Below are 255,438 nucleotides of genomic sequence, written 5' to 3'. Positions count from 1 at the left end.
CATATGACGTTGCGTGTCCACAATTTGGTCTGCCGTTTACCCACAGGGGGCGCGCCCGTACATGCCAAGAGAATCATGTATGCCAACATGCTGAAATAAGAAAGAGGGAGATTTTGAGAAAGCAATGGGGGGGGGGGGGCTGTGTTTTCGAGAGAGACGCTCGTATTTGAAGCCAAAAGTGTCTTTATGTTAGCTGACTCCCACCTTAAATTGCATCTACTCCAATATAAGTCAGTGTGCAAAATACCTTCCCTTGATTTTTTGTATCCGAGCCGACATATAAACAGGGAGAGAGGAGTCAATCTCGAGCCGAATGCTGAAACTAATTGACGTCGCAAAGATTATGAAAAATACGATAACGTTTTTTTTTAAAGTGCATTTCTTTAACATGCAGAAATGTTTCACCAGTACATCAGTTTATTTCACTGCATTGAGCGGTATTAATTTAAAATGATCGTTTTCAAATGTGAACTTAGAAACATTCCAACCCCTGCCCCAGATCTCCCAACCCAACAGTATACCAGTAGCAAACTGAGAGGATAGTTATTTATCATCTGTACGCTATATGCATGGCCAGTGGAATTATGCAAAATTGGAGGACCAGATTATTCTGCAGGGTTGACTAAATTATGCAGCAAGAAAAGGCAAATCAGGCAGCATGCTGCAGCACATTTTGTGATATAACTTAATTATTATGTAATGTATAAACATGTTAACATTGTCTGGGTAAAGGTAAAAGTTTAACCCCATACATACCAGTTTAGCTACCAAATACAGCAATTAGTAACTGAAACGTGATCATTCAACATTTTCAAAAGGCAGCAACAAATGTCGCTGTGTGTTTTTGTAACGTCTGATCAGTCTAAACTAAAAAAATTGTTGTTAAAATCTGCAAATTATGCAGCAGATGATGGATTGTGTTGCAAATATGCCAAATCCATAATTATGTGGAATGCACTACGGTCGCAGAAATGTACAGGGGTCCTGCCTATAAGTGGCCTAGCCTCTTATTCTACATTTAATACATATTTAGCAACATTTCAGTCTATTAATCAAACAAGATTTTTGTACAGCACGCATGCATAACGTGAGTATTTGAAGGTGCTATCATGTATGATAGTAAAGAAAAAGGAGGTTTCGCGAAACAAAACTATTTGCATAGGATCACATAATTTGGTAAAGAGGGAAGCCAGGATTGACCCTAGGTTTTCTGGTTTAACAATATGCAGTTCAGCCACTAGATGGGTATCTCCTCTCCTTTTCAACATAAAGGTTTATGTTTTGTTTGTAATCCTCAGTGTCAGAGGGTAGAGTGTGGGTGAGGGCAGACACCACCAGGGCCTGACTGGCCGTAGCAGGCACCGGACATTTCCCCGGTGGGCCGCCAGGGTGGGAGCCGGTTTTGGGCCCCTGGGCTGCCGTTTTTGTAACCAAGGGCCGGCAATATCAGCCCCTGGTATCAAAATCGGCCGAAACCAGCCCTAGCAAACATCTTGTTGGCACAACTGCCACACCTGTCCCCCCCAAGGGGCCGGCCAAGCAGTTTGCCTTGTCCGATTTCAGTTCCCAGCCCGGCCCTGGACTCCACATGAAAATGTTAGACTTGTTTTGAGCTTGAGAGACCTGTTTATGCAGCTGCGGAAGGTGGTTTTAACCCACCGAAACGCGTAGACCTGGCGTCCTAGTCACTAATATCATCTGGACTACCTCCATCGCAGAAATTAGTTGTTGAATGTAGTATGTTTTGTGGGATGTATGCATAAAGAGTGTTTGTTGGTATATGTGTGGTTATCAGGGTTCACTTAATTGATTCATTTATTCTTAATCATCTGTAAAATGTATTGTATAAATTTTAAATGTTTGTGAAAAGATTTTTTATACATTGAAAATACTTAATTCAAATTATATGAAGAAAAGAAAATGTCTACATATATAAAAAAATAATAAAGAAAACAATGAAAATTATATAAAATCACGGTATCTGTGTCATCTAATCAGGTTATTTAGAAATGTTTTTTGAACCATGTCAAATGTAAAATTATAAGGCCATAGGGGAATTTCTCGTGTTTTTGCAGCTGCAGGGCATACATTTGTTTAACCAAATATTTCTCTGAGTAACTGCTTTATTTTCAGACTGTCTGATTCGGAAACAAAAAAGAGGCAAATCTTGCTCACTGCTGGTGAGCTGTACTATCTGATAATAATCACTAATGGACATAGAAGGTGAAAATAATTAAATTTACACCATGCAGGGCCATAGAACAGATGGTTGGTTCTGAACCGGAAAAATCAATCCTAATACGGATCCCTTGTCAGTATTTCTAGGTTAAGGCGAGTAAAAGAAAAACTGGAACAATCTACAAAATGCAGTATTTGTCCCATTAGAAGCAAGAACATATTATAGCAAATACAAGCAAAAATTACTCACCAAGTGTTTTAGATGCGTTTGCACCCCTCAAAACAGATATACATTTCCTTATATCTGATGTCACTGCATATAAAACATATGTCACCCCCATTGGCAGGCTCTTCAGGTCTGACAGCAGGGTGCTTGGTTAGAAGTGTGAGCGTGACCCTGCATCAGCAGGACACACCTACAAACTCTGGAGTCGATTCTCCAGGCTTTGTAAGTACGGCCATCCATTTTTAGGTATGTAGTGGACATCAGTCATTACAAGATTTCTAACTATATACTGGCAGCACCGAACTTGATCATGTTTGGTATCAAACATGTTGGGATCATACCCCAACACCGATTGCAGTGCTGGAAGTATGATCCCATGTACTGGGGGGCTCTGTAGGGGACCCCCTGTACTCCTGGTAACAGCCTTTCAGGGACAGCCAGCAAGCTAATGCGCCTGCTGACCACAGACACAATTCTGCCCTCCTGCTGGTAAGCTGGAGTACGGGAAGGTAGAACAATAGGTTTCCTGTTACAGGGAGGTGTAACCACCTCCCATACAGTACTTAGTGTATTGGGTTTGGGTGCTTTCCAGCACCACCAGACTGCTGTGAAGGGCACATTTGGTGCCCTCCTTACATACAATGGTTTGAGCCAGTTCAGGAACACTTGGTTTGCGCTCTGGTGCGACACTGGACAAGGGACTGGGGAGTATCCTCCCCGCTGTCCAGCCTCTCCTCTTCAAGATCCCCCTGAGTCGTTCTAACCCTTTTCTTAGCGTACTTAAGGGCTGCCCTGTGGGTTGGTCCTCAGGTTCGTTGTATAACAAGATTCACCTATGAAACCAAGGCACTCTTCGACAGTCTGCACATTTGGACTTCCTTGGACTTTGGAACCGAGACTTCAACAAGGAAGACTCCTGCTGCTTCAGGTTTTGCTGTTCTTCAGGTTTTATTCATCATTTGTGTCTGTGCTTTATCCAGGTTCTCCAGAAGGCCTCTGCGCATCAAGGACATCTGAAGTAGTCTCCCTTGGAGTAAAGAAGTCATCTGCAGGCACCGCAACGAAGCTTACCGGTCTTCTGCTCCCTTCGTCCTATGGTTGCATAGGCCCAGCATTGTTTTTATTGCAACTCTGCATGAACATCATCTTATTTCATCATTGAAAAGTGTTACACATTTGCCCATGGGGCTGATTCACAAATAAATTGTGTATTACATTCTTCAAGCAGATATGATATTTTGAACAAAACAGAACCAAAAATAGGTACATCCCAGCAGCAGCTAGAGACGGAACCTATCTCATGCACAAATTATTAAAGATCATTGAGAGTAGGCAGTGTGCACCCAGTTCTCTATGACTATCTGTCAAATGCCAATGGGGACAATGCTTGCTGCTATCTAGCATGGTTCAAGGTTACGCAGGGGAGCCAAGTGTGTTGGCAGGTGCTGAGTGAGGTGAATCTGGAGTGTGGGTAGACTGCTGTGTTGCGCCCCCTCCCCTCGTGTTGTGGTCTCCTGGTGAACGCAGTTCTTCTAGCATGTGCCCCCAGTCTTCCATATCGCTCTCTGCATTCTAGTCCCTTCACAATGCACATAAATTACATTCCTCAGCCACTCCCCACTCTCGAATGTCTGCCTTCCACCTCTGGGGGGACGGTGTGTGTCCAATGTATAGCTATGCGTCGTTTGGAAAGGACTAGGCCCAGGGAAGCAAATTTATGTCTGATCCTCGTCCCCGTTCGCGGTGTTGGCAGGACTCTTAGCAGGCAATGCTTGCTTGATGCTTCTAATTGAATCATTGCAGCTGAACAGAGCACCTGAAGGGCGTGTTACCAGTATTGCTGCAGGCGCTTCTCAGCAATTTTGAGGGCAATATCCCTTGTCGGAGCCCCTGAGACCAAACCCCTGTACACCACGTTGAGTTGCTGTTGCCAAAGCTTGTTGGCTCTCCACTCCAGAGATCTTTAGGCTACAAGCAGCATCAGTCTCTAGCACCTCATCCCTTGAAGATCAGCATCCTCACTGCATCCTCTGCACCGCGGTCCTCCCTCTTTGGTGAGCTGCCCGAGGTCCTCTTGAGACTCCTGTGCCTTCAGCCTATGGGTCCTCTTGAGGGTATTCCTTTGCTTCAGTGAGCTCTCCTGCTTGTTCAGGGTCTGTTCTGACTCTCCTGCAATTGGTGAGTCCCTTGAACCTTGCTGGTCCCAACGTTTACATCTTTTCGCTTTCCACACCATTTGCTGCTACCAAGGCTTGTTGGTGCTTCGGCTGGACACTTTACACCGAACACCTAGACTCAGACATCCGACATGGAACAGCTCATGCATTGCTCCTGGTCTTCCTCAGCATCACCTGGTCCTCGCAGTTGCAGTGACAAGGTCACCGTCTTCACTTGTGAACCTCCCAACATCGGTGGGTATTGCGCTTCCGTGTCTCCTGGTTACCTTTAAGTGGTATAGACTCTGTCTCCTCTGCTTGCAGTTTCTTCTCTCCAAGACTCCTTCACAGTCTTCTCCTGATGCATTTTCTTCTAAATCTTCCATTGTCGTCTACGGCAGGTTCCGATGTCACTTCACCCCTATAAACTCGGGTTCCCTGGTGCAGGTAACCTGGTTCCTAGGGCATCCACGGATGGGGTGGCTCTCCAACCTTCCATCTTCTGGGTCCTCTGGGAAGGGTCCTTTTTAGGTTCAGCCTGGGCAGCGCATATGCTGCTCTGCGAGGCAGGCTGTATTGGTGTATATACTTGCAGTCCCACCCACTCTCGCCTATATTTTTCATTGGCTTGTGTCATTGCCCTTTGTAAATGCTGGCTTCTGATTCGTTATTAGGCTTGTTAGTCCCTCCTTAGTACTCCCTTGTCTTCATTTGTAACCTCCCATGGCACTGGCCCTTTTACTTCTGTTGCGACACGGTATGTCTTATTTAGTCTGTAGTGTAGCTCCTATTTTCCCAATAGGCTCTGCGCATTGGAATAGTACCTACAGCAGTAAAGGCCTAGGCCAGACGTTAACTAGGTCTACTACTGTCGATGCTAGACTTAATTTTTGGGTTTGCCAGCTAAGCTCAGAGTTCGCTAGAAACTTTCTCGAATGTTCAAGGAAGGATTAACTTCCCTGATTAGACAAGAAGGGATTTAGTTTCTGACAACCATAGAACATGACAACTTTGCTCTCCCCTAATCAAGAGTCAATCTCAAGAGTCGTGTGAGCACAAGGCAATTATTTTACTCAGTCAGTACGTGCATTCTTAGTCTCATCAGAATGTAGAGAAAAGGAAGAGACGGGCGTGTTCAATAAAAGATGTTATTTATTGATCAGTCCCTTTTCTCGTACAAGAGAAATGGATCGATATTATTGCAATACTTATAGTTAAGTAAAGTGCATACATTAGAAGCAATAGTATAAAATAATACTGTAAAAACATTGATATGGTTTCTGAGCCATATGATGTTTTAAAATGATTAAAATATATTTACATACACATATACATTTGACTAAACGTACTCAACTGGTGTTTCTAAATACGCCTACCCCGTGTACCTGACCTAAGTCTAATACGTGGGCGGGAATAGAAAGTTACAGTTTAAGTTAAGTTTGTTTTTGCCAAGTGAATAACTAAAGAATTCTCTAGGAGGGGTTATTCAGTTCTGTACCTGGAATTTAGGATGAGTGAGGAATGGTATCTCTTTCTCTGCTCTCGATATTCCAGGCTGCCTGCGAGGGCTGCCCAGAAGCGCCGGTGCTGGGTCTCTCGGCTTGAGATAGCAGCGCGTCTCTCAGCGCGTCAGGAAGGCGGGGCTGCTGCCTGCGGGGTCTGCTTCTGCTCTCGGCTTCGGCAAGTATGGCTGCTCCGTCTTGTCACCACGCGTGTGTTTGCATAGGGCAAGGTCGGCAATATTTATACCTTAAAGGTGCCGGGATTGACGTAAGGATGGACATAGGTACGTCAATAAAGATGTCATACGACTTGCTCGTTAGCACATTCTTTACTAAAGTTCTCTGTGAAATCAAAACAATGGCCGCACGGATTATCCAGGTTGTCATAGGTTTGATTTGTTATGAGAACGTCGTATGCCTTATCAGGGGCTGGAGGAATGTCGCTTGTCTAATTAGATCTCAAGCGTTATGACCTAATCAGATAACACGTTCCTGTGCCGTAGTGTGACTGCGTCAGATAACGGTATCTGCATCATGGGGGATTTCTTGCCTCATGGGCTGACTGTTAGTTGACTAGCTAGGTAGTTTAACCAGAATAGGGTCAGGAATAGGGGGATCGATTCAGAACCTATAGAAGTACACGACACCCACTCCACGCTAACTATGGTCATATCTACTAATCTATGCATAGTATAACATAGTACAACATACTATAGAGTATAGTGTATACCTTACCACCCCAAAATACATAAATGCATTTTGAAATTTTCAAATATACTGAAAAATTGCAGTCATATATATTGTATGCACTTAAGCTATGAATTAAATGCAAAAGTAAACATGCATTGTTATGCATTATTGCTTTTTGGTATATGAGAAATACACATGAAATGGCTCTTAATATGGCTATACAGAAAAAAAGTCGAAACCATTTCATCACATAAAATATATTGTGAACATACCAGCGGGCAGCTAAAGTCTATATAAAGTCTATAAAGTATCTAAAAAAATAGAAATCTTAGTTCTCTAGGAATAGTTTCTTACTTTAAGCAGAAGATCAGTGTCCCGGGAAAAAATATATAGAAAAATATTTTAGGGGCTTGCTGAAAAAAGTTGCTGTCCGTGAACTGGATTGTAATTGTTCATGTGACTTTATTTTTAAAGTTGAAGGCCGAATTCAGGGAACGCCGTGTGCGAGTTTACTCAAAAGTCTCTATTTCTGTTCCGTAGAGAACATCATATCATTCAGGCTTTCGAAAAAACTGTCAACAGCTTCATGGGAAAGTTCCTCTAAGTCGGAAATAGGGGTAACCATGCATTCGTGCGCATGATTGTCTCCATTGACATTCTGATTTGCATTGCTGACAGAAGGTCGTACCTGTTCGATGCTGCTTTCATCTTGAACTTCACTACTCTTCAATCGCAGTGGTGAAGATTCCAGGAATGCCGTCATCAGAATTGGCAGCCTTTGAGGGCAGCACAGTGCGTGAACCTTGGTAGGAACCAGCAGTGTATCTGCATCCACCGGCGCATCCGATTGTAGCGTCAGACAGGTGTCTAACACGCATTCTTCTCCGCATAGCAGACACCTTAGTACAGGTAAAACACACCTTTGCCACATTGGTCGAAATGATAGAAACCAAGTCATGTTTAGGTCTCTAAGCCGGGAGAGTCCCAGGATTTTTGATATCCGGTCCCGGTATCCAATGGCTAGGATCGTTTCTTCCATTGTCGTCAGAGTTTGATCTGTGACATGGGTTGCCATAACGAAAAATAAGGACTAGGAATAGGATTCCTGCAATTAGTCCCAGGATCAGGGGAAGTCCGCCAAAAATCGAATGGACGAAATCTGGAATAATACCCAGTATGGCTTTGAATGGTGTTAATGCCATCGAAAATACTGTCTTAAATACCTTTGAGACCCCAGTGGTATCAGAAATATTCAAGATTTCGCTTAGGATTTCCGCGAAATGTACGGGGGAATTAGTTGATAGTAATGTATGTATCTCTGCAGTCGTCCTTGCGACTTGTAGATCATACGTTTCTTTTGATGACGTGAGCCTTGTAGGCGTCTGAAGAAGCACTGTTTTCATTCTGCTTAAAGTGTCTATTCGAATAGAAGTAATTTTCAAACCAGGCCATGCCCTTGCCTCCCTGTCTGGAAAGGAGCTGGGGAACAAAGAACGTCCACAGCACTTGACCTTCGCTGTCGTAGTGACGAGATAAGGAGTCCCGGGCATAAGACTACAGCATCTGCGGTCTACAATAAGAATGTAACTCCCATTATAGAGTCTTTGAAAGAATGGTTCTATTTCAGTTGCAGGTGCGCCTTGCTGGTGACATGAAAGGTTGTATGAATTCCCTTCACAGGCTCCGTGCAAACTAATACCGTTACATAGAAGCGTGCCGCTTAGTGACATAGCACAATTGTTGCCACTAAGAAACACTTTCTGTCCTTTATTACTGATACATGCATGTGAATAGGGCAGGTTCCATGTTGTTTTAAGGTACCCCTTTCCCAATTTCTCGTACATGCCAGCCTGTATATATTTTTGGCAGTATTGAAACCTGAAGGTTGAGATTGGAATATTTATGATTCCGTGGATTATCCATTCACTGACAGGTCGTTCTGACATTGTCATTGGTAATCTTTCTAGTTTTTCAATGCTCAAGATTGTATAATCAGCACCCTTCTGCGCCATACCGATTTGTCTATCAGTAAGGTTAAAGATTTGGAATAGTGACGTTGTGTTGATTAAACGCCAAGGCACGTAGCCTGAACGCAGATTTTGTAACGTCCAGCCAAGCTGTACAATAGAACGCAATTGTGACTGACCATGTTGTAATAACAGTAAGTCTTGCGATAATATATCGATTGCTGAAGACACAATGCTGTCCAATGAAAAAATTCTGGAGGACAGAGTCATTAACCCATTGTCCACTACAGAAAGTGATTTTTCCAAATTAATACGGTCAATTTCCCGTATTCTTTCTGCTGTCTCAATTTGAGTAACCTTCCAGGCCTCATTGTATGCTGCGTATACAGAGGCTGCTATGAAACGCTTTTGACGCTGTTTGCGTGGTCCCAGTATGAAATCACGCAAGTCAGCACCATCAGTAAGTAAAGTTAGGTGTTGCTTAATTTCAGGCAGTGTGGAAGTTTGTAGCCATTGAAGGCATAATTTGCCCACACTGTAGGTTGTTATTATCCCTGGGTGATGTCTTTGGGGATATCTAGGGTCTGGCCTGGTCATTTTGAAACCCTGTGTTTTATTCAGGAATCTATCTTGACAGTTATTTGTATCTGTGGGCCAGATCAACCATTGTTTCCAATCAGGATGTGTTCTGTTTTGGTTAAGTATATGGTTTATGTCTATTTCTTCATCTGTATCAGAGTTATTGCTAAACATTGTTGGCTTTGGAATAGACAGGTTATTTAAATCTTTGATTTTGGCTAAGCCAAGACAGGTAGTTTGTTGAACAGTGTCATTTAAAAATATCATTTGTTCTGGGATCATGCAGGCTCTAAACAAAGCTTCTAAACCCTGTACTTGCCATTCTTTCGTCCCCCAAACACTTTTCAAATCAACATTTTTGTCCCAATAATCCAATCCAAAAGTATTCATTTTTTCAAAGAATGAGTCAGAATAAATCAATTTTGTGTTGGTTATCATGGTTTTGGTCCCTGTCTTGTTTGACAATTTAAAATAAAATGTTTCCGCATTACTTGTGTTAAAACCTGAAAAATATGAATATTTGCCGTACACGGTTCTTGAGCTCCCTTTTGGAGGTGTAGCACAATGTTCCCATTGATTAAAATTTAAAACATTTCTAGGTTGTGCAGACTTATGCAAGAAATGGTTACCATAATGGTTATAGCAGTACATGCTGTCATAATTTGTAGAACCCTGCAAATAATCATGTTTTGTAAATTTAGCAGACATTACTAAGTCAGACATCATATTGTTAATACTTTCAAAGTCCCAATCATCAGCAAATGAGTTTGGTTTTGCAAAGTCACTCAAGGAGATCTTGATTTGGTGTGGATATTTCAGGATCTCGACCGGACCATAAATTTCATAGTCAGTGTTGTCCCAGGCTACCCCACCAGGTATTGGAATTGCTGTGAAGTTGGCTGAAGAAAGTTCTGAAGAAAGTTCTCGTTTCTCGACGTGTGAAGATGTGTGTGGTTTGAGGACCAAGTTGATGTTCTGACTTGCTGTGTCCATTTTAGCATATTTTCCCTCAATGAAGCGTCCCAAGGTAAATACCATGATGAGCCAAAGTATGAGGATAAATGCACCAAAACACACCCAAAATTCAATCCATGGAGAAATCAGATATGTTTCTTTTAGTTGTTTCAAAAGTTCCTTTGCTTTGTCTTTAAAGGATTTTGGTGATGGCTGTGTCTTTTGTTCACTGAAGCCGTCAGAGGAATCATCGAAGTTGATGAAGTAACCAGATGCAGTTCTATCAATTGTTCCAATTGGTTCACGATTTTTGTTTTTTGCATTTTCACTTGGTACTTCAGTATAGATTGGTGTGTCTCTGCTAAATGTTTTTATTTGGGTTTTCAGAGGTCTGAGTTCTATTGCATTGTTGCATAGTCCTTGTTGTTCTTCTGTAGGCGTTTCGAAAGTGATGAGCCTCTTTGTTAGGACCTCTGTACTGGTAGCAAACCTTGGTGTTCTGCTACTTATTGGGAGTCCACTTGGCCTACTGTTTGTTACTGGCCACATGTTGTGGTTTTACCAGGTCGATGGATACAACTCGGTTCTCCTTTTTTCCAGCAAGTGGCGGTAGTACAACTGATCTTGTCCCGTTGACAGACAAGACAGGAACTGCTTTTCTGTAAGAAGGCCCAAATTCCTTCTTTACCGCGATCTTCTCCCTGACTAGATCCCCGACTTTTGGAATCCAGACAGGTCTTGCTGGGACAGGTGGTGAATCTTCAGTGGTCGTTGGCTGTTGTTTCAACTGTATGTTGCTCAGGTCTTTTCTTGTTTTGTTTAAGTCCTGCAAAATAGCCAAACGGTCTTTGACATCAAAGCTTTTTTCTGTTACCACTGAAGTCTGACTATCAAGGTCAGAGATCAACATCCTAGTTCCGAATAATAATTCGTACGGACTGAATCCCTTCAGAGAATTTCTTGGCAAGTTATTTAGACTACGTTGGACACTTATTAGATGTTTGACCCACCCAGCTCCCGAACCTAATATCCTTTCTATTATAGATTGCTTTCTGTCTTGGTTTTTTCTTTACACCATCCCATACCCTCAGGAAGGAAGTGAGAAGATTCCCGCTGGGCTGTGCTCATTTGGCCATTCTTTCCCCCCCCAGGCTGGATTGCCTGAGAAAAAGAAAAAAATGGTCGAACGTAGCATGCTCTTAGCGTATATGCCATTTAGACTCGCAAATCTTGTATAACAGTCCGGACGTCAGCCGAGTGCTGTGGATCTACATTATAAGTGGGAACTAGCCTGTATATGTTAATCGCAAGCCATTCTTTTTGCTGGTAATATTATCTGCCTTGATACGACGAGGTATTAAACTGCTTCTCTCCCCACTGCGATCTCTGTTGCAGTTTGGGCAGTTTTTTACAAACATGGTGTAGTGCAGGCTCATGCCTGGCCACCAGTACCGTGATTGTAATTCTTCCAGAGAATCTTTTAATTTATGGTGTCTGAGACCCTCGCCCATGTGTGCATCTGCGATTAACAAGTTTCTCCTGTCCATGTTTGGAATCACTCTATCCCCCACTCCAGGGATTCGAGCAAAAGGAATGGAGTTTGCATCTATGATGTATGTGTAATTGAGTGGATAGTTGATCGGTAACGCTGAGCAGTCGCCTTTTGATGACGTTTTCACCGCCAGCAATGTTTCGCCGTCAATGCATTTTAATGTACGCTTTTTCCGATCTACGGGAGCCGGTTTACTGGCTGCCGCTGCGGCTGTTTCAGCCAATGAATTCCCTACAACGTGAACGCCATCACGCTGGTGACTCAGTGAGTGTGTCACGTGAGTCTTTGGTAGTTCTTTTTTCAAAAGAGCTACCTGTTCCCAGAGCAGTCTCTGCTTTATTGGTGCATCCGTGTCATCTTTGTAACCGTTCTGAATCCAGGTCTGCAAATCCTTGTTATATGCTTTGACGCAGAAATATGAATCTGACACTATAAGTGTCGGGAATTCGCGATCCGCATTATCTAGCGCCATTTTCAAAGCTAATATTTCAGTTTGTAGTTCTGAATTAGTTTCTACTGAGTGTGATTTTGTTAATAGAGGTCTTAGTTTACCTCCGTGCCACACTTCTTTTGTAATCTCACATGTGGGATTGTATGCATGTTCTCCCCAAACGGAGGGTTGAGCATGTCCGTCTGTATAGATTACACAGGCGTAATGTCGTAGAGGCAGAATGTTGATTGGCAGAGGATACGTCTTTTCATATTTTAGATTTTTTAATTCTTCTAGTTCTTAAAAGACTGTCAACCAGGCAATACTTGATAATTCATATCCTCCGTACTGGATTTTCAGATGGGCAATTCTGGATTTTTTGAAGTTGAATTTGTAACCCTCTGCAGCGAAACCAAGTATTATGGTGTTCACTCTTTTCAAGTGAGTCTCCAAGTCATCATCTGTTAAGTAAATGTCATCGACATAAGATAATGCTTCATCATCATATTGTTGTAGTAATTCTGTTACTCTCGCTGAGAATACCCCCGGGCTATTCTTGTACCCCTGGGCTAACCGACAGAATTGTTTTTGAGTGCCATTTACTGAGAATGCAGTTAAATATCTGCTCTCTGGTGCTATGTTTTGACAAAAGAATCCGTTGGAGATGTCCAAGGTTGTTTTGTATTTTTTGCGCACTATGTTATTCATTAGTGCAGCACTGTGTGAGTTTTGCACTGCAAAAGTTTTGCAACATGTGTTAAGGTGTCGGTAATCCAAAACTAGACGGTACGAATTGTCTGGTTTGGAGACCGGAAACAAAGGATTGTTCATTTGTGAGGTGCAAGTTTCAATCACCCCCTGGTATTCTAGTTGATCTAGTATTTCATTTACTTGTTTTTTAGCTTCTTGCTTAATTGGGTACTGCCTTTGTGCAGTAGGTTGTGATTTTAACTGGATTTTGTGAGGAGGAGAATCCTCATCCCATCCTACATGATTTTTATATAAAGCAGGTGCTAAGGCCACTGCCCACTTTCTAGCAAGTGTGTATTTTTTATGAATCGGTATTTGATTCGAGAAGGCAGGCATAATTACTTCTTCGCCATGAGGGCACTCCCTGACAAACTCTGGTGGCCAGTCTTTTTCAGCTAGAAGGATGTCATAGCCTTTGGAGAGGTTATCCCAAAATAGTCCCCTTATTTTCCTAGTCTTATCTCCCTCTATACGTAATGTTATCTCGTATATCTTGTGGGGCTTGCTAACTCTGGTGTCTGCAGTTTCCACTTGAAGATATTCATTCGTGTCCACTGTCTCCAGATGATTCATAAGGACTTTGCGAGCTATGCTCACCTCTGCTGCGCTGTCTAGCATTGTCTGAGCCCACTCTCCGTTTTTCAGTTGTGTCCTCAGTATTCTCGGCATTGTTAACTACCTTGATACTGGCTACCTTCTTTTTGGGAAATTGTAATTTCTTTTTCAGTTGAGCAGGTTCCTTGTCTTTGGACTTGGCGTGCTCTTCTGATCGTCCTCTTCTTTCCGATTTCTGCGAGGAATTCTGAAAAGATTGAGAGGGACGTGTATCAATGTCTTGATATCTATCAGGTTTTTTAATATTATCCCTATTTCTAAGGTTATATCTATTCCCAGAGGGTTCACTCTGGGGTGACCTTTGTCTCGGGTTTGGAGATTTCTCTCTTCGCCTAGGAGACCTTCCTCTGGACTGGAATTTCTTTTCTTTAGGATTGGATTGTTTGTTTCCATCCCAGTTCTTTTTTGGTGAATTATTATTATTAAAAAATATTTTTTCTGGACTTGTAGTCAGTTGCGGTTTTACTGGTATTCCACCTAGACTATCTCTGCCTAGTTCTTCATAGGATTTTTCTATGATTCTGGCAATTTCAGCTGGTTGGTCTGCTATATCTGTCTCTTTTAACCTCTGGCGGATCGCCACGTTTGCTGCTTCACCCTTTATATTGGCTAGTAATATAGCCGAGACCTGCTTGAAGTCTTTTAGTAATTTCATACCAAGAGTTAAAGCAGGTTCTGGACCGTATTCATCTTGAATTTGTTTTAGCACATCTGGTATTACCGAAATGGATGGAACACCGTGCGTTTTTGTGTAGATGGAAGCAAAGACTGTACCCCAAGTGTCACAGTCCTCAATGTGTGGTGCGATTCCCATTGGAGACATATAGTCAGAATCCTGTGTTTTTCCAATGGGGTGGTGTCAGGAAACACCGCCTCTATTTGGGTAATTTTCTGTGCCAACCAGAATGGTATTTGTTCCCGTTTAGCTGGGACTTTACCTAGGCAGGATTGGATGTTCTGTGGTGTAATTTTATTTGTGTTCCCCTGGTGAGGGGTCAGCTGTGGAAGTTTAATCGCTGGCTGAATTGTTGAAGTCCGCATTACATACTGAACTAATTGTCTGTGAATTTTTAGTAGTTGTTTTAGCTGTATTAGCAGCTCTGCTGCAGGCATTCTTTCGATGTCTGGATATGGTGTGTATCCGGCTAGGACCGGCCACGTTGCTCCTGGTCTTCCTAAAGGACCGAGCCTTGTAATGTGATTATTATGTTTTAGGGCGCCATCAAATAAGAGCAAATGCTCTTGGAATTTGAGTGGTACTTCCACCTCCTCGAAAGGAGTGTACTCATTAGGAGGTTCCTCTACTTTGTAATAGTGGAAGTACTTTGTTATAGTATTAGCTGCTGGAAAATGTATCCATGTATAGTATACCTCTGTCTGCCGATATTCGTGTGCCTCGATTACGAATATGACTGTGCCACCTCTAGGTGTCAGTCCATTTTCTATAAGTTTTAAGGTTATAGATCTCCTTTTGGCGACCGGAATGAGTATTATATCCGCGTCTGCTGCTTGCATGGTAGCATCAGCATCTGCTATTTCAGTAGCTAATCTAGTAACCTCTCGTTCTTCATCGCTGTTCATTTTGCTGACAGGATGGTATTATGTTTATTTGTAGATCAGGTTTCTTTATGGAAACAGAGATTAGATGCACAATATTTTGGAACTGTTTTATCCTTCAACGTTGACTAGACCAAGAACCATACATAGGAGTTCCCTCCTGCGAGGTTTTGGAGGATATTATAACCTTTCACCCACTCCAGACGTCTTTGGAGTATTTGGGAAAAGGGGTCTGAGTGAGAAAGCACGACTGAGTTACTCTAAATGTCTTACGTTAGTTTTATCGCCCTTTCCAAACGCGTTGGGCGCCATGTAGTGTAGCTCCTATTTTCCCAATAGGCTCTGCGCATTGGAATAGTACCTACAGCAGTAAAGGCCTAGGCCAGACGTTAACTAGGTCTACTACTGTCGATGCTAGACTTAATTTTTGGGTTTGCCAGCTAAGCTCAGAGTTCGCTAGAAACTTTCTCGAATGTTCAAGGAAGGATTAACTTCCCTGATTAGACAAGAAGGGATTTAGTTTCTGACAACCATAGAACATGACAACTTTGCTCTCCCCTAATCAAGAGTCAATCTCAAGAGTCGTGTGAGCACAAGGCAATTATTTTACTCAGTCAGTACGTGCATTCTTAGTCTCATCAGAATGTAGAGAAAAGGAAGAGACGGGCGTGTTCAATAAAAGATGTTATTTATTGATCAGTCCCTTTTCTCGTACAAGAGAAATGGATCGATATTATTGCAATACTTATAGTTAAGTAAAGTGCATACATTAGAAGCAATAGTATAAAATAATACTGTAAAAACATTGATATGGTTTCTGAGCCATATGATGTTTTAAAATGATTAAAATATATTTACATACACATATACATTTGACTAAACGTACTCAACTGGTGTTTCTAAATACGCCTACCCCGTGTACCTGACCTAAGTCTAATACGTGGGCGGGAATAGAAAGTTACAGTTTAAGTTAAGTTTGTTTTTGCCAAGTGAATAACTAAAGAATTCTCTAGGAGGGGTTATTCAGTTCTGTACCTGGAATTTAGGATGAGTGAGGAATGGTATCTCTTTCTCTGCTCTCGATATTCCAGGCTGCCTGCGAGGGCTGCCCAGAAGCGCCGGTGCTGGGTCTCTCGGCTTGAGATAGCAGCGCGTCTCTCAGCGCGTCAGGAAGGCGGGGCTGCTGCCTGCGGGGTCTGCTTCTGCTCTCGGCTTCGGCAAGTATGGCTGCTCCGTCTTGTCACCACGCGTGTGTTTGCATAGGGCAAGGTCGGCAATATTTATACCTTAAAGGTGCCGGGATTGACGTAAGGATGGACATAGGTACGTCAATAAAGATGTCATACGACTTGCTCGTTAGCACATTCTTTACTAAAGTTCTCTGTGAAATCAAAACAATGGCCGCACGGATTATCCAGGTTGTCATAGGTTTGATTTGTTATGAGAACGTCGTATGCCTTATCAGGGGCTGGAGGAATGTCGCTTGTCTAATTAGATCTCAAGCGTTATGACCTAATCAGATAACACGTTCCTGTGCCGTAGTGTGACTGCGTCAGATAACGGTATCTGCATCATGGGGGATTTCTTGCCTCATGGGCTGACTGTTAGTTGACTAGCTAGGTAGTTTAACCAGAATAGGGTCAGGAATAGGGGGATCGATTCAGAACCTATAGAAGTACACGACAAGTCTGTAAGGACTATTTTCTTTAATGAGTTTCTCCTACTGCAGGCACGACGTGCTTTCCTTACATTAGGCACGCCATGCATAAAATCACTTTCAAGCAGCCCCAGACAATGCTGGCTGCTTCTTTGAAGTAAAATAGGCCTTGCATTTACAAGAATTTGAGCTTTTGCCACTGTAAATGACAATAGCTCAAACTCTTGTAAATGCAAGGCCTATTGCATTGCAAATGCTTGTTCTTTAACCCCTCCGCTGCGCTGAACATTCCGCGCTGGTGCGGAACGTTCTATTGCGCGGGCGGGGCCGGAACGTTCAGCGGACGTGCGCAGCACTACCGAGGTAGTGCACGCGAGGTCCGCTGAACGTGGCCAGCACTGTAGGTGTTAAAACTGCATCCGCAACTTCTCCATTAACTTTTTTATTGGGCACACACGAGTGTTTCCACTCTATACACAGCCTCAGTGCGGTTCCTGGGTACTTACCTTGGGTGGTTCCTTGTGTTTCCAGCTCCTCTGAGTCTTTTAATCCAAGTCCTGTTCTCCTTTGCAGTTCCATTTCACTTTCTTAGTATATGCTCTGGTCTGCCCCTAGAGACCAGTGTATATTGGTACTTCTTACTTGATTATTTTGATGTATTCTTTTGTATATTGTTGATATCGTTGGGTAGGGGAGATACCAATGTGGTAATAATTGTGTTTTGTAATAAATTACCCTGTTTTTTTATAAAACACTGCATGGTTCTTTTTCATTTACTTTTGATTAAATGTGTTAAAAGAAGCTACTTAACACTCATTCAAGATAAGCCTAAAGGCATCTCTCTACAGCTACCACTTTGAGAGCTACCTATGGTTATCATAGACCACCACAAGGGTTGCCTGGATTAGTGCAAGGTTCATCACGCCTGAGAGTGTGAACAATATACTTAACCAGCCTCCTACACTTGTGAATGTGTGCATGTGTGAATGTTTGGGTGTGATTAAGGTAGGTGTATGTGTGCGTGTGTGCCTCCCCCCCAGTAACATTTCTGTGCACCGGTGCTAATGACTTTGCCAAAGCTTGTTTTAAAGAATTGTTTACAAAAAGAAAAAAAATTAAATGCTGGAGATGAAGCAAATACATAGTTCGTTAAGGCATCTCAGAATGTACATTAAAATCAATATTTTCAATTTTTATAAATGACATGGTATATTTTTCAAATACTTTTCGCTCAGGAAACAGATAAAAAAAAAGAATAAAGAAACTTAAAAGAAAACGCCTGTTAAGGCCTGATTTACTTTAGAAAGGACTCTAAACTGAAATATTCTCCATTCATTTGGTCCTCTGTAGTAGTGAGGAAGCATTTTCTATGGACCTCTTAGAAAGACACGTCTTATTTTCAGTCATGCTATTTGCAACTTTTGCCTTAAATGCCAGCTGAGTAAGGGCAGCATCTGGCCCCTCCCCAACTCCATAAAAACCTTTGGAATTCAGAAGATAAAACAATATCAACTATTAAAAGTTTGCTCTTTAGTCATACCCTGGAAAAAAGTATGCATTGCCAACATAAATTCACGTCATCACATCTTTAATTGATTTTAACAGCAGCCAAGAATAACAATGAATATGGAACATAGCACTAAAGCCTACTTTATTGACCAATCATTTAAGAATATACACTAATTAATCCTGAGTGCTGTAACTTGTGCAATAAACACTCGAGCTCAGGCATTAAGTTCTCTTTTTAGCTGCTTGCCGCAAAGATGAGTACTTAAAGTATTTAATTTTAGTTTATAAAGCACGGTTGTTACTGTTCAGAACATTTTACTGAATCACTAATATTTGACCTCCAACATTTTAGTAAGGTGTCTGCTTCTACCTTTTTTAAGTGCAGCTTTTCCCACTTTTCGTCCCTTACGCGCTCCTCAAGTGGCTTGCTGCCAGCTGCTCATAGCAGCCTCTGCATGACTTCTCCCAAGGAGAGCAGCATGCTCCAACATTTCGTTGTCCCTCCCCTTGCGGGCTGTTTCGCACAAATGCTGCGGATCAACCTTTTTGGTAATCCGTTTCACATAATCAGGCCATCTTCTCTGCGTCTCAGATATGTTCACCGATACATTGTTGCAGCCTTCACCCTTTCAAAGAAGTTTGATGGTCTCACATTTAGCAAGCACTTAGGCTCCATCTTGACCTTTGGAAAAGGTTTCCCTTCTAAATTCTGTGTGGATAAAGAGCAAACTTCGATACTTTCCCTTTGACGTCTTCCACGACTTCACCCCAGGAAGAAATTGCATTTCAAAGTAATTTCTAAGGTTTCATTGATAAATCCGTAGCCCACTCTGTCAAGAGCAATACCCACTTCTAAGTAGTCTTACTCAGACTGTAGAGCTTTAGGAATGTAATTCTTTTTGAACTGATCACCCCCATTTTTAGGTCTCCTGGCGTTTAACAGCGCGTCAGCGCTGTGTCCGCCAGGAGATCTTTTGTCAGTGACTATGCTCCCCAGGAGACAGGGCTGGCCGCGCGCATTGCCTCTTCAAGGAGGCTATTTGAGCGGGGCACGCGCTCGCGAACGCGCTCAGCTGCTGTCTCCCGGGAAGCTCTTTCACCAAACACGCATGCGCATACACAGACGCATACACAGACACACACACACACACACACACACAAGCGCCCATGCACGCACGCACCCACACATACAGAGAACCTACCCCCGCTGTCGCATACACACACGCGTGCACACACACACCCACAAGTGCACCGAGCGCCCCCCCGCCCCCACTTACCGCCACTCCGGACTTCAGCCGCCACCGCTCCTCTCCTGGGCAGGCACTCCGTGGGCGCGGCTTCCAGCAGGAAACGGAAGTCCCGCCCCACGGTAGTTTTCCTCACGCGCACACGACCAGCTGGGGAGTACAGGAGCAGGTTCGCTGAGATGAAGTGCTGGCTGGGCGGCCAATATCTGCTGGTGGTAGGTCATATGTTCAGGGCCGGCCCTAGGCATGTGCAAAGTGTGCACCTGCACAGGGCCGCCAAACCCCAGGGGCCGCCACGACGAGATCGGAACAACTGTCTACTGGATCGTGGTGGCAGTGGCGGCCCCTGCAGGATTTGGCGGCCTCCGCCCGGCACCGACCCCGGCAATGGCAGCGTTGTTGTTTATTTCTTGTTGTTTAATTCTAAAGGTTCAGTTTCACAATCACATGTCTTGCGCAGCCCACAGCCCAGCCAGCCTGCCAGCAGTTTGGGTCCCAGGGCCGTCAATCATTCTTAGCCCCTCTGCTCTGCCCACGACGTACTATGACGACGCGTGACGGCCCTGGGACAGCCCCCGCGCCGCGCAACTCACTGCACCCCACCTAATATCCGCTGACGTGTGGGACGTCACAGTGTGGTCACGCGCGCCAGTCCCGGGGTCAAGAAATACGCCACCGTCACCGCCCGAGTCCGAGAGAACTCCGTCTCCGACTGTCTGCGGCGCCGCGCCGGCCCGGCGGCACTATCTCTGTCTCTCCCCGGCCCGGGCCGCCGGACCAGCCTTCAGAACGCCGGTGAGACTCAGACTGAGACTCGAGAGTAGAGAGTCTCTGAGAATTAAATTATGGTAATTTTAATTGTGTGTTGTGCACTGCAGGCCTCGAGTGTGGGTTGTAACACATCATCAGTCTAATGTGCCATTTGACACCCACACCTGCACACACAGCCAGGAGTCAGCTTTACGTCAACCACCAGCGCAGCGGAGGCGGGTCCGTCCCTTATATATTTGGCGCCTTCTCGTCCTGCTGTGTCTGAGCTTCGCCTCCTAAATACATTTCCGTGGGTGCCTTATGCTCTCGTTAAATTTAGAGCGCAGTCTGTCCCTAGCTCCGAGTCCCTTTCAATGATAAACTATTGGTGTCACGCCCTTGGATGTAAAATAATCTGAGTGACCTTCGACGTGTGAAAGAAGCACGACACATTTTTCCAAAGTAGACCACGCTAAGTTTGCAGCAACGGCCCCCCGCAATGCTTTATGGGGGTTTTAGTAGGGCTTGTTTTAATTGGCATTAAATACGGATTTTCTGTCGGCAATTTCCGGTCTTTAGTAGTCATCCTATGTTGTTGACAAGTGTTTTGGATGCCGCAGGTAATGTTCCAAACATAACTACTTCCTTCAGGCTCTTTAGAACTGGATGTTGGAAACTGATCTGTTTTCCTGGAAGTTCAGGTGCTGGAATTTGTATCTGTCTATTTATTGTGCAGTCCTTATTTGCAGCTGTTCAAGTGTTAAAGCTAAAGAACTAGAGCATGGCAAGGGGACAGGGCACCTTTGCCTCAGCGCTTCCGCGTGCTGCAGTAGTGCTGCTGCCTGTCTGATCATGATCGCGCCGAGCCGACAGTGAGGCCTGTGCGTCCTGTGTTGCCACTCGTCTCTACCCATTAGATTATTTCCATCTGGCAAGTGGCAAACAGCAGCGCCTTGACCCTGGCCTGTGCGTCCTGTTTTGCCACTCGTCTCTACCCATAAGATTATTTCCATCTGGCAAGTGGCAAACAGCAGCGCCTTCCACTAGTAAAGACACACATGAATATATATGCAACAAGGCACAGGCAGCTCATTCCGACACAGCCCATGTATTAATTCATGATACAACGTGTAAGTGGCAATGATAGAGCGCGCGAGGCCACCCGACCAATAGTTTTCGCCGTTTCCGGCTTCAGGGCCCATATACTTTCAAATCAACCATATACATCGATCGGGTGACTTCACGAGCTCTACCAGGTTGATGTGTGTGTGTTCCCTGCTAATAATTTTCAGTGCACCCGACTTACCATCCACCGATGCGGGTACCTAATGACCACAATGAATCAGGGAGCTAGCTGTAAAAGAAAGGCAGCAAAATGAAAACCCAAACAATATCATTCAAATACTGTTTAAATGACCACGGACAACTGGAAGTTTTAAAATGTTTATCTAAATTCAATATTTCCTTGCATGAGGTACAGTAAAATAAGGCAATCAATAACCAAGATAACGTAAATTATATAGGCATAAAGAAATAATGACAGGGTAATCATTCAAATGTAATATGAAATGCAGATGGAAAATACTATAAAATCTCAGAAATGTTTAAGCATGGACAGTTTATGCATGAATAACTATGGGAGGGCCTATAAAGAGTAACACGCTTCACTTAAGGTGAATGGGCCTTTGAACAATCTAGGCAATGAAGTTCTAGACCATATCATAAAATTACAGACTGCAATGCAAAATATAATTTCTAACCAGTGAGAAGACATAGGAACAAAACCTTATGGAAAACATGTAATTGACTTTCAATAGTTGCGGAAAGGCATGGAAAATATAACATATGCAATGATGAACTTTATTAAAGCAAAAGTCAGAAATTCAGAAGGTGCAAGATTTAAAAGAGTTTTCAGAGCAATATTTACCTAGAAAGGTGTGGAAACCAAACCCTGGCCACGGGTCAGTTAAGGACAGGAAACCCTCAAGGAAGGATACCCCTCAAAGGACAGCAGGTGCAGAATGGACACCCAGGATAGGACAGGATACCCTCGGAATAGAAATCAGGACAGGACCTTCAGGACAGGACAGCAAACCCTCAGGACAGGACCCTCTTCAGGACAGGACCGGAACCCACAGTTCGGAAGCAACGCCTGCGCTCCACCCGCTCTGCAGCTATCGATCAAGACCCCGATTGGGTCAGCGAACTCCCAGCTAAGTGCTTGCCAGCACTTTAAGGCTCAGTAGAACCTCAGTCTATGGTCAAATTCGGACAGAGTGCTTCGCAGCGCTCTGTATCTTCAGTCACCTATTGAGTGCGTTGGGTCAGTGACAGGTCAGCTAAACCAGACAAGTCGGACGGTTCACTAGGTGAACCCAGGGTAGATATACAGTTTGGGGTCAGCGTACCACCCCCCAATGTTGCAAAGTGTCAGAATCCTTCAATTTGGATTGGTCCTAAGGTAGGATTTGGGTAGCACACCAATCACGACATAGAGTTTCAAGCCTACATTTGCATAATAGGGTACCGCCTAACTAGATTGGGGTTCTCATGAGAACTGGTGCAGAAATACAATGGCAACTTTAACATTGTTGCTCTGTGAGCACATGTGATTGGTTCAGCCGAGTTTTCGGGTCGTTCTCAGGAGCATCTTGCTCATCACTGCCAACTGGCTGAGTTCCATCATTCAAGGTCTGCTCTGGCTTGGCAGGTCGCGCAGGCGCAGAAGGACCTCCAAAATGGTTCTCGGCACAGACAAACCCCATTCCCCGCGGTACATAAAAAGTAAGCGAAAAACAAATTAATACATAATAATGTCATTATGAAAATACATCACAGGATTTGTACTTTTGACTCATCATCAAGAAATAAAACTATTGCATTAAAATGTTAGCTACATTGACACAGTCACAAGAGCAGTGGCACGAGCAGTACCACATGATAAGCACAGCTATGAATTACGCATGCGCATAACTTTCCCTCCACTTCTGCAGACGCGTCAGGACACGTGAGTGTGGCTGACGCATGCGCAGTAACTAAATACAAGCGGCGGCCATTTTAGGTGACTTGGGTAAATTATTTTAGTAAAACACATGTGCAAGCTTCACTATCTATGTTCAAACTTAACATAAACGTTAGTAAAACATACATTTGTTACCTTATTACACATAAACGAGGTTCTTGACTTCAGCAAGCCGCAAAATATGCGAAGCTTTGCTTCATCAGCAATGCATCACCGAGCTCACAGGAGTAGTACCAACCAAAATCATACACAATCACAGTCCCAACATAAAAAAAGCATTAGTAAGAACAAGCGCAAGATTTGTATTTTACGTAGGAAGCTTAGCGAGTTACTGCTTTCATCAAGACATTCTTTATTGAGATAGGTCTCAGGTTACCACCTATACCTGCTTAATAAATTATGAACCGTCTTTAAGGAATTGCATGGATGGTGGTAACTGCAAGGTATAAGTTTAGAAACAGTGCTTTTTGCTCAGTATTTCATAATTCAAATGTTGCCAAAAAGTGTTCCTTTAGTAATAAAGACGCATTAGTAGTAATTTTGCTTTTATACACTGTTATTAGTTTAATTACTTGTGTAGATAATTCATCTAGCATTCAGACAGTGGATGTGAAGCTCTTACATTCAGGGATTGGAAAATTCAAAACCTGCCTTCAGTAATCTTTTAAGGACTTGTGTAACCGGCTGCACACATGTCACTTTTTCCTCCTGTAATGCACCGTGTGCAACCTCATGTATTTTGTTTGCTCACAATTGTCACTTTTGCCAATTGTAACTTAACGTTTGCTTTTGTAATTTGTTCACTTGTAATTTTCTCCTCATGTTTCATTACTGTTCATAGCAGCGCGTGCCATCATTTTCGCTTTTTTTTTCCAAACAGGAAGTTTTTTTCTTCAAGGGCCAACAACAATTAAAAGAATGATTTGAGCAGAAAGCTAGGGCTTATGGCAAGTGTAACAATGTGTGTGAATTATATGAGTGCACAAACCATAGACAGTCTGGGTCACTTGTCAGCCAGTTTCATAGAGAAGGCGTGAGTGACTGAGAGCCAGCTGCCCGCCGCCCACCACTTCAAAGCGTGTCTCTGCAGGTGGGGGTGCTTGCTACAGCCCTGGCGTTACTGTTAACTTTATTGTGAAGCTATGAGTCGGAGTTTTTCATTCACACCTGTTGATCCAGTGAATAGGCAAAGTCACATTTGCTGAAGTAGATTGTAAAGTTCTTTCAGGAACATCCTCTTGCATTACGACATTGCAGGCAGCAGGCCATGCAGGAGATGGTAGGGAAGTCACGTGACACAAATCATCTTTATACAACAATTCAGAGTTTGATAACAAATTAATGTAACACATTGTAATATACAATGCCAATAGCTCAAACTTTAATACTGGGAGACCTATTGCATTGTAAATGCTTGTTTGGCTTATACTGGTGATTACTGGCTCTGAAAATACCCTGGGCTCTGCTAACCAGGGCCAGTGGTCTGTCCCTAAAAGGTATATGGTAATTTGTGTAATTATAATTGGCTAGGACAACCTACCTAGTTTATAGTAGGAACACTCCCGCTGAAGTCATTTACAGCAATATAGGTGGGTTCAGCTTCTGTGGACTGTCCGTTCTGCGAGGGCCAAATTGCATCTGTATATATGTCCTTTTTGTGTGCCCTGTTATACAAAGTTCGGTTCCACATTGATTGCACCAGCCTGCAGACAACTGGGCAAATTAAGTCACTGCAAAGCCTTAAGGATTCTAAGAGCTGACCCCTGTTCGTTATATGCTTTGCAGTTGCTAAATTCTTGGGACAAAAGTGGGCAAAAAGAAGTACTGCTATTGTTACCTCTTAACTGTGCCTTGCGGCCTAGGAAAATGCAAAACTTTTATTTTGCATGCTGCTAACTGTGACCCTCCTGTATTCATTAGATGCTTTGAGTGATGTACTTAAAATACCCTTTTAGTTATTTATTGTAATACTTGTATGGCTGTTGCCGGAAAAAAGCTTATATTTAACTTGTAATTATAATTAGCTAAGGCAACCTACCTATAAGTCCCTAGTTTATGGTAGGGCATGTATGTTTATAGACCTCAGTGAGCTTAATGCAGTTAAGTGTGCATTGCTGTGGTGTCTGGTGTCAAAAGCCAGGTCTGCCTTGTTGGCTGGTTTTGTAATAAAACTGTGTCCAAATTTGACTTTGAAATTAAAAGTATTCCAAAATCCAAAGCTAACTTTGTATTACAAATAGGTCACCTATAAAATGGCCCTAGGTGCCCCAAGGATAAGATACCTTTAATTTTAAAAAGCAAGGACATTATAAAATATGTTTTATATGCCCAGGTGGGGGAAAACACCCAAAGTCGTTTTTCCCCATGGTGGCTCTGCTAGCTCCATAGGTTAAAATGGGAAGGCTTTATTAAACTGTAATAAAGTCCAACTTTTGTTTGGAGTTCGCTTGCAAAATAATTCACAGAATCAAAACAATAGCTATAATATAACCAACAGCTTTCATGAGTTGGATGGATTTATTATAACTATTACAGGAAAGTAGTTTTCAAACTTACTGCCCTGATATTACCTAAAATTACCCTGTGCAGCCTCTTTTGATTGGTAGGCTTCTGGTAGCCTGAGCCAAGCTGCTCCCTGAATAGATGTTAAGAGCCCTGAGCTGAAACAATGCAGCCATTTGGTGGGAGGAGATTTTCATCCTGGAGAAGCCAGAGACAGGAAGCGGGCTGGGAAGATAAACTGAACTTCAAAGGTAGAACAGATGCCAAAGGACCCAGGACAGCCCCCAATTCCTTGATCCCCAGCCAGATGGGAGCCCCTAATTAGATTAGGAGAAGGGCTGGAAGGGTAGTGTAGGGAAAAGTTAGCCACACCTGTAGATTGGGTTAACCGGACAAACTCTCCAAGGAGAGAATCTCTATTTTGGTTTTTGGAGAATAGTGCATTCTGAGATAACAATATGGCACACTTCCGAGGATGTGGTTATAGCAGAGGGTAGCAACCTGAACTCGGCTGGTTGGTTTGTGACCCCTAAGCTCCAACCCGTCCACCTGCTGCACCCGGTGGCTCTTAACGCCACGCAGACCATCCAGCGATGCTTTCCGTCCTCCCAGCAAACATCTTCACTGCAAACAGGACTCTTGTCAATTCTTGAGAAGGTAAAACCTCAGCAGGACTTTCCTTGAACTGTATCCGGCCCCTGCTCCATTGGGGTCAGCTTGAACTTTCAGATTTGACCCGGTCCAGCGCGAGCAGATAATCCCGGTTGGCGCTTTATGCTTTTAGGCGCTATACTGCAATTTAATCTTTAAAAATTAATATCTCCGATCCCTAAATTGGACTTTTGTTGTTTTGGTGTCATTTTAAAGATTAAATATTCTCACTTTTTATAAATTGGTGTTGGATTTTATTGTGTTGTGTCTTTTCCTTTTTTAATGTTTTGGTGATATTAAATACTTTGCACACATGTCTCCCAAGTTCAGCCTGACTGCTCGGTTGGCAAGTTACCAAGGGTTGCGCAAGGATTCATTTATTCAGACTTGACTGGACCTTATTCAATCAATCAATCATAACACTTGTAAAGTGCACTACACACCCGTGAGTGTCTCAAGGCGGTGTGGGGGTGTCCTGCTAGTGATCAAAGAGCCAGGTCTTGAGGAGTCTCCTGAAAGCCGGTAGGTCCTGGGTCTGTCCTAGGTTGGTGGGGAGGGTGTTCCCGGTCTTGGTGGTGAGGTGGGAGAAGGATCTGCCACAGGTGGTCGTTCCTCAGATGCGGGGGACTGTGGCGAGGGCGAGGCTGGCGGAGCGGAGCTGGCGGGTGGGGGTGTAGAAGTTGAGTCGAGTGTTGAGGTATGCTGGGCCGGTCTTATGGAGAGCTTTGTGTGCATGGATGAAAAGCTTGAAGGTTATCCTCTTGTTGACGGGGAGCCAGTGCAGGTCTCTCAGGTGGGGTGTGAATGCACTTTCTACACTGGAATAACTTTCACTCCTCACGAAGAGTCGGGGATGCTTGTTCATCCTTGAAATCTATTTGAGATTTTGTTAATGTAACGAGCCCAGACAGATAACTCTAAGCAGTAGAGATCCCCCCATATTTTATCAGGGCCAGAAGCTGCAAACAGTTTACGGCTCTTTGTGTATCTTCTAAAGTGAAAAAGGGGGACAGTAAGTTTGACCAATGTGAGTACTCGTGATTTGACACTGTATCTATTGGAGCCTTTCTAGTGTTTGAGATCCCAACAGTTGGCTTATGTACACTGTATACATTAACAAAATGTTTTTCCCAAAGGTGTGGGGGAATATAAAATCCTAGGAGGTTTGAAACCACTACACTTCCATGAGCTATGATATACCCGAAAGCCTCAGTGTTCCTAGATCCTGGGGCTTCAACAAGGTTGGCCCAGCTGGCATCCATCCAGTCCTGTTTGGATTTAGAAACAATTTCCCTATATCTTGCTCTCGTTGCTCTAATCCTCTGTGTGCCACACTGCTTAACAGCCTTGATTAGTTCTGTCTTGGCCTTACTGCAGTTGGCATTATACCAAGGAGAGGTCTTCGACAACAAGAAGTTGAGAAGCTGAACTTCTGTTGTGCATATTGATATCAAAGCACTAAACAGCCTCTGATGCCCTCCAAAAAGGAGTCCTCGCTAGGTGTGTTATGGGCTAGGGGACCAATGATCAGAATTAAGGTGTTGTAAATGTGTACCATTGTAACCGGTTTAGCCCATTTAATAGATGTTCTATTGCTACTGAGAGACAATGTAGTCTCGGACCTAGTATATCTCATGGCTTTACTAAGGAAGAGGTTTGACTTTAAAACTAAGTTGAAGAGATAATGGTCACTACCAATTCTTGCAAGTACACTAAAATCATATATAGCATACGGTATTTCTAAGTCCAATGAGAAGTAATCTATCCTGCGTTTATTCACCCCCTCCCCAAAAAGGTAAATTCTCTGTGACCATCCGATTCAGATCCTCTATTGCAATTACGCATACCATATTTCAGGGTTAAAAAGCTAAGTGGTATAGCAGTAGTAGACCATTTTTTAGTGGCTCTGTTTCCAGTCTTTGAATACCTCCAGTCACATTTTCAAGATCAGTGATGGAATCAATAAAGGGTATAGGTTTGAACATTAGATGGAAGTCCCCAACAATAATTAACAGGGAATATGATTGTCTGTTTGACAAATGATAGTCAAGCTTAGCCAGAGTAATGGACTCCTTATTCAATCTAACAGAGTGATTATAAATATCGCATACACTTACGGCTTCACCATTGGATCCTTTTATAATCAAACCTATTGCATCATAACAGTCTATTGATATTTGATAACAACCAAGTTTAATGAAGTTGTATCCAAATTAAAATACCATCAGACAGACGGCCACCTCTCGATGGCGTAGCTTCAGCAATATAATTTGTGGAACCAGAGATGCGCGTAGGTTCTGTGGGCCAGGTTTCTTGAAGTAAAATCAAATCAAATTGATTAATATAAATGACCCGCTCAGGATCTGCCATCTTGGCACGCATACCTGCTACAGTTCATAACAGCAGTTGTAAATGGGGCAAACAGTCTACCCCAACTAAAATGGAGGTAGATTAGTTGAACAAATTAAGATAATTTCGCTTCAGAGTGAGCACAGGGATGGAAGAAGTCGCCAGACAGTCATGAGGTTTCCAAGTCGTTTATTCATCGAGGTAACTTATCCCAAACCTGAGTTAGCAGCAATAGTATTTTATGTTGAATTTTAGTTATTCTCATTGGACATCTGCAGCCCTTTACAGTGAAAATTGCTTTTGAGTGCTAGTCACTCTATGTACAACGTTAAATTCTTCTAGGTACCACATTTAAATACTAGGCACCCTACTGCAAGGCCTACAGAGAAGTGACTACTTAATATTTAAAAGTAGAGTTCTTTCCTGTTAAAAGGGCTGTTTTGACAGGTTCACCAACAGGTTGAAAAGCGTCAGCAGACGGTCTACATAGGTAAGCATGAAGCCATTATTTTCCTTACCACCTACTGGATGGCACAATATGTACTGCAGGTCACAGGTAACATTTAACTTCCCATGCCATGTGTGTATTTTCCTGTACCATATTCTGTGGTCTAAGTGGAAAAATAAATATTCAAATTGAGGATTAGCCAATGTTACCATGTTTTAAAAAAACTTTCTCTCTCTCCTTACAAACGACCTTTTAAACTGTATAGGGCTTTCATGTAGATTTCTTTGACACACCCAATCAACTATCTTTTCTGTGATCAATCTTCTTTTCAAGCAGCTCTCTTTAATCTCTTATGAGTTAAAACTCCTTCACAAATCTGCCATAGAACCCTGTGCATTTCAGCCTTTGGGATCCCTCAGCAGTCTATTATTGATTCATGGAAAAGCAAGAAGACCAGGCCAGTAATAAATATTATAGATTTCAATTCCTTCATCCTATATTGTCTTTTCAAGATGGAAACAATCACCCATCTCAGATATACTGTCTGTCCTCAGACAGGTTAGCCCGTCTAGATATCAAAGATGCTTATCTGTTGGTTCCTATGTTCTAGGATTATTGAAAGTTCATCCAATGTCAATGAAGGGTCAAACATTTCAGTTACCCTCCCGACCGTTTAGTTTCTCTTTGGCACATTGGTGCTTCACAAAGCGACTGACACCTATGAAAGCTTTTCTTAGTAAGAGAGAAATCCAAATTATGTTGTACTAGATCAAAGCAGAGAGGCACTACTCAATAACATCCCTTTTACCCCTTCTCGAATACAGAATTTGGTTTTCATAGTCAACTGGGAAAAATCAGCTCTGCTTTCCTCTTATGGACTACAAGTCCTCTGCTTTTTCATAGTCTGAGATCAAGGTATCTTCCAAGTTCCAGATCAAAAACTAATCTGTCATGTATTGTTATCTGATATCTCTTCATCTTCTGGTCAGAACAGTAGATTTTCTAGCTTTGTGCATTCAGGCAGTCTTCAAGTCCACTTCATTATAGGGCCTACCAATACCGCATGAATGAGCAGACAGGTTTCGGATAAATGTGTCAGAAACCTGGTTAGAAAAGATTTTTTAGCGATAGCCCAGTGCTATAGCTGCAGGTCTTTGATCTCAAAATTGTCTGCTCCACTATAGCACGGCAGTGGGTTTACACGCCTGGAAAAGGGCTTAGTCAAGGTGTGGAATGAGGCACTCAGACTTTTTCTGTGGCATGTAAGAGTGAACTTGCATAGCCTAATGAATAGAGATCTGCTTTTTTTAAATGTTGTCTTGGATTTTCAAAATAGAGACAGCCGATTAGGGATTTGGCTGCCACCTCAAAATTAGTTTGCACACGGGTATCTTGATCTACAGTTGGACCAAACGGTCACAGCTCAATCATGTATACATGAATGTAACTGATTGCATTATATCTATGTAGGGGTCTTTCCTCATATGCAATATCCATTGTCCTGAAGATGGTCTGACGGACTGACGCCACCCAAGGCCGAAACGTAGACTCCATCATCTAATTCCAAAATATTGATTGTATCCAAGTGATTATTATTCTCATTAGGAGATATGTCATTGATATTTCGATTGGAATAGATATTTTCTTCATGAATTGTAGAACAAATTTGATTTCACCTCTCATTTTTTCTTGTGTACTCCTTTTTAACTTGATCTACATACATATAAATATTTTTGTATTTTCAAAAGATATCCCTGTGTTTTGTGCTTTATATATCCATTCATTTAATTTGTCAAATGACAATTGGGTGTTTGTTCTGATTAGACTCACCCACAGAGTATATCCAATATAAATAACTACATAACTTTTTCTAAAACAAGGCATCTTTACCTGTCACTGCCTGTGTGTCAAGGCCTTTGTGGGGCCACTGGACTAGCTGGAGCATGGTGTGGCAACTTTCTAAAAGTTGCAGAACTGTAATTTGACATTACATTTGACATGGGTATCAGAACGGGCTCAGTGCCATGATAAATTTGGAAGCTTACAGTACCCAGTTAGGCAGTCTAATTTAGGAGTTAGCCAGACTGGGGTGTCAACCAGTAACCAGCTAGAACACATGAAAAAAAATATGTCTGACAATAATATAGAGATCCCTGCCATAGGCCTTCCTTAGAGGAGACTTATATACATTATTAAGGAAAGTGGTGAATTTGCCATTGGTTGTAATGGCACAGTTAAACTGGCATTATGACAACTGCCTTTCCAGTCTGCAGTGGCAGGCTGGGAGCCATTTTGTACTTTGTCACATACAGGGTGGGACAAACAGTACTGCATCCCTGGTAGACACTCTGCCTTACATGCCCTGGGTACCATATACTAAGGATTTATAAGTAAGTCAGTACTTGCCAACTGGGGACATCAAATTCGCCATACATTTTGTAAGTGGTTAGAATACCTGCACTGAGGTCTGGTTAGCAGGCCACAGTGCACTCTCAGACAATAGATTTTTCACCCATTCTACACAGTAACCAGCACCCACATTTTATTAGTAAACCTCTGCCACATTGCAAGATGGTTGGAAGTACACCCCTTTCACCTGGAAGCTACTTGGTGATGGGAATAGGAGGAAGGCATTGCTTTTGAGGAGCTCTTCCTTCAGAGACTTATGGTTGTTGCTTCTCCCACAAGAAGGTTATGAGTCTGAAAAGGCTCCTGTATGCAATGTTCTTGAAATGGTATTTTACAGTATGGCATATGTGCATGTTGTTTTCTCTTTCCAAACTGAACCCTAGGGAACTTTTTATTTTTATACATCTGTACCAATTTCAAAGTATCTGTTTCTGATGTCATCTTGTGGTTCTCCTCATCCACATGCTATCCGAAGAAGTAAGAACAATTAATAGGGAGCTATCGCATCTTCTGCTAGGCCTGCAGTTAGAAATAAATAAGCCTTCTCATATAGGTTAACCATGTCAACAGTCGACAGATCAGCATTGTCACCAGCTGCACCAATGATACTGTACCCTCCTTCATACTCCTTGAAGTCCTCCTCTTTCTCTATAGGAAGGTATACCATAAATGGAGGTAGAATGCTGTAAGGATCAATCTTAGTGATCCAAAAGAGCTGTGGAACTGGACACCCTAATGATAAGAGGCAAAAACTGGCAGACATTATTTCTCAATTAATCAAGTTGCCCTTTCTCCTTCTCTAAGGATTAATGGATGTTGAGTCAAAGGCACTTCATATTTTTTAATGCATCTTTATTGTTTTTCAGATCGTTCAACAGAAAGTTGCAGTCATACGTAACAGTAGCTTGTAGGGAACATCGACCGTCATTGTAGTTCTTGAACACATCTAAATGCTAAAAATCAAGGTCCGTACCAGCAGTGTGTGGGCAGATCGTTGTCTCCTCCTTTCTCATGCAATATCATTACTCCAGTGATTGAGGGTAAGCTAGAAAACATGTCAGTCTTACAAAATCATATCTGGGTGTAGCGTTAAGGCCACCGAACTTTCATCTCTTCCACGAAAACTAGTGGCTGAGGTGGATTTTCCTTAAAAGCTTCGGTCAGAATCTGGTAGTTTAAACTTTTTAGGTCGAGCTGGAGTACAATGCAAAGCATTGTCCAGCTCGACAACTATAGTTGCCCGTCTCATGGGAATCTGAGACAGGGTTCGGGCACGCGAGCCGATTGGTGTATGGGGACGCGCACGTCCAGGCCGGCGCCGTGCACATCCCCTGCCTCAGATTCCCAGCAAGTCAGCACACAGACACAGCACACACACGCACACACACGCACCCCCACTCCCACCCCAGTCACGGGCTCACGCGCGCACACACACAGCCCCCCCCGACCCCACTCACCGGGTCTCTTGGGCTCCTCTCGTCCCGCGGTGGTGGCGGCTGCACGGATTGGTAGGCGGCGAGGGCAGGCACCGGCAATGTGCCTCGAGCCCCCTCCGCTTCTCTTCCCAGACTACTGGTTTATTTTTATAGCCATCTCTTCGTCAAGCAAAAGACCGACCCGCCTTTGTCCCAGGAGCGTCCCTGCCACGGAAAGCTTAAAGAGCTTTCAAGCACATTTTTGCAACGTGGCCCCTCCTCCCCACCACTGAGGGTAAACAGGAAGTGTAGAAATGCTGGGGGACGTAGTCCCGCCCCAGCAGAAGGCAAGTTTATGCCCGGGGAGCTTTAAGCGCTTTTTTCTAATTGATTGCACTCGATTCATATGCCGCTGTGGACCACTGTTTGACTACGCATCTGTTATCAGGGTTATTGATATCCCAGAAAGTATTTATGACTTTATTCAACTTCTATTAAATATAATTTAAGGATGACTAGATTACATCCCAGTAATCACTTGTTAAAATACCTCAGCGCACGAAGAACATCTAACTTCTCATTTTGCATTTGGAAATATAAAGAATTTAATTTTAAACGATTCTCTTACCCAGTTCTCTTATAATAACGTAACTATATAACGCAGCAATTACGAATAACCTGGGCAACTGATTACCGGCAAAAATATAGCAATCACAACATGAATTTCCACTGAAATACGGCACAAGCCTATGTGTGATACTTCCGGTTAGAGCCGCTAACCAGCGGCTACCAAGTCGATCCTCTTGGTGGCCACCTTCCAGGCTGGCTGCCGGCGTGGGGGCGGAGCACCGAGCGGCAAGTAAGTCCTTTCTCTGTGTCGGCGGCGGGGCTGCCGGGTTCGGTGCTCAGACCCACTCGCTCTGAGCTTTCGGGATGGCAGCAGCCGGAGTGGCCTCTATATGGAGCGAAGTGAACCGAGCCGGGCAGAGCGGCGACTACACGCGGGCATTGAAATCCATAAACAAAAGTTAGAGCAACAGCTGTCCAGTCTCCTTCCACGCACCCTCCCTCCCTAAAGCGACGTGTCCCTGCAGCCCCATACTCTTAGGAGGATTAGCAGCCTTTGCACCCATCATATATGGAAATCCTTATACGGACCACCCTTAGACATTGGTCATTGTGTGCGTGAATTAAGAGTATATTTACTTATTTGAATGATTTCGAATGCCCAATTAGCTAAACAGTTCTTAATCCAGCATAGCGCTTCGGTTTTGGACGTATCTTTTTGAAAGTGTATCTATTCATTTATGCTCATTTTGCAATTGTTGTTTGATCGTTTAGAATTAGAATAACATCGAGTTACAGACTAATAGTCAATATCTATCATGCAGTCACCGAGAAACACGTTTTACTTGTATGTAAAGTTTCAGCAGGAGACAGTGGCACTGCGTTGTTGAGTAGGCTTAGTACCTGCAGAGTATTGATGGTAGAGGAAGTGAAAATAGTGTCTCAGCACAGGGTACGGTGTGAGGCTTGAGGTTAAATAGAGGGTTACGCAAGAAGTGAAGCCATTGTGCATGAAAGAAGGGAATATTTATAAATAACTGCCAAAAGTGGATGCATCACTTTGTTGGATTTGCCCGTGGGCAGTAGGTGAGGGTATTAAAGGGACAGGCGTGGAGGAGAGCACCCCATAAATAATTACTCGGCTCGAGATGCTAGCGGTGAAGCTCCCAGTGCTGAATGTATGCTGGTTTGACTGACTGGAGTTTCTAGCTTGAAGCTTCCTGTGCATTCTGAACTATCATTGGCAATGCCAACATGTCTGGCTTATGAATGAAAGTGTCTTGTTTGTCATTAACGGGTTTAGGCACTCAATAAATCATCATACCTTCACCCTGTCACTCATCCATCTATTCTTACATCCACTTACTCATTCTTGCATTTACTCTCCGACACAACAACTACACACATCCAGCAACATATGTTAAAAGAATACAAGCGGAAAAAAGAAAACCTGCTTGCAATAACGAAACGAAAGATAGCAGCGGGTGTCAGTCTTGCAGAGGCATTGTAAATAGTCTATCATTGTTTTAACGTTTTAGCATGGCCTCCACATTTAGAATGAATGTGTTTTTGTGAGTCACCAAGACTCTTGCCTATGTTAATCTTTGAAATTCCATGTCATAAAATACATGTCTACAGGTTTTAGCACAGTGTAATAACAATCTATCCTTAAGAGTGCATTTTCTTTAGTACATGCTTTTTAGGTCGAGTAATTTTAATTACTCGAAACCTATTACATCTGAACCAAAGTCTCTTGAACCAGCCGGATTTCCTACAATGCATGTTAACTTTTCAACCGTGACGCTTCTCCAGCGCGCGCTTGGCCCGTTCCCTCCCACTCGCTCGCATCCCGCCCCCCACCAGGCTTCGAGTCTGTGATGCATGCAACCTTGACGCTTCTCCAGCGCGCGCTTGGCCCGTTCCCTCCCACTCGCTCACATCCTGCCCCCCCACCAGGCTTCGACTCTCTGATGGACGCTATATAAATGACAGCGCTCACCCCCTTACTCAAAGTTTCACTTACACTCTTTTTTCTCACCATATCAAAAGCTGCTTCCCCGCCCCCCCACAGCAATGTCGAAATCTTTCTCCCTCTTTCTATGTCTGTTCTCTGACATATTTCATCTTCAACTGTTGATTTGTTTGCATATTTCGGGTCAAAAGAGCTTCGACTCTGTGATGGATGCTATATAAATGACAGTGCTCACCCCCTTACTCAAAGTTTCTTTATTTACATTCGCTCTGTCTCTTCTTAACTCTCATTGCGCACGCACTACCTACTTCTCGTTTGCAGTGGCTCTTTTTCCCTCTGCCATTTCTCACTTACACTCTGTCTTCTCACCACATCAAAGGCTACTGCTGCTCCCCCCCACCCCCCAGCAATGCCGAAAGCTGGTTTTGGTACTTCCCCATAGTCACTCCTCGTTTCCTGCTGTGTCTGTCCTGAATGCCAAGCCTGTATGGAGTTTTCCTGTAGTAGCGCTGCTCTACGTTACCCTATTTTAAGCCAGCAGTGTCCGTACTTCAATGTTAAACGTTTGGACTGGTGAAAGGCTCATGTTAAAATCGTTTACATTTATTTATGTGGGGACGGTGTGGGAATGTACACTGCCAATGGTAAAGTCTAGATTCACCATGTTTGCCTTGGAAAACACAACAAATAAGAGACCTGTGTGTAAATATTTGTGGCGACCTCCAGGGTAGGTTTAAACCGGAGACCGCAGCTCTGCCAGCCTCTGGTAATCTGACTCCAAACATATTTTAAACCACCTCAGAATGCAAATGTGTTTGGATACACTATATATATATTTGGTATTATAGCATTTTTAAACACTATCGGCCGCCGAGAGCCACTCGGGCTGTACTGGAGTCTCAGAAATGTCATCAACAGTTGCCCTCTTACTCCAGGTGTATGATTTGTGGATGTATTGTATACAGAAAACAATCTTTCTTTCAGAAGGATTTAAAAATATTCTAGCCGGGACACTAAATTTAACCTAGACTTCCAGATGATGCGTTTGTTTTACTATTATTTTGTGCAAGAGGTGAACGTTTTTTCAGCGTGCCAGCGCTACATCTTTGGCCTGACCTTTGTTTCCGCTACTATTCGCTGCTGACATGATTCCAAACCTAACCATACACTGCTGTTAGCTCCCTATGCCTCTCACTCCAGCATGTATATTGTTAATGTATCCTCCTCTGACCAGACACTCCAACTCCACCCTCCAACTCCACACTCCACCACGTCACTCGGGGACACCCCCACGTCACTCGAGGACACCACCAGGTCACTCGGGGACACCACCACGGCACTCAGGGACACCACCACGGCACTCGGGGACACCACCACATCACTCGGGAACACCACCACATCACTCGGGGACACGGCTCAGGGGCACCACCACATCACTCAGGGACACCACCACATCACTCTAGGGACACCACCACATCACTCTGGGAACACCACCACATCACTCTGAAAACACCACCACATCACTCTGGGAACACCACCACATCACTCTGGGAACACCACCACATCACTCGGGGACACCGCTCAGGGGCACCACCACATCACTCTGGGAACACCACCACATCACTCTGGGAACACCACCACATCACTCTGGGACACCACCACATCACTCGGGGACACCGCTCAGGGACACCACCACATCACTCGGGGACACCGCTGAGGGGCACCACCACATCACTCAGGGACACCACCACATCACTCTGGGACACCGCCACATCACTCGGGGACACCGCTCAGGGGCACCACCACATCACTCTGGGACACCACCACATCACTCGGGGACACCGCTCACGGACACCACCACATCACTCAGGGACACCACCACATCACTCTGGGAACACCACCACATCACTCGGGGACACCGCTCAGGGGCACCACCACATCACTCTGGGAACACCACCACATCACTCGGGAACACCAGCACATCACTCGGGGACACCACCACATCACTCGGGGACACCACCACATCACTCGGGGACACCACCACATCCGTCGGGGACACCACCACATCACTCAGGGGCACCGCTCAGGGGCACCACCACATCACTCAGGGACACCACCACATCACTCAGGGGCACCACCACATCACCCAGGGGCACCACCACATCACTCGGGGAATCCATCACATCACTCGGGGACAACACTACATCACTCGGGGACACCACCACATCACTCGGGGACACCACCACATCACTCGGGGACACCACCACATCACTCGGGACACCACCACATCACTCGGGGACACCACCACATCACTCGGGGATACCACCACATCACTCTGGGGATACCACCACCACATCACTCTGGGAACACCACCACATCACTCTAGGAACACCACCACATCACTCTGGGACACCGCCACATCACTCTGGGACACCACCACATCACTCTGGGACACCACCACATCACTCTGGGACACCAACACATCATTACTCAGCACCACAACAGCACTGTCCTTGTTTGCTACCAACAAGCATTGCCATAGCCAATAGGACTCACATTAGGAAAGTGTAAGCTATTGGCTTTGTGAATAACGATGCTATTAATTTATGTATTTTCAAAGCCAACACATATTAAAAAAATGTGTCATTTACAATACCAATAGCTCACACTATCCTAATGCGAGACCTATTGCATTGCAAATGCTTGTTTTCTTTACGGACAAGTTGGACTGAAATAGCCTAAGGAATGTGTCCTCTGCTGGTTCCAAAAGGCCCCATATAAGGCAATTTGTCTTGCCTGTTGCTCTGCTCATGTGAATAGTTCTGAAAATGCCTGACATCTGTACAGGCTGAATATAAAAATGTTTGCAGCTCTAATAGATACCACGTAAAAAGCCATCATCAATTGGAAAAGCTTTAGAAGGTCGAAGCCTACATTAATGGCATGCCATTCAGATGAGGAGCTTTAATCTTCAGTAGTGAATGTGCACCTAGGAAAGTGTTGAGCTGCAACATATTTGGGGCACAGGTGCCTTTTAAAGAGATACATCTCAGATGAGGCTTGTAAACACTCTTATTCCTAAGCCTCCCTTCCTTACCCCTTTGACAGGATGGTGAAACTCGGCTTTAGAGGAAGAGTTTTTTTTTTTCTTGTTTTTTTTCTTTTTTTTTAATTTCTAGAGCGCACAGCTGCCCCAGCGAAGGTGCGTCCCGGCGCTGTCAGACCTGAAACAGAAAGTTCAAGAGGGTACCATACAAATATCTAGATCATATCCCATAGAGAAGAGAACAGAACAGAAAAGTTTTAATAGCTTTCCGAAACACAAGCAGGTCCTCCATGGCCCGAATGCGTAATGGCAAGGAATTCCACAGCTTAGCAGCTAAAAAACGAAACGAGGACCCTCCAGCCCTCGATCGTATAACACGTGGCACAGACGCCAGGTGCTGACCACAGGAACGCAGCTGTCGATGTGGCGTATAAGGGCTCAGCAACCCGCAGAGGAGTGTTGAGCTATTAGACTTTAAGATTTTAAATGACAAGCAGAGAGCTTTAAACTGAATCCGCTTGTCGATCCGAAGGTAGCCCTTGAATAGTAGCCCCAACTGAGCAGTGGCGTGGAAGACCCACCAGCGCTCTAGCAGCAGAGTACTGAACTCGTTGTAGCCGCCGTGTCTCTGTTTTGTTGGCCCCTAAAAGCAGAGAACCGGCATAATCCAACCTGGACAGTATCGTGGACTGCACGATAAGCTGACGTACTGCCGGATCGAAAGATTTCAAAGGAGGTTTGAGGCCCCTTAGAAGTCCCACGCAGGTGGCCGCAACTCTCTTAGTATGGGTCTGAAAACTAAAAGTGGAATCCATCCAGACCCCAAGATTTTTTACCACTGATTTAGGCAGTGGCATAGGACCAAGGGGTGCTGGCCACCAGTGCTCATTCCAAAGAGCGTCCTTCTTTCCTACTAATAAAACCTCGGTCTTACTCGCATTGAGCTGTAGACAGTTATCTGTCATCCATTGTGCCACTGCTGTCAGCCCCTCTCTGAATCTGGTGGCCGCTACAGATGGTCCCTCAGCTAAGGTGATAACCAGCTGGGTATCGTCTGCGTAGGACACCATCGTTAGATCCCATCTTTTAGCAACAGCAGCCAGAGGCTGAACATACAGATTAAACAAAGAGGGGCTCAATGCAGAGCCCTGTGGGACCCCCTGTCCGATTGAATGGGATTGCGAGAGAAACAGGGGGGCCGACACCCGAAAGGATCTTTCGGTTAGGAAAGACCTAAACCATTCTAGTGCCATCCCAGTCACCCCTGCTGCCTCCAGACGGTAAAGAAGGATTGTATGTGACACCGTATCAAAGGCAGCGCTGAGGTCCAACAAGATCAACGCTGCACTTTGACCAGCATCCAAGACCGTCCGTAGATGTTCTGTGGTGGCTAGCAGTGCGGTTTCCGTGCTATGGCCTGGCCGAAAACCGTTCTGGGATGGGTCCAGAATATTACGGGAGCTCAGAAATTGAGATAAGATGTTGTTAACATGGGCTTCGGCGATCTTGGCAACCCAAGGGAGGAGGGAGATTGGTCTAAAGTTCTCAGGTTTTAAGGGGTCTAGTGTGGGCTTCTTGATAATAGGAGACACCCAGGCCTCCTTCCAAGCCGCTGGGACGGTAGCCCTCATAAAGGAAAGATTCAGAATTTGGCAAATCGGCTGCTGGAGCAGCGTCAGAGATTCCATGAATTGGAATGGCCTCATTGGGTCGGCCGGGGAGCCCGATTTTATTGTACCACCCAATCTAATCAAATCCTCCCCAGAGATAGTCGGGATAGCAGATATTATAGGATAAGACTCATCTCTCACCGCTATGGGGACGATATCCGGAACCACACTTGGAAAGGATTGGTAGATTTTTTGAACTTTTTCAACAAAGTAAGTAGCGAGCTCTTCACAGTGTTGTGAGGATACAACACTGGGCGGAGTAGCTTTGCTACTCCTGAGCTCTTTAAAGATTTTAAATATACATTTGGTCGGATTAGAGCTCAGTTTTATTTCCTTTGCGTAATAGGCCGCACGGGCCGCGCTAATCGCTTTGTGGTAAAGCTTGATTTTTGACATGTACCTTAATTTTCCTTCTTCTGTATAGTCCCTTCTCCATTCACGTTCAGCTTTCGTGCACGCTTTTCTTAGTACTCTCAGGGATTCATTGTACCAGGGACTAGAGTTGGAAATACGCTCCTTGGTCCATTTGGCGGGGATCAAAGAATCTAAGCCCCTTAGTAAACAATCGCGGAACATGGAATAGGCCAGCTCAGGTCAGTCATTTCAGCTAGGGGGCTAGACATAAGGAAGGCATGAAACTCATCAAGTCTAAGCTTATGCCACGGTCATCTCAAAACCTTATTCTCGCTATCTCGTTTATACAGATCATTGATAGATAACCTAATCTCGATCAAAAAGTGGTCGGTCCATCCCATAGGCTTAGGCAACTCTATGCTCAAGTCGGGGATGTTAGAGAAAACCGGATCTAGCTTATGTCCGGCGATGTGAGTTGCGCCAACCACCCATTGTTCCAGTTGCAGTGCACCTAGATCCTTTTTGGGGAGCTGAATCTCCTATCCTGAACTGCTAGTACAAGGACGAGATTTTGGAAAAAGAGGGGGAGAGGTCTACACCCTAAATTGGATTCACAAGAGGTTGGACTTAAAGTGATTGGGAGGAGTGCAGCTAGGGATTACTTGATTAGCAACATCATCTTCTGAAGCGAGAATTGCAATAACTTCTTATGCCTGGGTGAGTAGAGACTTATTACTGTTCCATGGCCCAGCAGAAAACATGTCTTCAATCCTGTGGAAGAAATTCTTAAATCCATAAAAGGTCATGATGTTGTGCCGTGACCTTGAATCAAAATATTTAGAAACCCTCAACGTCGAAGCATGGAAATTATGCAACTATGAATAATTTTGACATACATTGCAAAATACTTTACTTGAGGAGTACCCTTCCTGTACAAAACCTTTGCTAGACTCAGTGCTCAGCACCCTACTTGTGAGCCAGAGCTAAGGAGCTGGATGGTACCATATCTCTGTAAATATGGGGCTTTTCTGCTATCTCCCAGTCACACAAGGCAGCATAGAGCAGCAACGTTGCAAAGATTGCTATGTGCTGTTGACAGCACATCAGGTAAAAAGCATGACACTGTGAGGGCACCTGCTCATATTTTGAGTACTCCTCCCATACTGGAACACAGAAAAAACTTCCCTAGCTTGTTCACACTTCGAACTTCCAAAGAACTGCACACCCCCTTGTTCGCTGACCGAGAGTCTATTGAGGACGCCATAAGGCTTTTACAAACGTTTGTGTCTTGGAAACAACACACCGGACCTGTTTGTGGAGGTCTACAAAGTTGGCTGGAACCATAAAATTGTTTCAATTGGTCAATTAGCACTATTGTGGAAAGAGCTGCATTTACAGAAGACAGGAGGAAACATTAAACTCTAGTTTAGAGTTTACCCTGATTAAGACTAGAGACAACATTTTAAATGAATTTCTGTTCTCAAGACAGTTCAAAACTAAAAATAAATTGTAGGTGATTAGATCAGATCTATGAATAGGCTGTTCAATTTTGCAACTCATTTGTTTTAATGAAGCTGGTACTGGCTTTGCATGTTGTGTTGGATATTGTCACTTTGCGTCAAGTTGTTTATCAGCAGCTCGCAAACATATAGAATGTGACTACCCCGTCTTTTTTTAATGAAAAAAGTGTTTCAAAATAATGCTGCTGTATGTGGGCCTAATATTGGAAGGAAAGGAAGAAACCCTTTGGGTTGGTTTCAGGTTTTATGTTTTATGTCGGTTTTATGTTTTATCAGGATGATGTGTATTTTTTAGGTTGACTAGTGGATAGAAGCAAAAGAAAGGCCGGTGGGAGCATTCGAGACTATTTTGGGTGGAAAGGGAGGAACCGACCTGTGTGGATGTATTGTTTTTAGAGGACCCAGATTTATTCTTCCAAACTGTTTGTGCTAGACATTTGTAAATAAGTCTTATGAGGGCTATTTCAGCCTAAGCAGGACCAAAGAGAATTTGGAGCAGGATTTTTTTATGGCTGGGTATGGATATGAAGGTGGAATGGTTTGTTAGAGAGTGTCTAGAGTGTTTCAATAGTGACAAGGTGTTACGTACCAAGAAACCACCCATTCATTGCCATAGGCTGCTGGAAGGACCTTGAGAATAGGTTGTCATAGATATATTGGGGCAAGTTATGGATAAACTTAATGCATTATTCAGAATTACAATGGAACAAGTAGCCATCAAAAAAGAGTACTGGCCACTGGAGTTTATTTAATCAAAGAACAATGCAAGGGAACATTTACTCAAATATCACAAATATACAACGATGTAATTGCGACTTGCAAATGTGGGCATGGAACATCCATTGCTTAAACTCCCTCATGAACGATACCGACGTGTTGGAAGAAATCCAAAAAAAGGATATAATTTTCCTATAGGAAACTTGGCCGTTAACCACTATGGCTTGGCATGGCCACAATGAATTTTCATCTGCAGCCGCACTGGCGACCAAAGGGGGACATCCATCGGGAGGACTATCCATACTGATGCACAAAGCGCTAGAGCATGACCTTGCAAGTGGCATGGGGGCTTTTATTTTTGTGAAGGTAGCAGCGACAACTGTAGGGCATGGGAGGGAGGCTCTGACACTCTTTATTGGAAATATCTAAAACAACAGCTACTTATTGATATGTGAGTCCTGGCTGGTGACTTCCATATGTTCCTCCTCGAAGCAGCAGAACCCCCTTCCTGCCAAAAAGAAGAAGACAGCCTGTGGGACATTCTGGAGATCAACCTGGACTTAACAAAGAAGGACAAGGCTGGTGAGAAATGTGTTTCTTCTCTGATTGCCTTGGATCTCAGAACCATAAATGGAAGAAGGGCTCAGGATCAACCAGTCTCCTGCACATATAAGATGAGCTCCTGTACTTCAGTAATAGATTACATCTGGATATCCACCCAGCACTTTACGCTGGCAAGCAACTTCCAAGCCCATCACACACTGACGAGCGACCATGCAAAGTTAACTTGCACTCTCTACAGGACCATACCAAGACTTCCACAAACTCAAACAATTGGCATGGAGGAGGGCATTAGCGGGCTTTGAAGAATAAAATGGGCAACGACTTCTTCATTCGAAGCCTTGGATGAGCTGAGAGAACTTCCTCAATAAGAAGCTAGGGAATAATCTCTGTTGCCTGTAAATTGGGTGCAATCAGGGCTAGCTTTATCATTGGTAGCGCCCCTTGCGACAACGTTTGTTGAAGCCCTAAATGATCTTCTCTGCGGATTGCCTCACCACCACCCTTAAACAATGCCCCATAAAACTCAATAACAACTCTCTCTCTCATACATGCATTTCTTATGTTTTATAGCACCACTCATACAAGTGTAGTGGGGCAGACACAGACAGTGAATCATAAGTGTGTTAAGACATAAGACAGTAGGCTACAAGATGTAGGAGTCACATGTCATCCATACTGGCAGACAGTATAGTTTAAGTCTGGAGAAGCATATACTCAGAATGTAAAACCTAGCACCATGGTTGGGGTTATGTTTACGAATAAGAAAGATTTATACCAAATTAACCCTTTTAACAACATTAGGATAATGAAAGATGGGCTAAACATCATACCTCTCTAACCTATACCTTGCAGTATCATGCAGCTCTTTGATGACAATTAATAGCTCACTTTTCTATATTAGGATTTTAACCTATAAACAGAAAGTAACAAAAGGGTTTATCTGAAATAAGCAGTAACCCAATGAACTAGCGACATTATATGAACTTTGTAATCTGCATGATACAAGTTCTTTGAAGCAGGCACATTAACCCTACCTATGCTACTTAAGATGAGTGAAAATCGCCACTAGACAAAGCTTTGATCTCTGTCCAGCAAGTATATTAATCATCAGTTATTTTGGCATTTTTATTGCTGCCTGAAAATTGCTGGAGGAAAGGAACTTGGCAGCAGGTACTTTTAAAATCATACTATACTTGAAAACACAGCATGTCCCGAAGTCAGCGCCCGGTGCCGTGGCACCGTTTGAACTGCTCTAGAGCCGACCATGGGCAGAATTTCTTGCGAAGTTAACCAACAGATTCATTGACAAGGACCATAAGGGAGGAAGTTCACAGATGCACATGGAATCTCGCAACCCGGCACTAAGAACTCTCAAGCGAGAATTGAACAAACTACGGAGATCAGGGTGTAAAAATAGCCACACCCTCTTAAAAGCGGAGGAAATCCAGAAAGCAAGGAAGGGTTATAGGTCTAAAGCTTGGAAAATCTCCTGTTACAATGAAGAAACTGCATGGATTGAACTCCACCATGCCTTGTAAACAAAACACTCCGCAAAATTTTGGAATCCGGTCAAGAAAAGATCAAGCAAAAACAAACCGAAAGTCATGCCTACCTTCTCAGCTGCCAAGTGAATGGACAGCATCTCCAAGCTGTACAACACTGCTGAAGAAGGACGAGGTCTAAATCTCCTGCCAGATGAAAAAGTTGACTGCCTCAATGAGAACCAGCTGCAATGGGGAGAATCACTGACCTGTAATGACTAAATTATACGTGTACTGGCCTTTTTCAGAGCAGCAGAGGTTCGGGTCCAAATGGCTTCCCCACGAGAATATTTAAATCTTCTCCAGGGGATTGGGCAGCCTTGCTTAGCCCGCTCTTCAAGAACTGCATGAGAGAGAATGCAGTACCGGACAGCTGAAGAGGTGCCATACTAACTCCAGTCCTTAAAAATGGTGTATGTAATAATCCGGCCAACTTCCGGTTCATTGCCCTCCTTGATTTGGAGGGCAAATGTTTAGCAAAAATTGTAAACGATGAGCTAGTTGAATGGTCCAACACTAGGACCCTAATACTCATCACTCAATCAGGTTTCAGACGAGGGCACGGCACAGAAGAAAACCTGATAATGTTCTTCTCTCTAATAAAAAATCAGCTAACATAACAAGCATTGAAAATGCAATATGTCTCGCAATAGAAGAGTTTGACCTTTTTCGTTTTGCAAATGGATGAGTGGCGTTGCGTGGATGAGTGGCGTTGCGTGGATGAGTGGCGTTGCGTGGATGAGTGGCGTTGCGTGGATGAGTGGGGTTGCGTGGATGAGTGGGGTTGCGTGGATGAGTGGGGTTGCGTGGATGCGTTGCGTGTGTGAGTGGCGTTGCGTGTGTGAGTGGCGTTGCGTGTGTGAGTGGCGTTGCGTGTGTGAGTGGCGTTGCGTGTGTGAGTGGTGTTGCGTGTGTGAGTGGTGTTGCGTGGGGGGATGGATGGATGGAGTGGGGGATGGATGGATGGAGTGGGGGGATGGATGGATGGAGTGGGATGGATGGATGGAGTGGGGGGATGGATGGATGGAGTGGGGGATGGATGGATGGATGGATGGATGGATGGAGTGGGGGATGGATGGATGGAGTGGGGGATGGATGGATGGAGTGGGATGGATGGATGGATGGATGGAGTGGGATGGATGGATGGATGGAGTGGGATGGATGGATGGATGAAGTGGGATGGATGGATGGAGTGGGGAATGGATGGATGGATGGAGTGGGGGGATGTATGGATGGAGTGGGGGATGGATGGAGTGGGGGATTGATGGATGGAGTGGGATGGATGGATGGATGGATGGATGGATGGAGTGGGATGGAGTGGGATGGATGGATGGATGGAGTGGGATGGATGGATGGATGGATGGAGTGGGATGGATGGATGGATGGAGTGGGGGGATGGATGGAGTGGGGGGATGGATGGATGGAGTGGGGGGGATGATGGAGTGGGGGGAGGGATGGATGGAGTGGAAACCGGGCGGCAAGGGCTGTGATTTATAATGTGTTATGTTTAGGAGTAAACGGGCGTACGACATAGCAGGTATGTCCATCTTTAATGAATATGTAGGGCACAAATGACGTGATAAACAGAAGAGGCGCAGATTGGTGGTTGAAGAGCCCAGAGAGTAGTAAAAACAATAACAAAAGATGCAGCAAAGGCTTCAAAGTTAAGAAAAGATGCAGGCACTGCTTTGGTATTGTGAGGAGGAGGACATGTAACCGGAAATACAATGTTTATAATGTAAAAGTTTAAATCAACAGGAAACATGAGAAATTACCTGGCTGCAGTGGAAATTAAAGAGAAACATGCAGACAAAGGTTTTATGCCGGAGGACACAAATGAACCCGGACGGGAAAGCAAATATTTATGATGTAAAACTATATTAACAGCAAACCTGCGAAACCATGTGGGGAAGGAGGATATTTAATAAACAGAGAGGTAGGTGAAAACATAAAAGAAACAGGCAGGCAAATCTTTCTGATTCTATAGAGGTTAAAACGCACGGGGAAGCTTTAATTTGTAATTTAAAACGTTAATGTAGCAGGAGTTTAGAAGTGTAGATAGTTTAAAAGATTAAATAAACAGGAGTAAGCAGGCAATGAAACATAACAAGTGAGACGGAAAGCCAGAGGCCAGCATCAAACGGACAATACAGAGGGTCTGTTGCTTGTGTGCTCAGCCGTGACCTGCGCCAAGGAGCTGAGAGCGTTGGGAGAAGGGGGTGTAGTGCACGCGCTGGGAAGAGCAGCAGCAGGGAGGGGGTGGCAAATGGTTCTTTGCTTTAGGCGCTCTGTAGTGGGGAAGGGGGATGGGGCACGTATAGGAGGTGGCAGGAAAAACAGGGACAGGGTAGAAGAAACAGTAAGGGGATGGGATAAGTTAAACAAGTGAAAAATGAGTGAGCCCCTTCATGGTTGTGTGTGACAGACACCTCCTTTATGCTGCAGTAATATCGGGGAATTCAGAAGTAACAAGGAGTGGGGGAAAGGAGCGGTGGGAGCGAGAGGAGACGAGATGCCAGCAGAGCCGAGGATGGGAACCCAGAGGCGGCCCTAAGGCTGGCAGCAGAGAGGGGAAGTCGGAGAGGCTGTGTGCGGGGAGAGAGGAACAGATGGCTGTGAAGCAGGGGGTGTGAAGGATGGGGGTGGGTGGGGAGCGTAGGGACGGCTCAGATGCCTGAGGCAGAGCGCACGCTTTAATTTGTAATTTAAAACGTTAATGTAGCAGGAGTTTAGAAGTGTAGATAGTTTAAAAGATTAAATAAACAGGAGTAAGCAGGCAATGAAACATAACAAGTGAGACAGAAAGCCAGAGGCCAGCATCAAACGGACAATACAGAGGGTCTGTTGCTTGTGTGCTCAGCCGTGACCTGCGCCAAGGAGCTGAGAGCGTTGGGAGAAGGGGGTGTAGTGCACGCGCTGGGAAGAGCAGCAGCAGGGAGGGGGTGGCAAATGGTTCTTTGCTTTGGGCGCTCTGTAGTGGGGAAGGGGGATGTGGCACGTATAGGAGGTGGCAGGAAAAACAGGGACAGGGTAGAAGAAACAGTAAGGGGATGGGATAAGTTAAACAAGAGGCTGGGAAACAAAGAACGTGTAGCTGGAGGGGGCGGGATGGATTACAGAGAAGGAAGACGGGTGGGAGAAATGTTCGAAAAACAAGTAAACGAGTAAAACAAGAGCACTTACAGGGGGCGGAGCAGGGAGAGCGGCCTTTGAAGTGCACTTTACACGGCCGGCCGGCAGTGAAACTGAAAGCATGGCCGGCCGCCGTGAAAGCCTTTGATGACGCAGCAGGGGGAACAGACGGCGAGAGGGTGTGAAAGCAGCAGGGGCAGGCAGGCGGCTGGGGGCATGTGCACGCGCTTTTAAGCGCATGCGCATTAAGCTTCAATTTCACGGGCACTACAAGGAATCGCCACGATTCCTTGCAAGTTGGTTAAAGACTGTTTAAGCCCCAATAGTCTTGCAAGCTCGATGCGCATGCGCATCGACAGGCGAGACCTAAAAAGGGCCTGCTTTCTGTAGCATCCATCAATGTTATCACTACGTTCAATAAAGTGGACAGACAGAGACTTTGGCAGAAGCTGCCCAACTGGGGCATCGTGGAGAACCTATTATGAACTATCAGAAGCCTATTTACCAGGACTTGGGTAATGGTAAAAATCACAGCCAATAGAGTCACAACCCATATAATCTGGACCACCTCAAGTGTAAAACAAGGGTGCATCCTAGCCCCTCTGTTGTTCAACCTTTACCTGGTGCACATAAATAAAGGCCTGGCCTCTGTCTGCACTTTTCCACCCAAATTCGCCGGGTCTCACATTCACTGCCTTCAGTATGCTGACAATACTCTACTATTTGATCGCACAGCAGTAGAGCTGCAGCGATCCTTGGAGCCCCTCAGACTCTATTGTGCGGAAAAGAAACTCGAAGTCAATCATGCCAAAACTAAAATCATGGTATGCAGCACCAGATACAGTCTTCTCACCACATTTAAATTCTCTATGAACAATGTGGTTCTGGAACAAGTAGCAAGCCTTAAATACCTGGACATTTACTTCTTGAATCAGCATGGCTCACATGTTTCACAACTTTCCAGCCTAAAGGAATCTGCCTTGTCCATGACAATGTGGTTTAAAAACTGGCATTAAAGATGCCTGGTCAAGCCCTCTTCGGCATCTGCAAAGTAATTGATGCCAAATTTATGCCAATGCTCACGAATGGCTCGCTGGTTTTTAAAGACCATATTTCCTATTGGCTGTACAACTCTCAAACAAGATATTACAGACCTCTATTCAATCTCCATGACACTGCACCATCCTCACAAATACGGCTGGAATTTAGCCTTTGTAAACAATCCCATTTGCTGTAAGCCCAGTCTTTGCAATATTATACAAAGCTCATGGACCACCTGCAGTGTCGCTCGAAGAAATTGTAGGGCAAGGCATCCAAAAAAAATAAAAATTTCAGTGGGATAGCTACGTGAGGTACACAAATGAATCCCTTGGTGCACAGAACATCTTCAAACAAAATCTAACTTCGAAGCTCGCTGCAAAATTGTTGGCCAAAGCTGCTCAAATTCAATCTGGAATCAATGATAAACAAGAGCTTTCTCGAAAGGCCCGTGCCAATTTATTTGAGAACTTGTACCAAGATCAGGAAAAAAATTATTTCTATCCAACCCCATCAAGTTGGCCTTTAAAAAAAGAACTAATGTGGGGACGCTACCTTCAATCGTTGGTACCTGGGGTGCCTGGTGTGCTGGTGGTCCGGCGAGCTCGGTCCCTATAGGGGGCCTGCTTGGTTGCGGAAGCGGCCGGATTAGATCCAGTGTGGCTTGTGCCCGTGGTGGGCAGATTCCGCGAGGTCTGGCTGCTGGGCGCCCCGCCTTCCCTGGAGGATCCTGCACGTGGTGGATAGGTGTTCCCTGTCTGCTCCATAGGTATGGCATGCCTCTAGTTCTTCACATTATGATCCAAACCGCAACAATGTGGAAGGCAAGCCTGGTGCCACGGGACCAAAACAGAGTACCCTGCACCAGTTTGTGCAGACTGCGGGCATCCTCCTGGACCGGTCCCAGATAACGCGGCCCTGCTGGCGGCCATTACAGATGCATAGGATACGCAGGAGGCCAAGATTGGGGTGGTGGGCACCGAGGTCTCCTTCCTGAGACAGGATTTAAGTAAGGCGGTGGACCGCATTACAGAAGCTGAGATGCGGGTGCCCTCAGTGGAAGATATGGTGCAGACCCTCCAGCAACAGGTCAACAAACTGACTGCGGTCTCCTGGGAGCTCGCCGCTCATGCAGAAGAAGCAGAGGTCCGCGCAAGGTGGAACAACCTTTTCTTCGTGGGTTTGCCGGAGGGCTGCGAAGGAAGCTCTATGATCGAATTTCTTACAACGTGGCTTTTGAATTGTCTTTCGGTGGAAAAGATCTCGCCATGTTTTGTGGTGGAAAGGGCGCATCGGGTGCTCATGCGAAAGCCACCTCCCGGAGAAGGTCCACGACCAGTGATTGCCAAACTTCTAAATTATGCTGACCATGATGCAGTGCTGCAATATGCCCGACTAAATAAAGACAAACTCATCTTTGACTCCAGGCCCATTCTGATTTTTCAGTCCTTTGTTGCTGCAAGGCAGAGGTTGCGTGAACGTGACATCTCCCACATGCTCCTGTATCCAGCCAGGCTCCGAGTGGTGTACAACTCTAAGACGCTCTTCATCGATTCTCTCTTCGCATGGACTGATGAAAGGACCCACCTGATACCACATTCTCCGCCGCCGTTGGAATCAGACTCCTCTGTGGGCTAACAGCTGAGTCAATCACACACAGGGAAATCGAAGCAGAGGCATCGTTCTTGCTCTGAACGCCGATCCCCCAGTCTAGTTAAACCCCCTTGACTGTCTCTCGGATGGTGTTATTTTCTGTAATACATAATGGTTTAATGTGGGTTGGACTTACCCTTTTTGATGTGCACTGAACAGGTTGGGCATTTACACATGGCGGTAGGCTTGCACAGCCACTAACTCCCCAAAGTTTGGGTTAATGTTACACAGGGAGGGTGGGAATTCATTGGCAGGGGACCCTAGGATCCGGGGTTGGGGTCCTGGGGCGCTCCTCACCACAACAGATGCTCCGTGTTCTTGACAGTATCGGGAGGTTTTTTTGGCGGGAGGGGTCGTTTCAGTGGGGGAAAGTTATGTTGGATGTTGTTTAAATGTGCAGACATGTCATCCATTCACCATTAGCGTTGCTAGTCCCAGATTGGGTAGATGATATCTCAGGCAACAGTCTCCCATTTGGGCAAACTAACAGTGGAAGCTTGGAACGTATGGGGACTCAATAGAGTTAAGCGGGGGCCGTATAACGACAAGCCAAGCGATACGTGCCGACATCCTGTTACTGCAGAAAACACATCTCCGGGGCAATAAGGCCCCCTACCTGGCATGATTTGGATTTCGCCCGGTGTACCATGCAGGTTTCACCAGGAGTTCTTGTGGGACTGCTATAAACTCATACATGGACGTGTCCCCTTCCTCTACACAAAGCACTGGGTGGACCGGGGGGCAGGTATGTCTGCCTGTCAGGTAGACTCTATGGTGAGTCACTCACGCTAGGCAGTGTATATGCTCCCCCTTCTCTTGGGGCTACATTCATTGAAAGACTGACCGGACTGTGGGGTGAGCTGCCAGGGGGCCTGTCTCTCCTGGGCGGTGACAGGAACGACACCATGGCGCCACTAGATAGGAGTAGTAATATGGGGACTGCTGCACCCATGGGTCCCTCAAAATTGTCATTGCTCGAGGGGACATTAGGGTGAGCTGATATTTGGCGAGAATTCCACCCGGCCGAGTTAGGCTACACATATCTTTGAGCGGTGCATGGCTCAATGTCTTGCCTAGACTATATGTTTACATCATGGAGCTGTGTTCACCGGTTTGCCAGGCCACACCTCCTCCAAGAGGATTTTCGGATTATTCACTGGTTTCAGTGATACTCCAGTTGCAGGTTCATAGGCCCCCACTCTGATGGCAGTTGGCCCCTTGGTATTTACAATTCCCAGACTATCAGGAATGTATCCATAAGGTGATCCAAGAGTACTTTATCCTGAATGCAGACTCCGTTACCTCCAAGGGGACCCTATGGGAGGCCCTCAAACCTACTATCAGGGGGGTGTACATCAGTTATAGGACCCATGACAAACATAAGAGCTCCGCCCAGAGAAAAGACCAAGAACCCAATGCCTCGCTTTGGAGACTCAATACACTACTGTGCCCGCTCGGACTATACGTAGGAACCTGCTGCTAGCGCAACAGCAGCTCACTCACCATCTCCTAGACAAGGCACCGTATATATCCGTGGTAGGGACAAATCCAGTAAAATGTTACATAGACTTTGTTAGGAGAGACAGCCCCCGACCACTGTCCCAGTTATCAGGGGTAGGGAAGGAGTCCTGCGTACTTCTCCGGGTGAGGTGGTGAAAGAATTGGTACAGCATTTCTCGGGGCTATACACCCAGAGGGACTAGGTTTCCAGCTACGTGATCGCTTAGTTCCTGCGGGATATTGCCCCTCGGCAGCTTTCTGATCAGATGAGGGATCAGCTAGATGCCCCTATCACAGTCAAAGAATTGGAGATTGCTCTGCACGCGATGCGACCGGCCGAGCCTCGGGACCTAATGGGTTCCAGATGGAGTTCCTTCGTTCCCACACCGCCGTCTTAGGCCTACACCTCTTGGACACGATCCACGAGGCTCTTGAACAGCATATCTTACCTTGTGACTGGCGGCAAGCTGAAATTGTCCTCTTTTTAAAGCCCAGTCGTGCGCTGGAAGACCCGTCATCCTATAGACCCATTTCCCTCATTAATTTCGAATCTAAGGCATCGGGGAAGGTTCTAGCGGACCGCCTGCATGCCTGTATTCAGGACCTGGTACACCTAGACCAGTCGGGCTTCATGGCGTAAAGGTATCAAGGACCCCCTGAACAAATTGATACTGTAAGTCCTAGGTCAGGGATTAACAGAGCGAAAAGTAACAACCAAGGCACTTGAAAGACAAATTGATAATATTGATGAAGGATTACACAAAAGGAAGAAGGAATGTAGGTAGGTCTGAATACAAATTTTATTAATGATTAGATTAAAAAAGGGAATTCACATAAAGTAATACAAATTATATATAACACAAGGACTTTAAAAAGGAAGAAGAATTTTTTTTATATATAAAAAAACAATGAAATCAGAAAGAGAAACATTCAAAACAAATTTATAAAATCTCAAACAAATTAATTCTCAAACATAAAATGGGAAAACTTTATAAGACTGTGGCATTAGCTAATAATTTCTCTACGCGCGTTTCGGCGACCAGCGCCTTCTTCTGGAGTAGCCACTTGTATCCTGGTAAGTAAAAAAACAAAATAAGGGGGAAAAAATAACCAGATTAAAAAATATAATACTAACCTATAACATATTCATAAAAAGTTATCATCTTTAAACAATTTAATAAACCCATTATGTAAATCGACCTACATTTTACATCACTTTCATATTGTCAGACATATACATTTTATTTATGCCTCTTCGTTGAGGACCTTCATTTCTTTGTGCATTTTACACCCAACGTACCCGGAGTGGACGGGGGGGCCGAGGGGGGGGGGGGGGGGTTTTGATGCTTGATATTAAACTGGAAATGTCTTAAATGGTGTCGGTGTTACAGGAGGGTGGTTTTTTTTTGCAAGATGGGCACCTATTCTTAAGAATATACTTACATAAATAAAACACCCACGTCACAGGGTAAAGTGATCAAATGCAGACTCGTTTCTTTGTATGACAATGATCTAAATAAGAATATAAGGAATGAGATACCAAAATTCTATCATTTATAAATAAAATGTTTACAGACAAGATGCCAGAGAATGATTGTACTGTGCAATTAATATTCTTTACCTAATGATAATTCAGTAAGGTTCAGAAGCCGTAGATAATTGCTTCAAATTTATAGCCAGGGAATTTGCATTGCTATATTGAACAAGAGAAACATGTTTTAGGCGGTTGGATGGACATTAAATAGACTTCACTATTCACAAATTTATAGCCAGGGATTTTGCGTTGCTATATTGAACAAGAGAAACATATTTTAGGCGGTTGGATGGACATTAAATAGGCTTCACTACATGGAGTAGAGAGTCTAAGGCTATATTTCTTTAAAAAAATAGGCAGGTAATTAGGAAAGGGGCTAATACATATAGTAGTACCTTGATAAAACCACTATGTACCGCAGTATTTTATGTTCTTTGTTGACGGTTCATATAATTTTAAAAGATCAGTCAGATTCCTATGACAAAACATAACATGAGACTGATTAAACTCGGAGTTATTGGTAATCATAAGTCAAAAAAATATACAGAAATACTTTTAAATGAGTACCTGATCATGTATAAAAACTTGCAACACTCGCTCTTCAAAACATATTAGTGGAATCTATAAATAATGGGGCAGAAAATTACTCACATGATCTCAATAATTGCTAGCTAAGTACCTGATTTTACCGTGTTTATAAGGGGCATAGAACATACCTCATAGAATTAAAGGATAGTTCCCAGTTCATATTTAGCAGAGGAGCCTTCTTGATAAAGAGATCTCCTGTTTGGCGGTGCAGTGCTGTGATTAGAAAAAAATATATACCAAACGTTCAAGAGTTTAGCTTAACTCTATCCTTGGAAGCTTCTGATTAAAAAGCTGCAAAGACAGCAGGCGCTTACCGTGTAAATCTGTCCCAACCAACTGAAAGGTTTCAAGAGCGAGGCGCGGGTTCTCTGGCTTCTCCGATATGCAGCAGCAAGTAACTGATCTGCTCGCGGTAAATATACTGCGCGCGGCTCACTAATTACCGTGCAAGTGAATGCACCTGGGGATGAAAGGAGGTCCTAAACAGAGTAGACGGACTGGCAATCCCTACAAATTCGTGTGCCTCTCAGTGGAAGACGCAGATAATGGACAGCGTCAAGGGGCAGGCGCTCCCTATACTAAACCTAAAAAACGGACTGTCAGATAGACAGACAGATTCCTAAGCACTTATGGATCGTAAGCGGAAGTAAACAAAATAAAATAAAAAGACTTGCAATCCCTACACGTACCATTCACTTAACAGGGGGACAGGCAAGTGATAGACCGCATCAATAAAATAACGTTCCCTATATTGAAACTGAAAGGCGGACTGTTAAGTAAACAGTCAGAATCATGAGCCGGTTTTAAGCCGGTAACCCCAACTAGATTAATAAAAATAAAAGCAAGGTAATACATAACCTAAAAGAACTGCCATATAGAAATTTTATTAAAATCGAGAGATAAACTGTTTGTTATTAAATGGAGCAACTTGTGAGACAGATGACATTTCTCATCTATATATTTACATGGCCATCTGAAGTATTGGTAAACAGAGGATCTATATGTTCACATAACCAAACAATTTATGGGAAATATGTCACTCCAATTAATTATTATGTAGCGTATAATATTATTAATCATGTTAATTGATATTTTATTTATTTATCCCTATTACAGATTAATTTAACGCAAATTAATTTATTCCAAACTAGATGTTACTACTGTCAAGCTTCAAACATTTCTTCTTAACCTTCAAGTGAGAGGGAGGCAATTCATGCGGGTATTCTCACCTCAAGGTTATTTAGTTAGGGCCGAATTCGGAATGAACCCTACTATATTTGGGGCTTAATGCAAGTATGGGTACACTAGCAAATCGCATTTTCCCAAGGAAGGTCACTATTAAGACCTCGTCGAAAGGTGTCAAAAGTAAAAATCCAGTATACCTCCCTTTTCTTTCTTATTGCAGATCCACCCTTGGAATCCGGCTACTCCAGAAGAAGGCGCTGGTCGCCGAAACGCGCGTAGAGAAATTATTAGCTAATGCCACAGTCTTATAAAGTTTTCCCATTTTATGTTTGAGAATTAATTTGTTTGAGATTTTATAAATTTGTTTTGAATGTTTCTCTTTCTGATTTCATTGTTTTTTTATATATAAAAAAAATTCTTCTTCCTTTTTAAAGTCCTTGTGTTATATATAATTTGTATTACTTTATGTGAATTCCCTTTTTTAATCTAATCATTAATAAAATTTGTATTCAGACCTACCTACATTCCTTCTTCCTTTTGTGTAATCCTTCATCAATATTATCAATTTGTCTTTCAAGTGCCTTGGTTGTTACTTTTCGCTCCAGTCGGGCTTCATGCCACAGCTTCATGCCACAGCGGGCTACTCGGCATAATATCAGACGCGTTCACAATGCGATGGGCATGGCCCCGGCAGATATTGATGAGGCCTTTCACTCCCTCAGTTGGGAGTACGTATTCCAACTCCTAGGAGCACACAACTTCAGGCCCGCTTCTTAGCATATGTGCGCCTACTTTACACTGAACCCATGGCCTCTGTTCGTATTGCGGGCCACTGCTTTCCCTACTTCTCCATCGGTAGAGGGACACAACAGGGTTGCCCCCTGTACCCCCTTCTTTTCGCCCTCGCGGTTGAACCTTTGGCGGCATGGGTCCGTGGGGACCTGGTGCTTAGGAGATTTGATTGGCCGGGGTCGCAGTTGGATTGAATTGCGCTTTACGGGGGCGACATGTTGTTTTTTATGACCGACCCCTGGATCTCGGGACCCCGCATTCTACAAATCCGGCGGGTCTTCGGCCAGAATACTGGGCTACTTACAAACCCCACGAAATCGCTGTTGTTCCCAGTGTGTGGCCATCAGGACAGGACTACATGGGCTTCCCAACTTACGCATGCCACTGACGGCTTCCAATATCTGGGAGTGTTCATCCCCCCTGTCCGTGGCTTTCCTGGGCTCGTAAAATGAACTCGTTCCTTGTCAATCTCCATGAGGAGACTTCCATCTGGTCCTCCCTACCTCTATCGCTATATGGACGGTCTGCCATTACTATATCGCTTACAGAATTTCCTGTATCACATCCCTTGGGCATGGTTTGTTCAAGTCAACACTATTTAGACTTAGTTCTTGTGGCGGGAGGGGGGCAGGTGGTTCGGGTGGTACTGCAGACGTGTGCACAATTCAATTATTGTGGGGGCATTGCTGCCGCCGACGTTTACTCCTATTATGTGGCGGCCCACCTCTTAATTATAAATGACTGGTGGTACAATTCACCTACTGATCCAGCCTTCACATTAGAGCCTGCAGTCATAGAGAGGGCTCCCCTTCTGCACCTGCTCTATAGCGCGCAGAAGCTCGATTTCTTACCGCAAGCTACCCAAACAACAATAAGATTGTGGCGATACACCGTCCGATGCATGGGCTGCAACATGCGGTTGACACAGGTGACGCCCTTGTGGTATGGCAATTATCTTCGTCAGGCGGCAGCATTGAGGGGATTCCGCCACTGGGATCAGATTGGCATCTCTACATTAGGTGACATTATGCGTGGTTTGGTGCTTAAATCCTTTCAACAATTGCAAGGGGCATTCCAGCTCCACAAAACCCAGTTTTTTAGATAACTTCTTTTGCGACATGCTCTAAGCCCTGCGTTTCCGCATCTCGAGGACCTCCCCGAGTTCCATCCGCTTGAGGGCCGGATCCTTATGGGGGATCTTGGGGCGCACAAAATAAGACAAATATACCAGACGCTGATTACGCATTCCAGTACTACTTTACATAAAGCAAGGAAGGTGTGGCAGGAAGACATCCCCAATCTGACGGATAATGATTGGGCGGAGGCGATAGCTAGCCCTCGGGGTGCAGCAGTAGCCTCCAGATACCGTTAAATACAGTTCAAATACATACACCGAGTGTACCACACCCGCATGTGGCTTTGGAAGATGGGAGTAGTGCCCTCCCCTATGTGAAAGGGAGGAGGGGACATTTCTTCATTCAGTGTGGAGCTGCTCAGCATTGCAACCCTTATGGTGCAGGGTGTCGTCTTGCCTTGGTGAGTTGTTGGCCTGGGTCCTGCCCCTTGATTGCAGTTTATTCCTGCTCCATTGTACGAAGACATTTGTGGGAACTGGTATAAGCATCATCTACTGTTCCTATCCTTGATGATTGCTAAGAGGGGCATATCCCAGTTGTGGAAGGGAACCTCGCCACCGACGATAGGGAAGTGGTGAAAAGAGCTAGATAATTGTATGGGTGCCGAGATAGCGGTGTTCCAAGCGAGGAGTTGCCCCCTAAAGCATAGAAAGATTTGGTTCCGGTGGGCTACCTATTGTGGTATTGACCTTCCTCCTCTTCCCTCGCAATCGCCTTAAAAATGGTCTCCTGAGTACTTTGTGTGTCTATGTGTATTTTGAATCCTGCCTGCCTTTGTGGGGAGGGTGTGGGGAGGTCTGCGCGCAGTTCTTTGATTCTTTTCTCATGTTTTATATAAGAACAGTACCCTTTGATATCTATATTGTCGTTGTTTCTTGGATTCTTCGTTATCAGGTGCAACCTGCTGGCCCTGTACCGGGTAGGTACTGTAAAATTTCAATAAAATGTAAAAAAAAAAAAGAAAGAACTAGAGGCTGAAATGTGATTTCATTCACTTAAAATGCCACAAATGTGGGCGTTTAACTGGCTCAGGGGAACACAACTGCCGTGTGTGCAACTATAAGCCTGACCCATGCGGTATGCATTTGTCCTGCCTTAAAGAGCTTAAGGTGCTATTGGCTGATACCGTTGTTCCATAGCCTGGGCAGAACACAATGCAGCACAGCCATTTATTTATGTCTGACTGGTACGGATGTGCAGCTATCAGTCAGAGGTGTGAAATTCTTTATAGAGAATTACCCAATCTACTGAACAGGCTCCTGCAGGATGCTAAACGGGGCCCTTCATCACCTCCAAGTAGCCCCGTTCATATCAATCCGGTGAGGCTGCAACAGGTGTGGTCCACTATGGCAGGGTTATTGCAAGCCTGCTCTATTCAGGCCAATTTACGAGCATCTGTCTCACGCCGTTGCATTGCACTATACCTTACCCAAACTGCAGTCTGTCTTTTAGATTCTGGTTCTGCCGCGATAAAGTTTGCTGAAACCACTACGCCACTGCACGTCCTTACAGCATATATGAAACTTGCGGCCAAAGAAGAATCATTTGAGTCTCCGAAGCCTAATAAACTTGTCTTGCACATAATGATCACTACCTGCACTTTCCTTACTGGTTATTCCATCTGGAGGACAAAATTGGACTTGTCGAGGGTCGTGGCTAGCAGCCAGCGATGGCGGCCGCAGCTTAGGAGGCTCCCACAGTGAGGCGGCATCCCACTTAAATCCGTCATATTTCTCCGACGACAAAGCACTCTGACGGGGCGGACCGGGTCTGGTGACCGTGCGGCGCCAAACGACACAGCTTAGAGGCAGCAGCGGCCCGTTGAGCGGATTGAACGGCAAGCGAGAGGAGGGGCCTGCTGTCCTCCTCGCAGCCGCGGAATAGCTGGGGATCTGCACCCGACCGGAAGTTAAGCACCGGCGGGCATCATTGACCGGAAGTATCGGACCTCTGTCCATATCGCCGACACGGGATCGGGAAGCTCTCGCACTGTCTACACGGACCTGCGAACAGATGGGGTAACTGGCGCGGCCACGGAACTCGTGCAAAACCCAACTCGGAGGACGTCACGGTGAGAGGGGCGGTACAGCCATCTTGTGCTGGGAGTCGGCCCGTGAGCAGTCACTCCGGGAGGAAGTCGCGGGACCCCTGGGCAGGTACGCCGGAGGAGCCGGGACCGGGAGGAAATCTTCAGGGGTTGCAGGGGCTGTCAGAAACCGTTGCAAGCACTCAGGGAGGACAGCCAGTTGGCCTCGGTAATACCGGGCTTCAGTGCCACGAGTGACTGGGGGGCCCCACACCCGCCCCCCCACCCCCCTCATACGGCTGGAACAGGGTCAGCACGCGGTGACTTGCACATTTGGCGTATGGAACTGGAGGGACACGCTCCACCCGGACTATATACTATTAAATAGGGCGTCACCAGGAGCACAGAGTCCGAAAGTCTCAGGAGTTGTGCAACTGCCCGAGGGCATTGGAAGGAAAAACGGGGTACCTATCGCCTGAAGAGACGCCTCGAACACAGAAGGGGGGTGCAGGACTTGGTTGAACACGCACCGCCGATAGCGGAGATACCGGAGACCGGGTGCTCTCAAGGGAGGACCTGCATCACGCACTACAAGGGGGCGGCCGAAAACGCGACGCGGATCGCACCTGGAGTTCACGAGTGGGCTCCTCTCCCGGAACAGGTGACACACCCCTACTGGAGCACAGAACGATCACTGGAGGCACAGCATGTCGAATAGAGGCCCCAGGCACGGCTCCACACAGGCTAAACTCGACAAATTCGCTTATGAAAGACAGACACCCCCTCAAGAACAACGCAAGACTGCGGGGAAAATGGCGGACGCCGAAGGGTCAAAGAAAGCTACATTGGACGATGTTCTGGCGGCGTTAGCAAAGGTGCAGGAGACAGTGGGGGCGACGGCGACCGAAGTCACATTAATCCGTGCAGATCTTCAGAAGATGAACGAGAGAATGAAACAGGTCGAAGTCCTTGGTCGAGGATGTATCGGACCTGCAAGTTGAAATTGGAAAACTGCAAGCGGATAATAAACTACTCAAAGAAAAGCTGGACGACCAAGAAGGGCGCTCACGCAGAAACAACGTCCGCATCCTAGGCGTGCCGGAATCTGAGGCTACTGGAGCGATGGACCTGTATGTAGAAGATTTAATCAAAAATCAGCTCCAGCCAAAAGGCCTTTCAAATTTCTTTTCAGTGGAGAGGGCGCACAGGGTGCCAGGGGGTAAGCCAAAGACTGGAGGCCCACCGAGACCGATACTAGCTAGACTCTTCAACTTCAGGGACCGGGACGCCATCTTGCAGGCGGCTAGGGTGGCCCCAGCCATACAGATTCAAAACTCCAGAGTGTCCTTCTTCCCAGACTATACGGCGGAGGTCTCACGGAGGCGGAGAACTTTTCTTGAAGTAAAAAGAACATTAAGGGAAAAAGAACTGCCCTACTCAATGATCTTTCCAGCCCGGCTCAGAGTAGTAGCGGATAAAAAAGTCTGGTTCTTCGATTCCCCTGAGGCGGCAAGAGACTGGCTGGAGGGATGGCGCACCATGGGTCAGCCGCGGAGGAATCACGGGCCGAGTCACGGACGCAGGGACGACAGCCGAACAGGGTCGCAAACGTCAGGCGGAGGAGGAGCGGGAAGGTCTCCGACCCAAGACCGCACGGAGGCTGCTGAAGAGGAATGAACAGGAATAGCAGACACTGTACTGATAGCTGCCTCTTGCTAATGGATCAAAGTTTTCATAGTTGCAGATGGACGCTGGCCTGGTTAGCCCCAGATGTGAGCAGGGATGCCGCCTGCTCGGGGAGACGCTCTCCCCCCTACACGCAAGTACTCTGGTTTTGGGATGGGTAAAGCACTCTGCTCAGTTGGGGAGGCGGGCGGTTAGGAGTCCGTTAAGCAGGGTGGCAGGGAGGAGGGAGGAGGGGGGAAATTGTTTTGACGTTGTAAGGAATACACGTGTAAGGTCTTGGAACACTGCAGACAGGAGGTTTAATGATAGTTCGAACACAATGGCAGGATCTAGCTCTTCGACAATGTCTCTGTGTAAACTACTGGACGGATGTAGAGTTATTATTCACAATACGACCCATGTAACACACATTGGCAATCTCATACACGCAGATGGCAGACGACCCAACACTAAATGCAGAGAGTAATGACCTGACCACGCGGATAAGGTCCCTACGAATAATAACGTGGAATGTGAGGGGATTGGGGGATAGGGTGAAACGGGGACTAGTATTGACAATGCTGAAACGCAGAAACCTGCTATAGCACTACTACAAGAAACACATTTAACAGGGGGCGCAACCAAAGCACTGGACAGGAGAGGGTTCAAAATGGTAACTCATTCCGAATTCACCTCGGGGTCAAGGGGGACCGGCATCCTCATTCAGAAATCCTCGCAGTCAGTGCTTAAAATGGGAAAAAATAAGTGCAGGTACTCATTAACATGATCTAGTGGTGTAGTGAGTGGGCGGGGCTAGGGGCGGGACTTAAGGGTAAGACATGATGATACCGACTTCTATAACAGTTGCACCGCACAACAAAACACATGATAAATGTGTGTATCTAAACAAAGCAGGTTAACATTACACAAAATGAAAGAGAAATGCGATAATATGTTAACATTTCCTTTTTTTGCAATAGTTACACCTTCTTAATGCCATACTGTTAATTGCTGTTGGCACAATACTATATATTTTTGAGCACACGAGTAGGAATAAACTGAAAATACCTCCACTACGAACCAAAGCTCTTATGGCTCCAAGCAAATGAAGCAAATCATCATGACCCTCCCCAGAAGATATTTCTTGTCTCTTCCATCGATCTATCCATTCATCCTACCATCCTACCATTTACCTGCTGATGTCCACCATTTACGCTTTACATTCTGTCATCTATTCAGTTTTTCATCTATCATTCAGTTTTTCACCATTCTGTCTGTCCACTCTTCACATACAAACCTATCCATTCATCTTTAAACCTATCCATTCATCCTTTCACTCATCCATCTCTTTATCCACCTTTTCACTCATCATCAATCCTTTCGCTCATCTATCCATCAACCCTTTCACTCCTTAATACCATCCACCCTTTCATTCCATCCACCCTTTCACTCAATCCCTTCTTTCATTCCTCCATCATCCACCCTTTCATCCATCCTCCCTCCCTTTCATTCATCCATCCAATCTTTCACTTATCCACCTATATCCACCCTTTTATCCAATCATCCACCCTCTTTCACCCATCCATCCAATCATCCATCCATCCATTCATACATACATCCGCCCTTGCTTACTCATCTATCCACTCACCCACTCACTCACCCACCAACCCTCCCTACTACGTTATTTAGGAACCTTTGTCACCGAGCAGACATGTACACACAAAGTGCCACTCATTTTTCTTACAAAAAACAAACATACAAATGCAGGCAAATACACAAACATAAGCAGACACACAAAAGATACCGGTATGTTAAAAGCCATTCATACTCTTCCCCATGGCTTTTTTATTTGCCACTACCAGGGGACTGCCATGATTCTTATGTTTGTGCAAATGCAGAGGGTGTGAATGGGTTTGACAGCACAGGGCCTGAATGGACCCCATAGCTGCCAAGGTTTCAGATTGCTATGTGTGACATTTTCATATTTTCATTGTAATTGTGAGTGCCATTTCAACGACTATGAGTGACACTTTCTTTCTCGCTAGCAAAATTAAGCAAGGAAGACGAAGGAATCATATAAATATCAGAAAAAACATCCATTTGAGTATAGCTGCTAATGTTTCAGATTGCTTACGTGTGACATTTTCATGGATTCAGTGGATTTACGAGAGTCAGGCAACAACTAGATGTGCAACATTTAGAGTGGCACTTTCTTGCGAGCATAATCATGGTGTGAAGTCAATAGAAACAGACAAATATCAGAAATCACACTCATTTAACCAACAAGGAAGTCAAACTCTGCAGTAGGTGCTTTTGAAGCTATTCAAATTCTAAAAAAAAATCAGCAACCTCCACCCCAACCTCAGCTGCGGCCAAACCACATGTAACAAAGGGATCTCTGTGACAAAAGCAGCAACCCACTGAGCTATCCACATACAATCAAGTACAATACAATATGCTTTTTTTCAAGGAGGCATATTAACCCTCTACGCTACTTAATGGTCAGAGTGAAAAGTGCCAGTGGAGAAAACTCTGACCTCTCTCCAGCAGGAACAATAGTCACCTGCCTTATCAAGTCTAACTGTGCTGAGAAAATAAAGTGTGCTGCTTCGTAGTGTCACTGTCAAGCAGGGATGTTAAACACTTGGCACTACTAATAAATCAGCAAAGCTTCTAGTTTAGAGAAAAGGTAGCACTGGGCTGGCGTGGTGAGTGTGGGGCTCTGAGCTGGGCAGAGCAATAGCCCATCATGTCGAAGTCCGGAGGTGGTGAGCAGGTGATCGATTCTCGAACACCGGCTTCCTCCTTCACCTCCATGTAGCAGGGAAATTCCTGGGTGCTCTGGGGCCCGGCTGGCAGGCAGAAAATGAAACACCCTGCCACAGCATGGGCGGCGACCACTGTGTGACAGAGCAAGATGGGAGCCAGGCGCATCTAAAGGAGAGTGTTAGGAATGTGTGGAAACAATGGGCTGGCGGCGCTAGTTTTTAGCTTGTTTGGCATATAAGAAAGCCTTCAATGCACAGACCGGGTAACTGAGGCATGTGGTGTTAGGAAGGTAGATGCATCAGTGCAGAAAGCAGTTAGATTAGCGCTCCAGGGGCCACTTCGATCGCATCGTCTGGGCATTAACCCTCTGATCCAGCGACAGTACGGGAAGTGTGAGAATCCGGTCCTGATAATATGTCTATCTACGTATAAAGTGTTACCCTGCACGGAATTTTCCCTACCTGAAGTGCTGCGCCTTGAAAATCACACGCGCACACTGTAAAACTAATCTTGACCCTGCTCTGTCCAGCACGGCGTGACGACGAGCACCGGACATTATTCAGATGAGCCCTGCTAAATAGCTCAGCTGGGGCTCAGATCCGGAGACAAAAGCGGCGCCTTTGCTCCCAGAGACACGTCCCACTCCTGCTCGCCACTGCGCCGGCACTCACAGCCACTAAGCCTACCTTTTCGTGAGTACCGGTACTCTCCTCGGGCAGTAGAGAAGTGCCGGTACTCAGAGCGATAAATTTAAGAAGTGCCGGTACTCAGTACCGGTGAGTACCGGCCCATTTAAAGCACTGCTCGCAGTTCATTCCACTGCAAACCAAGACTGACGATCAGGGATGCTTCGCTGCCCTCCAGGGGCAATGGGAGGGCAGGCTCATTAACTTGGTCTCAGTATACATCCCCCCAGCGCTCCACTCGGTGCAGCTCCCGAAATTGGCTGACTTCCTACTGACTCTTCCCGAGGGGGATGTGGTAATTGGGGGAGATTTCAACGCCATCGTGGACACTCAGTTAGATAGGTCCCGACACTACCTCCCACTGGAGGACCCTCCCGCTTCAAGCGTTTCCTGACGGCCATGGGTCTAATTGACGTTTGGAGGCACACCCACCCTCAGACTAAACAATACACCTTTCACTCAGCGGTACACGGCAGCATGTCGAGAATTGACCACATTTTGACCCTGGGTGAGGGCATCCAACACGTGGACTCCATAGACATCCTTTCCCAGGGGTATTTCAGATCACTCCCCGATTACACTAACGATCTCCACCCAGGAGAAATCGCGGAACCGCATATACCCTATACATGCCACGTACCTTAAGATCCCCCAAGTACGCAAAGCACTCACACAGGCGACGGCACAGTACTTCACGGGGAATGTAGACTCAGTGCGCTACTCAGAGGTCGTATGGGAGGCATATAAGACAGTGCTAAGGGGCCATGCAATACACTCAATCACGGGTTACAGAAGGGGAAAAGCTCAGGAATTAACCGAATTGGAATTAAAATTGCAGGAAATAACAGGGCGCATGAATTGCACCCCACTCCAGCTACGACACACACTCTTGCCCTCCAACAGCAACTCTACACGGATCATTTACGGAGTCAAGTTCATGGCTACATAACAGATACGCAGAATAGAATTTACGAAGTGGGAGACAAGGCGGGTAAGATGCTGGCATGGCTCGACAAGCGGGGCGGCAGTTCCAGAGGAGTCCAACAGGTGAGAGACGGTCAGGGAGTGATGCACACAACCCCGGAACAAATAGTTGACACGCTCGCGTCCCACTTTGAAGGAGTATATACCCCAGAGCGAATAGTAACACCGGAAATGGCTAGGGCAGTATTAGAACAGATTGAAGTCCAGACACTCCCTTCGGGGGTCTCTACGGAATTAGAGGCGGACATAACTACAGATGAAATTCAAACAGCCATTAATGCACTGAATCCGGGCAAGGCGCTTGGACCGAACGGCATACCTATAGAATGGTATCAATCAACACCGGAGAGTCTGACTCAGCATCTGCTAGCAATGTATGAGGAATGTTAAGAGAAGGGGATACTTCCACCAGATCAGAGACTAGCCACTATAGTGGCTATCCCCAAACCGGGGAAGCCACCGGAGGACTGCTCCTTTTACCGTCCCATCTCGCTACTTAATGCTGAGGTCAAAATCCTCGCCAAGCTCTTGGTGACCAGGATCTTGCCCCATCTGCCCAACTTCATACATCCGGATCAGTCTGGTTTTATGCCGCACAGGAATACCGCACTAAATCTCCGCAGGTTACACGGGGTGCTGGCTAGGGCAGATGCAATATCAACTCCAGCAGTGATTTTGGCGCTGGACGCCAAGATGGCTTTTGACCTGGTAGATTGGAATTATTTGTTTGAAGTTCTGTCCCGTCTGGGCTTCGGTCCCAAGTTTATTGCATGGATTAAATTACTGTACGCTGACCCGGTTGCGCAGGTAGTGGCAAACGGTCATATCTCACGACCATTTCCTTTGGGGAGGGGCACTCGTCAGGGATGCCCCCTCTCGCCGTTGCTATTTGCGATTTCATTGGAGCCGCTGGCCACTTTGATCAGGAACACACCATTGCAGACGGGAATACGCTGGAAGGAGGGTTGGGAAGACAGGCTCTCCCTTTATGCGGATGATATGCTGCTGTACCTAACGGACCCAGAACATGGAGTGCCGGCACTCCTGCATCTCTGTGATAGCTACGGTACGGTGTCGGGATACACATTGAACTGGACCAAGTCAGAGATGTATGTCCTGAGGGGTCCGATGCCGGCGTGGAGTACAGATTGCCCTCTTAAGACGGCCGGTTCTTCCTTTAAATACCTGGGTATCCAAGTCACAAGAGACCCGACTGAGTTTATGGATAAAAATCTGGGACCCCCAATGGCACGACTCCAGCAGGATGTTGAGTTCTGGGCGGGGCTGCCACTACCACTACTAGGGAGAGCCGCACTGTATAAAATGATGTCTCTGCCTCGATTTCTGTATATACTAGAGAATACTCCGTATCCGGTGGCCCCGAGATTTTTTCAGAGAGTGGCGGCATTAGTATCCGCTCTTTTGTGGGGGAATCTCCCGGCGCGCATCGCACAAGCCAAATTACACAGGGGTTGGTATGATGGAGGAATAGCGTTGCCTAATCTGAAATTATATTACTGGGCGGCTCAACTCAAACCCATAAACCACTGGTTACACACTCCGCAGCACGAACCGGCATTCCAAGCAGACAGGGCGCAATTGGGAACAAATACTTTCCTGGCACCGCTCTATGACCAAAGTAAACTGCGTAAACTGGTTGGGCCCACCAGACTAACCGCGGCGCTGTGGCATACGGCGACTGCGGCACTAGGATGGAAGGGGAGAATAACCAAACTTACGCCACTGTGGGATTCTCGAGCCTTGGGCAACATGAGAAACAGTAGAGGCTTCGCACATTGGGACACAATAGGGATATCAACTGTTGGGGATCTTTGGGAAAGGGGGGAAGTATTGTCTTTTAGCCGACTAAGAGAGCTCTATGACCTAGGAGAGAGAGAACTGTATAGATACATTCAGATACAACATGCGTAGCTCTCAGCCATACCCCCCGACACGGAACTGCCGGAGTCCTCCCCGTTAGAAGACCGCCTTCTCACGGAGTTTATGATCAAACGTGCGACGTCACTCACATACCGTAAAATACTTCATAATCTATCTGACCCAATGACCCTAGTGAAAGAGAAGTGGGAGAGAGACACCTGTGAGATGGATGAACATGAGTGGAACGAGGCGCTGGCGTCACCTAAAGAAGTAGGCATCTCAGCACGACTAAGACTGGTTCAACTAAAGGTTTTACACAGGGTATACTACACCAGAACTATGCTACACCGCATTCATAGAGCACAACACCCCTTCTGCCTCCGTGGGTGCGGGGAGGAGGGCACGTTTTTCCACACTATATGGGACTGTCCCCGTATCCAGGAGTTTTGGAGACAGATAATGCGAACTATGTCACAGACACTGGAGGTTTCGCTGCTGCCTGAACCACGGAGGTGCCTCCTAAACGTATGGGAGGCAACTGACTTGTCCAGACATGATCAACTCTGGGTCACGGTGGGTTTGATAGTGGCGAAACGTGATGTAGCGCAGCGATGGGGGGCGGCGGAAGTGCCAACAAAGGCGCAATGGTGTCTTAACATGGACAGGGTTATGGTGACGGAAAGGGCAGTATACACTAACAGAGCTTGCCCGGGGAAGTGGAATAAAATTTGGACCAAGTGGACATGTACAGGGGGGAAATATGTGAGCCCTTACCGGAGGAGGACCAGGACATGTCGGATGATGAAGGGGAAATGGGATAATATACAGCACAAAGTCGGGAAGGGCGGGACGCCTTGGAACTTGGGATTATCTAAGGTTACTATAGGATAATATTGTAAGTGCGATATGAAAGGAATCCAGGGGAGCGACGTCAGGGGGCAGTAGACCACTCACACTGTAAGGCTTTAGCATAGGAAGGGAGGACCAGACGGAGGGGACACGGGAAAGAAACCTCACTACTGACTTCAGGTAACTGATAATCAGCAACGCAGGACCGCAATGTGATTCCTAATGTTTCTTTAATGTTGTTTGTTGTTATTGAAAAAACAGAAAACCAAGAACCAATATTTCTCAGCATGCACATGAGCACATAGTGCCTTTTTACTTACTGCAGTATCACAGATAGCGAATAATAAACACGTAGATTCCATACTGAAGGTACTGCATGATGTTTGTAAGATGGTATTGGCGGCCAGCCCGATGGGTTGTAGGCATACGCTGTGTAAAATTGAAGGTACAATAAAGGTTTTTGAAAAGAAAAAAAAAAATTGGACTCGTCAGAGCTGCCGAAGGTCAATATAATCGCTTTGCACAGTGCACTAAATAATCTTAAATGATTGTACTGTCCTGGTTTAGGTCATTGCATCCTCTCTTTACCAGAACCAAATGCAGCACTGACTGCACTCCAGCTCCCACCAGTCCTGGATTAGAAGCGCGCTTAACCCATCCCATTATACAACTTTGGACCATGCACTTTATCCGACCCTGGCTTTTATTCAGTTTACTGGTCTATTTGGTATACTAGACCCCGGTTGACCAAATAAGAACAAGCCTGCAATTGCGAAGCTAAACAAACCTGTTTTACTCCTTTTTGCTGCCTGCACTGCACTTCCTGGCCTTTTTTAAAAGATCCTTGTTTTTCTTTATTTTTTAAATATCTTTTATTGAGTTTTTTTTATACATATAGACATACATTTTTGTACTTGTCGTGCATTATAAAAGTGATGCGTTGACATTACATAAAAGATCCTTGTCGTTCATCTAGGATGCGGCTAGGTTTGTGATGCAAAACAAAATAAGCCATTTTATGTCTTCTCATAGTTTTTACTGTTTTAGTATTTGCATCTTTAAGATTGTGATGACTTTAAATAACTGGAAACAATAACAATGTGTCTATCTATCCATGCATTATTGTTTTAATTGACTTTTTTTTAAAGATGGTCCGAAGTGAAGTGGGTTAGCGACTTTAGTACGAGTGTCATAACGTTGCTAGGAGAGGAGTTTGGTAGGGATGGTTTACCAACCTCAATTTTTACTGATAACGCAGTTCAATTCTGTTCAAATGAGATGCAAATGTTCTGTAAACAGAAAGAAATTGAGCATTCCCGATGTGCTTTGTACCATCCAGAAACTAATGGTGTTGTGGAAAGTTCAATAAGACACTTATGGGAAGAATTCAACTGCCTTGAAAAAACTTGTGGCTGGGGAAGTATAGAATTACAAAAATTATTGTGGTTTATAAACTAACTCCTCACCAAGTTACTGGTGAACGCCCTTTTGACTTGTTCAAGTGCAGGAAACCTTAGTCAGAATTAATTCCTGGTTGGATGAAATGGCAGAAAGGATGGGTGAGCGTGAGTGTTGATTTTTCTTTCTGTGTTTTAATTTCTTTTTTTATGTTTAATTTTTTATTCTTCATATTAAGGTGTTGTCTGTATTTATTCTGTGCATTTTCTATAAGGTTTAATTTGTTGCTTTAGGGGAGGAAGATGTGTGGTATCCTACACACACAAATAGTGTGCTGGCCCTAGCCAGCAGTCCTATTCTTAAACACACAGGTATTAGTATTCTTTCTAGAATGAATTCTCTATTTATCGTAAGCACAAGTCTGTTTGAATTAGAAGGCTGCTGGACTAGCTGTGGCCGAGCTGTTTGTTCAGTAAATCATCTTCGTCATGCCACTTTGGTTTGTGGACTTATTTGGGATTTATTTGATTTCACACTTACCGCTATCTAATAGATGAAGGCCGATCGAGTGACAGAAAAAAGGAAGACACCCCACAAAAATAAGTAAAAATCACTTCACTAAAACAAAAAAGGCTAAAAAGTTAGCTGATGTTTGACGACATTAAGAGAAACAAGGAAAAATGTGTGTTTTTGTCAAAATTAACATTTAACATAAAAAAGGATAAATATTTAAGGGATCTTCCTCACTTCGTAACTGGCTACATGCTAGCCATGATAAAAATATGCATTCTCAAAGATTTGGAAAGAGGACAGGGACAGTTTTCATTGTGTTTGTATTAGCACACCATTTCCTGCTTTCTTTTTTTCCTTTTAAAGTGGTAAAGAGGAGTGGCATTTTCAGCCCAATGTACTGTTATGTTACATTTGTTGATTGGCTTAAGAAATAAAAACTGAGGGCCATATTTACGACCCAATTTGCTTTGCTCTTGCACCATGCAAAGTGGTGCAAGAGTGAGGCAAATTGTAAGGTAGATTTTTGAAGCCACGCAAAGCCACTCTGTGCGGCTGTTAGCGACTCAAACAATCTGGAGTAATGCAATGCAATGCAGCGCAAATCGCTGCGCTACTCTGCCCTGGGAAGGCGTTCCATGGGCGTTGCATGGGTGTCCCACACAACTTCCATTATTTTGTAAGCATTCCCAGATTTACAAGAACTTGTAAAACCTGAGAATGTGCCAAAATCTTACACTTTCCTTTGTGAGACGTAACAAGGAGAAATAGCTCTATGTATCCATGTTTCTTCCTCTTTCAATGTGTGCTGCGCCTCTCAGGATTCTTTTTGTGCAGGAATGCGCCTTTCCTGCACAAAAACAATTGTGCATGCAATGCAGGCACCCTTGCAGTATGGTGCAAGGGTGTCTGTGTTGGCACTAGGGAGCCAAAAGGGTGCCAGCACAGGGAAAAGGACAGGAATTGGCTGTATTGTTGGTCCTTTTCCTGTCACACAGTACAGCACAGCATGGTGATTTGCTACCTACACTGTGTGACTTGGCCATTACAATGGGCCTTAATTTGTTGCAAATTTAGGCAAGTTTTTGAAATATACATGCTACTTTTTCAAAACAAGCTGTTAACACAAAAGTGCTCCATGATCCCATACATGCACGAACATAATCTTTTTAGAATATTACAGATAATTCCATGGTGAGGAGTCTCTGCTGTGTCAGTACAAAGCGGCAAGAACAGCACTCTGATTGTTGTTGTGTCCCTTATGGATACAACCATCCCAAAGGCTCAGAAAGATGCGATGTGACCTGAGAACTGCTCTATAAGAAGGTGAGCTCTCCTACCAGGTGTGCATGTATATGAACTGTCTCCATACCCGAAGGACAGGGCCCATTAGGTTGAAGCCAGTAAAGGCCTTTTCTTGACAAAGAAGGAGTTACAAGGAGATTGCCGACCAGCTTCCTAGAACTGAGAGACCTCTGCATCGCAAGAGGATGGAAGACCTCCAAGAGACATTCCTGTTCTAAAAGTGTAGCGAGCCAGCATCACTCCAGCATGACCAGTGGCATTCCCAGAGTTTGTGGTCAACTGTATCCTACCATTTCTAGCCATGGATGGACACCTGTGCTGTGTCCCCTCAAACTAGATCTTAAGACATTGTTGCATCAGTAAAAGGGGGAAGGCCTTCTTTTGGAACCATTGGCATTATCACACTAACTACTGCTCTGTAACAATGTGGTTCAAAAATGGTGGCAGGTTACCTAACTACAAATCCTATTTCTCCGTTTCTGGCTATAAAACGGCACCACCAGTGGGTGTTCGTTCCCCAACCAAAACACTTTACCTGCCTTTTTTGAGGTAACAGCCTTTAAAGTTTAGAACCACTATGACATCTGCTTTAGTCCAGATCACTTACACATTTTGTATTAGGAACACTGACTCGGAGATCACTTTCAGTCGTTAATTGGTCTCTCCTGGACTTCAATAGAGTGAAGAATTCAATAACATGGACTTTTGGGAGTGTGGACGGGTTACCCCAGCCAATTAGATGTAAGCTCCTATTCAACTGTAGGAGTTGGATCGTGGGACAAGGGAGTTTTAAATTTTTTTGCCAAGATACTGGAAAATTTGGTTCAATCCATCTAAATCACCTGACCTGATCAAAGGGCACTCAGAAGTTATGGTAAAAAAAAGGTCCACATTGTAGCATCAGAGATATTTTATATTGGTCTGGCCTCCCTATTTTGCTGTAAACAAAGCCCATATTTGAAAAACAGACACTTGAAGGTGCCTACGACTTTTCGAAGTTCCCAGAGAACCTGCAGCGGTGAGCACTCAAGCTCATGAGAAAGGCTTCACAATGTTTACTGTTTTGAGGGAAACAACCTTTACAACGCAGTCATTACATCGCACTAACTTTACATAGCAGACAATACATCTCAACATCCTTTACATAGCATGTCATTACATCGCAGACATTACATTGCATGTCACTACAAAGCATGTCATTACAATGCATGTCACTACAACGCAGGCATTACATTGCAAGTCATTACAACGCATATTACCCTTACACTATCCGACACTTACCCTACCGTTGCACTCACTGGAGTTAGATTAGTAATTATTACCCCCACACTATCCAACACTTACCTTAAATGTAATGTAATGTATGCATTGTGATGGTATGCGTTGTAAAGGTATAATGCGATCTAATGGAATGCGTTGTAAAGGTAGTTTCTGAAAATGCGATGTAATGGCATGCTATGAAAAAGAATGCATTGTAAAGGATGTTGAGATGTAAAAACTGCGTTGTAAAGGCATGCATTGTAAATGTATGCGTTGTAACGTCATACATTCGTTTTGAAGGGTACTCTAAATCGTATATATGGTCATAGGTATCATTTTCTGAGAAAACACACCATGACAAAATATTTAGCTTTTTTTCTGACTATGGTAAAAAACAAATCCTCGGGTATTAATGCAATCAACAACCTGTAGGGGATAAGAATGCAAGGTTTGCCCTAGTACACGTACTAAAGAAAAAACTATGGAGGATGCAGTATAAACACAAACCTCAATATAACTTGGCCCCAGGATTGCGGAGTGGAATCCCATGAACAGGAAAGAGATTAAATTAAGTCTGAAGCCAATACAGCAACAACTGGAATCTGCTGTTTTCGACTAGTGTAAGGTAAAGGAACTCAGACCACATTCGATCTCGAAACATACAGCTGCATCGCAAATCTTTGAATCTTTGCACTGCTCTGATGTCTCTTGCAATCCGTTTACTTGGTTACCTCATTAACATCCTACTTATCTCTGGGACATAAATGGTTTGTAAATAGTGGCTCCCAAAAGCTGACAATTGGCATCAGAAACCTTGTGAAATATATGAATTGATCATTTATTTGTAAGATTTATATGGGACAACAATGCTACACAATGTCAGAACGCTCAACACATTCAGAGAAATATTAGAATAAATGTCTTCTTAAATTTCATACAAATCCAAAAATGAAAACAACATCCACAAATCTGTTCTTTTCACGTCCAGCCATATCATGCATCCTTCTTTAATTTCGGGATGGTGGCTTTTGAATGATTATGCTATAAAGCAGCAAAGATAAAATAAATACATTTAGGAAGAGAGCTAGGCAAAAGGAGAATTTTGTGCGTGTTTGGGGGGTTAAGGTCAATACCAGTGGTCCTAGTCCCGAAAAGTGCAGTTTTCCTCAAGAGTCCTACTCACATATATAGGATGCTACAAAGCGCAAGTCGGCTGGATTTTCCTAGAAATACCTCTTGTGTTATCTTTGACTCTAACGTCTATCATTCAATGAAGGCAACTGCGGGAATTCTAGTTCCTGTTCCCTCAAGGCTACTCACCAGCCTTCTGTGTGTAGTAGGACTGTCCTAAATAAAGTTTCCAAATAAACTGAAACACAAGCGGGTATGGCATTACGCAAGGGTGTTCTCATCTGGAAGTGGGTCTCCCTTTTTGCTTTCTAGATGAAAAGTTTCAACTACAACCCCTGCAGAGTCAGATTCTGGTTGTGGCTCAGCCAGAGACACCATAGGCAGCGACACCGAAGAAAGGGTAGGAGCTTGAATGTTTTTCTTCATGGGCTCCTCCGCCGTTGTTTCTGGTTTAGGGGATACTGGTGGTGCCGTAGCTGTAAGAGATGTGAAAACGAATGTCGCTGCTTTCAGAACAACTGGCCGGGAATGGACAACAGGTGACTTCAATTCTTTATCCAAGTTCTTGTTAAGATTATTTTTTGTATGCATTTCAGCATGAATTTGTCCCCACAGGGGATGTTTTCTCTTCCTCTGATCCCAGTTGATAGATCTCACCCTTTCTAAAAGATCATAGTCTTCTTCGTTTTCGCTGTCAGTTGGTTCATTTTCCGTTAGTAATGGTTTCCTGTGCAAGCTTCCTGTGTAGAATCTCCCTCTCAGTGAGTCATCATCTGTGTGCTGGACCTGGCAAAAGTCTTTTCTTTGGTGTTTTATGAGATTAGATAATCGACTGAAGCGTTTTTCACACACTTTGCAAGAGTAGGGTCTGGCTTGGGCTCTCTGGTGCCCGACAAAACCTCTCTGAAAATTATGTATACGTGAAAAGCGCTTCTGTGCTAGTGCTTTCAAACGCCTCTTGTAGTTTGTATCCCTAAGCTGGGCTGTGTTAGGATGCCTCTCGAGGTTAAAGTCTTCAAATCTCTTAGCATGAATTCTTCTCTGATGCGTTCGAAGATTTCCATTCTGACTGAAACACCTTCCACACTGAGGGCAAGAAAATGGCCTCTCTCCAGTGTGCATTCTCCTATGCCGCAACAGAAACGCCATTTGACTGAAAATCTTCCCACACTCAGTGCAGGTAAATGGCGTCTTTTCTCTGTGAATTCTCTGATGGTGTAAAAAACTCACCTTCGTACCAAACCTATTATGATCCATTGTGCTGGACATGGGCTTGTCCACCATGTGGATTCTCTCATGTAAAACAAGATGCCCCCGATGAGGAAAGCTCTTTCCACATTGTGCACAAGAAAATATTTTCTCTCCTGTGTGGATTTTCTGATGTAACATAAGCTGTGTCTTTAGCGGAAAGCTCATTTCACACTCTGTACAAGAAAATGATCTAGTAGCAGCATGGAATCTATGATGTACAACAAGATGTGATTTTCGAGAGAAGCTCATTTGACACTCTGTGCAAGAAAATGATCTTTCTCTAAAGTGGGTTCTCTGATGTAGCACAAGTAGTGATTTACGAGGAAAGTGTCTTTCACAATGAGTGCAGGAAAAAGATCTGGCTACATTGTGGATTCGTCGATGTACAACTAGAAGTGCCTTTAGTGGGAAGCTCATTTCACATGTTGTGCAAGAATATGATCTCTCTCTAGTGTGGGTTTTTAGATGTAACACAAGTTGTGCCTTGCGTTGGAAGCTCCTTTCACACTGAGTGCAGGTAAACGATATGTCAGCATTGTGGATTCTTTGATGTACCACAAGAAGTCTCTTTCGTGGAAAGGTCATTTCACACTCTGGACAGGAAAATGTTCTCTCAACGGCATGTACTTTCTGATGTATCATAAGGTGCGACTTTCGAGGAAAGACCATTTCACATTCTGTGCATGGAAATGAGCCTACTACCACATGGGTCCTTTGATGTAACACAAGATGTCCCTTATGTGGAAAGCTCTTTTCACACTGTGTGCAGGAAAACAGTTTCTTTTCTGTTAGTGTTGCAGTCGAAATACTATTGTCCTTTGAGGTATTGATTTTCTCACGGTTGGTGCGAGCATCAGCATCATTCTCCTCCATATTTTATGGCGTATTTCCCCTCCGAAATGAAAAGAAAAACAAATCAAAATATTAAATGGTAAGCCAAGGCATAAAACAACATTTCAGGAGAACATTATGAAGAAAACATACATTAAACTTTAATTACAGAATAATCACTGCTACCGGTTTAAGAACATTTCTATGGCTACCGTTAGCTACATGTAAAAGGTGCAAACCTGATTTTGCGACAGAGCTATTAAGCAAGGCATCAGCTGCACCGAACCAAGAAGGCAGGAGGACAAACATCCATCATCCATAAAGAGACCATACCATGTACCACCACCAACAATACCACCACCCACATAGAACATCTCAACTTCAAGCTCCACACGGACGACAAGACAACCATCAGAGGCACTCTTGCATACCAACTTCCAGGCCCGGGCTCCAGCTTCTGCAACACAATTGCAGACTTCATTGCTCCCCTAGCCTTAGAGTCCAAGGTCTACATCTTCCTTGGCGACCAAAATTTCCACATCGACAACCACAATGTCAAAAATACTGCACAACTCCTCAACATTATGAGCAGCCTCAGACTGACCCAGATCGTCCATGGCCCAACACACACTGCAGGACGCACGCTGTCTTTTCACCTCGAGCAACCACTTCAAATACAGCCATGTCACAACTCACATGGACTGATCACTCCATCGTCCACTTCAGCTTCTCCAGCCCCCACACCATCACCCCATAGATGGCCAATGCCCTCCCCCCACCAGAGGCGGAACAAAATCTCAAAGACTAGCTGGGCAAATGCCCTCAACACCTCCAACCCTGCTACCACCACCAACCTTGAACAGGGAGTGAATAACAATGCCTGAATCACCAACTGCGCAGACAGCATCGTCCTCATGAAGAGCAACATCCAGAGAAAATCCTCCAAAAAGGCCAGCTGGTACAGTGAACCGAGAGAGCCTACCATCGAAACCAGCGGCAACAACACCAAGGAACTTTTAAACATTATTAAAGAATTCTCCAACCTGGCTGCCAGCAAAAACAACGTCACACCCGCACAGGAGCTGTGCGACAACCTTGCCCACATCTTTCACGTCAAGTCCGCAGCCATACACAGAAACTTCTATCCCCAACCCACACCTACGGACTTCCTCGACTGATACGCTACCACCGTAACCAACACTAACCGCACACTGACCACCTGGAACATCCTCTCCACCCAGCTGCACCCATTCGCAACAAAGGTACTGGAAAAGATCATCAACAATCAACTCATGACACACCTGGAGCAGAACCAGCTACTCAACTTTGATCCTCCTCGACCTATTGGCAGCCTTTGGTACCGTATCCCACCACACACTGTTCTAAAGACTCTACCACATCAGCATCCAAGGGGACGCGCTTAGATGGATCACCTCCTTCCTTACCGGAAGAACCCAGAGGATCCACCTCCCAAGGAGTTCACCTGCAGTGTCCTCCAGGACTTATTCCTCAGCCACACGCTCTTCAACGCATATATGAACCCGCTGGCCAAAATTGTCAGATCCCACTGTCTCAACATAATTTCCTACACAGACAGCACCCAAGTCTTCCTCTCACTCGCCGATGACCCCCCAACCACGAGAACCAACTTCCACAGATGCATGACATCGCCGACTGGATTAAGAACAACTGCCTGCAGCTGAACACAGACAAGATGGATGTACTGACGTTTGGCAATAGCAGCAACACTCGGAATGACTCCTGGTGGCCATCAGACCTAGGACCTGCACGCACTCCCTCCAACCATGCCAGAAACCTCAGAATCATCAATGACAACAAGCTCACCATGAAATCACAGATCAACGCCGTCTCCTCCGCCTGCTTCCTCACTCTGGGCAGGCTACGTAAGATCTTCAAGTGGCTACCCCTACACATGAGACGTACTGTGACACAAGCCCTCACCACCAGCTGACTGGACTAAAGCAATGCCCTCTACGTAGGAATCGCTACACACCTTCTACAGAGACTTAAAACCATACAGAACGCCACTGACAGACTCCTCCTAGGCCTTCATGACGAACCCATATCACACTCCGCCTCAGGAAACTCCACTGGCTCCCCGTACAGAAAATATGCCAATTCATGCTGCTGACCCATGCACACAAATGCTCCCCACAACCAAGGGCCCGCCTAATTTAACCACCGTCTGAACTTCCACCAACCATTGAGAAGGCTCTGCTCCGCCTCCCTTTCACTTGCCCATACTCCCTGCATCTACAGAAGCAGAAGTGGAGGACGCTCCTTCTCCCACATTGCAGCAAAGACTTGGAACAGCCTCCCCACGCACCTCTGGACCATCACCTCACATCTGGAATTCCGAATGGCCCTCAAGATCTGGTTGTTTGAATAATAATCCAGGGCCTGCAAGCGCCTGGATACCCTATCGGTTGATTAGCACGCTTTCTAAATATTGATTGACTGACAAAGCCAAAGGCTACAGTATCCAGCTTTACCCAATAAAAGATTTTTGCAGTTATTCAAAGTACATTTTCCTCTAGTTGTAACAGGCTTCTAGCCTCCTGAATGCCACAATCAATTTTTTAACTTTATTAATCTTTGGTGAAAGCAGGGTCAATTTATGAAGAGAAAAAAGCTCCTGCCCTTTTTAGTATTTTTGAGGTACTTATCATGTCACATAATTAAACCCAGAGAACATGCATTCCATCGAAATCCATCTGTACAAAAATACAGAAATTGAGTTAATGTTTCAAAAAACACAGAGGGTCCATTGGTCCACCATAAGAGCTAAGGTTAGGGCATAGTTACCCACCTACCTGCCCCCCCACTCCCTTTCTCACTTCACTGAACTGTTTAAAGGACTCAGACCTGCTCAACTAACTTTCTGTTTATAGAACCAAACTCCCAAAGGGGGCATTTCTTTATTTGATAATAAACAAATGACCCTGACATGTAGGGAGTTTTCTCCCGGAGTGTGGGAGTTTGGCTTTGTGAAAAATAGGTGCAGCTTCACCAAAAGGACAGGTTTCGTTATAAACATTGGATAGGAGAGGAGTCTGATATTAATTCATAAAAGGTCATGCTGGTTGTTGTTCATTGGTCCTGTATTCTGTGGTATACAGAAGAGGAAATTACTAGATATGAGAGATAGCCAGGAGCTTATTTTATGTGAGGTCGGAACCTCTGGTTTTTGGGAGAATGGAAAGACGAGATAAAGTTTTAGTTCAAGCATGATGACAAGAGATGTAGGTTCAGTAACACAAAAAAGGTGTTGTATGAGTCGAGGGTGAAAGGTAAGTGTGAGAAAACTGAGTCACAAGCAAGAATAGAACTAATGCTTGGTGTAACTCTGTAGTGTGAAAAGGACATGCCCATTGGGAAAACAGCAACAGTGGATGTCGACCAGTCTCCGCAAATATGTGTAGAAACTCCATTTGTTGGTGCAAATTTAGTAAACACACACAGAAAAAGGAAAACTGCTCACATTTTATCAAGCCATTGAGGTCAGAGAAGTAACAAAAAGCTGGAGGGATAGTGTTTTATTATGGCCAGTGTCAGAATATCGGAGGCTAAAAAACTAGGACAGTGATAGAAGGGAATATCTTCTTGACATCTTACAACAGTGGCAGTCTATGAACATGATGCTGCTTCCTTATACACAGAACCTGTTTGCACTATCCAGTAAAACCTCAGTGACTTAGAAATTTGCTAAAAAATCTGCTTAACCTTCCATCCTTCTGAAATCTATAAAAGGAGTTTCCTTCAGTCGTAATAATAAAACTTTCCTTTCTAGTACTAAGATACTGCACACTGCAAAATCCATTGCAATATAAAATTAATAACCATATTCTTATACCAGAAGTGCAACACCAGTTCAACCATGAAGCCATTGTGGTTCTCATAACTGAGGTGATCCATTAACTATATTTTATAGTCGGATTGTAAATTGCCTTTGCTCTCCTTCAAAGTACACACTGGCAGGAAAGGCTGCTAGAGAAGATTACCCAACTACCACTGATGTCCCCAGGAGGCTGAAAACCGCTGAATGCCGTCACTGCTTGTGTGTGCCCCACTATTTAGGTCTCGCCTGGCGTTAGCAGTGAGCATGCGCTGCTCTTGCCATACGAGGGCCTTTTGAAATCAATACGGATTCCAGATGTGCATGCGGACAGACACAAGATGTGCACGCGGGGACTGGATGCTTTACCCGCGGCGTGAGACGGACGCACTATATCTCTTTGCTCCTCCCCTCCTTCTTTCTCAGGTCGCTGCCAGCCTGCCTGCTCTTATTTTTTTTGCTGTCTTGCAGCGTTTCTGCACAAGGCGCGCATGGTGCGCTTTCGCTTGTTTTATTTGTAATATGTTCAAACGTCTGTTATAATCCTTGCATTGCACTTCAAACAATACCTTTGTTTAGCGTGATGTCAGTATGCCATCAAGTTCTCAATTTAAACATTGTGCTTGGTTTGTTCCATTAATGGTTCCTTTCAGCTAAAGCTTTGCATGTTTCTGAGCAAGTTTATAATTCGAACACAACCAAAAATGAAAGTAAGGCTAGCAAATATGTGCTCGCTGCAAACTCATGTCTGCATCCTATATAGTTCAGCTGTATTGGACAGCTTTCTTCTTTCTAAAGTGTAGAAAATAAGCATTATTACTGAAAACACTTTAATGAGCAAAGGTTGGATGATGAGCGTTACCGATCCTAGGGTCCTCCCGTCTCAGCAGCTTGTTTTAAAATATATTCACTCCTGAATCTAGGTACAAAGTAACAGAACAAGAACTAAACAATTACCCTATCAATGTCAAAGCCATGTGTTCTATTATCAGAACTTCACTCTTCAAGAAAGCAGAGGAGCATGCCAAGATCATCTTCGACATCGAGCAGGACCTGGATGAGAAGGAGAGAGCGCTGATGGCGCTGAAGCAGCGCACCAGAGACAGACGGGTCCAATTCTTAAAAATGGCCAAGCATTCCCTGAAACTCACCTGAGAGGCCTCCAGAAGGAGGAAAGACGAGATACAGCACAGACCATTTAGCATTCCTGTAATGTTTTGTATCTGGCATGCAAGCAGCCGGGGAGGGCGCACCCAGGACCCCTTCATCAGGCGGTGCGCAGGGCACAGTCAGACAGCACAGAGGCTTCTGGGCAGTGCCCGGGCTCAGAGCCCAGAGCCCAGAGACTTAGCTGCCAGTGCATGGCCACTGAGGAATGCTGCTCGAGACTACCAGCGCCCGCCACCCAGAGATGTCCAGTCAGGACATGGACGCAGAAGCACGGAGCACAATGACGTTCAGTGCCAGGGTGCAGAGGCATGCAGCACAGAAACTGGCATAGCACCATACAGCACAGAGACTTCCATGCAGAGCCAGGGAGCAGATGCATGCAGCTCAGTGACTTATGCAGTGCCTGGCAGCAGTATGTGGGGCTTCCATGCAGTCCCTGGGCACAGTGGCATGAAACGCAGAGGCTTATGCATTTCCTGGCAACGTCATGTGGCACAGAGACTTCCCTGCAGTGCCTGGGCATTGTGGCATGCAGCAGTGAGACGCCTATACAGTGCACGGGCGCTGAAGCATGCAGAGCAATGAACTGAATTAGCAAAAACAAGCAACCTGTCCTCATAAGGAAGCTACAACATCTCACCCCAGCTGCAGCCGGAAGTATGGCTGATTGACTGATGATGCATTCTTGACTCACTGACTGGGAACGCTGCCACCGCTAGCTGACTGCTGGTAACGGCGGCTGCAGTCACTGTACTCTTAACCACTCTGACATGAAGGCATAATAAAGACTGCTTGCATAAAGGCTACGTAAGTAAAATACTTTTATAAACTCAGCAAATTTTTTGGGCCAAACACAACTATGAGATTTGTTGTATTTCTCTTGTGACAAAGTGTTGCCACAAAACAACAAGCATTGAAAATGCAATAGGCCTCGCCTTTTATTAAGTTAAAGCCATTTGCTTTGCTATACAATACCATTAGCAAAGCAAATGGCTTTAACTTAATCAAAGGCGAGACATGTTGCTTTTTCAATGCTGGTTTCCTTGGCAGGCATGTGAAGGAAAGGCCCCTCGGATAAACTAGGTCCAAGCATTTCTGCGTCTACCACGCCCTCTATTGAAAGGTTTGGAATACGCAATCATAATTAATAATATGACAGCATTCCCTCATCTGAATGGCGTGTCAACCTCATGCAAACATTTAAAGCTCATCATCAGGACTAAACTTTTGAGAGTACATTTTTGTCTGTTGAAAAATAATGAAAAGATATGATTGGCTGTAGGACTGTGGGACACAGCTAAAAATGTACGCAAAAGAAGTGATGTCAGACGATATACATGCCATCTCATTGCTTTACTTCTTTTCTGTGATCACCTGTAAGCGCATATTCATTGATGATAAGAGATATGTAAATGCGAATAAAAGTCTTTCAGTGGGGCAATAAGGGCTATTTCGTTCTGTTTTTCATGCTACATTAACTGAGATTTGGGAAATATGCTTGCCCATTAAATGCAGATATCAACTTAAATGAGCTTATATTGAAGCATTGTACTTGTATATGCTATAGTTACACAAAATATTTGGCATATTGGGTTGTCCTTGTGTTTCTTTAATCGCTGCATATGTGTCAGCCAGGCATGGAAATGCTTGTAGTTCAAGCAGTAATTAGAAATGCTGGTGTTTGTCTTATGTTATGTGTGTGCAAGACGCTTTCCATATTAGTAATAGTAAGTAATCCACATTTGTAAAGCGCACAATCACCCGTAAGGGTCTCTAGGCGCTGGGGGCCGTCGGGAAGATTAAGCAAACTATTGCCCAGAGTCACATGGTGCTGGGCTAACCTGCCGCCGGAGCCGGGGATCGAACCCTGATCCCCAGATTCCAGCGTCAGTCGCCCTGGCCGCGGCGCCACACCTCTCCTTGTGCGGACACATGTAAGTATGCGTTTAATGTACACAAACACTGTTCGTGCTTTGTGTGTAAGTTTGCGCTTATGCTGCTCCGGTTATGTTTTTATGAGGGAAGTTTGCTCCGCTACTATCCAGGATACACCTGTACTGTGCGTTTGTGCGTGTAAGTGAAGGTGGTATTTCTCCTGCACGTGTGTCTTACTTCTGCCTGTACAGAGCCGAGCTGAATGTCAGACAGTCTTTCTCTGGGCTGTCTATGGGCCTACAGTCTCTTGGACTGCTGTTGTCCATGCTGGACTTGTTCTATGTGTGAGACTGTACAGATGCTGCAGTACTGTACATTTTTACGTATGTAAGAATCACTGGTCACTGCTGCCCCCACTGTACCCGTTCGGCGTTGGTGAAGACGCTTGTACTGCTGTCGCTGCCCTGATCAAACCTGTGCTTTGCTCAGGTATCGTACAATAAAATTTACTTACTCACTCAAGAGCCCCACCTTCCTAAGCCCATTTCATATCAGAGAGGCTATGGCCTGGTTACATTTTCGTATCGGCATTAAGAGTTGCAAGTGCAAGAATGGCTCTTTATTTGTAAAATGAATAGCATGTTGTATCTGTTCTTCTGCACATCATTTGGAAGCACTTCATCAATTCTATTTGCTGTGAATATTAAAAATGTTTAGTTCAACCATTGCAGCAATCTGTGGCTGTGCCCAGTCATTCTACCCAAACACAGTTTACTATCCATCCTTAAAGATTTGGCAACATTTCTTCCAAGTGTGTTTTAACCTTTACTTGCCCTTCCCCAAATTCCTCATCTTAGTCTAATAGCCAGCTTGTGGGCGTGGCTGAACCACAAAAAAGGCCTATGTGTTTTCGGGGTGCTCCATCTGATAGGAAGTATAAGAAAGTGCATCTTTATTTAGGATCCCACCCCCAAAAAATATTTTGGGGACTGATGCTGCTGGTTATTTTTTGGACTTCGAAATGCACTGGGTCCTGCTGACCAAGCCACAGTGCATGTGCTCTAACCCCTCCAATGTGTATGTGCAACTGACTAATTCCTGGTTTGAATGTTTAACTTACCTATAACTCCTTTTTAATATTTATAAGTTACCCATTGTATGAAGCTGACTCTGTATATACTACACCAAAGTAAGGTATAGTGTGCACAGAGTCCAGAGGAACCTCGAAGGTAGGCAGAGTCTACAGTAGATAATACTTTACTCTCTATTTGTGGTAGTGTGGGCGAGCAGTAAGGCTTTATCAAAGGGTAGTGCTAAGCCTTTATTGTACACACTCAGGCAAGAAATGATGTTGGATACTCAAAGACTGAACTCAGACCAATATTTATAAAGATATTATTTAGTTATATTTTATCACTAGAACCAAATTATAGGTAGTATGGTACTCTCAAATGCAAGGTATCATGAATATGCATTCAATATTAACTTGGCTTTTGTTACAGATGTGTAAACTTTAACAATAAATAGTTGAACTTACATTACAGTTACTTTTCTTACTCAGTGAGGTATCTCTAGATACCACGCTGGTACATTTCCTAAAAGGAGTGCAGGAAATGAATGCGTTTTGTTACACAATTACAGTTTTGCAGGGTTACTCATAAGACACTCCTAATCCTGAGAGAACAAGATAATGGATTTACGGTCCGTATGTAGGACTCGGTCAGATAGACACTCAGTTCGCACTGCCAGCAGCTCAGGGGGTGGCTGGGTGCAGAGTTTAGGGACCATACGTTAGACAACGGTCTAAGCAAGGTCGTAGGTTTAAGGACTGCGGACGGAGCAGGACACCTAGTGTCAGGTTCTAGCGCAGCCGCGCCTACCTGGCCCTCTAAAAACGACATCTCCCATGAGGCATAGGGCCAGGAAGTAGACTCTTAAGGCGGGCTGACGGGAACAACGTCGTGCGTGATTTGTTGTGTTCCGGTTTTGTGTCGAGACTGAAGGAGGAGTTCTGCATTGGCGTGCTTGAGGACTCAGGCCCGTCTTTCTGGCCGATGGATTCCTGATCGCTATGAGGCGTTGGGAGTGTTCATTCGTGGCTAAACGTTTTCCCGTTATCACCCGGAGTCCGCGGGGAGGGCTGCTCTTAAAGTAAGTGAGCTGGTACGAGGCGGCGATGCTTCCCGTCTGTGCATCAGTACTGAGACGATTGATTTCAGTCACGGCTGTGACTGATGAAAGAAGAGAGCGGACTGCTGTGGTAAGCACCACGCTTTACCGCTACGTAGAAAGGGAGTGGTTTTTCCCTATGGTAATAACTTTGACCTTTTCTGGTGGATTACAAACGCCAAAGCGGCGAGCTGTGGTTACCACTACGCTTTGCCGTGTTTGGTAGACTTGTTCATATGTGACCGGCTGTGTATGTTAATTATCAGAGCAACGACCTTTTCCTTGTGGAGTACAATTGCCAAAGCGGAAAGCTGTGATTACCACTACGCTTTGCCGTATTTGGAAGACTTCTTTCTCTTGTGACTTGCTATGTTTAACTTATCAGAGCAGAATTAGTGGTGAAGTAACCACGTGATACTATGACTCTGCTTCTTGATAATATTAAGGAAGGATCTATTCTTTGAGATCTCTTTGAAAGGAAAAGAGTTTCCTATTATTTTCAGTTTGCCTCAGGGAATCAGGGGTAGGTTGGCATTCCTATACCGTATATATATATATATATATATATATATATATATATATATATATATAGTAGTGTTGAAACATCTATAAAACTCTTAACCTGTCATTCTTCATAGGTTGGGAAGTACTTGAGAGCCTGATGTATGCTTGTAAGAGCAGGGAAAGTAAGGTACTCCCTCAAGGTGATTAAACAGTAACTAGCGAGAGATATGAGAGTAGACTGTATCTGAGTGTTATTATTAATCGTGTCTCTTGTTTTACAGGTTTCCCTTCCCCGCAGTTCCCTTCCTCTCCTTCCCTCGAACGATCACTCGAACACTCTGTATATATAATTATCAGGGTGTTGATGCGGTCAGGAGGTGGACCATTCTTGCTACATTCGGATCCCGAGGAGTGCTACCTGACACCTAGTTGATGGAACAAAAAGCTCCTGGTGTCAAGGTTAGCATGGAAGGGCTCATTCGCCAACACAAGATCTACACCGCCAGTGGCACAGAGACAGCCAGGTGTTGGATGTGGTCATCGGGATTCCCAGTGTTTCTCAGTGGAGACCTTTGGTCTTAGTCTAATTGGCAGATTTGGTCTGGGATTCCGGGAAGGCGGTCAACAACCAGGTCGGCGAATGGGGACTCTGGGAACTGCAACCTTGAGACCGCATGGGCAGGCAGATGAAGTCGGTCGGGCAGTCATGGTGGTGCTCTTTGCATCGCTTCGGTAAGAGAGACGGACGGATGTTGCCTTCGGTCTCGGTTGGAGGGAACCTCCTAGATAATGCTTTCTGAGCACAGAATACGAGGCTCATAGACTACTGCTACTTGATGTAGGTAGCCTCAAACACCCCCGAGAAACAAGGCTCTCACCTGATTTCTGCATTTCGCAAATCCATAGATGTCAACCAAAGCCATTCTCAAGCTGAAGAGGACTCCGCTAATCTCTAAAGAGAAAAAGAACCTAAAAGGTTTCTAAGTGCGAACTTAAAAACTTGCCTTAGCCTACAAACAGGATGCAGGAGGTTGAAGGCCAAGAAGCCTCAAAGCTGCTCTTGCCAAGATCCACAATCAAGGCTGAAACATCAGGATCATAGGGCAAATGTACTGGACCCATTACAGAGCAGGGAAGGGAAGGCCCCAGCACTGCACTATATACAAGATAGCTCCAAGGAATTGAAGTCTCCCCGAAAGCGTCAGGGGCAATTTTGTCTTGTGCAACCCAAACAATGTTGTGAGGTTCTCTGTGTTATGGAGGTGGTCTACGAAGGACTGTGGTTTACCTTCCTTCAACAGTCAGTCACTGGGATAGGGAAACCAGGTATCTCTGACCTTCAAAGGTGGGCAATGACCACCACCATCCCTTTCGTGAACAATCAAGGTGTGATGGGAGGCTGAAGGGAAGCACAGCTAACTGAAGTTCTCCTGGCATACCTTAAACCACAGGTAATGTTTGTGGGGCAGCAGGACGGGCTTTGAGATAATACACATGATCTCTGGAGTAGGATGTTTTGCAAGAAAATCAGGCTTGCCAGAAGCTGACCTGTAATGCTTTTCCACCTGCCTATGTATTGGTGGCCTGGAACTGGGCTTTGATCAAGTCACCATAAAGGTAACAGTGAGGGACTCCTTAAAAGGGATCAAGGGTGCAAAAGTAGCTGACCCAGGCAGCAAACCTTTTGTCAGGGTTTTTATTTTGTTTTGGACTGTGAGTAGCTACAAATCCAAAACCTCAGCTGCCGTGCTGACCATCACTGCAAAGGAGACACATTCTTTCACTGGAAGACCAAGTGATATATTAAACCTGGCCTCAAAAGAGGAGTAAAGACCACTGGTCTCTTACAAATCGATACAAAAGGCATCATCTGTGTAGTAAGTGGGTGAGAAAGCCATCCGCATATCCACCATCATCATCATAATCCACATCATGGGTTGTCCCTTAATCTGAATTGGAGCTAAACAGATAATGGAGCCTCTGCTGGTATCTACACCCTGGTGGAGGCACTGGATCAGAGTCTGGGTGTATTAGGATGGTTGCGCTATTGTAATCTTGTAGAGCAACATCGTTTTGGATCAAGCGGAAGCCGGTTAAGTGTCTGACATCAATATCAGTACTGGGTCCTAATCCAGCACTGGTGGTGTCGGCACTAGTGTCAACGTGGTAGGGGCAGGTGCACGTCCTGGAGCCAGAGTGGAAGCCTGTACCGATATCACTACGGGGCCCAAAACGCGCACTGGAGACAGATCTGCAGGTGATAACCAGAGGGTTGCCAAAATGGCTATGTGTTGTGCTAGCATGAGCTTATGTATTTTTGATTTGAGCACTGCTGCTGGAGTTATACATTGCTGGAAATGTGCCCTTTATGCAGGGTCACTACGATTTATTTTGTCTTTTTGCTGAACCCTATTTTTGTTGGCTTCTCTTTTCAACATGGTAAAATTGGTATACTCATAATTGGCATATTAACTGACATACAAGTCCATAGTATATGGTACACACAGTGTACCCTGAGCCTATAAGTTAAATGCCACTAGTGGGCTGCAGCACCCATTGTGCCACCCACTGCAATGATAAAGCAAACATGACTGCAGGCCTGTCACAGTAACCTGGCTATCTAGGTTTTGACTGCAAATTTGTTTTGTCAAAATAACTTGTTTTGACAGGCCTTAGCCTTCCTTTTAAATATGTATAGGTCACCCCTAAGTACGCCTTATAGCCCCTACAAGCAGGGTGCTTGGTATTTCAAAGTAGGGTATGTAAATATTTAATGTTAAACATGTCCTTACAGTGAAAATACCCTCAAAGCTATTTTTACTGTTGCAGGTTTGTATGTTCCACAGGAAAACACTTGGATGCAATATTAGCCCTGTATCTTGAAATAGTACTAGCTACAAAAATGGTTTAAAAAAAATATTTTAACAGCTGTTAAAAATCTATTCCAATGGTGAAGTCTGAATTGTTCTAAATATTATGTAAACGTTACCTTTCCCCTGCTTGAAGCCCCTAGAAGCCAAGTTTGCATTTTGTTCTCTCACTTCTTCCAGCCAGTAATTCACATTCGAATAGGCGTGAATGATGTGTGTACTTGCTCGCAGGAGCAAAACAGGCGTAGCTGAATGGGCAAAGGATCCCTCTGACCTCATACAATGTACAAGGGGGCTGGAAAGTGTTGCTTGACAGGTCTGCTGGAGCTTTTCATATGATGCTTTGGGTGCAATTCAAAGAGGCCACCACAAGCAAATGTTAGCTGACACCTGGGACGGGCCCTTGTGTTGTCTTCCCAGCCAATCAGACCCCAATCATAGTTAGTCTCTTTTGACACTACAGTGTCACAGCCTGTTTGACAGGTCAGCTAGATTTACATATAACATCTGGGGCACACTTCAAAGGAGGAAAATGGAATGCCAAAACAATTGCATGTCGCAACTGTCTGGTTGCTGAAAGCTCAGGTCTGTTATATCAGACTTCTGTCTCTGATGTGGGTGCAGGAACTTTATCAAACAGGATTTTGATGTTATATGTGGGTGGACATTGGGATTACCATAGTTCACACCCCACACACACCCACAGCTCTCAGAGTCCAAGTTCAGTGTGGTCGAAGACTTTGGCCATCTTGGAAATGTCCAGAGTGGGAGGGGTTAGACCTAGGAACCTTTACCTCATTGGTTAGAACATCTCCAAGGGAAATTCCCACCCACTAGCTTGTGACAGAAATAAATATGGCACTCCTAGGCATCCACTTCAGAACACTCCTGGACCTTCCAAACATCAGAAGACTGAACCTTCGGTCTGCAACCTGGAGGCCTGTACTTGCGCCCAGGACAAAGAAGTGCACTCATAAGGCTGAAGCCTTAAAGCTAAAACTACAGGGGTACAACAAGGTACAAGAGGCCTTTTCCTGGAACTGCCAAGTTGACCAGTGGCATCTGGACGTGGAATGGACTCTCCTGTTGGCCTCTGCTTACCAACCTCTGAGTCTCTAGGTGCCTCCCCAGGGGTCCTCGGGGGGGGTTTAGACAAAATGCTTAGTGTATCCAACCCACACTCCAATCCAGTCAGCAATAAATTGTGCCTAGGTCCTGTTCTCCGGCAACCACGGATAATCATTGAGAATTTCTGCTTCTTGGTGCTACTTCTACTTAAGAGTATTAAAAAAAATCACATCTTCGGTGCCCTTTATTGGATTTATGTCTTTATTAGATTTTACTTTATTTTTCTAAATTGTTTTGGGAATTCTATTTCGCATTTTACCTTTATTACTGTTCTAGCACTGCATAAAATACTTTACACATTGCCTCCAAGTTAAGACTGTCTGCTCAGTGCAAAGCTTCCAGGGGGTCGAGCTCAGGTTCATTTAGTGACTTTAGTCGTTTACCCTGACAAAGACCACGATTGTTATCTCGTGGTAGATAATCCCCCCTCAACTAATAACCCATTTTCTTACATACATGTTGCACATTCTTTGCAACCTATTTAGGTCTCATGCCCATACTCGTGTCAGTGGCATGAGGTTCCATTTAGCAAGTGGCAAGTGTGTCCGGTGACACGCATTAAGCGTGGCAGAGTCAACCATATAAGTCTAGGACAGCAGTTCTTCGCCTTTTGGCTTCTGTTGACCTCTACTGAATCATTAAAGGAATCCTGAGACTCCCCACTGAATCCTTACTGGAATCCATGGACAACACCCAATTCATTACTGAAAGTAGGGGACTCTGGCTTTAGTAATTTGTCAGATTTTAACCTTCAAATGATACACAAAAATACTGAAACAAGTATAAACCAAACAAACTCACAAATTATGAACTATTTTATTATATTCACAAATATAGAAATAAAGACATTTTAAATGGAAGATTTGGTTTTCAACTCTAAAAGATAAAGTGATATGCTGCACTCTAGCATATCACGCTGCCTTTTTTGCTTCTAATGCAAGCTTCCTTTTTGTCTGCGCTTCAATTGAGACCATTTATCGTTCCTACTATATTCTGTTCACTGTACTTGAGCTGCTCCCTCAAACCCAGTTAAGGACACCAACTTTCAACCTCTAATTTCAAACTCCTGCGAATTTACAAAACATATTAACATTTTCAATGTTGCTTATTTATTTACATATACTTTTATAATCTGCTAATATTATTTAGTATTAAGAACCAGTAGACTAGGACATACCTATGTGAGCTCTTTCAATTCTTCAAGCGCAGGCTTGCTAGTTGCATATGTGTTTAGTCCACCTATGCCTGGGTGCTCCCTGTTGTTGCATCAGTCTCGGAGGGACACGTTATCATTTGTAGGAAGAAGGGACACAGTTGTAAAAGGACTTTAGATTTATGTGCTCTATTTCTTCCAATGCCTCACACACCCATCAAACAAGAGAGATAGTGCATTCTAGCTGTGGCGTTTTTAAGGTACTCTAGCCAAAAGAATGTTATGTGAAAGCCCAGCATTTGGGTCACACTTTTTTCCTTCCGACACTTTCTGCTGTGCTCTGATAAACCACCTGGGAGAAACCAATGACACTTATTACATCATGTTATTGCTACCGTGGCAGCACTGTCAATATTTACATTGGAGCAAGCACTGTTTTAACCTGTTGGCTGCTTCGAACGTTCAGCTCCAGTGCTGAACGTTCGAAAAACAGGTGGGGCAGCGTCGGCCAACGGACGTGCGCAGAACTATTGAAGTAGTGCTCGCGACGACCGTTGGCTGACGGCAGCAGCCAACGTGTTAAGGACAATTGGCCTTTTAAGGTTATGCAGTTCATTCTTAAGTTGGTAGAGGATTCAGCGATTTGTAGCCTCTTAACAGTATTCAATCAGTGTTCAATGTCTTGTAAAGATTGTTAACTACTGATTCGATGAACTATGGTCATCAGCCATACCCAACGTTGTGCACCTTTCGTGGCTCCAATGACCCGTCTAGGTTTTCAGGGACTTGCAAGGAAAGATTACCAAGTACTGGTCCAATGTGCTCCTGGACATATCCTCAACAATATTGGCAAGAGTGTGGTTATGAGGACCAAACTGGGTGTTGGTGTTAAGTTAAACATTGTTTAACATTGTTTTCATGATAATATGCGTTTATGCACAATTATAATGCAGAGGTATGTATCCAGGAGCTTGTATGAAATAGTCCTTTTGAGTTTCAGCATTCCATTGATATGTTGTTGGTGTGTAAGTTCTGTACTAAGGAATAGTGGTCAGGGCTGTGCTGGGAAAATAAAGTTGTGTATGGTGAAGTATGTACTGTTGAGCAGTGTGTGTAGAAGTGCAGGATAAGCACTAGATACAATGATTCAAGAGTTATGTATTACAATTTTCCATATATGATTGGAAGTGCATCAGGTGCTCCGATATCTTGCCATGACAGGTTCCTGCTGTAGTGCTGCTTTTTAAGTCCATTTAATGTTTAGTTTATTGATACTAGTGTTTGCGGCTGTTCTATCATTGAAGATATACCAGGTGTAGATTTGTAAGGAGTTACAGTTTTGTTCACTACTTTACCCTACTGTTTTTTGAGTTGCTGTTTATGTAGGTAAAGGGGAAGAAGGTATGAGATTTCACATTTTCTGTGCTATATCCGCTTTAAAGAGTTTACAGACGCCCAGTGGCAATGGCGGAGGAGCGTTGTCCCACTGGCTCAGAACAACCGCTGAAAAAGAAAACAATATTTTACTATTGCTTTATTTTTCAACTGCCGGCTCTGAGCCAGCGTGTGCCGGAAGGGGCAGGTCTGTGCCATGGGAGAGGGGGAGGAGTGGAAGAGGTGCACTTTTAAGTGCACATGTCAGTTTGGCTAGTCAAGGCTTCTCCAACCCAAGTGTACTGCACAGCCGGGTTGGAGAAACAGCATAGACTCCCTGTGCCTGAGCGAGCGTTAACCTAGCCCACACAGGTCAATCCCCGCGCTACTCTCATGCTTGAGAGCAGCACAGGAATTGGACAGGGAGTCTGTGAGGCCATGAACGGGAAGCAGAGGAGCGCAAGGCGGCTGGCAGCACCAGGTGTGTGTTGTTTTTATTATTAACCACCCCCGCTGCACGCTTCCCGCCGGTATTTATCTGTGTCGGCCACCACTGCCCAGTGGTGAAATGAATATAAGATGCCTGTATGCTGAATGGGTTACCAAGTGTTGAATAGGATATATGTCCATGAAGGTAAATGGCTTGCTAGGCACCCAGTTAAATGGAATGCAATGTGCCTAGAACATGAATAGGTGGATGAATGGGTTTAGTTGGAATGCTGTGATCTGCTTTTTTGCAATGCACTGGGTGATAAGTGACATTTCTACAAAAGGCATATGATTGACAGCCAAAAGGTCAATTCCAGAGGGGAATCCTGATGGGAATTCCATAGAGATCAACAACTTTCAATAAGGGAAGCCACGGCTACATGAGGCCAGAACCGTAAGCTGACCTTCAGAGGAATGTATGTAGATGATATAAGCAACAATAAACAAAACAATAATTACAATAAAAAAAAGACAGAGGTCCATACCAAATTAAATAAAACACGTACAATATAATCTGGAAAAAAAAGACTAAATTCGTGAGTAAGGATTCAAGACATGGATAAATACAGTACTGTATAACATGTTTACTAATGTATAAAGTGAACTCATGGCACAACATCAAGTCCAGATTGTTCACAATGGTCAAACAGCTGGTCAAAGTCTGCTTTTTTGAGTGCTTCAGGATGCCTCTCTGAGTTAATTTTGCTTGTGTTCAGATCTGCAAAATGGCACTATAAGCAGAAAAAACACTTTGAAAGATTTTGTTTGGAGCACTCTTTAGTGGACCAGACAACATGGAAAACTTGCCAAGATAATCCACTTCAAACGATGCAGCCTCCAGAGCTCTCCCAAAAGCACTGCGGTTACCTGGCAGATTATTAACTGCTTCTAGATCTTCTTAGGATGTTTGCTTCTCCGGTTTCTTTAGTAATCAAGTTTCCCCACCAGACAGCTTCTGTCCCCAGCAGAGAAAGGCTGGCTTAAACATTCCCTTCAGGCTTTACTGAAAGCGGATTTGCAGCAGTTCTTGGATCCAGACCTTGAGAACAGAGATTCCACTCAAAAAGTCAGAGGGAGGAACATATCTTCCAATGTTGCCCTCAGAAGTAGTAGGAAGACTTCCTCCAGTTCCACGCTAGGTCTAAAGAACTAGAGGGCTGATTAGAGCTTTTGAGTGTTTACTAGAATACCACTGGTAGATAGCCATCTTTAAAAAATGTTCAGTGCCTATCCTCCTACTTTCCTGTCTTTGTGGCGAGAGTCTTGTCATGAGTTGGAGGTCATACCATGTCCCAGAACCCACAGTAGGAAATGAATGGTGTTGTTTACAATCCTTTTCATATTTCTGAGCTTGGAAGAGACAGGCCGAGTGGTTAGGATAGAAGTGGTCTGAGCTCTTCACCAGCCATTGGCGTCCCCTAAATTATTCACGCTTCTTTTGCAGTCTTCCTACAAGTCAAATTCCATAACTAAAAAGTAAGAAAAAATTCGAATTTAGATTACATTTACCTGATGAATGTGTCTCAGAGCAAACTACCTTAATGGTTTCAGTTTGACCTTGTTAACTGCTACCAATTTCCAATTTTCAATACAGATGTATTTTGGATCTTTCTTACATGAGCAAGTTCCAACAGACAGGCACAGCTCTCAGAGCAGAATTTTTTGCGTTAGGATGTTGAAATGAACTTCTTTCTTCCACAGCCTCATAACTTGTCCAACCTCAAGAGGACGGTGGGCCTGCTCACTTGCTGCAGCTTTACATTGGACTAGTTATCTCTGGATACTCTTAAATGACAGCGTAGTGTCAAGACACAAGGCAAGTAATGGCTACAGAACGAAAATCCTAATATTTAGACAGAGAGCACAAGTCTGTGTGGTACGGTTAGAAATATCTGCCACGTTAGAAAGAAAGAAATCCATGTACGAGGTGGAATGAAAGAAGCGGACTACTTAAGTTGGACAGAATTCCTACAGAGGCTATTTAACATTTCAAGGAAACATCTCACTCACATATCACCAGTTTAGGAGATTTTCCTGGGTTGGACATTCTGGAGACAAGGATTTTAAGACAAATCCTTCCTATCTGGTAGCTTTGTCTGGCACCACATCAACCCTTAGTGGGATAAAGGATATAAAGCTTACTGGGTGCACAAGCCAGTTCTAGGCCAATTCCCAGCAGTAAAGGGCACCAAGGACACGAGTGAAAGTGGCACTGATGAGCACAGTTCAATGAACTGCACACATACCAAAACCTTTTCACTAAATAAGGGTTTGTGACAACCTTGTGACAGTCTTGTCAAGGAGAGGAGTCGGGCTGCTTTTTTCTGGAACAGAGGGTCAAAATATGGCCATGAACTTCAGGGACATGCACCCACCATTACTCATCAGGTGTACATAAGGTTCATCTCCCAGTATCACTAATTACATTTGCATGCTAAAATATTTCCTGCTTTTCCATGTACAGAAGACTGCCGTCGCCTGTCTAACCACACCTGAAGAAAGGGACGGGTTTAATACAACTGAAAAGCAATTATGTGACAATGATGCTAGAGGAACGACTATGAGCCATACCATACAAAAAACTAGAAGTAGGATGATCATTCTTCAATCCTTGATCTCAAGATGCACCTTACGAGCAGGGCCAGTGAAGGGAGTTACTATTTCAGAACCTTTTCATAGCAAGTTTTTGGGAGGCCACCTACAAGGGAGAAAAGACTGAATGAAGATATTTCACCAGGTTGTGTGTCATAAGAAGAGCATCCCAACAGAGCTCTGGCTTAATCTTACTGATTTACTTCAGCTACCACAGGGTTTAAAAAGTGGTCAGCTGGCAAGCACCCTATCAACATTCACATGATCGAGTGGTGTCACAGTCTAGCTATGATGAAATTTCGGATCCTATTTAACAATCTACTCCCATTGTATAACAGACCCATTTTCCAGGACAGAACCTTTTACAAGGGTGGTGGAATGATACTTATCCACTCAGAGGTCCTCACTTGCATTAATGTACTAGACCCTAGTTAATTGCAACTCTACCAGTTCTTTGTTCTTTGTACCGGAGATTCGAAGATAAAATCATCAAGGAAACAGTTCGATCCATGTTACAAAAGATCCAGGTAACAGATGATTATTACTGTGGGATGGACATACAGCAGAACAATTAAGCATCATAAGTTGGTGAAAATCTTGAGCACGTATGGTGCGTACCTTGCTCCTAGTGTTCACCAATGGCTTTGAAACTTTGTACATTGTCATCCAACTTATTTCCTGGTTGGACAGTCTCCGATCACGATCTCTGAAGGTAATGACAACTCCTCATCTTGCAAAAAGTACCATGACCTGTGGGTCGCCATCTGTGAATAACTAAACCACAAGCGTCTCACTCCAGAGTCCAATCAATTTCACGATTAAGGTCTTTCTTTAATAATCCTTATTTATGTATCACCAGACTTTCTTGCCGTGGCCACATTGTGACTTAAGTCAACTTACAAACATCAAACAAATAATATGCCATAGACTAGTCCAGTTTGAAAAAGTCGAGCTGCAAGTATGATCTGTGCTGGAGAAACATCACAATCTCATTCATTAAAGGCAACTGAGCAAGAGACATGAGCACAAAATGACAATTACGTGGAAGGTAATTACAGCAGAAAAACACTATGGAGAAACCATCATGGAACATTGACTACAATATTAAACAGCTCTGAGCAACAACTCCAAAGCAGCCTGGAGGTATATATCGATTACATTGCCGAACTATGCGCTTGCATACTTTAATCATATTTTTGAAGTTTGAATCAATTTCTAAGGAATCCTGAGCTTGTGTTTAAAGAAGTCATAATGGTCAGTGGGAATGGCTACTACGGATACCCACAAAAAATATATATCTTCCATCTTCTAATTAGCCCCCCTACTCAGTCTGACAACAAAAACAATCAAAGGACTCTAATACATGTCCATTGCCCTACAAGACACAAGACACAAATAACAAGGATCTCATAACCACTTAACGCAACCACACGAGCCGAAAAATTACAGAAAGCTTATCAGTAACTCAGTCTTAACCACAATAAGTTCCTTAAGTGTGAAGTATCTTAGGGGTTCACAGCACCTGTGCACTGATGCTGGTTGTTAACGACTTGATGTTCCCACCGAGTCTTCATTCTGCCGTGTTCGTAAGGGAGTGCTGGGAAAAGGAGTTAGGCTATGATATGTTATCATATCAGAAGACGCTTTGCTCAGTCATGGTGCACAGCATTTGTACCGAAGATGCTGCAATTATTTGCCTGCTTCTGCTCCTGTGTCAGTATGGGCAGAGAAAACAAAACAGGGCCAGATGAAAAGTTGGATAATTAAGCTTTTGTTAAGTTGCCTCACATTAAAGCTCATTATTCCGGTTTGAAAAGATCCAGGACATAGAAAGTAATTTCCCATGTCTCTGAGCCGCTCGTACAGAAGTGCCCTTTGCTGTGTCCAGATCTGGACTAGAGAACTGTCTTATTCATTGCGATTATGTCAGCTCATCAAATGATTGAGCAACAGGCCCTTTCAGTTCAAATGCCATTCGCTACCTTTTTTCCAAACTGGTGCTTAGGACTCGGCAGTCTTTTTACTGAACATCATTACTCCTTTCCGCGTCGAACATTCGATCACTGTACCAGCATTCTTTGCTCCCCTTCACATCCCAAAAGGGTAGAGGCCCCACCATTTGGACCACAAAAGAACATTAAGATTTAGTATTCTTTGTACCATGGACCACTGAGTGGACAATGAACTTTTGTACGGCGTTCTTGGGAGCAACGAAAAAGAAATCTATGTAGAAGAGGACCTTTTGAGATGGATAGGCACCTGCATTAAGAATAGCACAGTGCAGGCAAGAAGCAGAACCCTGCTTCTCTCCACTCCTGCTCCCACTTCCCACATCTCCACCCCACCCTACCCATAAGGTCTGAGAGCCCATTCGCCAAAGCTCAGGTTAACTAATGCGCTGGTGCACGGGGTACCTATCCTTGATATCTATCAGACTGTGGTGTAGGCGTCGGTGCATTCCTTCAACATACCATCGCAATGCACTACTGCTTTGACAGCCAAGACTGGTGAAAGGACATTTTGCCCACTCTTTTTGCAAAACCTTTAGGCCTGAGCTCACTCCACAGACTGTCCACCTTGGGGTAGTACTGCTTTGGTATCTATTCTAAAGTGACATATCTCCAGTTAGAAGTATCCATTTTAATGCCACACTTATAGGCCTACCTAAAGCCAGCCTAGCCAAATGAAAGCGACAAAGAAATGCAGTAGCAAGGCTTCTAACAGGAACGTGTCGTTTTGATCACATCTCCCTATCTCTCAGAGTTATCAACTGGCTCCCAGTTGAAGCTATAATGCAACTGGTAGGCAGGGATTCCCATCTTTACAACAATGAGTGGTGGCAATGAGTAGTGGCCGCCTGCTCTTGGAGTGTCCCCCATGCCCAAACCTGTGTGAAAAACCTAGGTATAATGATTGACAATGATCTCACCTTTGAGGCCAACGCCAAATCAGTGGCAGGGGAATGTTTTGGACTGTTGCGTGGCTAAAGCCAATACTAGGTCTCTGACACTCAAACCTGGCAGCTGATCATCCAATCATCAACCCTGGCCAGACTTGACTATTGTAATGTGCTACTTCTGGGTGCTAACAAATCCGTGCTCCAAAGGTTGCAGCTCATTCAGAATGCTGCTGCTCGCGCTATCTTTGCCCTTCCTAAACACCTATACTGCCTACATCGGCTACCTCTAGAACAGAGAGTGCACTTCAAACCCAGCCGGTCATCTGACATTGTTTTCCTCTTCTCCCCATTCGTGTCTCCTTCACTCCCCCTCCCTCTGTGATTCTTTGATTCAAACGGTTGTAACTATGTAACCTGTAACTTGCTGATCCTCATGTAAAGCGCTCTGATACCTCCGGGTCTAGCCAGCGCTATATAAAACTTTGCAAATAAATAAATAAAATGCTGTGCATCACCCATAAGATCCCTCTGGGCATCGCCCAAGAATTTTGAGTGATCTATGTTCCTACTACGCACCCACACGAGCACTACGCTCGGCAGATCTGCTCCTGGCTTTTCTCCTACTGTTAATCCTTTCTCTCGTCTCCTCACTCTGTGTTCAACTTTAGTGCTGGGACGTCCCGATGCTGGGGCAGCAATGCGCTTTACGAATACTTTAATTTAACTGTAGGTGGAATGCCTGATTCACCAAGCCTTACACAATTCTGGTCCCAAGTACATGGTCAATCGAATCAAGCTTTCAGGAGGCGGAAGGGATTCTAGAAGTGTGGAATCCTTCACACTTGAACTAACTAGAAAAAAATCAAAAAAAAATCAGAGGCACTTTCACCAGATCTGCTGCAAAAATATGGAACTCACTAGCACCATCAGCGAGGGCAATCGCCTCATGCAATCTCTTCAAGGAAGAAGTTAGAGCTTTAATAGACAGAAATGTGACATAATAGAATTTACTTTGAAACTGTTCATTCACAACTTTGTATATTGTACCCTACTGTTCTTGGTATCCCACGTTTCGATTCCTATGAACAGCGTTTCATGTGATATTGCATCCTACTATTTTTGTAACCTACTTTTTGGCTTCTATCTATAACATTTCTTTAGAGACTTATGCCTTACTGTGTTTCAACCCTCATTGTACAGCACTCTCATACCTCAATGGTCATGTTTGCGCTTTATAAAACACTATAGATAAAATAATAAATGAAGCCACTCCCCTCCTATTTCCCTATTTTGTGGAGTGGCTTTTTTTTTTTTTTTTACAGATAAGAAGGTCCCAAGTGAATGATCAGTACACTATGATCAACAACTGTTCACTTTCCACATCTGAGAATGGGAAAAATGAAGAGTCGACCTTTTGTCAGCAATCAGGGAACGCGATTATATGTAGCTGTTCTCTGACACTTCCTGGGGGGTACTGAGTCGATGCAGCCCAGCATGACTCCACCTAACACTGCTACAAAATCTTCTGGATCCAGTCTTGCACCTGGGGATATTCTACGTTGAGGAATCTCTGGCTAGAAGTATTCACCAGAATCAGATGTATGGAAGGGGATGAGAAGGTATATCTGGGTATGTTAAAAAATGTGGCCCAAGCTTTAATGCACTGATCAATGATTCCATTGGCACAGCAGTGCTGAAATAAACACTAAGACTTATGGCAGAATAAATATACAGTCATGATGTCAGGATGAAGTAGATTGGAAAAGGTCAAGAGACAGATGCAGCAGAGGAAGAAAAGTATAACATTTCAGTCTTCGATTAGCTTGGTATCAGCACCATTCAGTGATGGCTCACCATTAGGCAGTCAACTAAGCATAAATGATGGAGGTATGAGAATTGAGGAAAGGAGAAACTGAGTTACTGGCCAGCATTTGGTTTGAGAAATACTGTTTACCTCTTAGAAGTTTTAATATTTGGATGGAAGCAACTCTTTGACTCACTCAGAGTGATTTTATAATCCTGTATACTTTGACTAATTTTCAATTAAGTAGAAAAAACTATGAAACAACTCTTAACATTCATTATCTTCAAGCTCAACCTCTGATTCATGTATAGATTGATCATCTGTGTCTAACTCTAAAAATGCAGTCCAAAGTGTCAATATGATATGAAAAACAGTACCCCAAGGCTATGCAATATTATCATCCAGGGTATGCAAAAGCAAACGATTTGAAGGCTGCTATTGCTGCAACAGAAAGGGAGTGGTCTGCAAACACAGTCTTTGGGAATGTACTAATACCGAAAGGTCGATTAGACAAATATAGTGAGGAGGTTACAGGTACTCCAAGGCACACTACAAAGAGGTAAAAACGGGGTTGTATGAGACATGGTACACAGCTGGGAAATCGATCTCCTCACAAAGCCGTTGGAGAGAGGCATGTTTAATGGAAAATGCAAAAGGTGATACTGTTTATAGAGATGTGAAAATTGTTCAGCTGTTTAGAAAAAATAATAAATCCTGATTTGTAAAGGGCGAACATATCACCCCTTAAGGTTTCAAGACGCCGGGGGCCGTCGGGGAGATTAAGTGATGATGACACATATGGTTGGACACTGAGAGGATGAGAGAACTCACTCTGAAGACAATTCACGTACGTCAGACACAGTCCAGGAAGATGTCTTGCCATAATGGTCTAAAGTCAGAACTATTTTAACTTCTCTCAGGTAAACTGTGCCTTACATTTCTACAACTGTTTCACTCAATGAAATTAAAAGTCTGATAGTTGGCCAACACAATTCTTCCAGTAATTACCTGAATAGATAAACTAGTTTAATATCATTAAAAGGTGCCAGTCCTATCAGTCTTCAAAAGTAAAACCAAAGTTATTGCTAGGGTTCGAGCCAATAAACTTCTTCCCTCCATCACTTTGCTCATCCATCCTCAGCAAGCGACATTTAGGCAGATCTAAGCACCTGAATCTCCACCACTTCTACAACTGTTTGGACAGGGCGAACTCAGTGGAAGAACCCTTTGTGGTGTGGATCCTGAAAGTTGAGAAAGCATTTGATTCTGTCAAATGGCACTTTCTGTTAAATGCCCTCCAAAACATGGGCTTTCGGGAGGAATAGAAGTAATTAACAGCCTCTTTGCTGCATTTTACGTGAAAGGGCTCCTATGTGATAAATGTGATCTAGGCATGGAATAGGACACTGCTGCCCACTTTCAAAGATGCAGTTTGTTTTGGCACTCAAGCATCGGGCCTGTTGGACCAGACAAGACCCACTGTTAAATGATTGCCATGGGAAAATGATGATGAAGACCAAATATCACTAAACACAGACGGTATCCTTTTGTTTACTGCAGATCGTTGGTTCACAATTCTTAGGCTATTGTACAGTGGCTGATGTACATTACCTTGGCTATGGGTTCAGTATAAACTGGTCAAAGTCAAACCCTATTCCTAGTGTGGAAATGGCCAATAGGTCTCCTCGCAAGACAACAGGTTTAGATATCTGGGTGTGGACCTCATTGCGACTCGTGATCAGGTTGTAAACTGTAATAATTTCGCTTTAATTTTAAGTTAAGAAATTTAGAAGAAAAAAAAACATTTGAGTAATTATCCCCAAGACTTCTCGGAGGGCTGCTCTATTTAAAATGGTTTATCTTACTAAATACTTACATGTCCCTGCGTAGATCAGTCTGTGATGGAGGGGGTCTCCATCTTACCAATGGGACTACTTTTGGGTGGCTCAATTTAGGAGTATATTTAGGTCTCCACTAACCTTGAAGAATCCCAACTACGACTTGATAGGCTGTCCACGGAGACCCAAAACATATTTATTGTTCTTAATGGTGGGAGAGATATTGATACTTTGTTGCACACCGCCACAAGGATATGCAGCTATGTAACTTGCGAGCTGGAAGGATAAGCTGACCAAAGGTGCACCTTGCCTAGTGAAAAATCTAAGGTGGGGAAGTGCTTGCACGTGAGGCACTGACTGAAATCCTTTGCAAAAATGCAAAGAAGCAAATTCAGTGGAGGGGTGAGGATACCAACAGATTATACCTCTTTATATGCACACAACTTGGAGTGGGTTCCAATACAGGTCAAACAGACGGAGGCAAGGGTACTGATGGAGAAACTGATGGATGGAGAACTGTACAAAATATATATGAGACGCTCCTCTCTAACATGGCAGACGTCGTGGTAAGTCTGAGGTCAAATTGGCAATTGACCTGGGCTTAATTAATGATGAGGAAAGAAGGTGGCCCTTCCATATGCTAGGAAAGATCCAATTCAAACCTAAGGCATGCACAATTAAAGATCACATATACAGTAAATTTTCAAATGTCAAAACTATGCATGATGACTTTCGGAAATTAAGTTTGTGGTGCTATAGTGGTACAATACTTTCAGGAAAAAGTGGACAGCTATAGTCTTGGGTACTGAGATAACAATGACCTCAAATATGGGGCGGCTGGGATTTCAGGGTGAGCACAACCGACCCGAAAGCAAACTCATTATCCATGTTTTAGAATTAATGATAGCTGAAGCAAAATAAAGTTGGTGAACGGGAAATTGATTAAAAAAAAAAACAGTCGTGGACAAAGTGAGAGGGGACTTGGATTGGTTCATGTTTGCAATGAATCCTTACATCAGGGAAGTGGATGCCCTAAGAAATTAGAGATTTGGTTTCCCCTGGAATAGATGAACACATCAATGTGTTTTTTATATGATAGGGAAATCAGAGTCTAACACATCTGTGAGATGGGCATTTCTTGAAGGGGTATCTGGTTTTGATGTGCAGTACTTCCCAAAAGATTTTGACATGTTTTCACTCAGCTACATTACTCTTATGCTACTCCTCTGGCTGACGTCCATCTGTACAACTGCCGACATCGGTTCATGTTCTTGCTCACTCTTTGCTTTGTTTATAGTGAAAGAAAACATAAAAAATATTAGAAAAACTTTTTGAGCTACAATCACTTATTTTTTTCTAAGGTGCATTTTACAATCATAATAATTGCCACCTAGCAGTACTCAAGTTTTTGCAGTTAATGAAAATCAATACATTTTGTATTTTCATTACGGAGTAAGAAAAAAACATTACATAAAACATTCAGCGCTTGGACGCCTCAGGGCAGCAATTCGCGCTTTACAAAACACATTTCCATTCCATAAACTACAAAAATGATGTCAACGATTTTTGATAATAGAGATTCATAATGTATAGTCCATAACTTCAACAATTAAAAAAGCTAGCAAACAATAATAATCTTTTTACACTTCTTAAAATGAAGTAATACAAATAGAGCCTTCCTTAAAGAGTGTGCATAAAGATTTAAATATCTAAAGTGCATAATGGAATGTATTTAATGAGTAAACAGTAACTCCACGGGCTATTCTTCTAAACGTTTTAACAATAAAACAAATTACGTTTCTCTAGATTAAGAAAAAACAACTGTCAAGTATAATTCTAAGGGCCAGTGATTAATTCTTTTGTGAAGCAGGCTGAACACTCAGAGTTTTAATTTTGAAATACAGCCTTCTACAGGCAGGATAAGGGAGATAACAACCTTCAGTCTTATACAACAATGTTTAATCTCTCACTTCATTCACTTCGTAGCAGCCTGTCTGCAATGACTAAGTATTTAATAAATATAGTCACGGCCTAAGGATGCTTACCCCACAGGTAAAAGATGAAGGTGTGACGACAAGAGCGAATAGATGCTGGATAAATATTTTGCGAAGTAATTTATTATTAATATGTTATACGAATGTATATATATTTTTTTAATAACAATTTATTGAGCTTTGTGGTACATAACGGGCAATGCCCAGTGCGTATATTTCGGATACAGTATATATGAGATGGTACCAATTATATCCAAACAACAGTATCGCCTGTGAGTATACAGGCCAACAACTAAACTTGGCACAGGTTACAACATGTTCCTCTGTAAGAAATGTCCAAATTAACATATGTTGGGGACAGAAGTGACTCATCCTACAGTAGTATGGTCTACTTTGATTTTATTGCCTGGTTTAAGGAGGGTCCAAGGCGGGCAGGAGAGGCAGGTCTATACCCCGGTATATTGCCCAGCAAGACCATAATTTCATGTGTTTTTGTGGACAGCCACACGCCTGGTACACAGCGGGGAGATACCCTTCAACTTTTGGGCACTATCCCGTTTCGCAAGTGTGAGGCCCATAAAGAATAAGTGTTCTTTGTAAGATTTTTTCGGCTGTAGAGAAGATGCAGCAGGGGGTAGTTACCATTGCAAATCTCTCCACAGCAAACGCTGGGTCTGTGTCTGAGCTATTCCACCACTCATTTAGGTTCAGCAGGTGAGATGCACTATAGTAGGCATATATATCAGCAGCCACTATCCCGCCACAGTACGTTGACTGTGTGCAGGTTCTCAGCGCAACGTGGCCCACGCTTCCTCCCTATAAGAAGCAATTGAGGAGTGCATTAACCTGGGCAAACCATGTACGTGGGATGTTGTAAGGCAAATTTTGTAGTTGATATAAAATATGTGGTAGGGAGACCATTTTAAAACTTTCTGAGCGCCCAAACAGAGGCAGTGTCAGAGGGGACCATCCCCTCGCCTCTTCCCGGATACATGAGAGTACTGGATTAATATTATGCACCCAGTATATCGTGGGACATGGCGAAACGAAGACCCCATGGTATTTAAAGTCAGAGGTTGTGTGAGACAATTGCGAAGGCCAGGAGCTGTGCCCCTGGTCTTCACAAACTGGGAATACCACAGACTTCGCTGGATTGGTTTCAAGGCCGGAGGTCTCCCCGAACACACAAAGTATCTGGAGAATTCGAGGGCCCGCGAATCCGGGATCTGTTAAGAAGAATAACATAGCATCTGCGTATAGCGCAATCCTATTGGACCTGTCCATTGACCAGTCATACCCTTGTATTATATGGGCATGCCGCACCCATGCTGCTAAAAGGTCTTTCGCGAGCGCAAGCAGTAATGGAGACAAGGGGCAGCCCCGTCTCGTACCTCGACGTATTGGGAAGTGCGCCGACCGGAATCCAGTGACCCGCACCAAGACAGAGAGCTCCATGTATAACAATTGCATAGAAGACAAGAAACGTGGACCGAAGTTAAGAGATCAAAGGAGCCCAAATAGATAGGTCCAGCTTAGGGAGTCAAACGCCTTATCTATGTCGGCTAATGGGATGGCTGCGGGTTAGCCCAGTTCAAGACATTATGCCGGGTAGATCGGTGCAGCATGAAGCGAGCCTGGTCAGGATGAATACGTTTGTGAATACTCGTACGGAGGTGGTCAGCAAGGACCTTGCCCACTCATTTAGATTCAATATTCAAGAGGAAGATGGGGTGGTAGGAAGAGGGTTCTTCCGGGGGCATCCCGGTTTAAGGAACACCTCTATCTTAGCGTACCGCCTATCTGGAGGCAAGATGCGCTGCTCCAGAGCCTTTTGGAGTGCATCCAGGAGGTGTGGACAGAGCTGGGTCATGTGCCATCGTAGGAATTTGCTGGGAAAGCGGTTAGGACCAGGCGCATGGCCAGGCTGTATATTTGATAGGGCAACGCTCCCATAACAGTTCTTCCACTGTTATGGGAGTGTCTAGTTCAACGGTCTCCAACCAGTAGCTCGGGAGCTACTGGTAGCTCACCAGCACCCTCAAAGTATCTCTCAGAGGTGACGTCAAACCAAGTTGATCTCAGGGATTCTGTGTATATTAAAGGAAGCATCACTGCTTATTTCATTACCCGTACGAGTTACAGACAGCCAAACCAATGACAGGGCCTCTTGATAACACTCAAACACACACTGTGTTGGCCTATCAATAAATCAATCAGGTATATATAGCGCGCACTACTCACCTGTGAGGGTCTCAAGGCACTGGGGGAGGGGCATTTGGGCAGCTCTGGTTATTCAAAAAGCCAGGTCTTGAGGCTCTTCCTGAATGTTTGCAGCGTGGGGCTTCATCTGATGCTGATGGGGTGTTCGTTCCAAGTCTTGGTCCCGGTGTAGGAAAAGGATCTGCGCTCTGTTAATGCGGGGGATTTCGGCCAAGGCCTAGGCAGCAGAGCAGAGCAGAGGTTTCACTTGGGGGCATAGAAGGAGATTCTTTTGTTGAGGTATTGGGGTCCGGTGTTGTGGAGGCCTTTGTAGGTGTGTGTGAGCAGTTAGAGGGTCACTCTTTTTTCGAAGGTGAGCCAGTGGAGGTCTAGTAGGTGCTGGGTGACGTGGTCTTGTCGTGGGATGCTGAGGACGAGTCTGGCTGCGGTGGTCAGGAGTTTGTGGAGCAGAGATTTGTTGATTCCGGTGTAGAGGGCATTCCTGTAGTTCAGCCTGCTGGTGATGAGTGCATAAGTGACGGTCTTCCTGGATTCGAGGAGATCCATTTCAAGGTCTTGCGGAGTATGCGTAGGGTGTTGAAGCATGTGGAGGCTATGGTGTTGGCCTATGGGTCTGCCACATGAACCATCTTTATCCACTTTAAATCTGCCTAAGAAGGAGATTGGCCATGTTATATGCCCTGCTCTATCAGTCGCACTGTGTGTAACATCAAAGAATAGTGGCAGCAGTAACCAGTGCTGACTCACCAAAGTGTGTGACTGCAAGAACTGGAGTGAAAATGTGTTAGTTGGGAGCATGATCAACCAAAGAGCTGAGGGAAGAGAGTATGCATCCAGGGCAAAGAAAATTAGAGGCATCACATTAATTTTTCTGTGGGTGTGTGACATTGTGTCCTTCCCTAATAAACAGTGTTGATTCCTTAAAGCTACTCCTAGTGTCAAGGTCTGCCAAATATGGATGCTGGTCCCAATCATAAGAATATTATCTCTAACGCAATTGTGCCCATTCATGGTATAATTGTGCCATAGCCATATTATTTTCATCCTTGATTATTTTGGGCATACAAGTCTAGTAATTACATGCTTGCTGCCCTCACTGACATATTAAGAGCATGACTGGCCTGCTTTTAGCCATTTCTAACAGAGGGGCAACCACTTCTCTAATAATAATATCCATAACTGATATATGATGGGCATCCAGCTGTGTCACAGTGCTAGCCCTGGTTTAATAGTGGGCATTATTAGCATAACAGAGGCATTCTTAGTCTTATGGTGAGCAAGCATGGCCTATGATTCCAATACCTGGGTATTTGAACCAGAATTTGTCAGAGAGGCATTTGTACATGGCGGTACTCAATGAAAACGAAACGCTGATGTTTAGGGACTGTGTATTTTCTAACAATGAAAACAGATTTGATTTTTAAAGGAAAAAATTATGCTTTTTCAGAGAAGGTTTTTCTTCTGGAAAATTGAGTTTGATTGCTCAAAGTGGAAAGTGGTTTTGATAGAAAAATATGTATTTTGAAAAATGAAATGAATATGCTAATAAAGACAAAATATTGCAATTCTAAAACACATTTAAAGTTGTTCGCTGAATGATAATTCAGTGCATGAGGTCCTCATAGTGTAATGTTAATAAATATTATCAGCATTTTACAGTGATAAAATATGCTAGTAGCTCGGCAGGACTTTCCTTGAGCAGAATTAGCTCTCACTACAGAAAAGGTTGGAGACCCTGGTCTAGTTGGTCCTGTATGTGATCTGATATCTTTTGGGGAGGTACATCCTTTAGAAATTCTCCTATCAACGTGCTTGATATGTATTCTTTCTGAGCATATAGGGAGGTGTAGTAGGTTACAAACGCCTGAGTGACCGCGTCGGGTAGTAGTGCATAAAATCCCGTCTGCATTTCGCAGTACCGGCACTGAGGCAGGAGACATCGCAGCCTGACATAAGCAGTGAAGCATTTTACTAGATTTGTCTCCCCATTGATAAATTCTTTGTTGGGTTGCTAACCAAATCTCATGCGCCTCATTAGTGAGATGCTCATGTAGCAGTTCTTGTATTTTAAGGAGGCTGCGATGTGGTATTGGGCGTCAGGCCTATGTTACCTCAGCTTCGAGAGCTCTCTGGTGATTTTCTAGGTCTACTATTTGGGCTAGGCGTTTGCGTTTATCACCCACGGAAAAGCTGATGTCTACCCCATGGAGTATGGATTTAGGAGCCTCCTACAGTATTTTGTGGGAAGGGGCGGTGGCCTCACAATATGTAACATGAAGGAAGCTTTTAAAGAACTTTCACTATTTGCAGAAAGAAGGAGCATTTTTAAAGCAACATATGGGGGAAAGGATGTTTGCACAAAAGCACTTTGTAACAAATCCCCTTGATTACATTTAAATGAACTTCATCTCCCATAACATGCTGGGAAAACATGAAAGTGATGACATTTCAAAGGGGAATAAACAGTGGTGAGGGAGGGATGAGTGTGACCTGTGATCAAGTTCAGAGCACTGGATCGAAACGTGTTGGGCGTTGTACCCTAATGAAACAAACAGCAGAGAAAGGCTTACCGCGAGTGCGTTCTTATTGATTGCTGTCTCGGCGACAGAAATATATATATATCACCTAGTCCAAGGTGTTTGCATTTAGGGTATAATAATCCTGCAAAATTGTACCCATCAGAACAACTAATGTACAGGTCTACAAATAGAAAAGCACTCTGGAGTCTGCTCTGCCACTGACTTTTTGACTATTGCATAGAGACAATTTGTGTTCTTTGTGCGGAAGCCCAGCCTCTGACAAGGTGTGACGGATAAGCATGCAACATTGCCACATTAGCCCATGACATAGTTGTAAATGGTTTCCTGTCTGATGCATGTATCTGCTCATTTGTGACCTCCCTGGTATGCCTGCCAGTTGGTCTTTTCCAGAAGCCTACTCCATTTTTTTCATTTGCCCCTTCCCACCAGGGCATTTGCTTGCAAATATCTGAGCTTGTCAGGCCTATCTGCTTGATGGCTGGAATGGGTCCAGGTGGGAGTCTGCTTGTGGAACAGCCCAGTGTGGCTCATGACCAGTAAACCAAACCACATCTCCCAGGCACCATGTGTCCCCATTCATCACCCTTTAAGCTATATGTACTATGTCCCCTGCCGTGGGAGGCAATCTGGCAAGAAAACCACATCTCCCTGGCACCATGTGTCACCATTCATCACCTTTTAAGCTATGTGTACTATGTCGCCTGCCGTGGGAGGCAATCTGGCAAGGTTAGGAAGACACTGGTAGTCTTTTTAGCAGAAGGATTGGTGGTGCTGAAGACAGGTGGAGGTGAGTGCTTAATGAGGCCATCCGGGGTAGAAAAAAAAAACGGTTATCTTTACCCAGTTCTGAATCATAAGCAATCTACAGCAGATATTCTATAGCGTTGCTCCGTTTGATGTCAGCAGCGGTTTTGACAAGTGCTGTAACATTATTCACTGGATGGCTTGTATAAGACAGACTGGGGCACAAGCCTAAATACGAATCTAAATTATAAACCAATGATAAAGTTGTAACATAAATGGACACTCAACCATTTCAGGAGCCCCACCCCTTCCCTCAAAGAAATAGTACTTCAACAGAGCTCTAACAGTGTAGTTTAGCGCTTATAACAGATCTCAAACATCTCTGTGCTATTTTCCATCTTGATTTACTAAATGAGCACTATCCTACATTTATGGTAGTCGAGATGGAATGCTTGACAAGGAAAAGAGAATTTCTACCAAATTTGATGACCTAGGTATGCAAGTAAAATTCATGCAAGGTAAAAATAAGGAACAGAGTGAACCGGTGAACACGGCTGGGAGCACTTCCAAAACATAGCCCACTATCAAGTACGAGATGAAGCTCTTGAGGTGAGATCACAATATAATACATTTGCAATACCGGTTTTTCAGAATCTATTCTGATAAGAACATGAAAAACTTTGTGGAAAAGCTATTATTAAGTTCCTAATGCCCTAGACCCACCACAATTGTTTGTGGGGCAGATACATTAGTTAGTGGCTCTCGTACTTGCACATGGGGCCAAATTATGGTAAGGGTCCAGAGGGCGAAACGGGAATGTGCTCCTGCTTTGCATGCCCCCGGGGCGCTTTGGTATTGGAGAAAGGGACGCAGACGCTTGTGCAGCCCTCTCTGTAATACATGTAGCGCCAGCGCTATTACCAGAGGGTGTTGCCCATGCAACTGCGCCCTATTATAGACACGGGCGCAGAGACAAAGAAGCTGTCAGGAGGTACACTGATAGCAGCTCTGTGGAGGTTTGAAAGGGGGTCCTATGGACCCCCAGACATTCCCTTGCAGGCAGGCGAGGTCACTCAACGCACCTGCCTGCAAGGTGATCTCTAATACCCTTGAACGTGCAGGAAGGCTGCCGAGTGCAGTTAGGAGAAGGTGCTTCAAAGCCGCTCTGGATTACACTTGAATGTCCTGCCCCCAGGCCAGTGGGGCATTGCATCCAATGTAATACGGTGCACTCTCTTTGTTAGCACTGAGCGCATCTTTTGAAAGGTGCCCCCGACACCAATAAAGAAAATTTGCCGGATTTCATAATAAGGCCCTGGGTCCATGAGCACATCTAATCATTGTAAGTATTATGAACTACAAAAACTGCAACATTACACTCTGGACCACCAGGGAAAAGGGAAACCAGGTGGAGATATTCCCAGATTTCAAAACATTGGTCCAAAATGCAAGGACAGGTTTTCCTGATGCTAAAACAGCCAAGTATGATTGCAAAATCCATTGCTCTATGTAATACTACACCAAGCTCCAAGCAGAGCTTGGTGATGAAACTAGTTTTGTAACAACTCCAGGTGAAAAAGTGAACAAAGTGCAAAAAACACACACAATTGTAGAGACATTTTTTCTTTAAATACAATTTTGTGGGTTTATATTTCACTATTTCACTTATCACATGCATTGTGCCTTAACCCCAATATGCAGCACTTTGCTAGGAAATTATTCCATCATTTCTATATCAATTTCCATGTGCATTGTGGCATAGACTGAACTGTGAAAATAACAGTGGAATAATAGGTTCTATTAAACAACAACAACAAAACTTTCGTGATAGCTGTGGTTTTTTGATACATAAATACAAAAAAAAGATGACAATGTATGGGCGAGGTACTCCTGTATTTGCCAAGTACAAACTGTAAACATTCACAAAATGCAATAGGTTGACCCATTAGACAAAAATACCTGAAGGTTCCTCCCCTAAACAAGACAGTGGCTGAAGGGGATTCACCCAAAGCCCATTCTTTTTGTGTATACGCAGCAAAATGTATTTGGCTTATGCCATACCAAAAAAGTTATGGAACAAATTAACAGATAATCATACCATTAATTAGGAAAATAGTCAGCAGCCACAAAAAATGTAAAAGCATGCTATTCTTAATCTAAAAGAGTGATGCCATGGTCCTCAGTCGCATTTGACAAATGAATAAGAGTTTCAAATGCAAACTGGACCACTCACGTTCGCTATTTTTGCATGAACATTTAGCATTTCAGGATTTCTGATTCAGTGCTTCCATGACATCTGGTAGAACCATTTCTTACCAAGTTAAACTTATAGGGACAGAGTAATAAGAAGTGAACTACAGTTTCTTTGCACTGTCACAGATGCAAAAGCCAGAAATGTCATCATTCCACAGAGGGGATATATCTGCTGGAGAGAACATCCTAACCTGCAATGGGTGTATAAAGAATTGCGTGGTTTACTGTATCCAAACATGACTCTCTGCCAAAACCAGCGAAATAGGGTAGCGGAAGGGAGAGAGGAAAAAAGATTAAGAAGATGAAGATTAACAAGAAGGGATTGTTAGTTATAGAAGTCAAATTCCTAAAGAGAAGTAGATGTAAGAAACAAACTGGGAACTGGCGGGGAGAGAGCCTGGTAGGAAAAAGAGAGGGGCAAATAAGAGAAAGGTAGAAGTGAGAGGGCAACTGTCAGTGTTAGTAGGGCAGAAACGAGAAAGAAAAACAAGATAAAAGGTGAAAGGATGAGAACTAGAGGAGGTAGTGAATAAAATAAACATATGGGTGCTGGAGATATGGCAAATAGAATAGAGATGAGCAGTGGTGTAACAAAACTTAAGGGGTGCGGTCCCCCCACCCCATGCTCCCGACCCAGGCAAGAGCTCTCAGGCCAACCGTTCGTGCACAGTGCCAGAGGGGGTCCTCTGGAGCTCAGGTTCTATTGTTATGCCAGTGGAGATGAGAAACAGAGGAGGGAGAGGCCATTAAATTTAAGAGGTTAAGCTGAATGGTAAGATGTATTTACTGATATTTTAGAAAGCCCACCACCCTAATTAATGGATCTCTTGGTAGAAGGTTCTGAACAGAAAAGGCAGGTGGCATGATTGGTGAGGGTTAGGAAGAGAATAGCCATGTTTCCAGGTACTTCCAAATCAGAAATGATATGGTTTGCTATGAATATGTCAATGTGATGATATAAGCCTGTAAGAAAATAAGATGCATTAGTGAGACGAAACCCCATACAACAAAGGGGGGGCACTGATGGGGATACCAGTTAGAAACTGAGAAAGGGTAAAGTGAAAGTAGAAACAGGCAGGAATATGTGTGAAAGAAAATTAAGAAAGGAAACCAGGAAAAAAGGTCAGATAATTAATGGTAGATGTAGAGTGGGGAACTGGGAGAGATGGATGCAGGATAGATATAATGTAAGAATGAGATGGCGGTAAGGAGATTGAAGAAATATGGGTATAGGAAAATGTGAAATGGAGGTGAAAAGGAAAGTGTAGAGAATACAGCTGGTAGTAAGAATATGCTATTAATTGAGGTGAAAGTAAGAAATACTGTGAAATATGGAATAAGGAGAAGTACTGAGAAAGGTGTAGGGAGGAGAGTGAGACTGTCACACCTATCCCTACTCTTCAAAAACAAAACCATACATTTATGAAACAGACATTGGAACAGCCCTTCAAACTCTGGTACACTCACAGCGGTACTGTGGTAATGCCCTGCTTGCTAGCATTGTGAACTCTTGCCTAACCGCACTGAAGATATCACACTTGCAGGAGTAAGACTCAACAAGGTAATACAAAGTTAGACCGAATGACTTCCTGAGTTTGGAAAAACTTCACTGGCTCCCCCTCCCAGTCTGCATCACTTTAAAGGCTTGTTTCATTCCCTGCAAGGCAGCAACATCTCATTAGTCACCCAATCTGGAAGAAAAAATATATATCTACAGTAGCAACGCAACATAAGCAACCTTGATATCTCCTGACTGGAAACCAAGGAGTGCAATAAGGAGAAGACCAGAAAACGTACGCACCTAGAAGCTGGAATAACATCCATGCACATATCTGACTCATACCATCATCCCTTTCTCATCAGAAATGAGAGGAACCCCCATCTCTTCAATGAAAATTCAGTTCTCCATCAACAGAAAAACCTTAAGCCTGGACAATGAATAACAATTGAAGAGAAACACCACACTGTTGAGAATCTTTCTTCCAATCAATATGTACAGTACTCCGCTGACCTTTGTATAGTGTTGCACCATAGGAGTACCAACTAACGTATTTTTTAAAAGTATATTGTGCGCAATGTATTAATTCCTGTAGCATTTAGGCTCATCTTACTTACCCCACCAATTTCAGCTAGCTAACCAGAGCGGGTTAGTCAGAATCGGCATCAGAGAACAGAATCTCTCTTGACCAGACAGACTTTTGGCCCCTGTTACCTTCAAGGAGTACTTGCGCCCCATTGACAATTTTGTAAATTATGCCAGTGGATTTTCGACATTAGTTAGAACTTTCAAAAGCATTATATTTAAAGATCTCAAAGACTGCTGCATCCAGTATTTACGGCTCTAGTTCAGAGTCCATGGATCGAACATATTTCATTAGGCCTGAAGACAGGTTGTTGGTGGAGCATCCTATTACAGTTAGACTTTGTGTCCTATTCACAAAGCTAATTTCTATCAGGCATAAACCTTCATTTATGGACGAAATTACATGTTTCAGGAATCCACAAAGGCTTTTACTAGTGTGATTTTTCAACGAGAGTACAGAAAAATTCGCAGTAGGTAATTCCATTCAAGGGGTGGAAGTTGGTTTCCTAAGGAGTGGTATACATTGAAAGTTTGGTACACTTTCAAACTTACATTTATAGGCATTACCAAACTCCTATATGAGCCCTTTTCACCATGAAAATGGATGAGGTCGGCCAGAGGCAACTTTTGGAGTAACTTCCCTTCCGGGGTGAAAAGGGGATCGGATCACCTCCAGACTTGTTGGGGTGTAAGGGAAAATGTATTCCCTGTGGGGGAAAAAAAAAGGACTTGCACAGGGGGCTGGCTCCATGCCTCTGTGTTAAATTCTCTAGTATGGAAACCTCCGCACAGGGAGAATTGAAGCCATTATAAAATGTCACACGACATTCCCATAAGTACACAAACGTATACATGGCACACCTTTCCAGGTGTACTTCTGGGAATGTTTCTGGACAGAAAAAACTCATGAAAGTACACTAAAGTGAGCAAATCTCCGCCAACATTTGAATGAGTTTTTTCGAGACTAGAACTGTTTGGGTTCTGTTCATCGGGCACCAGAAATGACAGCCCACTACTGCTGCACCATCTGGAATAATTTCCCAACGGAAAATAAAGGATAACTTTATTTAAGAAAACATTTAATTCCTAGCACTTCATTAGCTAAAATCATATTATGCTGCACAACTCAGTGACTGAACTGTAGCGCTGAAAACGTAAATTGCCATAACATACCACATTTATCTGCTCTAAAAACTCCATCACACTTTCCAAAATAATCTCACTTACCAAGGCTAATTTGTCTCATCTTCCCAAATTGACTTCAACTGAATTGAACATATGTGAATGTTAAATATTATGTGATTACCCCAATCCCTGAAATGTCATTCTTGTGGGCTTCGTGGTGTTGAGACCTCAATATGTTTCTTATCTATCTAAAATAACATTTCAATTTAAGTGTGAACACGAAGTTAAAACCTCATGGATCTCAAAATCGTAGTTGTGTTTAATGAAGATTACAAATTGTATAATTGTTAGGATTAGATATTGAGTGGTTCAAAAGAGGATGCTTTTTATTTCTTTATTAAAATAAAAACCAGTGGAAAGAGCGGTTTGGGATGGGGGTCATTACTAACCCCCAAATAGACCACTCCTTGTATCCCTCTTGGCAGTACTGCAGAGATTTCTTCTTAATCGTCTGTGATATGCACTATGACAGTCTTGGGTTTGGTGACATGCCCTCCTTTTCCTGCAAGGTGAGTACAGCTGAGTAAGATAAGTGGTTCCAGGAGAGTATATCGGTATTTTTTAAGGAAAGCTCCATCATAACTCTACCCTACTATCTATCCCAGAAAATGGACTTGTTTAGATTTCAGGAAGAAATCCACCTCATATGGTACACCAGCAGCACATCTCTATCAAGTTACCCACAACACGTCAACTGATGTGAAAGTGGTACTATAGCGCCTCTTGAAGTGATGTTATCCCCAACACTGTGTGGACCATCTACAATGGCATAAGTCAGGCACTATAAGAATATCTTTTATGGCAGTGCAACTGGTCAAAATTAGAGGATTTCATAAGAAAATGGTAGTTAGATGAAACACTTTGCTAACAAATTCAAAATATCCACAAGGGTGTTTTTCCCATTTTTTTTAGTTGTTTACTTTTAGGTCTGAACTTGTCTTAAGTCGCAAAGACTAAGAGGAGCTAATTTGTTCCTTCTGTCACCAAAGACCAAGTTCATACTTACTGTCCTCGCTCACTGTGGGTTTATCGATACTGGCATGGATGCGGATCCCTTTCATAATTACAGCCGTCAGTATGAAGGTCTGAAGATGTGCAGTGTTACACACTTTATGAGGTTTATCCAGGCCTTGTGCTCTAAAGTGAGTGACATCATACGTACCAGGAACACTTGACTTATGATTGGCCAGGAAATGCTGCTGAAATGGATGTGTGTGAAGCTGTAACAGAAAGTATCCCTTATGTATCGTTGTTGAAAGATTATCTATCATTGGACACGTGCCTTATAGGCTAGCAGAGGGATAGCTAAAATGGCAAGAAGTGTGGCAAATTTCATGGGAGTGAGAAACAGTCAACTCTGTGTGGGATGCCTCGTACTAATTACTGGAATTCGTATAGATGTTAAAATCAGCCCAAAACGGTCTTAAAAATTAAAACCCAATTTCTCCATCTTAAATTTGCTGCAGTGATACACTGTCACAAGTGTGGGCTAAAAATACTCCCACGCAAAGTATGTTCATAGAGCGATAAACCCACAATAATTAGTACATGGCTATGATGCCATATTTTTGCTACAAAATGTGTTATTAAATGTTATGTTATTAAATTCGTTATGTGCACATATCACCCAGGAGGAGTATCTCAGCATGGAAGCCAGGAGACAGCAGTTTCAAAATTGCTGATGATACTCACTCACAGATTCACAGTCGAAGAGGCAGGTTAGTTCAATAGGATGGAGCTAAGAAAGAGAACAACCTGCCACCTGACCGAGACTTTCTGACCCTAGGGTCCCTGAGCAATGCTTTGTCGGAGGATCTTAAAAGACTTGGAGGGAAGTAGCGAGTGAGATTTGATAAAAGATAGGTTGTTCCATTTCCATATAGAGCATTACGAGTTTAGCAGCACATTTAAAAAAAAATCTGTTTTCAACTGGTAACCAGTGTAGGGCATGTGCAGAGACGTAAATAAATATTTCCCTGCTTGTTACTATCATATAAAATGAAAATGTCTCAGTCAATAACATACATTAGATCTGGCAAAGCAGGACCACTGCAATGAGTCCTAATGCTTCCTTTTTTAGGTCGGGCATTCTAGACCTCCTTTTATAGGTGTATGTACTTTGTGGGCTCTGGAGATCAGCCCTAGGACATGTCTGCTTCCGCTTAGGGACTTTATTTTCTGTTCAACTACCTCTATTTAACTGTCTTGATAGAAAACGACCAGTAGAGGAGCAGAGGTCAGTAAAATACCAGAATCACTTTAGCATGCTCTAGATTGCAGTCCATACAAATTGTCTTCCACAAGCACCAGCAGACAATATTTGTTTTAAATCTTGCATTTTCAGTGATATGACCACCAAAGGCTCTGATTTATATTAAAAACAGAGCATTGGACTATATCATTTCCTGCTGAAAGGCAATATTTCTCTCAATGTGTTTCCATAAGTAGCGTGTCTCGCAGTTTGGTACTTACTTTCAATACATGTTAAAGAAAGTAGATGATTCAGTACCCAGGCTAATGTGCTGCACCGCTAACAGTGGCGGTTTCTACATGGGGGCGTTTGGGCGCCGCCCCCCCTGCTTTCTCGCCGTGCGAGAAGAAGGCAGAAACAAATGGTAGTTATTTATTTATAACTACCATTTGTTTCTGGCTGCCCTTCTCGCACGGCGAGAAAGCAGTCAGCAGCTTAAAACTTCTTCCTGGTTACTAACTCGAGCCTCAGGGCAGGGGGGAGTGGCTTGGGGGAGTGGCTTGCCCACTTTTATTAATACTGACTGTTTGGACAGCCTGAGAGGCTGTCCAAACAGACAGTATTAGCAACAGTGGGCAAGCCGCTCCCCCCAAGCCACCTCCCATTCTCCGTTCTGCAGGATGCAGACTAGAAGAAATGACGTGCTTAGGGCAGCCAGCCGAACCAATCAGCGCCGGCTGCCATGGAGGGGAGGGAGGCTGCCTGCAGCCTTCAGTGACGAAAGAGGCGGCATTCAAAATCCAGGACGGCGGGAGCAGTCTCGGGACTCGAGTCGGGAAGCCAAGGTAAGTTTTTTATATTTAAATTCATTTTAAAATTAACCTTGTCTTGCAGTAGTCTTAGCAGAAGGGAGGCTTGGGTGAGAGAACACTTCTATTATATTCTACAACTACGTGCACCTGTGCTCTGCTATCTTCGTCAATTTCTCACAAGTGTCGTCTCGTAGTTCACTTTACAAGGTAGACGGGGATCTACCCCTTTGGAAATGTCTACAAACAGTGAGCAATGGTGCAACACAAAGCACAATGACACAGAATGACTCAATTTCTGGCTACTGGTATAAGGGCACGCTGAAACAGCTTCAGCATTTGCGAGCAATGCCACCGACTGACTGAAGAATGAGGCCATTGCCAGGGCACTAGGCGAGATAGTCACAATAGTCTAACCGTTTTTTATGTTTTAAATGTGCCGGCTTTGTACGAGATGCCACTGGCTTCAGTAATGTGCCCCGCACGTGATTTACCACAGGAAGCATTTGTGTGCTTGCTGTGTCTTTCTGGCCTTACAAGTAGCTAGAGGCCTACAAGCCGGCGTGCTTTGGAATGCAAGCAATAACATGCTTCAAGCCATTAAAACATACATGCCCTGGTGTGTGGAATCTGTGCAGTTTAAAGAAAGGCTGAAGGTGGTGTTCTTGTTTGTTTATTAGTCGCCGGTGCATGTTCTTGAGTGGCAGGATGTGAAGATATGGCAAATAGGAAAGCCTAAAGCCTTTTCTCAAATATGCTCAAAAAATGAAAATGCACCATATGTCATCTCTTTTAAAAAGACGGCCCGCTTCACTCGCTCTGCTCAGCACCACCTACTCACCACGAACTTTTACGCCCCACTACTTTTAAATGTCACCAGCCGCCACTGACCGCTAAATACATATAAGGTCCCAAAGGCGAGACCGATTGCATTGCAAATGCTTGTTTAAATGTTCTTGTGTCTTGAGCCCACTGTTTCACTAACAAACTATTTCCTCTCCCAATAAGGGAGAAAATCAAAGGACACAATTCTGTAAAGTCGGAAATCTAGGATTCTGATGCAGTTCTCGTTTTGCTGAAGCCTTCAACTTAGTCTTCATATAGCATCTACCCCGACTTATCACCTGATATTACATTATGGGATGAAGTTAAAGGGTTGAACAAGTAGTCAGGTATGTGTATGGTACTGTAGAAGTGGCTACATTTGTAGACCTGCTTTAACATAAGAGAGAGAGAGAGAGTGTATATATATTTTTTTTCTTCAAAATATATCCTATTTATTTTTGTCAGATTAATATCTCTTTCTTGGGCATATATATGCCCTCAATGAGAACAAAAGTGTCCTTACTAGTGCACATGGGTTGCTGTTACAAATATTCCCCATTTCAACAATATATAAGCTACCATGATTTGAAATTCTACATTTACGCACTGCAAATGCTCTTCAAACAGGTCAGCCTGACCACTGCACTGTACACTTCATCTCCTATGTTATTATTTAGATACTGGTACAAAGCTGAAAAACGGTGCAAACAATGTTACACCAATATTTAAACTTGTGCAAATTAAGCACAAGTAAATTAAACACAACTAGCTCTCATTTGGTTTTTGCTCTTAAAATTACCCCAGCAACAACCCGCAGGTAAAATGGAGTGCAGAACAAGCACAATACAAACCTCTCAACCTCGAAAATAATGTTCACTATCGAGCCTACGGGTGAGAGGAGTGGCCTTGGGAGAAGCGGGCCGGGATTAGGCGTGGATTTGAGCCCATCACTGACAGAGCAGAGCATCCTTGGGAGGGGGCGGGTGAAGGAGTGTCAGTGGGTCCTTGAGGCTGGCAATGCCTGCCCATTCGAAACACAAAGGATCCTGAGATCACCTGTAATGCCTGGTGAGGCTGCAAATCATGTAAAGACTTAAAATCATTCAGATCCTCCGCGCATAGACTTGAAACCCATGCAGTGTAAGAGTCTCAATATCACCTTGTGTTCACAGTGTGATATCAGCAGTTTAGTAGTTGACAGAACGAACAGTGCCAATATAGTGAACCACACCAGGGCCCAATGTGAGTTGGCAGGGCTGGCAATAAGAAATACCAAAATCATTCACTGAAATTAATCGAGCAAAAATAGTTGGGTAACGGACAGCAATTTACAGCCAATTTATGCCAAAAAAGCTTATCAACGTTCAATGGCTTGACGTATCCCATATTTGATATATAAACATATATCAACGTATAGATGATTCCACACACACCTGAGGTATATTAACTGAATTCTTCTTTCCTTGGTGCTTAATATAGTTTTCATATGCGTTAGCCCCGCTGCCTTAACTGAAGCAGACGAAGTCTACAACTGCCAGAATGCAGATTTGTTTGATGTAAAGAAACAAACCAGCGACTGGATAACTGGTGTTCCGCGTACACGGAGCTTTCTGGAAACCCTAGATCTTAATGAATATATATATATATATATATATATATATATATTCAAGATCCACGCACCTCGCGCAGCACTGATCACCAGGACATATATGAAGCATAAGGAACAATCTCCCTGCGCCCTCCTACGTCTCTTCTCCTTCGACATCGCAGATTACCTTGGGCCCCCCATCTGTTCCATCTTTTAAGAATTAATTAATGTAACCTATGTTGTGCATACTAATGGCAGAATTGTTCTCGATGTCAACCAATCTAAACCAGTGCCTACTGTGCCTCTGAAATAGGATGGTCTGGTTCAAGAGGCAAACATGATTTGTGTATATTCCCTTGCGCCTACAGCTCTGACCTACCTGTTCTGTTCACACCTCTGCGATTTGGAGCGAACCCTGCAGCCCAGAACCTGGAAACCCTGCAAGCACCAACTATCGACCGGCTTGCAGTCTGGAATCTGCGGCTGTCAACAGCAGTCTAGCAATCTGCCAAAAGAAACCCGATGCTGGAGACCCTGGTACCCAGGGAGCCTTGATTAAAGCCAGACGGCTGAACTCCGGAGTTCGAGCGGACTGGAGCTCGGCCATCTTGCAATGGCCCTCATTGCTTATGTTTTGGACAGCGTTCATGCAAATGGCATTATTTCACTGTTTTCCAAGAAGATAACGCAATTGTTGATCCAATTTAATCTCTATGCGGTGACTATCTCAGAAAAAAATAAAATCTTCGTTGCGCAAATAAACTAGCTTGCAGACCTGAGGGTGTTTTCCCAACTGGAGCCTTTCGAGGCTTTGTGTTACAAGTCGTTAGTTTAATTTGGAGCTGGCCCTTCTTGTTCCTCAGACGACACCACTGGATAATGTTTTTCATGCTTTGGGTTTCAGAGCTACGTCTTAATTTAATGGTATAAGGCTTCAGGGGAAAGGAAACATGCTTAAATGTACAGTTCAAACCACGAGACAACAAAAAATAATCTGTGGCTCGGAATCAACAGACAACCAATCTTGAGAAAGGATACTCCTTATTGTAAAGTTCACACTCCGGTAGAATGATCGAAACTTGGCTTCTCTGTAGCACTTCCAAGATGGCCGCTCTGATCCCAATTCTTTGCCCATACTCGCTCCTCGCCGACGTCAGTACAGGAGTCGAATTCGCTCTCAGTATCCGCAGATTCCAGGCGGCAACTCGCTACTTTCTTATTGTTAGGATCAGATTCCGCGCTCTCAGCCTTCTTTCTTGGGCTCTCCGGGATAAACCTCATATAAAGCGGTGTTCGGGCTCAGGTTTGTCATACTATTTAACGCAGTCTTGTGTGTTACCAAATGTTGCAGTGTATGTTAACGGATTCGTAGGATGGAGCATAACCAGTTTCACCTCTTTGTCCAGGCTCCAGCCTCCAGCCCAAGAAGCCGACCGAGGGGCGTGTTTAGAAACAGAGCCTTGCAAACGCTGATACCTGGAGCTTCCTCGCAGACAGGCCAGCGAGCATCCTAAACCATGGCTACATTTGTGAGTTACTACCCACAAGTAGGCTGGTTTGGGAGAGATCTCCTACCCTGATGTTTAGGGGCATATGCAGCATATTGAGTTGGCACTGCTTTAGCAGCCAGGCTTGGCGAACTCTCTTATCCGATAGCCTAGCAGAGATTTCATGTTTCCCACATCTTTGTGGAAATTGTAGTCCTGTTTATTAGACTATAAAAGCAGGACTATAACTCAAATACCAGAATGCAACCAGGAAAACTGGACTAGGTGAACTGTTCATGCCTGAACCTGGATTCGTTCAGAGTTCTGGCCCAGCCACATAGGTAACTTATGTTTTTTTTACTATTGCTTGGGGTTAAATATTTTTTTCATTTCTTTCACAAAATTGTATTCTTGTTAACGGATTCGTTTCTTGTTTTCTGCCTACATACAGTCTTCTAATGCAAGAATGTTTCTGCTCCTTCAAGCGGTTCCCTCTGCCTTATATTCTTCCCCACCAATAACTTATAGGGCCTTACAGCCCGCCCACTACTTACCATTGGTTGGCTTTAGTGTCACTCATTTGCTTTCTTCTTCAGTGGTTTTCGTTGTTCCAGCTTGTTCATTCTGTTTATCCCACCCTGGAGCATATCCTTGTTACCATTTCCCTGATTTGCTGGTTTCTAGCCTTCCACTTCTCACTTTTAAGGAACTACTTTTTTCTTACGCTCGCCATGAGTAAGCATGCCCTTTCCAGCTTACTTTCTCATGCATGTTTTCTACCCACTCCCCGGGCATCTTGTGTTGCTTCTCCCTCATGTTGTAGTCTCTACTGTGTACTTCTCCCCTATTTTCAAACCCTCTTTCTCGCATTCATTGTTGCTTTTTAACTCGTGTGCTTCTCCACCTGTCTCAGTGATGACCTCTCTTGTCTGTTGCTTCTCCACAGCCCACTGTGGTTTGTGGGTTTTTCTGGAGGGAGGGGGAGGGAGGAGGGGGAGAGGGGGGAGGGGGGGGGCAGGGGCAGAGGACCCTATGCCTATAAACTCTTTTTACTACTTTTTTCATTTTTTGGTAAATAAAAATAAGGCGCCTCTGCAGCACACACACATCAGGCACATACAAAATGACGCAGGTGCACCAGTGTTGCCTTTTTTTCTTCTTTTAGATATGCTGCACAGCATCTTGCCAGTGCTGTACATTGTGACCAGAAGACATTGGTAAAGCCAATCCCAAAGGTTGAGACTGGTTGGCTTTGTCAATGCTAGCTAGTTTAAACTCATCCTTTCTGTGATGCAAGCTGGAGAGACATAGGAGAGCTTGGCATGTGATAGATTGACTGGTCATGCTCTAGTGATGGACCTACTATGAGCTACATTTGATTTGGCTGATTAGAATCAGAGACCCGCAAATTGTGTACTTTCCAAAAAGGAACACTCACTCGCTGTGAGAAGTTGGCCTGGCATATGCTGTCCACTATTCTAGTGGGCACCTTGCACCAGTCCAAACAACCCCTTAATGATGGTAGGTTAAAGACAACCTGATAGGAAGCTATCCTAGTGGTAGCTGTGGAGAGCAGCCTTCAGGCTAAGTCTTGAAGGAATGTAAAGCAGCTTGTTTTACCAGTCTATAATCTCATGTAATGACCAAATGAAAGGAAAACCACACCAGGTGTATATATAAAATATATGTATTTATTCTAAACACATACCTCTAGTCTCTTTATGAGGCTAGAGGCAAAAGTACATAAACTTATTTAGCACACAGTAAATTAGCACAATATATGGTTAACCCTAGGGGCGTCACAAACCATATACTAAGAAAGTGGTATAAGAACCACGACTGACATAGATACAAGGCCTAGAGCCTTTAGAAACGCTGGGGCCACCAGGAAACACCCAAGGTAGTGACACAGGGGACCCACGGGGGACACGTGCAGTGTCTAAACACAGCAGCGAATCACCATTAACTTCTATGGGGAAAGTCGCGGTTGTAAAATTTCAGATTAGGGACACTTAGGAGTGGACTAGGAACAAACCCCTTCAGTACTAGACAGTTCGAGAGTCAAGACCCACGGGAGCACCGGAGTACTTGTGTTACCTCACCCAGGGAAGCCGGGTGCATAGGCGTCCTTTCGTGTCGGGTTTCGTCGCCGTTTCTTATGGCGAGCTGTGAAGAAGTGCTGCAGGCGACCATGTGGAAAGTGTCCAGGTGGATCGAAGGTCTGAAGAACCTGAAAGCAGAGGGGACAGAGTCTGGGTCACTAGCCAGTGACCAGGAAGGCGAGGAGAAGATGCCAACCAATGTCGGGTGATTTCAGGTGAAGAAGGTGAAGCTTGACTCTTCAGCCACGAGGACCAGGAGGCATCTACGACGACCAGGAGCTGGATTCAAGCTGTCCCACGAAGGATGTTGAGTGCTGTGGTGTCGGTATCCGGATTGGACCCAACAATCTTTGGCAACAGCAACCCACGTAGAAAGCAAAGATTGGCTTCGGTGCAGACCAGCAAGGTCTGAGGGACTCACCCTTTGGAGGGGAGTCAGGGCACGTCTGGAGCAACCAGGAAAGCCCAAGAAACAGAAGAGTTACCTCTGTGGGGGCCACCCAGTCGACGGACCAGGGATCGCGAAGGAGCCTCGAGCGGAAATGCTAGAACTGGGCCCACAGAACACTTGTGGAGTGTAGGCCCTCAATCTTGGGTGCAAATGGTGCTCGGGGATTGGACTATAAGTAGCCCAATGCACAACTTCGGGAAAGCTCGGGGCCTCGGAGATGTCTGGGTCCTGTGTCGCAAATCCTTCGGGATCCGGCGGGAGCCTCGGAAATGCAGACCGGCAAGATGCTTCTTTGGTGCCTGTTTGAACAGGGGAGTCACTCTTTGACGCCAAGGGAGATTCTTCCGTCTTCTAGTCGAAATAGAATGTCGAAGGTCCAGGATATATGTTGCAGAGGTTCGTCCAGGGTAATCTAAAGTCTTAAGAACTGGGTTCCTATACTTATACTAAGTTTAGGGGTTGGACTAACTCTAGGGTCCCACCTATGGGAGGACCCAAGGAGGGGGTGGTTACACCCCTTCCCTTTGTCCAGTTTCGTGCCAGAGCAGGGGCTGAGTGCCCCTGCAACCGGTTTGAACTGGGGTATGCACAGGGACACCAAGTGTGCCCCCAGCACTGTCTGAAAAGCCTTCACTGAATGCACCCAACCAGCCCCAATACACTAAAGCCTGTCTGGGGAGGTGGTTACACCTCCCTGTGATAGGAAACCTATTGTCCAGGCCTCCCCTGCCGGAGTTTCGTCCAGCAGCAGGAGGTCCGACTTGTGTCTGTGGCTGCAGCATCCATTTTGTGATGCTGGGGCACTTCTAAACTATTACCGGTTAGGTAAGTGTGTACATGTCTTCTCCCTCTAGAAGGGTAAAATTCTATCTCCGCCACCAGAACTGGTGTGGGGGGGGGGGGGGTAGGGTTCCACAGTGTTTGACACCAAACACAGCATGTTTCCATGTGGCCGTTCCAAAGTTGGCATTAACCGCGAGGTTATAATGCACTTAAGATTGTATGGTCTGGCTGCATCACAGAACAGCTATCGGGAAGTGATTCCAAAAGCTGCAGAGGGGTCCTGCTCATGCATGGGCACCCTCTCACACAAAACCAAGCATTCTGCCTTCAGGATTGTCAAGGCCTGCCATAAGAGTGACTTATAGGTTTATATGTGTCAGTGATATAAGGTAGATATAGGTAACCTATATCTCAGTAAGGGGTGCATGCACCACCTTACCCAGGCTGCAGTAGCAGACCTGTGGTGCCATTTTGGAAGGCTACCCAGGGGTGGTATAATACATGCTTCAGCCCCTGGTAGGCCTCTGGGGTACCTATGCCCTTAGTATCTAAGGTACCATATACTAGGGACTCACAAGGGTAATCCAGTAACCAATCTGGAGTGTACCTAATGTACATGCAATCAATTTAGAGAGGAAGCAGCTAGGCTGGGGTCCTGGTTAGCAGGGCCCCAGCCAGACTAAAGTCGAAAAACAGTGAAATACCAGCAAAAAGTGGGGGTAACCACAGTAAGCAGATCCTACACTCGCTACAGTGCCTCTCTTGCTTTTACCTGTAACCAGCAGAGCTTGTCATCATCATTTCCCCCAAATATTCGGAATGCAGCTTAAAAGTGCATACATTTTGAGTGCTATCTTTTATCCACGTCTACTTGTGCGCATCTGTAAGAGAGTGCAGGCAAACAATTGTATCTATACTATAGCTATAGTTTCCCCTCTGCTGCATAATAATCTAAATCCTCAAAAGTGGCACTCCTGTATGTGTGGTGCAATTGTTGCTAACCTGCACAGCAGTGGGTGCACTTCAGAGCCCGTGATTAATATAATTTAAGAATATATCTACACATCTATTGTAGTTGTGGGTTCAGAGAGCCCTTCAACATGTATCTTTGAAATAAACACACAAGCTAGCTCTGTGCCACAGTCCAGTAAGTTTGCCTACAAGCCTGCAGCAGCAGGGAAAATGATAGGAAATGCAACCACAAACCTTTGGAAGCCAGTCACAGAATGCATTCAGTGCATAACCTACACTTTCTCTTCTAGATTCCCTTGACACACACATATAGTGAGGCAACCTCTCTTTCCAGGGCATTTTCGGCAGGAATACCCCAACCTTCCTTCAGTAGCATTATAGGTTGCAGTAGTGTCTCACTCCTCTGGGTGGTAGATCAACATACATTGAGACAGGAAACAAGCATTGGAAATGCAATAGGTCTCGCATTAGGAAAGTTTGAGCTATTGGTCTTATAAATGACATTTTTTTATGTATGTGTTGTTTTTTAAAATAGCTAAATTAATAGCTTTGTCATTTACAATGCCAATAGTTATAACTTTCGCAAATGTGACACCTATAGCATTTGTAATGCAACATGTTTTGTATTTACGTGACTTAGATGTATTGATATTACAAATAACAATGATTTTTAACTCTTTAAAATAATTAATACTTAAATAAAAGTGATTGTAATTTATAATGGCAATAGCTTCAACTTTTGTAAATAACTTTAGTGAAGATTATGTTCAGTGTATTTTATTGTGACGAAAATCCAAGAACAGAAGTGAAATGTTAACATCTTTTTTGACATTTGTAATGGAGCTTGAAACACTGAGAGAACATATTTGAACCAGTGATGCTGTGGTGATGCTGAGTGATGCTGTGGTTGAGCTGAGTGATGCTGTGAGAGAGTTGAGGGATGGAGACAACATAGCAGAGCGTTGAGAGGGGCCATAAAAAGAAAGGGTACAGAGAGAGAGAGGGGTAGGGAGAAGGTCTGAGGGGTGGGAGAAAGAGAGGCTTGGGAGAAGGTAAGAGAGAGACGGCAGTGACAGTGACGACGCGAGGGAAAAGAGAGATGTCGCCATAGCCCCCATCAGCCTGTGCCACCTATAGAGACCCACACACCCATATGTAAAACTGCGCCGCATTACTTAGCAACCTGCAGTAATAAACATGTATGTCTATAATGCTTGCACATATAGAGAGAGCGTTTCATACGAGACCTGGTGTTTGAAAGCACCCTAATAATTTATCAATAAAATAAGCATTGTAAAATAACAGATGTTGCTTTTACCACTCACTTTACCAACCTCAGAAGGATGACAGGCTCGGTCGGCATTGCCAGGATTTCAAATGGCGACCTTCAGATCACTTTATTTGCCAGCAGGGAGTATTCAACTCGCTGTGCTATCTTGCAGACAGCAAGCCAATAAAGCGATGAGCTATACCCAGCCCAGTGGGAAAATGTGACTTTCAGCATTTTCTATGAAAAGTTTATTTCCGTCAGTCATCACACAATCCATAATTCCGTTATTTAATTGACAGTTATTAAAAGTGCTGCACACAGACACTTTAGGAATGTTAACCAGTCATCTTCAGTCGTTTATTGCTGTAGTCCGGCATATAAAGAAGCGACAATGTTGCCCAAGATGAATAAACATCCCTCAGTGGAAAGATCTTTGTCCTGAGCAGGAAACAAAAAACGCACGGCCTGATGCACATAAGAGTTTTGCCATCGTAAAATCTGTAATTTGGAAAATTACAGGCTTTATAGAGACACAGCCCTAAATCGCAATGTACTTAAGGTTCATTACAAGACGTAAATAAATGTCTTTGTGACTCACAATGCGTTCTTTGACACATAATATGGATTGATAGGGAAAGGTGGCATAAACTGGGCATCCCTACTGATTCGAAAATCTTTAATGGGTGTTGGGTCCCCCCCACCAAAACTGGGGGTGCCCATTCACAAAGTGGTCCCTGTCTGCGAGCGCCACTTGCATTTTTAAATGTGATGGTGTGGGGACAGGGGGAAGCATGCAGGGGACCCCCAAATGCGCTTCACTTCACTCCCAGGGGCAGAGGCTGAAATCCATAAAATAAAAGAGCATTTTGCGACTGTGACTGCAGGGACGGGGTATGCTGTCCCTCGCAGGCCTCCGTCCCGCCCAGCCCTTTCAGTAGGGTTCAGACTCAATCTGCTGGTGTTGCTGCTTGGGGATTCCGGTTTGCAAACCTGTTGGCAGCTGTGCAAGGCCTTGTTGCACGTCGTCTAGGGCGGGGCCCCACTCGCTGAAGTTTAAACCACCGCCGAGTGAGGCACATGAAATGAGATCTGCTGTTTTACACTGGTTTTAAACTGAAAGAGGTGCCACATAATTATAGCATAATTTTCCTTTCTTTGCTGCATAAACAAGTCAACTCTACCACATAGAAAGAGAGAAAGGGGGAGGGAGAGAGAGGGGGGGGGGAGAGAAAGTTAGAGGGAGAGAGAGAGAGGGGGAAAGAGAAAGAGATGGAGAGAGAGAGAGAAAGGAGAGAGAGAGAGAGAGAAAGGAGAGAGAGGGGGAGAGAAAGGAGAGAGAGAAAGGAGAGAGAGAAAGGAGAGAGAGAGAGGAGAGAGAGGGGGGAAGAGAAAGAGATAGAGAGAGAGGGGGAAAGAGAAAGAGATGGAGAGAGAGAAAGGAGAGAGAGAGAGAGGAGAGAGAGTGAGAGAGAAGGGGGGAAGAGAAAGAGATAGAGAGAGAGGGGGAAAGAGAAAGAGATGGAGAGAGAGAGAGGAGAGAGAGAGAGGGGGGAGAGAGAGATGGAGAGAGAGAAAGGAGAGAGAGAGAGAGAAAGGAGAGACAGAGAGAGAGAGAGCGAATGCGCCCTGGTGGGAGCTGCAGCCTTCGCACTATTTCTAAAGAATCTCGTAATGTCATTTTAATTTTCTTCCCTATCTATAGAGTTATTTTGAGTATTTCCCTCGTTTTTTCTATTCTGGTATTTTTAGCTGGGAATATTTTTCTATTCGTGGAGGAAGAAAGAGCTGGCGGGGATGGGTGGGGGGAGGGCGGTGAGGAGAGATGGGGAGGGAAGTGGAGAGACCGGGAGGAAGAGGAGGATGAGAGAGCGTGAAAGGAAGAGAGTCGACGAGCGAGAAGCAGACAGACAGACGGAGCGGAGATGGGAGAGAGGAGGGGTGAACACGAGAGGAGACAGAGGGGTGGACGCGGGTTCAAAGGGGGGGGCGAGTGGACAGGCCCAGGAGGTGGACACTGGAGAGAGCGGGAAAGAAAGGGGGAGAAAGGACAGAGCGAGAGAGAAAATATGGAACGGATAGAAGGGTGGGAGAGGGGGGGGAGACCCCATAACTGAGTGCCTTGGTTATTCTCAGTGGCCCCACGGCTGTGGGTGCGAGCGAGGTGTGTCGGTGTAAAGCCTCAGGCGGCACAGACCTTGAATGTAGTGCGCACTCAAAACGGGATTTACCAAAATAATCTGTGGAGAGAAAAATGCGTAAAAAGATAAATCTGTATAAATAGAAGAGAGAAAAGGATTCATTGTGGCGTGAACTTAGAAGAGTGCGGAAGTAGGTACTGAACGCCAGTGGTGTAAAAGGGCGTCAGAGAACAGCCGGAGCTGCAGACGGGGGGCAATGGATACTGGGTGTGCTTGAGGGTACAGAGTGCGTCGTTACAAGCAGAGGGACGAGAAGTAGGTTAAAGGTGGGGAGAGTAAGTGGGCACAGCCATTTATAACAAAATAATAAACATTGATTAAAATAAAAGGAGACATGGCCTGGCGGACGTGAAACTGAAAGCACGGCCGGCCGGCCGTGAAAAAGCCTTTGATGCAGAAGGGGGCAATTAGGGGAGGAGATTGGCTGGGCTGAGGCAGAGCGCAAAGCCTTTGATGCAGCAGGGGGCGGAGCGGGAAGAGCTGCTGGCGGCACCAAGCTGACGATTTGATGCTGTGCACGCGCATTTTAACTCATTGCGCTTGCACATTGAGCTAAAAGCGTACATGCACTGCATCAAATCGCCAGTCTAGTTAAACTCTTGTTTAAGCCCCTACAGTCTCGCTCCGCTCAATGCGCTTGCACATTGACAGGCGAGACCTAAAAATATTGCAAGCACGTGCAGAACTATTTCCTCACTTATGAGTCTATTGGGTCTGTCTCAGTATTGGGCTGTGCATATGCTTTCTGGTTTGTAACCTTAAGTTGTGTGACACTGACTGAGGGCCAAAGTCTATAGTCAGATACCCTATGAAGAATATATGTTCTCCTTGTGCTCAGTAACCCAGCTTTGGGCTGGTAACATTGCGTGGTGAGTTGCTGTATGACCTTTATAAAAAACTGGAGGTGGATCTGGACAGGCAATTCTTCTCTAACCTTTATGCGTGCTTGTACCTTCCAAGAACTGCCTTCTCTATAAGGAGAGTCAGTGGAATTCTGCCTGTAGTCGTCTGATCAAGGCTAAGTCCATAGTGCCCATCCACTCTGTTTCCCAAGCACTCGCAAGTAGGCAGCCATTCTACTTACCCTGATCCATGAAACCATTACCTCACCAGTTCTTGCAACATTCGTCCTTCCTTCCTGGAGGAGCTGCAGTGTTTGCTTCATTCAAGACCTCCAAAGTGGTTGATCTGCTGCTCAGCAAACAGTGAGCATCATACTTGCATATGCACATTCACACTTATCTGTAGAGAAGGTGGACTTTCAGTACTAAATCCCAAACTATTAGCTTTGTCAATGCTTGTCTGCTTTTTCTGTAGTAATGGGATGGCCGAATACTGAGCACCAGCATGCTGGTGTTGAACTTTCTTTAAAACAACTGAGTTATACGCCACTAAGGAATTTAGTTGTTTTCCAAACCAGTATCCAGATTAGAAACAACACTATTTTTGTGTTATCTGTTATGAACTTAGAGTTTTTACCCAGATCCAAAGGGAGCGCTCCTGTTCAATATGGTACAGATTTCCCTCTTTGCAAGCCAACTACCAGAAATCAGCTTTTATTATATGTATTACATACTCTAGCTGGGTAATTTGCATACTACTCCGTATTTTGTTTTCTTTACCATTTTATACGCCCTTTAACCACTGCAATATCATTATATATCTCTGTACTTACTTTCATTTCTTTGCACACTGCTTCAAACTAACCACTTCAAATCCTGTGACTACCTTAAGGGAGATCGAGAAAGAAGCAGATCTTTATGGGAAACTCTCCGGCTATTGACTGAATCAGAATAAAACCCAGATCCTGACTGGTAATGGTCTTCAGATAAAAGATATACGTGTGGTTCAGAAAGCAGTTTATCTGGGGGTAGAAATTACGGCATATGTCTAAAAAATTATGGACAATAACCTAAAACCCTTAAATGTTAAATTTAAAACTGAATTTGCTTGTTTAGAGAATTTAAAGCTTACAATGGTGGGGAGATGTAATATTATCAAAATGATTTTCTTGCCTAAGATTTTATATTTTTTAAGGGCCATACCTATGTCTATTAGTAATGCTTGGTTTACTGCTATGAATCATCTTTTCTCTGAATTTATTTGGGCAAACTGCCGCCCCTGTAGATCATTTAAACTATTAACCTTGCCTAGGGATAGAGGAGGGTGAGCCGTACCCAATCTCTAATTATATCACTGGGCAGCGTTGTTACAGAATATGGAGATTTTGCTCAACGAAAAAGGCGATTTGGTGAGGGATCGCTCTTCTGTTTCGATCTTTGAATTGATTTTGGGAACGGAAGCCAAGGGGTGCCTGTTGCGGCATACTGACTTCAATTATTACAAACGGGTGAAGTTCAAAACTCTAATTTGTGCTTTTAAGGTTTGGTCTTCGATTCGCAACAAGCTCGGGCTTGGGCGTTTTAATGCATATACCCCTCTATACAGGAATAATCTTCTTCCTCATATTTTTAATGATGGGCATATGAGGCAATGGCACGATTAAGGATTACGAATAATTGGAGATCTTACAATCGGGCATGATCTATTATTGTTTGACGCCATAAGAGATAAGTTTGGGCTAGATAATAGACAATTCTTTAAATACCTTTAAATAAGAGATTTTTTTAATAAAAAACTGGGGGGAACCTGGCTTTTCCAGGGTATTGGTAATGGATGAATTATTTAAAGACTCATGTACTTTGGGGGGCTATATAAAATGCTGATTGATTTAACAACTGATGACTTAATTAAACATGTAGACCGGTGACAAAATTTGTTAGAAAGCGATCCTGGGGATATTGAAGATTCGTTATATATGGCTCAGACTTCTGTCATGTTTAGACCAAAGAGAGGGGCTCAATGTAACCCAAAGGGAAATAGAGCTCCAATGTACCGTCAGGTAAAAAAAGGTTTTCCCTTTTGGGAGATCAAATGATCTCGAATTCAGGCAGTCGTCACACGCAGTCAGATCTTCACACTCAAATAAAGAACTTAAAAACTCTTTCCTGTGGAAAATGCTCAACAAAAGGAAAAAAACCAATTTATAAAAATATACACATTTATTTTCATTAAAAAAATACACATGAATTCATACACAATATCAACTAAAACCTAACACAGTACATTTAAAATAATGCATTTAAAATCACCTAAGGTGAAAAGGGAGAAGTATCGGACAAGACAATATAATTAGTCTTTGATATATGTTAATTTGGACACTCTGTTGACAACCTGGGGGAGAAATATTTTCCTTATACCCAATTCTTAGTTGACAACTCCAAATTTAACCCTTGTGCTATGCGTCGACGCGTTTCGGAAGCTTGCGGTGATTATAGCCTCCTTCCTCAGGACAGTGTGTTTACTTTTTCTCCCAGTCAGTTTTTACCTAATACACATAAAACATTATTTTAGGCCAACTTTTTAATGTTAAACATTTAACAAGAATCTTAACACCAGTCTCTTTTTTGCCCTTTGCTTTCTATTGTTAACACTGTCAACACCTTAATTGATTTACAGTGTTGTACTACAACTCTCATTGTTTTATCCTTTCTACAGTTTATAACATTTCCACAGCATGATGTTGAATCTTGCGCGTTCTTAAACATTAACATTCGTACAACTGCCTAGACAACATTTAGCCATTCTCTTCTAAACAACTCAACACAAATCAAAGGCAGTTCACAAAATAGCAAACTAGCAGATCAACAGGGCCTCATATATTAGTGTTTTTTCATATTGTAACGAGCATTTATCCAGAAAAGATCAAAATTAATTTGAAGTAAATTTAAACTGAGATCTCAAAAGTCAACTTTCACCCGGCACACACACCATATCTTCCTTTATTACGCCTAACTCACCTATGCAATAGCATCTGGGTGGTAAACGCTTGATTCAGGCCTCATCTTGTTGGGGTCCTATATTGGTAAGGTCAGACCTCCCGCATACCTGTTGGATATGAATGGGTACAACACATGAGTGTCCCACACTTCTGTGAGAGTAAACCTTCTCACTCTGGTTCCCTACTTTCAAAATTTACCTGTTTAAATTTGGCATATAGCGGAGCCTTTAGTTTAGAACAGGATGTCTTTTTTACGCAGCAAATTGCAGTTTCCTCGTTCTGCTCCTAAAAGAGATTATTTCATTTTAATACCTAAACTATAGTTAGGTTATTTCAGGGCTTTAATCCCCCCTCGCAGCTTGTGTCAAAAAATATATATTTACCTATAGGTTTTTATCTGGTATTGAAACCTTCAGTCATCCCCTGTGTAATCGCCAATATGTTATCACCTCCCTGTTCTGAGATAGGAGTGACTTATTAAATATTTAATACTCGTGTTGATGACTCATCTATTTAGGATACTCTATAGGACTCACCTGTTAGAGGAGACCTGTGCCGTCTAATAATTACGTTGCACCCGGGTATCTGTTGCTCGTGGCTGCATATTCGAAATGACAAAAGAAAATTTTTTCTTATATTATATTATTCTTCTGTGTCTAAATACCACCATTTTAAACTAAAATGCTCTATTTATCTAATTGCAACGTTTGTTTGTATGCAGTTATTGACTTTTTCAAAGGCCATACACTAGTTATCTTTCCACACCGGTAATGTCTAGAATACATTACTCATCGCGCCCTTGTGTTTCAAAATAGGAGCTTTTTAACTACCTAACTCCGAATGACCTCCAGACCGCCCGATTTTAAACGTACCTTGTGCAATTACCAGGCAGATATTCCCGGCGTGCTTCTCCTGCGTCTCACACGATCGCCATTAAAATTCGCTAAACAGTCTCCATCGTCTCCCGGTCGCTTTTTAACTACGCGCTCCTCCCTGCGTCACTATGCGCGCGGTGTGCCCCTTGCTGTTTACTTGCAGACGATATAACTTTATTCTACCCTAATTGTACACAAACATTAGTGGTATTCAGCACGTTTTATTTATTGAGACTAGGTGGCCCTTTATATAACTGTATCTAAAGTGGAAATATACCATTGTTCTCGGTTCCGTCGCTTTATTTCCACATTACCACCCCTTTTGGATGAGGTGATTTTCTCAACCACAAACCACGAGAATTCTGTATGTTTGTGTTTCAACTTCATAAAAAGCATTTATTTTACAGGTTTTTAGGGCAGATCGATCTGCCCTAAAAACCTGTAAAATAAATGCTCCAATGGTGGAGCATTTTATGAAGTTGAAACACAAACATACAGAATTCTCGTGGTTTGTGGTTGAGAAAATCACCTCATCCAAAAGGGGTGGTAATGTGGAAATAAAGCGACGGAACCGAGAACAATGGTATATTTCCACTTTAGATACAGTTAATAAAGGTCTCAACACAAAAGAAGACTGGATGAGAATTGTGGTCTAAGTAGAGAACATGTGACGCTCATTTATGAATATTCAAAAAGCACTTAGCATTTGTGTAAGATGGGGTTAAAAAAACAGAATGAGTATGGACAATATACGTGTAGGTAAAAATAGTGCTAGAATAATTAACACCAAGGGAGGAACAAGCAATAAAAGGGTTAACAACTGTTCCTCATAATTGCTAGATCGCGTATGAAATAATGATGCTTTATGTAACATTGATAATGTACCATGCAACACTAGTAAAGATGAAATGGAGAACAATCTTAGAGGTTATTCAGAAGAGTGAGTTTTCACTCCTCTCTTCCTCTTTTTCTCGTAACTAAACGTTATGCTCATTTGGTCGATGAAAGCGCAGGCAACAATAGAGAACATGTTTCAATTCTGTAACAACAGACTAAATAAATATACCTCAGAGATAAGCATCGCATTCATTGTAAATACAAGCATTGTATTTTATCATAATCACAGAGGAAAAAATACTCCTTTTCAAACATTTGTTTATTAAAAAATTTGTTTCAAATATAGATTCGGTGGAGGAAGAAAACAATACATATAAAGGGCCACCTAGTCTCCATAAATAAAACGTGCTCAATACCACTAATGTTTGTGTATAATTAGGGTAGAATAAAGTTATATCGTCTGCAAGTAAACAGCAAGGGGCACACCGCGCGCATAGTGACGCAGGGAGGAGCGCGTAGTTAAAAAGCGACCGGGAGACGATGGAGACTGTTTATCGAATTTTAATGGCGATCGTGTGAGACGCAGGAGAAGCACGCCGGGAATATCTGCCTGGTAATTGCACAAGGTACGTTTAAAATCGGGCGGTCTGGAGGTCATTCGGAGTTAGGCAGTTAAAAAGCTCATATTTTGAAACACAAGGGCGCGATGAGTAATGTATTCTAGACATTACCGGTGTGGAAAGATAACTAGTGTATGGCCTTTGAAAAAGTCAATAACTGCATACAAACAAACGTTGCAATTAGATAAATAGAGCATTTTAGTTTAAAATGGTGGAATGGTGGTATTTAGACACACAGAAGAATAATATAAGAAAAAATGTTCTTTTGTCATTTCGAATATGCAGCCACGAGCAACAGATACCCGGGTGCAACGTAATTATTAGACGGCACAGGTCTCCTCTAACAGGTGAGTCCTATAGAGTATCCTAAATAGATGAGTCATCAACACGAGTATTAAATATTTAATAAGTCACTCCTATCTCAGAACAGGGAGGTGATAACATATTGGCGGTTACACAGGGGATGACTGAAGGTTTCAATACCAGATAAAAACCTATAGGTAAATATATATTTTTTGACACAAGCTGCGAGGGGGGATTAAAGCCCTGAAATAACCTAACTGTAGTTTAGGTATTAAAATGAAATAATCTCTTTTAGGAGCAGAACGAGGAAACTGCAATTTGCTGCGTAAAAAAGACATCCTGTTCTAAACTAAAGGCTCCGCTATATGCCAAATTTAAACAGGTAAATTTTGAAAGTAGGGAACCAGAGTGAGAAGGTTTACTCTCACAGAAGTGTGGGACACTCATGTGTTGTACCCATTCATATCCAACAGGTATGCAGGAGGTCTGACCTTACCAATATAGGACCCCAACAAAGTGAGGCCTGAATCAAGCGTTTACCACCCAGATGCTATTGCATAGGTTAGTTAGGCGTAATAAAGGAAGATATGGTGTGTGTGCCGGGTGAAAGTTGACTTTTGAGATCTCAGTTTAAATTTACTTCAAATTAATTTTGATCTTTTCTGGATAAATGCTCGTTACAATATGAAAAAACACTAATATATGAGGCCCTGTTGATCTGCTAGTTTGCTATTTTGTGAATTGCCTTTGATTTGTGTTGAGTTGTTTAGAAGAGAATGGCTAAATGTTGTCTAGGCAGTTGTACGAATGTTAATGTTTAAGAACGCGCAAGATTCAACATCATGCTGTGGAAATGTTATAAACTGTAGAAAGGATAAAACAATGAGAGTTGTAGTACAACACTGTAAATCAATTAAGGTGTTGACAGTGTTAACAATAGAAAGCAAAGGGCAAAAAAGAGACTGGTGTTAAGATTCTTGTTAAATGTTTAACATTAAAAAGTTGGCCTAAAATAATGTTTTATGTGTATTAGGTAAAAACTGACTGGGAGAAAAAGTAAACACACTGTCCTGAGGAAGGAGGCTATAATCACCGCAAGCTTCCGAAACGCGTCGACGCATAGCACAAGGGTTAAATTTGGAGTTGTCAACTAAGAATTGGGTATAAGGAAAATATTTCTCCCCCAGGTTGTCAACAGAGTGTCCAAATTAACATATATCAAAGACTAATTATATTGTCTTGTCCGATATTTCTCCCTTTTCACCTTAGGTGATTTTAAATGCATTATTTTAAATGTACTGTGTTAGGTTTTATTTGATATTGTGTATGAATTCATGTGTATTTTTTTAATTAAAATAAATGTGTATATTTTTATAACTTGGTTTTTTTCCTTTTGTTGAGCATTTTCCACAGGAAAGAGTTTATAAGTTCTTTATTTGAGTGTGAAGATCTGACTGCGTGTGACGACTGCCTGAATTCGAGATCATTTGATCTCCCAAAAGGGAAAACCTATTTTTACCTGTCAGACTTCTGTCATGGCAACTAATCTACTACTTCAATGTTTTAAAACATGGTTTCATCTTTATATAACAGCTTCCGAGATTTCCAAATGGGGTAGGGTAGCAGGCTCCACTTGCCCGCGCTGCCAGTATCCAGCAACAGACATTGTCCAGCAACAGACATTGTCCATCTGTTTGCGACATGCCCCGCTCTGGACACCCTGAAACGTAGTGTTGGAGGCCTTTTAGCAAGCATGCTTGGCATGGAAGTTGATCTTAGTCCGCTCTCGTGCTTTGAACCTGAATTACTCCTTCTTATTCATTGCCTCTACAGTCTTTAGATTATGTTTAGCCACCTATTGGCTTAATCCTATTCTCCCAACAGGCCAGCAGTGGTTAGAAAGGTTTTTTATTGATATATAGATTTGAAAAACCTGTTTACGCCAGAAAAGGTCGTAAATTGAAAGCCAAAGGGCTAGCCATTTGGGCCCCCTTAATTAACTGGCTTTTTCTGAATGATGTATAGCGAAAACATTTTGCTTATGTATTATTCTGCTCTTCATTTCTAATTTTTTCTTTACAAGCTGCTGTAAATATTTATTTATTTAAAATTTTATATAGCGCACAGTTACCCTAGGTCATCCCAGCGCTTGTCCAGATGCCACCAATTAACCCCCGGCCAGTTCAGTGCAATCAAGCAGGAAACAAGTACGTTTTGAGGCATTTGCGAAACCGCAAAGTGCAGGTCTCAGAGCGCAACTTCAAAGGTAGCGTTCCACAGCATGGCTGTGTTGACCGAGAATCTTCTCCCGCCAGTACGGACCCTTTTTACTCTGGGGATTTGGAGAACATGTTTCTGATCAGAGCGCAACGCTCTATTGGCTTTATAAGGCACCGCTAAATTCCTCAGTATAGGAGGGCCCTTCTCCTGAAGGATTTTGTGAGCTGTACAAAGGGCCTTAAATTTGACCCTTTCCCGCACCGGGAGCCAATGCAGTGCCTTTAAGGCCGGTTTAGCTGACTGCATCCTAGGCACGCCCATAAGCAGCCTTGCAGCAGCATTTTGGACCTGCTGGAGTTTATTAAACGTTGCTTCAGGGGCACCCAGAAAAATAGCGTTGCTATAATCTAGCCTCGATGTAATCAGCCCCTGAATAAGCAACTTCCTTGATGTCAAAGGAAGAAGAGGCAGGACTTTGCGAGCTGAGCGGAGAAGGCCAAAACAGACTCCTGCCGTTTTTTTTGCCTGGGTCCTAAACGAAAGGTCTTGCTCTAACCAGACCCCTAAGCTCTTGATCTCCTCTTTCGGGCTCGGGAGTTCTCCCATGCAGCTAGGCCAGCTCGTCAAAGGGAGTGAGGGGGTCTTGTTCCCTAACAGCATTATTTCTGTCTTCGAACCATTCAGCTTAAGAGCTGACTCACACATCCAGGTGTGGACTTCCGACAGACAGGAGTGCAGGAAATCGGGGTTCTCCACCAGTTGGGATAAGGCAACCACCAACTGCGTATCATCCGCGTAACTGACGATTTTAATGTCAAATGGGGCCACCACGTCCTCCAGGGGGGCCATATATACATTAAACAACGTAGGGCTGAGGGAAGAGCCCTGTGGCACCCCACACTGGAGGGGGATGGGTGTTGACCGATCACTACCTTCCCAGACCTGGTATGTCCGGCCGTTGAGAAATGACCTGAGCCACTTCAAAGCGACCCCTGACACACCGACATCGGACAGTCGCTGAATCAACACCTGATGGTTCACGGTGTCAAAAGCCGCACTGAGGTCCAGGAGGATCACTGCCACTGACCCTCCTGAATCCAAAATGCTTCTGGCTTCATCCACGACTGCCAGAAGAGCGGTGTCGGTGCCCTGGCCTGGCCGGAATCCAGTTTGTGAATCTCGCAGCAGGCCATTCGCCTCCAGGAAACCTGACAGTTGTTGGTTCACCAACCTTTCAGCGATTTTACCGAGTCCCGGCAGCAGGTAGATGGGCCTGAAGTTTGCCAAGTCCGAAGGATCCAGACTTGGCTTCTTTAATAGCGCCTTTACCACTGCTGTTTTCCAGCTCGGTGGCACCACGCCATGGGCGAAGGATGCGTTCATTAGGTCGGTAACAGGGGCCGCGATAGTAGTTGCTACCTGTTTCAGGACCTTCATAGGGACCGGATCCATCGGGGAGCCACTTTTCATAGAGCCTAATACCTTGAGGACTTCAGCCACTGATACTGGGCCAAAGGTATCTAAGTGGGTGAGTCCTCCTCTTGGCTGTATTGCTGTGTCCATTTTATGACCGGACTGAAGCGGCAGAGGCTGGGGCAGGGCGCTTAGAATCTTCTCAATTTTCATGTGGAAGTAGTCTGCCAGCTCCTTACACTTCTCACCAGGGTTGTCATGTGTTACCAGGGGCTCAGGAACTTTAAGAAGTTCCTTTACCACTCTAAAAGTCTCCCTGGAAGAGTTAGAGGCAGATCTTATACGCTCCTCAAAAAATTGGGTTTTCGCATGACGAAGAGTGGATTTATAACCCCTCATGGCCGAGCGATATTCCTCTCGGCTGGCTACCTCCCCTTCCTTTCTCCAGATCCTCTCCAGCTTCTTACATCCCTTCTTAAGGGTTCGTAACTCGGGAGTGTACCATGGGGCCGAGCCAATTCTTTTCTCTCTCTTTGGCACTCTCTTTGTCGGGAGAATGGCGTCAAGGGAAGTGGTCAGCCACTGATCGAAATTGGCATCTCCCTTTACCGGGTCCAATTCGGGGGGAGGGCACCTAGATTATATGTATTTAGCCATGTCTGGGTGGGGGGTCGCAGGGGTGGCGGATCGGGATGACATGCGGAATTTCTTTTCTGTTTAGTTGGATTTGATTACAATTGTGATAATATCAATAAAGAATTAAACAAGAGACCTCCAGAGTGGTGGATCTGCTGCTCAGCAAACAGTGAGCATCAGACTTGCATATGCACATTCACACTTATCTGTAGAGAAGGTGGTCTTTCAGTACTAAATCCAAAACTGTTGGCTTTATCAATGCTTGTCTGCTTTTTCTGTAGTAATGGGATGGCTGAATGACTGAGCACCAGCATGCTGGTGTTGAACATCCTTGAAAGCTACTCAGTTATAGCTACTAAGGAATTTAGTTGTTTTCCAAACCAGTATCCAGTTTAAAAACAACACTCTATTTTTGTTATCTGTTATGAACTTGGAGTTTTTACCCAGATCCAAAGGGAGCGCTCCTGTTCAATATGATACAGATTTCCCTCTTTGCAAGCCAACTACCAGAAATCAGCTTTTATTATATGCATTACATACTCTAGCAGCTGTAATTTGCATACTGCTCAGTTTTTTGTTTTCTTTACTATTTTATACGCACTTTAACCACTGCAGTATCATTATATAATATATCTGCACTTGCTTTCATTTCTTTTCACACTGCTTCAAACCTTGTTCCGGGATGCTTTATTACTGTTTCTTTGCCCTCTCTTTCCTACCTCCTTCAAAACAGAATAGTAATCCGCGCCTCAAAAAATATACTCGTCTGCTTGCTATGGCGTGCTACTTTTTTTCAGGGGGAGCTACATTTCAGGCCCACAGGTTATGTCAAGAGAGGGAGCCCAAATTTGAATGATTGCACTGATTATAGCCGTCCTCCTACAGTAGCTCATTGAATGCAGCGTGAACCTCTGGTGGCGCAGCGGCTTAAAATTTCAATAAGGGGCAGAGCTTGCGAAGAATGATTAATAATTGACTGATTGTAGCACAGGCTCGGACTGCAGACCTCCTGTTGCAATGAGCCAATCAGAGGGCTGCTTACACTTGTGTATTCAAAGCGTCATCCATCCATTACATAGTCTACCACACCAGTTTATGTTTACCCATTTCCCATTAGCTAATTACAATTGGGCAAAGTAGGATATTCAGCGCAGGATGTGCGCACACTGCCAGCCAGTCCAGGTGTGCAGGGCTCTAGCCAGCATTCAGGTGCCAGATCTGGACTGCATTTCAAACCTGGTCCTTCTTGTAAATGTCTCTCCTGTGCTTTTGAAGGTGCAGCTAATAATCGTGACACTCCAGGTACTTTGGATTAACTATCTGAGTTCCCTCAGCCCAGATAGCTGAGACTTAAAAAAAAAAAAGCCTGATTCACTTGAAGAACCTTTGTATCTTGCAGCTGCACATTAATGAATCCTGGTGAATGGAAATTTGAACATAACCAGAAGCAAAGCAAAAATAATAAAATCGAGTCCATGTGTTCGTTGCAGTTTCTTTTTACATTCTCCTCTCTCTCCGCAGCCAGGACTCCTGCATCTGCGCTCCCCTCTTCCACGCTGCTGCATTTTGGAAATTCTTGTTGCAGTTCAATCTAAGTTGTTGTGGAAATTACAAAAATATCAGTGTCTTCTTAAGGATTCACAATCAATTACCTTCTAGATCTTGTAACCATGTGCACGCTAATAGGCAAATCTCTGGAGGAAATGTACATTCTAGTGAATTATGTTGAATATAATCGGTATAGTAAGTGTAAAACAAGGGAACTCCCGTAATTAGTTTTAGGTCCAGAGGAGGGAGAAAGACAAGGAAAACTATACCACTAAGGAACCTCTGAACTGACCTATATTATTTTCAAATGAATTAATCTACACCTTTCAGTGGATGCAACACAATATAGACTTTCAAACTGGCATTTTATGTTTCATTATATTTCTTTTTCTTTTTATAAATTGTTTATTTTCGTTGTCAAAAAAGTTTATCAAAGATAGACATAAATTATTATGAGATTTTGCACAGTGCAATTAACATGAAAAACAATTCGACCCCCCCCCAGAACAATACTAAAGAAATACAAAAAATATCTATCATACCTAACTATCTCACCATATATACATTCACACTCACTCTCATACTTGTCAAAAAAGCTAAAATAGCAGACAAAAGGACAATACATCTGAGATACAAAATATATTAACAATACATTTCATCAGTGATTTGATACTTAGTTGTTCCAAAAATGGAATTATTGTTTTGGCTCTTGGTTTATTCAGCTCATCCAGGAGTCGGTCTCAGATATCTTCTCGGTATAGACTTATAAACACTTTAGAGGGTAGCTTGAATGTCGGAAACGCTTAGAATCCTAAACAATTAATTGTATTTCGGTGTCTACTGTAGTGCCTGGTGGAAGGGGGAAAAAGCGTTTCTCTGAGCACTGCTGCAGCCCCAAAATAAATTCAAAGAGTCATATCTGAAAATACTTTAAATATCTTCAACATGTTTAACGCTTTAACATCGAGTTACTATTTTAGAAGTCTAGGATGATGGCTGATATAAAGTATGTTCAATATAACCTTGCTTGTGATGGTATCTTAGGTAGGGGAGCTCAGTGAGACCACCTACTGTCTGTTTTTGTCCAAGCAGAGAAGCTATGTAATACAGCAGGCTGCAAAAATATGGGTGGTGTCTGCTTAGATGCATTGGCAGCGAAAACATTTTGAAATTTCTCCAAGTGTTTATATATGCAGCCGTTGCGGATACAAGACAAATCATTCAGTGTTTTAAAGGGATCCACTCTAGTATGAGAAACATTAAGAACAGGTTGAGCAAGCATATTGCTTCAATTAATATATTTAGCGGTAACATTGGTATCAAAATAAATGCCTGCTCCATTTAGATGCCAAATGATCAAACTTAAGTCTTTTATTACTGTTAAAAAATTACAAAAGATATGTATGAAACCGATCCATGGGGCCTTTTTATAAAGTTTGTGTCGCGAGGACACTACAGGCATCAGGAAGCAGCCGATTGCGGCAGAGTGGGACGCAATCCTGATGGACTTTCACGCCCTATGGCAGAGTCCCTCTGAGGACCCAGATACTAAGTCCGAGTAAATGACTGGCTAACACCTGGAGCCTTGGCTGAAGAGCGCATGGCGATCTAGTGCATAAGGCATAGGCTCAGCACCGCACACTGTGTGACAGGTCTGTGTGCCCCCGCTGACATACATCCAGGTCCATCAACATGACGTAGAACAACCATCTATCAGGTAGTGAGTAGTTTGGCAGAGGCATGTACCCGCACATCATGTCCAATACAAATGTGCATAGACCAACAACAAGGAAGCCCCACCATTAATACCTTAAGTTCTTTATATAAGAGAGGAGAAATGTGTTATTCACCCTGTAACATCAATGTTATGTTGCGAGCTGTTTAAAAAAAAATAGTTTGTTCTCATGGAAACATACTGTTATGTACGACCGCTCAGACTACCTATTGATGTAGAAAGGAAAAACAAAAAGAGGGTTATGAAATCCTTGCATTTTTATGTAACTACTAGACCGATGCATACTATAAAATGAGAAAAAGCAATAAAAAAATTTAAACAAAAAAAGAGATATAATGTCACACAATAATGCCCTCCATCTTTATAGATATTTCTACCCTCAAATATGTTATAGACTACACACAACAGAAATCAGATGCTATTGAACGCACATCATGTCCAATACACATGCGTGTAGACCAACAACAAGGAAGTCAAAGTAGCGGAGTTTGGAACGATGCCCCACCATTAATACCTTAAGTTCTTTATATAAGAGAGAAGAAATGTGTTATTCACCCTGTTACATCAATGTTATGTTGCGAGCTGTTTAAAAAAAAAAACGAATTTTGTTTTCATGCAAACATACTGTTATGTACGACCGCTCAGAATACCTATTAATGTAGAAAGGAAAAACAAAAAGAGGGTTATGAAATCCTTGCATTGTTATGTAACTACTGAACAGATGCATACTATAAAATAAGAAAAAGCAATAAACAAATTTTAACAAAAAAAGAGATATAATGTCACACAATAATGTCCTCCATCTTTATAGATATTTCTACCCTCAAATATGTTGTAGGCTACCCACAACAGAAATCAGATGCTATTGAAGGTACATTAGTCACTATCTGTGCTTTTTCCACATTTAACCTAGAGCCAGATACCATGCCATAGTGTCTCAGATATTAGATTGCTTCTGAAGAGCTGGAGGGAGAAGAAGACAAAATAGCAATATTATCAGCATAAGCTATTACTCTCATTTCGAGCTTGTGTAATTTTAATGAGGAAAGAGTAGTCCATGTTTTTGAGGTATGAATATATGGATCTAAATAGGAGCAAGACGCTGTGGGGACAACAGACAGACTTGCCTTGTTCCTCAGTTATTCAAGATGGTGTCTGATAGCCCACCCGCAGATATTATGAATTGTCAGTTAGATATATAAAACTTTAACTTGGCCTAAAAAGTCAGTACTGAAGCCCTTATACATCTTAACATAACCTCAGGAACTGTCAGGAGATCCTGTCAAATGCCTTTCCATCATCAGACAGGATCATCTCGGCTGTCCTTCTCAGCCCCTCTGTAACAGTTATTGCTGTATCTACATGCAAGATTGTCTCCCTCAAGTAAAACCACGCGGCATGGGTTCTAGCTGGTTATAACTGATATTAGGTAATAAGACAGTATTCTGGTGTAAATTGTTGAACATGCATTTATCAATGAAATCTGCTGATAATATCCACAGTTATAAGGTTCCTTCTATCTTTAAGAAATATAGATAATTATGTTTCAAGATGTTTCTGAATTAAGAAATATTGGTGAATCAAAGTCCATACATCAAGGGGAGCAGGACATTAGAGAAGGTTTTATAAAACTTCATCTTGTCAGACTCGATCTGAGAAATTGCCTTATCTATACCTGCATAAATTATATAAGATTCAAATATTTCTCACTGTGCAGCTGACAATTTGTGTAATTTGACATTTTTGAAAGTATTCTTCAATCTGCTTTGGAGAAGACCCCACATTCTTCCATCTGCAAATTTGAATAGAACTTATGAAGTACTCCTCTTATCTCAGAAATACCAGAGACCTCATCCCCTGCCAGGTTCTTAATTGTACGGATAGAGTTCCTGCTTCTTCTGTCCTTCCGAAACACAAGTAGGCATCCCATTTCCTCACTGCTTTCAAAGCGAGAATCTGATAAGCATGCAGCTTTCTATTAGTCTTATCCTAGACCCCCTTTTACAAAGTAATTTGAATGATAGTAAGTTGTTTAACGATTGTTGATGAGTTATCTCATTTATATTGGCCAGAAATACTGGAAGTGTACTCTATTTCTAGTTGTAAAAGCGCAGGTCATAAGCGAACCTCAGAAGCCCTATCAGGCTGCTCTTGCTGGCTAGAAAACTCAATGTCTAGCCTCCTATAAATGCCTTCAAAACACCCATACTATTGTAATCTCTATCGACTATTATCATTACATTCTCTAAGTAGGCCTTCCATAATCTTAGTACACTTTCTATCGAGGAGCAGTTTGTGATTAAATGTCCAGCGAGAAGGGACAATGCTAATTGGAAGTGACCAGACTTAATATAAAGAGAGAGAGCATTTTGGTCCAAGACAATTTTAGGAATGAGTTTTATATCTAAATAGGGAATGATTTCATGGCTGGCAAAAAACATAATGATCCAAAGTGAGTTGTGGGGCACAGAATAAAATGACTGGTAAATGGTCTAAATATCGTTTCCAAAATATCGAGTAACCTAAAAATCGAGTCCAAAATATAGAATGGACAAAATATCGACTGGACAGAATATAGACATCCAAAATATCATTTTGAAGGTAAGTACTGTAATATCGAATTTAAAAATATAGACAGTCAAAATATCGAAATACATAATATAGGTGATTAAAATGATCGACTTTTTAATAATATCGAATTTTTTAAAGTGTTTTATATGTTAGTTTATGTGTGAAAAGTGTATATTTATTTGTAATTTATTGTAAGTAATTAATTTTGTTATTTAATTTTTGCGTAATTTAATTCTGTAGCGGGTTGTGGGTTTATAGGGGAATAGGGTGGGAAGTAATTTAATTATAATTATTTAAATATGTTAATTAATTAATTGGTATTTATTTTGAATATGTTGTCAATTAATTTTTAATTGGTAATTAATTGTTAATTGATAATTATTATTAATTGATTAATTGATAATTATGTGAATAATATCATTTTATTTTTAGTAGCGGGTTTATAGGGGAATAGGGTGGGAAGTAATTTAATTATAATTAATGAAACATGTTAATTAATTGGTATTTATTGTGAATAAATTGTCAATTAATTTTTAATTGGTAATTAATTGTTAATTGATTATTAATTTTTATTAATTGATTAATTGATAATTATGTGAATAATATTATTTTATTTTTAGTTGTGGCTTTATTGGGGAATAGGGTGGGAAGTAATTTAATTATAATTAATTAAACATGTTAATTAATTAATTGGTATTTATTTTGAATTAATTGTCAATTTTTAATTGGTAATTAATTGTTAATTGATAATTAATTTTTATTTGATAATTATGTGAATAATATTATTTTATTAGTAGTGGGTTGTGGGTTTATTGGGGAATAGGGTGGGGAGTAATTTAATATAATTAATTAAACATATTAATTAATTGGTATTTATTTAGAATAAATTGCTAATTAATTTTTAAGTGGTAATTAATTAATTCTTAATTGATAATTAAAATGTATTAATTGATTAATTTAAAATTATGTGATTAATATTAATTTATTTTCTCTAGCGTGGGGATATTAAAATTTACCCCTATGCTATCCAACGCTTTACCTACTGTTGCACTCTCTGGAGTGGGAATAGTAATTTTTACCCCTACGCTATCCAACGCTTTCCCTACTGTTGCACTCAGTGGAGTGGGAATAGTCATTTTTACCCCTAAGCTATGCAACGCTTTCCCTACTGTTGCACTCACTGGAGTGGGAATAGTCATTTTTACCCCTACGCTATGCAACGCTTTCCCTACTGTTGCACTCTCTGGAGTGGGAATAGTAATTTTTACCCCTACGCTATCCAACGCTTTCCCTACTGTTGCACTCTCTGGAGTGGGAATAGTAATTTATACCCCTACGCTATCCAACGCTTTCCCTACTGTTGCACTTACTGGAGTAGGAATAGTAATTTTTACTCCTACGCTATCCAATGCCTTCCATACTGTTGCACTCTCTGGAGTGGGAATAGTAATTTTTACCCCTACGCTATCCAACGCTTTCCCTACTGTTGCACTCACTGGAGTGGCAATAGTAATTTTTACCCCTACGCTATCCAACGCTTTCCCTACTGTTGCACTCACTGGAGTTGGAATAGTAATTTTTACCCCTACGCTATCCAACGCCTTCCCTACTGTTGCACTCTCTGGAGTGGGAATAGTAATTTTTACCCCTACACTATCCAACGCTTTCCCTACTGTTGCACTCTCTGGAGTGGGAATAGTAATTTTTACCCCTACGCTATCCAACGCTTTCCCTACTGTTGCACTTACTGGAGTAGGAATAGTAATTTTTACCCCTACGCTATCCAACGCTTCCCTACTGTTGCACTATCTGGAGTCGGAATAGTAATTTTTACCCCTACGCTATTCAACGCTTTCCCTACTGTTGCACTCACTGGAGTGGGAATAGTAATTTTTACCCCTACGCTATCCAACGCTTTCCCTACTGTTGCACTCTCTGGAGTTGGAATAGTAATTTTTGGCCCTACGCTATCCTACGCTTTCCCTACTGTTGCACTCTCTGGAGTGGGAATAGTAATTTTTACCCCTACGCTATCCAACACCTTCCCTACTGTTGCACTCTCTGGAGTTGGAATAGTAATTTTTACCCCTACGCTATCCAACGCTTTCCCTACTGTTGCAGTCGCTGGAGTGGGAATAGTAATTTTTACCCCTACGCTATCCAACGCTTTCCCTAATGTTGCACTCTCTGGAGTGGGAATAGTAATCTTTACCCCTACGCTATCCAACGCTTTCCCTACTGTTGCACTCACTGGAGTTGGAATAGTAATTTTTACCCCTACGCTATCCAACGCTTTCCCTACTGTTGCAGTCGCTGGAGTGGGAATAGTAATTTTTACCCCTACGCTATCCAACGCTTTCCCTACTGTTGCACTCTCTGGAGTGGGAATAGTAATTTTTACCCCTACGCTATCCAACGCTTTCCCTACTGTTGCACTCTCTGGAGTGGGAATAGTAATTTTTACCCCTACGCTATCCAACGCCTTCCCTTCTGTTGCACTCTCTGGAGTAGGAATAGTAATTTTTACCCCTACGCTATCCAACGCTTTCCCTACTGTTGCACTCACTGGAGTGGGAATAGTCATTTCTACCCCTACGCTATCCAACGCTTTCCCTACTGTTGCACTCTCTGGAGTGGGAATAGTAATTTCTACCCCTACGCTATCCAACGCTTTCCCTACTGTTGCACTCTCTGGAGTTGGAATAGTAATTTTTGGCCCTACGCTATCCTACGCTTTCCCTACTGTTGCACTCTCTGGAGTGGGAATAGTAATTTTTACCCCTACGCTATCCAACACCTTCCCTACTGTTGCACTCTCTGGAGTTGGAATAGTAATTTTTACCCCTACGCTATCCAACGCTTTCCCTACTGTTGCAGTCGCTGGAGTGGGAATAGTAATTTTTACCCCTACGCTATCCAACGCTTTCCCTAATGTTGCACTCTCTGGAGTGGGAATAGTAATCTTTACCCCTACGCTATCCAACGCTTTCCCTACTGTTGCACTCACTGGAGTTGGAATAGTAATTTTTACCCCTACGCTATCCAACGCTTTCCCTACTGTTGCAGTCGCTGGAGTGGGAATAGTAATTTTTACCCCTACGCTATCCAACGCTTTCCCTACTGTTGCACTCTCTGGAGTGGGAATAGTAATTTTTACCCCTACGCTATCCAACGCTTTCCCTACTGTTGCACTCTCTGGAGTGGGAATAGTAATTTTTACCCCTACGCTATCCAACGCCTTCCCTTCTGTTGCACTCTCTGGAGTAGGAATAGTAATTTTTACCCCTACGCTATCCAACGCTTTCCCTACTGTTGCACTCACTGGAGTGGGAATAGTCATTTCTACCCCTACGCTATCCAACGCTTTCCCTACTGTTGCACTCTCTGGAGTGGGAATAGTAATTTCTACCCCTACGCTATCCAACGCTTTCCCTACTGTTGCACTCTCTGGAGTTGGAATAGTAATTTTTGGCCCTACGCTATCCTACGCTTTCCCTACTGTTGCACTCTCTGGAGTGGGAATAGTAATTTTTACCCCTACGCTATCCAACGCCTTCCCTACTGTTGCACTCTCTGGAGTTGGAATAGTAATTTTTACCCCTACGCTATCCAACGCTTTCCCTACTGTTGCAGTCGCTGGAGTGGGAATAGTAATTTTTACCCCTACGCTATCCAACGCTTTCCCTACTGTTGCACTCTCTGGAGTGGGAATAGTAATTTTTACCCCTACGCTATCCAACGCTTTCCCTACTGTTGCACTCTCTGGAGTGGGAATAGTAATTTTTACCCCTACGCTATCCAAGGCCTTCCCTACTGTTGCACTCTCTGGAGTGAGAATAGTAATTTTTACCCCTACGCTATCCAACGCTTTCCCTACTGTTGCACTCACTGGAGTGGGAATAGTAATTTCTACCCCTACGCTATCCAACGCTTTCCCTACTGTTGCACTCTCTGGAGTGGGAATAGTAATTTCTACCCCTACGCTATCCAACGCTTTCCCTACTGTTGCACTCTCTGGAGTTGGAATAGTAATTTTTGGCCCTACGCTATCCTACGCTTTCCCTACTGTTGCACTTCCAGGAGTGGGAATAGTAATTATTACCCCTACGCTATCCTACGGTAATAATATTGTGTATTTTTTATTAATATAATGTTTTTATATAGATATGTTTTAACAGATATGATTATATATTTTTTTGTTTATAAGTTACATTAATTATTTAATAATTTTAAGGTAATTTAAGTATTTTTAAGTATATTTTAGCTATTTATTTTTAATAATTTTTTTATATTACATTATTTTTACAAATTCGATATTTTTACAATTTATATATATATATATATAAACGATATTTTGGACTCGATATTTTGGTACTTACCTGTTTGTAGATAGGAATTCGATATTTTGTCCGTCGATATTTTGGCCTCGATATTTTGGGTAGTCTATATTGTGTCCGTCGATATTTAGTCAGTGATCCAAAATGACTACCCATGTTCAAGTGGTCAGCAGTTTTGCCATACATCAGTTAGTACATTTGATACTATGATTTCTTTCAGCAGGTTTCTTGATTTTTCTCATGTGTCTAATCCCTATGCAAGAGCTATTGGATTTGCGAATATCTTTTAGCCATGTTGTACACCAGCGTGGCTGCTGTTCAGGAAGGCTAAAAGTTAGTGGGGTAAAGAAGAGTGAAGTGTTGTAAAGTGGACTAGCGTGGAGTGTTATGGAGTGGCGTAGAGTCGTGGAGTGGCATAGAGTGGAGTAGTGTAGAGTGCTGTGGAGTGTCGTGGTGAGAGTAGAGTGTTGTAGAGTGGAAGGGCATCGAGTGGAGTAGAGTTGTGTGGCGTAAAGTGTTGTGGAGTGGTGTAGAGCAGGTTGGAGGGGCGTAAAGTGTGTTGCATAGAGTGGAGTAGAGTGTTGTAGAGTGGAGTGACGCAGAGTAGATTGTCGTAGAATGGAGTGGCATAGAGTGGAGTACTGTAGGAGCATGGAATGGCATAAAGTGGAGTAGAGTGTTGTAGACACAAGTGGCGTAGAGTGGAGTGGCGTAGCGCGGAGCAGTGAAGTAGTCTTTTGTAGAATAGAGTGGAATTAAGTGGCATGAGTGATATAGAGGGGGTTGCGTAGAGCGTCCTGGAGTTGAGTAGTGTCGTAGAGTGGAGTGTCATTGTGTGCAGAAGAATTTAATGGAGTAGAGCATTATAAAGTGGAGTATCAATGAGAGTAGTGTTGTAGAGTGGGTTGTTGTGAAGTAGAGTGGACTAGAGTGAAGTGGTGTAAAGTACAGTGCTGGAGAGTAGATTGACGTAAAGTGCATTCGTTTTGAGTAAAGTGGGGTAGAGTCCATTGGCGTAGAGTGCAGTGACATAGAGTAGTGCAGAGTAGATTTCAGTGGTGTAGAGTGCAGTTGAGTTTAGTAGAGTGGGGCAGAGTAGAGTACACTGCATCAGAGTACAGTGAAGTGGCATAGAGTGGAGTCCTGCAGGGTAGAGTGCAGTGACTTATGAGTGTGGTGCAGAATAGATTAGAGTGGCCTAGAGGGGAGTGATGCAGAGTAGAGTGGCGTAGAGTGTACAGGCATAGAGTACATTAACGTAGAGTGCAGTAGAGTGGCATCGGGTTGAGGAGTGCAGAGTAGAGTGCAGAGGCATAGAGTAGAATGGCTTTGAGCTCAGTGGAGGAGAATGCAGTCTTGCAGAGTAGAATGGCGGAGAGTGCAGTGGGATAGAGTGCATTGGCATAGAGTAGAGTGTTGCAGAGGCAAAGAGTTCAGTGGTGTATGGTAGAGTGTAGTGGCATAGAGTAGACTGGTGCAGAGTAGAGAGGTGTAGAGTGCAGTGTCATAGAGTGCAGTGCTGCACAGTAGATTAGAGTGGCATAGAGTGCATCAGAATAAAGTGGTGCAGAGTAGAGCAGCACAAAGTTCAGTGAAAGATAGTGCAGTGTTGCAGAGTAGAGTGTCTTAGAATGCAGAGTGTCATAGAATGCAGTGGTGTAGAGTGGCGTAATATGCATTGGTGAAGAGTAAATTTGCATAGACTGGTACAAAGTAAAGTGATGTAGGGTGCAATAGCGTAGACTGTTACAGAGTAGAAAGAAGTGTTGTAGAATGCACTGATACAGAGTGGAGTGGCTTAGTGGAGAAGTGTGCGGTTAAGTGCATTAGAGTAGAGTGGTGTGGAGCATAGTAAAGCGCAGTGGCGCAGTGTATAGAGTGGCGTAGTGTCAGGTGGTGCAGAATATAGTGCAGTGACGCAGTGTGGAGTGGTGTGGTGCAGAGGAGAGTGGAGTGGGGTAAATTATGTATGGTGTAGTAGCACACTGCTGTTACAGTCAACATATCTTCAGTTTAAATGACCAATACATTTGCATAGATATACAGTTTTACTGATCAAAACAATTCAGCGCACGAACAATAGTGTTTCCATTACCCTTTAGAATTACCCAAAAATGTGATTCATTTGTGCTTTCCATATTATGAAATATCTGCACAGTTCACTAGACATTTAAATTTTGTTTTCTGCTAGAAAAAAAATAACATTGTGCAGCACAGCTCAAGTAGCCAGCATGATTGTCACTTTAATCCTCTCACTTTAAAGTCGGAGAAAGAAAAGTAAACACACATCTCCCTGGAAGACAGAGCCTGACATTTGATCTCTATCTTTGAATGCACAGTAGATGTGACAAGATAAAAACAAGATTTAAAGACCAGTTTACAGAAATTGAGTACTGGTGGAAGAATACAATAAATAGGGTTTGGGAAGGGACGAACTCAATCTGGAAAACATACAACAAATAAAGACAGCAAATATAAGGCAAGCAGTTGTGAGTTACAGACCACAAAGCCACTGGTATGCAATGTGTATCATGGAAGCTTTCCTAATGTCCCCAAAATGTTTTTAGCAAACCAGATAGCTGTTGCGTCCGGTAGGCCTCTACCTAAAAACGACAGAATCAAGCCATAGATGTAACTCGCCCAGCAAAAAAATTAAAAACGAAAGGATCATCAATATTTGGGATATAAATACCGCAACTAGTAATTTGAACTTTCCCTTCTTAATCTGACCAGTTAGCCAGCAACTCTAGCTATCAATCTTTCCATCAGTACCTACTGATTCTTGCTTTTGCAAGTAGGGTTATGCCATACTGTAGAATCCCTTCACCGAAGTGGCCAAGATTTCATAGCCCAAATTATGAAGTTTGTGGGACTCATGGATAGAAAGATGTCTCTTGTAGACAACAAAATTGTGATTTGATGATATAGCACTACTCCATTGAAACCTTTATTTTGGTAGGTATTCTCATACCATTAATATTGCAGCAAAATATGTGCACATCCTCATTACTACTGTGTATTATTTAACTCATTAGAATTGAAATCTCTCATGAGTATGACGCCGTTTGTAGCTAAAGAACTTCTTACCTCTTGTTTTTTGCTTTTCTTGCCCCCAAGTTGGAACCCCTTCTGCTCTACCCTAAAATCTTACCAATGCATATTCAACCATGTGCCTACCACCCTCTGCAATGTCACCTTCCCACCCCAGTACCACCCTCGAGAAACCCTCCAAAACCCCTCCACCAACCCAAACGACCTCACCATCATTGCTGTTGAAACTTACAGGAGTACGACCTAAGTGAACTATCCCTGAACACAATAGCTTCGGGATGAACTGCAGAGGCAGATACTACTGGAAACCTTGGGTGGCATTAGCAATAAGTACGTTAAAACAATTGTACACCTCTTTTCCCTTTTGTGCTTTGTTCAAAATTCCTGAAATACTATCGGGAGCCCCAATATTCAACTGAAAAGAACAGCAGGAGAAGGAAAGACGAGCATTGGCGAATCCAATAGGTCTTGCCTGTGGGTGAGCTATCGGCATTCCCAATCTGGTGTGACTGGAGAACAGGAGGGCAGTTGGAAGGAGGGAATGGAGTGGTTAAAAAAAAAAAGCCCTATGAAGCAGACGCATTGTAGCACTTTTTTTTCCCTTATGGGGAGGGGAATAAACAGGAGGGGCGGGGAGGGCAATAAGCAAGAGGGACAACGAGGGGTGGGAGGGAATAAGCAATGTGGCAGGGTATTAAGCAGTACTGTCTGGTGGAGTGGATGAAGCAAGATGGACGGGTTGGGAGGCAAAGAAGCAGGATGGACAGGGGTATGTATGGAAGAGGAAGAAGCAACATGGAGTAGGTGGGGTGGTAAGGAAACAAGCAACACAGACCACAGACTGGGGCGTGGGAGGGGAAGAGGCAACATGGTTGTGGGTGAGAGAAAAATAAGCTACACGAATGGGGAGTGGGAGGGGAAAATGCAACTCTTAGAACGGAAAGATCACAGTAACTTGAGTTCCTTCCAAAACAATTAACACAATCAGTTGTTGAAATAAACCCCCTAACAGATTTGATTCAAAGATGCTTTCGTGTGACTGAACCCACAGAGCACAGTGAACATAGATTCCCATAGTAGACTGAGAACTGCGAACTGTAAATACTTTCTGTAGCATCTGAAAAGCGAAGCTGAGGCCTAACTGTCCGGCAATGTAACAAGAATAATCTATCAGCATATACTGTCTGAAAAAAATCTCAACAGAAATACTTCACACTTGAAAGGCGAAAGACGTGGTCAGCAGAAATACTGTTAATGGCCCCGTAAATGATAGTTGAATGTTTGAAACTCACTACTTCTAAAAACAAGCATTTACAATGCAATGGTCTCGGCATCATTAAAGGTAGAGCTATTGGCATTGCTCATGACATTTCTTTTTTTTTCTTTAAATCATAAATAAATGGCATTGTCATTTACATTGTCAATACACACCACTCTGCACTCAACTGCACTCACCTGCACTGCACTGCACTCACCTGCACTGCACTCACCTGCACTGCACTGCACTCACCTGCACTGCACTCACCTGCACTGCACTGCACTCAACTGCACTCACCTGCACTGCACTCACCTGCACTGCACTCACCTGCACTGCACTGCACTCACCTGCACTGCACTCACCTGCACTCACCTGCACTGCACTGCACTCACCTGCACTGCACTGCACTCACCTGCACTGCAATCACCTGCACTGCACTCACCTGCACTGCACTCACCTACACTGCACTGCACTCACCTGCACTCACCTACACTGCACTCACCTGCACTGCACTCACCTGCACTGCACTGCACTCACCTGCACTCACCTGCACTGCACTGCATTCACATGAACTGCACTGCACTCACCTGCACTGCACTCACCTGCACTGCACTCACCTGCACTGCACTCACCTGCACTGCACTCACCTGCACTGCACTGCACTCACCTGCACTGCACTCACCTGCACTGCACTCACCTGCACTGCACTCACCTGCACTGCACTGCACTCACCTGCACTGCACTCACCTGCACGCCACTGCACTGCACTCACCTGCATGCCACTGCACTGCACTCACCTGCACTGCACTGCACTCACCTGCACTCCACTGCACTGCACTCACCTGCACTGCACTCATCTGCACTGCACGCACTGCACTCACCTGCACTGCACTCGCCTGCACTGCACTCACCTGCACTGCACTCACCTGCACTGCACTCACCTGCAGTGCACTCACCTGCACTGCACTGCACTCACCTGCAGTGCACTCACCTGCACTGCACTGCACTCACCTGCACTGCACTCACCTGCACTGCACTCACCTGCACTGCACTGCACTCACCTGCACTGCACTCACCTGCACTCACCTGCACTGCACTCCACTGCACTCACCTACACTGCACTGCACTCACCTGCACTGCACTGCACTCACCTGCACTGCAAACCTGCACTGCACTCACCTGCACTGCACTGCACTCACCTGCACTCACCTGCACTGCACGCACTGCACTCACCTGCACTGCACTCACCTGCACTGCACTCACCTGCACTGCACTCACCTGCACTGCACTCCACTGCACTCCACTGCACTGCACTCACCTGCACTGCACTGCACTGCACTCACCTGCACTGCACTGCACTCCACTGCACTGACCTGCACTGCACTCACCTGCACTGCACTCAACTGCACTGCACTGCACTCACCTGCACTGCACTCACCTGCACTGCACTGCACTCACCTGCACTGCACTCACCTGCACTGCACTCACCTGCACTGCACTGCACTTACCTGCACTGCACTGCACTCACCTGCACTGCACTCACCTGCACTGCACTCACCTGCACTGCACTGCACTGCACTCACCTGCACTGCACTCACCTGCACTGCACTCACCTGCACTGCACTGCACTCACCTGCACTGCACTCACCTGCACTGCACTCCACTCACCTGCACTGCACTGCACTCACCTGCACTGCACTCACATGCACTGCCCTGCACTCACCTGCATTGCACTGCACTGCACTCACCTGCACTGCACTCACCTGCACTGCACTCACCTGCACTGCACTCCACTGCACTCACCTGCACTGCACTCACCTGCACTGCACTCACCTGCACTGCACTGCACTCACCTGTACTGCACTCACCTGCACTGCACTCACCTGCACTGCACTGCACTCACCTGCACTGCACTCACCTGCACTGCACTCACCTGCACTGCACTCACCTGTACTGCACTCACCTGCACTGCACTGCACTGCACTCACCTGCACTGCACTGCACTCACCTGCACTGCACTGCACTCACCTGCACTGCACTCACCTGCACTGCACTCACCTGCACTGCACTGCACTCCACTGCACTCACCTGCACTGCACTCACCTGCACTGCACTCACCTGCACTGCACTCACCTGCACTGCACTCACCTGCACTGCACTGCACTCACCTGCACTGCACTGCACATACTCACTACTCTGCACTCACTACTCTGCACTCACTACTCTGCACTCACTACTCACTACTCTGCACTCACTACTCACTACTCTGCACTCACTACTCTGCACTCACTATTCACTACTCTGCACTCACTACTCTGCACTCACTACTCACTACTCTGCACTCACTACTCTGCACTCACTACTCACTACTCTGCACTCACTACTCTGCACTCACTACTCACTACTCTGCACTCACTACTCTGCACTCACTACTCTGCACTCACTACTCTGCACTCACTACTCTGCGCACTCACTCCTCTGCACTCACTCCTCTGCACTCACTCCTCTGCACTCACTACTCTGCACACTCACTCTGCACACTCACTCTGCACTCACTACTCTGCACTCACTACTCTGCACTCACTACTCTGCACTCACTACTCACTACTCTGCACTCACTACTCTGCACTCACTACTCTGCACTCACTCCTCTGCGCACTCACTCCTCTGCGCACTCACTACTCTGCGCACTCACTACTCTGCGCACTCACTACTCTGCGCACTCACTACTCTGCGCACTCACTACTCTGCACTCACTACTCTGCACTCACTACTCTGCACTCTCTCTGCACACTCTCTCTGCACACTCTCTCTGCACACTCTCTCTGCACACTCTCTCTGCACACTCACTCTGCACACTCACTCTGCACACTCACTCTGCACACTCACTCTGCACACTCACTCTGCACTCACTACTCTGCACTCACTACTCTGCACACTCACTCTGCACTGTGCACTGCCGCTGATATCATGGAATCTTCCACCACACTTTCTAAAACTCTATAGTCCGAAGCATAATAGGCACAGAACCAAAAGAAGGGTAGACATTGCTTAAAATAATCTTATTGTATTTATGAGAAGCAAAAGCGAGACTGTGAAATGTGCTGAATATCAGTTTGTTACGAATCAACAGAGTGGAGTTAGAGAACCAAGAAATAGTAATTTAGAATCCGGGTTAGAAGGAGTAGTAATCACAAGCTGAGGATCAACGGGCGCGAAACAGCGTGGTGGGCGCGCAGGAGACGCAGCGTGAGCGTGCACATCAGCTGAAGATCGCCGGAGAAGACACAGAGCCTGCCTTCTGCCGTGACTGACCCGATGTGGAGGGAAAGAGCCCGGTGAGTGGGGGGGGGCGGCAGAGAGAGAGAGAGAGTGTGTGTGTGTGTGTGTGTGTGTGCATGCATGCGTGCGTGCGTGTGTCTGTCTGTGTGTGTGTCTGGCACGTGCCTGCCTGCCTTTGTGCGCGTCCACAGACCCTGGTCGGCTCGTCCACCTCTCTGTAGTCCCTTGCTAGCTTACTAGGCGACAATAGTTCTCGTTGCCGAGACCTAAAAAGTCACAGCAGGAACATGATCTTCCCTTGATGCTGCTGCAAGCAGGCCTCTGCCAAAATAATAATCTGTACCTCAGAGTTGGAGACGAGATCATACCCACAAACTGAAACTTCCATATTTGTGAGATCACTGCAGTCCTTTGCAATCGAACCAGCATGTAAGCATAGAAAGAACCTAAGTGAGAGCAGAGCTGGGCACCCATTCTCCCTGCCGAATTAAAGTCTGAGATTTTACTTAATCCTGAAACCACAATTGGCATTCAAGAACATCACTTGCTGCATTTGTAACACCTGTTTCCTCCAGGCACATCGTGACCCCACAGACGCCGGGGATGCCTGGTTTCACCTTGGAGATACCCAGAAGGGACCATCTCACAGGGAAAGCCAGGACGGGTTCCCCAGTGGTCTTCAGCGCCGGGATGCTTACGGGCAGCTGTGCGCTTTACAAGTCCCATACATTTACATTTACTATCTATCATCACCAAACGAAGCAATGAGAAGTAAACAAGCAGACAGGACACGTTGGGACAATTGTACCATCACGAAAAAAATGTAATATGAAATAGCCACAAATAAGTACACAAATAAATCTAAGTGGAAAGCAGAAACGAACCCCAATAATATAATGAACACTACCACCCAGCCTTTGGCACATTCTGTCAAAAAATGGAAGCAAATAGAAGTAATACATTAGCACATTGACGCCCTCTATATTCCTGCAATGTATGAAGACGTTATTTGAGCAAAGACACATGATTATGTTATCTTGCAACCTGTGGTTGACACAGTTTGCACAAATCATAGAAAATGTTTCACAATGATGTCCTGCCCAGCAGGTTTTTGCTGCCTCCATATCCCTTATAAATTCCTGTGCTTCTTGCCCCGAGGAGCTGGCAGTCCCCGGGGCAGAGAATGGCTTCCCTCCAATTTTGTGAAAATAAATTTGGCCCAGGGAAGTGGTGGTCACGCGGGGTTCACGAGGTCCCCATGTAACAATATAACAGCCCCTTCGGGGGGAGGGGGCGTGAGCCACCCCCCATTTCATATTAAGTAGCCCCGGGGAGTTGGCAGTCCCTGGGGAGATGTCAGTCCCCGGGGCTGCGAGGAGGCCACACGGGGCCCCCTCGCATCATTGTAATAGTCATATTAACAAATTAGAAGCCCGAGCAACAATTGAAGAGTTCATATGAATTCACAACTCTCCAATGGATTGGGTTTCTTTCTCTTCTTTTATTATTCCGTTTTCATAGCATCTTCAGTAATTATAATTCTTGTTGGGTGCTCTTCAAACCACAGGGTAACCACAAGATTGCCAACACGTGTTTCGTCAGGCAAGTGCAACAATCGACTTGATCGGGGCAAAAGGAACAAATGAAAAACCCAGTATAATAATTTTCCCATGAACCGTAAATTCAAACAAGACAGGTTCCTTTAAAACAGCAGCATGAAATGCCATAGACACTGACTGTTCATGATCACGATTGTTCCTAAGTAAATAGAAAAGAGGTACTCCAATAATGGAGATCACCGCATCACGATCAGTAGTCAGAAAAATATATGGAAAAACAGGCTCATACTGCTGGAACTCGATCGTAATCAGGGCACGAGTCGGGGTACCACGCGGGTGGACGCATCCCCCCACTTATTTTCGAGGGTTTTCCAGGGTGGACGCCGTCCACCCGGCTCAATCAAAACGCCGTCCACCATTTTCAATCAAAACCACGTCCACCCTTACAAAATAGGAGCGCGCGGGTGGATGGCTGAAATCGGAAGTTTCTCGGACTGCCGCAGGACACCACGCCGGTCACCACGCCCCTTCACCTACCAGGTTCGCCGTTGCCAGGGTACCCAATAGACGCCGAGATCTTCAACCAATGGATGGACGCCGTCCCCCCTGCGCAAAAGCGCTACACCAACTATTAAACACATACCTATTTTAACAGGTTTTTTTCCTTTTCGTGACGTCACTTCCGGTCGTGCCGTCACTTCACGTATTTGAGCGTCCCCCCACTTCTAGGTTTTTGCCTTTCGTGACGTCACTTCCGGTCGTGACGTCACTTCCTGTCTGTGAGCGTCCCCCCACTTCTTTATTTAGGACTTGTGCCCTGATCGTAATAAACCAAATCCAATCCTTAAGTAAATCGATACGGCGACCAACAGCATGTATTTTCTATAGGTGCTCGAAAGAACCTGGCTTGATCAAGATCCTGCTAAAGTATTGGCTGAGATTGTATCAGTTGCTATGTGAGTAGATCTCTGTTTACTTTTTCCAGGCCCGAAAGCTGTTTGAGCCATAATGAGAATTATTAGATTAGAGATTGTGTCCTGTTTATTTCAAACCTTACCACGTTTGTCTAAACATCCATTTATTTGGGGGTGTAGGCACCCCAAACACCCCCTGTACCTACACCCTGATTGAGTTGTTATCAGTGATTCAGATTGGTTCAATAACTTCCATCCATCACTTTTATTGATATCAATATTAGTCATGTAGTGTGAGGAAGATTGTAGAAAGACAACATCCTTATTCCACCCAAGTCCTTGTGTAGATGTTTTCAGAATATTTGAGGCCAAATACTTAAAAGTATGTTTAACCACGTGCGCTTCCTCAGTTTGCTAGTGACTATGTTTTATTGTTCTTGTAACAGCTGCAAGTCCATAACAGGAGATGAGTAAATGTGGTTGTTTTTATTGCCTCTACATTCAAGGCATTTTTTGGAAGTGGATAATAACATTGATGATAAATGCTATATTGAGTTTATACCAATGTCCTATTCGACTGCAGAACAGTATGCACACTTGTCTAACAAACCCTGTTCGGGGAGTTGTCTCTCTGAGTCAAAAATTTATTTCCATCGCATTGCTGATGTGGCAGCTAGTACTTTTTTGCCTTTTAAAGAGAAGTAATATATACATTTTTTAACCTATCTTAGTTTATAGATAAAGTATAGAACAATCAACCTCATTAACTACAGTACAATGCACAACACATCAGTGAAGCATCTTAAATGAGGAATACAGTTGTTCGAGCAGTAGTGTACAGTAGGAAAGTGAACAACAGACTTGTATCAGTCCTGACGTGTGCATCACACATTACACCGATGCATAGCAGGATCTGAGCTTTGTTTGTTTGTGGTTTCATAAGGTAGATGGCCTGACTCCATAAGGCACAAGATTTTGATTCCGGCTATTCCATTAGTAGGTATGTATTTTAATTTGCGGGGTGTCCCACCTCATTTAAGTGATCTGAATGGCTATCCCCTTGAGATGCAGACGCATGCGGCTAAAAAGTGGGAGAGTAGGGCAGGTAATGTGTGATCAGGTATGATCTTAGTGGGTCCTATATGTCGCTAGGACTATTCGCCAGTTAGATAGTGGTATAGTATGTGTTAAGGTGCTCATTATAGAACACTCAATAATTCAATAAACGGAATAGATAATGTACTAGACACACCATCTGAATGCGTTGTGGTCAATCTTTTATTAGCATCTGGATTCATCTTGAAAACGTCTTAATTTTCAGATGTCTGATATATTTATACAGATCAATTTCTAGACATGTCCCCTCTACTTGTAGGGCACAACCCCATACCTTTTTTTGAGAGTGAATTCATGTCTTGGCTCAAAGTCAATTGTGAAAGATTAATCCCTGATAATGCCTCATATCGATCCTACTCTAGATTTTCCTGTTCCAGGATCTTGTTTTCCTGCCCTGTCTCTCTTCCTCATTTCCCGGCACCTTTTCCCCTCCTGGTTTTCTTATAGTTTCCCTACATATTGTTTGTTCCGGATTGCTCTTTTGATTCTCTGTATCTCTTGTAAAAAAGAGGAATTACCTGCATTATTCTGCCCTCTTGTGCCCTCCCCTCAATCTGCCTCACTGTCACTGTTAAGTATCTCTGCCACCATGGGGTTTTATTTGGTTAGATTGTTTTACTAGTGATGCGTGAACTGGGTCACACAGTTGTGTTCTGGGTGCCAGGCTTCCTATTTTCTTATTAATTGGCATGTATTTTCATTTGAAGTCCTTTTTTGTCCCAACGAATTGGCAATAATTATTCCCATATGTCATACACCAGCCACCAGCACATGCACTAGAACAATTGTGAGCTGTTTCGCATGGATGCCCACAAATCTTTACAGGTGTTACCTTATGGTCTTTTTAATTGTTTACAATGATTTATGGGTTCTCTACAAACTGTACATAAACAATTTGAAAAAAAAGTATTAATTGAATATGCATATCGTGATTGGGGAAAAAAATATTATGCCTTGTAGCCCTGAAGAAGTCATGAGTTATTCCCTCACTGACGAAACATGTGCTGGCTGGCTATAAAAATGAGAAGAGGCAGATGGGCTGAAAATAAACAAAGGAGAGAGGATGTTGCCTTTACGGCTAGATCGGTCGACCTCGAAGCTGGGGAACAGGGTTTGTGTATCGGCATCGACGCTCAACATCCTGTGATTCTAGGCAAATCACTTACTCTCCCGGTGCTTAACAGAAATGAATGTGTCCATCTGTAACAAAACTGGTGCTCATGTAAAGCACTCTTATAACTGATACCTGATATCTTCAGGTAAAGTTTGTGCTATATAAAGTTCTAATAAAAAATGTCAAAAAGGAGAAATACGTGAATCGTGAAAAAAATAATTGGTTTCATTTTTACCACTGTACTGACAATTGAGTTTTTGAATTTATTGAATTATTGTGTAGAGCTTGTGCAAGCCTATTGTCCGATCCTGTCAATCTGTTTTTTTGGGAAGTAGAGTGAATAACTTCCTCCTCTTTTAGCACCACATGGGGATAAATACATAATCAATTATATACAAAGTGCGACTAGTCCTTAAGTGTCATATACCTGGAAAAGCACACATTAGTACTATCATTATAGAACAGCGTGTCTCGCAGCCATACTCCCAAGTACTCGGGCTAAATTACCACTCCATATGCAGGCAACTCTGCTCTTGGTGAGGAGCAAAGCTATGGACGCTCCAACGTCTGGCCAATCATGTCGGAGATGAGTTGGGACATCCTATGTCAGTAGCGGGCTATCCTTGGGCCATGCAACATGGAGAAAGTCTGTGTCGAGGGCACGGCACCAAGAGTATCTGGAGTCGGTGTGTAGTACCCATTTATGAAGTTTGACTAAAATGCAGTGAAGAAATTTCAAATGTATAAGCCGGGCACGACCATTAGAGAATACTTCACATATCTGAGTGCAACACTATGCCCATTCCTTAACAGTCACTGTGCCTCCCAAAAGCTCCTCCCACTGTGCCTTTTATCATGAGCCGTTAGTTGGATTGGGCAGTAACAAATACGTTTAGTGTGGTGCCTATGGTCAAGCTTTGAGGGAAGGGAGGGTGATGAGCTTTGCATAAGGCTCTCGGGTGAAGAATGAGAAGTGAGTCTAGTGCTGTGGTATCCCCCTTTTCGTGACCGATGCGGTCTCTGGAAAATGGTCATTAGGGGAATAGTGTCCTACAATTTTGACACCCCAAGCGGACAGTCATGGCAGGACATTTTAATTGTGGGAGGTGCTGGAGGGGTTGATACGTGGAGTAAAGTATCGGGCTCCCTCATCTTATAGGAAGTCCCTCCCAAGTTAGTTGTGTGCATGCTGCAGTTTTAATGTCCTACTGGTAGTGTGGGAGGGATCGCCTATCGGGGAGGGGGGAGAGATGAGCTAGTTCATGTTCAGTGGCCAGATGACTCGTGTATGGGGGATGCAACTAGTAGTATGCAAAGTGAGACAGAGTGCTGTAGTAGTACAGTTCAAAGTCTAGTGCAGTTAGCCCCCCTTATCCATATGGCAATTTCAACATTTCCGCGCCCATTCCAGGGTAACCATTAGGGATTTAGGTGTTCTGAAAAAGTGCTGGGGCAGAGGGATTGGTATGTGATAAAAAAAGATATAATAGTTTGGGCAAAGTAGTCAATTTCATAAAGGCAACCCTGCCATGAAATAGGACATTTGCACCATGTGCACACTTGGTCTTCAGTTTTGACAATGGTAGTTCCACTATTTTTTGTGATGACTGTTAATTTATCTTGCCTGATTCATATACCACTGATGGCCCCCAAAATAGCCCTTTCTAGACTCTCCCCTACTATACGCCTCCTTGCACCATCTGATACCTTTTTTTACTATACTGATCCCCCCAAACAAGCCTTTCTAAACTCTTCCCCTCCACATCCCTTTTTACTCATCCCAAGCCTCCCACTACTGCTATGACATCCCCCAAAAATAATCTCTAAATCCTTCACTCTTCTATCCCTCCACTATCCTTTTCAATCAAAATAACAGACTAACATGTCCACTTATCAAATTTCATATTTCACTATACTAATTCACCACTAATCCTTTGAGTTCCGAGTAGCGTGCTACCTGCCAAAAAATGCGATTCAACACCTCATTAAGGGTAGCAAGCACTATATAAATGCAACCCTTTTTCCCTCCCCCATCCTTCTCAATCCAAATAACTGACTAATATCCACCACTCAAATTACTTTCATATTTCAGTATACTAATTCACCACTAATCCTTATGGGTTCCAAAGTAGCATGCTACTCACCAAGAAAGTGCTTCAACAACCCATTAGGGGTAACAAGCGCCACATAAATGCAAACCTTTTTTTCCCTCTTCTATACCTCCGCCATCCTTCTCAATCCAAATAACTGACTAATATCCACCACTCAAATTACTTTCATATTTCACTATACTAATTCACCACTAATCGTTCATGGGTTCCGAAGTAGCATGCTACTTGTTAAAAAAAAGAAAAAGCGCTTGAACACCCCATCAGGGTTAACAAGCGCTATATAAATGCAAACCTTTTCCCCTCTTCTATCCTTCTGAATCCAAATAACTGAGTAACCTATCCACCACTCAAATTACTTTCCTATGTCACTATACTAATTCAACACTAATCCTTCTTGGGTTCCGGAGTAGCATGCTACTTGCCGAAAAAGCACTTTGACGCCTTGTCAGGGGTAGTAAGCGCTATATAAATGCAATTACAATACAATATAGTATATTTGACGGAGGTTGACTCCACTCTGGGAAAATGCATGTGGCTGAAGTTGGTGGCTGGCATTAAAGGTAAGGTAGTATATGTACTCGAGTTAATTGTTATGCCGGAGTATGCTTTAAAGCATGGGTACTCACAAACATTTCCCTAGTTGCCTCAAAATATGGTCTGTGGTGTGCCTGAAGGCTGCATTAATTTCAGCGGGATGGGAGTGGGGATGTACGGGCTGGGGTTAAGGTGGGCATTGGGGAAGCGAAGCATGGACGTAGTGTGATCAGTGAGTCATGGAGTTATTTTGAGGGTTTCAGTCCATACTGTCCTCTAAATTAATCCCCTAATCTCTAGAAGAGTCTTAGATTTGACAGTACTGTGGTAAGCAGAATCTGAATTGCTATTCCTTTACCAGTCTTCTCTACTTGAAATGAAGTAGAATTGCACAATGTGGAATCAAAAAACGTACACTCAATCCCGGTTTGCCCTCTTGACCAAATTGTGTGATCCTAGGCAATTGTTTTATTTCATTTCCTTCCTTTTTCTTAATTTCACATGTAGGAACACCTTGAAATATCCGTATTCAGGATATGCACTGTACAAAGCCTTCTAATGTGTTTGATTTAATAAACTATAATGCTATCCATGTATTTTATAAGAACCCTAGCCATCCACAGGGTTCGACACTACAACTTACATGCCTCTTAGTTCACTAATGGCATTGTTGTCAGAGTGAGGGGAGGCATGAATGTTTCTATGTTTATTTTAAAAACACTAACTATTAAAAAAGTCCTTTTAATTGCACTGTTACAATCTTATATACTAAGGTGAAACGCTTCTGCATGTTAATGAAAAGACTTTTAGAATTTTGAAGAGACTTTGTCATTTTTAAACACATTTGTTTCAGATGTCTTAAAAATGAATGTGTTTCGTAAGTTGTGATGCAGAATACTTTTTAAGGTCTCCCGTGCGTTGCAGCGCAAAGTGCTGCTCCGTCTCCGCAAGAGATTTTTTAGGAGAGGACTTTGAGAAGAGGGCTTTAAGCCCCTCCCCTCAATTCCATTGGCCGGTGTCACCGTTTATGCTAAATGGTGGCCTGCCATTGGGAATGAGGGTTTTCTGTTCACGTCCTTTGTCTCCGAGCCGGACTGGCTCACCTGCTTTGCTGCTGTCGCAAAGCAGGTTCATATTTTTATGGGGACAAATACATGGCCCCATAAAGACAAGAGATCGGCGACGGTGAGTGCTTGTTTTTAAAAGCTCCCCTGAAGTGGCGCAGAGCAGCTGATTTGTGCCTTTTCTCCTTGTTTACAGCTCCAGCCGGCCACTGCGCCATGAATCTTGATCGCAGCCCACAGAGACGCGTGTTATAAGAATGTTTCATTTGTTGTACCACGAAGAACAAACGTGCTCGCCAAAATCAGAACAAAAAGGTGGCTTTACCTGGAAAATATTTAAAATGAAAAGATTGTAATTTTAAAGTAAGGCACCGACTTTTAGGAGACACATGATATCGACAAAGGTTTGTGCAATTAGGCTATTCTGTTTCTTTATTTTTGCATCTCGCTTTTACTTTAAGGTGAAAGCGCAATGCAAAAGTAAACAGCGGGAATGGCGAACGCTTGATTTTCTTGTTTTTAAACTGCAATACAATTTTTAAATACATAGTAACGGCTCTGTTTCTCGCCCAAGACTGAAAAGAAGAGCATAATTGAATAACGAGAACACCCCTATTATCATTCAAGCGCCGGCCCGAGAGACTGCGCTTTGTGGCGTGTAGAATGAATATTATCGTCAATTAAAGGTACACGGCATCTGGTGAAATATGAGTGGTGCATGCTGGGGAGGGCGCCTCTTTTCGGGGACTGTGTGCACTTTCTGACGTTGCAGGACAGTTCCCCGGTTGCCAGCTCACTGCTTGTAAAATTTGTGAGCAGCATGTGAACAACGATATTTATCATGCACACACTAGGCTGCTCTCGAGGCAGTGCTTCGGGTTTAAACGAGCGCACAATTACTGACAAAATGATCCTCTGTGGCTGGGAATGAATGACTCCTCTTTTCTCAGACTGTCTTCCACCCACGGCAGCTCCCGCCTCCCCTGCGACAGGCTGCAGCCTTAACCCGGGGCTCCTTGCCCGGGCGAGCTGCCTCCGAAGCCTCGGAGCCAGGAGCTGCTGGGCGAGGGCCAGGAAGCAGCTGGGGGCACATCTGGTTCGCATTGCAACCAGAGGTTTCCCTGCCTCACGTGTATATGTGGCACGCGCACCCTCCTCCACCGCATGGCATCACTCAGAGGAGCGCCAAACCCGAGACATTAGAAACCTGTCAGATTTTGTTTTCATAGAAATAAAACAGCCGCGGCGAGGAGGGAAGCAGACCACCACACAGCATCCTGCAGCAAAGAGGTAAAGAGTGGGAGCCGTGCAGAGACCTGTGCTCATGACCCTACATGCACAGGGAGCACAGCTTTGAGGTAGGACGGTGGCGAGTCGGGAAGTGGCTTCTGGCTGTGGTGTGGGTTTTCTGTTGCTGGTAGAGGTCCACGTGTAGTGCAGGCTGGTGGTGGTGCTGCTGCTTATTTTGGTTTTGCTGCTGTTTGTGCTGGTGCTGTACCTGCTGCTAGGTACAGGGTGAGGTTTTGCTTATCAGGGTGACTGTGCTGCTGCTGGGAGTAGGGCTGCTGCTGGCGGTGAACTGCTGCTTGTGGTGGTGTCCTTGCTGGTTTTGTTGCTGGTGCTGCTACTTCTGGTGGAGCTGTAGTCCTGCTGCAATCCCTTGGTGGTGTGCTGCTAGCATTGGGAGGCTGCTGCTGAGATGCTGCCACCACTGAGGACGCTCCGCTGGTGCCTGCTGTGTTTGGGTGGCCTGGCGGGGTTCTGGGTTGAGATGTCCACCTCCATGGTGAACGTGCAGCAGGCACTGGCGACGGAGGCCACACTCTTGCAGCATCTGCACACCCAAATCCGAGACGAGACCTCCAGACTCAACGACCTGAAGAGGTAATGAAACCAGCAACCCCACATGTGTGACTAATGCCAGCTGCCTGGGGCACCCTAGACCTGGGGGAAGAAGTGGGTGTTGATAAAGTGGAACAGGAGCTCAGTCGACTGATGGAACTAGGTGGCATCTGTTATCATAATTAGTAAAAAATAAAATAAAATAAAAGGAGGTGTCAGGAGGAGAGGGGGAAGGTACAAGTCACTGTTTTGGACTCATGTTAGTTGAGGGCGAACAACAAATTATTGATTGATAATAGAACCTGAATGTCTGAAAATAAGGGTGATTATAGCAAATCTGGAAGATCAGAAGGGTTGTGCCCATTTGTTGATACATGGGCTTATTGTGTGAACAGAGAAGCAGTTGGAGTGAGATAAACTAATCAGTCACTAAATGTGCTGTTTCATGACTTGTGCAGCTCCATTTCTTTTTTTAAACTTTGTGTTGAATTGGACCAAGAGCTTTGATGTCTTTCCTCCTTTTTGTTTTGTTTTAATGGTGTATGGTGAACGTGGTAAATTATGTGGCTCGCTTACATGGGTAATATAAAGTGAATATAAACAGTAAATACATTTTAAAAAGACTGACTGACACGTGTAATCCTTTTAAGCCGACTCAGCCTTTCATCCTTAAGAGATCGATAACGCGAGTACCACTGTTAACTGTGCATCTGCAGATTTCTGTTTCAAGTTTAATGCAGTTCTGCATGAAAATACCAACCTCGAAAGTGAAAATGACAATTATTTTCAGTTTTTCTTTTTCCGGCGCGGGTGCTGTTTTTATCCCCATTCTGAGAGTGAAGTGCTCCTCTCTTACAGCGGGCTCATAGATGCTCACTCACTATGGCTGTTTTTTTTTGTTTTGGAAATGTAGTGTTGCCCAACCTGTCTTCTTTCGCTTTTCTTTTGTGTGCACACAACATCATTTGATCCGCAAGTTGACATAATCACACATTTTACTGGACACCTGACACCAAATTCATGAACATTGCACAAGCACAGTGAAATTTAGCTCCAACACTCACCACATCAACAGGCTAGAGTACAAATATTTGCACATGACCAGTGCAATCATGATATTTTTACTGGCCTATTATTAAAAAACAAATATTTGATATAATGACTGGTGCAAAACACTAATTTCCACACCAGTGAATCATTGGAAATGTTGGTTTTAGGTCTCGGCTGGCTTGGGCTGCGCACATGCGCAGTCTCGCTTGCGAGATTTAATGATTTAGAGGGCTTTCAGTATCGAGCTTTATACCCCGCCCCTCTTTCCCATTGGCCAGCGTCACCGTTTATGCTAAACGGTTGCCAGCCATTGGGAAAGCGCTTTTCCTGACATAGACTTTTCTCTCTTTTAGACGGCCCACTTGCACGGGCTTGTCTGATTTACGTTCGTCGCAAAAGGTTTCTTATCTTTATGGGGCCATGTGTTTCAAACACATGGCCCCATAAAGACAAGAAATCGGCGGGCCGTGCTTGTTAGGACGTGTGCCCTGGAAACTCAAATGACTTTGTGGAAGAATTGATTGGAAATGCTAAAACATTAGACCGACATGGAAAAGCAATTAAAGCTGAAAGAAATCACATATAATTCTTCAAAATATAAAGCGTCTGTTTAATTATTACTTATGATTATTGGCAGCCTTTTGTTAACAATGAACATCAGTAACATTAACACTTTTAAAGGCATGTTTCATAATTTGCTATGAAATTAAATTTGGAAAGATGAATGCTGGGAGCTGATATAACAGATAGCGACATGGACAATTTGGGGTTAAGTGTTTTTTGGAATTTGAGCGAACCTGGTGATGTTTAAAGGTGTAAAACCGCGCTGGAAATAAAATACCTGTAGTGCAGTGTTCGAATGAGCCCTAAGTGGCAACGTGCTCTGTTCTTTCTGAGTGCCATGAGGCTCCTTCTTGTCCAAAGGAGCTTTCCCAGGATGCACTGCCGCTCCTTGAGCCGCAGCCTGCAATCGCTTTTCACCCGGCGGTAGAGCCTGGCTCTGGTTGATCCCTCACACCTGAGCGAACGGGATCTCGGCAAGCACCTCTACGAGCTGTGAGAAACTTCGCGGGAAAACCTTGGAAAGAAACAAACATGAGGCGAACGTGTAGGAAAGTTCACAGGTCTCTATGGTCGTTGCACCAGCGATTACATTATGTATTTTAGTTGGAAAGCCTTATGTTGATGTTCTAGGTAGAAAAAAGTATGTTCATATCCTCATACAAAACAGTCAGACTTTTCGTATGACATTGCTCTTGTGTTTTTTATTTTAAATAGGTGCAAATCTGTTTGCCCTAATTTTCTCGAGCTCAGTTCTTCTCATGACTTTTTATCAGATGAAATAATGATCTCCTGATAGGCTTTTGTATTTTTAACCCCATAGCGGAGCTCTTGAAGGGTCAAAACCTGCCAGACTGTGAAGATTTATTGGGGGTTTATTGCTAGCTTGCATGGAAAGCATCTCTGCCCTTTGCTTTTCACTAGCTTTTTGTTTTGTTTCTTATATTTTCTTCTTTTTTTTAAAATTCAATTTTAATTTGTTAGCCCGTCCATATCCTGTTTGTCCCTCCCTTGTATCATACATAGGTTGTTTACTCCGCTCTGTGGCTGCTTCTGTGCTTCCGCCAGCGTCAGCTTTTCGGGAAATATTTTTTTGTGAAGCGCTCCATGAGACTATACGTTTTCCTGCTGTCATCTCAGCCCTGTGCCTCCTCACCTTGCCCGATCCTCTCTCACGTGTGCATTCGCTTGTAAACCGCGCGTCTTAAAGGGCAGAGTGAGGGAGGATTGTAAACGGATCATTATTTCTAATCATCTTTTGGTTTGCACTCCTTCCTGTGCCTTAATCTGAATACTCGTGACTGTGTGTGAAAGAAAGGTGTAATCTTTAGAAAATAAATGAACTCTGTGAGGTACACATTATAACTACCCATTTGTTTTACAGTAATTGACATTAATCATCTGTTACATTCTTATCCACATGTATATCCATTTCTGTATCTTTAAATGATTTGTATTCCTTTGTATGTTCAGAGTTCCTTTTAGAACTCACAGTAGCTGCTAGGGATTCAGTCAGTTGCTGCCCCTGCCTGCACAGTGTCTGTCTTTACCTGCTGCTGTGCCGCTGATAATAAACTATCTGGATAACTATTATTGGTTCCTGTGTCTTTCCAACATCATCCTAGCTTGTTTGTAAAAGCGTATACAAACAAAATACCTAAGCACACCAATGTCATTATTTCCAGTATAGGTAATATGAGTGTTGCTCCAAACAGTCTGTAAGATCTCAGTGCCCTACGCAATTCAGTCCAAAAAAGGCTCAAGAAGAAATAAGTGAGCTTTCTGTGCGCACAACGAACACGAGTGGGCGCGATACGCTGCTCTTTCAGAAATCAAGAAGCATACCATTGGATTTATCACGATTCGATGGAATAACCAATTCCTTTGTATGGATGGAATTGAACTCCAAAATGGAATTTTAGAACTCAAAAGAGGACATACGTGTCTCACACATTGGGACGACACTTATCTTAATATCGAGTGAAAAATAGGAGCTCATATTTGCGACCAGTTACTACGGAAAAGAAAGCTCATCATAAATATTGGTTATATTCTACATTCACGCATGAGCAATATCACTATGGGAATACGTGACTCGTAGATGCTTGAAGAGAGGGCCACTATGTCTTATGCTTACTGAGACGTGGTGGGGTGAATTCTCCAACCCTGATGTCGTTACAGCAATCCCGCCTGACTATAACATCTTCAGGAAGGATAGAGCTAAGGGGAGGGGCGGTGGAGTGGCATTGGTGGTCAGGAAGGGCACCCCCTGTGCAATCTTGCCAGTGAAGGACATCCGAGGCTCGGAGACCCTTGCCTTTTCCATTACTTTATCTCCACATCAATCTGTTAAGGGATTACTTGTGTATAGACCACCTGGCCCACTCGGCACGTTCTCTGAAGATCTGGACTCCGTGCTGTTGGGGCTGGCCCTGAAAGCGGAACATTGCATCGTGGCAGGTGATTTTAATGTTCGGATGGATGACCCGTCCGACCCTGCTGCCATTAAATTGTCCGAGGCTATGACTCCGCTGGGACTGATCCCTTTTCTGCAGGAGCCTACGCATGAGAAGGGGCACACTCTCGACCAGGTATTCTCGTCTTCCCCTCTCGAGGAGATTGAGATTTCACCTGTACTATGGTCGGACCACTCGCTTGCCAAATTTACGATCAAAGGCATTGCCAAACCGGTGGCTGCCCTAGCACAGCCACAGGATCGTGCCCATAGGGCATATCACCGAGTGACCCCAGAGATGCTGGCCCAGGCCGCTGTGGATCACCCGTGTCCCCTCTCTGGCGATTTGGATGGGGATCTAGAGACTCTGCAAGATTGGCTTCTAGACAGGCTAAAAGATCTTGCCCCGGAATCGACACCTCGCCTGACACCGAAACGGGTCTCTGCGCCTTGGTTTACCGCTGCACTGCTGGCCACGCGGCAGCAGTGTAAGGTAGCCGAAAGAACCTGGCGGGCACAATATGATACTGTAGCCAAGCTGGCCTATAAGACGGTGGTCAAGGCCTATCACCGGGACATTCGCCTGGAAAAAAGAGCGTATCTAGCTAGGAGAATAGAAGCTGCTTCTAACTCCTGCAAGGAGATTTTCTCCATTGTGAGAGAATTTATTTCCCCATGGTCTAACACCTCGGACGAAAAACCATCCGGTACCTGGGCTTTGGACCTTGCTGATTTCTTTACGAGCAAGATCCTACGTATACAGGAGTCTTTTCCATCGCCTGAGCCCACGGGCCACATTAATCCTGAGACCATCTTACCCCAGCGGGCGTGGCCAGGTGTGGTGTTGAGTGTGTTTCCACCGATCTCTGTCCCTGACTCTTTAGCGTTAATGGGCAATCTTAAATCGGGTTCGCCCTGCGACCCATGCCCGGCTAAATTTTTAGCGAAAGTTGCGGAGGTGATTAATCCACTGGCAAACCCGCTGCTGAATCTTTCGCTGTGTCAGGGAGTGGTCCCACAAGCCTGGAAGCAGGCAATGGTGATTCCATTGCTCAAAAAACCAGGTTTAGATCCAAAGGCCCCGGTTAATTATAGACCCATTTCTCTGCTGCCGGCTCTCTCGAAGATTGTGGAAAAGCACGTTCAGGGTGTGCTTTCCAACTTCCTAGAGGCTAACGAGATCTTGCACGCTACCCAGTCGGGTTTTCGTCCCCATCTAAGCACAGAGACTGCGCTCCTGGAGGTTTCAGAAACCATTAAAGGGGTTCTGGACTCTGGGGGCAAAGTAATGCTGGTGATGTTGGACTTGTCGGCGGCATTCGACACCGTCCCCCATGATGGCCTTCTCAGAAGACTCTTCGAGATAGGTCTGCCGGGGACGGTGCTCGACTGGTTTTCTTCCTTTCTAGCCGGCCGCCGGCAAACGGTCTGGGCGCCGCCAGACTCCGCCGTGATGCCGCCTCTGGGAGTCGGGGTCCCACAGGGCTCTATTTTGAGCCCGACCCTTTTTAACATCTTCATGACCCCGTTGGCGGCGTTAGCGGAGTCGTATGGCGCCCGGATCGTATCCTACGCTGACGACACCCAGCTCCTCTTCTCATGTAAGAGAGGAGGAGACTTTGAGGAGGAGAGTATCCGGGATTGCCTTGGGGCTGTTTTCCAATGGTTCCATCTGAACAGCCTCAAGTGCAATTCCGATAAGTCCGAGGTACTCTTCTTTGGGTGCGACACAGAGCCAGACTGGCAGGCCTGGTGGCCGGTTAACATGTTTCCTCCGTCCTGTTCTTCGCAAGTTGCCAAGAATCTGGGGGTTAAAATGGATAAGGGGCTAACATTGAAATCCCAGATCCTTGGGGTGTCGGGCACATGCTTCGGCATCCTTAGGATGTTGCGGAGGTTCCTTCCCCTATTGTCTGAGGAGCATAGGAAACTGACAGTGCAGGCTCTGATTGGGTCCAGGTTGGATTATTCCAACATTCTTTACCTGGGCCTACCAGAGTACTTGCTGCAGCGGCTCCAAGTGGTGCAGAACGCTGCCGCGAGAGCAATCTTTGGATTAAATAGACGGGCCAGTGCATCGGGCCTGTTGAAAACCTTGCATTGGCTTCCTATCCGGAAACGAATTGCTTTTAAGGCTCTGACTCTGGCCTATAAAGCTCTTCACGCGGTGGGAGCAAAGTATCTTCAAAAGAGACTGGTCTTTTATCAACCGACCAGGTCTCTGAGGTCGGAATCCTTGCTTTTGGCGGTTGTCCCGCGTGTGAAGAGAGCTCGCCTGGGAGGCCGCTCTTTTGGATTGCTGGCGCCACAGTTGTGGAACTCTTTGCCACTCGCCCTGCGGGGAGCTACCAGCCTATTAGCTTTTAGAAAAGGCCTTAAAACCTGGCTGTTTACCCAGTAGCCTATCTTCCTGTATGTTTTTATTTGGCACTCTGTTTTTCCTTTTATCGGTGTTATGTTATTGTGTTGCAGCCTTCCTTTTCCTTTAAAGCGCCGGGACACTCTTTTTGAGTATCCGTGCGCTATATAAAAGAATAAATAACATAACATAACATAAAAACAACAAGCCTTGAAAAAGCCCTGTGGGCGAAACGCGCGTCGGCTGCTGTCTTCTGCTTGTGATTTGTGAAATTAAAACAGACCTCGACTTATGAAGACTTGTTTGGATTACTCACTTATTACTTCTTGAGCCTTTTTTGGACTGAATTGCGTAGGGCACTGAGATCTTACAGACTGTTTGGAGCAACACTCATATTACCTATACTGGAAATAATGACATTGGTGTGCTTAGGTATTTTGTTTGTATATGTGTGACCCAGGGTCTTTTTGATTCTGGGACTGAAGGACACTTTGGTGGGTAGGTGTCATATACCTTACGAGCACCCTAGCCATAGTTGCATTTGCATTACTGATTGATGTTCATATCACAATTGGCACAACTTTTTGGGATGTGCGGTTCAATGTAGGCAAACCCATCTAATCTGTTTATTGTTTGTAAAAGCGGTTGGTAGAGCCAAGGCGATTGGTTTGTTTTTGGTTGATGAATTGTATATACAGCACAGGGGCAAGGGGTAAGCGGTTGGGTTCGGTTTAAAAAAAAGAGAAACCTACTTTTTCGTTGTGGAATACTTACAAGTAATTTCCATACTCGTCTGGGATTCGCTTGCACTGTTTTCTCATGGGAGGTATCAGCATGTTGTATTTTCTCATGGGAGATAGCAGCAGGTTGTGTTTTTTAATGGGAGTTGGCTGTAAGTTGGGCTTTCTGCATGGGAGATAGCAGCTAGTTGTTGTTTCTCATGGGAGTCAGCTGCGTGTTGTTGTTTCTCATTGGAGTCTGCTGCATGTTGTGTTTTCTCATGGGAGATAGCAGCTTGTGTTTTCTCATGGGAGATAGCAGCAAGTTATCTCACAAGGGGAAGCAGATGAGCTCATATTAGTTTTGTCTATATCGGAATCCTGTGACGTTGTCTATGACTATAGTGGCTGCTTTTTCGATCGCAGTATGCACCATGGTGAATCTACTAAAAGCCTTACGCCTTTTCTTGGGTCTCTAACATATATTGCACACATACTTTTAAACTGGCAGTGGTGCCTGGTTCTCTGTCCGACTTCCAGGACGTAATACACTGTGGGAGGGATTTGATTCGACTGTGTTTTCTCATGGGAGATAGCAGCAAGTTGTCTCACATGGTGAAGCAGATGAGCTTATCTTAGTTTTGTCTATCTCGAATCCTGTGACGTTGTCTATGACTATACTGGCTGCTTTTTCGATCGCAGTATGCAACATGGTGAATCTACTAAAAGCCTTACTCCTTTTTTGGGGTCTCTAACATATATTGTACACATACTTTAAAACTGGCAGTGGTGCCTGGTTCTCTGTCCGACTTCCAGGATGTAATACACAGTGGGAGGGATTTAATTCTACTGGGTGTTCTTGATTTGGTCTCCCCTTGGATAAAAAAAAATTACTGTCAGTTGCCACTTTATACCGAAACTTTGGTAATTTTCAGTTACCAGCTGATAGTAAAGGTGCAATTTTTTTGGTTTTGGTGCGGTGCCATAATAATTGTGCATGACTGCAGCAATACTACATCAGATTAGCGATTGCACTACAAATGTGGGCAGTAATTCGGTCACTCTTTGTTTTCACCTACCTTTTACTGAACGCTTTGCACAGTGCATTGTTCTGCAACCCTTAAACAGAGCCCCTGTAAATCTCCACAGATGTGTCCTGACTTAACACCCATTTGTCTCCTCTTAGCATGCCACACTTTTTGGGAATTCCAGTACGTTGTTGCCTGTATACCCAACTCTAAAGTTGTCTTACACATTCATCACAGAACCTTCCATGTATTGTGACACTAGCTTTTTGTCCCTTGATAACATTATTTTCACACTGTTTCTAGAATTCCAATGTTTGGTAAGTAGTAGTTCTCAGTTGGTCTGATGAAGGTATGCTGGTTAGTAGCATTTTATACCTGTTTTGCTCTTTATAGTGACTCTGCTTAATATTTATTTGGCTGATGGAATGGCTGTTAAAGAAAGAAAGAACTTAGTACACATTTTTCCAGTCACAACGTATGGCCTCAATGCCGTGATTGGAAACTATGTGGAAGAAAACCATGTTGTATCTATATTCTGGTTGTCCTTTGTTCCTACCCATAGAAAGGCCATGGTCCCGGGTTTATTTTACCTCTTGTTGATGTCGCAAGTAAATAGCAACTTTTGAAAATTCTCTTTTACTGATGCAATAACAGTCTTTGACAAGCTATATCTCCCATTGTCTGTGGGCGTATTTCTACCTGGCCTACCTCCCATAGCTTGTTCTCATTCATAAAATCAGTGTGTGAATTTCTAACAAAATTGACTGGTTCATTCGATTTATTATTATGTTCATTAGTTTATTTTGGCATTTTTGTGTAGGCCGTGCTGTACAAACATAATGCCTACTAATGTAGATCACTTTGAGGTCGACATAGATATTGGTTGCGATTATAAATTAAATACATTTATAAAAACAAGCATTGAAAATGCAATAGGTCTCGCATTTGATTAAGTTAAAGCCATTTGCTTTGCTATACAATACCATTAGCAAAGCAATTGGCTTTAACTTAATCAAAGGCAGACCTATTGCATTTTCAATACTTATTGGACAAGTCGCTTAGTGGAAATAATACGAAAGTGCGCTGCCCTGGTGCACAGTTAATGTAATCTGGTTCAGTTACTTACTTAGCAAGCTTATCTAGGAACTACTCATAGTAGCTGCAATCAGTATGTTATGTATAACAATGTATGCTGGCAACGGACTAATCCATTTCTGGCTCCACAACAATCAAAACTACCCCCCCCCATACCACCTTGTGCTTGGGGAACACGTCCTCCACTGAAAGAAGGAACGATTCCTCTTCATGGACAGACCCAACACTGAGACGATAGTTAGAGAAATGGACCCCCAGCACCTCCCTCCCACCCCCGTTGTCTGTGTGCCCCACACCCTCTCCCTTCAACCCTCTACTTGCCCCTGCCGTCCCTCTATTGCCTGGTTTGCCTCCATTCACCCTCCCTCTGTTGTCCGTGTTGCCTCTACCTGCCCTACCTCTGTTGTTCTTTTTGCCACACGCACTTTCTCTTTGTCCGTGTTGCCCCCACAGCCCTCACTCCGTTGTTTCCTGCTCTGCCCCTCTCCCGCCAGCAATTGTTTTTAAAAACGCCATGACGTGGCCAGCGTTGGCCGTGTCATTAGAAATCTTTTTTTTTACTTTCAGCCATGCTGCACATACAACATGGTTAAAAAACATTGGTAATTCCAATAACTCTATTAGATGTCCTATTAGATTTCACAATGCTTAGTGACAAAATGTCGCTTTATTTATGTTTACAATATCCAAGAAGAGCGGCAATTGCAAAGCAGTGGTGCAAGTTGAGGTGCGATTTGCAAAGGGGGAGTACAAGGACACAGGCTGCCAGCGCTGCTGAAAAGAACATCAAATAGTTGCTATCTGGCTGTGTAGGTAACTTGAGGTGGAGGTCCCCATCTGGGGTCAAAGGACAAAGGTCTGGGGGTTGAAAGTCCACTTGTGGGCAGAACCATACTAGAGAAGCTGGCTTAGTTATCAGCTTCAGGTAGGACATTTCCGTCTTCCACAGAAACTGTTTGATCCTGGGCAAAACATGTTATCACTCTGTGCCCTGGTTCCCTTGCTTCTACAAAAGTGGGGGTGTCTAGAAACAGGCTAAGCCAGCTACAGAACTATACAAAAAATCTAAACTGCAGAGAGGTGTCTGATATCTGGAAATGGGATCACGGAAGGCAGATTTTTCCAGCTGTGCTTTTAGGACAGAACCCCACAAGGAGATGGGGAGGATGGAGGCCGACGTAAATAGTCTCATATAGCGTTTCTTGCCAAATTACCCACATCTACCTTTTCAGTAGGAATCACTTGCAGCCACACTGGTACAGCATTTGTACGCGCAGAGTCTGCACCATTTGTGCAGGTGCTTATGGGCACAGCCATCCCATATTGTAGTGTAGCCTTACCACATTTAAAATGCTGTAACACCACATCATTTTTAAACCCTAAATAGCGTTAAAAGTGTAATTATTCTATTACAGCACATTTACAACCAATTTTTAATAGATGCCGCCATCTCTAAATGAGTACAAGCTGCAAACTATGCGGCTAAATATGAGGTGTGTTTGGTTATAGGGAGAGAGGGGGAGAAAAGAGACACACACAAAGACTGCAAGCAAAGGACAGAGACAGAAATACAGATGAGAGGACGTGAGAGAGGCTAGGACTCGAGACACAGAGAAAGAGCGCGAGAGAAGACAATAGGTTATTTTTGAGAGACAGCAAAGAGGCAGATGGGAAAAGCTAGAGAGAGAAAGAACAATAGAAAAAGAAACAGGCAGAGAGTAATAAATAGAAGGAGAGGGAGAGGCAAAGAGAAATAAGCATTTGCAATGCAATAGGTCTCGCATTTACGCAAGTTTGAGCTATTCGATTTGTAAATTACAATGTCTTTTATTTATGTTTTAGTTTTTAAAACAAATAAAAGGCATTGTCATTTGCAATGCTAGTAGCTTAAACTCTCACAAATGCGAGACCTATTGCAGTGCAAATGCAAGTTTAATTTCTGTTATCTTGTAAATAAATGCTTATCTGCTGATTTACAATCTTTCTGAAAGTTAGTGCTCTCTTAAGTAAACAGCAACCCAGTTCTGCTGTTCACCAAGGGGGCATGTGAAAGTCAGAAGGGCCGCAAACTGCCCGTACTTTGAGTATCACTTCTTTAAAGAGTGTAAACGCTCAGTTAACTGGTCCTAGATTCTTGGCCAGGCTACACAGATATAGTGTTATATCATCCAGGTAGAGTGACACAGATATGTTACGGGAAAAAAAGGTCCGGCCGTGATGGCCATGTAGTTGACGAATACCAGAGGCTCGGAAACCAATCCAGATAATATAGGGGACAGTGGGCAACACGGACCAGTGGCACGTGGTGAACGGGTCAGAGATCAGCCCAAAGAGGTGCATTTTGGCTCTGGGGCCAGTGTATAATAAAATAAAAAAGCTGGGAAGGAATCCATTACGGGCTAATACCGCAAACAAATAATCCCATTCCAATGAGTCGCAAGCTTTGGTGGCATCAAGGAGGCCTGCTGCCGCCTTCTTATTTGATTCCAGCTGGTGTATCATGCCAATAATGTTCTAAGGTTGTGCGCCGATGATCTCCTGGTTACAAATCTTGCCTAATTAGGGAGAACTAGGACCGGGAGGAGTCTATTCGCAATGATCTTGGTGAATATTTTAGCATTAGTGTTAATGAACGAAAGTGGCCTGTATGAGTCGGGAGACGTGACCATTTGCTAGGTTTTAAAAGTATAATGATGATTGTCTCTTCAATCAATCAATCAAAGACATTTATAGAGCGCACTACTTACCCGTAGGGTCTCAAGGCGCTGGGGGGAGGGGGGTGCCGCTACTGCTCGAACAGCCATGTCTTCAGCTTCTTCCTGAAGGAGAGGTGGTCTTGGGTCAGGCGCAGGTCGGTCGGGAGGGAGTTCCAGGTCTTGGCGGCCAGGTAGGAGAAGGACCTTCCTCCTGTGGTCGCTCTTCGGATGCGGGGGACGGCGGCGAGGGCGTGGTTGGCTGATCGGAGGTGGCGTTTGGGAGCGTAGAAGTTGATTTGGTTGTTGAGGTAGCTCGGGCCTTGGTCGTGTAGGGCTTTGTGTGCGTGGGTGAGGAGGCGGAAGGTGAATCTTTTGTTGACGGGGAGCCAATGTAGGTCTCTCAGATGTCCGGAGATGTGGCTGGTTCGTGGGATGTCGAGGATGAGTCTGGCTGAGGCGTTCTGGATCCGCTGGAGTCTCTTCTGGAGCTTGGCGGTGGTACCGGCGTAGAGGGCGTTGCCGTAGTCCAGTCGGCTAGTGACGAGGGCCTGGGTGACGGTCTTCCTGGTCTCGGTGGGGATCCACCAGAAGATCTTCCGTAGCATGCGTAGGATGTTGAAGCACGCCGAGGAGACGTTGTTGACTTGTCTGGTCATGGAGAGGGAGGAGTCCAGGATGAAGCCCAGGTTTCGTGCGTGGTCTGTCGGTTTGGGTGCGGTGCCCAGGGCGGGAGGCCACCAGGAGTCGTCCCAGGCGGAGGGTGAGGAGCCCAGGATGAGGACTTCCGTCTTGTCCGAGTTCAGTTTCAGGCGGCTGGTCGTCATCCACTCGGCTACCTCTTTCATCCCTTCGTGCAGGTTGGCTCTGGCGGCGGCGGGGTCGTTGGTCAGGGAGAGGATCAGCTGGGTGTCGTCGGCATAGGAGATTATGCTGAGGTTGTGTTGTCGTGCGATGGCCGCGAGGGGGCTCATGTAGACGTTGAAGAGGGTGGGGCTCAGCGAGGATCCTTGAGGGACGCCGCAGATGACTTCGGTGGCCTCTGACTTGTACGGTGGTAGGCGGACTCTCTGTGTTCTTCCGTCGAGGAAGGAGATGATCCATTCCAGAGCCTTCTCCTGGATTCCGACGTTGCTGAGGCGCTGTACTAGGGTGCGGTGGCAGACAGTGTCGAATGCTGCGGAGAGGTCTAGGAGGATGAGGGCCGCTGTTTCTCCCTTGTCCATCAGGGCTCGGATGTCATCGGTGGCGGCGATGAGGGCGGTCTCGGTGCTGTGGTTGGCTCGGAAGCCAGACTGTGAGGGGTCGAGGGATCCATTCATCTCAAGGAAGGCGGCCAGCTGCTTGTTGACGGTCTTCTCGACGACTTTGGCTGGAAACGGGAGGAGCGAGATCGGGCGGTAATTCTTGAGTTAGGTGGGGTCCGCTGTGGGTTTCTTGAGTAGAGCGCTGAGTTCGGCGTGCTTCCAACTCTCAGGGAAGGTGGCGGTGTCGAAGGATGTGTTGATGATGTCTCGCAGGTGGGGTGCGATGACAGCGTCGGCCTTGTTGAAGACGTGGTGAGGGCAGGGGTCGGTCGGCGATCCGGAGTGGATGGAGTTCATCGTGCGGATGGTGTCTTCGGTGCTGATCGGAGTCCAGGCGTGGAGGGTGGTGGTGGGGGGTGGTTGTTCGGTCTTGGTGTGCGTTGGTTGGTTGTTGAAGCTGTTGTGTATGTCCGCGATCTTGTTGTGGAAGTATGAGGCGAGGGAGTTGCAGAGGTCTTGCGATGGGGTGATGTCGTTGTTTCCTGCGCTGGGGTTGGAAAGCTCTTTCACGATGTTGAAGAGTTCCTTGCAGTTGTGTGCGTTGTTGTCCAGCCGGTCCTTGAATGCAGTTTTCTTGGCGGCGCGGATCAGCTGGTGGTGCTTACGGGTGGCAAGCTTGAAGGTGGTCATGTTGTCCGGTGTTGGTTCCCTTCTCCAGACTTTCTCGAGGGCTCGGCAGTTCTTCTTGGAGCTCTTGAGTTCGTCGGTGAACCATGGGGCTTTCTTGCTGCCGGGTCTGTTGGGCGGGCTCCTCAGCGGGGCGAGTTCGTCTGCGCAGTTGCTGATCCACTTTGTGAGGTTGACGGCGGCCTGGCTGGGGTTCGCTGAGCTGGCAGGCGGGTGCTGGCTCAGTGAGGTGGCGAGCTGGTCGGCTGTGATCTTGTTCCAGCTTCTGCGGGCAGCCTGTTGCTGGTAGTGGTGGGTCGTCGTTCTTTTGAAGGTGAAGTGGACGCAGCTGTGGTCCGTCCATTGAAGCTCTGTGGCGTGGCTGAAGGCGATGTCTGTGCTGGATGAGAAGACTGCGTCGAGTGTGTGTCCGGCGAGGTGGGTGGGGGTGGACACCAGTTGCTTGAGTCCAAGATTGGCGAGGTTGTCGAGCAGGGTGCTGGTGTTGCGGTCGTTGTTGTTCTCCAGGTGGAAGTTGAGGTCCCCCAGGAGGATGTAGTCAGCGGAGGGGAGGGCATGCGGGCTGACGAAGTCGGCGATGTCCTCGCTGAATTGGGTGCGTGGTCCCGGAGGTCTGTAGATCAGGGTGCCTCTGAGGGTGGTCTTCGGGTCGGTGTGGATCTGGAAATGCAGGTGTTCGGCGGTGGTCAGGGTGTTGTCGGTGCTGGTGGTGAGACGGATGGTGTTCCTGTGGATGATGGCGATGCCTCCTCCCATCTGGTTGGCGGTGCGATCCCTCCGGGTGATCTTGTAGCCCTCTGGGATGGCGATGGCGATGTCGGGAGCTGAAGAGGCGTTCATCCAGGTCTCCGTGAGGAAGGCAACGTCAGGAGCTGTGGTGTCGAGGAGGTTCCAGAGTTCGATGGCGTGTCTGTGGACGGAGCGGGTGTTGAGCAGGATGCACTTGAGGTGGTTACTGCTGGTGTTTGGCTTGGCTGGTGCTGGTGCGAGGCAGGTCCGGATGCAGGAGAACTTGCAGGCGTGGCAGCTGAAGGGTCCGTGGGTGTGCTTCGGAGTGGCTCGGTAGCATCCTGGGAGTCGGCCGGTGTTGAGGGCGATGAGGGTGGCGGCGGTGTACGTCAGGCGGGTCGGTCAAGGTCTTCGTGGGCCAGGGGTCCTGGCGCTGGGCGCGGTCCGGTCGCGGACGGGCGCAGACGGGCTTACCTTTGGCGCGCCTTCGGCGCACAATCGGCGCGCCCGCTGCGCGTTCGCACGGTCGCCATATAAGGCGAAGTGTGCGGGTGGGCGGAGCAGCTGGGAGGCGGGAGCGGGGAGGGTACAGAAGGGAAAAAGGGGCGGGGTTAGCGGCGGTGGCGGGAAGCGGGGAGGGAGAGCGGGGACGGCGAGACAGCGGCCAAACAGGAAGGAAAACCACAATTACGGGCACAGATTCAAATAAAAACAGGCACAAAGGAAGGAAAAGACAAAACAAATGAAAAACAGTCGGGAGAAACCGGCAGGCTCTCACGGACCACGCCGCTCGAAGGAGGGGGCGTGGTCAGCGGCAGCGAGGCAGGCAGCGAGGCTAGGGGGCACACGCAGCAGCTGGTGGCCGTGCGGCGCGGGGGTGTCCTACAAGTAGGTCACACTCACCTGCGTCGCACGGTCGCCATATAAGGCCAAGTGCGCGGGTGGGCGGAGCAGCTGGGAGGCGGGAGCGGGGAGGGTACAGAAGGGAAAAAGGGGCGGGGTTAGCGGCGGTGGCGGGAAGCGGGGAGGGAGAGCGGGGACGGCGAGACAGCGGCCAAACAGGAAGGAAAACCACAATTACGGGCACAGATTCAAATAAAAACAGGCACAAAGGAAGGAAAAGACAAAACAAATGAAAAACAGTCGGGAGAAACCGGCAGGCTTTCACGGACCACGCCGCTCGAAGGAGGGGGCGTGGTCAGCGGCAGCGAGGCAGGCAGCGAGGCTAGGGGGCACACGCAGCAGCTGGTGGCCGTGCGGCGCGGGGGTGTCCTACAAGTAGGTCACACTCACCTGCGTCGCACGGTCGCCATATAAGGCCAAGTGCGCGGGTGGGCGGAGCAGCTGGGAGGCGGGAGCGGGGAGGGTACAGAAGGGAAAAAGGGGCGGGGTTAGCGGCGGTGGCGGGAAGCGGGGAGGGAGAGCGAGGACGGCGAGACAGCGGCCAAACAGGAAGGAAAACCACAATTACGGGCACAGATTCAAATAAAAACAGGCACAAAGGAAGGAAAAGACAAAACAAATGAAAAACAGTCGGGAGAAACCGGCAGGCTCTCACGGACCACGCCGCTCGAAGGAGGGGGCGTGGTCAGCGGCAGCGAGGCAGGCAGCGAGGCTAGGGGGCACACGCAGCAGCTGGTGGCCGTGCGGCGCGGGGGTGTCCTACAAGTAGGTCACACTCACCTGCGTCGCACGGTCGCCATATAAGGCCAAGTGCGCGGGTGGGCGGAGCAGCTGGGAGGCGGGAGCGGGGAGGGTACAGAAGGGAAAAAGGGGCGGGGTTAGCGGCGGTGGCGGGAAGCGGGGAGGGAGAGCGGGGAGGGCGAGACAGCGGCCAAACGGGAAGGAAAACCACAATTACGGGCACAGATTCAAATAAAAACAGGCACAAAGGAAGGAAAAGACAAAACAAATGAAAAACAGTCGGGAGAAACCGGCAGGCTCTCACGGACCACGCCGCTCGAAGGAGGGGGCGTGGTCAGCGGCAGCGAGGCAGGCAGCGAGGCTAGGGGGCACACGCAGCAGCTGGTGGCCGTGCGGCGCGGGGGTGTCCTACAAGTAGGTCACACTCACCTGCGTCGCACGGTCGCCATATAAGGCCAATTGCGCGGGTGGGCGGAGCAGCTGGGAGGCGGGAGCGGGGAGGGTACAGAAGGGAAAAAGGGGCGGGGTTAGCGGCGGTGGCGGGAAGCGGGGAGGGAGAGCGGGGACGGCGAGACAGCGGCCAAACAGGAAGGAAAACCACAATTACGGGCACAGATTCAAATAAAAACAGGCACAAAGGAAGGAAAAGACAAAACAAATGAAAAACAGTCGGGAGAAACCGGCAGGCTCTCACGGACCACGCCGCTCGAAGGAGGGGGCGTGGTCAGCGGCAGCAAGGCAGGCAGCGAGGCTAGGGGGCACACGCAGCAGCTGGTGGCCGTGCGGCGCGGGGGTGTCCTACAAGTAGGTCACACTCACCTGCGTCGCACGGTCGCCATATAAGGCCAAGTGCGCGGGTGGGCGGAGCAGCTGGGAGGCGGGAGCGGGGAGGGTACAGAAGGGAAAAAGGGGCGGGGTTAGCGGCGGTGGCGGGAAGCGGGGAGGGAGAGCGGGGACGGCGAGACAGCGGCCAAACAGGAAGGAAAACCACAATTACGGGCACAGATTCAAATAAAAACAGGCACAAAGGAAGGAAAAGACAAAACAAATGAAAAACAGTCGGGAGAAACCAGCAGGCTCTCACGGACCACGCCGCTCGAAGGAGGGGGCGTGGTCAGCGGCAGCGAGGCAGGCAGCGAGGCTAGGGGGCACACGCAGCAGCTGGTGGCCGTGCGGCACGGGGGTGTCCTACAAGTAGGAAAGCATTGCGGAAAGAGCCTTATTTTGTCGCCTCCTTGAAGACCTTTTGTAGGTGGAGGATCAGTAGTGGTACATAGGCTTTTTAGGTCTCGCGCTTAGCGTTGCAGTGCGCAGCTCTGCACGTGCAGCGAGAGACGTCTTGGAGGGTGTTTGAAAACGGCCCTAGGAATCGCACACGCTCATGCGTGTGCTTTTCCCTTTGGGCCAGGCTATTGGCCTTTGCCTACATCTTTGATAAACGACAGCACGCAATTGGCCAAAGGCGGGCGCATTGCTCCGCCCAGGGCCTCTTGGTGTCTATTACGCGCACCGGCCGTCATGTGGTTTCAATGATCGTGCCCAGACACGGGCGCAATATTTAAAACCACATGGGTTGCTGTGGTGCGCGCGCGAGCACCACTTGCAGGCTTCTTCTGTTTTGGATCCATTTCCCAGGGAAGCAACTAAATGAAACCAGGAAAGAGAGGTAGGCTGCTCGTGTGCAAAATGGTGTTACGGGTGGCATGTTGGTTTGTATAATCTGGGCTCTTTGTACTCGGACGTTCCTCTTTTGATGATTGGCAGGCTGAGGTAGAGTACATGCAGTGCAACATTACCCTGCTACAGCTTGGCACCGTTTTGTGAAATGATGTCTGGCCTCACCAGTAATGCTCTTAGTATGATTTCGCTAATGGCACATTCCTGATTCAGTGCTACAAGGTTCAAAGCTAACCATTACAAGTAATTAATATTTCAAACCTCGCCCCTTTCTTTTCGGGACTGTCTGAAATAGTTGACGTTTTAGTCCCTTTTAGCAACTGAAAAACTCAACATTTGGCCTCCGTATAGTTTTCTTTTTTTATTGGGAAAACCCTCAAAACCGCACTTCATGCTTTCAGGCACTTGTATAGTGCACCACTGGCACTAGTGCGGCATCGTGGCACTCTAACTGTATTGGCCCATAACAGGTGAACCTGTGTGCTCGGTTAGACTGGTGTGTGGTTGTATTGTGAGTATGACTAATGTGTTAAGAGCTGTGTGGAGTGTGTTTGGGCCTAGCGTGGGCTGGTTCTGTGGTGGTGAGTGCGGCACTGCTCGTGTGTTAGTTGCCTTGCAGTGGGTGTGTGAGAGCTCGAGTGTGCTTTATATGTTTTACCTTGGATATGCCCAAGCTCTCTTGGTACAGCTGCTTTGCGTGAGGTGCACTTTAAAACTACATGCAATTTATGTTACTTACATGACACACACACGTATTCAGAGTTGCCCACGCGGGATTTGCAGTAGTTTCTTAAAAGGAGTACAGTTTTCTGTTGCAATAACTTCACGAACGCGCACTTATATTTGTGTACTAAGCTGTGCAGAGAAAGGGCTGTGTCAACACACGATGCACGGTCTATATGGGCAAACCCTCGTGTGCACCAGTGAAGAATGTGCAGGACCCGCCTTTGGACACCAGCAGCTGATCCCCAACAGGTACTGGTGCGTGTGTGCACGTGTCTGTGTGTGCCTGTCTTTGTGCCTTTATCTGTGTGTATGCATATTGTGTGCGTGTGTCTCTGTCAGTGTGTGTGCGTGTGTCGGTGTGTATCCATGTGTGTGCGCTCGAATGTGTGTGTCTTTATACTTAATACAGCGCGTACCAGGGCTAAAACGCAAGCATGAGTGCTCATTCGTGAAGTTATTGCGACTGAAAACCGTACTGCTTTTAAGAAACTACTGCAGGTCCCGCGTGGGCGACTCTGAATACGTGTGTCTACACACATGTAAGTAACATAAATTGCATGTAGTTTTAAAGCGCACCTTCACGCAAAGTAGCTGTTTTTTTTTAATAGATAAAGAATTGTGCTCATTTATCGACCTATGAAGGATAAACAGCTTAGTGCTGCCAGGCCTCGAGGCTTCCGTGAACAGTAAGGTGAGCCTCCCCCTTTGTCAGGGAGCGCACAAGCAGCAGGGGTGTCATTTGTCTGCAGCACACAGGCCCCAGGAGAGCAGGCCCGTGGCCTCGAAGCCCTAACAAAAGGAGTGCTCAGGCGGTGTTTACTCGGAGAGAACGGGCCAGCGCGTTATTGGAAGGAAGAAAGCACACTCCCAGCACAACAGCCATTTGTTCACTACACTGTGCAGAGAAAGGGCTGTGTCAACACATGATGCACGGTATATATGGGCAAACCCTCGTGTGCACCAGTGAGGAACGTGCAGAAACCGCGTGTGGACACCAGCAGCCGATGCCCAACAGGTACTGGTACGTGTGTGCACGTGTCTGTGTGTGCCTTTGTCAGTGTGTGTGTCCATGTGTGTGCGCGCTTGAGTGTGTGTGTCTTTATACTTAATACAGCGCAGACCAGGGCTAAAACGCACTCGTGAAGTTATTGCGACTGCAAATCCCGCGTGGGCAACTCTGAATACTTGTGTGTGTCCACACACATGTAAGTAACAAAAATTGCATGTAGTTTTAAAGCGCACCTTCACGTAAAATAGCAGTTATTTTTATAGTTATAGAATTGTGCTCATTTTATCGACCTCAGAAGGATAAACATCTTAGTGCTGCTAGTTAATTTTAGCGCTCTGTCAAGTCGACAGCAGCCCAGTGCTGCTGTTCAAAGTGGGGCTGCATATTAACGTCGGTAGGGCTAAAATTGACCTCCGGGCCATACTTTGAGAATCCAAGTTCTATAACACACATTCTCAAAAATTGCATAGCTGAGTCCACCTGGAGTATAGACTGCTTTTCTTTATTTCCTGGTCATTGATTGGCCGAGAAGAGCTAAACCTATTTTTGTGGCAGCCATCTTGTTCTAAAATGGTGCATAGGGCTGATCAATGAATCTCACTAGATGACCTGTACGCATATGCCAGACATCATATAGTGTATTCTTCTAGCAATCGGGTAAAGTGCTTAGTGCAGGCTGTGGGTCATCCGGCCCCAGGTGTATATATGTCTGTACTGGAGTCTTGGTGTGCTCGGAAGTTAGCAGTCTGTTCGCACCTCTCTGAGGTCACGTCTGTCTGAAGTCAAGGTCTGCGTGTGCCCCCGTCTCTGTGAAGTCAAGATGTGCCTGTGTCCCTGTCTCTATGTGAAGTCAAGGTTTGTGTGTGTCCCTGTCTCTATGTGAAGTGGAAGTCCGCATGTGTCCCTGTCTCTATGTGCTCCTTTCCTGATTGATCTCTTAGTTTTCTGCGTAAGCTGGGCTTGTAACCTAGTCATGTTAAAGTGTGATTAACTTAGGATGGTACGGGTTCTCCTCCAGGTGTCTTGACAAATTCAGTCAGTGGGCAAGTATTCACGCCCGGGCACAATTGAAATATCTTAAGCTGAGGCTCAAGGAACCATGGTATCTCACAGTGGGCCATAAGGTGTGAAGACTACATGCACATTCAATTCTTGGCCTCTCTGCAGAGCGATGCTCGCATGTGTGCTAGTGTTAATTGTGTGACGGAGGTACACAGCTGTCAAAATCTGAGAGCAGCATAGGAAACGACAATGCAGTGGGGGAGTTGTGTGCGTGGAGGCAGGGCTTTAAGTGGACCCGGTCTCACTGGTGCTGAGCACTGGTAGTAACTTTATCCTATTAGCATTACAAATACATTATATTTATTTTGCTTAACAAAACTCACATTGACACAAGCCATTAACATTTACAAAGCCAATAGCTCGCACTCATATAAATGCAGTTAATAACTTTCCCATTTACAAATTTTAACACTATTTGCATTTTACATTACAATCATTTTAATATTTTTTTTTTCTATTGCTGGCAGTTACCAACAAGCATTTGCAATGCAATAGGTCTCGCATTGTCAAAAGTTTAAGCTGTTAGGATTGCAAATAACAATGCCTTTATTTATGTTTTGGCTTTTAAAACATAATTAAAAAGCATTGTCATATACATTGTCAATAGCTCAAACTTGTTAAATGTGAGACCTATTGCATTGCAAATGCTTGTTATTATTCCCTAGGGAACCCATTGTTCCTCAGGGTCTTGGAAGTTGGGAAGGTCCATGACGGCTGCTGCAATGCCATCTGTTGTAATAGTGTCCACTAAGTACTGTTACCGTGGTCCCTCAATTCATGTCATTGCTATACAGTCTAGGTGTGCTGTGTAGTTGTATTCTGTTTTGTGTATGCAGGTTGTATACAATGGAGAGTAACCTTTGACAAATTCTATTAGGATTGAGTCTGAATCGTGTAGCCGGTGGCCATCATCGTTTTCTGGTTGCAGTTTAGTATAGTAGAGGCAGGGCGCATCAGTAGTGCAAGAGTCCTACTTGGCCTATCTGCTTTCCCATATTGTCTGGCGATACGTTGTGTGCTGATGCTTACTTCTTGTTCAGGCTTTTCACCAAATTCCGACACCTTGGCCCTAATTTCCGTCAGCGTTTGTGCCGTAGGGCCAGTCAGAGTTCTGCTTCAATACTTGGAGTTCCTGTTCTAGATTGTCTAGTCCGTCTCAGAGGGCCCTCCTTATGCCATACTGCTTTGTAATGCAGACACCACGCATATATTCCTTGAAGAAGTACCACGGTACGCCCAATGAGGACACAGAGTTATCATTTATTTGAAAGTAGGCCAGTATTCCAGACTTGATCTCCTCTTGCAAAGCTTTGTCTACAAGCGCCAACAGGGAAAGGTGCCATGAGAACACCTGGTGTTTGGATGCTGGTGTTTCAAAGCTCAGTTTGACCAGTGAGTGGTCTGAAAATGTGCATGGGAGGTGTGCTTTATGTTTAGCCCAGCCGCACATGCCCTGTGTGTCTATCGAATAATCTAACCTGGCTCATGAATCGTGTGCAATGGGGATGCGTGTTCCTACTTTTATGTTGGGGAACCTATGACTCCGAATCGCCACTAGGTTATGTGCTTCAATTATGTCTATGAAAGCCGTCACGGCAGCATTGTGTGTACACCACTCTGCCCATAAACAGTTAGTATGCCTCGCTTAGGACAAAGTTGAAATTTCTGCCCCACATCACTCTACCTGGCGATGCCACTGTACATTTCAACCATAACTGATTGAAAAAGCTAGGTATGTCAGCGTGGGACGCATATATATATATATGTAGAAATGTAATGTTGTATCCAGCCAGGCAGGCTTGTAGCAAATTGTCTGCCCTGCAAATTGTTTCCTTCATGTAAAAGGAGGAACGGAGCCCATTGCGCAACAGCATGGCTACAAATTACTGACATATTGGGCAATGTACACGCTGTACAGTTTGTTTTTGATTCCGCTACACAAATCTTTTTAGGGATTGCTTGATGCTTACTTAGTCTTAGGTGTCTGATGCAACCTACAGTTGGACAGTCGGTGATCTGTACCCATAATATTGCTTGTTACTGGTCCATCTTCATGTTTGCTGTCACTGAACTCGCTCACCGCTTGGTTTTCACATGGCTGTTTTAGTAGTCCACTTTGGCTGAACTTCCAAAGCTTCCAAAGCTTACACATCAAATGTGTCGTTTGTCATAGTAATACTTAACATGCTTGTTATGAGAGTGGTGATTCTTACCTTGCGCTTAATAGTCAAAATGTTTCTGTTGTCGATATGGGGATAATTAATGAGTCTTACCAACTTTCCATTTTCACATTGTTTGACTGTCCCTCTATCTATAACTGCATTTATGGTGTTATACTAGATCAAGGCAAAGCTTATGGTTTTACATCTATACTTACTGTTGCCCTCATTCAGAAAACGAATGCTGCATTCCTGCACCTGAAATTACCAAAATTGTGGTTGTTGGTATTTCTTAGGCACAGGAATACCCACGTCTAGCGATTTGCACTATGAGCAGCCCCTAAAAATAGGAAATTACCTAAGCAATTGGATTGCCGCTTCTTATCCTCATAGTAATCCCCCACTTATGGCCAGTGTCCAACCTGGAGACATCAGAAGGTTTTAGCTGGTAAAATGTATCTGTTGGGCGGGGCGTGACGTTGACCCCACAAACCTGTTTTTGACCAATGTCATCCGTTACGAGCCACATCCGGATTTTCCCAATATTTCAAAATAGAGGCCTTGCATAGTAAGTTCCTACTACAAATTGTTATTTTCTGGCAGTAAAACACCAGATAATTTTTTTTTTTTTACTTTGCAGTGATCTGGTGACAGACTTGGAAAAATGAAGGAGAGTGATGCTCGTCTATGCATAGATGGTGAAAAGAAGGTTTCTCAATTGAGAAATGGTACCTTAAACCAGAAAAACAACACTCCAGAGAAATTATTTTCCTGCACAAAGTGTGCAAAAACCTTTAATTTCAAGGCCATGCTTGTAAATCACCTAAGAATTCATAAAAAGGAGATGCCATTTTCCTGCAGTGAGTGTGGAAAGGGCTTCATGGTGAAGTCAGGGCTTGAAAAGCACCAGAAAGACCATGCACAAAAGCAGGCCTTTTTCTGCACTGAATGTGAGAAGGAATTTGGTAATCAAAACCATCTAAATATTCACCAGAGAGTCCATACTGGAGAACGGCCCTTCCTTTGCTCTGTGTGTGGAAAGTGCTTTAGCCAGAACGGCAATCTTAAGCGACACCTCAAAAGCCATCCAGAGAGCTCCACAAGAGAAAGAATATTTCCCTGCATGCAATGTGATGAGAAGTTTACCCTGAAAGCAAACTTAGTACTTCACCAGCGAAATCACAAAAATAATACCACCCAGAACAACTTGAATTTACAAATCTCTCTGCCATTTTCCTGCACAAAGTGTGATAAGAGTTTTAGTATAAAGGAACATTTTGTACTTCACCAGAGAATCCACAGAAACACTAATACACAAATAAACTCGAATTCACAAATATCAAGGCCCTTTTCCTGCACACAATGCAATAAAAGGTTTAGTTTTAAGCACAACTTAGTACGTCATAAGAGAATCCACAAAGGCACAACCACCCAGAAAAACATTAGTTTGCAAACCTCAAGATCATTTTCCTGCCCTCACTGTGATAAGAGCTTCAGTATGAAAGCAAAGTTTGTACGTCATCAGAGAATCCATAGAAAAACTAACATTAAGAGTGAGCAGAAAAAACAAATCTTGAAACCTTTTCCTTGTCCGGAATGTGGGAAGAAATATACTCGAAGGTCAACTGTTATACGGCATCAGAGAATCCACAGAAGGGATGATCCTGAGTCCGAGCTGAAGATAAACAAAAAACCACATACCTGCACAATCTGTGGGAAGAGCTTTAGTCAAAAGAGATTTTTGCAAGCGCACAGTAATGTCCACACTAGGCCTTTTCCCTGCACTGGGTGTGGAAAGAGGTTTAGTCAGAAATCACAACTTCGAAGACACCATGGTAACCAGAGATGTACTGCCCGGCTTGGAGACAAGCCAGAGAAGAAAAAAAGTTACCACAGGAAGTCTCTGCCAACTGCTAAGGAAAAGATTGCAAGATTAAGTGACAAAGAAAGAGCACGAGCTAGCAACTGGGAGAAGGGAAAGAGTGAGTTCTTTGCATCTGATAATGTCTATGGTGAAATTAAAAGAGAAAATGATGATCTTGACACATATATAGAGGAAAGGATATTGGAGGTTCCTACTTTTATTTCTCGCCCAGTGGTTCTTAAGGCAGCGACATTCATCTTCAAGTCACTTACAACTGGTCCTCCGACGTTTCCTTCACCAGCAGTCAAGGAAGACACTCCCAAGTCCACCCACCCAGACCCTCCAGCAGCAACAGTAGAAGATACTATTAAAGCACCAATCCCAGCTCAATCTACTAAGGCCACTATCCTAACCAATTCATTACTTCCAACATCATCAGCGGTGCCTTTTGTTCCAGCTGACGCAAAATCAGATGCATGAATGTGCGTGGTCCAAATTTTATAACAGATAAGCAAAAGGGGCGGCTAGTTTTCTTTTGTCGTCATAAGAACTCTCATTCTTTGTGTTCTGCTTTGCTCATTTGCTATTGTCCTTATTAGGACTGGTGCTGCATTTTTACTCATTATGGAAGTGACCTTTTTCCACTCTCACTGGAATTGCAAGAATCGCAGTTTTTCAGAACTGACATTATGGTTTGTGCAGTTCCTCGGGCATCATGCAACATTTCTTGAAGCTCTGTCTTTCCTACCCAGAACTTCATAAGACATTGTGCTTGCTACAGTTGATGTGAATGAGACATAAATGCTGGAAAGTCGATCCCAAAAAAGATGCGAATAATTGAGGTTGGTGAGCTACCTTCCTTGTGGCCTTCAGGCATATGGATTTTACAGCTAGGCTCATTCTGAGAATCAGTATAAAAAGTAAATAATGTAAGTGGTTAGGAATGCACTGCTTATGGTATTGCCACATATAGTTGAATTTGGCCTCACACTATAGTTTCTTCAGATCCTAATTTAGCTACAAAATGGCACTGCCCTATGTCATGTGGATTGTTAGGTGAATGTTTTTTCAAACATCGATAGCTGAGCCCCTTCTCATCTGGGTTGTCAGGTCAGTATTTCTCTAGTCATTGAGTCACTCCACTGGTTGCCTTTCAAAGACAGAGTGACATTCAAAGTATTGTGGATAAGACTGTTCAGGCTGTAAGTTGAATCTGTTTTTTTATAAAAACATTTGACTAGGACAAGCCACCTAGAACTCGATAATCTTATCTTGGTTTATGGTCCCTAACTTCAAGACTTTAACTGGATTTTAAGTTCAGACAGCACTGTTTTTAAACACATTGTTAACATTAAGCTGAATATGACTACAGGTATTTGTTGCACAGTTAAAATGTACCCTTTTCCTACTCGGAGGAACAGCGTCAGGAGAGTCTTAATTGAAGACTTTGTTCTACAGTGTTGAGAGCTTCTGTGGTGGAGAAAGTTAGGGTTTAACAAATTTCATGACACGCACTGGTCTCAATATCAACTGATATGGTTTGCAAATCATGGTCAACAGCATGTTAAACCATGCTGTTTACCTCTTGTAATAGTCATGCGGACGTCTCGGTGCTAATTGTGGGCAGCTGGGGATAGTCCTTGAGGCTAATTCTGACCTCCAACTTAAGTTGTCTGCCTTTGTCCCCACCTTCCTTGGGAAGCCCAAGATCTACTAGCCATAACCCAGTCTCTCCTGATCAAGACCACCCCCTTATTTGTTTATCTTTTTAGTTTTAGATCCTGTTGAGGTCAGCAACTAAAGGTCTATATTACAGCTTCCCCTCACATACACATTGATGGCAAGCACATTTTAAAACTGCAAGACGTTCTTTAAACCAAAGACATGTTAAGTTCTCATCAGTCTGAATTTTTACATCTGTGCAGCATAAATCTGAATTGATGTCTTTGATAGATGACCCATGTAGAGTTTCCCCATGGCATCCCTAGGGTGACAGTATCTATTACCTCATGTTTCACTACTGCAGTACAGTGTACCTTGATCGTCTGAGCTACCTGTTTTTCAAACCTCAGCTGCTAGGATCACCATATGTCAAAGAAATTTGAAAGCACTGCAACCCCCCCCCCCCTTCCCCCCCCCCTTCCCCCCCCCCTTCCCCCCCCCCTTCCCCCCCCCCCCCCCCCCCCCCCCCCAATATTAAAGCTATCTCTACACTGGTTGGCAGTAGTCAAGGGCATTCGTTTTGGTGACCTCTGCCTTACCCACTCTGCCTTCTGCCTTTCTAAACAAGGCATAATACATTGCTTCTAAGTTCCTTAATCATATCATGACAAGTGAACTGTGTTGTTGTGCATATTTCATACCTAAGAAGATGATGTTCTCTAGTAGTTGCTTGCTGTAATGGTAATAGACTGAACAAGGAGTGACTTTTCCTGAATAGTAACATACTACGTAGAAACAAGCAATGCTTAGAGTTATTTATAGAAAATCAGTAGGTTGTCTGGGATGTAGAGGTTGAGAGGCAGGTTTTCCAGAGAGTAGTTTCCAGAACTGACAACGAGCATTGTCTCCAAATCTGCTGGACACTAAACGTTACACATTTAACTGTAAGTGAAGACTGAACCTGTTAGTCAAAAATGGCATGCCGCGAGACAAATGGTGTGATGAATCCGACATTGCCTTTATACAAACTCTGTTAAGCATTGTGAGCCAATACAATGACCAAAACAATGGAAAAGCTCACTCCGATTTACTGGTGCTACCAAAAAGTGTGATCTTCCATTCCAGATATGATGGAGATCAAATACAATGACATTTCTGGAATCTGAAAAAAACCCTTATGCTGGGCAATGGGGGACTGCACGGTGTTCCTCCCCACCCTCCACAGGAGTAGATGCCTTAGGTCACCCCACTGGTGTGGGGTACAGCCTTCTAGATTCTTTATTCACACACCACTGATACCTGCAGGGATAGCTCGAAGCTACCCTTCCACAACGGCATCCAAAGACTAATTTGGTATTTAATATCAGCAGTAGGAGGCAGACCTTTTTGCATAGGTATTTGAAACCCATTGGCAACCGCATCGGATGCTGGGAAGTACAGCCCACCTGTTGATTTAATAAGGGCCCTATATTTTAGGTCCAGTAAACACAGTCAGTCAGGAAAGCTATGTATCTTAACTTAAAATAAATATGAATAATGGATCAGACACATATGCTATACTATGTTGATGTTATTAATACAGGGAAAACTTGGAGAGAGTTGTAAAATATACACCCTCTCCAGCTTGCCCTTCAGCTGTAGAAGAGGCATGGCTGTAAAGCCCTCGAGGTCTATGGAAGCTACTATTCCAGACACTTCCTCACTGTCTGTTTTTTATGTTGCTCACTCTGCTAGTCTCACATGGTTTTATTTGAAACTTGTGCTAAATGTTTTTTTGTATTTAGAATGTCCAAGTAGTGCATGTATTTGTGCAATCATGGCTGGAAAATTAGGTGCTCTACACAGTATAAATGTTTTTCTAAATAGTTGAATAAAGTCCATATTGCTAAAATGTTTGGAAATCTGACCCCTGTATTGAAATTGTGTGGGTTTACCTGTAGATAAAACATACACGTTTATAATGAAAAAAAGACAAATTGCCTGTTGATTATTTGTTCTTCAGATTTCTCTGCTTCACGTTGCCCAAGCTTGAACGCCAGCTGACAAGACACTATATCTGGATCAATTTCATTACCTCAGGAAAAAAACTATTAACATTACCCTGAACTGCGGTCAGGGAATGGATGAAATGTTAGTTCCATTTCAGTTTGCAAAACAGTCTGACGTGTAGATAATCTTAAAACACTGTTCTCCGAGTACACCACCTCATGTTGACTTTTATGTCTGATTCATGGCCATTCAAAGTCACTTAGATGTTTATATTATAACCTGTCCAAGGTAAGAGCCTGGGGCACAGGATCTCTGTTTAAAGGGCACATTCTGCGGTTTTATTGGATGCCTACTGTAACCTCTCTATTCTAGGTCTGTAATGCCATTTAACATTGCACTATGGACATGGTATTATCTACATGAAAGGAATTGTTCTATATGTAGAGATAAATTGTTCACACCTTTTCTTTTGACTTTTTTCTTTAGCAAAAAATCTTGTAATTTAAACACTTAAATATTACACTTAAATATTTCTGCAGATTTGCCGAACAAATTGTAATTGATGAAAAGTTAAAAAAAAATAATAATCTTATACCAAAAGTCTTTGTAGAAAACATATACTGGCTTCTATACAAATAGAGCTAAATCTTACTACTTTTATAGACTTAACTGAAACACCCACTTAAGACTTCCCCCAATATAATGATTTACACCTTTTAGGAATTTAAGTGCTTTACTGTTCCAGAATATATGTCAGTTTCTGACGGTTGCTTCGAATCGCAGCCTCATCACCTTCAGAATATCCCCAGGTGCCAGCCTGGATACAGAGATTTTTACAACCATGCTCCTGCAGACCAGTGGGTTGCCCCATATAGCCTTGCAGTGATTGTGTAATGAAACAGTCACATATATGTGCCAGCCTTTCTTTCCACACCCTGCAACACAGATCCCGAACTCTTCACCTACCTTTATCAGTCTTCATATGACTTTAATTTGACCTTAGACAGTGAGCCAGGTTTTTATAACTTCTGCTATGACCCCATACCACCTATGAAGTGACAGAGTAGATTCATATATAAGTGGTGTCCATTCCACGCCCTTTGATACGGATCCTAAGGTCTACTCCCACCTTTGTCTGTCTTCAGGGAACCTTAAATTTACCTCAGACAGTGTTCGTGGTACGATGTCTCCTCTGAAAACGACAGGATTCAAGTTGTGCCGTTACTGCAGGAACCAGATGTCTGTTATGGACCCACACAACGTATGTCTTTGGTGCTTGGGCTCTGGTCGTAACTCTAAGTCATGTAATTAATGTGTCTTGGTGCACCTGAAGGTGTTCTATGAGCAGGAGGCAAATCTCCAGGTTGCAGAACATAACAAGTCTCACTCACAGTCCCTTTCCTACTCACAGTCTTCTGGTAAGTCAAATATACGACAAAAGCCAATCTGGACTCGATCCCACTTGCTACTCAAAATCAGTAAAGAAGGTGTAAGGGTGTCATTCAAAATATCAGACCCCTAAAGCACTTTCTGACTTTGATCTGGTCCTGCCGAACCTCGATTTACCAGGGAGTTTTCGACTCCGCAGCAAATAGTGACTTTCAAGGAGGCCATGCTGCAGCTCTTTCAGATGCTTTAGTCTTTCTCTGGCCCACCCTGGGATCCCACAGAGCCGTAAGGGCCTCCAGTTGAACTTATTCCTGCAGGCACTTCCTCTGCATCAAATGACTCCTTGGGATCTGTTCCTGGGCCCATTCTAATAGAGATTACACCTCTGCCTTGGCCCCTGGGTCGGCACCGTCCTTTCCATGCAAACGCCAATGCCCCAACTCCAGTGCATGTGTTTCTTCTGTGAGCCGTGTTGGCCCACTCCAGACCTCTGTTGTACTATGAGATTACAAAAGCGAAACCAGTCCGTGTGCAACCAGACTCTAACCCATGGTCTTTGCCTCAACATAAGTACTTTCAGAGGTTAGAGGCCTTACTTAAATCTGACTTTGATGTTCAGGGTATGCAAAATCCTCCTTTTGACACCAGTGATGATGAGGCGGTAGACAACTTGCTTCCCCCTCACTATACAGATGATGGGCTGTACGTGGATTTACAGAATGTCAGTGACTGAGCTATACCCGCCACTTCAGCCGCAAACTGAAGACAGTGCCTCTTTCGCAGTAGGGGTGCTGAGGTCAACAGAAGTGCTAGACCTATGCTAACTGTTGAAACTCAGGCACGTTTATTAACTGAGATCCTTCAATGAAATCCAGCCTCTTAGAAGCTCTAGTTCCATTCATAGAGGGTCTTACAGGCACTCATGGTCTGTTTGTCCAAGCCGTGCTCATGTCTTCCATTCAGTTGATGTGGCCCAGGAGACAGACAAGCTCTGGTGTTCCAGATATTCTGACTGACATCATGTGCCCGAGAGGCTAGTGGAACAGGCATCGACGAGTGAAGTTACTCCTAATGCCTTTTCCACCAATCCTCCGGTCATAGCCAAAATGTACTGATGCCTTTTATAAAGAGTATTTTCTCTTGAGCTAGCCTAACTTTAAGATTGCAATCTGCCTTCTGCGCAGGACCACTCAGGCTTTATGGGACATGGCCAGTGATATTTTGCTAGTCAATCCGGAAGCCCTACGGCCTTCCTGGCTCAAATGATGACTAATGGCCAGGACACAGCGAAGTTTCTGTGGGAATAAGAGCTCTCCTTGGGACTGCATCTGGTGGCCCATCAGTCTTGGACTCACATCACCTCAACCAACCATGCTTGGAACCTAGGCCTCATCATGAATGCGAACCTCAACATGAAGTCCCAGGTCAACGTTGTTATGCTTCTGCATGTTACGCCAAATCTTTAAGTGGCTCCCACTGGACTCCAGACGTACCATCATGCAGGCCCTAATTATTAACAGAGTGGACTACAGCCAATCATTCTATGCCTTCATCCCAACCCATCTCTTTCACACACTTCAAACCATCCAAAACGCCGTTTTCAGTCTGTTCCTCAACCTCCCGTGCCAAACCCACACCATACCACTCCTCCGTGAACTCCACTGGCTCCCCATCCAGAAGCGCTGCTAGTTCAAACTTCTCACACACGCATTCAAGTCACTACAAAACACAAGACTTGTGTACCTTCGCTTCGCTTCCACCAACCTACCAGACATTTTCACTTCGCATCCCTCTCGCTCGCGAACACACACTCTGCATCCACAGCAGCAAACGGGAGGTCAAACTCTGGTCTACCAATCTGCCAAATCCTGGAACGACCCCCGCTCCCAACGCATCAGGCCTCCTCCTCGCTTCTTGAATTCTGCAAAAGCTAAAAACCTGGCTATTCAATTAGTCTTCATGCTGCACCATTGAGACTGCCTGTATTCAGGCCCATCCTCTCCACGCGCCTACACTCACATAATCGGCACCTGAATACCCTCATGGGTGACAAGCAACACCCTACATATCTACCTTACATTACAGTATGCCTTACTTGCTTTCATTCACACCTCAGATTGTGTAGGTGAGAAGGCATGTCTGGATAGACTCAGCCAGGTTTTCACGGGACGTTAAAGCATCCCGTATGGATATCCCTTTGACAGGTCTAGATTGGCGAGAAGGCTGATTCGGCGCACTAATGATTTAAGGACAGTGAAGCAACAGCACAATGCTCACAGGATGTACAGTGGCTGTTTCAGGTTGATGGCTTACAGAAAATGCCAGCCCTGCCAACCTCTGCTGTAACTGTTGGCCCAGTCCTTTCTGGGCGGAGTCTGTGGCGGCGACCGAGGCCAATTACGCCATCTTCGCTCTTATTCTTCCTTCCCTGCTACAGCGGCAGCCAAGCTGCTGCAATTGCTCTCACTGACCTATACATTTCCTACCTGGATGGAGATCCATCATATTGGACAGATGAGACTTGCAAATTATTATTATTTTTTTTTTTTAAAACCTTTATTGAACAATGAAAGCTCACAAATACTGGCCTACAACCCCGCGGGCTGGCCAGAACAGAATGGTCAAATAACCAGCATACAAAAAGAAGATCTGCACAGGATATAACATCAGGAGCACTGGTGAAGCAATAAAAACCATCGAGCGTTCAGCAAGAGCAGGATGACAAAGGTTAATTTTCTAGCACGGGGAGGGGACCAAAGGAATAACGGGCCGTATATGAGAATACAAGGGAGGGACCGCGGCAAGCCGCCATTTTATAAACACAACGTAAGAAAATGAAGCCATATAATCAAATCCAGCAAAGGACAGAAACAGAATCAGACCATCAAATAGCGACAGTGGCAACAGTCAATCGTGCTCACTCACCTCCGCCCCTACCCGAACAAAGAAGACGTAATCAAAAAGCCCCATCACAAAGACTATGCAATACGCACCCCAACGGAAAAAGGGGACCTCCATAAAGGAGGAAGGGAAAGAGGGAGAAAAAGACAACAAAAAGGAACACCCGCCAGACCATGCACCCCCAGGGGGAAAAACAGGACAATAAAACCGGCATGCGATGTAACAGAAACACGATACCAGAATAGGCAGCGAACCACAATCAGCCACATATCGGAAGAAGGACAGAAAACCCCCGGGGGAGATTCGAGGTGACAGAGTCCCGAAAAAGTGAATACACAAGAGCCATAGAACAAAAAAAGGGGAAAATAAGGGGGGAAAAAGACCCCCCGAAACAAACAGACCCCCCCCCACCCACCCCTAAGCCCACCCTGCACCCCTGCAGAAGGCTACGGCCAACCCCCCCGCCGCATGCCTGTCGCCCTAAATGGAACCCGAAATTTAGTGGAGCAAGAAAAGTTGGAATTAAAAGACAAAAAAAGGGGGGGGGGGAAGGAAGGGAAAGAAAGAAGGGAGTAAAGACATACAAACATATACACGGGGGAGGGCCAAAGACAGGAGTAAACGCACCCATCCACCCGCCCGGGTTAAAGGTCCAAGTCCTCGGGAAGCCAAAGAGTATCAGGCCAAAGTCCAGGAACACTAACCAGTTACACAGAACCATATCAGGACACAGAGACCATCCAAACCGTTCATGAGCTACCGCATGTAAGAGTCAGTTTCCATCAGCCCTGACCCTTTTTATCCAAAGCAGTAAGGGTCCGATCCAACGAGGACCCTGCCAGAAAGAACAGAAGGCAGGCAAAAGGAGAGTCCAACGGCAGTCCAAAAAAGTCACAGGAAGAAAAGCACGGAAGATACAGGAAAATCACAGAATGTAGCAAACGATGCAGGCACAGTTCCAAGGATATGTCCATAAAAACCGACCCATCCGGGCCGGCACAGGAGACGTCATCGGGCAGTGGTGATTGAGAGGGACCAGGAGAATCATGAAAGTCCGGCAAAACAAAATCAAAATCCAGCTCCCGGGCCAAGGGCAGAGGAGGCAGCACAGGAGGAGAAGGCGCCATCAGGTTGCGCTCCTCCGGGGCGGCAGCCGGGGCCGAGTCCGCCAGGAGAGAACCAGCCACACCCCGTGATATCAATGCCTCATCCGGTCGTGGGGGCCCGGGAGGCCCGGAGTGAGGAACCGTCTCCAGAGCCAGGAGTGGCGCGGCCACCGAGAGCCGCCAGGATAGCAGGATGTTCAAGATCCCCTTAAGTGCAGGAAAACCTTCACAGTATCCGACACCCGGGCCTTGCGGCGGGCCCCCAGTGCTCGTCCGGGCCCGGCCCAAACAAATGGGGTTGGTCGCCATCTTGAGAGCCCGAACAGGCCGCGCGGCCAACAACCTCCGCCGGGGCGGCAGTCAAGCAGATGAAGTCCCGCCGACAGGCAGAAGAACACCCCGGACACGAAGGGGGGCCACCAGAAGAAGGGGATTCGCCGGCCCCCCAATGTCGCCAGTCCCGTGCTCCGAGTCCGGGCGGCAAAGAACAAAATGGCCGGACCAGAGAACAAAGGGGGAGGAAGCTGAACACACGAGGAACCCCAATAATGAAGGGCAGCGTCACCATCCAAGGCTGCCGCCACACAGGAGTCCCTCAGCCAGGAACCTCCGGCTCACACGAACAGCGGCCCTCCAATCACCTCCAGCGCGCCCCGAAGGGCAAGCCCGCAGGCTGCATCCGGCCCAGGAGCCGGGACGAAGAACCAGGCCGGTCCGCCCTCGAGTCCCGGGAATGGTCGGGGGCACTGCACCGGACCCACAGCAGCCAGGACAACCGGAACAAGTGGTAAGTGCCTGCAGTGCGTCGTAGCAGTACCACACAGCAAGGAGGGCTTCCCGGGGCAGGATAAATGCAGGATAAATGTGAAAAACACAGGCGGGCGGACGGAGCCGAGCTAAAGCGCGGCCATCTCGGTCGCGAGCTAGGCTCCACCCCCCACGCAAATTATTTTAAGGGGTTTCACAGTGCCTTTAAGTTCCTCCAATTTAGTTCCCCCTTCACGTCAGAGAGGCTGTCATCTGATCATTCTTCAGTCTTGCTGCAAGGGTGCTATTGAGCAGTTGCTGGCTTTGGAAAGAGTAGAGGGGTGCTCTTGTACTGAAATGAACCAAGGCTTCAAGCTTTTAACTGAACCACAGACTGCCTCTCTTCAGAAAGAGAATCGGAAGTCTTACCCTGTTTCAGATTCTTTCTGCTCTCGACCCAGGAGAGTTTATGATGTCCCTGGACTTGCAGGACAAACATTTTCATACACTTGCCCTGCACACGCACAGGCAGTATCTGCAATTCACAGTAGAAATTTCAAATTTGCTCTGCTTCCTTTTGGCCCCTCGAGTGTTCTTGAAAGTATTGGCAATGGTTGCTGCCTCAAACAACAAAGGACCTGCTCACACGATGCAAATATTACTCAAAACCCTTCCTATCCATTGTAATCGATACGTATACTATATTGGACCAGTGGTTAACCTTATGCCGCCTGTACTGGAGGGACCTGGATCACCATTCTATTATAAAAAAACGGTTGCGTTAATTCGTTTAAGTCTCCCACGGTCAAACCTACCCCCTGGTGTGGTATGACCGAGCTCATGTGAACAAAAGTAAGAGAAAAAATGTGGGAAAAAGGTTGACGGTGCCTCACGGAAGTAACACCATGGGAGTAAGCAGTAAGGCACTCGCCTGCATCCTCAGGTTCTCATCATCAGCAACCGCCAACCCGTAACACAACTGTGATAAAGTGAAAAATAGAAGGAAAAAACAAAGGACAAGGTGCTAGGTGTGGTATCAAGTGCTGCCTATGCACCAGACAGTTAATCTAAGTGTGCGGCAGTGTTAACCCAAAATGGGAAGGCGGGGACCAGTCTGAAACACCGCCCTTCCCGGTTAAAACCGAGCTAGGCAGAATTCGAATTTGGGTTAAAATATCCCAACATTTAGTAATTTAAAAATTGGTGATAGCTAGCCCTGACATTATAGGGTTGACATCCCAATGAGTCTCGGATGCTTTCTTTACTTGATCCTCCTCTATCTAGTGTTAGAGTTAGATCCCCTTTTGTTAGCTCTAGACTTTAATGTTACATACGAGCCATTAGAATTTATGGACACTCTTACTGATCCCAGGGATGAAGAAAGAGGTATACAAAAGCTAGATGCTGACCCAATTGAATCATGGATGGCCGCCATCCAGCGCAACCATAAATCTTGCATGGCCTTTGCGCATGCACACTCATAAGTTGGGATATTAATGTTAAGTTCTCGAGTATGTTTCTAATGTCTGTTTAACTGGCGTGGTGTTGCCACCCCTTGTGGTGTACACCTTTGGTTACTTTCTTTGAATTCTTATATAAGTTGTTGGGATCTTTGCCATTGCAGTACAAAGTTTATTGGTATATTGGGATACGCCTTTAGTTCCAGGGGTATGCCTGTCTCCCTTTTGGAGGATGTTTGGTGGGTGGTGTGTTGCATTGTAGATCACTGGATTTTAGCTCAGATGCTCCTAGTAAGATGCAGATATGTTCACTGTCACACCTTTGCTTTCATTATTGTATTTACATGACATGTTTGATATGCACTCCCAATGGCCCAGCCGGGTAATGTAGAGGGTCCGTCAGGTTTGTCCTTATGTCTTGGAATGTAAGAGGCCTCGACGATAATCGTTAAAGAAGACTTGTTATCCATTACCTCCTCCGACATAGAGTGGATGTGACCTTTTTGCAGGAAACACCCTTACCCAACACTGATTCACTCCTCTTCGCGGCCAGTTGGGGGGCTCACTGGTACTGTGCCAATTTCAGTAACTGTGCCAGGGGAACAGCCATTCTTATTCACAAGCGTGTTCCCTTTAGCTTAGACTCTGTTGTCAGGGATAAGGAGGGTAGATACATTATGGTCACTGGATCTTTCATGGGACACAGGATGGCCCTGGTGTGTGTATACGCCCCGAACACTGATTCGACTGAATTTTATCACTCCTTACACGCCCAGTTATTAAAGTTGGACTCTTGCCTGCTCTTTATGGGGGTGTGACTTTAATTTGCTTCTCAATCCGATATTAGACAGCACAGCCCCAACCCCGACACTAAACTGCGCTCCAGACATGCACTCTTGGCCCTCTGCAAGCAGCTTTTCCTGATAGACATTTGGCGCCAGCGCAATCACACCTGCACTGAATATACACACGATGCTGGCCACCACAACACTTGGACGAGAATCGACTTTTGGCTGGTTTACCCTGCTATTTCTAACTGGTTTCAGGCACTGGAGACGCTACCAAGAACACACTCGGACCACTCTCCGGTTCAGCTCCATTTAAGGATCCCTCGTCCCGATGGGTTGGAACGCCAATCACGCTTCCCGAGCCGTGCACTCTATGACGATCTTTTTAAAGAAGAAGTTTGCGAGGCCATAGAACAGGGGTCTTCAAACTGTGGGGCGCGACCCCCAGTGGGGCCGTGGAGTGGTGTGAAGGGGGTCGCGCATTCACAGTCACACTTCTGCCCTGGCCTCCTGGGCTTCAGCCCCTCTCTTCCCCCGTCCTGTGTCTCAGCCCGTGCTGCTGCAGTGAAACTCGAGCTGCTGGGGGCTCGGCTGGGCAGTGTCTGGAGTCTTATCTCCCACATGCCCGAGTTTTCCACAGGTCTTTAAAGACCATTAGCATATTTACATGCCTTTGTAAACTGGTTACAGAGGCTTAATGTTTTTTATGGTTCCAGTAACCCCCAGGGCCCCCACTCTGCCTATTCCTTACATTTGTATTTTTACACTTACTGCTGTAGTGTGAGAATGCATTTAATGAAAAGGAATATAAAGTTGGGTTGCCAAAAGAAAAATGCCTGCTCTTGACACTAAATAGAGTTATAAATAAAAAAGTATATATTAATTAGTTATGTGACTTTTCTGTCTTTGTTCTCTTTAATTTTCAGTCATGGATCATTGAGGTAGCCCTAGAACACAATTAAAAGTGACACAATTAAAAGTGCTTTCTATTTATATTTGCTGTTCTAAGTATTCACAGATAAGTGCTAAAAATACAGCTTTAGGTGACTGCTTATTTCTGGGCCATCAAAATAATGAGCTGGTAACCCTAATCATAAGACTGGAAGTTTGTTGCAGGATCAGCACATTATTTATTTCCGCCACCCTCAATCGCTGATTAATGCCATTATAGAAATAGTTTAACTTATATCTGAAGCCCTACACTTCAAGTTTCTGGGAATGCACGCTGCTTTCAGACAACTCACTTCTCATTCTCGCCTTCACTTTCACGCTCACCCTGCACTCGCAGTGACCACAATGTACTCACACTGATCACCATGCACTCACACTGATCGGCATGCACTCACAGCGATTGGCATGCACTCACTGCGATCGGCATGCACTCACATTGATCACCATTCACTCACACTATTCACCTGCTCACCCTGCACTCACACTGATCATCGTGCACTCACACTGATCACCATGCACTCACACCAATCACCATGCACTCACACCAATCACCCTCTCACCCTGCACTCACAGTGAACACAATGCACTCACACTGATCACAATGCACTCACAACATTCACCCGCTCACCCTGCACTCACAGCGATCACATTGCACTCACACTGATCACAATGCACTCACACCATTTACCCGCTCACCCTGCACTCAGTGATCACAATGCACTCACACTGATCACCATGCACTCACAACATTCACCCGCTCACCCTGCACTCACAGTGATCACAATGCACTCACACTGATCACAATGCACTCACACTGAACACCATGCACTCACAACATTCACCCGCTCACTCTGCACTCACAGTGATCATAATGCACTCACAGTGATCACAATGCACTCACAGTGATCACAATGCACTCACAGTGATCACCATGCACTCACAACATTCACCCGCTCTCACAGTGATCACTCTGCACTAAAAATGTGCTTGCATTGTTCACTCTGTACCTCACCCTGCAGTCACACGAGCACACTTCTCATCCTGCACTCATGTGACACTTCACTCACCTGTCCCCCCCCCTCACTGCTCAATCTGTAGCTCACTCAAATAAGGCCTTCACTAACCATGCACTAATTCGTCCCACTCTGCACATACAGCCGAACCCAAATTCAAATGGTCACCTCACTCAACCTGTAGTCACTCCTTTTACCCTAATCTCACACTGTTGCATTGCTCTCCGTGCAGTCACATGGGCACTCTTGTCACCCACACAGTGCAGAAGGTTAAAGTACCTGGTACACAGAAGATGTACCATTCACATCACAGACGTGAGTGTGAGTAAACTATGAGTATTTTGTTAGACAGGTGCTATAGAGAGATGAGGTGTATTGTTGGTGAGTGGTAGTGAGGGAATTCATGGAGAAGGTGAAAGGACTGTTGCACCTTGTGCGACCAGTGCTAGGGCCAGCCCTGGCTGGAAGTGTTAAACCCCCCGAAGTTCGGGTCTAGTGGATCCCCTGCTTCTGCCTATTTTTATTTACATTTGAAGTGCGCTACTGTTACCAAAAGGTGTCCTGGGGCTAATAACCATCTGCCTGCAATGTGAGAGAGGGATCCGGGGTTGGGAGAGGAGAGAAGAGAGGGATGGAAGGAAGGGGTAAGAGGAAAGGGGCATGGGTAAACTGCTTAACTCTGCACAAGACCGCCTGGGTTTGAAGGGAACCTTGCTGCTTCCGGCATTGGCCAGGTGAGATTCTAATGTGGCAGCGCTTATTTCTGCGGAGTGGGAGGCCCTTCACAAAGGTTGACTAGACATCTTTCTGATGTTAATTGCTGTAGTTTGGTTATAAACTGGTACTGATGGGGTGAACTCTTTCCTCAGTGTTACTGTGTTTAAAAAAATTCAAAATAATAAAGCAATGCTATCCCAAAATACGCAGCATCACAGAACATTATTTAAATTTTCTACTCACACAATTTAGTCAAGCCTGTCGCATAATTTGGTCCTCACCTGCCTCATAATTCCAGTAGCCCTGCCTAGAGGTTTAGAAATTTTTGTCAGGAGGGGGTCCTTACGCCTGTAAATGTTGACAGGGGGTCTCGGCATCCAAAAGTTTGAAGACCTCTGCCATAGAAGAATACTTCACTATAAACACTAGGTCGGTGGACACATGGGCGGTCCTGTGGGAGGGCTTCAAGGCTTACATCAGAGGCGTGTGCATAGCTAAACATTCCGGTGTGTTGAAGAGCCTCTGCACCACGATCTCCCATATTGAGCGCAAACTCACTAACTTAGACGACACTGCACTGGCCTCAGTTCCTGACACGACAGGTCGCCGGTTAGCTCTCCTGATTGAATACAGTGAGGCTGCAGACCATGAGATACTATACCTTGGCAGATACCAAACTGCTAGGCGGTACAGGGAGGGTGAGAGACCGGGAAGGGTCCTGGCAAAGATGCTGCAGCCCCCCTACATTAAGATCTGCATCACTGAAATACACTCCTTTGCAGATCAGACACCCACCTCCACATCGGAATCCGTGAGGAATTCTTAGACTACTTCACGGCCTTGTACTCCACCAGAACATGGGGTGACCCTTTGGCGCAGGAAGCTTATTTATCCAAATAGCTTTGGTATACCTAGAGAAGGACATGCAGGCCTTCCTCACAGGCCCTCAAGAAACAAATTCTGCCCCCACGCTCAGGGAAGCGGTCGTGATCCTTCTCCCCAAACCCGGAAAAGATCCGCCACCTGTGGTTCCTACAAGCCATTATCCCTCCTTAACTTAGACTATAAAATATTGGCCAAAATCATCGTCAATCGCCTCTCCCAGCTGATGGAATTCATCATATCTTCGGCCCAATCTGGCTTTGTCCCCCACCGGTCCACCTCTTTAAATCTTAGGATTGTTTTCTCGGTCCTGCATAGAATCGACCCTGTGGTTCCTGCAGCCGCAATGCTGTTAGACACAGAGAAGGCCTTTAATTCGCTGGAGTGGCCCTTCTTCCTTTCGATAATGCGCCGCATGGGCATGCCCATGGGCTTCATAGCCACCACTGCCCTACTACACAGACACCCTACAGCGTGGCTTCGCATAAACGGAACCTTATCCCATCCCTTCTGGCTCTCCCGCGGCACATGCCAGGGCTGCCCACTATCACTCTTACTGTTTATTTTAGCCATGGATCCCCTAATTCGCCACTTTCAGGAGCGGCACCTGCAAAGGGGCTTGCAATTCAACACTGGCCCCCTCCTTATTTCCCTATATGCAGATGACACCATCCTTTATGTTAGGGATGCCTGGGTTAACTTAGAGCCTCTCATCAGAGAAATACTGTGGTCCGACCTCTTCTCCGGCCTCTGCATTAACTGGCGTAAATCGGTCATCTTCCCGTTAACTGCCAGTACGACCCCCTAGGAGTGCGAATTCCCTCTTGAATGGTGCACAGATACCGTTAACTATCTGGGCATTCATATACATCTCGACGCTGCCCAGATTATCTGCCTCAATTATGGTCAAGTAATTAATGCTCTTGAATCTCAAATTGAGAGATGGCTACACTTACCCTTGTCCATTGCTGGCCGGGTCGCAATTCTTAAGATGATAGTGTTGCCCAAGTTTCTGTATCTTTTTAATAACATACCTATCCCCCTCACCAATGGGTTCTTTTTGTGATTGCGCAAGCTCCTCATAAGGCTGGTATGGAGAGGTAAACAGGCACGCGTCTGCTGGCAAATTCTTACTCTGCCATGCAATAGAGGCGGATATGGCGCACCGGGTTTCCAACTATATTATTTAGTGGCTCAATGCTGCTACGCATATGCGTGGTTCCACCCAGACGCACGGATTCCCTATCTTCGTCCAGAGGCGGACCTTGTCCTGCCCGAACGGTTATCAACCGTACTGCCCCGGGGAGTTCCCAGAGATACTACAGATATACAGACGGTCTCCACCACCAGTTAGGTCTGGGACAAACTGCGGCTGGTCACCACTGCCCCCATACTGTACTACTCGGCCTTGCCTGTCCCGAACGCATGTTGGCTTCCAATCACTGGCGAAAAACTGATGTCGAATTAACCAAATTCGACATCACTACACTAGAGGACCTCTACCCTGAGGGCCACATTTTCTCCCCATCGGCTGATATCCGTTTCCAGCTCGCCACCTTCATGGACAGCTTTGTGCTGAGCCGTATCCGCTGTGCACTACGCTGCCCAGCTTTCCCCATGAGCCGGAATCGTCCCCACCCCTAACGCTGATAATTGAAAGCCCTAACGTGGCACACCTCATCTCTAAGCTATATGAGGCCTGCGCGGAATTGCGGCCTGCGTATGACGACAAGATTCGCGCAGACTGGGAGAAAGACCTAGGCTATTTCATCAAGGACGATCAGTGGGCTAAATGTTCGGCAGTGACAAAGGATGTCTCACTAAACCGTAGACATAAGATGCTGCATTACAAATTCCTGCGTAGAATTTATATCACCCCCGCCAAAGCACACAAACTAGACCCAACAAGACCGCACACCTACTGCAAATGCGCAGCCCCACATGCTGATTTTGCTCACCTCACATGGACCTGCCCCAAACTTCGCACCTATTGGGAAGAAGTACACAGCACACTAGGGACCATGACGAAGCTGACCCTTACCCCCATTCCGGAAGTAGCGCTAATGGGATATACGGCACACATCCCCAAAACGGTCAGACGTTTCGCTGCCCTAAGTTCACTGTTAGTTAAACGTGAAATTGACTTACTGTGGGTCAGCAAATCTGCTCCTACCCGGACAGGCTGGCTGCGCAGCCTATCCTACTGTAATACAAATTGTGAGGTGTATGCCGGGTTACTACCGGGCTCTTCGAGGTCTAAAGATATCTGGGGTCCATTCAGACTACGCAGAAAATCTGCAGCAAGCCTCCAGCTCTCAACTGCACCATGGTATAGTCCCAGAAGGAGTAGGGTGAAGTAGCTGACAACACATAATACCGACATTGTACATTTTGTGTGCTCTGTATAGTTTGTTCTTTTTTTAAGTCTTCCCAACTTATTCTGAATACAGAAGTTTAAATGTATGTAGAGTTTTGCTGTACACCACAAACTGTCAAGACATTTAGGAGGGGTTAGACCTAAAGGACTGCTCCTTTCTTTTACTACTGCATTATTCTGCTGGGTTTCCAATGCCTAGGACATGCATAATTTGTGATATCGATATGACGCTTTTACGAATTGCTTTTTCCTTGGTTATTTTTCATTTTACTGCTATACTAACGGCAGTGAACATGTAATCTTGCTATGTCCTGATGATTACCAAAGTAATAAATAAAGCTACAAAAAAAACTTTGGTACTGAAAAGCGACATTTTAACTCAAATGCATGATCTATTTAGCACCCTCTTAGGCCCCTTTGGTGAACATCGTGGCAGTTGGATCCCATTCATACAGCTCCACAATGTTTTGTTTAAGGCTCTAAAAATGCCTGTTCACATGGGGGCGTTACCACATAAATCCCCAATATCTAAGAGCAACCATTGGTTCTCGTGTTAATGTCAAAAGGCAAAGTCTTTATTAATCACGCCTTTTAAATCATGCAACCCAGATAAGATTGGAGAGGCTAGATCTAGATGGAAGCAAACGGTGTGCACTTCCAGGCAAAACAAGATCCATCAAAATTGGTTTGAGCAATTGGTAAATTGGCTGTAATATTTTATACAGCCATGTATATGGGAAAATGATTTTACTGATTTATGTTCCGACCATGATATGGTCACAGGTGTACCACCAGTGGCTGCCACCACAAATCTAGAAGACAAGCATTCGCAAACGGAAAATCAGCCTGCTGATATGGACAGCCCTTATTTTTGTCTGCAAAAGAGAGGGTCAGAGCCATTGAATTTATAAAACCTGGAAAAGCGCTCAGGCCAGAAAAGGTTCAGTGGGGATCTATACCACTCTGAGATTGCAGTATGGGTCCCATATATTCTTCTTCTGTCCAACAAGATTATGTCCGAGGATAGCCTTCCCGAGTTTTGACGTGCATTGGAAATTGTTCCAATTTTTAAGACGATTGATCAGAGTTTGCCAGGTAACTATCACTCCATGAGTCTGATTGACAATCTGCAGACAGAATTCTGTTGTCAAATACTTGATAAACTACTGAATTGGATGGCCGAATCCCAGATACTCTTTCCCCTCAAGCAGGCTTCTGGTCTAAAATTAGTACAATAGACCAGATATTCTGCATCACCCTAATCAAGTGGAAATACCTCTGGTTTACAAAGGATCATTTGTATGTGGCGTTTTTTTAACCTGAGGGCGGCATTCAATCTTGTTTCCAGGTAATTCCTGAGGTCCAACCTCAGGTCAATGGGAATTGCTTCACACATACTTAATATCCTAGTAAGGCTCCACAAATATAATTATGCACAAGTGCTTTGGGGTGGGCAAGGAGAGGTCACGGATTGAATTCCTGGTGGGAGAGAGGTACAACAGGGTGTGTACTGACCCCTACTTTGTTTTCCTTATATGTACATGATATTATTAGCTACCTCATAGGATGCACACATTAATCCCTTAAATTAGAAAGCACCTCCATTCCAGCTCTTTATTCGCAGACAATACTCTTCTGATTTTGCGCACCCCAGTTGCATTACAGGATCTGTTAAATAAATTCACTGACTTTCTCAACCTTCTTGTTCTGGAGATGAATACGTCCAAAACCAAGTATATGATTTTCAACCCCCACAAAAGCCACAGCACAGACATGGATTCAAGATGAAGAATGCTTGTCTCCAAAAGGTAGATAGTTCTGAATACCATAATAAGGGTTGGTAACACGCATATCTGCAAATCATACATACAGAAAAGTGGGGTAACATCATTACATAAATCTTCAGCAGTTGTCAAGAAGTACAAAGCCACAATACCAAGATCTGTGTCACCGGTAATTGAGGTCTATTGTGCCAAGGCGGAAAGTGCATCACACTCTGGGGCAGAAATTTGGGGGGAAGGAAACATCAAAGATTTGGTATATAATGAGTATGGCTTTCTAAGATCCCTTTATAATTTTCCTCAAAGCACTCCCATCATACCTTCATTCTTTGATATTGGGCTGAAGATTATTTTGGATTTAGCGGTACTAAAAGCCCTTTTGTTTTTTTTATCGGGCTGTGGGCAACCTTGTGCTGATGTCGTAGAAAAAGCCTCGAAGACATCTTGAATATCGATTTGGGGCATTTAATACTTTGGATTCACTATATAAAATCTTGGTATCAGCCCCTCATGCTGGATACTTTTTGGAATAACCATAAGGGGTGGTATCTTGACATTGTAAAAATCCATTTTCTGGAGCCATTCGATTGAGTAATACCATACAAATGTAAAAGACAACAACTTGGTGGGCAGTTTCTTGAATCATAAACCTGTTCTTGCTTTCGAGCCCTATATGGATGACATTCCAATTCAAGCTGATCTTTGTATATCAAATACAAACTGGGGATACTAGAAACCAGCAGGTTTACTTGTTTTCTTTTTGAACGTTTTTATGTTGGGATTTTTATGATAATCACATGTCAGTATCTTGTACAGTGCTGATTCATATGCAAGTAAACACAAGGAAGGACTCAACAGAACCGAAGGAACAAAAGGAGCCATCATTTGCATCACGAGTAGATCCAGACTACCAGAATACTTCTACATCCAAACAGCGGAAGTCCTAACCCCTGGTTTAACAATAATAACCATTAATACTGCCACGTTGCAATACCTGTCCTTACATGGACACAACAAACCAGTGCCTTCTCCTTGTCCCTCCTCAGGCATAAACAAGAACCGCAACTGCATTGACTGAGTAAGGTGAGTATGTCCCTCATACATACCCGTCTCAGGTGTTACCCCTTCTTTATTACCCCGACATGCATCCGAGCCTTGTGGCTGATTGTTCAGGCCATGAGCAAAGGGGGCGGGAAGAGCAGAAGCCCATAATAGGTGGTGGATTCAAGGCTCTTGAATGCTGAAAAAGCAAGTTTACTTGTGTGAGCAATGCTCTAATGAGGAAGTCATTTGACCATTCTTCAAGGCATAATTAAGGACAGATGTACTATACTTCTGTGCATTGTATAAAATGGCCAGAAAAAAGTGGCTTAGACTCTTATGTCTGAATTTGGGCAACGGACACCATGGTACTGCTTCCAGGATATTTCAAACTGGCAAACGTTCACTTGTTATCACCATGAGTAAATTCCTACTTGCTGTTTGGCTCATAAGGAAGCAGTTGGGGCTTTTACTTTGATATATGGCTTATTCAATAAGGAAATTATCGATTCTTCCATCTTAGCTCTGTTTAGGCCCATATTCAACCTTTGATTCCAGCTACGCTTTCGAATTTGTACAGCCACATGGCCAGCAAGGCCTGGCTGTATTTTGGATGGGGTCCAACACTAGAGCGGTGGTGGGTACGGGTGAATCATAATAAGAGTCAAAATGTGACTCCTGCTTGGGTAGACTGCTAACAGCTTGACATAGATTTTGTATATGCACAAATTGTACTTAAACATTTTAGCTTATATCAATTCTATACTTTTTATTGTTTTTATACGTTTTTGGGGGCATTGTGCCTGAAATAAACTAATGATGATGCATTTCTGTATACCTCAGTGGGCTCACGCACTTCATGAAAAGGAAAAAGACATGTCAGCTCTTCACAAAATCTCCCAACTTTGCTCTACTCCAGGAGACCCTTAATGCTCATCCACTGTTGTAATACTGTAGAAATACTGGGTGGGTAGGGTGGCACTCGCTTTCTACATTCAAAGTTAGAATGCAGGGAGTGACGTCTGCTTTGCTGTCTACAAAAGGGGCGAAATGGCCTTTCAGTTTCTGAAATTACTACCTGTTTTGGTGTTAATTAGATGGCTGAATGTCGAGGGCCATCATACTTTTCCGAAAATAGCCTTGCAAGGTACTGTTTTATTGTGGTCTTTGGTTATGCCTCCAATGGAAACAAATTCCTCTTTTTCTTCAGATTTTTCAGGGTCCTCATGGAGTTTGGTAAACCGATTTGATGGTGCGGGGAGACTGGAATATGACCCTTTAACGATTCTGGACAGATAATTCCTAGGTGAGAGGTTTGTTGCTGGACCCCATTACAGACTACATAATTGTGGACATGAGGAGACATTTACACTCACAAGATAGAAACAACGCATTCAGATAGTGCCTACATCGGACATATATTGGTATAAATATTTTCCTCCCCTCATTCTCTATTGTCAAGTGTTTCATCATGCAGTATTCTGGAAGGCAGCATTTCAGACAATGCCCCAACAGAGGTAGGACTAGAGCTTGGGCTTATAGCATCACTCACTCATCGTTGGCAGATGAACACTTTAAATACAAGCTGCCTGAAGGAAATAAAATGCACTCCCCATGCCGATTTCTTCCTAGATAATGATGGCTCTGTGATTTCCAAACACTGTGGGCAGCTGGCAAAACATATGTGAGAGCAGCGTGCGGGAATCCGCATTGCACAGGATATCTCAAGGTGTCCCAGAAATCTTTATTGGGGTTGTCACTGTTTCTTACACAAGGCACATATTTAACAATTATCTAGAGCTAAGTTTCAGCTTAATGCTCTTTTCAGTTTTCAGGCTAAATATGCTCTGCACCGATTAACCTTGAACACTGGGATAAAGTAGGTAGGTATGTTTTTTATGCTGCAACTGTGTCAAAAAGAGTTGGTATTTGCTGTACAGGTGATATGTACTAGTGGTGACTGTTTGCCCAGTAGACATAGTCAAAGACTCTATTGCATTCATTACTAACCTGTGTGAATCTACAATGCCCATCCTGTGCATTTAGAGGAGAACTTACCAGTTATTTCCTTACAAAGCTGAATGTGGCCCAAAGGGAATCTCTTGACAGTAGCATCTCAGTGGATGAAATAGCGAAGGTTATTGTTGACATGCATTTGCAGGCCCCCAAGGAGAGACGGCCTTCTTGTATAACTTTACAAGATTATGTTATTATTTTTATTTTTTTTTTAAGTTTCAAAAAAGGAATTTTATTGAAAATAAAGATTGCAATAAAGAAACTTACAATTTCTTCAATACAAAATGAAAAGCAATCAAGTCAAAAAAGTAGTACATTGCAATATAGGGAGAAGAAAAAGAGACAGAAAGAAAAAGAGAGATCGAAAGAGAAGGAGGAAGAGACGAGGAAGGGAAGAAATAAAAAACAATCTGCATATAAAATGTGTTATAAGCATAAAACATGTAAGACTTCTACATAAACTATCATAGAATAAAAAGAAAACAATCAATTATTTCAAATAACTAAGGTTATAAGAACCGCATCATGGGGGTTAGGTACTTCTTCACGAACTTTACAAGATTATTAAGGCCAAGGTCTTGCAAATGGTATGTTAAGCATTTAATGATGTAAAAATAGGACACCTGTAATCTGAATTCAATCGAGTCATAAACTCTATGATCGTGTTGCCCAGCTATTACCTCCTGCCGTGTGCTAGCTGTAGGCCAATATATTCACTAACTACAGACATAAAAATCCTGGTCAAATGCCCTGGCTGAATCCATTGATTCCTACCATTATGCGTTTGACTTAGCCAGGCTTTGTGCGTGGCAGTTACTCTGGAGATAACATGAAGACACTAATTTACCTCTTATGATAGGTACGTAATGCTTGGAATGAAAGGGTTGTGCTGCCTTTCGATATCAAAAAGCCATTTGACTGGGTGGATTGGGCTACCTCTTCAGTACGTTAGAGCAAACCGATTTTCCCAAGATCTGTTGGCTATATGCACATCCCTTGATCCAAGTAGCCTACAATGGCTTTCCCTCTGACTAATTTCCTGCAAAGGGAGGAACCTGACAGGGATGCAACCTGACCGCCGTACTATTCATTCTTTTACTTGAACCCTGGCCACCAAAGTACGTTGTGACTCATTAAAGTCATAGGGACACGCAAAAGATCTTGTACACGGATGACATCCTCCTGGCTGTCAGAACCAAAGTCCTCGTACCCTGGTGTCATGTCACTCATTGAAAAAATTCTTGCTCTTCTTGAGTAGGGTATTAACTGCTCTAAAAGCGAGGTCTTCCCAGTGTCCAAATTCATAGGCAAATCAGTATTGGGTGACCACCTGAAATAAATGATATCTAGGTATCCTAGTTAAAACCAGACTTAAAAACGTTATACAACGATAAGATCCAATAGCTGCTACAGAAATCATCCACTGACTTCACACACTGTTCAAGCTTTCAACTGTCATTATCGGGCAAGGCCCAAATGAACAGAGCTCGTGTTTTAATTTTGTCTTTGCAGTGCTCTGCCTGCGCCACAAAATACCAGTTTTACAGAAATTGACTACAGGATTAAAAAAAAAAGATAATTTGAGGCTTGGACACAATGTGACACACTCTCCAAACTACATGTTCTGTGTGGTGGCCTAAAATTATCTTGCATCAAGTCTTACTACCTGGCACTCCAACTGGAATACAGAGAGGTGTGGCGCAGCGACCAGTGGGCTTATTCCGGAGCCCGGGGCTCACAGTTCGATCCCTGGCTCCGGCGGCAGCTCAGTTCAGCATCATTCTACTCTGGGCAATAGCTCACTTAATCTCTCCAATGGCCCCCAGCACCCGGATACTCATAGGGGTGATAAGTTCGCGTTTACAAACGTGGAATTATTATTATATTCTGCCCACCTGTCTCAACATATACCGCTGGGTCCTAGTTGTTTAAGTATTACTGTCTTTGAAGAGAGACCTACACCTCGTGCACAAGGGAAAGACCGGACTAAAGAGGAATCATCCTGTAATGCATGCAACTGGTCTTTCCTGGGATAGTGTTCACAAGCTCATTGTGGGCTGGACATCCATCTTGATATTTCTTATCGGGTTATACCTGCTTTTAAAATTTGTATCCGAGAGCTTGGATGGAGTGTGTGATCTGGAGCCGGCATCCCCACTATAAATAATTCACTGAGAAGTTGAAAATGGAAGCCTTTCCTTAGGATCCCTGCAAAATTTGGATTACATTCCTCTCAAATGTGGAGATACAACCAACTCTCCCACTATGTCTGTCCCTGAGTTGTATAATTTCTGGAAAACATCTTCAGTCCCAGCACACTGGGACTGGCTAAAATAAATAATGAATTATGGCCAGGGTTGAGCGCATCATATGTAAACTTAACTGCTACTCTAAAGTCTTTGATACAATATGGTGGGTCACTTTGTGAAATCTGTACATCATAGATTCAGTGAAGAGATCAGGATAGTGTTTCAAAAGTTCTATTAGAATCTTTATCACAAGGCAGTTGCTTAGGGTGAACAGGTAGTAAACGTCTGGCTATACACTCTTTAACTGCCTTCTCTTGGTACAGAGACCCAAACGCTTTTAGTTCAAGAAATTACAGGTGAAGAAATACATTCTGCTCTAACAAAAAAAAGAGGATGCAGCAGGGCCAGATGCTAACCTGGGGGAAACATACAAGTGTTTCACCAAAGAAAAATGCCTGGCTTGGAGATCATTGTTTAACAATATGTTACACTAAGGTCAAATCCCCGTCCTCAAGGTGGGGAGAGGCCATAATTATAGTAATTTTCAAGTCTAATAAGAATCCCAGAAACTGTGAATCTTACTACCCAATTTACCAACTGAATGCATACTGTAAGATCTTTGCAGCGATATTAGCAAAAAAGCTGTGAGATATTGTGTGAATATTGGTCAATAAAGATCAGCAGAGATTCATCCCCGACAGACAATTACACAAACTGGTACACCACTTGATTAGCACTACAGATTTTGCAACAATATTTAAGTCACCACTCTCAGTTGTAATGTTTGATGCAGCTAAAGCAATCAATCAATTGGCAATGTTTATGGGCTTGTTTACTAAAGTTTGAGATAACCACATTGTTTATTAATGCAGTTAAAGTCTTATATGCAAATCCTTTGGTCCAGAGGTGCCTGTTATCTCCCATTATATTTGACTTGTATAGAACCCATAGCACAACAAGTCAGTGATGTAAATGACAATATGCCCTTTTGAGTCTCAAGTGTATAGAAAAAAGTTAGCGCTTGTAATGAATGTACTTTTCATTAAAAGGACATACCCAAACCCTGCTCTCCCACCTGGGAGGCAAATTTACCACTGCACCTTTAAATGATACACGTTGAGCAGCACTTCCTAAAGACGAGGAAAGGACACAGCACTCCCTTTAAGTAAGGCAAGAAAACAAATTCGTGTGCATTTGAAATAACACACACAAGTTTATTAATGCAATGTTTAAATCATTTACCGCGGCGGCAATTCCGCCTCAGTGCGGCCGTTTAGCAGAGTGGGCAGGGCCACGTCGGCCAACCGACGTGCGCAGCACTACGGAGGTAGTGCTCGCGACGGCTGTTGGACGACGAACGCACGCACGCAATGGGTTAAAAAGGTAGGCCAAATATATCAATAAATGCAGATTCCCAAGTATCAATTTACTACAATGAACAATTAGAATAAAATGCAGTGTGTAGAGGTATCAAAGAGTAGAAAATATATACAAAATGGTTAGGAACACCTCACTGATTGAATTTGCATCATTCTTGCCAACTCAAGCTTGGGAAGCCCGTCAAAAGCCCAGGAAGGAGTTTCAATCAGGATTCAAGTTCCGTTACATCCACAGTAAGACGTCTATTCTGTAGTGAACTTCCACCTGGCCCCCAAAGACTCCACGCTTAAATATTATTACTCAATGTGAGGTGAAGCTTCTAGAAAAACTCGCCCCCTTCTCATTGGAAAAAAACTAGCTGGCTGTACTAGTCTGCGTCAAGGCCAAGAAGGAGGCTGGCCAAGCTCCCGTTTTTTTTACTTCGAGGCAGAGTTGCACATTCTACAGATAACATCCAGTTCACTCTAGTCAGTGATTAGCCAAAAACAATTGAGGAGCAGAAAGACCTTAAATATGAATCGCAAGCACTGCTGTGCACGCAGAAGTAAGGCAAAGCCATAAAGCAAGATGACATAAGAGAATGTCAAAGCCAATAGTAAGAACTCATAATTCTCATAACCCAAAATACTTGCAAGCACTGCTGTGCACGCAGAAGTAAGGCAAAGTCAGAAAACAAGATGACATGAGGCCATGTCAAAGCCAATAGTCAAAGTCAGGAAACAAGATGACATGAGGCCATGTCAAAGCCAACAGCCAAAGTCAGAAAACAAGATGACATGAGGCCATGTCAATGCCATTAGCCAGAGTCAGAAAACAAGATGACATGAGGCTATGTCAAAGCCAATAGTAAGCACTTATAATATAAATGTACTGTTCTACTCCGTGCCAGCTCCCACTAAAAGACAGCAAGATTACAAGACAGAAGACAAGCAGGCATGTGCAGGACCGTCTCATATATCTAGGCTAGGGTATAATAACACACTAAAGTCCGTTAAAATGGTGGTAGTTGAAGGTCCTCATATGGTGCCAAACCACAAGAGTGGCTCTTTCACTACAGCGCTTTAAGCTGACAATTTAATAATTAAAGCATCTCATCCAGCTGAAGTTATACAGATGTTTGAGCAATTGGCTATGGGTTTTGGAGCCCTGTCAGGGTACATTGTGAACCAAGATAAGAGTGATACATTGATATGGAATCTAGATAATAACAGCAGCTTGGTGAATAAAGAGGTAAGCTCCCTAGGTGTTAAGATTGTCCATAACAAAGACTCAATTGCTTAAGAAAAATCTTGGAAGGTTTATTGGGAGAGACAAAAAAAATTACCCAAGAAATGGCAGGATCGTCCTTCATTTAGTCTATGCTAGGGTCAAGTCAACCTAATTAACATGTGTATACTTCCTAAGCTTACCTTCCTATTTAACTGTATACCTCTTTCTTTTGACAAACACAGCTGGCACAAGGTCCAAAGCAAGATGAACAGTTTTATTTAGGCAACTAAAGGTGACAGAATACCATGGGAAAAGTTAAGGAGCAAACTAAAAAAGGGAGGCCTGCAACACCTGGATATACAACTTTATTGTTCAATCAATCAATCAGGATTTGTATAGCGCAGCTGCATCACCTGTGTGGGTCAATAGGTACTGGGAGAGCATGCTGCCTGTTCTATTGGTGGAACATCCAGGTCTTGAGGTACTTCCGGGACTGCTGGAGCGATGGTGCAGCTCTGAGGTGCAGGAGGAGGTTGTTCTTGGCCTTGGCTGCCAGGTGGGAGAAGGAGCGGTTTCCACTGTTCGTCTTTTGGATGTGTCGGGTGGCTGCTAGGGAGAGGGATTCGGGGCAGATTTTCCAAGTAAGTTGGTGGAAATTCACTCGATTGTTGAGGTACGCTGGTCCTTCATTGTGTAGCACCTTGTAAGTGTGGGTGAACAGCTTAGCTGGCTTCTCTTTGCGACTGCTTACAAGGGGAGCTTCCTGAGGTGAGGTGTGAAGGGATGTTGATGGGCTTTCCAATTCAAATCCTTCAGAATGCTCTTACGATCCCTGGAACTGTCAGTCACAACGTTAATATTTAGGCAGTAGTAAGAAGTCATATTTTTTGTAAATTTTCAAAAAAGTGAAAGGTTTTATAAAACGGTGCAATTGATTGGTATTGTCAGGTCCAGGTGGGCTATCCCTTATTACAGCAAATGTGTATCTGTTTGGGTCTCCACAGCTATAACGGAATGCCTAGAAACTGTTTTGAATCACCCAATTAAGGAGGTAGGGTTAACAACCTGGGTTGATTGTATTGCGGATGACAGCCTGAATGAATGGGACTACCTCTGCGCAGATACCAAAAGGAAACACTATTTCAAGCTCCTACAATTATTGCCATGGACTGCAGCACAAAAATGGGAAGATAAACTTGCATCAGAGTTGGAAAAAGAACTTCAAATCATGAGGGTATCATAAAAGAAATCACAAAATGGTATGAACTCCTCTGTAAAGCTGAGGCTCTAAAGAGATATACAGTGCATGCGACATGGCATGGGTGCTAGCTGAACCAGCAATTGGAAAAGGTATAACACATATCTTTTAGTATTCTTTATTCCTTTGCCAAACCTAATACACTAAAGAGGAATCATCTGTTCACTTTGCACAGGGTGTACTGTACTCAACATAAGATCTCTAAATTTCGAATCAGGGGTTCTCCCGTGTAACCCTCGCTAAATGCTTTTAGTCTACACACTTAGGTGGCTTAGCAACTGCAAGCATAGAAGCTTACTACACAGCATCACACCTACTGCTTGTTAATGAATGCTGGAGTGACACTCCTGGTGACCCAGCCTACACAGGGCTTGAAAAATCATAAAAATGTTGCTAGACCTGCAGGTCTAGTAACTTAAATACACTTCTCGACCTAACTGTAATGTACTGAACCCGTGAACTGGTCTTATCCCGATTGTCACATAGTTCACTTTACAAAATCCTCTAACTCCAGTCAGAGAATGAAAAGTAAATGTAGGAAGACAAACTGACTTTTGACCTGTGTCTCTGAAAGGGTAGAAATGTGACAAAATAACAAGATTTAAAGGTATCTTTATTGCTCATTCACTTTGTGAGCAAGCAGGACACCTGTTGTCAACTTGCCATAATGGGTGAGTAGGCCCATTATTGCTCATCCTGATTAAATCTGGTTCTTTATTTCGAGTGCATTGCTCAAGCCCTGATACAACTCTAAAGAGAAGTGGACCCTTAGAGGTATCCCATTACATTTCCTCCTAAAAGGAGGTGGGCGACTGCAGTGGTGGTAAAGATTTGGCAGTATATCCTGGTGCAGATTGGGTAGGGAGGTAAGCTCATGGAATGGACACCATTGTGGGGAGAGGCCTGGCTGCGACAGGTGGCAGAGCGGAATGATTTAGACAATAGGACCTTATAGGGATCACAACATTGGGAGAGGTCATGGAAGGCACTACTCTGAAGACTCGATGAAGGGGAGCGGCACAATGCCCCAACCTGGAAGGAATCATTCAAAAGCGAAAAGTTTGCTTGAGTAGGTGGAGGGGAATTGGAAAAGTTGGAAGAGCTATGTCTGACTACTGCTGATTGTTATATTTGTTATGCAATGTAAAGAAATTTGTTTTTTTTTTTAAAAAGATCTCTAATCTGCAGGGGGACAGAAGATTAATGTAAAAAGTGTGGCCTGCCTAATGTAGATGGCGTCCATATCCTTGTGAATTGTCCAGCTTTGAATCTGTTCTGAGAGATGTACGGTAATATCTGAAGTCGTAAGACAGAATTTTGAGGTAAATCCTTTTTTTTCAATCGTATTCAGCAAAATAACAACAAAATAAGTAGAATGAGGAGGGGCAGAAGGAGAACAAACACATTTTTGATTTGATGTTGATTGCTAGGCGTAATTTGCAAAAGGTGGCTAAATCCTTATCTTTTGCGTGTTAAGGAATGGATTAATGAGATGGAAAGAGTCTGTGATCAAGATACAGTTTGTACAAATAAGGTGTTTAGGTATTGGCTCCAGATGTCTTCCTGCTTGAATTCAAACATGTAAATTCTAATAGAGATTTCCAACAGCAGATTCCTCACTGTCTGAATATTCCCCAGGTGTCGGAATGGACCCCGAGACTTTGGAGCAGTACCTCTGGGCGCAGGCAGGTGGTACCATATGGTTCTGAACTGTCACCATTTTGCTCCTCAAATGAGATATGTAGCCCATATAGGTGCACTCCAGTGCACTGATATCGCTTTTTTGCTTCCCATGCCACCAGGTGCGGATCTGGAGCTACCTCTCGTACCTTTAAAGACTTTCTTCTAAACATTGCTATATCCAGTGTGCAAGGGAAATATCACCTCTTAAAATGACAGGATTCCAACCCTGGAAGAACTGTTGCAATCAAATGACTTACAGTTTGCCTGTAGTGTCAGGAGTTCTGCCATGACTCCAAGGCTTGGAGGGACTGAGCATCAATGAACCGGAAGATCATACAGGTGTGCAAGCTAAGCTCTACATCATGACCAGTCCAAATCCAAGGGTTTGTCTTGGTCTTGTTCCTGGTCCAAGTGCCAATCCTGAGGTCAATCATCATTCCGCTCCAAATCTTCAAGTCGGAGAAGAAGCACAAAAAAATCTAAAAGGGGTGCATCCCCTTCTCACCACTTTTGAGCTCCTGGGAGGGTGTGCAACCATGCCTTTTGATCTCGCTCCTGAAGTCAGTCGGCGTCAGAGGTTACTCCTCAGCTTGTACCCGCACAACCAGAGTTTTCTAGATTGCAAATTGCACTTAAATGGTGTAGGAAGAGAATACCCAAGTTTACTGAATGGCTAGCGGATGTTACTTATGGCCATACCCAATTAGGAATATTTTGGGAACTCATGCCACCCACGTCTAGACCTAAAGACATATGGGAGCCGTTTATACATTGGTCTACCGACCGGGCACAGTCCCCCAGCATCGTTGCAGGCCTGGGAACTACAGAGTGATCCCACGAGTCATTACTGACGAGGGAAGCCTGAATGTCCCTTGTGGCAGTGTGCTCAATGTCGGCGAGTGGGAGCCCTCTGACGGCTGTCTGTACCTTCTGTGTGCGACTGTATCTCAGGTGCGCATTTCTGTTTGGCTATGTCTGGTCATGGATGATATGTGAGTTTGTACTGGTAATGCTCTCCGCTAATTGTGTTTATTGTCCTAGCTGCTCTGATCAATTGCTAATGATGCTCCCCCCCTCTGTCTTTATTCCCCATAAGAGGCTGATGTTGCAGACATGTTTGAAGCGGTACCAATTGTTTAATTTGTTACTGGCTTATGGTTTCAGCTCCATCCTGATATACATTGTCCATTGGTCATATATTGTAAGCTAATAATTTGTATGTTCTGTAAAATCAATAAACAGACTTTAAAAAACAGAGTTTTCTAGATTGTCTGCGAAGCAGATTCAAGAGTTTCGGCGAGGCCTTGCTCTGACTCCTTTGATGCCTTCCTACTTCCTCTGGTGCCTTCCATCTCCCTCTGGTGCTCCTTTGGGCCCCATGCAGCCTCAAGGCCCTCCTTTTCTGAGACCGCTGGTAGGTTCGCTCTCGGAGCCAGTTGGACCCTCCTTACTGACTTCAGCTCTGGCTCCGCAACCCATGCCAGTTACCAGAGTGCTGATGCAGACTCCATTGATGACGGAGGAGGAGGTGTTCATTGTGGTCTCTGATTCAGAATCTGTGCCGCTACAACTGAGGTGTTCAGTTTTCGTTGAACCACAAACTGAACTGTATGTCCCACCTTCATTAGGAAGATCCTACATGTTACATTCCATGTTTGGCAAATATTCTGGCAATGATTATGATGCAGGGGCCACAAATGGTCAACCTTATCATAGGGGGAAATGGTAGGATGACCTCCAGCATGCCAATGGCCTCAATACCGCTCCTGATTCTGGCCTTCCTACATTCCCAGGTCCTGCTACTGAAGGAAATGTTTCTTTCGCTGTGGTGATATGGAGGGCGGCTGAAGTTCACAACTTCCAGCTCCTCCCCTTAGAGGTCAAAACCAATGTCATGACTAATGTTCTCCACCCGGGCCAAATTCTACTGAGCCCTTACTACTCTTAACGGTGTGCTCACTGATAATCACTTATGAAACTGGTCTAAACCTTGTTATGGCCCTCCCGGAAAACTAGAGAGGTCAGAACAATCTCTGATCAAACTTTCAGGGATTATTAAGGACCACACGAAACGGAGTCAGAAATAAGGTTAGCAAACCCAATTTGGGTGATGAAGAAAGCCCTCACACACCGACCTAGTCAGTGTCATGCTTCATCATCGGGCCCCACCAAAGAGGCCGAGTCCCTCTTTGGTGTGCTACGACGCCAGATAGACTGCGGAGCGGGTTGTGTGGGGAGGGCGTGCTCTAGATTACAGTGAATTAATTTAAAAGTGCCTTAAAACGAGTATCCAAAACAAAATTTAATGAGTGATCTCTAAGGCACAAAGAGTATTAAGTGTCTGGATTTAGTTGCCAAGGATTATGGTTGGTTAAATACAGAATATACTCAAAATAGATTTACTTAGTCAACATGTTTCTGCCATAAGGGTGGTAGTTTACCAAGGCATTCGTCAGGACTAAACCCCGGCGGTATGGGCTCTCTAATCACCCACCCTAACCTGGGGACGTGAAAGTGAAAATTAAAAAGGTGAAAAAAGTGCTTAAAAAAGGGGGAAGAGTAAGTTACTCATTCCAAAAAAAACTCCTTAAATTTTGGAGTATAACAGCACCTGTAAAGAAGAAGGGACAAACAAACAGAAGACAAACAACAACAACATAATTATTATATGCCCTTCTGAATTGTCATCGTGCTCCATGATGTGTGGGTGGGTGATTAGAGAGCCTTGGCAACTAAATCCAGACACTTAATACTCTTTGTGCCTTAGAGATCACTCATTAAATTTTGTTTTGGATACTCGTTTTAAGGCACTTTTAAATTAATTCACTGTAATCTAGAGCACGCCCTCCCCACACAACCCGCTCCGCAGTCTATCTGGCGTCGTAGCACACCAAAGAGGCACTCGGCCTCTTTGGTGGGGCCCGATGATGAAGCATGACACTGACTAGGTCGGTGTGTGAGGGCTTTCTTCATCACCCAAATTGGGTTTGCTAACCTTATTTCTGACTCCGTTTCGTGTGGTCCTTAATAATCCCTGAAAGTTTGATCAGAGATTGTTCTGACCTCTCTCTCTTTTTGTTTATGTACGATTGGTTGGGGACTGAGAGAGTGTCTCCTCTCCCTTGCTCTCCCTTTGTTGTTGACCTCCCGGAAAACTGCCAGATTGCACAATGCCATTGATCTGCCCCGGGTGATCCTGCTTTCCTGTCGATCCTGCATTTCTGTTTCAGGCAGCTCTCTCCAGAGAGCCCAGTGGTGAATGCCTCTACCAGGTGGACTAATCCGAACACTTTCCCAACTACTCCCACCCCACCCCCAATAGGGAACCTTTGGTAAGAGGTATTTTCTTCCACCAGTTTGGCCCTGCGTTCTGTGAATGCCAACTGCCTGCTGGGCCGCTATTCCCACACTTTTGGGGACTCAGTGGCTCAAGTACTCCCAGGTTTCCTAGCAAACAGCCAACCGGTCCTAACCCAAGACGGTCTTGATGCCGCCCAGTTCACAGTTAATGGGGCTTGGACACCACCGGTTCCATCTGACAAACCATTAGCACCCACGTCGCCATTTGCCAAGATACCTGGCTGCGGCCAACCGTTTTTTTAGGCAATGTCCATTTGTCCCTGATTGACATGTCCTTTGAGCGCACTCCATTGTTTGGCGACATGGCAGATTCCGCTATGGAGTGGTTTAAAGAGAGCATGGCCACAGCATGTTCACCGGGCTTATCAGCCTTGCCTTATTAGCTGCATCAGCCCTAACGTTCCTTTCACTGCTTCCGCAGAGGTACCCATAACCACAAGCCAATTAAGCCTCAGCAAGGTGCCCAGCAGTTTTGCCGGTGATACCTTTGCGACTACGCCACCACAATCAGTCAGCTAGCCACCCAGTCCACTGCCACAACCCCCCCCATCAGCCCCACCTGCCAAACCCCTTTAGCGTGCCCTTAGTGGAGCACAGCCACCTGTTGGAGGCAGGATCCAAGGATTCATCCATTGGACTGGTGGGTCCTGGAGACAGTCCAAAAGGGATACCCTATTTCCTTCATTGCCACTCCTCCCCACCTTTCACCATCCCTAAATCTTTCCATCTTATGGCAGGAAGTGCAACCCCTTTTGGCCAAGGACTATCAAGAGGGCGCCTGCGCCAGAAGTGGGGCTTAGTTGTTATTACTGCTACTTTCTGTTGCCAAAGATAGATGGAGGCTGTAGTCCTATTTTAGACTGGTGCCCTCTCAACGACTTCCTCTGGAAAGAAAACTTCAAGATGCTCACCCTGGTCTAGGTCTTGGCTGCCCTAGACCCTAGTGACTGGGTGTTGGGTGTTAGTCCTGCAGGGTGTGTATTTCCATATGCCCATCTTGAAGGCCCATCAGCGCCACATGATGGGACAGGTGCATTTTCATTTTTTTGTGCTCCCCTTTGTTCTCACCAGCGCCCCTTGGGTATTCACAAAAGTGATGGCAGTACCAGTGCAATTTCGGAGATCCGGAGTCAGGGTCTTCTACTACCTCGTCGACTGCCGGCTGAAGGTGGGATCGCACCAGGCAAGCAACCACCTCCAAACTACAACACAATTCCTATCATCTTTGTTGTTCACTGTTAACGTGCAAAATCACACCTGGCACATTCTCAGACACTCCTTTATTGGATCTATTCTGAACACAGATTTGTTTGGTGCCTTCCCCCCCAGAAAGGAGAGTCCAGGACATTTAGGCTATTATTCTGATCTTTCAGTCTCTCTTCTGGATATTAGTGAGGTCCGCTGTCAGGTTACTGGGACTAATGGCCTCCTGCATTCTGCTGGTCAAGCACATCCAGATTTAGTTAGACACTGAAAGATCAGCAGTAGTGGTTACTGGACTGTGATTGGTTCGGCTGCAGACCCCTCTCCCTACCCACCCAAAGTTAAAAGTGGTGACTGATGCATTGCTTCTATGTTGGGGCTGCCATCTGGGAGAGGTGGAGATCAGAAGCCTATGGTCTCAGGCAGAGGCACAGCTCTATATCAATATCCGGGAGCTAAGGGCTATCCATATGGCATTGAAAGCCTTCCTTCCATCCATCAAAAGGAGGCCAGTGCAGATGCTTATGGAGAACGTCACTGCCATGTTGCATTGCAACAAGCAGGTTGGTATGTGGGCCTGGACTCTGTGCCAGAAGGCACGACAGCTCTGGAAATGTCTGTACCATCAAGAGATTTTTATGGTGTGAACTACTTGGCAGGATCACTGAATGCCAGGGCGGAGTCGCTCAGCCATTGATGCCTAGCAGATTCGGAATGCCAGTTACACCCCCGGAGTGGGGCAAGGTGTCTCCCACGAATGGGAAAAACCTTGTCTTGATCTGTTCACACATACAGAAATGGTCAATGGCAGCAGTTCTTCTCATTGGAGTTACCAGAAGTCCCTCGCTAGGAGATGCAATCCACCTGGAGTGTAACTCTGGGACTCATGTATGCCTTCCCATCTATGCATCTTATGCTGTGACTTCTGAAGAAGATTAAGACCAACCGGGACCAAGTCATCTTAATGGCCCTGGATTTATTACATAGAGTATGGTATACAGAGCTCTTGGGCTTGAGCATCTAACATTCAATCAAGTTGCCACTCCAGGAGGGCTTGCAGCTGCAGCTACAGGGCAGTAGTCTGCACCCGGGCCTTTGTAATCCCCGCCTATATGCATGGAGCTGTGACAGCTGAACACCTTTGACCTGAGGTGGTTGATGTCTTCTTGGCAGTCCGGCGACCTTTAACAAAACTGTATATGCCTGTTGTTGGGACAAATTTGTGGTTTGGAATGGCTCATGCCAGATTGACCCAGGCCATATTATCTGACATTTTGTTGTTTTTGTCTCTTTCCTGGCACAGCTTTGCTTTGTGCATGGTTAAAGAATATCTTCAAGCCGTTTTGCGGTTGCCAGACCAGCCCTAGGTTTAAATCACTGGTTGTGACTCTTTTTTTAAAGGTATCCAACGCTTGTTTATTCCCTCTACTTTCATCATGCCTCAGGGGGGCCTTAACTTGGTCCGCACATACTTGATGTGTACTCCCTTTGAGGCACTTCACAGTTGTCCTTTGTGGCTTCTTACCCTAAAGACAGTGTTCCTCATTGCCATAACATCAGCACAAATGAGTGATTTGCAAACTCTCTATGTAAATCTGCCGTACATTATCCTCTTCCCAGATAAACGTATTCTACACCTCGAGAATCCTTACTGCCTAAAGTTGTGGTCCTTTTTACATCAGCCAAATCATCACCCTGCCGATATTCCATGTAACCCTTCATAGAAGAGGAGAGACTCTATTGCTGGAACCCCCAAACCGTGCTGAGCTTTTACATTGATTTACCAAAGAACACTGGGTAGATGATCAAGACTATGTGGGGTTCACAGGAGTGAACTATAGCATGGCTGTGCAGAAAAGGGCCATCTCGCATTGGATGATACTCTGCATCAATATCTACTATGAATTGGCCAAAAGAACTGTCTCCTGAAGGACAACAATCTCATTTAACTTGGGCCTAGGCTGCAACCACTGCATTGGCACATGGAGTTTCTGTCCTGTACATCTGCCAGGCAGCTACATGGCGTCACTTCAGACATTCACTAAGCACTACTGTCTGGACAGCCAAGTTTGCCAAGAAGGGCATTTCGCCCACTCGGTCATACAAGACTTTTGTGTTTGGACCATTTAACAGTCCCACCTTCTAATAGGTAGTGCTTTGGTATCTATTCAAAAGGTAAGGAATCTGCAGCTAAAAGGTCTCATTCAGAGAACAAGTTACTTTTGGTAATGCTCTTTCTGGTATAGACTCTAACTACAGGTTCCTCATTGACCCTCCCATCCTCTTTATCCTGTGAATTGGACTCTGCCCTTTAATAAGAGCCCACGTTTAGGAATCTGCACACTGGTTAAAGCCCATGTGCTGTTGGAACTTTGCGTCTGGGGACACGGACAGCCTTGAAAGCAACTGACAGTGTACAGGAGTGGTTCCTATATTGGGTTGCAAGTAATTTCTGGAGCGGCACGGTGTCAGTGTGGAGCTACATAGGGCCAAAGTTTCCGGATCCAGTCTGAGGCACTAGGAATATTCAAAAGGTGAGAAATCTGTGGTTATATAAAATCTCAACCAGAAAGAGCATTACCGAAGGTAAGTAACTTATTTGTTTGGTCCAATGATTATACCAGTGGCAATTTCAGTTCGTTTGGGATAGGAAGCAGACAGCTTATTTCTTTTTATATTTATCTGGCCGTCATGTATATGATGCAGAATATCAATAATTTTTACCCCGTTTGGATGAGAAATGCCCTATGAACCCTGACACAGTTAATTATTTTGGGTACTGAACATTTCGAGGTGATTCAGTCAGAACACGCCATCCTTGTTACACTGCTTGGAACAATGTAGGCTCGCCACTCCATGGGGGCCATTGTGATTGATGTGATTTTAGCGTATACTGCTGACTTTACAAGTGAGCTCTGACACATCACACCATGCCTGATACCTACTTCTCCAGCCATCCCCCATTACCCTCTACCGCACCCACCTTTGAACACCACAACTCTTATACAAGCTCTTTACAGGTTACAACTGCTACTCGCACCCAGTCCTGCTTGACACCATGGCCCTCCAACCTGGTGTGCCTAAGACAGTGATCTCTCGACCCTCAAGTAGACACACATGTCATCTTCCTCGCCTACTTTGTTACAGGTGCAATGTTCTGTCAAACACATTTTCTATGAACTGTTTCCCTGCCTGCCTGAGATCTCCTGACAGAGTCCTAAGGGGGGTGCCTCCATGTAGTTTGACAGCCCTCCTCAGCACAGAATCCCTGCCTGAGATCTCCTGACTGAGTCCTAAGGGGGGCTTCTCCATGTAGTTTGATAGCCCCCCTCAGCACAGTACCCCTACCTGAGATCTCCTGACTGAGTCCTAAGGGGGCTTCTCCATGTAGTTTGACCGGCCCCCCATCCCTCAGCACAATACCCCTGCCTGAGATCTTCTGGCTAAGTCCTAAGGGGGGGGGGGGGGCTTCTCCATGTAGTTTGCAGGGAGGCTCCCTCAATTTTTGTTGCGCTTGTGTTTCTTATATTTTTTTAAAATTTTTATTTATAGAGTTTTATATAGCGCGAGCGTGACCCAAGGGGATCGGAGCCTTCACAGTTACATGTGTTACAGTTAGAGTACAACGGTATAGTAGTGTTAATATATATTAGATTCCAGTATATGTCTTTCTTAGCAGTTTCAACAATAACACATTTAGGATCTGTTTAGTGTACAAAGGTGTACCTCTAATCCTCTCCAAATGGTCCCGATGTGTATTTCCATTAAGTTCTACATCAAGGTCCCAGAGTAGTACTGAGGAAAGTCTTGCTTAAGAGAGGAATTTGTTCATGAGGAAGATCTTTGCTTCCCTCTTGAATGTTGCCGTGTTTGGAATTTTTCTAATGTTTGGAGGAAGTGAGTTCCAGATTTTGGGGGCTGCTCCGTAGAACACTCTGTCATACGTTTTCTTCTTCCGAAAGATGGGTGGTTTCAGCAACATCTCCTCTGCACTTCTGGCTGGTCTGCTTCCCCCTGATATCTCAATTTTCTGGACTAAGTACCTTGGTGTTTTGTAGTGGAGGGCTTTGTGGGTAATACATGCCATCTTAAATTGGATTCTGTCTTCGTATGGTAGCCAGTTTAATGCTTTCAAGTGTGGGGAGATATGATCATATTTTCTAGACCCAGTAACGAGTCTTCGCGGCCGCATTGAGACAGGCTTTTAGTGGTGCTGTAGAAATTTTTGGTAGACCTGCTAGTGTTGTACATCCATATTCAATCCTTGAAATAAATAAGGACTGAACTGCCAGTTTGAGGGCCATCGGAGTGATGAGATGTTTCATTTTTCTGATATAGTTCAGGTGAAACCGGACACTTTTTGCCACTGATTTGATGTGGGCTTTCATGTTTAGGTTCTTATCCAGCGTTATTCCCAGTGATTTAGCCGAGTCTACTAGGGTAGGGGTGCAGTTTAGCGCTGTGATCAGTTTGGTCCATTCCTTCACATTTGTGGGGTTCTTTGGAGGTGATATTAAAAGGAATTCCGTTTTTTGTGCATTTAGCTTCAGATGATTGCTAGTTAACCATTATAGGTGACACTTTTAAGGCCTCATTCATTGTCTTGATGTCTTCGAGTCACGCAATCTTGATGTAGATCTGAGTGTCATCTGCGTACATGTGATGTGATATGTTTGCGTCTCGGAGAATTTCTGTAAGGGGTTCAACATATAGGTTGAATAGTGACGGAGATAGTGTTGATCCTTGAGGGACTCCAATCGAATTCGGGCATGAAGGGGACAGCGTCTGGTTGACCAGGAACCTTTGTGTTCTGTTCTGGAGGAGGGATTCAAACGATTTCAGAACATTTCCAGATATTCCCATCCTGCCTTGAAGCCGGGCTAGCAATTTGACATGATTTACTGTGTCAAATGCTGACGACAGTTCAAGAAGGACTAATAAACATGTCTGATTGTGATCTAGGGCCTGTAGCGCATCATCCACTATATGTAAGATTGCTGTTTCCGTACTGTGGCCTGGTCTGAATCCCGATTGGCAGTCGTCCAGTAGATTGAAATTGGCAATGTGGTCGCTCAGTTGATTTTGCATACATTTCTCAATAAGTTTGGTAAGGAATGGAATATTGGTTACTGGGCGAAAGTTATTTGGATCTGCCGGGTCTGCTGTAGGTTTTTTGAGAATGGGGAGGACTTGACCTGTTTTTAGGCATTCTGGTAGGATCCCTTGAGATAGTGATGCATTGACTATTTTTGTCCATATAGGGACGACTACATGGTTGATTCGTTTTAGGCATTTTGAGGAGAGGGGGTCATTGTAGTGCTTATTTGGTTTGATCTCCGATATAGTTTTGGCAATGGTTTTTGGTCATATAGTTTGAAGGTTGCCCATTTCGCATTGTTTTTTGAACTCTCGAGATCGTTTTTCGTGTTAGCATCATCCAGCTGTGGTATTTGGCTAGCGAGGTTGTCGGCTGTGACGTTACAGTCGGTTATATGTCACCATGTAATGTCCGTGGCCTGCGAACTGTGTTTTTGTTCCACTGTAAAAATCTAACAAAGGAATAGCAAAGCAGGTTGAAAGAGTTTTGAAAGGCTAATAAAACAAGGAAATGTCTTCCAGGATAAATTCCAAACACTATTCAATTCAAATCGCAAACAATGGCATTAAAAAGAAATAAATCGAACGCCAAGATTACTCCAATTTATCCTCATTTACAACTGGAAGATTGTATACGTTTAATTTGTCTACATAATGCAATTCGTAACCTTTTTTTTCGAAATGGACCATATCCATGAAGTCATGCAGTCACATAAACTTCATTAAAACAATTTATTTCCGGATTAAACTACATAACTGGAAAAATAAATTAAGTTAAATTGTTCAAAATCTTTTATTACGCAACCTATTCCTTTCTTTGATTGGTTAACGTTAAAATTGGTCAATTGCTGTACACACGGGCCGGAAACTCCATCATTAGTGACAAACGCTGCCAACAACAGAACGGGTTACTTAGTAAATGTTTCTTTTGTTTTGTTTCTTTGTAAAAATATCAAAACAGTTCGAATTGCTTAATCGATTGAATGTTCCTCTCATAACATAAGACTCGTAATTTAGCTCACAGCAGCCTTCTGGGATGTAAAGCATGTTTAGTCCTAGATTCAGTTTAAGGCAGGGGTCTATTTCTGATTATTGAAAATGTTCCTGAGCTGCTATCCAACATAAAGGGTACACAACGTAAACACCACTACTTGAGCATCCCCAATTGTGCTCCAGTGAGTATACACCATTGTTGCAATAGCTGGATCACAAAAAAGGTTATCTGTGGGTTCCTAAAGGATCTGTTTTGCCCATTTACAAATGGGTTTATGAATCGCCTCTTAGAAGTGAGGGTTCCTTTGGGGTTTGTGATCTCCTTTTCATGCGATAAATATGATGACTCTGCTTTCATTGTATTGTATTGTAATTGCATTTGTGACTTTAACTATCTGGCTAGTTGTCCTGAGGTCTATTGGTTGATGTCCACAGATATGCAAATTAAAACATATTTTTTAACATATAGAGTGCATCCTTAATTAGGACTACTAATTAAAATCCATTTTGATAGGCCCATGCAGAATTCATAGCTCTACAAGTAAGCATATCACTGCAGTCATTATAAACCTGTCAGGCATGAATGCCACCCAAATTAATGCACGCATAGATATCTCTATAACCGCTAAGCACATCTAAAGAAAGATAGGAGCGAAAAGAATGAAAGTCAAAAAGAAAGGGATGAAGGAAGTGAAAGGAAGAAAGAGGTAAAGGAAGGAAAAAAAGGAGATGGCGAAAGAACAAAGGCTGAAAGAAAGAAGGGGAGATGAGAGCAAAAAAGAAAGGAAGGAAAGGAGCAGAAAATAGGAAGGAAGAAAGAAAAAGGAAGCAAAATAGAAGGAGGAAAGAAAAAGGAAGCAAAAAGAAAAAGAGAAACAAACCAAAGAAAAAAGAGCAGCAGAAAAAAGAAACGAGTGGAATTAAGACAAAATAAAGTGGAGTGAATGAAAGGCTAGGAAGAAGAAAGATATATAAAAAAAGGAACGAGCAAGAAAAAGGAAAAAGAAAGTAAAAAGACTGAAATAAGAAAAAAAATGCGGAGGAACAAAGAAGAAAGAAAAACTGCAAGAAAAAGAAAGGTGTGAAGGGAAGAACGGAAAGGCAAGGCAGAAAGAAAGAGAAAGGAAAGAAGGCAAGACAGAGGGTATATAAAACCGAATCAAGATTGAAAAAAGTGTTGGAAAGGAAAGAGAAATTGCCAAGGAAGGGTAGTAGAGAAAGAAAGTAGAAAAAGAAAGAGAAATAAAAATAATTTTCACCAGATGGTACTCTGAACTGTGACGTTCACAGAATAATGGCCCTCATTATGATGTAGGGCAAACCACCACGACAGGCTGGCTTGGAGGTCCCCCCAACATCTAGGGCAGCGGTCCAACCACTGGAGTATGATGCCAGCAGTTGGAGCGCAGAGGGCGGGAGGAAAGACGGTTGCCTCAGATAGGCTCAAGGATCCCATCAGGGCGGCGATCGGACCTTAATCCGTATAATGGGGGCAGTGCCTGCGCAGGCACTGCCAGAAGGTGTTAAGATGTCCATTTCCCATAGCCTTTTCATGGTCGTCCCACCACCAGGTAAAGGATGTTGGTAAGAGACATGGGGGGTCCCTAGCAGGCCCCCATCCCTTGTGGGTCTCTGCTGTGACTGTATATTATATTACCCAGTAGCAGGGGCCACTGGGTATAGGTAAGTCAGCTGTTCCATAGTAAATGGCTTTTTTGTTTTGCTAATAACTTCGGTGCCATTTGACGAATCTCCTCATGACTTCTCAAAAGGCTTTCTTTTGTCTAGTTTCTGCATGTAAAGTTGTGGGTTGATCTGTCAAGCGGGGGCTAAGAAAAAGGAGGACATATGCAATGGAAACAATTGATGGATGGAATGCTGGACAATGCAAACATTCACCCCCAGTCACAAGGATCTAGGGTTGATTCATCATTCGTTTACTCATCACACCACCCCAGTTCAGACCCAGTATATGCAGTTCAGTCTTGACATTGTCCCTTTTAGGAACAGTCCATCCCAAATTGCCAAGCCAGGGCCTCCCTGAACCGGAAACAAGCATCCTGGGTCCGGTTTCAGGGCATCACCATTCATCAGCCAGACTAGCTTCAATCCAGTGGTGTAGTGAGCATGGGACCCAGGTCTGGGCATACTCTTCACACTTAGGGCGACATATGCAAAAGAAAAAATTGATGGGTGGAATGCTGAAAAATGCAAACATTCACCCCCAGCCACAAGGATCGGGGTTTAATCCATAATTATTTTGCTCCCACACCACCCCAGTTTGGACCACGCCATATGCAAATCAGTCTTGACCGTGTTCCTTATTGGAGCAGTCCAGCCCGAACTGCCAAACCAGGTCATCCCTGGACCGGAAACAAGTATCCTGGGACCGGTTTCAGGGCATCCCCCTTCATGATCGGGCTGGACTGTTCCCATTGGGCGCAGGATCAATACTGATTTGCTTACTGCTGGGTCCAAACTGGAATAGCATGGTAAGCAAAAAAATTATGTATTTAGGCCCAGATCTCTGTACTGGGATAAATGTATAACATTGTTCTGCGTTCTGTCCATCAATTGTTCTTTTTGCATTTGTCACCCTGAGTGGGACTTGAAGAATCTGAATGTTTCAGGGAAGCGATTGCTGATTAAAGAATTAATAAGTACATAGAAATGATGGGGAGAAATAGATAGATAGAAAGAAAGATGGGCTAAAAAGAAGGAAGATGTAAATGCAATGGTGAATGATGTGTGGCAACATTTAGTCCATCAATGGTGTGTCTTTTGCTTCCTAGCCCTAGGTGCGCCGAGAATGCCCAGACATGGATCCCGTGCTCTCCATGCCATTGGAGTTAAGCTATCCTAGCTGATGAGGGGTGAAACCCCGAAATCTGGCCTAGGATTCTTGTTTCCAGTCCCGGGAGGACCTGGCCTGGCAGTTCGGATTGGACTGTTCCTATTGGGTACATGGTCAAGACTGATTTGCATATGGCTGGGTCCAAACTGGAATGGCATGGTGAGCAAAACAACGATTGATTTAGACCCAGATCTTTGTACTGGGGTGAATGTATGACATTGTTCTGCATTCTGTCCATCAATTGTTCTTTTTGCAAGAAAAAGGGGGGACACGGCAAGTGTGCCGTAGGTGGCTCAATGGGAAGAGGGAGACACTGAGCCTAATATAGAAGACTCAGCCCCGACTGGCAGACCACTGTGATGGCCGCTAACACTTTGGGTAGGCTAAAGCTAAAGCTGCATGGCCCATTTACTGTGGGCAGACAAGTTGTGACCTGAGGGGAGTGAACAAAGGAGGTAAGTCCTAAGACAGGGGGCAGAGCAGAGGAGTCTGGAGAGAGAGCAAAAAGCTTACTTGATGGAGACGACAGGGGTTGCATATCGTCCTCATCATCGGTCGGGCCTACAGATCACCCCACTTTGATGGGGCGGCTCGATCAGGAGGACCGTCAGGGCATAGTGGACTGAACAGAGGGGGCGAGCCACCGGGTGAACGCTTTGTTCCCCGAGAGGAATGGAGCGATGGTGCAGCCCAATCAGAGCAAGATGGGGCAGAGGACTGATCCCGTTTTTTTTTGCGTAATCATTTCTATTGGCATTTCTTAATTTTCCAAACAGTACATACAGTGTATTAACTTTAGGCTCAGTCCTCTCATACATAGTAATACATGTCGTGTTTCAAAGTCATGTTTCAGTTTTTGTCTCTATCAACAGCTATTCCTTAACACCAGCGACATGGGATAGTCTACTGGTGAGAGACTTGCGTCTGGAGGCGATTGCCTATAGTATGTGTGGTGGTCTAAGCGCTGGGCGCTAGCACTGTAATCAACATATGTGTGATAACTAACGGAACTCTTCAACCGGGGGTATCTTTAACTTTGGTACACTGTAAATGGGACAATGTCATTTAAGGGGATCTCGAAAGCTGTGTGTTCTATCTAAGCTGTATGTGCAGACGGGGGAAGCTGAACATATCTTGATGGCGAGCAAGGACACAAAAGTAGCTCTGGAGCATAAGATCAAAACAGTGGCACAGAACTTGAGCCTATTTCGTGCCGACCACAAGAAGCTGGCCTGGAAAGTGACAGAGAGGGTGCTGGCCCAGACAAAACCATTTGTCAAAGACAATTCAGCCCTGGCTGTATAAGCTCCAAACAGAGGTCAAGACCCTCACAGAGAGCCTGGATGGTGCGGCGATGCGCTCAAGGGGTAATACTGTGAGCATGATTGGGGTCCCTGAGAAGACTGAGGGCCGGTGTGCTGATCTCTTTGTTGATAAATGGCAACATGAATACAGTGCTGTGTGGCCAGGATTCGTGCTCACAGAGTCCCGTTGCACCCCCGTCCCCCTAGCTTCGGAACCCATCCCTACAACCAATCATAACCAGATTGTTGAATTTCAGAGACCAAGATCAGATTTTGCAGGTGGCACGAACAGCCCATGGTCGATAGAGCATGGCTCAGTGAACATTTACCTGGGCTATATTAACACAGTCCAGCAGCAACAGGAATCGTTTTTATAGGTTAAACACCACCTCCGTGCTTCCACACCTGAGAAATCCTGGTTCTGATTAGAGGCAAAAGAGCATGCACTACACGCATTCGAGGCAAAGCACCCCAGCCTGAGAGACGTCCTGGGAATTACTCACATGGGGGGGCGCCCGAGAGGGAACATGATTCCAATGAAGGTTCAGGGCTGTGAGGAGAAAACCCAGGTGGTGCGAGCCGTCCTGGATGGGAGCCCATTGGCATCAGATAATAAATGGGCGGTACTCTGATGAGGATCCTTTGAATCCAGTGGTAGCTCTGGAGTCGCTGGAGTGGGCCCACCAGTGGTCACCCCGATGACTGCAGATGAACTACTTTAACTCGTGGGTTGAGGACTGACTGGAGCAGCAGTGGGGTACATGGTATGAGGTCGGCAGGGTCGTGCCGCCTCTGAGGGACCGCATCATTGGCCAGTGGAAGAGCGGCCACCCTCCCGCCAAACAAGTTCTCTTTCAAATTTGTGGTGTTGTGTACCATGGTTTGAGGTGGCGACAGGCATCTCTAGCATTGGGGATGTGGGTAGTTAGAAACGTGCTGCATGAGGTGACAGGGTTGGAGGGCTAGGATGTTGGTTGGGGGAGTTTGGGGAAAGGTACAATTATGGGACGGACACACATATCAGGCTGACCGGAGCACTATTCATGCTCTCCTCACTCACTGCATACAAAAAACGACACCTCACTGACCTTTCTGTCGTGGAATGTAAATGGGTTGGGCAATAAAGTGAAAGGAGGACTAGTTCAGAAATTTGGGACAACGTGCACCAGACGTCACTCTCTGACAGGAGACCCACCCGCTGGGCATTAGCTGTGGCTTTTTAGGAAGGGGAAAGTATCCAGTGCTTGCGTACAAAGGCTTTACTAAGCGTGCCTGTGGTGCAAGTTTAATGATTTGCAAATCGTTGACCTTTCTGATGTTGGATACATGGGAAGACCCTCAGGGATGCTGGGTGGCAGTCCACGGTACCTGAAGGGGAAGGAGGTGTGGAAGGCCTCATGGTATCTTCCGCCGGGGCTACAGTTGGCTGTTTGGGAATTTGATCTTGTAAACACTGGATGTCCTTGTTGTGATAGGCAGGGATTTCAATCTCACACTTAAGGGAGTTCTGGATAGGGTAGTCAGAGGTGAGGTGTGCTGTAAGGCGGATACTGGGTTGGGGGCCTTTGTGGAGGCTCTGGCACCGGTTGACTTGTGGCGGTATACACACCCACATGAACAGCAGCACTCATTCTCGATGAACAGGATGGCATCTCTCACCAGACTAGATTACTTTCTGGTCAAGTTCGAACACCTGTGTTGGTGCTGCGACACAATTTACCTACCAAGAGGCATTTCAGACCATTCTCTACTTGCGATGCATCTAGTCCAATCCCACCCTAGTATAGACTAAGGCTGGTCACTTGATCCCTGGGTCCTGACTGATTGGGCGACTAAATGCTTACTACAAGACGCAACAAAATTGTACTTTGCGGAGAATAAAGACTCTGTGTCTTCCACTGTTACTGTTTGGTAAGCCTTTAAGGCAGTAGTAAGGGGACAGATGATAGCGCACAAGGCAGGTCAAAGGCAGGAGCTGGAGAGAGAGGGACACGAGATAGAGGAGCAATTGGTGGAGTTGGAATCCCAATACATGGCCCATCCCAGTCCACTATTAGCAACCACTATTGAGGCACAACAGGAGGTATAGCAATGTCTCATGATCAAGAGGCTAGGGTGATCTTTAATTCCAAACAATATATATTTTATGAAGTGGATAATTAGGCAGGGAAGTTGCTAGCATGGCTTGTGGGATGGGAAGAGGGACAGAGGTGGATACATAAGGTTAACACACTAGCTGGACAAAAAGTACATTTAGTAGCAGAAATAGCACAGTATTTGCAGACTTCCTGGAATACCTCGATGCCCTGCTTCTGGACACCAATGCGACATGCGACTTGAGGGAATTTCTGATGGATATGCCGGTGCCTGTTCTGGCAGAGAAGGCAATAAGGCTTCTTGAGGAGAAACTCCGGGAGGATGAGATAGCAGAGGCTTTGTCTCAGATCAGAACAAGCTTTATTCGATTTTATGCATGTAAAATCACAAAAGCAAACACAGCACTAAAAACACAACCTCTTGCATAACATATCTTATTTGTAAACAACAAAAGCAATTAAAATAAAAAAATCACAAATACATCAATGCCTCACGGATTTAAGTTCCTCATAGGAAATAAAAAAAAGTGCGCCTGTGTAACTTTTAAATCAAGATAGTCTTCCTGATTTTCAGCGTACTTTTTAAAAAAACAGGTGATTGCATTAGTAAAACATTCATTGTCTAAAAATTGCAAAAATAAAAATGCTGGTCTTCATTGAGTCCACCCCCCTATTCGTAGAATTGATTGAATCCACCACCTTCTTTGCATTTTATAAAATTTGCAGAAAAAAACACGTGCATTGATGATTGCTGGGACTGATTATCACATGGACAACAGCATAGGTCATTCAACCAATTGTTTACTTCGGGAAAACTTCGCAAACGATAAAAATTCCCAAATCTACAAAGGGTCAGAACATATCTATCATACCCACTTAAATTATACTGTATGTACGGCTGTATAGTGTAGGTAATTAAAATCAATTTATGCCGTTGTACTGATGGTTTATTTGCTTCTAGAATAAATCTATTTTCCTCTAGATGAGTCATACAAATTCTTTTTAGACAACTTCCTGGAGACAGTTTATGGATTCGGAGGATTTATATAAATCTGGATGACCAAGGTCATGCATCAACTTTTTTGAATCACTGACAAAATATCGAAGGTCAAAAAATCGACCTACAAAAACATCTGAGCAACAATATCGATGTCAAAAATATCGACATCCTATCTACAACATGGTAAGTACAAAAATATCAAAAATAAAATATCTGGTAAAAATATCGTTATTAAAAATATTTGTTTTTGTTAATTTTTTTTAAATAAACTAAATAATACTTATAAATAAAATAAACAGTTAAAATATTTAATAATGTTTAAAATTAATAAGTAATACATATATAATAAAACATGAATTAAACATATACATATAATATATAACATATATATTTACTTAATAATCTGTTTTAATAATAACTTTAATAACTTATACATTATTAAAAAATATTATGAATTACAAATACATCTAAACACATAAAACAATAACATAAATAAAAATTAAATAATTATGTATAATACATTTAAAAAAATGTTTTACTTTGAATATTTAAAAAAATAATTATATAGTACATTAGCTAAAATGATACAAAAAATATTAAATAGCGAAGCCAATAAAACTACTATTCCAACTCCAAAAAAAACAACAGTAAGAAAAATGTTGGAAAGCGTAGGGCTTAAAATTACTATTCCCACTCCAGAGAGTTGAACAGTAGGGAAGTGTTGGATAATGTAGGGGTATAAATTACTATTCCCACTCCAGAGAGTGCAACAGTAGGGAAAGTGTTGGATAGCATAGGGGAATAAATTACTATCTCCACTCCAGGGAGTGAAACAGTAAGGAAAGTGTTGGGATAGCTTAGGCGTAAAAATTACTATTCCAACTCCAGAGAGTGCAACAGTAGGGAAAGTGTTGGATAGCGTAGGGGTAAAAATTACTATCCCAAATCCAGAGAGTGCAACAGTAGCGAAAATGTTGGATAGCGTAGAAGTTAAGTATAACATATTTATAAATACATGTTTTATTTAAAATAATTAATGATTTAATTTGTAAATCACTCTAAATTATTTACAAATACCAATAAATAATTATTAAAAACATAATTACCAATGAATAATTAACAATAAATTCATAATAAATACCAATAAATATCAATTAATAAATATTAATTACCAAATAATAAATATTGAACAATAAAATATGTTTCATAACAAAATGCATATTAAATATTAAAAAGTAATCAACAATTAAAAAATATTGGACAATTAAATAATGTTTTATACCCAAAAATAATAATTATTAAACATTAATTACCAATTACAAATTACCTTTTAATATACTAATAATAAATATCAATACATAATATTTAATAATATTTAATTTCCAATTAATAATTAATCAACAATAAATTAATTTTCATAACCAAAAAATTGTTGTAAAATATGTATCAATTAATAATTAATGTCCAATAAATTAATTATCAATACCCAACAATAAATGTAATAATTACTTAATTAGATTTCAATTACTTCCAACACTATTCCCCTATAAACGTGCAACACACTCCAATAATAGAATAATACACTTAACATAATTATTAATTAATCAATTAATACAAGTTATTTACCAATAAAAAAATTATTACAAATTAATAATTAGTTAACAATAATATAATTATCAATACCAATAAATGAAAATTAATCATGACTTAATTACAATTAAATAACTTCCCACCCAATTCCCCTATAAACCCACAACCCGCTACAGACCTTAAACGCAAAAATTAATTAAAATTAATTTATAATTCCTAAAAATTAATAATTAATATAGTATAATTAAATTACTTCCCACCCTGTTCCCCTATATACCCACAACCCGCTCCGGTACTAATACACAAAATTGACTTACAAAAAACAATATTAACAATTAAAATAGTATGCATATAATTTAAAACCAGTAAAACACTTAACAAAAACATATAAAACATACATATTAAATACAAAACAATAATATAAATATCGATATTAGTAACATCGAGATTAGTAACATTGATATATTTGATATCGATATTACTAACTTCGATATTACTTACATCGATATAAAAAAATTCGATATTACTTACTTTAGGGTTGATATTCTGTTCATCGATATTTTTAACATCGATATCCTGTCCCTTCAATAGTATCAACTTGATATTAGTGTAGGTCGATATTTAGGATTCGATATTTAAACTGTGCACCAACTTTTTTATGTATTTTAACCAGGAGATCTTGGTAACCTGATCCAACTTCATGCTATCTCTAATTATATTGCAGATAAGAACAGATCTGGTTGAAGTCCAGATCCTATGCCATAAAAGAGTGGACTGAGCTTTGATAATGTCGGAGATATATGGAACACCTAGTTCACTCTGGCAATTATAAACAGAGGTGCTACCCGGTGTATTGTCTTGCCCACTTGCGTAATCTGAACTTACACACACCAATTACTCACACAGAAACTCCAACACTCCTCTGGAGGTAAAATGAGCTTTATTAATATTGCAGACAAAGGCAATAGGTCACTGAAGCTAGTAAATTCTTAGGCACCGAGTGAAAGGCAATAAACAATGAATACACCACTATACATCTATATATATATAATGTAGGCAGCACAACCTGCTATTTGTGCAGGTTTTTAAATCTCTTTATATACAATAGATTTATTATCAGGAAGGCAGCGCTCGTGGAGAGCATTTGGCGCCAGTATGTTGTTTTATTATGATAGTACCTTGGCATGTTATAATGACTTTCAGGCTAAACAGACTGTTTTGTATAATCGTTTCTGCTTATATTTCATGAATTAATTCATGCATTATTGATGACATTATTTGTCTGCAGTGGAATATGCAGTTATTTATAACTAATTGTCTTGCACTTTGCAAGGCACGCATATGTTGAAGGCTAGTTTGTCTTCTATTATTAATGTCTACCTCGCAGTCTCTTCTTTATGTCTACGTATGCCTGAAGGAGGGAGGAGGGCTATATATATGAACAAAGTTATGGCGCCTTTTAGATTGATAAAGCCTGCTGTGCAGGCGAAACGCGTCTCTCTTTTTGTGCAGGGTCGTGGGAGACCCAGATAACAATAAAGAAGCCTGATCCACTCATGCCTCGTGTACGTGCCTCTTCTTCCTGGGAGTAGGATTCTTTTCTTTTATATATATATATATATATATATATATATATATATATATATATATATATATATATATATATATATATATATATATATTACCATGTCCTCCAGGCTATCCCAAAGTTCATCGAATGCTGAATTAAGTTCAAATATGGCAGTGGGTCAGAATCTGAGGCTGGTGCAAATAGATCTCAGTTGGGGTTTACCCGGCTTACCCTGGCACAGGAATTGGACTGTGTCCGGCAGGACAGACGAGACACTCTACGTCCCAGGGTCAAGCCTCAATCAAAAGCAAAATCCTCAACCACAGGCGCAGAGAGCGAAGAAAAGCTAACACAAAACCAAAATGGAAAAAACAAAAGGGATGGAACAGCAAAAAATAATGAGTGGCACAACAGCTGTGGACAATGGTCTCTCTGTATTAAATCTTACCCCTACGAAATTATCAGACTCTGATTTGCGCATTTTGTCTATGGGCCTCTCATTTTGCCCACCGAGAGATTTCAACTATGCAAAGACACGTATAGATCTATATAAATTTGTACGGAAGTTGAAACTAAGGAAACATTTTTCTGGCAGCAAAACTTGTAAGGGGCATGAGAGACCCAGCAACACATCAGTTGGAATGGGAGCTTCTGTTAATGATGCACCTCTGTTACAAGACTTGGAGGAACTGAGGTTAGAACAAACAATTTCTCAAAGTACACAAGACATTCCCATTACCAACTTATCTTGCCAATCCAAATTCAAACCACGGTCAACTTTCACACCACTTATGGCTTTTGACAACATTGACATTTTTCACGAAGCAGCGATCAAGGAGATCAAAGATTTACATGTTGAAACACTTAAAATCAACAAGTACAAAAACAGGCTGAATCAAATATACTCTGACCTCGTGAGGAAAATACAGAAAGATGGCAACATGATTGTCCGTCAATCGGACAAGGGTGGGAATGTAGTGTTGTGGCCAAGGAGTTTATACCTGGAGGAAGCACTCCAGCAACTTAATGATGATAATTGCTACAAACACTGTGATGTGGGGATGGTCAGGAAAGCTCAGGGCGAGTTTTATTCCATGCTGATGGGATGGCGTTCATCAGGTCTCATCATCGTGGATGAACTGAAATTCTTGAAAAATGACCACCCGGCCACCCCAGTCCTGTATCTGATCCCCAAAGTCCACAAAGACGCTACCAAGCCTCCGGGGAGACCCATTATATCAGCTTGCGGGGGTTTGTTAGAAAACACTACAATTTATGTGGATTCCTTCCTTCAGGAATACGTCTGTGGGCTCCCATCCTACATTCAGGACTCGAGTGACTTCTTAAGAAAAATCAAAGAGGTAGAATGGAGTTCTGAATATTTGCTGGTAACATTAGATGTTACATCACTATATACCAGCATAGTTCATGTGGATGGAATACGGGCGATTCAATTTTACCTGGGGCAGAGACCGATTGAATTGTTAGAACATAACAAAATGCTTGTTTTTATGATTAGTTTCTGTCTTCACAATAATTACTTTATGTTCCACAAACAGCATTATCAACAAGTGAGAGGTGTCGCCATGGGGGCCTGTTTTTCCCCCAGTTATGCCTGTCTGCACATGGGCTACTGGGAGAGACAGGTCCTCTTTGGTGAACATCATGTTGTCTGCATGAAAAATATCATACGATGGTACAGATACATCGATGATGTTTTTGTAATTTGGCAGGGAACAGAGACAGAAGCTATTCAGTTCATCGAGGAACTAAATTGTAACAATTACAATCTGGCTTTTACCTCAGAAGTAAGTCGCAGCAAAGCCCACTTTCTGGATGTCACAATTGAAGTGATTGACGGTCAGTTGGAAACAACCATGTACAGGAAGCCTACTGCAGGCAATACTGTACTGCACGCTAAGAGTCATCATCCTCCCCACCTGATTAGGAGCATCCCCTACGGGGAAATGCTCAGAATCAGGCGGGTGTGCAGTACAGAAAACCAATGCAAACAGGTTCAAGAGGCTAGTAAGCATAGGTTCCTGGCTAGGGGATATAGTGATAGCATTATCAATGCTGCTATTACTAAAGCAAATGCTATATCCAGAGACACTGCCCTCATTCACAAGAAAACCTTGAAACCCACCATTGGTCGTGATAAACAACCCACCAGATTAATTTGGACCTACAATAGGCAGCATGGGGCCTTAAGAAAAATTGTCAACAAACACTGGGATCTCATAAGATTTGATCCGGTGATTGGAGAACACATGCCAAGGAAACCCGCTATCACTTATAGGAAACCACATTCCTTACAGGATGCGTTAGTCAAATCTAGTCCTGAGGTGATATCGATGACAAATTGGCTGTCCGGAAGCAAGGGCTTTAGGAAATGCTCCAGCTGTAAAGCATGCTTGCATGGTGTAAGTAAAACAGAATACACCGTTCCGTTCTCAGACACACCCCGGAAAATCTTAAAGCAGCTAACTTGCAAAAGTGAGTACGTGGTGTATGTGCTGGAGTGCCCATGTGGCCTGCAATATGTGGGGAGTACCAAGCTGCAGGTCCACAAGAAGGTGCTCCAGCACATCAGAGCTATTAACACGAATGACACCACGTACCCAGTTGCTAGGCACTTTAAGGAGAGTCACAACAACAACAGTGTACTCCTTAGGTACTTTGCAATTGATGCAGTAGGCCCACTGAGAAGAGGTGGTGATAGAGAGGGCATCCTCAGAGCGCTAGAGACTAAATACATCATTGAGTTGAATAGCAAATCCCCTTGGGGTTTAAATTCGACTGAAGATTTGTACACGTGTCTGTAAAAACTAGTGACACACAGAAATAGAGATGCTCTGAGTTAACACTCTATTTCTGCAAACATCGTAGTGTACTTGGTCATGTGTCAACATGTTATCTCCCTTATAGATCCGATGCACCGGAGATATACAATTGCTCAGTAGGCAATACTGTGGATTCTAGTTGGCCTGTGTTTGTATTCGGTTCTGGAAGGAAAGTAAATGAACATCATCTTTGCATAGGTTGGGATCAGCCTATGTAATAACTGAAAATTCAATTTTAATGTATACATATATACAATTCTTGTTATATTTGTTCACATATTCCCTGCTTTGTCATTTACATCTTTACACGAGTAGTTGGACATTGTATATGTGACCCCTTTTTTTGGGGTACTCTTGTCCCTTTATTGAACAGTTGATTAATTAATTAATTTTTTCACCTATCGTATTGTATTTATACAGTAATTAATGTGTCAATTGATCTATGTGAAATCAACTATGGCAATAGTACCAACAGTATTTTCTGTTCTTGGTTTGCATCGCAATGTGGATTATCCAGCTAATAGCAATTATTGTGACACCAAGTAACAGGTTTCAAAAGCATACTATGTTACGGATAATTTGTGGCAAAAAGTATATGCATGAGTCACTTTTGACAAATTATTATTCTTTTGGGATTATCCTGTGATTTACAATGCTGTTGTAGTCTGTCTTCGATATTATTCTTGACGGCTAGTCAATGTCCAATGAAATGTGTTTGATGTGTAGCACTAGCACTTTAAATTCTGATCGCGCTCGCGCTCTCTGTGTGTCATGTGACCAAGGCCTTTCGGAGGCCGAAACATTATGTTTGACGAAGGTGCCGATTAAAGAATTTTTCTCACCTGAACTTCTGGGTCTCGTGTTCCTCGCTGCAGCAGCGCTTAGGATTCTGTGGAAGCGCCCTCCAGCTTTGAGCGTGTTGGTAATATATATATATATATATATATATATATATATATATACATATATATATATATATATATATATATATATATTACCTACTGGCGGTCGCCAGTAGGTATATATAGTTAGGATTTTTTCTCTATGGGATTTTTGAAAATTCTATGTCTAATAACTTTGGCGTTTGTGGACGGAATTGGCTGAAATTTTCAGGAAAATGGAACATTTTGTTTCTGAGCAACCCCTGAAAATTTGGGGGGGGGGGGGTCGTCAAGGGGGGGCCGAGAAAAAAGGGGGGTCCCAAAACGCGTTTTTCCATGTTAATTTCCATAGGGCGGTTGGCCTCACTTTTAGCCCGAACGGCTGAATGGATTTGCACGAAACTTGGCAAAATTGTAGGGACTGTTAGCCCGATGTGCCTTTGCTAGGTCTCAAGATATGTGCTCCAGTGGATTTTGAGAAATTAACGTTCAAAAAAATATATATATCTGTAAGCGCGCTCCGGGCAGCGCCCCGGTTCGCGTACTTGACGCGTAACGGAACTTCGCGAAGCGAAGCTGATTGGCTCTCCGGTGTCTGTCAACATTCTAAACAGTCCGGAGCGGCCGCCATCTTGTCTCTCGGTAGGATCGAGAGACAAGAGGAGGCCAAAACAAAGGGGGAAATGACCATAAGGGGGCAAAGTAGATCCTCCCTGACCCCCTAGGTTTGATGTGGAGGCTTTAAAAGGGCCCCGCGGGGCAAAAAAATAATAATTTTTTGGGTTTTTTGCGTGGGGAGCGCCAGGTACGCGCACCGGGAAGCGGTCCGGGGAGCGTACTATAAGGAAAAAAGAATGATAGACTATGATATTTTGAAATATTGTATGTTTATTGATTGTTCTTTTTGTTGTTTTTTTTTTATTTAAGTAGCAGTATTAATGATTATTAAATATAAATGTATTTTTGGAATTGTGCACAGTATACTATAAGTCTGACTTTACATTATAATCAATTTGGTACTAGTTTATGAATTACATATAAAAATGATTAAAGACTCAAACAATTTTTTAATATTAAATATAATTTTATTTTTCTGATTCTTTTTCAAAATTTAATAGAACGTCTAACATTTGACTGTCCGATATGTCCTCTTGTTGAGTGAACATAACTTCCCACATTTGACCGTCATCATAATGAAGTAAATAATCCACAGATTCTACACATTGTAGAAGTTCATGGTCTCGTGATTCATCCATGAATTCCAAGTCAATCGGTTCAAATATTTCCTCATTATTCATGTCTAGGACAATTTCAAAGGAAACGTTCTGTTCTCCTTGCATTTTTCTGCTGAAATTTGAATAAAAAATAAATATATCAGTAGAGATAGGGCACTGTTGGGTTTAAGTTCAGACAGGTACTTTTGCGGCATGAAGTAGTACTATTAAAAAGTGCCTGTGAAAAAGCCTATGTAAATTCATAATTATACCACAGAAACCTAAATCAATCCATAATTATAATAAACAAGCCTTTCTCAATGTCTAACTCTTACAGAGGGATAGTATATAACTATCTGAAAATGTTTTCAAATTTATGAAAAAAATCTTACCTTTTAAAAACAAGTTTAAGTTGTGAGTGAAAATGATCTTGCAATGTAGTTCAGGAAGTAGTAGTCAAAATGGCTGTGTTTCTCTCTCTTTTTTTATATATATATTCAGGTACATAACCAATCAAATGTCAGGTAAAAAAAGTAGAAAATGAAAGTAACATTTTAATTGGTTGTCAATTCCAACACTTCAGATGTGTTTTGTGAAGTAATTTACCTCAGGGTATTTAGAGAGGTCTACAGGCTAAATGGCTAAATGGAATTCCAACCAAATTTGTGAAAATGGTAGGGATTGGTATGTAGTATGAGTTAATCTATATTTGGTGACATTGTCTCCAGGGTTTCTTCTGTAAATTACTTTCCCACCTTTTTTAATGGAGCGCTTCCCGGTGAGCGCCCCGGTACGCGAACCGGCAGCGTTACGGGAGTCCACCATTTTGTGTTTCGGTCGAATTAAAATACAAGATGGAGGGCAAATAATGTTCAGAATGGGTAGAAGGGGGCACGGTAGACGTATCTTGACCCCCTAGGTTTTCTGAGGGTGGCTGAGGAGGCCCATATGTGCGAAAAAAAAACATTTTTAAAAAAAATTTCGCGCGGTTAGCTTCCGGTGCGCGTACCGGGTAGCGCTCCGGGGAGCGTACTTTTTTGAAAATTAGTGAAAAAAGTTAGAGTAAAATAATAATTGTGAGTGATCAGATGTAGGGTAGCTCTGAGAAGAGCTTTTGGGTTTATGGTACATTTAGGTACTTATAAGTAGGTACCAATGCACAGTCTTAAATTCAGAATGAAAATTCTGTTCCCTTCATCTGAGAAGTGAACTCCATCTCCTCTGTAGATATCTTGCATGTAGTAACGCAAGTTATTGTTGTACATGGAGCCCATTCCATGGTCTCTCATGTAAGCTGAAACAGATTTGTTTACATGCTTCCTCGACTTCTCAATTTGTGGACAAAATTGGTTCGACCACCTCCATTTCTGTCTTTGGCATATATTTGAATATACCAAGGCAGTTTGAGGAAAAAGTGCCATCAATTGCTCAAAGGTGTCCTTTAAAAGCATTTCCAGACCTACCCCAATCAAAGTGCCCAAGTCATTACCTCCACAGTGCAAAATTAACAGGTCAGGTTTAGGCAAATGCATAAAGGTTTTCACCAATGGTATCAATTGGTGACATTTTAATCCTCTGTTGCCAAGCCACTTAATTTCCACATTTTGTAAATTGAGGTTAGGTAAATTTCTGTTATCAGCATACCTCTGAGCCCAGTAGATGTAACTATGTCCAACAATCCAGACAGAAAACATGGTGAGAGAAGGTTCTGCTGCAGTCAGATGAAGTGTGGCAATGAAATGGCAGTTGAAAAAATAAGAGTTTCAAATGAAAAAAACTGTGGAGTTTCTGTGTTAAGGAAGCAGTAGCAGTGATTGGTGGATTTTGATTGCTGAAAACAGAAAGTTAGGGTGCATGGATGAGTTCTTTGAAAGATGTAATTTGAATGGTCAAGAAAAAATCATTTTATGAAAGATTGCACTGGATATGCAGGTGCACTGAGAGTTCAGAGTTCAATTGAAACATTGTTGTGTGAACTTGCAAACATCAGAGGTCTTTCAGGAGGTGGTTGCTATGCAAAAAAGGCAGAAAGGGCAGAGGGGGGAAGGGTGTTGATTTGAAAAAAGTGAGGGAAGAGTTTTGATTGGGTGACATGAGAGATATGTGTGATGAATTACAGTATTTCTGTGCCATTGTTAGTTGCAGACTCTGGAGTGCATACCTTTTGCTCTGCTAAAGACAAATTGGTGTGTTTCTGAGACTGTTTTGAAACTCATAAAGTATTTGCTAAGGTGAGAAAAGATTCATTTAATTTAGATAGAGAATAGTATGGTTTAGGGAGAAAATTATGAAGAAAGTTGTGTATTTAAAATGTTGCTTTGTGTCAAGTGTTTTACAAATAGATTTTGTTTCTTTGTGTTACATAGCCATGTTAAAAGTGACGCAAAAATAGTGCAAGGGTCTTACAAAAATGCTTTCATGTGTCTTAGGGTATTTTAACTCACTTCCCCATGAATGTATGAATATAATTGGTTTACAAGATGTGTTTAAAAACGTTTTTTGAAATCAATTAGGTTTCTTGATATGTACTGCTAGAGTTTCATAGGTTGCTTGGGGCATATTTTCAAGGCTTTTGAGTTCCTTTGATGTAATTTTTCCCATTTTAATTTAAGACCTTTCCCCGTGGTGCAAGCTCCTTGTAAATATGCCCCCATTTGTGCTTGGCAAATTTAGATTTTAATTCTTTGACTAACATAGCCATGTTAAAAGTGACCCAAAAATGTTGCAAGGGCCTTAAAAAAAACGCTTTCATGTGTCTTAGGCCATTTTAAGTCATTTTCCCTTGAATGTAGGTATATAATTGATTTAGATGATGTGTTTAAAAACGATTTATGAAAACAATTAGGTTTCTTGATATGTACTGCGAGAGCTTCATAGGTTGCTTGGGGCATATTTATAAGGCCTTTGAGTCTCTCTGATGTTATTTTTCGCATTTTAATTTAAGACCTTTCCCTGTGGTGCAAGGTCCTTGTAAATACGCCCCCATCTGTGCTTGGCAAATTTAGATCTTGATTATTTGACTTACATAGCCATGTTAAAAGTGATCTAAAAATGGAGCAAGGGTTTAAAAAAAACGCTTTCATGATGATGGATATGTAGTGCTAGAGTTTCATAGGTTGCTTGGGGCATATTTATAAGGCATTTGAGTCTCTCTGATGTTATTTTTCCCATTTTAATTTAAGACCTTTCCCCATGGTGCAAGGTCCTTGTAAATATGCCCCCATCTGTGCTTGACAAATTTAGATTTTAATTATTTGACTAACATAGCCATGTTAAAAGCGACCCAAAAATGGTGCAAGGGCCTTAAAAAACGCTTTCATGTGTCTTAGGCCATTTTAAGTCATTTCCCCTTGAATGTAGGTATATAATTGATTTAGATGATGTGTTTAAAAACGTTTGAAATCAATTAGGTTTCTTGATATGTAGTGCTACAGTTTAATAGGTTGCTTGGGGTATATTTAAAAGGCATTTGAGTCCCTTTGATGTTATTTTTCCCATTTTAATTAAAGACATTTCCTCGTGGTGGAAGGTCCTTGTAAATACACCCACATGTGTGCTTGGCAAATTTAGATTTTGATTATTTGACTTACATAGCCATGTTCCATACAGTTCTCACCTTCTGCGTAGTCTTTGATATGCTAGACTCCATCTGCACTATGGGATACCTAAGCAAAGGAAACACAGGTGATGTGATTGTGAAATGAGGAAAAGAAACTCCACATTTTTCAATTACATCACCTGTGTTTCCTAAGTTTACGAATGACATTGTGCAGATGAGGTTTAGGTCTGTCCACGGACACAGAAGAGGTCTGGCCTTTGTTCAAGAGTGAAGTGGATATGACTCACTTCATTGGTAGGCCTGCACATGTATTATCTCCTCTGTATTCTTCAAAAACCCTAAATTTCATCTGCAACCCTGAGTAGGCCTCACCTCAAACAAACCTCTGGATAGGCTACACCTTATCGTCATCCTGAATCAATCATTTAAAATGTTAGGGACAGATTTATGATAGGTGTGTGCCTCTTTTGTGCCGCTGTGCGTCATTTTTGTGACGCAGCGGCGGTGCAAAAGATTTGCTATGTGGCGACATATTTACAACTTGATGCATCTAGGCAGATGTGTCATGCTGTAAAGTCCCGTGCCACATGAAACCGATGCAGCAGTGATGGAAAAGATGCACCATGTTGCAAGACAGGCCTCACTTCATCTCCAACAAGATAAGAAGCTGAATCTTCTGTAAATGTCAAAATTGTTGTATACACTGCTGAACTTCTGTGTACTCTTTGATATGCTAGACTCCATCTGCACTATGAGATACCTAAGCAAAGGAAACACAGGTGATGTGATTGTGAAATGAGGAAAAGAAACTCCACATTTTTCAATTACATCACCTGTGTTTCCTAAGTTTACGAATGACATTGTGCAGATGAGGTTTAGGTCTGTCCACGGACACCGAAGAGGTCTAGCCTTTGTTCAAGAGTGAAGTGGATATGACTTACCTCATTGGTAGGCCTTCACATATATTATCTCCATTGTACTCTTCAACAAGCATACATTTCATCTGCAACCCTGAGTAGGCCTCACCATAAACAAACCTCTGGATAGGCCACACCTTATTGTCATCCTGAATCAATCATTTAAAATGTTAGGGACAGATTTATGATAGGTGTGTGCCTCTTTTGTGCCGCTGTGCGTCATTTTTGTGACGCAGCGGCGGTGCAAAAGATTTGCTATGTGGCGACATATTTACAACTTGATGCATCTAGGCAGATGTGCCATGCTGTAAAGTCCCGTGCCACATGAAACCGATGCAGCAGTGATGGAAAAGATGCACCATGTTGCAAGACAGGCCTCACTTCATCTCCAACAAGATAAGAAGCTGAATCTTCTGTAAATGTCAAAATTGTTGTATACACTGCTGAACTTCTGTGTACTCTTTGATATGCTAGACTCCATCTGCACTATGAGATACCTAAGCAAAGGAAACACAGGTGATGTGATTGTGAAATGAGGAAAAGAAACTCCACATTTTTCAATTACATCACCTGTGTTTTCTAAGTTTACGAATGACATTGTGCAGATGAGGTTTAGGCCTGTCCACGGACACAGAAGAGGTCTGGCCTTTGTTCAAGAGTGAAGTGGATATGACTCACTTCATTGGTAGGCCTGCACATGTATTATCTCCTCTGTATTCTTCAACAACCCTAAATTTCATCTGCAACCCTGAGTAGGCCTCACCTCAAACAAACCTCTGGATAGGCTACACCTTATCGTCATCCTGAATCAATCATTTAAAATGTTAGGGACAGATTTATGATAGGTGTGTGCCTCTTTTGTGCCGCTGTGCGTCATTTTTGTGACGCAGCGGCGGTGCAAAAGATTTGCTATGTGGCGACATATTTACAACTTGATGCATCTAGGCAGATGTGTCATGCTGTAAAGTCCCGTGCCACATGAACCGATGCAGCAGTGATGGAAAAGATGCACCATGTTGCAAGACAGGCCTCACTTCATCTCCAACAAGATAAGAAGCTGAATCTTCTGTAAATGTCAAAATTGTTGTATACACTGCTGAACTTCTGTGTACTCTTTGATATGTTAGACTCCATCTGCACTATGAGATACCTAAGCAAAGGAAACACAGGTGATGTGATTGTGAAATGAGGAAAAGAAACTCCACATTTTTCAATTACATCACCTGT

The 255,438-nt window shown here is 44.1% G+C and overlaps 2 protein-coding genes and 1 long non-coding RNA gene across 4 annotated transcripts; 1 reads left to right on the top strand and 2 right to left on the bottom strand.

The window, feature by feature from the left end:
• Positions 1-73,776: 73,776 nt before the first annotated feature.
• LOC144768722 (uncharacterized) lies at positions 73,777-120,886 on the bottom strand. Its single transcript, XM_078652598.1, has 2 exons — positions 120,703-120,886; positions 73,777-76,231 (listed from the first exon to the last, which is right to left on the bottom strand). Exon 2 carries the CDS (start codon positions 76,210-76,212, stop codon positions 74,350-74,352), a length of 1,863 nt encoding a protein of 620 aa, XP_078508724.1. The 5' UTR covers positions 76,213-76,231; positions 120,703-120,886; the 3' UTR covers positions 73,777-74,349.
• Positions 120,887-121,475: 589 nt separating this feature from the next.
• LOC144768721 (uncharacterized) lies at positions 121,476-196,684 on the top strand. Of its 2 annotated transcripts, none has more exons than XM_078652596.1 (2): positions 121,476-121,626; positions 191,908-196,684. In XM_078652596.1, exon 2 carries the CDS (start codon positions 191,932-191,934, stop codon positions 193,609-193,611), a length of 1,680 nt encoding a protein of 559 aa, XP_078508722.1. In that variant the 5' UTR covers positions 121,476-121,626; positions 191,908-191,931; the 3' UTR covers positions 193,612-196,684. The 2 variants fall into 2 exon arrangements, with proteins under 2 accessions (XP_078508722.1, XP_078508723.1); XM_078652597.1 differs by lacking the exon at positions 121,476-121,626 and adding an exon at positions 121,797-122,151.
• LOC144766860 (uncharacterized) lies at positions 132,856-133,709 on the bottom strand. The gene is made up of 3 exons (XR_013597959.1): positions 133,626-133,709; positions 133,447-133,534; positions 132,856-132,974 (listed from the first exon to the last, which is right to left on the bottom strand). It is a non-coding gene; the product is annotated as an uncharacterized LOC144766860 (long non-coding RNA).
• Positions 196,685-255,438: the final 58,754 nt, after the last annotated feature.

The sequence above is a fragment of the Lissotriton helveticus genome, chromosome 7 (genome assembly GCF_964261635.1).
Source record: "Lissotriton helveticus chromosome 7, aLisHel1.1, whole genome shotgun sequence".
Classification (NCBI taxonomy): Eukaryota; Metazoa; Chordata; class Amphibia; order Caudata; family Salamandridae; genus Lissotriton; species Lissotriton helveticus.
This window is presented reverse-complemented; position numbering and strand designations above follow the sequence as displayed.

What these genes read in the sequence shown, in the direction of transcription:
- LOC144768722 (XM_078652598.1), bottom strand. Translation starts at nt 76,212, where the DNA reads ATGGAGGAGAATGATGCTGATGCTCGCACCAACCGTGAGAAAATCAAT.
- LOC144768721 (XM_078652596.1), top strand. Translation starts at nt 191,932, where the DNA reads ATGAAGGAGAGTGATGCTCGTCTATGCATAGATGGTGAAAAGAAGGTT.